This window comes from Chanodichthys erythropterus, chromosome 16 (assembly GCF_024489055.1).
Source record: "Chanodichthys erythropterus isolate Z2021 chromosome 16, ASM2448905v1, whole genome shotgun sequence".
Classification (NCBI taxonomy): domain Eukaryota; kingdom Metazoa; phylum Chordata; class Actinopteri; order Cypriniformes; family Xenocyprididae; genus Chanodichthys; species Chanodichthys erythropterus.
The window spans coordinates 33,083,882-33,345,028 of record NC_090236.1 but is presented as its reverse complement, the minus strand read 5'-3'; the positions used below and the strand labels follow the sequence as shown (position 1 = coordinate 33,345,028).

The 261,147-nt window shown below is 36.1% G+C and overlaps 3 protein-coding genes across 3 annotated transcripts; 2 read left to right on the top strand and 1 right to left on the bottom strand.

Moving 5' to 3' along the window:
• Positions 1 to 36,824: 36,824 nt before the first annotated feature.
• On the bottom strand, positions 36,825 to 52,090 carry kiss1ra (KISS1 receptor a). The gene is made up of 6 exons (XM_067362481.1): positions 51,865 to 52,090; positions 50,798 to 50,922; positions 45,681 to 45,816; positions 43,478 to 43,716; positions 37,605 to 38,044; positions 36,825 to 37,447 (listed from the first exon to the last, which is right to left on the bottom strand). The coding sequence occupies exons 1-5, from the start codon at positions 52,088 to 52,090 to the stop codon at positions 37,670 to 37,672; spliced, it is 1,101 nt and encodes a 366-aa protein (XP_067218582.1). The 3' UTR covers positions 36,825 to 37,447; positions 37,605 to 37,669.
• A 37,790-nt stretch (positions 52,091 to 89,880) lies between these two features.
• On the top strand, positions 89,881 to 99,874 carry atp6v0b (ATPase H+ transporting V0 subunit b). The gene is made up of 8 exons (XM_067363452.1): positions 89,881 to 90,147; positions 90,881 to 90,929; positions 91,870 to 91,953; positions 92,229 to 92,306; positions 93,871 to 93,940; positions 94,122 to 94,173; positions 94,292 to 94,482; positions 98,003 to 99,874. Exons 1-8 carry the CDS (start codon positions 90,078 to 90,080, stop codon positions 98,027 to 98,029), a joined length of 621 nt encoding a protein of 206 aa, XP_067219553.1. The 5' UTR covers positions 89,881 to 90,077; the 3' UTR covers positions 98,030 to 99,874.
• Positions 99,875 to 101,605: 1,731 nt separating this feature from the next.
• Positions 101,606 to 258,971, top strand: b4galt2 (UDP-Gal:betaGlcNAc beta 1,4- galactosyltransferase, polypeptide 2). The gene is made up of 7 exons (XM_067362831.1): positions 101,606 to 101,789; positions 128,878 to 129,310; positions 175,939 to 176,174; positions 226,616 to 226,803; positions 231,452 to 231,574; positions 249,069 to 249,173; positions 257,487 to 258,971. The coding sequence occupies exons 2-7, from the start codon at positions 128,974 to 128,976 to the stop codon at positions 257,635 to 257,637; spliced, it is 1,140 nt and encodes a 379-aa protein (XP_067218932.1). The 5' UTR covers positions 101,606 to 101,789; positions 128,878 to 128,973; the 3' UTR covers positions 257,638 to 258,971.
• The last annotated feature ends 2,176 nt before the right edge of the window (positions 258,972 to 261,147 follow it).

Below are 261,147 nucleotides of genomic sequence, written 5' to 3'. Positions count from 1 at the left end.
ACTAGTATATGTGAGCCTGGACCACAAAACCAGTCATAAGGGTCAATTTTTTGAAATTGAGATTTATACATTATCTGAAAGCTGAATAAGTTGTTAGGATAGAACAATATTTGGCCGAGATACAACTATTTGAAAATCTGGAATCTGAGGGTGCAAAAAAACAACAACTAATTATTGCCTTTAAAGTTGTCCAAATAAAGTCCTTAGCAATGCATATCCACTCACAAAAATACATTTTTGATATATTTACGGTAAAAAATTTACAAAATATCTTCATGGAACATGATCTTTACTAAATATCCTAATGATGTTTGGCATAAAAGAAAAATCTATAATTTTGACCCGTTGGCTATTGCTACAAATATACATTGACTGGTTTTGTGGTCCAGGGTCACAAATAGAAGGTGCACACAGTGTCATTCACATCATGGTAGCACACATGAAATTTTAAAAATGCAATAAACATGAATTTAACAACATTAGATGTAACATAAACTTATTTCAGCGAAAATGCATCAAATATGAAGTGTCACGCAGGGAATTGTGGCAATGTCAATTTGCGTTTTTTCACTGTAAATTATACAATGACTTATTTTTTGCTTCCAAAAACTGTAAATTTAATGATATTTTACTGTACAATGACATTAAATGTGCGTTTAGATAGATGTATTACAGTTATTTGCCGTATATAATATGGAAACTTTCTGTAAACCAATTAACTGTTTTTCACCATAGCATTTTTACAGTGTTTTACCGTTAAAATGATGATAATTTTTTTTCAGTGCACTCTTTAGGTACAAAGGTGTACCTTTTGAAAGGCTAATTAAATTAGAAAATATATTATAATGTATCATTATTTATTTAATATTATTATTTTTAAATTATTTTGATTTGAAAAAAAAGAAAGAATTAAAATTAATGTTATTTTCAGTCCTGCTACTTGTTCACAAAATTAGCCCTGTTCTTCTCGCAGAAACATTTCTGAAGATCTGTTGACAACATGCATCAAAATCGAATCCTGTTCTCAATTTAAAATTAATCTGACGGAAATAATATTCTGATATTTGCTTTGAAGTCTCTAAACGCTAGGCAACTTTAGGCCTGAGCTGCAGCCGAGGAAAATTAGGCCCATGTGGTCATGTGTGCCACTTAATAAGGGACATTGGGTTTTGCTCTGAAGTAATCTGCCAGCTGGCTGAGTAGCCAGAATCAGATATTTAGTTTGCCTGCTGCTCGGTCCAAATAAAGCACGTCTTCGTCTTGTCGCCTGCATCGCTATCCAACAGTGGCGGTTTATACCGATTAAGAATCATTCATGTTGAAATCTGCTCACTGCTTTAGCCAGTGTGGCTCTTGAGGTATTTTCCTGTCAGGGTTCACACCATTTTGAAACGTATGATTCATGCAGCATGCATATAATAAACAAACTATTTATGCATTACCTTTTTTCAATCAGTGATTGACATTTCACCTCACTAATGTATTACAGTTGGGTGTGGGAACAAGCGGGTTTTGTTTTGAAGGGAACTGTAAAGTCGAAATGGCGTCTGGAAACACTTATCCAGGGGCCTGACTGATTATGCCGGGTAAAGACTGCATGTGCACTCTGTAGTTTTATTTAGCAGACTGCACTGCAATTTACTAATCACTCAGGCCTAGGAGCAGGTGATTATGCCACATCTCATTCAAACCCGCCATTCATACACTCTGAACGTTGTTTTGCAACCTTTGTCTTATTTAACTGGGTGGAATCCTCAAACGTATGCATATATCAGAAGCTTTAAGCTTACTTTTGAAGTGCCCATTTTGTTGCTTTATTTTGTACAGCCATCATTTCATTTTTTTATTCAAGAGTGATTCATTCTTCTTAATAGTCAGTTAGACTTAGTATCTGAGTAAATGCTAACAATTTACTAAAGCTTGCTTATCACCACACCTGTATTAGTGAGTAAAATACCCACTTTTATAGAATGGTTTTTCCCTCGTACATACAAAACTAGCACCTAGAGGCATCCATTAAAGGATTTTATTTCTTTATTTAACAAGATCTGACTGTACAACCTCATATAATAGGCATGTACATTGCTATCTGTGGCAAGTTCTGACAGTCTGTCAATGAAATGTAGGTTCAGATGGATTGGGCCACACCCAACGTAAGTCTATTTATCTGCTCGGTGGCCTGTGTTTCTTTCATTCAGTGGGAGAAGAAAAACTGCTTTGGAAATGTGCAAACAGTGCATGTCATGCTGCTAACGAAAAAGTCAAATGAACTTCAGCAAAGGTCAGCAGCAGTGAGCCAATTGGTCTTGTCTAGTTGATAAAACACGTGCGTTGTAATTTAATATGTGTGCCACAGTAGTGCTTCAAAGACAACCTCCAGGGGAAGTGACTTAGAGAGCAAAAAGGTCTGTGCTAATGTATGTTAGCTTCTTTGCACATCACCTGACACTAGCTGCATCTCTGTTCGTGGTATTATAGATTTTTTTTATACTTATATGTGCAACTGCTGATGGGTTTTAAGCACCTTGCACAAGTGCTTCTGCTCAACATTGACACACAGAAAAGTGTGTTTTATAATTAAGACCATAAGACTTGAAGAATGAGGCACTCTGAGAATGAAGTATTTTGTCGTTTACACATAGTTGTGGTTGATTGGGAAAGCAGCAGACAGAGTTTTCCGCTTTTCTCAGTACCACTTATCACTAGCCGGGTTTCCATTACAGATTTTCCCAAAACTTTTGCGACATTTTCTAAATTTCAATAAAAAACTATTGTGAAATGACACCGTTTCCATTAACTGATGTTATGCAACTAAAAATTTTTTTCCTCTCATGATAAGTCATTCCAAAAATCATGGCAACGAATGTTAGTAGGTTTAAAGGGGTAATGTATAAAGGGCTCCATTACCTTCTGTGTTACATTATGGCCCCGTAGAAACAGTTTTTGTAAAAATAAGCTAACGATTGCGTCATAACCACTCGACTCTCTGTCGCACAGTAGCGAAATTACCGTACAGACAGGAGGAGAAGCTCGCAGACAATCGGGGAGATTATCTTAATATGGCGTACTGGCGTTACATTTTAAAATACAATACAAACTAATTAATCAGAATACTTACTCCTGCTCACTCACGCCAAAGATCTCCCCGCTCAAGCTCGCCGCCTCTGCAAGATTAACGATGGCAGTTTGCACGCACAGCTACTAGAAGATTTACATCTGTCAGACAGGTTACTGGCGTCATCAAGCTTAGTGTGAGTCTGCGCGTCAGAAAGGGAAGTGCTAAAAATCGCTAAAAATGGGCTTCACTTGACTCAATTGAGTTCCAATGGGGTCGCTGTGTTCATTTCTTTTACTGTCTATGATTTTTGTAGGCTTTAAACTGCCATAACTTTAAAAGACAATATCTCTGTGTGCATTGAACTTTCAGTGCTGTAACTTTGCAGATACTGTTTCTGCTCAAGCAGCAACATTACACACTAACTAAAGTTAAAAAAGTGAAATCGCATGCAACCACCCCTTTAAGTATATCACAGTCACTGCACTAGCCATTATTTTTAAACGAAGGAGACTTAGGCATGTTATCCAAGCATTAATGGCAAGGAAAGCCCCTTATACTTGGGAGTGGCCATGTATGATGTGTTTCTGGGTGTTTCTCCCTCCTATCTGCTTTGAGGTCTTGATAAATTGTGGCATTTCTTTATTGTTTAGAATCCAGTTTCCTGTAATTCTTTTATCTTTTATGAGTTTAATAAAGGACTCTGTCTCATCTTCTGTCCAAACATTCCGCACCATCTTTAAAGAATGATCGACTTTTATACGCCAGATGACCTGTAAATGCGGAAAAACTATTTCCAGTTCCAGTTGCAGTTTTGTGCAATATTCCTTTTTCAAATTGCCTGAAAACCACCTCATTTGAGCATAAAAACTGTTTGAAATAAATGGGAGTTTTTGCAGTTTCCATTGGCCGTATTTTCAATTCGCAATTTCGATTTGCGCAATTTGAAGGGTAGGGAAGCACACCTACTGTGTGATCTCACTTAAACATTGCAGAGTTAATCTGGTTTGGGGCGTATGTATATTTTGTTAGTGTGTGTGTGTGAATAAGATGTCTGAGACTGATAATCAGCCCAATATTGCGGTCAGACCTGTTCATTTTGATATGGCTTAATAATATTTCAGTGTTCCATAATCAGTTTAGACCAGATCTCCAGATGAACTTGATCCCTGGTTCTAATTTCAGGGAGAAAGACAGAGACCGAGGAAGTTAGAGTACACTTCATTTGTGTAACGAAGCGGGACTCAGGCGAAGATCCATTTGCAAGCTTTTATTCAATGTGAGCATGGTCGTACAGGCTGGGTCGATCAGGGGTAAACAGGAACAGCAAGGAACAGGCAGAGTTGTAATCAGAGTACAGGCAGTAGATCGAGGACAGGCGGATATCATTCACAGAACAGTATAACAGGCAAGGGTCAGGACAGGCAGCAACGGGTCAAGAAACAGGAACAGGCAGTAACGGTAACAGACAGGCAGACAGGAATAATAATGCTCGGAAATGATACAGGAGTAATCAAGACTTCGCGATTGGATGGTGTGAGTGAGAGTCCTTTTATAGTCCAGGTAACAAGCTGCAGCTGGGTGTGGTGATTAGTGAGGAGTGTTTGCATGGCTGTATGTGGCGACAGGTGATTGGTCTAGAGTGAACATGTGACTGGCAGGGAGGATTGTGGGAAGTGTAGTCCGGGAACTGACAGGAACAGACGGTGATCGTGACAATTTGTAACGATACTACAATCTTGTGAACACTCCACAGTCCAAATGATCTTAATCTTAATTCACCCCCACAAAACCCACATGTGCTACTGATAATGTCACAAGAAAAATAAGGCATGTGCATGCTTGATGTATATTCTTGTTAAATGTCAATTTACAAATTAAATTAATGAATATATATAATAGTATAATTATTAATATATAAGGATGAATGTTTATCAGGCAGTGTCCTATTATGAGCATGTTCAAGTACATAAAAATACATTAATTGTGTTATAAAATCTGGTGTATTTGTACTGCAGCTATATTGAATTGTTTTCTTTCCAAATATACTTTTACATTAAATAACAATTAATTAATTATATAAAATTAAATCAAAAGTACTTGGTCAAATTCTAATATCTGTATTGTTTTTTAAAGATTTCATGATGTTTTTCCTTTAATTTGACGCAGACCATGACAATATAAATTTAAATGTAATATAAAAATCTGTGAGTGCCATTACAAAGATAAATACTGACATTTGTCACTGGATATGAAAATTCATGTTGCTGTTTTCGAGAAATATTTTATTAAATTTTGATTAAATTTATAGGCAAATAAAGGTTCCGAACAGTGGAGGACATGCTTAAATGCAATAACAAAAGCATCTCTGTTAGCTTTGTCATGATTCACTGCAGATGTTCAGCTCTGGAGAATGTTTAATTTTGCCTATACTGATGTTGTTACTAGTTTTGCTGGGGAGCCATGCTGTCCTGTTCAATTCTAACATGCAGTACACTCTTTTACTGTGTTTTACCAGTGAGGACATGTCACATAGCTGTAGTATTAGAGAGCCTCTTGATGAAATATGCCTTTAATCTTAGTACAAGAACACCTTGTGTTCTCAGCAGCACTGCAGAGCTTTTACAAGATGACACTTTTTTTTCTTCTTTTGTCTCATGGTGACATGTTTTTCATGATCCGCTGTCAAGGTTTGTTTCTCTGTCACATGCCACAAATCGAAACATAAAAAGATTAGTGTGAACATACAGTGGGATTCTAGAGTATTTTATTTGTGAAATATTTCTTTTTTTGCATTTGTTTCTAATTGAAAACTTAGAGAAGAAAATATTTTCAGTGCATATATTATTATTATCATCATCAGAATTTAAGTGAAAATGGAATAAAAAAATTGATATGAATTTCAGAATATCTTACTATTTTGTGATTTTTTTTTCCTTTGACTTAGTGATGGCAGACCTCAAGTTTCTGCAAAACCTGATGATCATGTTATCCTGAATGATTTGAGATAAACCAAAGAGTATCTTGTGCTCCAATGGAAGAAAATCTGACATTTTTATACAAAGCAGTTCATGGTGAGTGTCACAAATTAGATTTTTTGACCAGTAAACAGTGCAGAATATGTTTTCATGACATTTCTATTGTTTTAAAATCGTAAAACCCTTGTTATTTCCAGGTTTAAATTTGACCTTTGAACCCCACTGGTTGTTGCAGTGAGTAGTTTGGCATATAAAAAACGATGCTGATTGGCTCCCAAAACACAACAAGAAAATGGATTGCTTTTCTTGTTCTCACGTTTTTTTTTTTTTTGTTTTTTTTTTTTTTTACAGCAACTGTAAAAAGAGATGATTTGAATATTAATTTCAGCACCGAACATTTTGTTTGTTTTTAATTTGTTGAAGTTCAAGCTGGTTTTTCAGGTCTCTTTAAACTAATCAAGTTATCTCAGGTTGACACTACGAAATTCACTACAAATGAATTTGTTTGATCGGGGGAACAGTCAACATGAGTGCCATCAAACCATGTGTTTCTGGCAATCTCGTGGCATCTGGATCCAATTTCCGCCTTTCGTTCTGTCGCAGAGCGAAGAAGGGAAGCTTGTGCCATGAGTCACTGCCCTGAGGCACTTTGTTCGGTGGCTAGCCGTGTACACGGGAACCAGTTGTAAAGCCAGCCATTGTAATCTCCTCTGCTCTGAACACAAGCCCAAGAACTGGCATGAGGTTGCGGGGCCGTGTCTCTTTCCCACACTTGCACCATCATTAAACTCCTCAGTCTGGCTTGGGTGAGAAAGACAGCTGGAGTACTGTTACAGACCCCTCTCTCTCTCTCTCGTGAGCTGATAATCACCAGATGGTCGATAGTGAGCGTAGGATCCACTCTTGTCTTTACCTCAAATGACCTCAGAGGTGCTCATATATTTTAAGGAGCACTAAGAAATCTTTTCACTTACACTTAGAATGGAAAGCATTTATTGAACTGCCTGCCTTTAAGGAAGGTCTAAGAAAAATGTAGCATTTGCTAAATATAGCTAATAATTTCTTAATGGAATCATTCTGCTTTTTATGTTCCAAAGAATAAAAAGATTCATAAAACTAACTATCCATGAACTATATTTAGCAGTAAAACGCACTGTAAATTGTGGTAACATATAAATAAAATGGTTTTAAACAAAGAAATGATTTAATATTACTAAATCTGAATAAGGTCACACAAATTAATTTACTTTATGACTTTTTTCCATTACTAATATACAAAAGGAGACAGGAGAAGAGCATTTTAATAAATGCTGACCATAAAAACGTGTCATTCAAATAAAGGTGGAATCTGTCTTTGATCATTTAGTTTTATAATTATTGTGCATTAAAACTGTTTGTCTATAATGCTGTTAAAATTAAATCCCCATTCCACACCTATTCACGTCTAAATTTGATCAGTCCTGTTAAGTCCTTCCGCAGATCGTTTGCTTCAAACTGAAAATTCTGTCAACATTTACCCTCCCTCATGTTGAGTGAAACTTTTCCCATGGAACACAAAAGGAGTCAACATGTTGATCTTTTCCATAATGAAAATGCATCGTCATCAATGGTCAGCCGAACGTTCAGTGCCATTTTTTTTTATTTTTTATTATTATTTAAGTTTCAGGATTAAAGATTATAAACTACTAATTTAAAAAAAAGATCATGCCTTATTCAATTCTTAATCCAATCCATGTCTTTACCCAAATTAGCCTATAATAGTACAAACAATTACATAAATTGTTTTGCATTATTTACTTTATTTGTATGAGACTACATGAAAAGTATTTGCTGGTCATAACTGGATGCATAAAGATTTTTAGATCTATACACGATGGAAATGGTATGAGCGCAATTTTTAATCTAACGTTCACCGTCCACATTGTTTACTTAATTTAGTACCGTAAATTAAGTATTTCTTAAATTCCTGTTGGGGCTTTAAGGTTTAAGACATTAGTGAATGCTGCTTTGAAATGGCATGTATTGTGAAAGCACTATAGAAAATGGCTTGACTTGACTTGCTCTATCCCGGGAAAAAAAAAAAAAGTCAATTTTGATAAAAAGCCAAAAAATATATACATGTATTAAAATATGTAATGCCAATATAATGGCAATATAATGTGGTCATATTTTATTAAATGTGCTGTTTTTTACGTTATGAAATTAAATCAGCACAGTTTAGGTGGTGTGTGTAGGCGATCCAAGTTCAAATCATACTCATTTTCATTGCATAACTAAATAATTTTAAGTTAGTGCATTAAATGCATATTTTCAAACTTATTATTTTTGTTGAAAAGACTTCATTAAGAATGTATCTCAATTTAATTTAGTTTATTTCATTAAAAAGAAAGCTAGTCATGCAGGTTTGGAACACAATGATGGTGTGTAAATGTTGATTAAAATGATATTTTCTTATTTTTGGGTGAACAATCCCTGTTAGGTAACAGTTGCACATGTTCACTTTTTATAGTGCAGTATTCATGATAACTAATTACATTATAGTCTTCACTTTTGAAACTAAGTATTTTTTGCATTTATATAATCAAATATTTAGAATTTCACTAACATTTAATGAAAGCTTTGACTGGATCCTAGTACCCTTGCCGCTATGTTTCAGTTGTGTTTGTGTTCTCTCTCTCTCACACCCCAGTAGTGATGTGCTGAGAGACTATATGTAGCTGTAAGACCTAAGTGTGAAAGCAGCTCCATTTTCATTGCCTGTCTGTTTTCCTCTCTTTCTTTTGTAATAATGGCTGCCTGACTGGTGTTGAAAACTTCTGGTGTGTTCAGAGTAACAGTGTGTTCAGGCCTTAGCCTGGCTCTCCGCACCTCTGTCCACAGCTCTGGAAATGACCTCATTAGTTTTCACATCCTATGCATTGTGAGTGATGGAGAGGGTAGTGATTGAGACTATGGATTTAGCTCACATGGAGGGTGATGTGGTTCTTCCGTTTCCTGTCTGGATGTTTAGTGATGTGGGATTTTGATAGTTGCTAATAACAATGAGTCATTTCAAAACAAACTTAAAGACTGTCATCCAATAAAAATCTGCCATGACCTCTGTGCCACAAAGTAAATTTGGCCTCGTGGACAGTGCTCTGACATTTAGCGCGATTGCGCGTCGGATGACCCGGGTTCGAGTCCTGGCTCGTATATGTCTTTACTGACTCAAAAATTCACATTGTATGTTCCGCAAAAGAAGGAAAGTCATGACATACAGGCTTTGGAATGACATAAAAGTGAATAAATAGTGACATTTCTGGGTGAAGTGTTCCTTTTAGCAAGAGGAAAAAACAACCTTAAAAAGACAAGTTCAGTCAGACCACCGTGCACATTTGACAACGGTGCACGGTTTATTATTTTAGTCTTTCTGATTCCCTCCTCCCTTCACCTCATTTGGGTTAATGTCCTCCTCTCATTTCCATATGAGTCATATTGTGGTTTGGAAACAGGTCAGTATCTGACTGTAGCTCCCATTAGAGATTGTAAATAGAGTTAGGGTAGAGAGGGGTGGTTTATGGGTGGGCAGAGGGGAGTGCACACAGTAGCCTTGATGCATCTGCGTTTAGGGTTGAACTCAGGGGTGGTTTCTGCATGTGATGATAGATACCAAAAGACAAGGGAGCCCGTTTCAGGTGAATGATAGCCTCGTTTGCCCTTTTGCCGAGAGCTGAATTTATCAAGCTTGAGTTTTCCAGCTTCTAGCTAGCTTTTTTTGTGCTAGAACATGATCATTAATCTTCGATCTTCTAAGAAAACAATTCTAAGAAAAAAGGTTCACTGCAGATGGACATAAGATATTAGTTTTCTTTTCACAAACCATTAAATGCTGGTTTATTTTGGAGTTTAAAGTAGAATATAATTGTAGTATACATAATAAAATATATAAATATAAAATACATATAAAACAATAATTAAAATGTATATGAGTATAATATTAAATAAATATGCACTAACTAAAGCTAAATATTGAAACATTTCTGTCATTTTCTGAAACATTTTTTTTTTTTTTGCGTTTTCAAAAGTGCCACATTGTTTTTTACTTATTACCCTCAGGCTTAGTGGTACATGGTGGTCTAGTAAGCTGCTTTATCTGGGATGGATCACTGTCATCATTACCACACAATCCTGGCAGCCACCGAACTCGGACGGCTCATTCATTTACTCCTAATTGGGGATCCAAGGTAGATGCCAGCTGTGGAGATGAAGAGCACTGTTTCTTTTTTTTCTTTTTTTGCAATGCATCAATAAACACCCCCTCATATGATATTGAGAGCTAACAGAAACCAGAATGTGATGCTGCTTTCTGTGTCAGAAATCATTACTTTAAGTTCGATAGAGCCTCTACAGACTCTCCTTCCTATTGCTTTCTTGTTTTGCACAGAAACACACAGTATGATGATTTTTTTTTTTTGTGATGATGGAAATCATATATACCATACTGAATCACAGCTTTAGGGATAATGTCTGAGGTTTTCTGCACTTTATTTTTATTTTATTTTATTATTTTTTTTATTTAATGTTTTGTGTAAAATAAACCATTTTGTAAAATAGTTATACATTATTTATACTTTTTTTATTTGTATATATATATATATATATATATATATATATATATATATATATATATATATATATATATATATATATATATATATATATATATATATATATATATATATATATATATATATACTATAATATTATATATATACTATAATATTATATAGTATATATAATATAGTATGTATACCCCTCCTGTTCACAGCTCTTACCAGAGATTTTATATATATATATATATATATATATATATATATATATATATATATATATATATATATATATATATATATATATATATATATATATATAAATGGATGTAGGCTGGTAAGAGCTGTGAACAGGAGGGGTATACATACTATATTATATATTAAGGCTGTCAATATAATTTTTTTTCGAAATTATTTGCATAGTTATCGTGAAATTAAGCATACAACATTCATCTTGTTGAACACTTTTCATCATTTGCTATACTTAAAGTAAACCATCATATTGAAAGATGATTCACACAAAACTTTATTTTCTGCAAGCTTTTTTCAAGGTAAATTTAGGTGTCTTTCCAAAAAGGACACTTGGAGACCCCAAAAGGACACCAAATAACTAACTGATGTAAGGAGTCATTATAATGAATAAATTTATGCACACCAAAGCACCCATGAAAAAACAAACCATTACATAAAAAACTTTTTAGAATTAACAGTGTGTATTATGTGTACTGTGCAACAGCTAATAGCTTGTTTACATTTTAGACAAGTTGAGTTGCGATACCAAACAGGACAACATGAAGATGCCAAAAAAAAACAAAAAAGAAAACCCTAAACCAACCGCCTTGACCTGTCTGAATATGCCTGCTACAGTGCACGGATCCACAAAGAATAAACACAGCAACATACACATGACAAATCGAAACATCCTGAATGTGTGTGTTGAAACAACGTGAATGTATTGAAATGTGTCTGTGCATAAATACAATGTGCGATCAGTGCATCGAGAGCGCACACACGGTTTGTTTGCGCATCAATTTAACAGACTTGTGCATGCTTACTGTACAACCCCTGTACGTCACCGCAATTATCTTTACCTTGATTGCAATCCTCATCCATCAAAACTTTACTAGCGAGACGCTGGTTTGCTTTATCCAGCCAAGAAATGTAGTTTGCCTATCATCTGGCCATACAGCAGTGGGATGTTGTGACGTTCAGCTCAGTCTGTATTTCACACAGTGCTATGTGTGAGGTCTCATGCTCTTCAGAAACAAACACAGAATATGACAGAGCTTGTGTTTTAATGCAAAACACAAACTGAATGAATCACTGAAATCTATATATATAACTTTCGTTTTGCTTTGTTTTGTACTGCTGTATGGTTGTGGTAACCACTTCAAACAGGTGTCACTGACGCATATGGGGACATTCTGTCCCCATTTAAACTTCGGAAATGGTAATTGTTCCCAGAACATTAGGGAATAACTGTGTGTCAGTGCGTGCAAGGAAGAGGGGAAAGTTGGAATCAGCCCTCAATATTAGGCTTTGGCAACACTCATGTCTCGCTCTCTCTCTTGCTTTTTCTCTTCCTGTACTTCTCTCTGGCCTATGTGGAATAAATTATGTTCAGCTTCGGTATGGGTTACCCAGTCCTGATGAATCATAAGCTTGTGATTTCAAAATGTAAAAATATCACAAAGAGCTACATTGTTTCAACGGGCAACCCTCACTTCACGGACAACAAGTTTTTTTTCCTTATTTTGTCTATTATTTCTCCTCCTTGTAGTAAATCAGTGCTAGTGAATATCACATGTTGTAAAACCAATAAAAATGTCAAATAATTATGCTCAGATTTATGATGACTGTAAATCCTATTGTACAAATGCCTGAATGTTAAATGTTAGTTCACAAAAAAATGATGTTCCAAACCCGTAAAACCTTTGTTCATCTTCAAAGCACAAATTATAAGATAAGATATTTTTGATGAAATCCAAGGGCTCTCTGACCCCTCCATAGACAGCAATTTAGTTACCACGTTCAAGGCCCAGAAAGGTAAAGACATCGTTAAAATAGTCCTACAGTGGTTCAACCTTAATGTTATGAAGTAACAAGAATACTTTTTGTGTGCCAAAACAAAAAAAAAATCATGACTTCCTAGACCTTGAAAGTGGTAATTAAAGAACTGTCTATGGAGGGCTCAGAGAGGTCTCGGATTTCATCAAAAATATCTTCATTTGTGTTCCAAAGATGACTCCCTCATGTTGTTCTTACAGGTTTGGAACAACATAAGGGAGTAATTAATGACAGAATTTTAATTTTTGTGCAAACTATCACTTTAATTAATTGACCAGTATACAGTGTTCTGAACTCTTTACAATATTGTTAGGTAATCATTAGGGTGATTAAGAAAACAAAATGTCTTCTTCGTGTTACCAGGATTAGTTAAGTCAACTAATTTGTCATGCGCCGCTATCCACACCCATCTATTCATCGTGTGACTCTATAGATGGCAATGTGATGGTAAAGCCATCAGGCTGCATGTTTGTTCCAGGTTGGCTTAAATGTAGTTTTTTTTTTTTTTTATGCCCAATTGAATATAGAATGAAGTGAACAACCCACTGCACCCTTTGGGGCATACAGACACAACCCCGCATAGCATTCCCGTCCTAGCCCTTTTTCGGTCATGATGGGATACTTAAAGGCAGGGGGTTATCAAGGGTATGCTGCATCATGTTGCAGGCTTGGCTCTCTTCTCTGAGTACCTTTGATATTAGTCACTGACCGGATAGATGTGTCTCTGGAGGGACATAGTTTTAGTTTCCCAGATTTTACGGGTGTTTATTGACAAAAGTTTAAATTTGTTTAAAAATGGCTTTGTTTAGAGCTTGAAATGTAATGCTTTGGGAATGTTTTTATCAACATGATCCTGAAGTGATGTTGAATCACATGTTTAGATGCACTATTCATTCACATTTAGATATGTATTTTGTTTGTGGAAAGTGCCAAATTAGATCGAGGAATATTTATATTACCCTTTGTTGTTAATTTCTTTTATCCCTATGTCATTGTTTCTGAGAATCCTTTAAATAATGCAAATCATTACAAATGATGTTTGCATTATTTTGTTAAACAGGGAAAGCAAAACTTTACACATGCCTTTATAAATAAACAAATGTAGTAAAAAAATTTCCAGACCTTTGACAATTTGACTATTAAAAGAGGTCATGATATGAGAAATCAAATTTGCCTTCAACTTTTGACATGTAAGCCTTTGTACCATTATAAAATCCTGCAAGTTTCACAGCTTAAAGCGTCCTCCTTATTATAAACAAAGCATTTATTTAATCTAGCTCTAAAAATGTTCTAATACTGTGGGATCTGTGACATCACACAGGCAAATGGATTTGCATATGCCTGCCTCCAGAGCAAGATATCGACGAATAGTTATATATCATCACACCACAGGCCCTGCCCACTGCCATTCAGTCACTTAACGGCTTACATTTGCCTACACTGGATGTAAGTGTCATCCATCGCATCAAATGTAAACCATTATAATCACTGATGCTGTCTACAGTGGATATATACGGTGGCCCAGTAGTAACAAATCATATATACAGTAGACACTCCTGGGCAAAAAATGGTCCAAGCCAAAAATGGCTAAACACTAAGCATTTAACTGTCTTAATCAGAAATTATTAGTAAGGAAATTAGCAAAATTTAAGCATTACTTAAAATGCCATTGCTGTCTCAGAAAAACATAATGACATAATGATAAAGACATAATGAAGTTTTTGGCAGAATATGGGAAGTTGTGTGTGTGAAGTGGTGAATCACAATGAAGCATGAGTTGCAGAGCAGTGTTTTGAAAATCTGCTGAGAAATATAATAGTAAATGCATCTCTACCACAGTTGAAGCCTGGAGGAAGAGGTGCCATTGTGTGGGGAGGCTTTTTAGCAGCTGATATTGCTGAGCTACTTCACTGTGAAAAGTCATTTAAAGGGGACCTATTGTGCCTCTTTTTACAAGATGTAATATAAGTCTCTAGTGTCCCCAGAAGGTGTCTGTGAAGTTTCAGTTCAAAATACCCCACAGATAATTTATTATACCATGTCCAATTTGCCCCTTTTTTGGGTGTGAGCAAGAACTGCTGCTCCCCTCCCCCTTTCCAGAAGAGGGTGGGGCCTTTAGAGCTTGTGCTTCGGATACTCCAGCAACAACAAAACTGGAGAATCTCACGCAACCAAAATGTCAGAAATTGTCAGTAGCGGTTTTCAGTCTATATGTTTGAACCGGAATCGGACACAGATGGAGAGACTCAGGATGAAGTTTTAGAACTTTTAGAATACAACAGAACGTTTCTGAATGGTTAGTTGATGAATTTATGTAGTTGTTGTGGAGTTAACTTTATTCAACTTACCGATTAGCGTGTTTCATTATGATCTACAAACTGTTGTACAGGTGCTCATGTGGGAACTGTAGTAGGATGTTGGTATCGACCCATCTTTCAGAATGAACTTTTGTGCAAATCCAGCATTGAGTATACCCTCATTTGTGAAGCAGTCTGGCGTAAAAAGATTTGCACAAACATGTAAGACTTTACCTGTTTTCTTCGGTACATTTCCTTCATAAATGAAATTCATCCACTGTGTCCTCAAAGGCTCAGATGCTGGGAGTCTATGGAGACTCTTATGTTCATTGGTACATCAAAAGACAGAACATTTGTAATGTTTATGTGTCGCAGGCATTGGGTGCTTCTCAAACAGAAGGCTGCATCCTGCAAAGGCTACCACATCATCAAATGTCGCTTAAGGCCAACTCAATCGTAAGGATCCTTGAAAGGCAGCTTTCATTTCACCTCCTTCGTTCAGCTGAATTTGCTGGGTCTATCTATCCACCCATCCATCTGCCCATAGAGAGAGAGAGAGAGACTGCTTGATATCACCAAATGGCTATTTCAAAGCCATTAGTCCACCATTGTGACCCTTCCCTATGCAAAGCCATATAACTCAGCACCTGCAAAGTCTTCATTGGCATGTAATCTCTAACAATTAACTCATTATTTACATCATCAAAAGTCATCAAAGCAGTGATTGGATTGAAAGGAGATAATCTTTCTTATAATGACTCCTCCTTTAGAGCACAGAAAATTTATGTTTGGCATCATATACATAATGTATGCCTGCAAGTGCTTTTACTACACCCGGACTAAAAGTATTATCATTGGGATCAGCGCTCTGTGTAAAGGAAGGGAAGAGGGTGTTTTCAAATGCATGTGTCTGGTGACTCATATCGCTGAATCTCTTTTGCTAAGGTACACTGATGATGAGCAAGATTTTCTCTTACGTCCATTTCTCCTCAATGTCTTACCATTTTCTGCAAAATAACCCTTCATCTTATAACATCAAGAGGAAAGAGATGACGTCCATTCTTGAAAAAGTGTGCAGGACTGCCATTATATCATGATACTTGTGTGCAATTACAACCAGTGAGTTCAAACTACTTTTAGCTCCATCCAGTTTTGCTTGTATACAGAACTAACTGGAATTGGCATTTCATTTTCTCAAATGTTGTTGTATTGTGTTGCCTGAGAAAATGGGCTCTAGAGAAAACGATAGTTTGGGTGTGGAAATCATAGTGGCAGCAGCATCAAACTGCTGCAGAGAAACTGGTTGAGTTACTGTTGCCGAGGGTGCAATCTTGATGACTTGTCAAGGGGTGTAACCTCAGTGACTCAGATGTGAAGTATGCTCTCATTCAAGGTGAATGAGTCACTGGGTAACAAGAATACTACTCCTTAAGTGAGCGCAAACCCCTGCTTTCTTACTTCTAACATGAAGTTGAAAAAGGAAAACTAATTATTTTTGAAGGAGCTTTTGGCCAAAATATTGCAACATGGATTTTATTTTTTTAAATTTGCTCTGTAGGTGCATTCTGCCTAAACAAATTGAATGTGTATAAAAAGTAAAGTGCACAGCTGTGAAGCTGAAATGATTATATACTAAACAACATGTGCAGCTGCATGAGTGATGAAACTATCAGAGCAGTAAATAGTAAGCCAGGCATTCAGGTATGAATTTTCTTGGTAACAGCACTGGCTACTAAAAAGGTACTTCATATTTCATATATTTCATACACTGGGAAAAAATGGTGTAGGATTTACCTTGAAACAATTTTCACTCACAAATTGCTCAAATAATTATAAAGAAACAGCAAGTACACTTGATGCATTGGGTTTACTTAACTGCTTTATGTCAACAGGTTCCACGTAACTGGGAACTTAACATTGTTTATTTCAGTAAAAAAAAAAAAAAAAAAGTTAATTCAGTGCCATTTAGTTGAATCATGTTAACATTTTTAAGTTCAATTAATGCATTCAAGAACAATTTTTACAACCTTTCCCAATGCATTCTAACAAGAATAACTTTATACTCTGTAAAGACTCTTATTGTTAGATGCTAGAAGACGGTCTGTTACATCCATGACATGCCCAAAGCAGTTGTTTTTTATTATTAAAACAACTTTAATTGTTGTTCCTCACCCCAAGCGCATGTTCTACACTTCACCGCAATGATAACCTCCAAAAACACTAACATACCAGAAACTCTTTTAAATATACACATAAACAAACATTAACAAGTCTTAACAAGTCTCCCATTTTTTTCATCTTGATGGAAAAAAAATGCATAAAATAACATTTTATTTCAGCATTTACTCTCCAGCCCTGTGCAAAGCATCATGAGAAGGGGAAATCCTAGTTGCTATAATGCTATTTTACCACAAATAAAATAATTTATGTACTCTCAACTCAAATGGATTATGTTGAGTGGTTGAAAAGATTTGTGTTGGATTAACTTCACTTATTTAAGTAAATTGAACAAGCATGTTATTTTTGGCCTACTTAATTGAAACGTGTTCTTTCAAAATGAAAATACTGAGCCAAAACGCAACTGTTTCAATGCAATTATGTTTAAATGGGAAACCTAATACAATGGTGTTAAATGAAAAAGATTTTCTAAATAAACTGAACACTATCTTATTTTTATTTTTTTTTTAAGTGAAACTGAATTAAAATCAAAATTCACCCAAAAATCTAAATTATGTCACTAATTACTCACCCTGATGTCATTCCACAACCCGTAAGATTTTCGGAACACAAATTAAGATATTTTTGATAAAATCCATTGGCTCAGTGAGGCCTGCATTGACAGCAAGATAACCAACACTTTCAGATGTCCAGAAAGCTACTAAAAATATATTTAAAACAGTTCATGTGACTACAGTGGTTCAACCTTAATGTTATGAAGAGACAAGAATACTTTTTGTGCGCCAAAAAAAAAACAAAAAAAACAAAATAGCGACTTTATTCAACAATATCTAGTGATGGGTGATTTCAAAACATGATTCTTTTGTGTCAAATCAGAGGTTCGGAGCTTGAAAGTCACGTGATTTCAGTAAACGAGGCTTCATTACATCATAAGTGTTTCAAAATTTCATTGATTCACGTGACTTTGGCAGTTTGATTCGCACTCCGAACCACTGATTCGAAACACAAGAATCATTAAGGCTTCGAAGCTTCATGAAGCAGTGTTTTGAAATCACCCATCACTAGATATTGTTGAATAAAGTAGGTTGGTTTTTTTTTGCCACACAAAAAGTATTCTCGTCGCTTTATAATATTAAGATTGAAACACTGTACTCACATGGACTGTTTTAAATAAATCTTTAGTATAGCTTTCTGGGCATCTCAAAGTGTTAATTATCTTGCTGTTAATGCAGGCCTCACTGAGCCATCAGATTTCATCAGAAATATCTTAATTTTTGTTCTAAAGATGAACGAAGGTCTTACAGGTGTGGAACGACATGAGGGTGAGTAATCAATGACAGAATTTTCATTTTTGGGTGAACTAACCCTTTAAATGTGCATTCACTAATTTTACCTCATTTACATTTTTACTCAAAGAAATAGTGCATTTGCAAATGTCCCAGGAGGCAACACTCATATCAATAGCCTAATAAAAGCTGTTTTGTTTTAAGTGGACCTTGTCGCCTCATGAGGAGATAACACTTCAGTATGGGGAACAATCATCACTTTTAACTAGTAGCTTATTACCCTGCAAATTGTCTGTTTATTACTTATAAAGCACATATTAAAGGTGCCCTAGAACTTTTTAAAAAAAAGATGTAATATAAGTCTAAGGTGTCCCATGAATGTGTCTGTGAAGTTTCAACTCAAAATACCCCATAGATTTTTTTTAATACATTTTTTTACCTGCCTATTTTGGGGCATCATTAGAAATGAGCCGATTCAGGGTGTGTGGCCCTTTAAATCTGGTGCTCTACACCCCAAGAGCTCGCGCTTGCCTTAAACAACATAAAAAAGTTCAAACAGCTAATATAACCCTCAAAATGGATCTTTACAAAGTGTTCGTCATGCAGCATGTCTAATCGCGTAAGTACAGTGTTTATTTGGATGTTTACATTTGATTCTGAATGAGTTTGAGGCTGTGCTCCGTGGCTAACGGCTAATGCTACACTGTTAGAGAGATTTATAAAGAATGAAGTTGTGTTTATGAATTATACAGACTGCAAGTGTTTAAAAATGAAAATAGCGACGGCTCTTGTCTCCGTGAATACAGTAAGAAACGATGGTAACTTTAACCACATTTAACAGTACATTAGCAACATGCTAACGAAACATTTAGAAAGACAATTTACAAATATCACTAAAAATATGATGATATCATGGATCATGTCCGTTATTATTGCTCCATCTGCCATTTTTCGCTATTGTCCTTGTTTGCTTATCTAGTCTGTTGATTCAGCTCTGCACAGATCCAGACGTTCTGCCCTTGTCTAATGCCTTTCATAATGTTGGGTACATGGGCTGGCATATGCAAATGTTGGGGGCGTACACCCCGACTGTTACGTAACAGTCGGTGTTATGTTGAGAGTCTTTTAAACAAATTAGATTTATATAAGGAGGAGGAAACAATGGTGTTTGATACTCACTGTATGTCTTTTCCATGTACTGAACTCTTGTTATTTAACTATATGCCAAGGTAAATTCAATTTTTGAATCTAGGGCACCTTTAATGCCTTATTCTGTATGACCATATTCCTGATCCCATAATCTTACCCAATACCTTCTTAACAGCTACCTTACTAACTATTAATAAGCAGTAAATTAGGAGTTTATTGAGGGAAAAGTCATAGTTAATAGTAAATATTTGTTCCCCATACCCATGAGGGCCACCATGTTGAGATCACATGACTAGCTGAATAATTCTTGCTTCACAATGGACCCTTTTCACAGAAAGTGATGACTGTAAAGTCACAGAAACGTTATCTTTGATGTTTTCCTTTGATATTGGAGCAAATGTAAATACAAAAAATATATTTGCTGTCATCTCTCGTTCACTACTATAGAAGTATACCCAACTATGACGAGTTCAGCTTCGGAGAACCCCGGACATGTGAAAAGGGTCCGTATCTCGTCGTTTAATGGATGTTGAATAAATGAATCATGGCTGACTGAATAGCACATTTCTACAATGGCAACCTACATGAAAACCTTAAAGCAAAATCCGATACAGTGGTAATATCAGTCAGAGCATTATAAATAAAAATTGAGTGCATGGTGGGTAACTAAATAATGCATCAACTGGGCAAAAATCTTTGTGATTCACTTAATCCAGAGGGCACAAACTCATAATGAAACTCCAGAGTGAAGTACAATAATTCTGCACAATGACTCACACAGGAAGGAACAAACAATGAGCCATGAAGTATGACTCCCCTCCACTCCACAGCATGAATTCAAGCAGCAAATACATAAATACAACAATCTCTAGATTACCGTGAAAAAAAGGAACAGAAGCAGCAGTGGTTCTGATTTCACTGCGCTGGGCAAAATATGAATCCTTGAAGAATATGAAGTTATACATGAATTTGATCTCAAATACCATAAGAAACTCGTTTACATGAAAATGTGTCTCAGCGAGAGCTCAGGCAGCGGTCCTTATTGATGTGAAGAGGAGTGTCGATTTCAGCGATGTGAGACTTGCCTTTTTTAAGTCTGCCTGACAAACATTATTAATCATTCCCTGCGTTTAAACCCTATTGTCCTTAGCATGTGAAACAGTTTGAGGCTGTTAAATGTCAGCCACTGTGGCACCTTTAAATAGTCTGCTTAAGACTTACTTGAATAATTAGGAGGATATGCACTGGATGAATAAATAGGTTTTATGTGCATGTCAGCAGCTGTCTCTGTTCTGGAGTTTAGGCGCCTGGCTTCCTCCCCCTCAGTACTGGCTACTGGGTGCATGACATGTGGATTTACAAACACGCTTAATAAACGAGCGTTGATATTATTTCATTTCCATATGCATATATTCACCTCAGAGCTATATGAAATGTGCAAACAAAATGCATGTGTGCATTTTGTGCAAACAAAATGAATGAAAATAGTGTTTCAGTCAGTTTATTCAAGCACGGAAATTGGCTTTATATAATAAGATGGAAAATGAATTATGCTTTTGCATCATTAAAGGTGCTGTTGGATTGTTGTCATTAAAGGCAAAGACAAAATACAAACCTAAAAGCCTCTTTAAAAATAGGCATATTGTCTGAAATTCTATGATAAATCAACAGCAGTTTGTGTTGTTTTGATTATTATTGTTTTTACATATTTTTTTTTTTTACTTTGAATTATTCATTAATTTCTTTAGAAACATTTATATTCCATAAAAAAATGTAGATCTTATGCTTATCAAAATATATCATTTAAATGAGCCTTGAAAAGGAAACAGCAATTTTAGAAGGTACTTTCCTCAGGCAAACAGGTAAAATAATTTCTGTTGTTGGCTTAACCTCAATATGAGTTTACTGAATTTATTTCTTTTCCGAGTTTAATGATTCAGAACAGTACGCAAGTTGCTTTTATTTCATTCTGCTCCTGCAAGAGAAGCAGTTTTGAAAATGTATTTGGCTTTGTTTGTTGAGATGTAAATTACATTAATTTGATTTCTTGGAAGAGGATATAGAAAAAAAGGAACCGCAAAGCATCTGTTTATTATTGAAAAAATAAAGATGACCAATCTGCAGTGCTCTTCCCTTTTCTCATTTTTCAGGTAAATTCAGGCCATAACTAAAACCTAATTTAAGAAAATGCTGTTTGTTGGATGTTTTTTCAAATATAATTATGTGATATATTCAGATATAAACAGAAGACAGCTGAGTGCTCTTTACCCTCTAAAAAATGCTGGGTTAAAAACAACCCTAGTTGGTTTAAATATGGACAAACCCAGCATTTGGGTTAAATGTTTGCCCAACCTGCTGGCCAGTTTTATTTAACTCAACTAATGATTAAAAATTATTATATGGCTGGTTTAAAATGAACCCAAAATAGGTTGGAAATTAAAAATCAGACACATAATTACTAGAAGCAACTCTAATAATCAAAAGGTGAACATTTATTAATAAGCAATTCAATAAATGTTTATTATTTAATTATTATTTATTAAACTTATTAATAAATGTTCATTTATAAAACATATTAATAAACATCATTATGTGTTCATTTTAGGTGAGCAATATAGTAATTTCTAAACAATAGTTGAGTCAAACATTTAACCGTTGGGGCAAAACAATCCAATCGTTGGGCTGGGTTTGTCTATATTTAACCCAGCTTGGGTTATTTTTAACCAAGCATGTTAGTTTCATACAATAAAAACAGCAGATGAAAATTATTAATTTGTGATAAAAAAAAAAGTTTTTTTGTGTGTTTGCCTTTTTATTTTTGTGTTTGCCTTTTGCCTTTAATCAAGTAACACCTAAAATTAATTGGTAACACTTTACTGTATACGGTTTCATTTGTTAACATTAGTTAATGTATTAACTAACATGAAATAATTATGAGCAATACATTTGTTACAGTATTTATTAATATTTATTTAATAATAAATATAAAGTCGCTCATGTTAGTTTACAGTACATTAACTAATGTTAACATATACAACTTTTGATTTTAATAATGTATTAGTTAATGTTGAAATTAACATTTAACAAAGATTAATAAATGCTGTAGAATTGCAGTTCATTATTAGTTCATGTTAACTAATGTAGTTAACTAATGTTAACTAATGAAATGCAAATTAACAAAAGGTACACCTTTGTTTAGGTGATTTTAAAAACTTGAATGCATTTTTATCTCTCAGAGTAATTTGAATTATTATTTTCATTAGCATATTAATTCAAAGCTGTCTTGGTTTACAGTATACACCATATGTAGACTTTTTTTTTATAAAATGTAAAATTAATTTAAATAAAAATATTTTGCATCCTTTCTTATTTTTCAATGACAAGTGCTATTTTCTGTAAGATTAACATTAACATTGCTCTCAGTTCATTTGGGTGGACCTGATGGAAGTCTGCTGTAGTTATTATATTATGAAAATCAATGGAGTCCTGCAGTGCTATTTATCATCTCAGCAAGCAGTCAAACACAGTAATATTATTTATTTGCCATCTTCTCTCGTGATTATGCTTTTGTTCTTTAATAAGTGATCGCTGGTGTCCTCTCAGTGACTTTGAACTGCAGAATAAAGCTTCACGATATCTCGCTGGGGCCGTGCCCATAGCATTTTTTTTTTTTCTGCGTACTACCCGTATTCCAAAACCATGCTTGTTTTTACTGGAAATGATGGCGCTGTTGTTCTGAAAAGGCAGTCAGGCACAGTTTAAGATGAATGGAAGGGGTCACTGGAGAACATCTCTCCAGCTTTGAGAGGAAAGCCACTCCTATAGTAAATCTGTTCACCATTCAGTGTTGAATCTGGCCTCGGTATGAGTCCAGCTGCTTTGTCACATCTTTTAAAGCATTGTTTAATTTCACGACTCAAAACTTCTGTAGAGAAAATTCTGCTGGCGAGGAAATGCTAAATTTGCAGCAGACTACTATAATTACTCTACTTCTACAGATGCTTGGCGATGAGTGCGAGATTTGCTTTTGTAGAGCAGCACCCAAGGTTAACTCCTGACGACTGTGATAGGCCATTTTTATCCATCTTTTTCAAATTAATTGTCATAAAGGACAACCAGAAAATCTAACGCCCACTCAGCAGCCTCATCCAACCCCCATTCTTTTCTGTGGCAGGCAGTTGTCCGTGTTTGAGGAGCGCTCAGACGAGCGTGTTTGTGCTAGACTGAACGGCTGCATTTTAAGTGTCTCTTGGCAGACACGCAGCAAATACCTGTGCCAGGTGGATCGGCAACCCCAACACTCACTCACTCACTCACACACACACACACACACACACACACACACACACACACACACACACACACACACACACACACACACACACACACACACACACACACACACACACACACACACACACACACAGGTGCGACTGCGAGTCCTAAAATTCCCAAAACAGCCAGTATGGTGCAGACTAGCACTTTCAAACCCACTTCAAACTTTTCACCTTTTCACTTCTCTTTTATCTAGTAATTTATTATTGTTAACATAAACACTAGTTTGTCGCAGAGATAGTTTTACTGTTTATAATTATTCTTCTAGTTATTTACCTATAGTGGCTAATGAAGTGAGATTAACATAAGTCAGAAGTCTCGCACATTCACAGAAAATAGCTTACTTAATATGAAGCATTCTCATGTTTAACACTGCTCGGGTTGTGCATTTTTCTTGTAGGAGTTTACTCTGTGATCTCTGCCATTTTTAGATGTATTTTGTCCATGGAAAAGCCTTTTTTTTCCCTGTACAGTGACTGACAGATGTTTTTAATGCACAGTGCATAGACCCAATTTATGACATTTGTAATGATTTTCATTATTGATGGATTCAGCCTCAGTGGCCATCGCAGCGCAGCATAGAAAATTGTGAGAAAATTAAGCACAAAATGAAAACAAAGCAATACTGATACGATCCACCTATAACATATATCAGAAGTAGTTGTGATCAAGTTTAGTTTGCTACACAGTTTTCTGAGATTTAAACAGAAATACGTGTACACAGAGAAAAGTCCATAAAAATAGAGCACAAACTGTTTTAATATGAAGGGATTTTTTACTCGTGTTTTGAATTACACATTGCATTGCCTTAAAGTATCGATATTCAATTCCATTTTTAATGCCACAGGGAAGAACCGCTGTATATACTGACATATTGATATTTTTAATATTATCCGATTTTTTTTTTTGTCCAAACATTGAAAGTCTAGGCAATCAATCATTTCTACTGAAGAGATCACTTTATATAATGACAGATTTTAATTTACGTTTTTTTCCTATATAAACATTGCTCAATTAACATTTCACCTAAATATTTCCTCACTCAAAGTATTTGTGTTTTTACAATGTGGTAATTGTGTTGCAATTGCACAAGATCTTGATTTCAATCTTTTAATTAAATAATAATAATAAAAAAGACTGCAATACAGTTAGCAATAAAATAAGAATAAATAAACAAACCACTAAGGATAACACAAATAAATACAGTAGAAAGATACAAATTAAATTGCTTTAGTTTACCCAAAAATGAAATTAATTACTTACCATTGCATCGTTCCACATTCGTAAGACCTTCGTTTATCTTCAGAACACAAATTAAGATATTTTTGATGAAGTCTGAGAGGTTTCTGTCCCTCCATAGAGATCCAACGCAACTACCACTTTCAAGGTCCAGAAAGGTAAAGACATCATTAAAGTACTCCATGTGACTCCAATGGCTTAAACTCAATTTTATGAAGTGAAGGGAGTGCTTTGTTTGTGCAATAAATAAATAAATAAATAATTAAATATATATATATATATATATATATATATATATATATATATATATAATATAATATAATATAATATAATATAATATAATATATATATATATATATATATATATATATATATATATATATATATATATATATATATATATATATATATATATATATATAATACAAAATAATATTATCCAAAGCATGTTCACACAACAGTTTCATCTCGCGAACACTCGCGCATGTGCGCTGAGTTGGCTATTCAGGTAAGAAACAGCATATGACAGAAACTGAATAAAGTAATTAAATGTAAAATAACCTTGGATAGTTTTAAATTGTAAAAATTGTAAAAATTAAATACCGATTAATCAAATAAAGTTACAAAGTTATTTAGTCAAGAGCAACAAGTAATTTTCTCTGTCTTTTGTTGTTTGATTAACATTAAAAACACGAACAGCAGCATGTTTATTAGGCTGCTGTCACTTTAAGACCTGACGCACAGATCCAATACACTGTTGCATATGCGTTTTCTTTCTGAACTGTTTATGTTCACTTAGGACAAAACCGACTGTGTTTATGTGAATACTCGTCAAGACAGACATATTTTTCGGTATATTTGACCGTTTAAGCACAACAAACAGCAAAAAAGAAATCAATGTGGCACTCGCGAGCTGTTTTGAGAGGCGGCTTTATGTGCGCACTTTGGATGGGAGCACAGGACTGAAAATTATGCGCAACCCTCGCAATCCCACACCGACCAACCTTATGATTTGCATTTTTATTATGAATTTGTGTGTGTTATTTGTTGTTATTGTCCTCACAGCAAAAGAACTAGCAGCTTCCGGAACGTATCCGCGAACAGACCCGTATCGGCGTCTACTTGTACGCAGTGACGGATCCAGAACGAAGGCGGATCGCGGACCCGCCGTGGCTCTGCGCTGCATCCTCGATTAAAACCTTACCTCCACAGCGGGTCTGATTGGGACCTGCAAATTGATACAACCGTTATAGTAAAGGTGGTATCACGTCTGCGGATCCGACATGGGTCCGCTCAGGATTCGCTGATTGATAGTAGAATTTACGGCTCCTCTGGGCGGCGCCAAAACGAATGTGACAGTCACGCGGGTTTGGCGACTTGAATGCGGATCCGCATAGGAGTCTCCTGCTGTGTGGGTGGAGTTTGATGGTATATAATTATTTTTTACACATTTTAGCCATTTATAAATTTTAGCCATTTATAAAGGGTTTTTCCTTCTCGCCAGACGGCACCCCAGGGTGTTTTGGCACACCAGTTGGGAAACACTGACTTAAACAGTAGTACTGGATCTGTGCCTTCAGGGGTCACAGTGTTAATTTTACCTCAAATAAACCTTCAGAAAGAAAAACAAACCTCCATCTTGCCATGTTATGTACATATTGTTGTGTTTGAGACCATATGGGCGAGTTTATTTTTAGTTGGGTGCACTATTGGGTTTCATTAAGACTGCTGTGAGGGTCCCAGACGGCCCGCCTCGGTAAAGACCGCGCAGTGCCAGAGCCCGAGAGTGGTTTCTTGCCCATGTTGTGACGCAGAGCGGTGGAGCACAAATGCTTACATACACACCATCTCTCTCACACACAAAGAGCGTGTAGAATGGGTTCTTTGTACTGCTGTGGTGCCATGTCTCTGTGCTGACAACATTTTTCCCCTTCAAAGACCAAGTCCAACACAACTCCAGCTGCCCCGTCTGTCTGTTTGGGTGGGCAAGAAAAGGGTCAGGACTCACGAGTGAGGGAAAACCACGGCATTCTTATACGTTTTACTTCAAATTGTCTACTACATCTGTGCCAAAACGGTAGCTGTGAATAGACACCGCAGAGTCCCCACTGGTGTCAGGTATGGGTTATAGGTTTTCCAGACCAGCCGAATCCTGCGTCTCTGATTGCTGTCTAAATCTCTGAAAATTAGACTTCTTAAAAGTTCTTGCCCTTTACCACCATTTTTAAAATATTCCCTGCTGAGTGAAAGCAATTATAAATAAGTAAATATGAAAAAGCTCCTCCATGTAGACATTTGTTCTCATTTATCTCCGTCAGTATTGTTTGTGTCTCTGACTATCTGCTTCCCTCTTAGGGCAGAGAATGGAATTGCAGAGATTGTTCTTCAGTTCATTTGCAATCCATTGCTGCTGACAGGTCTCTGCCAGTGAACAGCCATCTTAATGCTTCTTTGTCTTTGAGAATAGAGCGAATAGACAGATAGATTAACATAGAATGTGGATGCTTACAGAATTTGAAATGTTGTAGATTATAACCTCAGTTGAATAAAATACTAATTCTGTCAGTGTTACACTATGAATCAGAAAGAGTTTTTCTTTTTATCAACTGTGCTCACTCACATACAAAGGGAATTTGCCTCGGTAATGCAAGATTCCCATAGTCGTACATTAGAAATCAAATAGATATGTGAAAAACAGCATATTTGGGACATTAATATGAAACTCCTGTATTTGTCCTATGCATTCTTTTATTCAAAAACATTTAAATTGCATTTAAATTTAATTTTACGAATTAAAATTCTTTTTGATGTATATTTATTTTTTGTTTGTTTGTTTTTTGGCATGTTATAAAATATGTGATGCAACTGCCCAAAACATAATGTTTATGAATTCAAAATGTATGATATTTGTAAAAACAAAAAACAAAACAACAACAAAAAACGTTTTCCTTGAGAAATGTATTTAAAATCTGGAAATATTTATTAATATTAAGTAGATGTGTACTTAGATAGTTAATGTAGTTCAGATAACATAATATTTTGAGTTTCTGTTGATTAAACCAATCACCTTCATTGCATTAACTCATTTTTTTTTTAATTTAAGGGCAACCAACTTACTTTTTAAAGTTAAACCAACAATTATTTATAATATATATATATATATATATATATATATATATATATATATATATATATATATATATATATATATATATATATATATATATATATATATATATATATATTAGTGTATGATGGGCATCTAATGTATGAGTTAGCTTTCCCAAGTGCAGTTAACATGCTTGTTTAGTACAAATGTTTTACTAAATTTATCTCAGAGTTTATTAACTTAATATAACTGATTTCCTCAATATTTTGAGTTCTCCTAACTTATTAGGATTTTCAGTACACTTTTGTGTTATGGCTCATTTTCAGAATAATACAAACACAATTAATATGTTTAGTATTTGTGTGCTAAGAAGAATATTATATGCAGAAAAATACACGTACAAGTAGTTTAAATGAGAAAAACAGAAATGTAAATATCAAATATGATACAAAAATAATCAATCACACTCTAAAAACTAATTCAGGGGAGCTTTAGTCATTACTTGAATATATATATATATATTGTTGTTAAATAAAATATCAAGTTCTGAAATGCTGTTAGACTTTTTACTTGTAATTGTTATTTTATTGAGCTTGGATGACACAAATTATGCCTATTGGTTCGATATACTATCATGACTTGTCATAGTTTAACATTTTCAGTTAATAAAAAAATTATTTAATTTTAAGTTCTGTTAATGTAAAATACAATATGATGACGTGTAAACGTGTTTCATTGTTTTGAGTTGTATGAACACTTCTTTGAATTTAGACGAACTTAAGTTAAGTGAAACTGGGCTGGGATTTATATTTCCCATCATGCTTTGCCCATGGCACTTGAAAGGGAGAGTAAATGTTAAATTAAGTGTTATATAATGTAATAATATAATTAATGGTAAGGGAGATTTAGCAGTAATTAGTGTTTTGTTATGCTAATTTAGAAGTGTCTGTTAATGTGGGTTTTTGGAGAGTTACCATCATGGTGACAAGCGGTGCTTTGTAAGTTCATGTTGCTTGGTATGTTGGATCAATTAGTTGCATTCATGTTGACAATTTTTAAGTTCATTTTACTTAGAAATGCATTTTATTGTGGCAAAAAAACATCTTCACCTTACTTAAACATTATGTTGGATCAACTTAAATAGTTGCATTCGTGTTGACAATTATTAAGTTCGTTACTTAGAAATGTGTTTTTATTGTGGCAAAAAAAGTCTTCACCTTACTTAAAACATTATGTTGGATCAACTCAAAATATTGCTTTGAATTAATGTAATTCTCCCAATTGGCTTAAGTTAAAAATTCTAGTGGAAAACCCTAACATATTTTTTTATTTTTTTGTTGTTGTTGAACCAGTGTTTTATTTTTTAGAGTGCACACATGGATTAATAAACAATTGAAATTCCTTTACATATTTCATAAGAAATGAAAGTGTTATATACTTTTAAAAAACCTTATTGGACAGTTCCTGAACTGTTCTTGAGAAAGATTGCCTGCAGCAAAAACAGTCGATGGGTCTCTGATGACTTTGCCTGCCATATTCTCATTTTGGAAGTGACAAGGGCAGGCAGGGGTGCGCTAATAATCGTCTCAGCCGTCTTTACTGTCTGTTGTAGCCAATTTTTGTCTGATTTGGTTGCAGAGACAAACCAGACAGCTATAGACGTGTTCAGACACAATGCCCACTGAGTGGAACTGTATCTGATATGTGGCAGGATCAAAGTCCTCAGTTGGGGAAGGACATACTTACACTGCTGGGCTTTTTTTACCTCAATATTGTCTCCCACAGGTTCTGGGAGATTGGATCCTGAGGGACTCTTTGGCTGATGGTGATATTGAGTATGGTGAGGAGATTTGATAACCACTATTATCTCTACATTCATTCAGTAATAATAATTTATGATTTAATAATAATGATTGTTGTTCATAATTTGGTGTGAAAAACTGAAAAAAAGGAAAACCATTGCAACCAGCTGCTTGCAATCAATATTTTCTCTGCAAGCAGTATGTTTTCATTTCTTCGGCAATGCCATTGAATCAACACCAAATTGCAAACACACTCATACACCCACTTGAATGACAAGTGTGTGCACTGGAGAGTGATTACAGAGGCAGTCTCTCTGTGCCCATAGAGATTTTGAACCTTGGAACTTATGCACTGAATTGAAGAGAAAAACTCAAATGAGTGTTAACCCCCGACATGTCTGACAAAAATAAAAAAAATAAGCGAGGGAAGAGATAATTGTGACGCTCAAATGTGACATCTGCCACTTCTCAAAACAATGGACAGTTTCAGTAACAATTAGTGCCATCAATTGATTAAAAAATTAACTAATCACATATTTTTCTGTAATTAACCGCTATTATTCATGATAAAAAACATTTTAGTTTTTTAAGATTTTTATATTGTAATAATTTCAGTTACTCTCCAAATCAACACAGTAAAAAATGACTGTGATTTTAACAGTAAAAGACTGTAAAGATGCTGCGGTGAAAAACTGTCAATTGGTTTACAGAAAGTTTCCTTACCATATACGGTGAATAACTGTAATATATCTAACGGTACATTTCATGTAATTTTACGGTAAAATACCGTTAAATTCAAAGTTTTTGGAAGTGAAAATAACAATTCATTATAATAATTTTCAGTGAAAAAATGTAAATTGACATTCCCACAATTCCCTGCATGACACTTCACATTTGACATTATGTTAGTGTTGTCTTTCTCAGCTTGTGGAAAATCTGCTTGTGATGAACTTTGATTCATCATGTGACTCTTATCACCACTGTGTTTGGTTACCGTCAGTGTATTATAAAGGTACAAAACAGATATACTTCATTAGGTTGGTAAATTAACATTATATCAGTTAATGAAATATGTTATTTTACCGTAAATTTAACAGATTTTTTTTACGTTGCTACTGTATTTTTTACGGTAAAGTTCTGGCAACCACAGCTGCCGTTTTTTTTACCGTAAATTTTACTGGGATTTTTTTTTTTTACAGTGAATATAGAAACAACTTAAATACAGTATATTTTAAACATTTGTTTAATGGCATATTTTTATGAATGAAGGCCAGTATCACTGATACTAATACTGATGTCTCCATAAAATTAATTATAGACATTCAACATTACAGTATAACTAAAAGCTGCCCATTTCAACATTTATTAGGCTTTAAAACAATTGAACTTGAAAAATGGAAAAAAAGTGAACTTAAAACAATCTTCACATAAAACCATTATAATTAATGTCATATTTACCTGTGGCCTTTTCTAACAGGTAGCAAATATAGGCAGAAATTGAAGTTATCAAACACTTTACAGTCTTCACTGCATAAATTCTAAATTAAATATAGATTAATCCTTATTAAAGCTAATATTTTCTCTGTTACCTTTGTTCTTTGATTAACATTAACAGACATCACAGGTTTATTAGGCTGCTGTGACTTTAAGAGCTGCCGCTGCTGAACATGATGCAGATCTGACGCACATCTCATTTTCTCACAACTCTTTAAGTTCATTCAAGACGTTATTTAACTCATTTAAAACTGCTCTTATGAGTATACTCGACAAAATTTTGGCATAATGCTGCACAAAAGGGAACTCGATACTGGTGTGCGTCTTTCTGTGCATACAAGTCTTGTGTTATGGATGGCCAAAAGGTTAAAAAATGTGAATTTTAACATGTCAGCATGTAAAATATGTGTATTTCACGCATATTTCATGTGTTAAATATGTGTTGTTTGTGTGTATTTAACACACTGATGTTTCACATGCAAACAACACGTATGTAATGCGTGAAATACACGTTTTATGTGTTGTCATGTTAAAATTCATGTGTTTTTGAGCTTCCTGGCTTTCCATATTGTGTGTGTCACACAGACACGACATTCAGACAATGCATTCTCGTTTGTCTTGATGCGCTTGAATGGTTTAAAAGCATTTCCGTGAATAAGAGGGTGATCATATAATGTAAGACTAGCCAAATTATGAAGGAAAAAATGGATGCTGCGTTAATTACGTTAAATATTTTTAACATGTTAAAATGAAAAGAAAAATGAATCGCATTGCATGAACTTGCAAATTTTGACAGCCTTAGTAACAATCAATAACTGATCATCATTTTCAATTTTAAGTGAAAATGAAAAAAAAATGCCGTTTTTTATCATGTATATTTTCGTTTTTTAATTCCAATAAGTCAAACCTTACATCATTTTAAACAGTTAGATTGTTTAATTAAAATAAAGTTGCAAAATTTGTGTTTTTCATTTTTATTTGCCCTAACATTTACATTTATATGTAGATTAGGGGTAGATTTAAAACTACTTTCATATTTCATCAAAGTTCTTACCCATTTACGGTGTATTTTTGTCATTTAAAGTTGATTAAAATATGCATTCCATGTAGTCTTTCATAATATTTTGATATGTCTAGTGTTTAATTTTTTTATATTATATTATATTATATTATATTATATTATATTATATTATATTATATTATATTATATTATATTATATTATATTATATTATATTATATTATATTATATTATATTATATTATAAAATTGTCATTGATTGTTGCATACCACATACAGCATGACTATTTTAAAAATCAGCCTTTGTGTACTTCTAGTTTAATTGTATGAGACATGATTAAATTATAATTTTAATTGACGCTTGAAACTGCTGCTGACATTTTAAAGATGTTTAAGGTGAAATATCAGTGGTTTAGGCTAATTATTTCTGAATAAATTAGCTAAAAATATCACATTTATTCCCAGTCTCCTCTACACAAACATTAAACAAATAATTTAATAATGTAATGATATTCAAATGATATAATGAATGGAGTGATTCACTGCATCTCACAGTTTTAAAGTGAATGAAACTATTGCACTGCTTCTGCTCCATTTACTGACCTTAGGCCAAGTCGAGGACAGATGGTAGTTTAACGCTTTAAAATAGCAAGACTGATAACACACTTCCTGCCCCTCAAGATAATAATTGGCTGCCCATGTGTAGGTGGCATCATAGGGTTGTTTCCATGCTATTAGTCCATCAGTCCAAATGCTTGATTTTGCCTTGCCATTTCTCTGAGCGATAGAGTTTGCATGGTAATTAGAGATGCATGCAGTGAATATCAAATATCTGCTTGATGTCACTAGAGAAAGTTGAAAATCATTCATAGATTTGGCAAATTTATTTATGCTAATCCACATTAATTCGGTAAATAATATACATATATCTCGGTTTGAAAACTTTGGTTATACATTTGTAGATAAAAACATGTATTAATGCAGACAGTATATGCACTGGACTGGATTAAGATTCTTAAATGAACAGAAAATTTTAGACAGATATCTGTTTAGTTTCTTCTCATTGTACTGTATATGTATTCTATGACTAATAAATAAATAAATAAATCTTTAACAAGAAATATGGAAATAAAAAAGACAGGAAGAAGACAAACAAGGCTGCTCAAGTCCAGTAAAATTCGAATGCAAAAATGAATTCATTAAGGCATTTATAGAGCTAACAAAACCATGCTTCAAAGATGCTGAATAATTTATTAATGCCAAGGTTAAACTGACAGCACTTCACTTAGCTACTTAGCTCTGCTTGTCAAAACATTTCACAAATGCTAATGATAAGACATCTATTTCTGCTTAGGACAAAAGTAATTAAGCAAGCTTTATGGTAGCATACGCTAGCAAGAAAATCAGACTTGATTCCCATTTGAATTCCTTTTCACTTAGCTTGGTAAATAAATCTACCCTGTAGATGTGTTGGATTTCCATTTGCGCATGAAAGAAACATTTTACCTCAATTATTACATCAAAATGATGGGCACATTTAGCCCATAACCCTTGGAGGATGCTATTCATTTAAATTCAGTACTCTGAATATGTTAGGGCTGCTTCTCTCAGAATGCTTTTTTGTGTTCCACTGCACTGCTTGTTAATTGTTTTTTATTATAAACATACTTAGGGGCCGTTCTCACAGAACACGTTTTTGAATTCCACTGCACTTCTTTTCCATTGTTTTTCATGTTAACATGCACTATATGGCTGTGTTTGATCGTTGAGTTTGTGTTTGTGTCAGCATTCTAAAAACATGGCATTCAAGTTCGACTTCTTGTTTCAAGACCTTGCGTTCTTTAATGTAAAAAATGAATGGCCTCTTACAAGAACATATTTGACCATTGCGTGCTTTTTCAGCATCTTGCATGTGAATGTCACATTTTTAAGACGCTGTGTCAAGATATATTCTGTGTTCTCACAGAAAGCATTTTTGCATTCCAGCACACTTCTTTTCCATTGTTTTTCTTAGCAAACACACAAGAAGGATGCGCTTGCGTCTGGTGTCTTTTGCATTTTATAAACGCTGCATTCAAGTTAAAAAATGTTCTATTTTGTGTAAAAATGTTTTATTTACTTTTTAAAATTATTTTTTTATTCTAAAGTTAAAGGATTAGTTTACCCCAAAATGAAAATTCTGTCATTAATTATTCAGCTTCATGTCATTCCAAACCCGTACGACTTTCGTTCATCTTTTTAAAGATATTTTTGATAAAATCTGATGGCTCAGTGAGGGCTCCATTGACAGCAAGATAATTTACACTTTCGGTGCCCAGAAAGCAAAGACATATTTAAAACAGTTCATGTGAATACAGTGGTTCAACCTTAATGTTATGAAGAGACGAGAATTTATTTTTTTATCAAAAATATCTTAATTTGTGTTACGGGTTTGTAACGATATGAGTGCGTAATTAATTACATAATTTTCATTTTTGGGTGAACTAACCCTTAAACTACTGTTAGACATATGGATTATTGAATTATATAATATGTGATTACAATCAAGTCTTGTCTTTTAGTGGCAACTCATGTGGCATTATTGCAAATTTATGTGGCATTACTGTAAAAACAAGACACTTCAAAACACCTCAACAATAACAACAACAAAAAAGAGTAAACTTTGAAAAAAATACTGATTTAATGTATTTTATAATGGTTTTTATATATATATATATATATATATATATATATATATATATATATATATATATATATATATATATATATATATATATATATATATACATCACAAAAGCTGTCATAAGAACAGTTGGCCACATCCAGAAAAATGAATGGATCTTTATGGGCCTCTACTGGATGTATATGGTAATTACACAATTTTTTTAAATCCTACAGATTTTTCTCTTACACCTAGATCAATACCCAGAAACAACTCATATTTAGTTTTGATCATTAAAGTGTTTTTTTCATATAAAAAACATTATTTCATATGCATGCTAATGGTGTAGTTGGGGAGTTTTGCTGTAAATAGGTAAAAAAAAAAAACTACTTTATATTCCCCAAAACACAGCATAAACATATAGATGAGAAGTAAATGAATGAAAAAAAAAAAAAAGAAAAAGAAAAGATATATCATTTGTATTCTTAAAAATGTATTTTTTCATACATTCACTCTCTAAATGTTTCGGGTCATGTTAACCCCAAACACCCAGGGCCCTATAATACACCCGGCGCAATGCGACACAAGGCGCAGCGCAAGTGTGTTTGCTAGTTTGCATCCGGCGCCGTTCGCGTTTTCCCGTTCAGCGCCACGTCCATTAGTAAATGCATTTGCGCCGGTTAGTGCGCCCATGGGCGTGCTGGTCTAAAAAAGAGGTGTGTTCAGGCGCATTGTCGGCGCATTGCTATTTTAAGGAGCTGAAAATAGACTGCACCATAGACCAACTCAAACCTGGTCTAAAGTCTAAAGTCAATGGCGCAATATTTTTTTGTTAGAGCGCGTTGGTAGAAACTGCGCCTCTGGGCGCGTCCACAGTGTGCGTTGACTTTGCTTATTACACACAGGGATGCGCATCACACAAATATGCCAAATATTAAAAACAAAAGGATTACAGTGTAAAAGAATATTATTGTGTAGGCTACATAAATATAAAAATGTAATGATGAATAGTCATTGCGTGTATTAGGCTACCTATTTTCAATTCAGCCTATTACTACTTACAACGATGAACGAAATTGGCTAATTAATTGAACAATCGTGCCAATACACACACATATATATTAACTGACTCATCGCGCAGAGCTATTTGAAAGCCTGCGTTTGCAAGCCCGCTTTAACTTCGCGCACGAGCAGATCGGTTTCTTCGCTTGAAAAGCGTTCAGCTTTTCCGCCAACAAATTCCGCCATGTAAATAGCAATCCGCCATGGCGCGAGCGCATCTCGCTCTTAAAGGGAATGGGATATGACACTCTGGTTTATTGAACGTTACGCCCATTACTCATTAAGAGAATAGGGACAACCCATTTCAAAAATGCGCCCCGGCGCACGGACCGTTTTTCCGTCGTTAAAATAGCAAAAGTGGATTTTGACACGCCCTGAGTGCACCTGCGCCGTGCGCTTTACACTTTGCGTTTAGATCGTTAAAATAGGGCCCCCAAAGTGTAAACTGGAAATGAACATCATATGAGGGTTAAATGCAAAAATACGTTCTATGGGAATGGCCCATTTAAAAATGTGGATTTTGCTGTGTCACGTCTCATGTTTTTAAACGCAAGTTTTGTGTAAACGACCCTTTAGTTCTAAATCTTACATTTATTATCACATTAATGATATCATTCCATCATTCTCAATTCTGTACACACGTGTTTGCTAATCCTCAGCGTCCATCACATGATAATCTCAATTGCCTTGCTGGCAGGTGCAACATAATGTTATTCTGTGCTGCGAAACGCATTCACTCAGTCTTGAGAAGTGGTGTGCTTTGAGAGAGTCTATACCTTCTGGGTACATCTCTTCAGGTTGGTCCATGTCGTAGAATGTTCAGAATATGTAAATATAACCGATGAAGAGCAGTCTGGAGTGGTGGTTTCATGAGGAAGTGTGCACAGGGAGGTGTCGTGTATGTCAAACACAATGGATGAGTCAACAGTTGCCATGTTTGATTTAGTCAACATCCTCTCAGGCAAGCTCCTACACATATCCGCTGGCAGAACATCATCAGTTTGGTTCCCCATGCTTGAAATTATGGCCTGTAAAATCAGCTTTCCATCAACAAATGCTGAAAACACGTACTCTCGTAGCACAGCAGGGCCACCAATAAGAGTTGAACCTTTTGGTTTGGATGTTGGCTGCACAAAGGATGTAAACATCAAATTATACAATTTAACTCCAGCTGTAATTATAACAGTAATCATTTATGTGCACTTTCGCAGTTCTTTGCTCTCTAAATGTCCTTTTGCACCACATTAAAATATTTTTTTCACAGCTCAGTGAACTGGATATTACCCTTGTTAATGCAGAGGAAGCCTGAGTTTCAGCATGTGAAATCATGGTTTAGGTTTCATCGGCTCTCATTTCCTCTCAGTGTTGCTCTCCTCCGTTGCTACAAACTTTATTTCTGCATTGGCAGTGCGGGAGGCGACGCTGCTGTCCCTCACTTTGTGTCTGAAGAGGAAGGGGAAAGTCTTCCTGAAAGACTTGCGGAAGCTGGCGCCCATAAATCCGTAGACAATAGGGTTGATAGAGGAGTTGGCATAGGACATGCAGTTAGCCCATGTCTTGATCTTATATGTTGCGTAGTTGGCCTTGAAGTTGGGGTAGAAAGACTGGAACAGGACAAAGATCTGAATTGGACCCCAGCAAATAGTGAAGAGGACGACAATGACCACTACCATTTTGGAAATCTTACTCCTAATGGAGATAGTTCTCTCTGAGAGCAGGTGGACCTGAAATAAACAAGGTTTTGACAAAATTATAGAAGGGAAATGAGTCTGATATGTGCTTTTACTTCACTTAAAAAAAAAAAAAAAAAATGGATCAGTGACATTTTAAGGGATAGTCTACATACGTTTATAGTGCAAAAGTATCTAGACTTCTAGTCATTCTAATGAAGGTCTAAACTGAAGTGCAGTTTTGTGTCATTTTAATGCATACTAAAACTTGACAAAAAAAGAAACTTGACATTTTTCCTGCCTGGATGTTATTAAAAATATATTAAATTGCTATACTTAAATGCACCTCTTCTATGATGATTTTTTTTTTTTCACTTTGATATTTGCATGGGGTTTAAAAAAAAAAAAAGTCTAAAACTGCAATTAGAAGCCCGTAGTTTTGCATAATTTTTATTCATATTTTTTTATATATTTAAAGATATAAAAGTAGATCAAATGTAGTTTCTGTCAAAATATTTTTACTACTTGAAAAACTGTCTGCCAAATCAAAGTAGGGTTTGTTATCAGACAAAACTATTATCTTTTATATATATACTGTATATAAAGACAGAGACTTTTTTTTCTTTTTTAAAGAAAAAATAAAAAGGCAAGGCAAGTTAGATCAAAGTACTGTAACACTAAGAAACATTCATGGTTCAAAAATTCATTATATTTACTGTATAAAAATATGTAGAAATATTTGGAAACAAACAAACAGAAAAACATTAAAATGTGTACACAAGTGTATTTAAGGTGTAGATATTTTTTATTATTATTGCTTTTAACCTGATGGATACACCATATTTGTGAAATATGAAAGCAACATGAATTAATTTTTTTAAATATATTATTATTATTATTATTATTATTATTATTATATATCCTTATTTGTCACTAGCCTTTAAATATTCATACAAAATATAAAACTGTTGCAGTTCTAACTGTAGCCAGATAAATACAAACACAATTTCTGTTATACCTCTGAATTACTAAAATAGAAAAAAGAAAAACATTTTCTTAAAGGGTTAGTTCACCCAAAAATGAAAATTCTGTCATTAATTACTCACCCTCATGTCGTTCCACACCCGTAAGACCTTCATTCATCTTCTGAACACAAATTACGATATTTTTTATAAAATCCGATGGCTCAGTGAGGCCTGCATTGACAGAAGTAACACTCCCTTTTTCAACACCCAGAAAGCCACTAAAAGCATATTTAAAACCGTTCATGTGACTACAATGGTTCAATTTTAATATTATAAAGCAATTAGAATACTTTTTGTGCAGTAAAAATAACAAAATAGCGACTTTCTTCAACAATATCTAGTGATGGCTGATTTCAAAACACTGCTTCATGAAGCTTTGAAGCTTTTTGAATCTTTTGTTTCGAATCAGTTGTTCGGACCGTGTATCCAACTGCCAAAGTCACGTGAATTATTGAAGTTTCAAAACACTTACGAGGTAATAAAGCCTCATTTACTGAAATCATGTGATTTTTTCGCTTCTAACCACTGATTTGAAACAAATGATTCGTAAAGCTTCGAAGCTTCATGAAGCAGTGTTTTGAAATCACCCATCACCAGATATTGTGGAATAAAGTCACTATTTTGTTATTTTTGGCGCACAAAAAGTATTTTCATCGCTTTAAAATATTAAAGTTGAACCACTGTAGTCACATGAACTGTTTTAAATATGTCTTTAGTAGCTTTCTGGGCATTGAAAAAGGGAGTGTTATTGCTGGCGATGCAGGCCTCACTGAGCCATCGGATTTTATCAAAAATATCTTAATTTGTGTTCCGAAGATGAACGAAGGTCTTACAGGTGTGGAACGACATGAGTTTGAGTAATTAATAGCAAAATTTTCATTTTTGGGTGAACTAACCCTTTAACAAAGGTTCCACAGCTATCCATTATTCCATTATTCCATAGTTCCATTATTCATTATTACATATTGTGAATCTGTCGACTGTGAAAATGAACCGTACATTGCAAAGAATTTTAAGTGAAGATAAAGTGGCAGAGAAGATCATATGAAACAAAAGCACTAATTAAGAAAAAGGTTATTCCACAGTGGGCATCGCCAACACACACCAACTCCAGAGTTTCATTCCTCAAAACTCATTAAAAGAAAAAGAATTTTAAGAAGTGTAAACATCTGCAGGCCAAAAAAGCAGTATAGTGACTCAGGAACTTTGAGTGAGAGGTCACTCTGCTGTAATGTGAGAAAAAGTCTTTTTTTCTCCTCAGACAAGATAGAGCTTTTAGGAGCTTTTAGGCTGAATTTCAAGGCGTATATGTGGCAAAGCTAACACTGCCTACATCTCAAAGAATCACTATATCTTCAGCAAAGTCTGGTGTTTGGCAGCATCATGCTGTGAGGTGGATTTTCTTTAGGCTATCAGTGACTGGTTTTCTAAATACAGCAAATCTTAGTCCAATAATGCATTTTTGGCTCTACTGTACAAATCTAAACCCTGTCGCAAATATTAATTTGCAGCATAGATCAGCATATAGTAATCATTCAGCAGTTGGTGAAAAGAGTTGAAATGATAAAATCTATTTATAAATGTCTATTTATTTCCATTTCTGTCTAAAAATAAGCTATTAAATATATGACTGGTTATGTCTCATTTATCTTTAGACATGATTTTTGGTGCTTTGGAAACCAGTTTCTTTATGGAAAACCTGAACACAAAATGTGATAGATTTTGGCCACCGCCAATGTGAAACTGGCCCACACCTACATCAGATGACTTAATGCTGTGAAAATTAGCTTTACAAAATTTGAAAAGTAAGAATTAAATACTTAATTTTTTTGGTTAGGAATGTTTTGTATTAAAGGTGCCCAAGAATGCTTTTTCACAAGATGTAATATACTGTAAGTCTAAGGTGTCCCCTGAATGTGTCTGTGAAGTTTCAGCATAAAATACCACATAGATTTTTTTAAATTAATTTTTTTAACTGCCTATTTTGGGGCATCATTAACTATGCACTGATTTTTTCAGCACGCCGCCCCTTTAATTCGCGTGCTCCCTGCCACACGAGCTCTCGATTATATTACAGCACGTTTACAAAGTTCACACAGCTAATATAACCCTCAAATGGATCTTTACAAGATGTTCGTCATGCATGCTGTATGCATGCTTCGAATTATGTGAGTAAAATATTTATTTTGATGTTTACATTTGATTCTGAATGAGTTTGAGGCTGTGCTCCGTGGCTAACGGCTAATGCTACACTGTTGGAGAGATTTATAAAGAATGAAGTTGTGTTTATGCATTATACAGACTGCAAGTGTTTAAAAATGAAAATAGCAACGGCTCTCTTGTCTCCGTGAATACAGTAAGAAACGATGGTAACTTTAACCACATTTAACAGTACATTAGCAACATGCTAACGAAACATGTAGAAAGACAATTTACAAATATCACTAAAAATATCATGTTATCATGGATCATGTCAGTTATTATTGCTCCATATGCCATTTTTCGCTGTTGTTCTTGCTTGCTTACCTAGTCTGTTGATTCACCTGTGCAGATCCAGACGTTACTGGCTGCCCTTGTCTAATGCCTTTCATAATGTTGGGAACATGGGCTGGCATATGCAAATATTGGGGCATACACCCCGACTGTTACATAACAGTCGGTGTTATGTTGAGATCCGCGTGTTTTCCGGAAGTCTTTTAAACAAATGAGATTTACATAAGAAAGAGAAAGCAATGGAGTTTGAAACTTTTTCAAAATTCAAATTTTGAATCTAGGGCACCTTTAATATTGTTCATTAATTCTATGACTATATTTATAGTTATATAGTTCATTAAGAATTAAAGGTGCATTAAGCAATTTCTGAGAAACACTGTTGATGTTTGAAATCAACTCAAACAAACACACCCCTCCATTCATAGCCCCGCCCCCAAAAACACATAATGCAATTTTATCATAGCTGAAGCAAAGCAAAATAATGCTTCGCGAAAATTAAAGCGAAGATGATGAACAAATGATAAGAAAGAACAAAAAATTAACATACAGTACACGAGTATATGCAAGCAAGAGCACACCAGCTTCAGACAAACAGTGACACTCAAAAATGTCCTGTTACTATAACTAAAATTACAACAGCATATCTTGGTTCTGTCAACCATATCAAAACCAATGTTACTCAAATATGGAGCAGAAACAACAAAACCTCTGCATTCACCTCTAGGTACATCTACATCTAGGTAATTGAGGATGTACCCCTGGTCATTTCTAGGCTTTATTGCTGCAATGCTCTTCTGGCTGGACTGCCATAATGCACAATCAAGCCTCTACAAATGATTCAGAACGCTGCAGCACGTCTTGTCTTTAACGAGCTCAAAAGAGCACATGTCACTTCTTCATCTCTGCATTGGCTACCACTTGCACATCAAGTTCAAGGTGTTGACGCTTGCTTACAGATTGTAAATTAATTGCCTAAATTATTACATTATTTGCTAACTGCATTCTTTAAATTGTAATGTTGACATGCATTCTCTGTAAAGCTGCTTTGAAACGATATGTATCGTGAAAAGCGCTATACAAATAAATGTGAATTGAATTGAATTCTACCACAGGCTCGGCACCCTCCTACCTCCACTCACTCTTACGAGTGACCTATCCTTTCATTACCTATCCTTTCACTTCCTTTAATCCCTCTCTATTGTAGCTTATGATACTCTGAGTATATGTCTGAAACTTGTATTGTGAGCACTTCTTGTGTCTATTTGCCTCTTCATGATGACTCATTTGTTGTATGCCTCACTTGTAAGTCGCTTTGGATAAAAGCGTCTGCCAAATGAATAAATGTAAATGTAATTCATTTTCAGGCTTTCCCGCTTAGGTGTCTCAAGCACTGAAAAGCTTTTCTAATATTAAAGCTCTTGTCTGATCATAACCCTTCTTTTTCTAAAGATATTCCTCTGAACTTTTCTCTTTTGTAATGTCTCCCAGCCATTACTCTTTCTACAGTCTATCTTCAAATCTCCCACTTGCTCACTCTCTCTCCTCCCCCATCAGGAGTGGACACGCCCCCTACTTCTGATTGGCTTTCTCTCTCCTCCCCCATCATGAGTGGACACACCCTCTACTTCTGATTGGCTTACTCTCTCTTCTCCCCCATCATGAGTTGACACGACCCCCATTGCTGTTTGGCTACAAGTGTGTTGTGGTGCTCGATCCGATCCGCATTCAGCAACATTTCTCAGAAATCGCTTACCTTTAAAAGTAGCAATTACCATCCAGTTATAAAATAAAAGGTTACTACTACTAGGTTATTACTACAACTACTTTGTCTTGAAGAGAAGAAAAGAACCCAAGATATTTCACAATCTCTCTGGGGCATATACACCTGAATTATAGATAAAAGAGTGCATAGCCTTTTATATCCATTCAGTGGAGTGTCATCACTAATGGTTGTTATCCATGAACATACCTGATGGTTGTTATCCACTGGTTCCACAGAGGCCTGTCCCACTCTCTTCAACATGAAGGAATAACAGAAAGAGATAGTAATGACAGGCAGTAGATACACCGCTATGAACTGATAGAGGATAAAAGCCTTCTCATGGGTCTTTGATGGAAACCTCTCCATGCAGTATTTTCTTGGTCCATACCAATAGCCGTCCTCAAGCCTCTGGTACAGGAAGATTGGTATGGAAAGAATGAAGGAACCTTGTTGCATAAGAGAGGGAAAGATGAGAGAAGTTTAATGCTTGTTCATGTTTAATCTTTTGAGTATAAAGGAGTAGTCTGGGTTAAATGCAGTTGAGTGCTGTCATGCACTGATGCACTAAAAGCATAAATGTGAAGTATGAATTTTTATTGAAGCTTTTAGCCTGCATTAATTCTTCAGTAAAAAATAATGCTTGAATTTTGAGCTGTATTGTCTCAACTGTCCTTTTGAAGTGGGGCTACTTTCTTAGGTGGATGGACCTGTGGTTATGTGTTGTCAATGTAATTTGGTATCCTTGTGTGAACATGGAAAAAAAAAAAAAAGCAAAAATAAATAAATAAATAAATGACACGGCTTTAAAAACGTACAAATATGTATGAACTTTTTATATTTATATTGTTGTAAATATATTTGCATAGTTACATTTTACTAATATAAAGTACATATTTACATTCTTTACATACTTTAAAATTTTAAATGTTGCCATATACATCCATATTGTGCAATTTAGTATATTATTTTTCAAAAATGTATTGTTATGTACTAATAGTAATGATATCGAGACTAGACTAAAGAGATTTTATGTTCACACAGAACATGTTTTTGTGATCCATTGTGATGCTTTTTTCTATGTAAACATACATTAGATGGATGTTTTTTTTGACAGCTTGTAACAGCTTGCACATTACACTGTCAAATAATTTTTAAGATGTGTCTTGAGACGCTGCATTCCTTTCCACTCCAGGATCTTGGCTCATTTGAGTGGGACAAGACCAAATCAAGTGTTTATTGTTCACTTGACTTCTGGATCAGTCGAATTCAACGAACCATTCAATGTTATTTGTGAACCAGTTGATTGAAAAGAATTGGCTCAGAAGATTCACTCATGAAACAGACATCACTAACGCATCTCAATTTCTTCACTTAAAAAAAAAAAAAAAAAAGTGTAATTTAGTTATCATACAGTTCCACACGATATGGCATATGCAAACCAATAACACCTTCTATAACCATAAGTGTGTGTTTCCATGTTATTTAAATTAAAATGATACTGATACGTCTTTTTCATTTCCTTTCTCATACCATGGTGATATGATGTGATCACATTTCTTGAATAATTAAATTCATAATTCGTTTCTCTACCTGAAAACCTGACCCTCCTGATGTGGATAATCAACCAATAAATTTTTGTTTAAATGTTGTGGGGTGGTTTGTGCATTAGCCTAAAGACTAAGCAAAACAGTAATTTCAGGGACATTATAGATTTGACAACATGTACTCCATCCTACACTGACTATGAAAACATGCAAATCAAGTATGGCTACCATGAAATGCAGGTACTAAAGCTCTTGCCTAATTATAACCCTTCTTTTTCCAGTCATATTTCTCTGAACTTTTCTTTTGTAATGTCTCTCAGCCATTACTCTTTCTACAGTCTGTCTTCAGATCTCCCTCTTGCTTACTCTCTCTCTCTTCCCCCATCCTGAGTGGACACGCCCCTACTGCTGATTGGCTTACTCTCTCCTTCCCCCATCATGATTGGACACACCCCCTACTGCTGATTGGCTTACACTCTCTCCTCCCCCATCATGATTGGACACACCCCCTACTGCTGATTGGCTTACTCTCTCCCCTCCTCCATCATGAGTGGACACGCCCCCTACTGCTTTTCCAGTCTATATAGATGCTGCCATGTGTACTAGGCTAAGCCTGACATAAACAATGTGTTCTGCCTATCACATCAGTTGCATGCTAACACATGTAAAATAGCCTATTTTCAAAGGTTTATTACACTGAAGGATGAAACGAAATTATTTATGTGATACTCGACAGCAGACTAATCATTGCAGATATAGAGAGAATACAGCCTGTGTTTGTTATAAGTGTAGAAATGGTGTCATCTTTATTGATATTAATAACATTAGGGCAATGTTTTGTGTATGTAATCTACTAAATGACTTACCAATCCAGATACAGATGCTAACAATCATTGCGACACGGGGGGTCCGATGGTGCAGGGATTTCAGAGGATACACAGTCACATAGCAACGGTCTCCACTCATCGCCGTGAGAGTGATGCATGTCGCCTGAACGGTCACCTAGACATTGCCAAACCTTTTCTTATCATGTGTTATATCATTATCAGTACATGCAAGACAGACACACTCCAGAGCACTGGAGCAAACATAAAAATTGTGCTAGATTTTAGATTACTTAAATACATCAAAAACACATCCGCATAATGCTTTCAATACAGGCCAGTCTTTAGCTCATCGCTTTTTGAATTAATTCTAGACAGAAAAAACAGCCCCATTCACTTGTGTTTTTGTCCGGTGAATTAATTGAACTGAAGTGCCTGATTGCTCATCTTAAATTAAAAGAATCGGGTAGGAGGAGAGGCTTTGGAGAATAAAGTCAACCAATGTGCAGAGTGTTTTTATGCAAGCTTAACTATCCCTTAGCTCTTTGATGAAACAGGTGTGAACAAAGAGCTGCTTCATCCCATCATCTTTTGTGCAAGGTATCTAATGATTAAACAAAAAAGGCTCAATCTGAGGAGGCCTGTGTCTACGACACGATAAGCTTCACAGCGGCTTTTGGAACAAACCCGTACAAGGATTAGAAAAGACCAAAACCACAGCTGAATTTATGCAGTATGTTGTTTGGTTTTAGTGTAAGCTGTTTATTCACACAGCAACTAAATACAAGAATGAAGATTTGTGAATTAACAGTAGACTTTCAGTAGATTTTCATGTAGACAGTAAAGTTGCACTGCAACGTTGAATTTACTGAAATGAGTAAATAGTCATATGTTTAATGGGCTGATATATCCCTTTTGTTGCATATTCTTTTTTCTTTACTTTTGTTTTTAATAGCTTTATAAACATACTGTCCTACTTTTCTGTTTGGTCGATGCAGTTTCTCACGAGGCAGTGAATAAAGATTGACTCACATCTTCTGTTATACATGAAATGAGGGATGAATCATAATGCCACACAAAAAGAAGTTCCTCCTCCATGTATACCCAAATGAAAGGGGAAAAAACCAACAACTTGATATTCCTCAGAGCATTTCTATTCAATGATGGTTTTCTGTTTTGATGTATATTCTGTATGGTTGTTATAAATGGAGCTGTTTGGGTTCACAGAGGATTACTCTTTTATGTATTGCTGCAGAGAGACCGCTTGCCAAGCTATAAACTACAGTTTTTGAAGTAGCTGAACTACAATTGCTTGTTATCCTTTTGGAAAAGTATTTTGCTACAAGCTGCTAATAGAAAGTAGGCCTACTTGAAGCTACTTAAGGCAATACAGATCTTAAATTCATACCTATATATATATATATATATATATATATATATATATATATATATTATTATATATCATTTAATCAGAGCTATATTTTTATGGTTTTTAAAGTCCCCCTGAAATCAAAATTTAAGTTTTTTTGGCTTTACTATGAATATTTTAGCCTTAAAGGGTTAGTTCACCCAAAAATGAAAATTATTAATGACTCACCCTCATGTCGTTCCAAACCCGTAAGACCTCCATTCATCTTTGGAATACAGTTTAAGATATTTTAGATTTAGTCCGTGACTTTTCTGTCCCTCCATTGAAAATGTATGTACGGTATACTGTCCATGTCTAGAAAGGTAATAAAAACATCATCAAAGTAGTCCATGTGACATCAGTGGGTTAGTTAGAATTTGTTGAAGCATCAAAAATACATTTTGGTCCAAAAATAACAAAAACTACGACTTTATTCAGCATTGTCTTCTCTTCCGGAATCCTTCCCGTTGAATTGATTCCATTGAATCCTTTCATTTGTTGGCATTTGTAATGCACTTTTACGTCGCCAAGGTGTTTTTGGCGATTAGGACATCTGCGACATTTTGAAGCATCGAAAATACATTTTGGTCCAAAAATAACAAAAACTACTTTATTCAGCATTGTCTTCTCTTCCGGGTCTGTTGTCAATTCGCGTTCACGACTCCGCTTCTTCTTATTCTTCTTTCCTGTTTTACGGCGGTTGGCATCCAGCTTATTGGTGCATTACCGCCCCCTTCTGCTCCGGAGTGTGGTTCACAACTCCGCAGTGACGCTGCTGATGTAAGACGCTGATGACGTGTTATCCGGTGCGCCCGAAATTCGTTTACAGTCTGAGGGAGATGCACGCTGTATTCAAGCTATTCTACATTGTTTGTATTTTGGTATTGCTATATTTTTTAAAATGGTTCGTAAGTGTTGCATGTCGTGGATGTTCTAATCGCCAAAAACAACAACGTAAAAGTGCATTACCAATGCCGACAGATGAAAGGATTTAATGGAATCAGTTCAATGGAATCAATTCAATAGAAAGGATTCCGGAAGAGAAGACAATGCTGAATAAAGTCGTAGTTTTTGTTATTTTTGAACCAAAATGTATTTTCGATGCTTCAACAAATTCTAACTGACCCACTGATGTCATATGGACTACTTTGATGATGTTTTATTACCTTTCTGGACATGGACAGTCTACCGTACATACATTTTCAATGGAGGGACAGAAAGCTCTCGGACTAAATCTAAAATATCTTAAACTGTGTTCCGAATATGAACGGAGGTCTTACGGGTTTGGAACGACATGAGGGTGAGTCATTAATGACATAATTTCATTTTTGGGTGAACTAACCCTTTAAGGTTATGCATAAGTTGGTGTGTTCCAAAACAACGACAAAATTCGCATTTAGGAGATATAAGCATTCAAAACTTACAGTCTCTCACTTCTGCTAAAATGAATCACGGATTTTCATGACATCACATCGCACTTCATCTTCTCATCAAATCTTCTGTCCAATCAAATGCTCTCTAGAATATGAAGTCCGGCCCCTCCTACACTGAAGCTGTGGCTGAAATCAGTCATTTGTTCACACATTTGCTAGTTTATACAAGGTGAATGGCACATAGTGCACTATACAGAGAATAGGGAACAATTCAGACAGTGTAAGGGGCCGTTCACACAGAACGCATTTTTCTATTCCAATACGCTACTTTCCCATTGTAAACACGTGCTTGACTGACGTGCATGACCGTTACGCTCGCGGCTCGCGTCTTTTGCAGCGCCTCGCACATGAGTGCCACGTTTTTAAGACGCCGTGTCAAGTTAAAAGAATTTCAACTTTTACACGCAGCGCCGCTGTCAGTTCCAAAACCGGACCAATGGTGGACCAATCAGAAGAACTTGGAGGCGGGGCAAGCGTTGCGAGTTGGCATGACAACTGTTTTATATAATGGCAACATGGCGGAGGAGGCGCTCATTTTTTTCTTATTTTCTTTTTTTCCATGTCCAGTGTGAACGGCCCCTAAATATGCTTTCCATTGACGCAAATGAAGTCTGTTTTCCGCATTAGTGTCACATGAACCGCCGTAGCGAGTTTTTGAAGTAGCTAAACTACAATTGCTTGTTATCCTTTTGGAAAAGTACTATTGAAAAGTGAAGTCTCAATCGCCCCTAGGTGGTTGGTCCCAGTATAGGTCATAATCCCCGCCCTCTCCATGTAAAAAAGCTCCAGATTTTTTATTTTATCTAGTTTGTTGTAAGTTCAAGTGTTCGTTTTTTAAACAAGTATGGTTTTAGTTAGTTATTTGATGCTATAACATTTGTGTCAAAAGAGCATTTAATTTTATCGGAAACAAATGAATATGAGTCTGGCGCAGTTTTATTACGTTGGTTGTACGTGTCCCAGCAGTTCGGAAATGAAATGTGTTTTGAGAGTCAGGGTTGCCAGGTTTTCACACCAAAACCCACCCAATTGCTCCTCAAAACTAGCCAAAACTTACCCAATCGCATTTCAAGGGGGTCCCATGGTAAAAATTGTGTTCCGGGGTTAAAATCTGCATTTTTGGCGGGGATCCCCTGTTAAAATTTGCATTCCAGGGGCTAAATATCAAGTCATTTGTGGTCGATTTTTTCGGGACATGAAAAACAACCTGTGGCAACAGTGTAAAAGTATCCCAGTTCTGCGGGAAAACGGCCAGAGAGCAACACTGGTGAGAGTGGTGCTAAAAGGTTAATGTTTGTTTAAAAAAAAAACAAAAAAAAAAACATGCCACCTACACTAAACCCTTCCCTAAACCTAACAGATATAACAAAATATATAGCTTAGATATAAGATATAACCTAACAGTAATAACAAAAGCAAATGTAAGATAAAAAAAAAATCCACCATTACATTTCAGCTTGGTTCTTCAAGTCTTTATTTATCAAAAAATTGTCCCTAATTATAATTTTTGTGAAAAGAAATCAAAGTTGTTGGTGTCTTACAGCCACTAGTGGACATTTTAGCTCGAAACTGCATTGAATTGTATGTACGTATATGTTTATGGATTTTAGCAAAAATGTAGTTAGAGACACATTTAGAGGTTTCTTTTTTTTTTTTTTTAACCTTTTTTCTTTTTTTTGTCTAATCAGAGTTCCTGGAGCAGCATTCCCTATGCCAGACAGTCAGAACGTGCTTCTCAAGAGAGGTGCATTGATTGTGAAATAGGTGAGGAAATCAAAAAATGTGCGGTGATTAATCTCTACGCACCCCACATACAAAAGCAATTACATTTGTTTCGAAATGTATCTTGAATTTTTGACATTTCAGTTTTGACATCTCAGAACTGTCTCTACAGACTCAATCTAAGACTGTATTTTTAATTAGTTATAAAAGATATGCATGACATTGCATCTCAGTGCAAAAAAATTGGAAATGTGACTTGAGCTAATTAATTTCATTGCCATATAATTACATCACGATGTGTCCCATCTTCTGCCATCCCTACCCAACAATAACATCTGTTAAAAACAGGGACGATTGTATCGGTCTTAATCAGTGTACAAATCCATTTATTGCTGGTTGACATTGTTGGGTACCGTATTGAAGTGCAGAATCCTATAGGCATTGATATTACACATTAATTTCTCCCACAGTGGTTTTGTCGGTATGGCCATTGTCCTTGAAAACATTCTGAGATGATGCAGCAGAGAGACATTTGCACTGCACAAAAGAAAACTACTACTTCTTGTGCTCTGTTTTCCCTTAGGTGCTATTCTTACCTGTTGGAGAAAAGCAACAAATTTGCACATGAAGTCTCCAAATATCCAGCCAGGCAGAGGATAGAGAGTAGCAGTGAACGGCACACAGCATAGCAGGAAAATGATGTCAGTGGCAGCCAAGTTAGCTGAGGAATTAAATATACGTGTAATTAATGATCTGTTTCATCTGAATAGGTATGCAAAATTGAATGTGCAATGTGAGTGATAATAGTGATAAGTGTGTCTCAGTTCTTACAATATTGTGATTTTCATGAAGTTAAAACAATGTTAGGAATAAGTGAAGACAGAAATGTTGGAAAATGGAAGGAGTGCCGTGAATGAAATACAAACTCTGACAGCAAAATGGATGTTAATCTGACTGCCTGTCAATCTTAGAGTGATATAAAAATTCGCTGCAAAAAGACTAAAAGTACAAATACAGTAAAATTACAAATACTAACATACAGGCTTTGAGTGATTTATGACTTTTTTGATTATTAAGTCATTCAAGTTACTGCAATTTTAAGGCATTTCCTAACCTCGCAATCTTGCCCAAGACGTCCTTGCGCAGTGTTCCTTGAGATAATGCAATAATTCTTACAGTTACATGACAGCGCATCATCCTGTGGCTAATGAATCATTCACCATATCTAAAATATAATGTCAATAAGAGGATGAACTTCAATTTGTTTGCTGTCACAGCAGTTCCTGTGCAGAATTAGATTCATCTCAATGTGCTTGTATAGAGTACTAAATAGTCTATACAGTATTAATTAATTAATAAAAAAATCACTTAATAATTTTTTATATTAATAATAATTTATTTCGTACAGTAGGTCTGAGAATGTATGTATGTATATATATATATATATATATATATATATATATATATATATATATATATATATATATATTAGAAAAAATCAAGTTTAAAAACAAAAATGATTGTTTAAAAAGGAGAAAATAACAAAATTTATAAAAAAATATATTATTCAAAAGCCAAAAAAAAAATCTTTAGAAGCTTTTTTGAAAATGTGAATGCTTATAGAGGTTTTGTACAGAAAAAAAGGAAATTGGCTGAAACTCACCAATGTAGAAGTTAGTGGCCGTCCTCATCTGTCTGTGCTTGGAGATGACATATATCACCAGTGAGTTCCCGATCAGCCCCACCAGCATGATGAGGGAGAAGAAGAGGGGAACCAGCCAAGCATCCGTCAGGAAGGGGTGCTCCTCATCCTCAGTATCCTCCATAGAGGAGTTTCCAATGGAGCTGTTCAACAGCTCACTTGAGTTCCAGTCTTCACTAGGAAACATGATTTTAGACATCTTTAAACAAGACGAAAAAAGTAAAGTTTCTTCTCTTTAGCAGTGACAAAATCCTCATCCCCACTAATCCAAGAAATATTAAGAAAAAGCCATCTGAATCTGGCGTTGCACTTTCATAACCCTCATTCTAGTCACTGAGGGAGTTTTGCAGGTAGAGGGGTATTTGAGAGAGATGATCGCTGCAATTTGTCCGACTTCTCTTCAGCTCTTTGAAAAAGGAGCCCTGCGAGCAGTATCCACTCAAAGACGGAGTTTATTCGCTCCCATTGGCTTTATACGCAGCCTGAACACACGTGGGCAACAGAATGATTGTAGAATGAAGAACTGATGTCAGGTCGCATAGCAACAATTTTAGGGCTCTCTCTCTCTTTCTCTCTCTCATTCCACTGGTCTGTGTGTGCAGAGAGAGTAAAATATAAATGTGGTATTTACCCTGCAATATACACATAGCCGAAAGACACACAACCCTGTGCAATCAAAGAGATCAATGTGATACAATTTGTTACTATCACAACACATAATTCTAACCAAGAAATTATTGGCTTCATCATGGAAACGCACAATTACTGCTTCTTTGGGTCTTTGCACTCGGCATCACTGCAAATTGCCATATAGGATCTCTTTTGTTGAGCTCGTAATTTTTTCCTTACATGCACTTTATGTGCAAATCGACCAAATTCAGACTATGAATGAGCAATTCAATCAGACCTAAGTTCTGTGAGAATAAGCCCACAATCATGCTCAGATAAGAGCACAGTGGTCCCTCTGAACACTGATGAAGAACACTCTCACAATCTCTATTCAATAAAATTCAACAAGCGTTCTATGACCCCCTTTAAGTGCCTATAATTGCACAAATTTAATGCATGAAATTGCTTGTTATAATAAGAGTTGTTTTTGTTTGAAAAAAGTTCATCAGTCATTTTTTTTATTTAATTTAATTAAATTATTAAAGCAATATTACACAAGCAAGTGCTGTTGCTCAATGTAGAGAATATATAGAATTTTTTATAACAAGGATTTTTTGGAATTAACAAATCTGATTAGACAATCGCAACATTTAGTTGGTTGATATTCTCTAACATTCACCCTTTTCTATGGCAATCAGGGCTTGACATTAATGCGGGTGCCAGGTGGTTTCAGCAGTGGTGTGTAATGCAGTCACTCCTACTAGCTTCTTTGGCGGCTTGAATTATATACAATATTCATTTTTCAGCTGTAGTCTTTTAAAAAGGCATCTGAAATAATAAACTAAGTGCAATATAGTGTTGTCAAAAATATAGATTTTTCGATACATATCGATACTGAAATATCTGAAGCACTTCCCATACTCATTTCCTGCAGAATAGATACACGACACCATCTGCACTTTCTTTTTTTGACACACAAACCGCCTCCCCTCATTCACTCATTTCATTTGCTCCAGATGAATATTGTTGGTGTTACAGGGCTTGAATTTCAGGGTGGGACTGCACATATTGCACTTAAATCAAGTGTAGTGCTAGTTCTGGCTGGTCACGTTAGTCAAGCTCGCATCAGCTGACACTCAGCTGATTCACATTGACCTATAGGAATACGACGCCTATCACCGCATTCGTATATACAGTATAAATGGTCCATTCAGTATTATCAGCAGCTTTATCACGAGCTAATTACCCTCCTTCATCCCCAGCTCCTCCTTTGTCCAGTCAGGACTTGCCCTTCTGATATGTCTTTTGATCGAGCTCATTCCTTCAATTATATTGTTACATTAATTATTGTCATTAACAATATTTATGATATTGCAATACTTGGTTTTGTTCTGTTTACCCTACGGGGGGTTATCGCTGCTCTCCCTGCTCTTATCCATGCTAGTCTGTATGCAGAACCATACCACCAATACAAACTGTATGCTAACTGCCGGTCATCTTTGACGATAGTGATCCTGACAGAATTTCACTCATTCATGCAGATTTTGTGCTCATACCAAAACTGCGCACACATAAAGCCGCCTCTCAGTATAACTGAGTTATTTTTCGCTGCTCATAGAAAATAAAAATGTAAAAACTTAAAAAATTCAAATATACACATAAAATAATGCCAAAATGCCTGTCTTGGCGAGTATTCATGTAAACACAGTCAGTTGTTTTAAACACACGTGTAACAATATAATGGATCAGCAGCCTAATATACCTGCTGCCAAATTATATATCAAATTATATCTACATGGCAGTTTTTCCCCATGGTATCTATGTCCAAATTGTGGCCATTGAAAATACTGAGTGGCTAGTAAGGAAAACCACTAGCCACAGTGGCTGGCGAGCACTGATGGCAATGCAATTAATCATACCATGCAATTATTGCATTACCTGAAGGAACACTGCATAAGAACCTCTTGAGCAAGATTGCGAGGTTAGGAAATGCCTTAAAATTGCCGGAACTTGACTTACTAATCAAAAAACCATAATCACAAGGTCATAAAATGCTGTCAATATATTAAGAGTATATAGATTTTCTTTTATTACAAGGCTCTCTTTAATTCTTAAATCTGATTGGTCAATTGTGGCATTCAGTTATCTGATATTTCCTAACATTCGGCATCATCCATGGCAACGCTGTTGATCAGACCTTTTGACTAATCTGTATATAACCACAAACTCGCTTTCTTGTTTCACAAGTGGCTCCATCTTGCATCTCAGTTATCGATTGTAGGGGAAATGACCTTGGAGGACTTCAGATTTAGTTCAGTTGATTCAGTTACCGTGTTCGTCTTGTAGGTTGATTGTTTTGTACATCATAGTCGACTAAGTTTTTCTTAGAGTAAGCTTTAAAGGGATAGTTCACCCCGAAATAAAAATTATCCCATTATTTACTCACCCTCAACCATCCTAGGTGTATATGACTATCTTCTTTAAGACAAACGCAATCGTATATTAAAAAATATCCTGGCTCTTTCAAACTTTATAATAGTAGTGAATGGCACTCCTGATTTTGAAGTTAATCAAGTATATTTTATTGATTAGGTACCTGAATCAGGTATATGATTTTGATATAATCTCGCAATTGCGAGTTATAATGTCAGAATTGCAAGTAATGCGACTTTTTATCTCAATTTTTTTTCTCATAATTGCAAGTTTATATCTCACAATTCTGACTTCTTTTCTTAGAATTGTGAGATATAAACTCACAAAAGTAAAATTGACCTTTCGCTGGGAGTTTGATTGACAGGCGATCTAACCAATCATAACACCAAATCCACCATTTTGTCCGACAAAGCAGTCAGGAGTTAGAAGATTAACCTCGGTGGACTTGAACTTGAAAAATGGTGTGTACTGACGTCTTTCTGCGTTTGAAATACCATTCCTTCTCATGTTCATTCATGTTTTTTTGATGCTATAAATGAACTAGTAGAAAGAGATGATCGGTTTACGAGCCTCTTGAGCTGAGGCGCTACAACAATCTGTCACAGCACATTAAAGAGCCACAAAGTGGTTTTTATTGTTTGAATTTCTTAAAAAAACTACACAGTTTGAAAGCTGGGACTTTGTTTACTATCATAATTAACCTGCTCTGTCTTGTCTGTCGACGTGTCAGCATCCTCTTTGCTCCGCGATGTAAAAGCTATGCTTTGTGCAACACAAAGCATAGCTTTATATATGTGTATTTCATTTTTTTTTTTTTTTTTTTACATGAAAGTATTAAAAAATTACTAGATTTTTGATGACCATAGCAAACCACAATGATACTGTCAATTCCCAATTGACAAAAGTCCTGCCCTCCATTTTTTTGTTCAGGAAGCCATTTCAATTACTTGTATGTCATATGGGGGGGAAAAAAACTATCGCAACTTCTGTTTCATGCTGTCTTTAAAAAACCTTGCAAAATTATTCATACCTCTCCCAACAGAGCTGTTATGTTTCACAACATCCAAACTTGACATCTACTGAAAATGAAAATAGTTCAATCAGATTACACTGTGTTCCAAATTATTATGCAAGTGACACATCAATGGGATTTCAGTACAATAAACTTTTAAGATTTTAGTTTTTCGAAGGAAGTGTTTGTTTTATTTCTCCATATCTTTTTGGATAACTGGTATCAATCTCAGACAGGTTTATTAAAAAGTTTGCCAGGTCTTCTTAGGTAAATGGAAACTATACTTAAAGAGGTTGTTCCTCTTATTAAGCAAGTCAAGTCAAGTCAAGTCACCTTTATTTATATAGCGCTTTTTACAATGCAGATTGTATCAAAGCAGCTTTTCTTTGCTTTTCAAAGCAAGTCACAATTCTCATGCAAAATAGGGAGAAAGAATAGATCTTTCTGAAGAAGGCACGAAAACAATTAATATTGTGCAAAAACTGAATGGAGATTATTGAACTATTATAAAAATTGTGAGTAATTTAGAGCACAAGAGAACTCAGTCAGATAAAGGCTTTTTAAGGAAAGTTTCTGTCAAAAAAAAAAAAAAAAAATTATATTAAAAAGGACAGCTATAAAATAAAGCCACTGTTGAGCAGCAAACAGGTATTTGAAGCTGCTGGTGTCAGTGGATTCTCAAGAACATCTCCATGCTGGCTGACAGTTAAAGTTGCATTCCAGCCACACCTTGCCAAAGCAAACTCTCAGATAAAAAGTTTGCTCCAGCTGCAAAACACCTTCATACTACCATTGTCAGTGACGATAACGTAATAGTAGGTGTGCGCTGAGGCTCTGCCTTCTTTCACACGGAACTCCTCTCTGACTCATTTCATCTGTTGAGTTCGTCATGGTAAGATCCCCACAGGTGAAAACACTGGATAGTCACTTTATAGTAGAAAATGAAGTTGTGCTACTGATGAAATGAGGCACTGACACTGTTTTTCATGTTTCATACTGTAAAGCTGCTTTCTTTTAAGCAATCTATTGAATAAAATGCCATAGAAATAAATGTGACATGACTGTACTGGAGTGCAAATTTGCAGAGCTCGTGTTAAAGGGATAGTTCACCCAAAAATGAAAATTTGATGTTTATCAGCTTACCCCCAGTGCATCCAAGATGTAGGTGACATTTTTTCTTCAGTCGATCACAAATGATGATTTTTAACTGCAACCGCTGCCCTCTGTCAGTCAAATAATAGCAGTGGATGGGAACTTCAACTATAAGAGTAAATAAAACTTGCTTAGACAAATCAAAATTAAACCCTGTGGCTCGTGACGACACATTAATGTCCTAAGACACGAACCGATCGGTTTGTGAGAGAGACCGAACATTATTTATATAATTTTTTACCTCTAATACACCACTATGTCCAACTCCGTTCAGCTTCCTGTTAGTAAGGTCAAAAAACGCGTTCTGTTGACAGAAGTGATGTCTCGCCCATATACTTCAATGAGCGCGAGACATCACTTCCGTTGTCAGAGCGCGATCTGACCTCACTCACCGGAAGCTGAACGGAGTTGGACATAGTGGTGTATTAGAGGTAAAAAATTATATAAATACTGTTCGGTTCCTCGCACAAACCGATCGTTTCGTGTCTTAGGACATTAATGTGTCGTCACGAGCCGCAGGGTTTCATTTGGATTTGTCTAAGCAAGGTTTATTCACTCTTATAGATGAAGTTCCCATCTACTGCAATGATTTGACTGACAGACGGCAGCGGTTGCAGTTAAAAATCATCATTTGTGATCGACTGAAGAAAAAATGTCACCTACATCTTGGATGCACTGGGGGTAAGCAGATAAACATCAAATTTTCATTTTTGGGTGAACTATCCCTTTAACATACCCATGTTGTTATGATCAGATGCTTTTCTTATGCTTTCTATAAATAAAATGCTTGATGTATTCACATGTTGTGTTTAATTTGCTACTGAGAGGAAAGCGTGCAGCATATATTTACATATTCATCTAAACTCTCTCAGCAGTGTGGGTGGCGTTAGATGTTCGATAACAGTATATCACTGCTCACATGTTTCAAACTTCAATTTACCCCTAAACGAAGAACAAAAAAGAACTTCACCGTGAGTATATCGGGGCCTTCCCTTTCACTTCCCAATATTCCAGCTCAATTCATCACCCTCTAGCTCCTTGCTTATGCTGCAGTCTCCCTGGAAAGTGGTGGCCACTCACCAACCATCCAGAAATCCATCCATCTTCTAGACCATCCATTGTAGTACGGCATTCCTCAGTGAATAAAACTATTAAAAAAAGTAGTCTTCTTGTATTTCTACACCCATTGTAAACGTTTCTCTTTGTGAGCTTTGGTTAGGGGTGGCTGAAATGCAACCAAATGCAACTTCCAACCAGCATGGAGAGCTTCTTGAGAATCCAGTGACACCAGCAGCTTCAAATACCTGTTTTGCTGCTCAACAATGGCTTTTTTTTTAAAATCTGTCCTTTTTATTATTATTGCTGTCCTTTTTTTATAGCTGTCAATTCATTTTTTTGTTAGAAACTTTTCTTAAGAAGCCTTGTGCTGTAAAACACTCACAAATCTTGACAGTTTGATAATCTCCATTCAGTTTTCACACAATATTAGTAGTTTTCATGCATTTTGCATAACAGTGCACCATGTCATGCTTTTCATCTTCAGAAAGATCTTTCTTCCTCCCCGTATTGCATGAGAGCTGTGACTTGCTTAAAAAGAGGAACAACCTCTTGGAGTATGGTTTCTGTTTACCTAAATAGACCTGGCTAACTATTTAACAAACCTGTCTGAGATTGGTACCAGTTATCTAAAAAGATATGGAGAAATAAAACAAACACTTTCTATGAAAAACTAAAATCTGAATGATTATTGTTCTGAAATCCTATTGATATGTCACTTGCATAATAATGTGGAACACAATGTAGATGTTGTTCATAGCGATTGTGATTTACAGCACATATTATCTGAAACTTGTAACACTCTCAGGCACACAATAAAAAATGAAACGTTGATGTGATCAGTCATTATACTTTGATCGCTCTTCCACTGAACATGGTATCATGGTAGTCCTTACAGCACTAAAGGTTTAGTTGAACATTCAGGCTTTAAAACTTAGTATGCCTGTCTGGTGGTTTTGAAGGTCATAGAAAACCATAAATTTGTATTCTGCCTCTGGCATTCTCTGAGTCTCTGGGGACTGGGGCCTGCTTCAGCTCAGCATTCAGATGTAGTGAAGGGCTTAGCTTGAGGCCTTGTTCACAAAGCTACAGGAATGGCAGTCTTCCACGGGCACATATGACAACATGTCTGTTTCGCTCCAGGGATGGAGTGTATTATTCGTAATACTTTACCAAGGAAATAACTGGCAAAGGCTTGACTGCATCAATACCGTTTTTAGAAATCCTGTCATAAAATATATATGCCCTCCAGCAAAGAAGACGATCAAAAAAATAGCATAAATGACATATAGATACATACAGAGCAGAACCTAAGGCTAGAAATGTGCCCAGAGCGCTCTTCAAAATCTAATTGTGAACTTTGGCATTATATTTTTAAATAAGATTTTTTTTTTTTTGTTATTATTTTTAATCTTTGTGGGAAAGAGCATTGCTCTGACCTTTTTCTCAGTTGCATCCTGGCAGCGGAATCTAATCTAGTACACTCAAAAAAATAACTTGTTGGTCTAACTTAATTCAATTATGACACCTATTTCCACACAGTTGAACTGATTTATTTGAACTTAAGCTAGGTTAATTGTACTAATGAGTGAAATTCATCCTAATTGAATGAGATCACACCAGTTTCATTTGACGTATTCTGTGTATGTTTCCTGAACATAATTCATTCTTGTTGATCCAACCAGTGCTTTGTTTTTTTTGTTTTTTTGTTACCATCATGGTGAAGATGTGCGCTTGTGCTTAGGTTTTGAGTAGCTGTTGTACACAGACATACATGTTTCATGACCATTGAGAGGGGAAAAGCTGATGACCATATGTAGACTGTGTAAAATTTGTGCTGGCCCTCCAAGTAATTTATTTATATTTCTATAAAAACTAAACTAAAATAACACTTATTCATATGCTAAGTAACATTTATAGCATGCAAGTAATGATCAGATAAAGAACTTCTCATTACTGGCTTGAGCACAGTTAATGCTCGTTGAAAACAATATAAATTTGTTTTACATAGCCACCTAGAGCCTAACCACAAGGTCTACACTTCAGCATAATGGTAACCTCAAAAAATCGACATAACATAAACTCTTTTAAATGTCAAATATAACTGAACTTCAAACTTTAAAAGGTATTTCCCTTTACTAAAAAACACATTAAACAGCACATAAGTTCAACATTTACTGTCCCAATCTTTCCCTATGCAAAGCATGCTGGGAACTAGAAATCCACTGCCCAGGTTCAATCAATGCAACATAAATGATTCATGTCGTCCCAACACAAATGGTTTAGGTTGACCTAACATTTTGCAAATTTAATTTCATTTAACATAATACAATTGAGTGCGAATGCCAATTAAGTAAAAAACTAAAGATTTGTGTTGGTTCAGCTTATTTTATTTAAATAAACTGAACAAGCAGCTAGAATCATTTTTTTGAGTGTATGTGCCAGGGGATATAACAGCTGTGGAAATACAGAAACTCTCAACTCTGCTTAGTGCCATTGCATAAACATTATATTTAATTTCTCTGTCCTGCAGTTCGCCTGGAATGGCACAGATGTGAGAAGGTAGTCACTTAGCTAAGATTTTACATTGGATTGGTTTACTTTTCAATTTGTCATTCATAGAAGCCTGTGGTCATGGTTCATGGGACAAAACAATTAAGAAAACTGGGGAGGAAAGTAATTGATGCTCTACAACTTTTTCATTTTATAATAACCTCATGTGTTGGCACTGATAAAATGACAAATATCATTTGCATGGTAACTGAAGCTAACAAACCAAGTTTCAAATGTAAATTTTAAAAGTGTATATTTGCTAAAAAATAATTCTGGAGCATGCTATGTTCTGTTTATATGCATAGATGGCTTCAGAGCTATGATACACATGAAGACACAAAACTCATTTTGATTAAGCAATTTCACAAAAGCACATAAACTAGACAAAATAAGCCTTGAGGAAGGTCAATTGACTGAAACTATGCTACATCAAGTTTGAATATATATATTTTTACAGGTTTGAAATATGCATTTTATATAAGTTTTTATTTAGTCTTCGGTCACATGATTCTTAAGAAATCATTCTAATATGTTGATCATCAATGTTGAAAACAGTTGTGCTGTTTAATATTTTTGTGGAAACTGATAATTATTTTCTTTCAGGATTCTTTGATGAATAGAAAGTTCAACACAACAGCATTTATCTGAAATAGAAGTCTTTAAAAGGGGTGGTTGATTATGATTTCCCTTTTTTAAACTTTAGTTAGTGTGTAATGTTGCTGTTTGAGCGCAACATCTGCAAAGTTTCGACACTCAAAGTTCAATCCAAAGGGATGTATTTTCTTTTAAAGAATTCTTTGTTTAAGGACTACAACAAACGGCTGGTAGGGACTACAACGAGCTTCTTTCTGGGTTGGTGACATCACTAACCCTAATATTTACATAAACCCCGCCCCCGAGAACACACAACAAAGGGGGCGCGGCCATGTCTTGCTGCTTTAAGAGGAAGAGTTGTTGTAGTAGAATGTTGTTACAATGCCGTCATTTTACACACTTCACAAACGAGGGTCAATTCAATGCTGGATTTGCACAAAAGATTAACATGACGGCACATGCTAGTCGATGAGTTGAATCAACTCCACAGCAACTACATAAATTTATCGACTAACCGTTCATAAACGTCCGGTTTCATTCTATAACTTCTTCCTGAGTCTTTCCATCAGTGTCCGACTCCGGTTTGAACAATGTAAGGCTGAACACCGTTACTGACAATCCTTATTTTGGCTGTGTGAGATTCTCCAGCTTTGTTGTTGTTGAGCAACCGAAGCACAAGCTGTTAAAGCTCCGCCCTCTTCTGGAAAGTGGGCCGGGAGCAGCAGCTCATTTGCATTTAAAGGGACGTGTTTTTGCTCACACCCAAATAGGGGCAAATTTGACAAGCTATAATAAATGAGCTGTGAGGTATTTTGAGCTGAAATTTCACAGACACATTCTGGGGACTTATATAAAATCTTGTGAAAGAGGCATTATAGGACCCCTTTAACATTAACTTGATAATGTATTTACTGTCACTGGCATTGCCTTTAAAATTACTTTTGATAAATAGGCTTAGTCGTAGATTACAAGCTTTACACAAAAAAAAGAACAAAAATAAAGAATAAAAACTTGTTGCTTTAAATAGGTGTATAAATGATGGGCATTTTGTCACTAAGCAACCATTCCCACCAAGTATATAAACCATCTGGGTCAATCTTTATTAACACAGCTCTGCAAAAGTGCATGTCCCTCATAATATGTTTATCTCAGTGTTGTGTTTTTCCTCTCCATTAGGTGAGATGGCAGCTGCCAGAGTGCTCCAATTTGCAGAACTATACATTCTGTCTCTTTTAAAAATCTGTGGAGTTTTTTCCTCTAACGATTGTTTGGAGAAGTCAAAAACATCAGTACCCCGGGAAACTGCAATACCACCGGCTACAATTCCTCAGTGAGTCTCACTTCAATCTCAAAGTTAATGCCAAAGGAAAATCTATTCACCCCATTAAGGCTAAACCACTTCTTCCAGCCTTTCCTAAACTTATTCATCAGCATCTCTACATGTTCCCCGCTGAATTCAATCAAGCTGTTCATGATGAGGCTACCAGACTGTTGGAATATCTGTGGGACATGTGCAGCCAGAATCATGAATGCAATGTGTTGATGGATGAGGCGATTCAGTGCTTTTTTCATTCTTCTAACTATTGTGACATAATGATTGGTGAGAATGTATGCAAGGAGGAAGGGTGATTTGATTTGACCCGAGTGTCATTATCATGCAAACATCACCAATATGTGCATAGTATCATAGTCCTTTTGTAAATGCAATTCACATGTCACACTTTTGTTATAATAAATATATATTTCAGGAATAATGTATAAATTCCTAGAGTATCAAAAAGAATTTTGCTTCCATATCCAATACATAGCAAATGCACATGAGAAGGCATTTTTGATATAAGCCGCATAATTTGAATCAACACCTTTAGAGACCAGCTTTGGAAAAAAAAAATCACAGGTTCGAAATGTACAGATGGCAAACGCTGAAAAAACAAAACAAATAAACATCTTTCTGCACATAAACATTTTCTTTATGTCAATACATCTAATTATGAGTATTTGATGTCTATGAAATACAGAAGTTCTGAAGTGGATCAAAACCTTTCATCAAAGTTGTCCAGCGTTGTGGACAACTTAGTTCTTAGGACAACTTTTTTTGATCCACTTCAAATGTTGACTACTATATTTTACAGACCCTGCTTTCTTTTCGATGGTGAAAAGAGCATAGCCACTTCAACATAATTATTACCGAGGATTCGTTCAAATGGAAATGTGTTGATGATCTCACCAAGCACTTACCTGTGAAAATCAGACCTTCAGAAAAGGTGTGCGGTGAATTTGGTAGGGATTGCAATTCACACAATGAGCTTCTCTGTCTGCATCAATTAAGCCAAGTCTGAAATGACATTACTCAAAATGTCTTGTGTCTCTTGATGGTAGATGGGGCTTGAAGAGGCCATGAAACCTGGTGTGTAAGTACCTGAAACACCCTGTGCTTTCAATAGCGGCATCCATTTGATCACTGTGGCTCAGTGGTTTGTTTTAGTTGAAGAGATGCTGATTATAGAAACTAGAGAGACTATTTAGATCCTGAAGTGGAAAAAATGGCTTGTTTAAAAGCTAAAACCAAGATGATTTTTTTTTTACATCTTTTCATGCTGTTTTTGGTAACCAAGGGAGATGATGTTCATGTATATGGCAGGCTAAATTAGGCTTCTTTCAGATTTGTCAAGAGTTAGATAATTAGTGTTTATTTTTATGTGGTTGATGGTAATGTGATGAAAGCACTGGTGAAATAGGGGGTGAAATAATAGGAATGTTGTCTCTGACATCACAAAGTTCAATATACCCAGAGTTCTCTTCTGTCTGAAATTACAGGCTTTGGTCCACTCAGTCAATGTTCCGGTAGAAAATCTTCTGGTAGAAAAAGTGATGGGATTGTAAAATGGGCAAAAAGAGTAAAAGTAGACATCCAGACGGTCTATTACGTTTTCATCTTCTAGGAATGGTATTAAAACATGGTGAAAAGACTTACAGACTTTTATTTTTTTCCATTTCTGAAGAAAAAAAAGAGTGGTGCTGCAGGATGGTTGCTTAACTTCTAGTTCATCCAAAGAGAGAAATTAATTTACTCACCCTCATGTCATTCCAATGACTGACTTTCTTCTAGGGAATGCAAAATTATTTATTTTAAATAATTTGGATTGGGAGTGTTTTGACCTTACAATGAAAATCATTGGGGTCCAAAACAATGTTGTTAAAGGGTTAGTTCATGCATATGGTTAAATGTGGATTAGCACTGCATGGACGATCAGCTGTTCTTCTTGTCTCCCTGTACCAATGTCTAGACTTGGGCATCTTACATTATGGACACTGCAGTCCTCATGCCTCCCTGGAGCATGCAATGGTGTATAAAGTACTCGAAAACCATACTTGAGTAAAAGTATAGTTATCTTACCAGAAAATGACTTTGGTAGAAGTCAAAGTCACTGTTTAGAATGTTACTTGAGTAAAAGTTTTAAAGTATGTGATATTTTTTGTACTCAAGTAAGAAAAGTATTTTTTTTTTTTATATTAAACGTACTTAAGTATTGAAAGTAAAAGTACAATTAAATTAAAAATATAAAAGGAGCAAAAAATATAATTAAAAATTGTTCTATACACAGTTTGAGCAGCAAGATTGTATTCAGTTTTAAATCTTTCTTAAATTTTGTTTCTTTGAATTAAAAAATGGCAAAATGTTTATTGTAATTTTTAAATGTAAAAAAAACTAATATATTAATTATACATTGATCGTTCATGTTAATTCATAGTGCATTATAACTAATGTAAGAGACAACTTTAAAATGTAAAAATGTAAATGTCGAAATTAACAATGAACAATACTTTTATAAACCTTTAATTTACAAATGGACTCTTATTGTAAAGTGTTACCATTTCATAACAGCCATGCTTAAAACTTACCATCTTTACACACAAAATATAGCATGGGTCTATTATATGTACACATTATTTGCTTCTATTTTAGAAAACTTGATGATGATCTAATCAAAATATGTGTTAGTGCCAATAAAAAGAACAAATCGAATACATTTCTGATAAATGTTTCTGTCGCTGCATGATGATGATACAGTTTAAATATGCAACTTCGCTAGATAATGAATGCATACCAGTGAACAAATGATATAAACTAATGCAAATGAATGGTAACAATCGTGACATTAAACAGTTGGTATTTTTGTCACATTAGTAGTACATCAAGCGGTTAAAACAATGTTAACCTCGACGGAGAACATACTACTGTTCTCCACTAATGCAGCATCTAACTAATTACTTTATAATGATATAAAAACATGTACTGTAGTGTACACTGTATAACATACCGTTTTGTTGTTCGTTTTAAATCCGTTTTTGAAGTGTCCCGCTCTGTGCAGCGTGCAGCCTCACATCACGTGTCAAAACCATAGGTCAAAACAAACTATACGAGGCATCAGTAATAGTTTTTATTTCGCCTCTAGAGGTCGCTCTCGTACTGTATAATGACAGCGCACTCTTCTCAGCCGCTCCAGCAACGGATGCAACCCGTATAATGAAATCAACCGCGGTTGTGCGAGCACTTGCTTGCAGTTTGTGTTCTTCCGACTTTATTTTTGTAGTAAGTAACGAAAATGCTTTGGGAAAATGTATCGGAGTAAAAGTATAGGCTACATTTTATTTAGGAAATGTAGTGGAGTAAAGGTCAAAGTTGACTGAAATATAAAGACTCAAGTAAAGTACAGATTCTCTCAAAAAATACTTAAGTACTGTAACGAAGTATTATTACTTCGTTACATTACACCACTGGGAGCATGACTATCGCATGTTCATGCAGGTGAGCAGAGACCCTGGGCGTCTTTCTTCTGGTGTTTATCACAATCGGTAGAAAGTTCTCTTTAGTGTATTAAGTTATTTGAACCTTAATTGTCTACTACCTGTAAACTGTTAGTGTCTTAAAGGATTTGTTCACTTTCAAATGAAAATGACCTCAAGCTTTACTCACCCTCAAACCATCCTAGGTGTATATGACTTTCTTCTAATCCTTTAAGGGCTGTTCTACATGAGCACAATCACAGAAGAAAGAAAGGTTTGGAATAACACGAAGGTAGGTAAATTATGATTATGGTTATCATTTTAAACCAGTTTCTTTATTCTTCTTAGTTTGGTTTTCCTTGTTTCCTAATTCCCTGTGGTTTTCCTTTTTTATTTCCTGATAAATTACACCTGTTTCCCATTTAGTTCCCTCGTTTGCTTTTCTGTATATGTACTCCCTAATTTGTTCATTTCACTATCCGGTATCATCTTTAGTTGTGGTTGTTTGCTATTACTCCGTATGATCTCCTAAGTGTTCCTGAGACTTCTAATTCGTGACCGGTGTTTTGTTTTGCTCTATCCTCTGTGCCTCTGTGTTCGACATTGAGCCATTGCGTCGTGTCAAAGGTTGCTCTTCTGCCCAGATCGACTTGCGCAGTATGCCATATGGAAGCCATATGGATTTCTTTGATTATGGATGGATGCTTTTTTTTGGCCACCCATTCACAACCATTATAAACCTTGGATGCGTCAGGAAATTTTTTAAATATATCTCCGATTGTGTTCGTCTGAAAGAAGATAGTCATATACACCTAGGATGGCTTGGAGGTGAGTAAATCATGGGATCATTTTCATTTTTGGGTGAACTATCCCTTTAATGGCCCAAGTATCTGTTATTTTGGTCCTTATGACCTGTTTTTTTTTGTTTTGTTTTATCATTCACCAGGCGAAAATCATAAATTTAGAAAAGTAATCAAATCCCGAACTCTAATTATGAGCTATAGTAATAGTGATGTTTGCTGTAGTGCGCACCATGAATAATACATCAGACTTTGGAGCCTATTTTTTCCTATTAAATACAGAACTTGAATATCATTATTCATAGAAGTAATATGCATATTTAATGAATATCCTAATGAAATAGCTTTTTATAATAATTGCAATAAAGTGACAGCCTGTGTGGAATGTTCCTCGTCCATATTGAAATGGTGACAAGGACAGAAGAACCATTAAGTTAAACATTGTTGTATTTCTGAGACGAGATTAAAATTAGTCAGGTAAAGCATGTGGCTAACCGCAATCTAGTTTTGCACATCTTTGCTTTCTGTATGACTTCATTTTGAGCACTCAATGGGTCTTGTTATGTGTGCTTCTCTATTAACATCAAAAATTGTATAATGCATTAAAATTGTGCATGTACTTTAGACTTACCTCTAAAAGAAGAGTGTGCTTATCTGCAGGAGATTTTGTTACTCTTGAGCAGAGCCTTTGCTAGCTTTTATATATATTATCACAGTAAGGAATCTTCTAATAGAAATACCTCCTGTCATTAGACTACAGTTCAGCGAGCTCATAATAGACAGTGTGGTTGAGTAAGATGCAAACTGTGGACCTGAAGATGGTAACCATGCCAACGTTTTCTTTTTCATAAGCCCCACAGTTAAACAACCCAATCTCATTTTAAAATAATATAATAAAAAATTAATAATGCAGTGTTTGTTATATGGTTCCGCTAGTTTTCTCTCAACTACAGAAAATGTAGAGAGTAAAACAATGTGTCATTTGGGAAAAAAACATTTAAGTTTGGATGTAGCAGGCTCAGTTAGTTTGCATAATACACATTACAATTTTCAGATATATAGATAAATGCACAAGACATGGTTGGCTTAAAAGGTTTTATTACACAAAATCTTTGTGTATAAAACCTGCTCTCTGGAATACATGTTTTTGATTGGTCAATCATGGAATTGCGGCATTCAGATGCCCATAAATTTGCTGTCATCCATGTTAACACTGTATATAGTAGCCTGATTTTTGTGTCAGCAGGAACAATGCACATACGAAAAAAAATGACTGACGTGGCTATCCACACTCACTGCCAATAAAGTGTACTTTGAATGGCTTGCACGCTCAACAGTGCGCACTCAAAAATATATAGTTCAGTCATGAAAGTCTTCCGAGCAGCTGATTGGTTCAGTTAAAGAGAATGGGTCCAATCATTCCGTTTTGTTCTATCTACGTAACCTATTTATTCCTAACTTCGAATCGGATTAGTTCAATGCAGCGCACCATGGGATTTCACTTGCCCTCCACCTTCCCCAGCACCACCTGCCTAGGTATGCTTGGGGGATTCTCCCTTTGTTTCCTTGCAGCAGCCTATATTCACTTCAATGTTTTCATGTGCATTTTAGATTTATTCTCACTCATCCAGCAGATCTAGGCTAGCCTAGCAGGTCTAGTCCGCCAAGACCAAACCTATGTAAAAATGTTGTTTAAATTAATTCTGAGGGTTGTCATGATTAAATTAAGTATAGGTACTCTGGCCTTTAATATTACTGTAATATTAATGCAGTGCTCACTATTTCATTTTTTTTTTTTCTTTTTTGTACATTGGAATTAACTATTTTTTCTTAACAGAAACTTTAATATAGCCTACAGATAAAATGTCCACAAATGAGCTGCTAATGCGAGCATGTGTGAACCAAGCAGCTGATTTGAATAAGGGGATGAAATTATTATTATTATTTTTTTTAATGGTTTCTCATGGTTTATGTAAAAAGGTGAGATGATTAAGACTATTCACTTTATTTGCTTAAAGGTGCTGTAGAACGTCTTTTCAAAAGATGTAATATAAGTCTAAGGTGTCCCCTGAATGTGTCTGTGAAGTTTCAGCTCAAAATACCCCATTTTTTAAATTAATTTTTTTTAACTGCCTATTTTGGGGCATCATTAACTATGCACCGATTCAGGCTGCGTGGCCCCTTTAAATCTCTCGCTCCCTGCCCTCCCGAGCTCTCGACTATAAGTGCAGTTATACAGTGCATAAACAAAGTTCACACAGCGAATATAACCCTCAAATGGATCTTTACAAGATGTTCGTCATTCATGCTGCATGCATGCATCGATTCCTGTGAGTATAGTATTTATTTGGATGTTTACATTTGATTCTGAATGAGTTTGAGGCTATATGCTCTGTGGCTAATGGGCTAATGCTACACTGAAGAATGAAGTTGTGTTTATGAATTATACAGACTGCAAGTGTTTAAAAATGAAAATAACGATGGTAACTTTAACCACATTTAACAGTACATTAGCAACATGCTAACGAAACATTTAGAAAGACAATTTACAAATATCACTAAAAATATCATGATATCATGGATTATGTCAGTTATTATTGCTCCATCTGCCATTTTTCGCTGTTGTTCTTGCTTACTTACCTAGTCTGATGATTCAGCTGTGCACAGATCCAGACGTTAATACTGGCTGTCCTTGTGTAATGCCTTGAACATGGGCTGGCATATGCAAATATTGGGGTCATACATATTAATGATCCCGACTGTTACGTAACAATCGGTGTTATGTTGAGATTCATCTGTTTTCCGGAGGTCTTTTAAACAAATGAGATTTATATAAGAAGGAGGAAACAATGGAGTTTGAAACTCAACGTATGTCTTTTCCATGTACTGAACTCTTGTTATTCAACTATGCGGAGGTAAATTAAATTTTTGATTCCAGGGCACCTTTAAGACATGTAAAACATCCACGTTCTCACCACTGGGTGCTTTAATAATAGAATTGCGTATACATGACATCATTGCGTGATTTCCTACACAAACTAGTGAATTGTTTTTGTTTCAGTACATTCCTGTTGTCTCTCAACAACACTCTAGCATCACACGCAGAAGGCAGCACAATACCGCTAATATGTGTCATATTTGCTCCTCTTCAAATGCATTGGCTGGACTTCCATCATGTGCGATCAAACCTCTACAAATGATTCAGAATACTGCAGCAGGTCTTGTCTTCAACGAGCCAAAAATCTCTCTGCACCCTCCTACTGCCACTCACTCTTACTAGTCTACATCCTTACCAGAATGCCTGCGATAGGTAAATGAGCGACGGCTGATGGTACCATCACAGAGAGGCACAAAATCACTCTCCAGAACGTTTTCGTTCACAGTTCCTTGCTAGTGGAACGATCTGCCTTCATCTAGAATGTAGAATTAGGGAACAGCTGAAAACAACTCATCTTTTCTGTGAGCACTTAACCTCACCATCATTATAAAAAAAAAAAAAAAAAACTATGCTTTTACTTTCCTTAAATCCCTCCCTACTCTAAGCAAAGTCTGAAACTTTGTATTTTGAACACTACTTATATTTATCTGCCCATTCACGATGAATCGCTTGCTGTATTGCTCATCTGCTTTGGATAAAAGTGCCTGCAAAATGAATAAATGTAAATGTTTTTACATTCACTGAAACGAACTGTATGAAAGAACCAATTCATGGAAAAGAATCTGACTTCCCTATTTATTTATTTGGCGAGTAGCCTGCAAAAGGTCTTGGTTTTAGTTTACAGTAATGACTCACTGACTGAACATTATTCAATACAATGATTAATACACTAGCTTAGTGCTTTATTATAATTGCAGAAGACATCATTTATCCTTCAGGATTTGGTGCACAGATACTGAGGTCAGCAGAGACATAGTTTGTCATATCTGCCACATAAACTAAGCTATTCAACATTCATTCCACAATTGCAAACAAAATGACCTCTTAATTGTTGCTATGACTAGTATTCAGAAATTAGACAAAAAAACAAAACAAAAAAAAAACACTCTTGTTGTTGCATAAATGGTTTGCCTTTGAACTTCCATTCATATGCATACTCAGACATCACTTTTGTTGAGGTATGTTGATGTGGACTCTGTAAACACAATACAATAGCAAAGTATTTTTCATTCCGAGGTCTTTCTTTTCTCCAAAGGGCACCTGATTGACAAGAACCCTTACTGACTCTGAGCTATTATGCAAACCCACTTTCACTTTAGAGACATGTTTTTGTATGCGATTTGAATTAGATTTTTTTCTCAATGTATAATAATAGCACATGCATATATTGTTGTATTTTTATGCATACCGCGTAAATGTATGCAAGCTCATAGTCATCTGTTTTCTTCTGACTGATCAGAATCAGTAGTAATGAACCCTTGTATTTGTTCCTCTCACTCTCTGTCCACAACAAAGCTGATTTGCCTCTGGCATCGCTACTCTTTGCTTTTTATTTTCCCCTTTACATTTACTGCAGGAGTGTTTCTTGAAATTTAACATAAAAGGACAGCTCAGAATCTTAAGAATAGAAATCAATACCTTACACAACAAGAGAAGGTCTGCATCCCATGGTGTGTACCTGGTTATCCACAGATGTCTTTGATGTTATTTTTTAGGCACTATATACAAAAATAGCAGATTGAAACTAGGTATGTAAAGGTAAATGTATTCGGTACAGGACTTCTGGTACGGTGCACATGTATTACCTTGCATGATAAGGTCTCCAGTTTGGGAACACTTCGGTTTCCCGTTGAATTACGACGACGGGCAAAGACAGGTGGATAAGACGGAAGCAATAGCCTACACGACGTACACAGCGTTGTAGCCTATAATCACCATTAACCACCAATAATCACAATAAGCTCCGCATTTTGTTACTTTCGATAAGAAACAAAGTGTCATCTTTCAAATTCTGTCCATTTAATCACAAAATTCAAACAGAAAATGCAGTTTTGACGTGCTTTAATGTGGCCTGACAGATTGTTGTAGGTGCCTCAGTTTAAAGGAAAACTCCACTTTTTTTGAAAATAGGCTCATTTTCCAACTCCCCTAGAGTTAAACAGTTGAGTTTTACCGTTTTTGGATCCATTCAGCCCATCTCCGGGTCTAGCATTACCACTTTTAGCATAGTTTAACATAGTTCATTGAATCTGATTAGACCGTTACCATCTCGCTCAAAAATGACCAAAGAGTTTCAATATTTTTACTATTTAAAACTTGACTCTTCTCTACATCGTGTACTAAGACCGACGGAAACAGGGGATCACAGCCGCTGCGTAAAATCATTGCGTCTGCTGCAGCCATGGAACGGCAGCAAAGGTCCTTGATTATTACACCAGAATGAGAGTATAGTTCCTAGCCATATCGGCCTAGAAAATCGCACATTTTCCGTCTGTCTTAGTACACGATGTAACTATAGAAGAGTCAAGTTTTAAATAGGAAAAATATTGAAACTCTTTGGTCATTTTTGAGCGAGATGCTAACGGTCTAATCAGATTCAATGAACTATGCTAAGCTATGCTAAAAGTGATACCGCCAGAACCGGAGATCGGCTGAATGGATTCGAAAACGGTAAAACTCAACTGTTTAACTCTAGGGGATTTGGAAAATGAGCCTATTTTCAAAAAAAGTTGAGTGTTCCTTTAAGCGGCAGCTTTTTATTCTGTATTATTCTCTTTAATACAGAATAAACATGAATGAACATCTGAAGGTATGTTTAAAGATACAGTACAACTTACTGAAACATAATATCTCATGTAATCGCTCAGTGTTTCAACCGCGGAAAGACATCAGTGAAACAGCTTATAAACAATATGTCACAGCATTTATCTCAGCAAAGCCATTCAGTGTCCACAGCTCATTAGTTTGCCAGAGAAATGAACTCTTTTGCTTAATATATGCTCTATTTTAGCCTAAATATTCATTATATTTTACCTAACCTGTTAGTGATGTCTTGATTAATGCGTTTAAATAAATCTGTCATGAAAATGACAGCCACTGTGTAAACACACATGAAAAAAAATACTATAGTAATTTATAGTAAATACTGTAGTGTTTTTTTAACCATACTATAGCAAATTATAGTATACTGTATATACTATATACTATAGTATTTACAACACTTTGATCATGAATGATACAGTATGCTGTAGTATTAGCCTAACTATAGTGAACTGATAAACTAATAAATACTAAACTATACTTTTGTTTTTACTACACTAAACTGTAGTGTATGTAAGGATAATGTACATCCAGCTTAATGTACCCCGACAGGTTGATCAGGACACCGACGCGAAGCGGAGAAGTCTTGTATTAGCCTGAAGGGGTTTATTCTGAGATAACAACCGGATGGATGTACATTATCCCACTTATTACATAGCTACTTGCCACATAAGTAAATAATTAGACACGAAATATTGATCTGAGTCCGCTTCCGTGGAGAGAGCAGCTGCTTGTTCAGCAAATTCAAATAGGCAGAAACTCATTTAAGAGATACGGTACAGTCATAAAGCATATTACACGGCATTCGCCACATAAATAGTTATGGGGATACGATATTGATCTGAGATTAAACTGATTACCTGTTTGTTATCTTAAAGGGTTAGTTCACCCAAAAATGAAAATTCTGTCATTTATTACTTACCCTCATGTCGTTGCACACCCGTAAGACCTTCGTTTATCTTCGGAATACAAATTAAGATATTTTAGTTGAAATCCGATGGCTCCGTGAGGCCTCCATAGGGAGCAATGTCACTTCCTCTGTCAAGATCTTATTTAGTGATGGCCGATTTCAAAACAATTGCTGCGTTCCAATTCGCCTACTTATACTACGCCCTAAAAGTATGTACTCTTTCTGTAAACAAAAAGTACTTACTTTTGAGTGTGTAGCAAAAGAGTAGACAAGAGGCATTTCTCAATGTCAAGGATACTTCCTTGGCAGGACTGGTCCTTCCAAGTCACTTCCTTCAGAGTCTAGGAGAGGCTCCTCTTTAGCATTCAGAGAACACGTAAATGGAACAGACTAGCAAGTGCACGTCATTGCGTCATTATCCCCCGGTAAACAGCTGCTTGTTTTCTACCTTTATATGTTTTCTACACGGAGACGTATGAACGCCTCCGTTTGTTCCTTGGCCCCTGTTAAAAAATACGAGAAAGCTATAACGCTGTGAATGGTATAAATGGTATAATATTAACGTTAAATTACTTTAGACAACTTAACTAGTTATTTATAAAGGATGCCGGTGATGGCAAACAAGCTAACAACGGTCCGGTTCAGTTAGCCATCAATAACGTAATTTGTATTTGTATAATTTATAATATCAATACTGTAGTAATTTGTACTGGCATTTAAACGTTAAACTTTATTTATCTGACATATTTACTACTGTTATAACAAATGTTTGGTAACGTAAATATACTTACATTTGAAAGCATATTGCCCGCTAACGTCCAACATTTTTTAAAAACATTTTTGAACAAGATTGCAAAGCTGCACGCATAGGATTGTGGGTGATTTGAGAGCGCGAAGAGCGCAAAGGATACACATATGCATCCTTTCCTGTGTATGGGATATTTTTCGAACAAAGGACTCAGTCCTTGTTTGAAATTCCGAGGATCCTCGACATTGGAACAGTCCTTCGACGGATGTCGATGACGTAGCATCCTCGAAATTCTGGCTTCCGAGGATCCTTCCTTGACATTGAGAAACGCCTAAGCTTTGGGACATACTAACACGTCATACACTCGCGTCTTTTCTCTCTGTCGCATCCTGTCACCGTAAACTGGCCTGTCAATCATCTTACATCCTCCACATTTCATTTAGTTAATTTCCTACCGTATCGGAGAGAAATGCAGCACGTTGATCTGCAGTCGCGAGTCTTTCATGTGGAGAACTCTCCTCATATTAATGCATAATGATGCATTTAAAAGTTAATGGCCAATCAGATCTTTATAAAAGTCCACATTGGTATTTGCAGATGAAAAATAACACGGGTAACATTAAATATATATTTTCTATCAGGTTAAACTGATTATTAGTCACTCAAACCTCTCAGCGTCGATCGCGCGTATCCGCCATGTTTTGTAGTTTTTAACACTTTTTACTCGTGTTTGTAGTTCTGAACTGAATCCTCGTCCAATGCGCAATGGGTTGTGGGCAATATTCGCCTTTATAGTGTGCACGGATCCACACTTCGAAAATCTACCGGAAATAGTAGACCATCCGGGGACTTTTGGCATACTCTTTTCAACATACTATCCCTGCGTTCCAATGTCCATACTATCCATCCTAAATAGTATGTGAGATTAAAATAAGTGTGTCCCAAAGCATAGTATGTTGAAAAGAGTATGCCAAAAGTCCCCGGATGGTCTACTATTTCCGGTAGATTTTCGAAGTGTGGATCCGTGCACACTATAAAGGCTAATATTGCCCACAACCCATTGCGCATTGGACGAGGATTCATTTCAGAACTACAAACACGAGTAAAAAGTGTTAAAAAACTACAAAACATGGCGGATACGCGCGATCGACGCTGAGAGATTTGAATGACTAATAATCATTTTAACCTGATAGAAAATATATATTTAATGTTACCCGTGTTATTTTTCATCTGCAAATACCAATGTGGACTTTTATAAAGATCCGAATGGCCATTAACTTTTAAATGCATCATTATGCATAAATATGAGGACAGTTCTCCACATGAAAGACCCGCGACTGCAGATCAACGTGCTGTATTTCTCTCCGATACGGTAGGAAATTAACTAAATGAAATGTGGAGGATGTAAGATGATTGACAGGCCAGTTTACGGTGACAGGATGCGACAGAGAGAATTGACGCGATTGTATCACGTGTTAGTATGTCCCAAAGCTTGTCTACTCTTTTGCTACACACTCAAAAGTAAGTACTTTTTGTTCACAGAAAGAGTACATACTTTTAGGGCGTAGTATAAGTAGGCGAATTGGAACGCAGCATATGTTTTGGGACACACTTATTTTAATCTCACATACTATTTAGGATGGATAGTATGGACATTGGAACGCAGGGAATGCTTCAGAAAGCATCGGAGCACAGTGAATCTGTGTGTCGAATCTGCAGTTCGGAGCGCCAAAGTCACGTGATTTCAGCAGTATGGTGGTTTGACCCGCGATCCGATTCATGATTCGATACACTGATTCATTTATGCTCCGATGCTTTCTGAAGCAGTGTTTTGAAATCGGTCATCACTAAATAAGTCGTTATTTAGTTTTTTTGCCGCACCAAAAGTATTCTCGTCGCTTTATGATATTAATATTGAGCCACTGTACTCACATGAACCGATTTAAATATGTTTTTAGTAGGCTACCTTTATGGATCTTGACAGAGGAACTGACATTGCTCCCTATGGAGGCCTCACTGAGCCATCGGATTTCAACTAAAATATTTTAATTTTTGTTCCAAAGATTAACAAAGGTCTTACGGGTGTGAAACGACATGAGGGTAAGTGATAAATGACAGAATTTTCATTTTTGGGTGAACTAAGGCCTAATCCATTGCAGTGAACAAAACAATAGTCGCAAAATGGCAGCAGCTGCGTTTGTATGAAATGAGAGAGCAAGTCCGCCATAACGGATGACATAAATAAATAACTACACAAAGTTTGACTGCTTTTTAATATTTTATTAGCTCACCAAAGGCAAAACATCCATGAGGAAAACAAGCATATAGCGCTGCAGACTTCAGTAACCCGGATGAGGCTGTGTTAACTGTTTTCAGCGGTTGTTATCAGGGAATAACATACCGCTGGATTGACCAATCAGAATCAAGTATTCCACAGAGCTGTGTAATAATGTAGTATAATGGACTATATGCACGGGTTACTTCCTGGTTGTCGTTAAGCCAGCTCGAGCACTTCCGGTGAACTGTTAGCTGTTCATTCTGTAGTCGTTGTACATCGACACAAAACCATCTATGGTTGACTTTTTAATGTTGTATTTATATTTTAATGCAGTTATTACATTTACCTAATTTGCCAATAAACCAGTTTTATTGATTGCAATAAAGACAAAGCTATTGGGACTGTTTAAAAATGCCGTGTCTGTAATTAGACACGCACACACATTTTTTCCCAGCACTTCAAATGTTATTTTTAATGTGATGACCACAAACATTATTTGTTCATCCTTCTGAGATTGTCCCCATTGTAAAACCGAACGTTTAAAAATGTAGGAAATTTAACATTTGATAGAAAACACTTATTTAAAAATAAAAAAAGACAGTAATTAGCACTTTAACCAGCAGGTGGCGGCAAAGTAGCATTTATTTGCGCACATATCAGCCATTTCCTCTAAACGTTTTTTTACTTCGTTTTTGACTTAATATTAAACATTATAAAATAACTAGGTTTGAAAAAACATTTTGTCAATGTTAAGTATGAAATACTCACAAAATCTTATGAAAAACAATAACTTTTATTGTGAATTACACAGAAAGAGAGCACCGCGCTCTCCCTTTGTAATCACAGCAGCTGTCAGTCAGTGCAGTGCAAGATCAATGATTTCAGCACACTTGTGAAAACACTCATTTTATTGGATTAATCTAACTAAAGTGCACAATCAATACTTAATTTTTGAAGCTTTTTTTCACATAAAAGTGTGAAAACTAATGGTCGAATTGAATTTAGCCGAGGAGGAACATTGAGTTACGTCTTTATTAATTCATTTTCTATGCTGTCTTACGTTTGAATAACTAAATTAATGCTATGCCTGACTATTTAAGTGACTATATTCTGATTATAAACTAAGTATTACACTACTGATGCTCAACACACCAGCAAATGACATCTCACCGGAAGTTTTCGAGCTGGCTTATATTAATGCGGAAGTTCTAAAGAACGCTCCGTGCATATAGTCCATTCCCTATAGTTGTAGAAAGCTTAGTACAGTACTGGGTAAAATAATTTGTTTATAGTTATTATAGTACCACAGCAACTATAGACTTACAACAACAAAATAATTCAAGTACTTTACTATAGTATGGTTCAAAAACACTATAGTATTTTACTATAGTACGTATCAAAGAATGGTCAGTTTTATGTACCATTACCCCTAATTGAAACTATTTGTAATTAATTCTGTAGTTCCATCAATGAGCTAAAAAAATGCATTTCTTTTTTTTCCAACAAAGAAAATAACCTTACAAAAAACTTTGTTGGATTGTAGCTGCAGGCGATTTTAGCAGCACTCTAATGTGAGACACATGATCTGTTTTGTAAAAGCAATCAGTGGACCTGTGACAAATACTGCAGTTCAGATGTTCAATCTGCACTCTCTCATTATTGTTTTTTTCTCAACTGTTGCAAATACTAAGCTGTGAACCACAGCTTTGCTGTCTTGCAGCTGATTTCCCCCCTAAAGCGACAGTGGAATAATTGCAAGGAGCTTCTTGCAGCGGCTCAGGTTTTTTTATAAGGACTGTGATCTCCATAACTGTTGTTCTCCAGATGGGTCACTCACATACTTGGGACTGAATCCACAGGCTTTCAGTTAGCAGCCCAGACCCTTAATCATCGTGAACACCGCACCCCATTTAAAAACACGAGGCAGCTGTACTGGCTCCGTTTACCTGTAATGCTGCAAGAAAAATGTCTATCTGCTGTAATGATGTGGTTAAGCTGGTTTTGTTTGTCATAAAACTATTACTGGAAAGAGCTGGAAGGCCATCCAAGTTCTCATTCAAGGACATGTCAAAATGCAAATCATGTGCCCAATTGAAATTCTTTTCTCATTGCTCCATGGGAGAAAGAGTTTCACAGATTTGTGATGAGAAAGGCAATTTTCATATGTCCTTCATTTTAATGTGCAATCAAAATCTTATTCTCCTCCAACATCATAATGTCTTATCTGTATTCATTTTTCTCAAAGAAACTATCCAAAACATGTGAGAAGCTTTCAAGTGTTGGTATTTAAGATTAATGCAGGACTTGTGAACCCGGTTTAATTACAACTTGATGTACAGCTCGCCACCGGGACGTTTTCTTAATTAATCTAGCAGGAAAAGCTGCAAAATTGCATCTCTTGATAGCGTTGTGCCCTGATGCCGAGAACACGTGGGGCCGTACGCTCCATCCACTTGGTTCGGAATGCCGAGATGTGACACACAACAACACATCCGGATGAGCTGGAACAGAACATCAGGTTTGCATCATTCAGCCTTTTATTAATCTTCCACTCCCGGCCTGCTGATATTGGACATATGTTCCTTTCGGCCAAGCGATGTTAAAATCATCATACATCATGTGCTCTCAGATGCACCCTTGTTTTGTGACTTTCGCTCACATATGCTTCATAGGCTTTGACATTAATTAAGTCCTATTTACTAAAGATGAAAAGCTTTTTGCTCTCTGGGTTTTAGCTGTGGAGATGTGCCTAGAATGTATAAAGCACACTTAGAGGACATTGATTTGGTTACACTGTTGTTTGCACTTCAATTTCCCTCACTTAACCCAGGGAGATATTTCATTTAAATTGTCTCTCGTCCCCCATCCAGCTATGTAATGTTTTAAACTGATTATATAGGAGATGACTCAGTGGCTGATGCAGTCTTTTGGTTGGATGGAAGTCAGTGCGAACTTGCATAATCGCACAGCTTGTATTCAATTGCATGAGAAAAGAGGACAGAATAATATAGCAATAACAGAAAATGAATCATAAATCTTTTAGCATGCCCTCCAGATTCGGAAAATTACCACGCATTCAATAACGGGAGAATCACCTTATGTACAGTCTATTCTGTCTTTGTTCTAGAAGAGCTTAAATATGCACAATGTTTTTTCATGTATAATTATAGGTTCTGTACGCAGTGCACTTATTTTTTTTTCTTTGAATGCCAGGCATAAAATGGCTCTACTACCTGAATAAAATGAATGAAAATAATATGTCCCCGCATCACCAGTATTATTTTAGAATGATTTACTATTGTATTATTTTTAATTAGTTTTTATTTTTATATTTTTGGTTTTCATTTTAATTTTATTTAGTAAATTTGTTAGGTGCTTTTTTTAGTTTTATATTTATATTTAGCTTTATTTTTATTTCAGTTAGTCATTTTAATACTTTTCATTTGTTTTGTTTTTTAAATTTTTTCACTTAACATTATATATATTTTGTTTTATTTCAGCTTTATCTCATTAACCTAAAACATTTTTTTTTATATTTTAAAAATTAACATAATTAAAAATGTTCATTCTTATTTTGTCAGTTATCAATTAAAAAAAAAAAAATAAAAAAAAAAAAACACTTTCAATGCCCAGAAAGCTACTAAAGACATATTTAAAGCAGTTCATGTGACTACAGTGGTTCAACCTTAATGTTATAAAGCAACAAGAATACTTTTTGTGCGCCAAATAAAAAAAAATAAGTAAATAATGACTATATGACTATCACTGCTAAAGGCTTTTGTTTCGAACCAGTGGTTCGGAGCGAGTATCAAACTGCCAAAGTCACGCCCCTCGGTGGTGATCCATTGAAATTTTGAAACACTTCCCACTTAACAAAGCCTTGTTTACTGAAATCACGTGACTTTGGCGCTCTGAATCACTGATTCGAAACAAAAGATTTGTAAAGCTTCATGAAGCAGTGTTTTGAAATCGCCCATCACTAGATATTGTTGAAAAAAGTTATTTAGTTTTTTTTTGGCACACAAAAAGTATTCTCATCGCTTCATAACATTAAAGTTGAACCACTGTAGTTACATGAACTGTTTTAGTTACGTCTTTAGTAGCTTTCTTGGCCTTGAAAGTGTTTATTATTTTGCTTGCAAAGCAGGCCTCACTTAGCCATCGGATTTCATCAAAAATATCTTAATTTGTGTTCTGAAGATGAATGAAGGTCTTACGGGTGTGGAACGACATGAGGGTGAGTAATTAATGACACAATTTTCACTTTGGGTGAACTAACCCTTTAACATCTTTCTCTGTGACAGCTTGGCTTTACAAAAAAAAAACTAAATAAATAAAAAATAAAACATTCAGCCAATCAAAACATTCTCTGCTTCGCTTCCTTTGACGTGTTTGATTTGAGGTTTGTTGATCTGTTTAGGAGAGATGACGTCTTATTGAGGACGAGGATCTGGTGGAAATGAGCACAGTAGCTGTAATCTCTTACAGCACCTTTAATAGCTTATTAATTACTTTAATTAAAAAAACAAACACATTCACAATTAATTAGAAACTGAGGACTGTGGCTTAATGATATGTAACATTTCCATTGCTAAATCATGAATTGCATTAATGGAACTTGCCTCAAACTACTTCACAAGTCTCTTATCAAAACTCTGTGTGAGTCATATGAAATGTTTATTACAATATTGGCTTTCTTGGCCTACCAGCGTTTACTGATGGATGGATCTCAGGAAGCCAACATGAATCTGGTATAGGGCTGTGCACAGACATTTTGGGGGGGCAGCTGCTCAAGTGAGAAAAAGGACACCTCTCACATAATTACTTAATTAAAAAAAAAAAAAAAAAAAAAAACATAAAAATTAAATTAGTTACATACTAAAGAACACCTTTAAATTACTTTAATACTTATTTATTTAAATTAATAAATGTGCCCATTATGCTGGAAATGAGCAAAATCAATGTTGTGCATTACTGACAGAAATTAATATTTATTATTACTATTATTATACTATATTATGTAGATGCATTTACACTGCAAGTTGCAGTAATAATGTTATGAAATAAGTTTTAAATGTAAAATTTTAAATATAAAAAATATGAAATGATACTTTTCTATATGATACTTTGATATGAAACTGAAACCACCAGTAAGTAGCGGCAAGTCTTAATATGTGAGTCAAATAATCATTCATTCACTGATTCGTTCAAACCGGCTGATTCATTCATGAACAAAACATTGTGTTGCAGGGAGATGCAACTCTTTTGCTTTGTTACTATTTTTGTTCATGAGATTAAAATTAAAATTAATATCGACTTACTGTTTATTCAACTGTTGTATGAAAATGAAAATATAATTAAAATTTCATTTGCAATCGCGCTGATATTCGGGAAAACAGCACTTTTGTTCATGTGATATTGGTTAACTTTATATAAACATAAAGGACAAAATTTCATACAGGGAGAATACATATCTTGAAATTTAAGGGCATTTTTATTACTTTGGGTGGCATTTTTGACCCTGCACCATACAATTTTACATCAGCCTTAAAAGATTAGTTTACTTTTAAATTAAAATGTCTTGATAATTTACTCACCCCTATGTCATCCAAGATGTTTTCAGTCAAAAAGAATTAAGGTTTTTGAGGAAAACATCCCAGGATTTTTCTCCATATAGTGGACTTCAGTGGGGTTGAAGGTCCAAATGGATAAGGGTCTTGTATAGCGAAAAGATCAGTCATTTAATTTAAAAAAAAAATTATATACTTTTTAACCACAAATGCTCATCTTTCACTAGCTCTCTTCTTCTTCTTGTAGAATTCCAGCAGTGTAGACACTGCTAAGTGTATTACTGCCCTCCACTGGTCAAAGTTTGAACTAATTCTAATATACTTGCACTAGCATATAGTATAAGATTTTTTTAAGAAGAAGAGAGCTTATGCAAGATGAGCACTTGTGGATAAAAAGTATATCATGTTTTCTTTTTTCTTTTCTTTTTTGAAAATAACTGATTGTTTTGCTAGATATGGCTGGGATCATGTAGAGCCCTTTGAAGCTGCATTGAAACTGCAATTTGGACCTTCAACCCGTTGGTAACTGTTGAAGTCTATGAAGCCCCTAAAGGGATGTGGTGGTGGGAAAAAAAATTGGGATAGGAGGATTTTTTTTTTTTCAAATCTTTTGCGTTCCCACTCAAAGATATTTGCGTTCCCTCCCTTTGCGTGGGAACGCAAAAGATTTGGGAAAAAAAATAAAAATAAAAATAAAAATTCCTCCTATCCCATTTTTTTTTCCACCAGCACGTCAAATTTCCTCCCTTCCCAGTTTTTTTTTTCCACCACCACATCCCTTTAAGGGCTCCGTAGAAGTCCACTATGGACAAAAATCCTAAGATGTTTTCCTCAAAAACCATAATTTCTTTTCAACTGAAGAAAGAAAGAAAGAAAGAAAGAAAGAAAGAAAGAAAGAAAGAAAGAAAGAAAGAGAAAGAAAGACATGAACATCTTGGATGATGCGGGGGTGAGTAAATTATCAAGCAATTTTCATTTGTAAGTGAGCTAATCCTTTAATGTAGCACTACTACTGCCTAGTTAGTCTGCTATATTTAAATATTGTAATAGTGATTACATTTGACAGCAGTTACAAACAATGTGAAGCTTAGGGTAAACACTACAGTTACCTGACTGTCACCAGTGCTGCTCCGCTCAATTTGTGTGGTGGCTTTGATGTGGGATGTAGACGAGGGGGAAGAACAGGGCCAAGGGCTCATGCGGTCTCGCAGAATTAGATCTTAATGCAATTTTCAGGCACACACTTAATTGAGAATTGATGCCATGAGCCAAATTTAAATAATAGCTAAAATATAAAATAATAATAAAAAAATGCACTTACTTAAGAAAAAGGGCTCTCATCTAGTCAGAGACCAAAAGGGCAGGTGCTTGAGCACCACTTGGGCTCTGTCTGTGCCCGCTATGGTAATTGAACAAGCCTGACTCGCCACAAGGAAAGAAAGCTAATAAAGCCTGTCCATAGATTTGACTGTTTGCTCAAGTGAAGATTTTCTCGGTCTCAGACAGGTGAAGAGAGGAAATTGGTGTGAAGTTCACCATCCTCTATACTAGCACTGGAAATAAGACTCCTGTGGTGCCTAAGTATTACACAACCCAGAAGCTTATATCAATGTGTGACTGACAGATTGGCTACATACAACACGTATTTTACCTGTTTACCCACCATCTCCCAAGAATTCACAGTTCAGAGAGCACAGAGAATATATCAGTTTGAAAAACACACTGTCCTTTCTGTCAGAAATGACACAGTATTTGCACCTCCAGTTAAGCACCGTTAAGCAGAAGAGTGTTTCAGCTGGACTTGTCAGAAATTTTCTCCTGAGGTTTAGATTGATGATACAAAATCATCAGTGGATTTTCTTCTGACAAGTGACAAATGCCTGAATTTAGATTTTCATTATTGGGAATTTACTGCCATCGTCTGTTTGAGAGATGAACTGCAATAAATCTAAATAAAAATATGCTACTTTAATATTTTGTTCTTTTTCACACCGTTGTTTATTATAGTTTCTTCTTCTTCTACTGTTTACAAGGTCCTAAAACTTTTTTTATTTAAAATATCTATTTTTAAAATTTACTTTAAAAGGTACAATATGTAAATTTTTTGCAGTAAAATATCCAAAAACCACTAGGCTAGTGTTATATATTTTGTCCAGCTGATTACAAACAATATCTCTAATGTTTTCAACTACTTGTAAATCATGAGAAAATTCCCATTCTAAACAGTGACACGGGGCAGTGCAGTCGCCTGTCAATGACGTCAGTTACCTTTGTTACCGCCTTTACTGACGTAGAAACCACATGACAACAGTGCCGTGGACAAATGCGGAAGTAGTGTCTAGCGGCCAGCAAACCACTAGCTTGCTTCAAGCAGTTCCTTATTTACTTCTTGCACGTTTTATGGTGGATTGTGTTACTTATTTATGGAACATAATTACTGTTTACCATCTGCCGCTGGTTCTGTCGACAAGGACAGCTCCCGTAAACTCATGACCGGAAAAGCGGAAGCGGCGCCGGCGACTGTGTCATAATAAAAGTCCCGCTGCTCGACGTGCTCGTGAGGCGTGTGTTGATCAATCGCTCCAGCTCCTCGTTCAGCTCCCGCAACACTCGGTCCTGCTCTGCTTCATACTACAGTAATGTTAATAATCGCATCCACGAACATGAGTTCTTTCAGACTCCAATCCCTATTCTTTTGCACCGTCCTTTGAGATGGAGACCACATGTCCCAAGTTTCCGCTCTAAAACTTGGCGGCATCAAACTACGCCTTTGTTTTGGAAAGGCTTCTAGCGACCTCTAGCGGAAAAAAACATCACAAATTGTACCTTTAATAACATTTTATGAATATTATAATAATTGTTGGGTGTAGTTACAGTTTTTCCTCAGTCGCTTTGGTGCATTTCTCACATCACTATTTACATTTGCACAACAGTTAGTTCAACCTCCACAGCATTTAGTCATTTGTGCACATCATAGTAGCAGTTTCTCATTCCTTCGAACAAATTAATGCTTTTGGACATGCATCAATTGCTTTCATACAACTCTCTGCTGTTTTATAACATTATCATTTGCTTATGTCATGTCAGTCAAAATTAACTATACTTGTGAATGCTGAATAGTCATTCCATATAAAATAGTCCTCATTTCATTGCTTGAGTCAATACATACAAAAATGTTGAACTATTTTATTTTATTTTTTTCAAATTTTACACATTTTTTTAAATCTTTTTTTTTTTTCCTGAAAATGTCTCCTAAATTGAACAATTTCTCTCAAGTGAATCTCAACTTTCACTGATAAGAAGGGGTGTGTGAAGCATTAGTTGCAACCAATGATAAGCCACTTCTCTACAATCACTGTCAGAGCTGAATCCCATAAACCCCCACTTTACAAGCATTTACGAACCAAGCAGGTGTACCATTTCTACAATACTGTGACACAGAAATGGAAAGTCAGCCTCGTGGAAGAGGGTTAAGGGTGCGGGGAAGAAGGGGAAGGGGACAAAACAGGGGAAGAGGAAGAAGAGGCCAATAGGCAGATCCCTGATGAAATCAGGGCTACAATTGTGGATCATGTTGTCAATCACGGCCTTACAATGGCTGAGGCTGGTCGAAGGGTGCAGCTAAATGTTGGGAGAACCACTGTAAATTCAATTATTCAAACATTTTGTTGGGAGAACAGGTGTGCATAAATGGACAGTAATTCCGCACTAAACAATCTGCACTGCACTACTGTCATTGTGTCATACATGAAGCTTGCAGTGGGACAAGAACTTGTCACTGTACATTTTACATTTAGACGTACAGCTTTACTGCATCACACATTTAGTGTATTGTAGTGTACAGTAGTGTTACAGTAAAGATTTGCCATATGTTCTGCAATATTTGTTTACAGTTGTGCACAGCTCTACCCAAAGGGAGTTTATGTTCGTTTGCAAATAAGGGTGTAATTTTTCTTTTGCACAATGCTGTGAACAAATTAGAATTGCAAAGTAAAAATGTGAAACATACATATTCAATACAGTAATGTGTAACTGTATTTTTCAAATGGCTGTGCAAATAGTATATAGTGCTGTCTTGAGCATTTAAAGGTAGTGTCACCAAGATCTGACTTTTTTGCATTGGAAAACATTGACAGAGTAAACTGTCATAATGAAAACGCGACAAAGCCATTTGACTATCTTGTTCATAAACAATGGCGTCAGGACTTTTCATCTTGATGACACTGACACTTTCATTGACACGAATACTTGCTTTTGAGGAATGACCTATCCATTTTGAGCAAGTGACACGCTTTTGCAGGTTATCAACTAGGTTTTGCAGTTTGCACTAATTGTTTTGAGAACTGCATTAACTGGTGTGCAAATGTAAATATTGATGTGAGAAATGCACCAAAGCGACTGAGAAAAACTGTAATTACTAGTAATCTAATTACTATAATTTACTTTTCCCTTGAAAAAGTACAGTAGGGATTATTCTTAATTTTTTTGTAATTGAATTACAGTTACTTCTGATGTAATTACATTAAATACTGTAATAGACTATAGAACGGTGGATTTAACAATTTAACATCAAAATTCAACGTGTAATATTGAAATATGTTTTTAATGTAACATCCCTTTAGACACTTTGGGCAGTTCAAGAATAATTTATGCAATTGTATATTGTTTACTTGAAAGAATTAAAAGTGCAGTTTCGTGTCTATCCTTGTATTGCTCAGTTGGTTTAAACTCTAAGTTGATATGGGATTTAGAGAAAGTAATTTTTAATTAGTAGGTAATTTTAAAAAGTAATTTTTAACACGGTACTTTAACTACACTGTTAAAGATGTAATTAGTAGCTAGCTAGAATAGATAGACAGATAGACAGACAGACAGAGAGACAGACAGACAGACAGATAGATAGACAGACAGTTAGACAGATATACAGATAGACAGACAGACAGATAGATAGACAGACAGACAGATAGATAGACAGACAGACAGACAGATAGATATATAGAGATAGACAAACAGACAGACAGATAGATAGACAGACAGACAGACAGACACAGATAGATAGATAGATAGATAGATAGATAGATAGATAGATAGATAGACAGACAGAGATAGATAGACAGACAGACAGACAGACAGATATATAGAGATAGACAGACAGTTAGTTAGACAGAAATAGAGATAGATAGACAGACAGACAGACAGACAGATAGATATATAGAGATAGACAGACTGAGATAGACAGACAGACAGACATAGATAGACAGACAGACAGAGATAGATAGACAGACAGACAGACAGATATATAGAGATAGACAGACAGTTAGACAGATATACAGACAGATAGACAGACAGATAGATATATAGAGATAGACAGACTGATAGACAGATAGATAGACAAACAGACAGACAGACATAGATAGACAGACAGACAGAGATAGATACAGGGTTCCTACGCGGTTTGGAAAAGTATGGAAAAGTATGGAATTTGATTTGAGTAATTTCCAGGTCTGGAAAAGTATGGAAAAAAGAAATCAGAGTAAAAAATATTTGTGTTTCCAGACTATTGTCTCTTTTCAGTTTTCTAATTTATTATACCTGCAAACTAGACACTTTACAGGGAAATTAGCTCTTTTGAATCAAAATACATCATTTATGTGAATCCTGTAGATCCGAAGAGGTTTTTTTCAGGGCGAGTGCGTGTCTCAGGATTCTCACAAGAATCGAAAATGGGCTACTTTCCCAGAGACTGGAGTGAGTCGTGATCTTTCTTGGTGCTCTGTGGCGTGATAGATCGCTGTAGTGCTCGTGAACCGACCATCTCTTCTGCTTTACTAGTTACAGCTCAAAATAAACATGATTGAACATCTGAAGGAATGTTGAAAGATAAAGTACAACTTACTGAATTCTGTATCACATGCAATCGATCAATCATTGTTTCAACTGCAGAAAGGCATCAATAAAACAGCATGTAAAAATATCACATTTAGCCTACCTCAGAAAAGCCGTTCAATGGCCAAAATCTCATTATTCAGCTACAAAAATGAACTTCAAGAGGAGCATTTTGCTAAATATGTGCACTATAGGCTATCGCATATTCATTGTATTTGTACTTAACATGTGCTTCGATATTAAATGTATAAATCTGTTTCATGACAGCCACCATTTAAATGTTTAGGCCTAAATAATAAAAAAAAAAAAGAGAAAAATAATTGTCATTAAAAATTTATATAAACTTCCTTATGTGTAATTTAGCCTATATGAAAGTAGCTTGCAAATCAGTTTTAACCAATTATTATAATGATGTACCAGCTGTGGTTCCTTGTATAATTTACAGCATTAGTTGAATTTTTTTTTCTTTGAGGAAATTTGCCATGTATTTGACCTGATAGGCCCCAAATGAATCAATATTGAATCGAAGGTAATCAAATCAAATCAAATTTTCAAAATCAAAATTTTCAAAATCAAAATTTTCAAAATCAAAATCAAGCAAGCTTCTGAATCAAAATCGCATTCAATTGTGAAATTTGTCAATTCTCAGCCATACTGTCAATAATTTATTATTATTTTTATTTATTTATTTATTTTTTTTACTTGAAGGAAATGTTGGTTTTCCCATTTATGTTGTTGTCAGAGTGCACCAGAATGCTTCATTTACATGTTAAAATCACAAAAATCTTCTCCTGGGGAGGATGCCCCCAGACACCCCATACACATCACCTTTTACACCTCTTTTTACTTTGCAGATGTTTATAAACTTGTGAATTTCTAAAATATTTCTAAAATTTCTAAAACTGATACTGCGCTTTTGTAGGCTACTCGTACTCATAGGCTACTCTATAGAAATGTTTTGATACCAACAAATACTGACAACAGGACAGAATGGATAAATCAGAGAAGGATGTCTATGAAGTAAATGTGTCGAATTATTAGAATGTTAAACAAATTAAATATTTACGCCTATGTAGCGAGTGGTATGGTCAGAAAGGGAAACAAAGTCACTACCCTTTTAAACAGGGAATATATTAGTACTTGTAAATTAATCCAAAACAGAAGTAACGCAGCAACGTAGTTTTAAGAAGAGAAGGGCCTAGACGTAAATACTAAATACAAAACTTTATTTCAACAATCAAACACTGATATAAAAAGAGACTAAAAGACTGTAAGAACCCTACTACAAACATGAAGCAGAGAAAACCTAGAAAAGGAGACAGAGGCTTACCAATGGCAGAAAAACGTTTGGAAGGAGGTCTGGAAATTTGAGTCTGGAAAAGTATGGAATTTTGAAATGGAAAATGTGTAGGAACCCTGTAGATAGATAGATAGATAGATAGATAGATAGATAGACAGACAGACAGACAGACAGACAGACAGACAGATAGATAGATAGATAGATAGATAGATAGATAGATAGATAGATAGATAGATAGATAGATAGATAGATAGATAGATAGATAGAATGGTATGCAAGCCTACCAATATGTTTGAAAATAAATTCATATATTTTGGCAGACAAACAAGTAGTACCAAAACAACTGAACATCTATATTTTCTTTGTAAAATATCGCTTAGCAAAGTAGCTAAATTCTATGAATATTTTAAACTATACTTTCTTATGTTTGTGGAAATCGACAAAGAGAAAGCGATATGAGCTGACCGGGGATCAGCGCTTGAGGTCACTAAAGGAAGAGAGTGACGTTTTGAGTCACGTGCACAGCTCGAGCTCGTCACATGATCAGCTGACGACTCTTTCCCCTCTGATGGATGCAGGATTTCCAGCCTTCGCCGTTTCGAAGGGCTCACAGGAATCCATTTCTCTTCAAGATACAAGAATCCAACAGAAAGTAACATCACAGTAGCTTTAGGTTTATTCCTGGGAGAACCTTTAGATAGCGAAACTGGCGCTGCTGGTGGAGTGGATGATGAACGGGCACGCAATTTTATACACCGGGGTCACTTTGGCCTTCTGGACGACCATCCTGATCGTCGGTAAGTGCTAATGAGACCTGCTGACATATGCACGTAAACAACACACGCGTCTTAATATAATTATCTTTAATTTAGTTGATTCGTACGCAGATATCTTTATAATTATTTTCTGTTTCTTTAGCCGAAAAGCTTTTTAGGCTAGCTTCAACTGACGTTAGCTGTCATACACTAGCACGACTGCGTCAAACAATAATTTAAATATCATTTTAATGGTATTAAAGGCTGTTGTCATTAAACATTGGTGTGAACATTTGAAATTCGAGTTATAGTGATAGTAGCAAGGCTGTCAGTGAGCATTACACATACACCTGCTCTGATGAGAACGTAATTTATTCTGTTAGCTTGAGTTAAAATGTTTCTCTGGCATTTCTATTCTGTTCTTCTCCACACTATTAGCTGGAATCGCACAGGAGAGCAACACAATTCAATATGTAGCCAATGAGGATTTTTTTCTAGTAATTATATGGCAGTTAAATCGTGTTTTATGACCAAATGAGGAAGATAGCTCTCACATGACTGTGAGCTTTCACACATACCCTCTATGATTCTGTATGGAACAAGTCGATCCATTTTATGCAATTTATTACTGCTTTTATTTTTCCTGGGTTTTAAGCTTTGAGTTTCTTTTTGGTTTAAATGAAAACTGTATCACTTTTTAAACTTTTTTGGTTAATCTTAAACACAAAACGCTACTAATCAAGTCTCTGTTTTTCTTTTTTTTTCCCCTCCACAGGTATTTGCTATACAATTTTTGACCTTGGATTTCGATTTGACATAGCATGGTAAGTGTTCAGTAAGACAGTCCTTGAAACATTCAAGGATTAGTCCACTTTTAAATAAAATTTTCCTGATAATTTACTCACCCCCATGTCATCCAAGATGTTAATGTCTTTCTTTCCTCAGTTGAAAAGAAATGAAGGTTTTTGATGAAAACATTCCAGGATTATTCTCCTTATAGTGGACTTTAATGTCCTCCAGACGGTTGAAGGTCAAAATGACAGTTTCAGTGCAGCTTTAAACGATACCAGACGAGGAATAAGGGTCTTATCTAGCGAAACGATCGGTAATTTTCGAAAAAAATACAACTGTATATGCTTTATAAACGCAAATGATCGTCTTGCATGTGCTTCCGCTTTCCGTATTCTTCAAAAAGCTTACGCTGTATGTCCTACGCCTTCCCTATTCAACTTTCGTAACGAATGCGGCACCAGTTTCGTGTTTTTCTGTAAGTAGAATAGGGAAGTCGTAGGACATACAGCGTAAGCTTTTTGAAGAATACGGAAAGCAGAAGCACGTGCAAGGCAATAAATTGTGTTTATAAAGCATATACATTTATGTTTTTTTTAGAAAATTACCGATAAGACCCTTATTCCTCGTCTGGTATCGTTTAGCCCTTTGAAACGGCACTGAAACTAATTTTGACCTTCAACCACTTGGAGGCCATTGAAGTCCACTATAAAGAGAACAATCCTGGAATGTTTTCATCAAAAACCTTCATTTCTTTTCGACTGAAGAAAGAAAGACCTGAACATCTTGGATGACATGGGGGTGGACTAATTCTTTGAAGCATGTTATTGCTAAACGGGCTTGTCTTGTTCACTGTTAACATTTGTCATGTGGATATCAACTTTATATAACAAAAGACATAATTTAAGACTTAGTACAGTAAATGATTTAAATGCTTCTTATGATATCTGGATAACCTAACCTTTTCTTTCACAGGTTTTTAACAGAGACTTCTCCATTTATGTGGGCTAATCTTGGAATTGGCCTGGCCATCTCTCTGTCTGTTGTTGGAGCTGCATGGTGAGACTGTCCATTTCCTCTTTTTAGTCTGTCATAAAAGCTGAAGTTCAGAAAAAAACATATGGGAAATTTTGAGATGTTGTAGTACAATTTTCCGTATCCTCTTCTGCAGTGCTTAGTTGAAAAGAGGTCCATTAAAAAAAGAAGCCTTCGACTCTTTTTATCAGTACCTCACTCACCAAAATATAATTTAATGTAAAAACGTACAACAGCATACTCCTTTTGTAGTCACATACTTGTATGTTGAAATTGTATTTTGTCTTGTGACTCTGCAGGGGGATTTACATCACTGGGTCCAGCATCATTGGTGGTGGAGTCAAAGCCCCTAGAATCAAGACCAAAAATCTTGTCAGGTATATGCAGTGTGCTTAATCTTTTGAAGTTTTATGTGCAAAGATGCTTTTTTTATTATTATTATTTATTTTTGCTGCCTGATAGACAATCACAGGGTTCAAAATGAGCAAATTTTGGCACCCCTGGGTATATTAGGAGGTGTAACAGTACATGTATATTCGTCCCGAACTGTCACGGTACGGACATCACGATTCAGTGCATACAGTCAGATGATGAATACAGTCAGTCACAGGTGATCCACACTGTAATCCAGAAGGGTACGTGCGCGGTAAGGCTGTTTGCTAACCACCACAACAAAAAAAAGAGCGGAAGAAAAAGAGACGATCTATGCACCAACCCAAAACAAGAGTTCAGATTGCTCGCAAGAGCTTCCTAGTAGACTATACTCTTGAGTTTCATTTAATTTTTGAGACTTCAATAACACAAACTTCACAGAAAGAAAAAAAACCGGGATAGCAGAAAGCAGCATCCAGTTTTTCTTTATTTTACAAAAGCACGTTTTGTTTTTGTTGTGAGTGTACAAGAATAAAAATACAGTTGATTTACAGTTTGGAATGATGGCTTACACTTATCTGTATGATCATAAATGATGAAGTACTTTAAGTTGTTTCCACTCCTATACTGAGACAAAATAGTCATTTGGCATTGTGCCAATTTGTGTTGTGGAAGTCCCTATAGTCCAGTGATAAAATATGCGTGTCCTGGAAATGGGATGCCTCGGGTGCCGCTTCACTCGCTGTCTCCTTGTGGAAAGGTGAAGTAGGCTCTTTTTCTCCTCCTCGCTCATCTTTCCGTGATTTATTAAAAAAGCGTAATATTGAACTTTGCATCTGCCAGCATATTAATGAACCCTCATGTGCAAAAAACTAATATCTGCACAAGTTTTATTTTTCATTATTCTATTTATATTTTACTTTTATAACACAAGAAATGCTTTTCAGTTTTGTAGCTGATTGTGACCAAATATGTTTTTTTTATCAGCCCTACAAAAAAAAAAAGTCCTATGCAAGATTGCATTCTGTTTACTGCTTAGTGCTTATAATACACTAAAGGAGGCTGTACTATACCAACTACCTCAGGGAGGAGTAAATGCCGCTAGATGGAAAAAAATGTAATTTCAAAAGAAATGAAAAGAGAACTTCGCATTGGGTTTTGTTCCTTTTTTCCTGTTGTACTGAACTCGTATCGTGACCCCAAAATCGAGGTACGTACCAAACCATGACTTCTATGTACTGTTGCACCCCTAATATATACCAGTCATTAAGCTGCATTTTGTATCATGTCCTAAAAATGTTTATTAAATATTATAATATGTCATATTTTATTTTGGTTTCCTATCACTATTGTTGCCACACATGTTCTACAGTTGCATCGATTTAAAAAAGGCTAAACCAAATTTGAGGCAAAAGTCGTTTTGCTCGTGCCACATTTGTCAGATATGTAAAAAACAGTTGTTTTTATGATTCCATCTGTTTTGTTTGTTTATTTGCTTGCCCAAGGCTTTTTTGGCTCGTATTTGCACTTAGTGACAGTTTTCTTTTTTTTTTCATTCTTTTTTTTTAGCATTATCTTTTGTGAAGCTGTTGCCATTTATGGGATCATCATGGCAATTGTCATTAGCAATTTGGCAGAGGTAAGTTAAAACTTGTTTACCCATTTCTTTGAACCCATTGGTTTTAGAGTAAATCTTAAGTTCTATGTTTAGAAAAGAGAGCAGATGTTTTCCCTCAGCTTGTACTGCATTTAAATTTGCTGTATTACTTGAACAGCACAATAAATGTTCTCAACGTAGTTTTTTTTTAAATGTTATTTAGAACTTCAGTGGCACAACTCCAGAAACTATTGGGGCAAGGAACTACCAAGCAGGTACATTTTGCTTAATAATGAATATTAAATCAACTTTTCATCTTGTGTGAAATATTTGTCTTTGCTTCTACGGAGCAACCAAATGAGTTTTGATGACACATTGGTGCTGTCTCTTCAGGCTACTCCATGTTTGGTGCTGGACTCACTGTTGGCTTCTCAAATCTCTTCTGTGGCATCTGTGTTGGAATCGTGGGCAGTGGAGCTGCCCTGGCTGATGCGCAGAATGGAAGCCTCTTTGTCAAGATCTTAATTGTTGAAATTTTCGGCAGTGCCATTGGACTATTTGGAGTGATCGTAGCCATCTTGCAGGCAAGTGTTTTTTTTTTTCTTCTCTCAAATTACTATGGATGTTTCTTCTACTGCAATATTTTAATTAGGGCTGGGCGATATATCACATGCGATTGTCACATGCATTTCGTCAGTAAAGCCGGTTCACTGATTACCGCTAAATCGCGTTGTTGTTTTTTTTTTGTTTTTTTTTTGTTTTTGTATGTTTGATCCCGCCCACTGCCGATTTACCCAATAGTATTTTGACACCCCGGGTTGCCAGATGACATAAAACTGTTAAGACTGTTGAAGCCATGGAAGCCAGCCAATGAACTGGGTCAGAGATTGTACATTCTACCCAACCTAAAAAGCCTCTGCATCTATCTAATAAGCTCTATGACCGAAGGCATATTAAAACAGTCTCCTCGCCTTCCATTGGCAATTGTGCTCATTCCTGTTGCGTGTCATAAATCTGGCAACCCACATGAGCATAGAGTTTGAGGAGGAGGAGGCGAGGGAAACAACTTTCCAATATTTTGAATTTGGACTGCAGTACCCATTTCAACCTCTAGCTGTCAATATTACATACTGCATTCTTAAAAATGAAATCAAGTGTGCACACACACCGTGAACACGCACCCTACCTACATTTCCTGCCAGTACTGAGATTCAAACCTGCGACCTTTGGGTTACAAGTCTGTCTCTAACCTTTAGTCCACAACTGCCCCCTAAATAACGAATGAGAGGACTCAAATGACTTTGTCATCTTAGTTTTAAAGGGGCTCTCTGTAGGAATGACACCCAGTGTTCAAAATAGGCACTGCAGTCCAATTTCAAAATATTGTTTGGCCCGCCCCCTCGTTCAAAGACGCGGGTTGCCAGCTTTTACAGCATATGGTTGCCAGCAACAATAGGGAGTGCAATTGACAATGAAGGAGGAGGAGACTTAAACACTGTAAGCTGATGAGTTGATTTATGATTAGTTTTGATATGCTGTTGTTCATAGAGATAATTAGATGGATTCAGAGGCTTTTAGTAGAGATGCACCCATTGCAATTTTCTTGGCCGATTTGCCGATTTTTTTTGTTAGTGTTATCAGCCGATACATATTTTTTGCCGATTCAGATTTTCTTTCTAAGAACTATAAATGACAACATATACAAACAAAAATCTACTTTTCTTCAATGCAGAGTTTTATTTTCATAAAAAAAAAAGTAAGTCAGTAATAAAATATAAATGCAATAGAACAAAGAGAGCTATGAAACTAAGTTTTTCGGGTTAACTGGGTTTTTATTCAGGTAACTGGGTTTTTACACATTGTGTTATTTTGCATTGGTTAACTTAATTTCTGTAGTCTTTATTGCAAACAATTCTTACCATTAAAGTTATAAAACGTATTCAGTCAAGAGCAGAAAGTGATTTTCTTTGTATTTTGTTCTTTGATTAACATGACCGACAGCAGCAGGAATATTGGACTGCTGTCCCTTTAAGAGTTTATGAACGGTGTTCTATGGACCTAATACTGTTACACACGACATAGGTTCACTTTCTTAGCTATTTAAAGATTAAAAACTGTGTGTTTATCTGTATCCTCGCCAAGATTGCCTGTGCCGCTGGTTTTGACATAATTTTGTATGTATTTGACAGTTTAAGCGCAGGAAGGCGCTTATTTTGGTACTTGTGACTGTTGGATTTCTGTCTCTGTTTGAGACTGAGCGTGGCTTGTTCGCTCCACTAATATAGATCAGTAGTGCGCGCACTTTCGGTGTGAGCGCGAGACCTGCGGGAATGACTAAAATTAATGCGCAATACAAGCACTACTTAACCAGAGAATGAGCGAATGAGACGAGAGAGAGGAGGCGCCCGCGCGGGTGTGTGTCACTTCACCGTGACAGAGAAGAGAGCGAGAACGCGCAGCTGACGTTATTGCCTGATTCTCTGACCCAGTTTGTTTGCTGGTTTTCATGGCTGCAATACGCGGTGTTTTCCGCCAACTGGCAACCTGTGATGTTGAAATACTATTGGATAAACTGGCAGCACATGGTTTCGCACAGACCAAAACAAAAACAGACATTCCGACACGGAACGCACATTTTCAAAGTAGAATATCTGGCTGTAGCATTGTTTTTTTGAGAAACAAGTAGGTGAACTTAGCATGTTTCCTAAATATCTGCAAACATATTAGGGTATTTTTATGCTATATTAAAGTAAAAATCTTACATAGAGCCCCTTTAAGGCCTTTTTACACCAAGAGTGAGTATTTGTTGTGGATATTAATTTCAAACATGAATTTAAAGGAACACTCCACTTTTTTGGAAAATAGGCTCGTTTTCCAACTCCCCTAGAGTTAAACAGTTGAGTTTTACCGTTTTCGAATCCATTCAGCCGATCTCTGGGTCTGGCGGTATCACTTTTAGCATAGTTTAACATAGTTCATTGAATCTGATTAGACCATTAGCATCTCGCTCAAAAATGACCAAAGAGTTTCAATATTTTTCCTATTTAAAACTCTTCTGTAGTTAAATCGTGTACTAAGACCGACGGAAAATAAAAAGTTGTGATTTTTCTAGGCCGATATGGCTAGGAACTATACTCTCATTCGGGCGTAATAATCAAGGACCTTTGCTGCCGTACCATGGGTGCAGCAGACCCAATGATATTACGCAGCGGCTGTGACCCCCTGCTTGCACAGGGAGCGTGCCTTGCAACCATGGAGACGTGTGAGAGGTGCTGCATAATATCATTGCGCCTGCTGAACGGTCTAATCAGATTCAATGAACTATGATAAGTTATGCATTTCTGTGGACTTGGGTAGAGTTTCCCAAAAGCATTGTAAGCTTAAGTTGATCGTAGCTCCATTGTGCCTACGATCAACTTAGGCTTAAGATGCTTTTGGGAAATGCTGCCCTGGCCTGTTTTTATATATATATTTATAATGTACCTATCATGCACAGTTTTATTCCAACAGCACTACTATTATCAAAGCATAGTAGTATTATTGTCATTGCACCAATTATTCATTTATACAAGATGGCTTGTATTTTGACAGAGTAAAATGTATGTTGCCCAATGGATTGTTTTAAATGACCTTTAGTTTCACTTCTTCATTTCATTCCTTATGTGGACAAGCCTTTGGTTTACCCAACAGACAAAGTGCTGTCGTGAAGCATATTCTTCCCCATCTGGCTTCCAGCAGGATGATCTTTTGAATTATTTCTCATTAATATCCATCTAGCTACTTAGGACCACCCTCTGGAAAATTAATATTTTATCACCACTTCCAGTCACACACTGTAAATTGATCTGACATGCATACTTGAATTCAGATTGAGATTATTCAGACACTCTACAGCAACTCCTATTAAAACAGTCATATGCCCTTTTGCAGTTACAATATATGGCCTATAATCATAAGATGTTTTATAATATCTTTTTGGTTTATCCATTTAATATTCGGTCTGTTCAGGAGAATATTTGTTTTGTGGCCCTGAGATATCACATTTTGTGTGTTAACCTTGCTTTTTTGACCTGTATAATTAACAATGTTTTTCTCTCTGTTCAGACATCGAAAGTAAAAATGGGAGATTAGATGACCACACGACCTACAGATCAAAGACGCTGTGTTGCTGGTGCAAACAGGAGGTGTAAATACATAGTAAATTATTTAAATGTATTTTCCTTTGTCTGTTTTTAACCATCATTTTCTGAAGATTGAAATATTCTATGTGCACCAATTTGTCTTAAAGTGTGCATGATGATGATAATGTCAAAGGCAGATCTTTGACGACTCACTTAGTTTGGCATCTCATAATTCTGAAAATGAAAATATCACTTAATGTTTTTGGCCATACTTCCATGATGTCATAATATCGTTATTATTTTTTTTAAATCAAGAGGTATTTTATTTATTAAAATAGCCTAATAATATAAACAATGACCCTGCTGACAGAAAAGACTCTCAATAGACTCAATGTTCTGCTCTGTTTTGACATGTTCGTAATCATCTCAAAATTCAATATATAGTTCGCTGTGATTTGTTCTGTACAGTAAAAGAAAAGTGATAAACTGCATTAGTGTGGTTCCTTGCGTTGGATGGCTGTAAATCGTAAAGTATTCTCTCGATCGCCGTATGCAAGAATATTCTTGTATTTGCGTGATGACACCTGGTGTATCCAGTGTGCTTGACCTGATCATGTGTTGTGTTTTCATGTTGCTACTGAATTCAAGTAAACACTATCTTTGAGAAAACAGTTATACCAAAACTATGATGTTAAAAAAAAAACACCCAGTCTCCAATTGTATTTCTACCGGTGTAGACCCTCACTTTGTAGGGCTCTCTTCAGTTCTGCCTGGTTAAAAATAAGAGGATATAATAATCTGATGCGTGTACATATTAAAAGCAGCTTTTTTTGTGAAGCATGAGGGTGTTTGCCATTCCATAATTCCCTAGTTGTCTTGTGATTTTTGTTTACTTTTTGTATTTTTTTTTAAATCTTATTTTCTTTTTTTGGATGCAAGAAGTGGTCTTTATCCCCCTAGGTCCCTGTTGTTACTGTATAATGTTTAAACTCAAAGCTGGATGAACGATATGTAACATCATCTTTGTTGTTCAGTTCATTCTGAAAATGTTTAGGAAGTTGTCTAAGGTGGACTTTAAGACCTTAGATGCCATATTTATTTTAACATGAATAAAAACAAGGCTGGATTAAGCTCTCATTTTCACAACGTAGACGTATTTTTAGTGTCGCATCAGCTGAAATATTGAACATTTATTCCTCACAGCCTCGTTTTCATTCACGTAAAATTAAATGTGGTGTTTCCCTTCGCTAAGGTCAATCTGACAGTATACCACTGGTTATAACCTTGACCAATCAGTTGAACTTCTTTTAGCTGTACTTTAATGCTATTCTCTATGTGTTTGTGGAGGTACATACTAAACATGATTTTACTAACCACTGAATGCCCCAAATCAACTTCTGTTCAGTGTGTGTTGTTTAAGTTCTAATGATCAATCAAATCACATACCCCATCTGTAAAGCACTATAGTGTTATGATTAGCGAAACACCAAGATGATCTGTTATTCCTGCACTGGATTTGTGGAGTGATGCATACATTTTTTTTTTCCTTTACATGCAAGTGTTTATTTTGAAACATTCCAACTTAGACCTGGCTGTAATGACTCAGCGGTTTAACCCACTCCTGGTGGATCCCACTGCGAGGCTGCTTTAGGTCTCGTTATTGTGTGGCTTCTAGGACCTGGATTGGCTGTCTGTGGTTTAGTGGTTCAGGAGTTGTGAGATAAAGATGAGCTTGTTACCATTTCTCCTATTTCTGTGATTGTTAAATATGTTAATGTGGTGATTCCATTGTTTTGATGTGTACAAGTGGATCCTCTAGACTTTGTCCTTGAAGAAATAAAAATGAAATGTGGAAAAACAGCTCAATGCAGTCATTGTGTTTGTTGTACAGTATCAGCAGTAGCTTCACATAGCATAACTTAAACACTGGGTTATCAGATGACTAATTATTAATTTATGTTCTAGTGCTCTACACTATACTCTATAAAGGAGATGTGGAACTGCACATTCCATTATCAATCAGCCAATAGGAGTAATCTGACCGCCCCACTCATTACCATATTACACTACTGTTTGAAAGTTTGAGGGTCGGTAGAAGTCACTTGCTCAACAAGCCTGCTCTTATTTGATTATAATACAGTAATATTGTGAAATATTACTACAATAATAAAAACAACTTTAATTTTAATATATTTCAAAATGTAATTTATTCCTGTGACCGCTAAGCTGAATTTTCAGCATCATGACTCCAGTCTTCAGTGTCACATGATTCTTCAGAAATCATTTTAATATGCTGAATTTGTGCTCAAGAAACATCATATTATTATTTAATCAATCCCCCTAAATTAGAACACATTTTGTGAATTCTGTGCTCCAAACTAAAACATTAATATCATAATGTTTTAGCTATAGCTGTTGGGGAAACAAGTAAACACAATAAAACCAGCTAAAATGTATCTAGCATATATAACTATATAATGTGTATACTATAATATATATATATATAAACAGCTCAATTATACCCAAATGGTCAGATTGGGTTTTATAGGTTGCCATTTTACAAAAATAATTTCACATTTTACAAAAATTAATTTCATTTTTTGTTAGCCAAAATAATGTTTTTGAAATGGTTACCTTTTACAAATTTTGCTTTTTCTTGAAAGTCTGACAACTAGCAGCTAGCTCTGGTCTCCGCTAAATCAACACAAAACTATTCAGAGGTAAAAAATATAATTAAAAATGAAAAAGACAGCATCCACAAGATCAGAATTGGGAAATAGCCAATGTTGACAACTAACCATTATTTTGCTCAGGGCTATCCATGATTTATTAAACGCAGCATTGTACAAGCATTAGCTTTAAATATCCACCAGATGGCGCCAAAGGACGCAACACTGTTTAATGGCTTTTCGCTTTCTCCAAGTTGCTTCTTATTGCTATTATTATATTTAATAAATAAATAGATTAAAAAAAAAAACACCTTACCTTAAATAAGGTAACCCGTTAAGAAACAGAAATGTAGAGTGAACATCACCTGTCCATCGTGACTGTGGTAAGAGATGCGTTTCATGCTTCACTGAACTGCAATGAACAAATTCTTTGTCCAAAGAATGGACCACGATGGACTCAATCCTGCTCGTGTTAAACTGCTGAAAATTGGAAAAAGAGCTGCTATTAGGACAAAGATACTTCAAAAATAAAATAAAATGCCATTTTTGTGTTTAACCCCAAGCAAAAAACAGGAGTTCCAAAACAAAACAGTACACGCATGGTACGACACCTATCGAGGAGACTGCGCCCTCTTGTGGCGAATAAGCAAACCTCCGATTGAGCCCTCCGAGTCTCCGTACTAAAAAGAAAACCTGCCTCCCTATTCCTTTATTCGCACACCCATCATCTCTCCTAGCAAAAACACAGAACGGGCAGATGAAAATATTCAGCCTCATCACTGGAGTGTGCGCTGCTGTCAAGGGCTCTGACCAACATGGAGATAAATAATGTTCCCGCAGTATGGCACAATCCTTTAATCAGTGTGCATTTCTTTCCGAAAAATGAAATAATCGGCGTTATCTGCAGAAAGAAATAACGGTATCCGGCAAGTAACTCCCTCTTTTTTTATATGGATATTATGATAAAACAAACTGTATTTCACACAGATGACACATTTATGGCTGAAACTGACAGTTCTTCCGAAATAGACAGTCAGCTGAAGTGAATACAACAATGATGAATGCCTTTTAGAGGAGCTCCCTGGCTTGCAAAGGAACAAGGTAAGAAATTGCATGTTTGTGCATATGTGTTTTGCAAATATGAAACATTTGAATCTCCCCACGACTTAATTTGAACGATGCTCTTTGTTTTCCTTTAATATCACATGCTATCTATATTGCCTGCCATCTTGATCAAGGCGTACAGATCTTCCACATAGAGATGCTGCCTATATAATCTTAACTCTTGGCCAGATCACAATACCACAAAATAGTCTTTTTTTAATCGAAAGGCACATTTCAGCTCCTCCCAGCAGAGTATAAGCAGGGATGATGCTGTGTAATGGTACCCACAGCATCCATGGACAGCATCTTGCCCAGTGTCTCCAGATAGGAAGCTGGCAGGACATGTGTGGCTTTGTGGCCGAAGATCTGAGAGCGTGGAGAAGAATTTACAGTAACACTTTGTATGAAGCCTGTATGTTTAATGCATTAGAATGATATTTTTAGTGCATTCACAATGCCTTACAGTGCATCTTTAAATTACTGTAGATTCTCTTTAATAACAAACACAATTGCAAGACTTAGCCTTACATGGTTATACCTTAAAAGAGTGATTTAAAAAAGCCATGTTTCATGTCTATACTCTTTCTTAAGCATGAATAGGTACATTTTAACATTTTAACGGATCGCATTTTCCTAATAATAATGCATAATGATGTTTACAGACTTCACCGAAAGTGTTTCTGAATATTGTGTAGTAAGTTTCTAGAGTCTTTACAAAACTGTGGCATATATTCAACATTTTCTTATTAACCTTTTGATTAGTAAATTATTAATAAGAGCACATCATGACACTTAAGTCTCAGGGCAACTGCTGTTTATGGGGCCCAATTAACATGCAGCTGTCTTCCCTTGTTATTCAATCAGTGATTGCAGTCTACCTTGATAATTGCATAAATTGTAATACAGTCTTAAACAGTTCCATTCTTAAAAAATACCAGATTTGCTCAGTCAGCTCATACAGTATATGGGTTTGAGACAGTTCAGTTAAGGGGGTTTTGGACTGGTTGTTTCACTTACAAACAAACTATTTTTCTTTCTTTAACCTTTCCTTTCTTTATCAGGACTATTTTCTGCTGTATATCTCTTTTCCTGAATGCTATAGTCAATCTGTAACAATAACACAGTCAGTAAGGACTGAAGTTTTGACACCCTAACAGGATTTGCTCACATGCCTGTGTTAGAAAACATTATATATATATATATATATATAAAATCAAATATAAATCTGTTTTTTTTATTTTTTTAGCATAGACAATTATTTCTGATTATTCTGATTCTGGTTATTCCAGTTGTTTTATCCTGTTTTAACAGTGTTGTGATGGTGAAATTGAATACTAGACCAATTTGGAGCAGATGTCACAGTTACGTCACTTGCATAGTGGTGGCAGAAAAATAGCGGTAACAAGTGGAGGAAAATCCACAGAATAAGAGAAACATGTTTTGTTGTGCATTTGGATGTCAGAATCGAAATGCTAAAAATATAGTCTTCATTTTTATAGAGTACTGTCGTTGAAGATGCCCTTTGAAGCTAAACGGAGACATTTATGTTGCAAGTCACTGGCTGGACTGAACCTGCAATGATTAGACTACTATTAAAGCATGAATTTGATGTAAACAGTAATTTTCACATATGCGGCTCATAGATGACATGCATACATAGCATGAGATAATATTTAAACCTGTAACATTTTACATAGATAACTTTTAAACATAGCCTATAACATTTTTATTTCACAATTCTGACTTTTTTCTTGCATTTGCATGTTTATATTTCCCAGTTTGCACTTTATAATTTGCAATTATGAGTTTATATCACAATTTTGATGGGGAAAAAAAGTCATAATCGTGGGATATAAACTTGCAATTCTGAGAAAAAAAAGACAGAATAACGAGTATATCTCACAATTATGTTGTCCTTCTAATTGTGAGATAGAAACTCAAAATTAAAGTGTTAGTTCACCTCAAAATGAAAATTCTGTCATAAATTACTCCCCCTCATGTTGTTCCACACCTGTAAGACCTTCTTCGGAAGACAAATTAAGATATTTTTGATGAAAGAATGCTGTCAGATTTCCTTCCATTGACTGCCTTTGCAACTTCAACTTTGACGCCTCTTCCAGAAGCTCAAACGTGCCGCGTAACACACGAGAATGAATCTCATTGGTTACGCAGGACGTTTGAGCTTCTGGAAGAGGTTCGTTCTCGTGCATGTAGCAGGTTTGATTGCTTATGTTTTCTGATCAATGTTTACGTGCAAGTAAAAGCCTAAATTAAATCTGTTCGATCGATCTGTAAACGATCGATTCTCTTCAGAAAATTCGGACTAAACCACTCGATTCATATGGATTAATTTTCCGATCTCTTTATGAAGTTTTTGAAGCGTCGAAGTGGAATTTGCAAAGGCAGTCAATGGAAGGAAATCATCAAAAATATCTTAATTTGAAGAAGAACGAAAGTCTTATGGGTGTGGAACGACACGAGGGTGAGTAATTAATGACAGAATTTTCATTTTGGTTGTGAACTAACCCTTTAATTTCGAGTTTAAATCTCGTGATTCTGACTTTTTTTCTCCACCAGTTAAGCTCTGCCCATAAAAACGTCATCACTGTTTGCAAACACAACATTGGTCTATGCATATCACTGACAGGATAGAAGTTAAATAGGGTGTCAGTTTGAGTTTTAGCTGTACTCATTTACAGTCAGTGACTTCTGTTGTCTGAACCATTTGCTCTCATTGGTTCGTCCAAGTGACTTTCTCTCAGCGTTTGTATCTGTTCCTCTCATTCACCCACACAATCTGCTTTTTAAGCTCTCTTTCTACAGCACGATATCCGAGAGGCCCAAGGGCAGATTGTCCATTGGTCCATTTTACCGTTTGTTTTAAACAGGAGCTGCTCTGTTCGGCTACTCTACCTCCATCCACCAGAGATAAATGGCCTTTCAAGTCTGCTGCGGCCCATGAGTTCATTTTCTTGCATGATGGGAATGGTTTTGATGGGAAATTAGGGATCAATGTGTATTGTGCTGTGCTGAACTGATACACAAGGCATGTCTATAGAGCGAAACCATTGGCTGTTGGGATTTGTTGTCATGGGAACAGTAAGACCCGCCACACAAAGGTGGCATGAAGTGGACAGCTTTGTTTTGTACACCGGCTTTTGTCTCTTCCTCAACAGTTTAAAGTTCATTTTCTGAACTCACGAGCATGAAAATAACAAATTATTTACGATATATCAGACGAGTCTAGTTGTGCCCTGGAGTACAGAATGTGTTTGTCAGTTGTTGTTTATTTCTTGGGGAGTTGCAAGGGTATTTAGGTGAATGGGGATAATCATGTCTAAGTCTATCCAGATGCCAACTTGGAGGTCCGTCCAAACGAAGGCTTCAGCTGCGGCGGTTTAATTTGTCTCTTGGCTCTGAGTTGAGCGAGCAGCTGGACTTGAGGCAGGCAAAAGCTGGGGCCGCGGTCTGTGAAGCTCACACGCTAACAGAGCTGGAACGCAGCCACCGAATCCTTCCTTCAGCTTGTTTGTGTGCTGTGATATGGACTGTGTATTGAGACAATGCTTTCTTGTAATTAGCTGTTCGGGTGCACATTCTTTCTCCGTGAATGTCAGTGCAATGACTTACCTTTGTGATGTTCAGAATTAGATACATTTCAAACTCTGAAAGAGTAAAAGGACTCGATTACATAACTGCCTGGTGTTCAAGTAAGGCAGCTGAAATTTTTTCTTGGGTGAGTTAGCCTTAAAGCGGTGGGTTCAATACAAGTTAAGCTCAATCGACTGTGTTTGTGGCGTAATGTTGATTACCACAAAAAATCATTCTAACTTTCTAGGTGCAAAAAAGTGCACAAAAATACACTTTATTTCAGTACACTTCCATAATGTACTTAAAGTGCTATATTTTCACACACTAATTTTGTATTTAGTATACTAAAAATTCTTCTTTAGTACTTCTTAAGATAATCTTAAGAACATCGAAGTGTACTCAACTGTGCTATTTTGAGACACCATGAATATGAACTTAAATGTTAAATTTAAATTTAACATACTATCTCTGTATTAAAAAAGAATTTAGTTACCACTGAACCCATCTTTCATACATTTTTAAATATACTCATCAGACATAGAAAATAGACTTATGAATTTCTTAAAACATTAGAATAATATTTAATAACTAGAATGTACATGTCCTGAAGAAAATGTGAGTGGTGCTTGCAGTGGCAAAACTCAGCACTCGGTTGCTAGGGTGTTCTAAATGGTTGCTAGGGAGTTGCTAGGCAGTTACTAGGGTGTTCTAGGTGGTTTCTAGGGTGTTGTAGGCAGTTGGTAGTTGTCACAGATGTTTACTATGGTCTTCTTAACATGTTTTAACACTTAGTTGTTATTAGCATGTAGCTATTCACTGCTAGCATGTGTAGCATGAGTCAAAAGAGCCAACCCCCATCTCTATATGAAGTTCTGATGCAGAGATATAAGTATAAGTTGCTAGGGTACACTGTTTTGGTTGCTAGGAAGTGGCCTGGCAGCTGCCAGTGATGATACTCCAAAGGCTGCTTGTCAGTATGAATGATATAAACCAACCGCAATCCCTCTATGACAATCAGATTACAAGATATCCCTCTTTGGGTTTGGGTTGCTAGGGTGCTCTAAATGGTTGCTAGGGCATGGCTAGACAATTTGCAGGCTTAAACCAATAGACTGGATGACTGGCCAAATCAAAAGAGCCAAACTCGTATGTCTCTATGACGTTCTGATTCATTTATATCCCTCTAATCTATTTTTCAACGGAAGTCCTTGGGGTGGTTGCTAGGGAGCTGCAACTGGTTGCTAGGGTGTGGCTATGAAGATTTTAGGTAATTACTTATTGGCTGCTTGACAAGATAAGTCAAATGAGTGAGAGAGAGAGAGAGAGAGAGAGAGAGAGAGAGAGAGAGAGAGAAAAATGCTTCTAAGGCCCTGAGTGTGTGTGTCTGTATGTGAAATCGCCAGCTGGGATTTAAATTCATGAAAATTCGCTTTTTCGTCTGCTGTGCGAAAATTGTAGGTCCGATCATTTAGAAAAGTCAAACCACACCTCTCCTCATTAAGCTGGTCAATTTGACACCTCATTCATGGGTCTATGACAAACGGTGCGGGACAAGTAGCGCGCAGAAGTTTTGTCCAGAAGAAGAATAACAAGTATGACGAATAACAATAGTGATGCTTTGCCTTTGGCAAGCACCACTAAATATATACAAAATGTATTTATAATTTATTGCCCATATATTTTTATACATTAAATAATTAATTTAAAATGTATTGTAACTATGTTAATATTCCCTTTATGTGATATAGTTAGGTGTGTTAACGGTGTTTTACTTATAATTAATACAATTCTACTGTATATTTCATGAAAATCCATTAAAATAAACCTTAGTGATAGTATATTAAAAAAAAAATCCACTAAAATCACATGTAAAGTGTTTAAGTGATGCACTTGCTGTACATTTGGTTTACTTTATCTGACTACACTTAAAATCAGTTTAAGTGTTAATGCTAATTAGTGCATTTATATTAAGTGTACTTAAGTACCACAGTTAGGAAAATGGTCTTATAACTAGTATATAGTAATATATTTTTAATAAAATCAATTTAATTTAAATTTAGGATTACTAAATTTAAGATTGAACTAATTTATAAAGCATTCAAAGCACACTTTTAAGAAATACACTAATAAAACTCGGTAAATTTCAATGCACTAAAAATCAATTTAAGTATCATTAAGTATCTGTGGTGGTATTTTAGTATTTTAGTGGTATTTTAGTATAAGTGCACTGAAGTACTATTAAAGTAGAAATATACTTTATTAGTGTATTTATAGTGTATAACTTTTACAGTTTTATTTAGAACAAAAAATAAGAATGTACTGCAAATGTACTTGCTTGTATTTAAGTATTTTTTAGTGCATTCAAGTATAATTTATTTTTACCTGGGTCGTCTCTCAATTTCTTGAGGATACAGTTTTTGGAGGATTTAAAAGCAGATATGTTAAGCAGTTTTGTTATTTTTAACTAAAAGTAAAACTATTCATTTTTTCATAAATTGAAAAAAAAAAGCTAAAATAAATACAATATAAAGAAAAGAATTAGAAGAAAAACTTAACTAAGCTTAAAAAATAAAAATAGAATACGTACTACTACAACTAAAAGCAAGCAAAAGCACATAACAAAATTACTAAAACTCAAAAATAAATAAAAGATAATTCAAAATATGAATAAATACTATAATAGTATATAAATAATACAGCAAAAAAAAAATATTTGAAGCTTACAATTTTATAAAGCATGTGTAGTATCTGAGCTGTAAAGTTTGTAAAATTTTTCTGGTTATTTTGGGGTTTTAGGCATTATGTTGTCAAGGCAATAATGATGTAAAATTGAATATAGGCTATCTTTACACTAAAACATAAAACACACATTTTGATTAATTCTTGCAGCTATTCTGTTATTGACGTTATTGAGTATTTTAAAATACAGTTTACGCGTTGCCATTTACTTCCAGTGTAAGTGCCTCACTGTAACCCGGATACAAGTTGAAATTAATTTTTTGTGGTAATCAACATTATGCTATAAATTCTGTTAACTGCACTTAACTTGTATTGAACATGGGAATATTCCTTTAAATTAATTTGGTTCATGTGCAAAGATTAAATATGACATTGTTTTATTTACTGTAGCCTACAACTGACATTTTAAAATCCTATCTTGATTCTTCTTTCCTTTTTTACACCTCCATATTTTCAGACCACGCATTTTCTCGCATATTGAAGCTATTGTAGAGAAGGTAATACAGCACAGCATCTTGTAAGTGATGTTTACATCACAGTAGTGAGTTGAATGTGTTTTGAAAAGTGTAGGCTATAAACTCGTCGTAAGATTGAAAGAGAGCTGAGTGGGTCTTCAAGCAGAGTACCATTCAATCTGAAATTGATGTCACGTTCGCATCCCACTGAACAGGTGCTGGCCACAGATTTACAGCCAGAGGAAGATGGAAGCCGGCAGGCAGAAAAGCATTTTAATGTGGAAAAATCGGCTTAGGTCAAGGAATTTTCAGCATATATTTTCAATATGTGGCCCTTAGCCTCCTACCTCTCGATATGAAGCATCTAATTAAGCTTATGTTAATCTTTAGCGATTAGTGGGTGGGGTTTTCTTCTGGGATGTTTTGCTGAGTCTAACTTTGTAACCCAATTTGAGCTTGACAGCTAGTGTATTGCTAAAGCTGAAGATTATACAAAACAACTTAAATCTCAATTATGTTTCTTTCTTCTTCATTTAGGGTTCTCCGCTAAAGCTGTATTTTTTCTGTGTGTTTTAGTAGTCCGTGAATGATGCATTGTTGAAAAAAAAAGTGTTTTTTCCACTTGTGTAATTACTATAATGTTTGGACTTTATCCGGATGGAAGTTAAGACTGCAATAAGTTTTCAAACATGTTTGTTTCCCAAACACTCCCAATGTCTGCCATTGGTCAGTCAAACATATAGACCCACCTCAAAACCATGTCATTGGTTGAGCCATTTGCTGTGCTAATCGGATGCTTATACAAATATAGCTTTGTAGTGGCCACAGTGTTATGCTTTAGATAAAAGAAAAACATTAAAAAAGATACATAATCTTTAATTAATCTCAAAATATTGGCCAGATGGAGATCACTTTAGGCTATTAGACATTTTACTTGTCAATACGGTGCTGCTTTCAAGTAACTCAGGAGTGGCAACATGCCAATAACCTTGATTAACGAAGATCCTAATTTCCCAGATCCATATATTCCTGTACCGAATATCAATATCTTTGTCTGGTTCATTACGTTTTTATTAAGAGTCCAATTAAAAGTTGTAAAAAGTGACCTCCTCCGTTTTTAACACCCCTCCAGATTTTAACAGGATAAAAAGCTCTTTACATTAATAGAAGTGTAAGCGTTTTATGAAGTGGCATGCAGAGTATGTTGTTTGCAGAGCTCTAGAGCACAGGTTCAGGGATGAGTGCCAGCGTGAGGTGAATGGTGTCAGGTCCATAGGGAGGCTGGTATTCAGAGTAATGAAATGGTAGCCAGAGGCCAGTGACTCTCAGCTCGACTTTTTTCACCTGCTGCCATGAGTGTTTATCAACTCTTTAGTGCTGCACGGGTATGACGTGTCATGCCACTAACCCCGCTACTTCACATCCATGTGGCTGTGCTGGTAATTGAGTGGATGCAGTCCCCTTTTCTTTTTGTCACTAATCTTGGCAGCGCGTCACTCCCGGGTGACCGAAAATGGGCAAACAGACGGGATGTGGGTGGAGCTGAGACAGCAGACAAACAGCTAGTAGTGACAGCAGCAATCCACCTGTCACTCAAGTGGCCACGCCCTTAATTATGCAGAACTTTAAGGCTTAATATAATTTAAATGGATGTATTATAAAAAAAAAATCACCCATCTCACAGTTGTCATGAAGGGCAAAATTAGCTGTATAGACCACTTTTTGTACCAGACTGTAAACATGTTTTTTTCTGCTGTAAAGTTGGGCATTTTATCAAAGTTGGGCATTTCAGGCCCTTTTGGGGCCTGTCTCTAGCTGCCAGTCAATGAATTGCAGTTTAAGTCACTTCCGTGTTGTATTTGAGAGAGACAGGAAAGTTTTTATATTTTATATATATATATATATATATATATATATATATATATATATATATATATATATATATATATATATATATATATATATATATATATATATATATATATATATATATATATATATATATATATATATATATATATATATATATATATATATATATATATATATATATATATATATATATATATATATATATATATATATATATATATATATATATATATATATATATATATATATATATATATATATATATATATATATATATATATATATATATATATATATATATATATATATATATATATATATATATATATATATATATATATATATATATAAAATAGCCCAAAGCGGGCTATATAAACTTTGTTTTTTTATGTGAACACACACTAGATGGACATGTTTGCCCATTGTGCTTGCGTCTCATGTCTTTTGCAGAGCTGTTAAATGTGGTGCTCAAGTTAAAATAAGTTCAACTTTTAAAAAAACCTGTCTCTAGAGCTTGCATTTTCCCCCCGTTCCACTGCCCTGTGTCTCACGTTTTTAACCGCAAAATGTTCCCTTAGTTTACACAAAAAGTCATTATTTACTTAAAATAGTCCTCAGTAAAAAAAATAAAAATAAAAACCTTCCAGTGAAATATGTATACCAGGGATGAAAAAATGAGAATTTCAGAAGACATGTGGGTCAGTACTATCCCTTTAAAGGATTAGTCCACTTTTTAAATAAAATTTTCTTGATAATTTACTCACCCCCATGTCATCCAAGATATTCATGTCTTTCTTTCTTCAGTCGAAAAGAAATTAAGGTTTTTGATGAAAACATTCCAGGATTATTCTCCTTATAGTGGACTTCAATGTCCTCCAAACAGTTGAAGGTCAAAATTACAGTTTCAGTGCAGCTTCAAAGGGCTTTAAACGATACCAGACGAGGAATAAGAGTCTTATCTAGAGAAACCATCGGCCATTTTCGAAAAAAATGTAAATGTATATGCTTTATATAAACAAATGATCGCCTTGCACGTGCTTCTGCCAAAACCACACTTTCATATTCTTCAAAAAGCTTATGCTGTATGTCCTACGCCTTCCCTATTCTACTTACGGAAAAATGGAACTGGCGCTGCATTCGTTCTGTAAGTACAATAGGGAAAGTGTGTTTTTGGCGGAAGCACGTGCAAGGCGATCATTTGTTTATATAAAGCATATACATTTACATTTTTTTCGAAAATGACCGATCGTTTCTCTAGATAAGACTCTTATTCCTCGTCTGGTATCGTTTAAAGCCCTTTGAAGCTGCACTGAAACTGTAATTTTGACCTTCAACTGTCTGGAGGCGAGAATAATCCTGGAATGTTTTCATCAAAAACCTTAATTTCTTTTCGACTGAAGAAAGAAAGACATGAACATCTTGGATGACATGGGGGTGAGTAAATTATCAGGAAAATTTTATTTGAAAGTGAATTAATCCTCTAAGTAAAATTTAACAATCCAGATTGAAATTAAAGCTAAATTATTTTCATATTTTAATCATATTTGAATAGTAATTTAACATATTGTTCAGATAATTTTCCCAAACGGAAACAGCCTGTAATGTATAAAAAACAGGGTCTGGTAAAATCTTAATTGAATTTGAAGAAGTATTTAAAATAGTACAATGGGTATTTTTGTGTAGCCATTTATTTTAAATGCAGTCTATATTTAAATATAAGACTATGTGACTAATTGTATTTGTTTATTATGCGACGTGCAAAATACTGTATCACATTATACTCCTAATATAATATCACCATATTATGTTGCACGCTGTTAGAGCAGTCTGTTGTCTAATTGAAATCAGCTACTCGTAGCTTGTCAAAGACCATAGATATAGAGCAACAATGCTTTTAATGAACCAATTTCAACGAAGAGAGGACATTGTTCATTTCAACATTCTTAATAGAAATTTTGGAGCACTTTGAGGAATATTAGTGTAGAATATTAGTGTATATTAGTGCAATTTGAACATGTACTAGTATGTACTATTTTTTATCTAATATGGCTTCTTGGATCATATCAACAACTTGTATGATTTTAATTAAAATTCAGTTTGTTTTGAAATGGTATTACAAAAGTATGTTGATATACATGCAGAACAATTTTATATCAATTGATTATTTGTTTATTAAAAAATGGATCCATTTCAATGAATAATGGAAACTTTTCAGGCCATCTAAAACTCACTCACTAGGTTTTGGAACGGAGCAATAGAGATTTTCAGCAGAAAGATTAGTTATATCAACACTAGTCCATACATGCCTTCATGTGTGATAAGTTTCACACTTTTTGGAGTGAGATATTGCTTGGCTTGTTGCTGGTCTCAGAGTATTTTTAAAATACTAAAATAGTGCATAGCAATATTAAGAGAAAATGGTAACACTTTACAATAAGCTTTCATTTGTTAACATCAGTTAACATGAACTAACAATACTTCTACATTTCTGTGTGAACTAACCCTTTAATGTTAATCTCAGCATTTACTGTATTTGTATTTCGTTAGCTCAAAAGTTGTATCTGTTATCATTATTTCCACAATAAACTGTGAACATGAACATTTTTAGTAACTAACGTGAACAAAGATTAATAAACGCTGTAAAATATTTTGTTCATGTTAATGCATTAACTAATGTTAACATATGAGACCTTATTGTAAAATGTTGCATGAATGATTGCCATTCCATACAAATATGTATTTTGTGAATATTCAGACATTTATGGTGTCCATGACAATTAATTTGTAAAAAATCATAGCTAATTAACAATTAAAATAAATGTTCCAATAAATACTTTTTTGAATGTGGCTGGTTTAATTTAGCTTGTTGGGAATTTTGCACACAGTAGTAGGTCAGGAAATGAGCTGTTTTCAGTGACAGCATTTTCCCCATACATATTTTCTGTTATTAAGTCAATGACTTTGGAGCTCAAATTTCACTCCGCGAAGAAATGACCTGTCTTGAGTCATCTACTCAAGTCAAAATCAATTTACAAATAATTGCACTTAATGTAAAGTTAATTCCCACTTATTTTGTTGACATCTGCAATGTATATATATATAATTTTGTGTGATCGGCAGTCCTCTTCTTAATGGAAGATAATTTCCGATTTGTAAAAGCCAAAACATGCATGATTGTTGTTTTCGATTTTTCTGATATAATTTGGTTGAGTACCTTTTTTTCTTTTGATTTATAATTTGGGTTTCCTGAAAGTAAAGCATTCATTTAAACTGAGCTGATGATTAGTACTGATCACAGCGCTGCTGACAGCCGCAGTCCCTCACACATGTACTGTATGCTGAAGATGCCCGTCTGTAGAGTGGCTCACTTGGTGCTTTCACCCTATTAAACATGCTCTTGCTTTTAAACATCAAAGTCAAGGCCTGATTGGCGTCTCTAGGCCTAATTAATTTCTCTGGATGGGTTGAATCCCCTCATGTCAAGTCTTAGCATGTTGTTTGAAAATGAGCCTGATAAGGGAGCGTGAGTTTTTCCATCATGAGGATGAGAAGAGCTCCGAGGTGGATTGTGTTTTCATCTACTGTACTTTGAATGAGAGCAGGAGGGTGGCTATAGGGCTTTCTGATCTTGGAGGACGACCAAAATGGAAAATGCTTCCAGTAAAAAAAGGCACAGCTTGTTGGGTCGGGCTTCAGTTTATGAAGTTTTTTTTTTTCGTTCTTGTAAATGCTAAACAAGATAGGAAAGAACATGTTGTTTGAAAGTTTTTGCTTACAAATAGGTTAGCCTTGTCTCCTTTTTTAATTATTATTTTTATTGTGTCTCTTTTTTTTAAATTGTTAATGTTAAAAATGTCAGCAAGCAATAGGTTAAATTTGTCAGATATTTTTGGTTTGGTACCCTACCCATAATTTAAACTTTCCTTCCATAGTTTATTTATAAAAAAAAAAAAAAAAACACATAAAAATTGGGAAACTAATTTGTAATTTTCCCTAAGAAAATAAAAAACTTTTTTTTAACTGCCATTTATTGGTACATTTATACATGGGTCATTGACAAATACGTTTTTTAAGTGTAAAAAAACCAAAACTTAATGGAGATAAAATTAATTTTGAAGTTTTATTAAGTGTTAACACTAATATTATGTGGATTTTATAATAAATTAACTCTGCTTTTGTCATTTTTACAAAATTGTCACCAAAAAAGTCATTCGGTTGAACCAAAATTTCGGTTTTACTGAATGACACTTTTGGTTATACTGAATGACGATATTTTCAAACAGGCTGATAAAGCTAAGGACAAAAGGACAATCAAACATTTTATATTTAGTACAAGTTTTTAAAATATTACCACATTTTCCATGTTTTATAGCGGTTGTACCGAATGACCTGATTTTTCGGTACATGCGTATGAGCAAGTGAAAACATGAATTTTTCAAAAAGTTAAGAGAGAGTTAGTTACTTTGCTTCATGACCATGTGGTCCTTTGCAGGTGTCTGAATGATGTCACATCCTGTCACATGATATTGACCGCATGACTTATATTGGTTACTCCGAATGACATCAGTGAAATTCATTTTTCCAGACATTCTTTCTCATAACAAAGCAATGACTTCTACACATAATTTTAATAAAATTTTGCACTATATTGATATATGATGTTATAAAATCATGCCAGAATAAAAAATATATACATTTATTTCATTTTAAGATATTTTAATCACTAATGAAATGACTGTATTGGCCTTCGGACGGTTAAACCGAATGATCTTTTGACACTTCAAAATCTTTAAAATACCTTTATATGTAGCAAAATATATTTAAAACCTTTTGGATTCAATAAAAGAGATCTAGATGTACTACCTTACATACTTTTGATGTCATATCTTTGTTTTGTATTATTATTAAGGCCTTTGGATATAGACCCACATGACAAAAACTGTCTCCAATGCTGTTACCATTACCATCACACCAAGCATTTCAGAAAACAATCATGTTTTAACAAGAAAATATATTTGGTTATGATGGAAATTAGAAGCGACAGAGGACCACATGTGGATCAGAGTTCTGCTAATGAAGTTTTTCCACATGATTTCAGAGCATTTTTATTGGTTATTTTCTGTTATTTTAGACTGAGCTTGTGACAAACTATGTATCAATAATCATGTTTTTATTCCAGGGCATATGATAAATGTTTTAACATAGATGAAAGAGTAGTTTAGAGAAGTTTCATTTGTCAAGATTTCAAAAGGTTTCCTAATTGAAGAATCACCCAAATGCATTATGGTACATTAGTGTTTATCAATTATAGCTCTCAATACAATCTGTCATCTGACCAGAACCAGAATCTGTGGTTCCCGAGCCATTAAATCTCACATTTTGCCTCCATCTAGCTAGGCACTTTGTAAATAGATGACTGATGAGTCTTTTGTGAAGCGTAGCCATTAACGTCATTTTGAATTATGGAGAAACTGGAGAGGCTGCCCACCTAAATCTCCCAGAACTCTGCGGTCTGTCCATTTTAATGTCACAGTTCCATATGGAAGTTACTACGCTGTGTAAAAGAGAACACAAGAGAGTGATTAATATATTGTTGGAAAGTGCTTTAGGCAGTTGGAGATGGCTGAATCTGTCATTTCCGGATACAGATGTGGTTTCTGAAGCACAAGACAACTCTTCCACTCCACCAGATGTTTCTTTATTGAGTCACTCATGCTGTGCTTCACCTGTTTCTTTTTCCATTCTAGCTGTTGCTTTTTTGCTATGTCTTCAGGAAGGACATAATACAATTCCCACACAATTATTTTTCTTCATCTCATGAACAACATCCTTGACCAACTATTCAGTGTTTAATTTGAGGCCTACAAGCTGTCCTTCAGTTCCCACAGAACAGTTTTTTTTATTTTTTTTTATTTATTTTTTTATAAAACTAGATTATTGCGTAAGATTACACTACCGTTCACAAGTTTGGGGTCATTTTTCTTTTAATATATTTTAAAATGTAGTTTATTTCTGTGGTGGCTGAATTTTCAGCATCATTACTCCAGTCTTCAGTGTCACATGATCCTTCAGAAATCAATCTAATCATTCTGCTGATTTGATGCTCAAGAATAATTTCTTATTATTATCAATGTTTAAAACAGTTGTGCTGCTTAATAGTTTTGTATAAACCATGATACATTTTTTGGGGGGATTTTGTGATGAATTGGAAGTTCAAAAGAACAGCATCTTTTTTTTTTTAGATAGAAATCTTTTGCAACATTATAAATGTCTTCACTGTCTTTTTTGATTAATTTAATGCATCCTTGCTAAATAAATGTTAATTTCTTAAAAAAAATAAAAATAAAAATCTTACTGACCCCATACTTTTTTTTTAATGTTATTATATATGTGCCCTTATGTGTATGTTCATAACATTCTAATTGTGACTATATTTTTTTATTAAAAAAATATTTATACATATAGGTTACTTAAAGGGTTAGTTCACCCATAAATTAAAATTCTGTCATTAATTACTCACCCTCATGTCGTTCCAAACCCGTAAGACCTTCGTTCATCTTGGGAACACAAATTAAGATATTTTTGATGAAATCTGAGAGGTATATGACTCGTCCATAGACATCAATACTTTCAAGGACCAGAAAAGTACTAAAGACAGTCGACATGACTGCAGTGGTTCAACCTTAGATTTTATGAAGCGACAAGAATACTAGGGCCCTATATTTTCAGCGATCACAGAATCGCGGACAGAATCGTGGAATCCAGTCATAAAAACGGAATTTACTATATAATGCGGAATGTCACGGAATTTGTCAAATTTTTGATGAATGAATTAAAAGCAGGTCAGTACACGTAAATTAAATCACGATATAGACTAGTGACTGAATATTAAACCGCAAAAAGACTATTTAAACATGAATCCTCCTCACACACAATCGCGCGGACGCACGCACACTGAAGCACATGCGACGCTCGCGGTGTTTTTGTCCTCTATCGTCTCACTATATGAACGCACAAATTCATCTCCAGAGCTGCTCTGAAAGTCACTTCATCAGCATTTAACCGCTTCAATTGAGAAAACTACCATCATAAACGCAGAGAAACTCAAAGCTCTAGGCAAACCGTCAAAATAAAAGTTCGATTTAATTTGACAGAAACATATTACTGTTGTACATAAATTATTAAAATATATTTTAAACAATAATCTCAGTGTTTCTTCCATGTTTTAATTTTAACAGTAAAGCTCTGTTGTGCAGGACATTGTTTGACAAAAAAGTTTAATTTCATGATTAAAATATAAATTAAATGGTATGCGTTTATTTGATTGCCAGAAAAATTTAAATACACAACAGAACTTCTGAAGAAAAAACAAATCATAAAAATATATTTTTTAATTAATTAATAATGTTGTTTTTAAGAATTCAATTAATTAGACATGCTTTTTGATTACTAAAATGGAATTAAACCATTAAAATGGAATCCACAAATTAAGATAAAAGAAAATGTAATTTTTAGATAAACTTTTATTAAATTGATGGTAAATTGGACAAGATTCATTATTTCAATAAATTAGACATGCTTTTTGAGTACTAAAATTTAATTTAACCATTAAAATAGAGTCAAAAAAAAAAATAAAACGGAAAAAAAACGGAATTCAGAAAAATTAAAAGCGGAAAAAACGGAATTTGGGAAAAAATAAAATGGCCCTAGAATACTTTTTGTGTGCAAAAACAAAACAAAAATAACGACTATAATACTGGAATATGAAAACAGTCCAGCGGGGGCAGAGGGAGGGGGGAGCAATCGAACTCGGGTTCTGACCAGGCAATTGAACCAGGTGTGAAAACTCCCTTAGCTCAACAAGTTTGCTAAATAACAAACTAAGCGCAACTTAAAAATAGATTTTATACAGTCATGTACTGCAAATACACTTTGATCTCTTCTTTTTACTGCTAGGTTAACATTTAATTGTTTAGTGAATGTTTGGTTGAAGGCCAACATGAATAATGCAAACCGAGAAAGTGCCACAGTTTGGTCTTTTGGTTATAAAAAATTAAGCATATAGATGCTGTACACATTTTGTTTCCAGATTATTTAATGGATTCCCTTGTGTCAGTGTAAAAACCTTGCTTTTTTCACCCATTATTTTATGACATAGGTGGGATGTAAAATATTCATTAGCCTTCTATTTCTGGCTAATTCTGTTATGGCTCAGCCTGCGCTGCTTGAGTTTTGCTAGTGTCTGTCTATTTTAATACCTTTTTTTTTTTTTTTTTAAGTTTATTAAGTCTAATATGGGACAATATTTGATTCAGGGGCTTGGCATAGTATTGATCCTGACTTCATTGAGACCAAATTGCTAACTTCTGGATTGTTCAAAATGTAACCTCATTAACATTGGCGTTTCCAACAGAGGCTTTGAGAGCCAGTGCATGCATAGTAAGTGGATATACTGTACTAAATTAATGAGCACAATCCTGTGGAAATTATTCTAGAGCAGCATCTGGAAGTGTTCCATTTATTGAAGAATTGATTAGATGGTATTTGAAAAGAGCTGGTTGATATTATCTTACTAATTAATTTATTGTCATTCTGTAATGCTTTTTTCCCCAGAATGACAGTTAAAATTAAGCTAGAAAGTGCTTTGTTCTCTCTGATGGTTAAGAAGTGAAGCTAAAGGAATGATGGTCTTTGTGTGGTAATAAGAAACAGTCTTTTTGCTCAATATTTTGCCAAGAGGGTCTTCTTCTTTTACAAGGCTCTTGGAGCTGTGATGAATATTTCAGTAGCTTTGGTTTTGGGACTTCAGCATATACAGTATATTCTTTGAGACAAACTTGCAAGTATGCTTCTCATTCTAGTTCATAGACGAGAGTAAAAGTTTGAGAAGGAACTGATGACCGCAAAAGGAGTTTGCAAATGTGATTTTGAGAGAAGACCGGATATCAATGGAGTAGCAACTTAGAGTGACCTCAGTTTTATTGGGTTAGTGTTATATTGATGTTCTATATTAAGGACCCTTACTGTGCTGAAACATCCACCCACAGCTAGAGCTCCAGAGAAAGATGCACACCGCAGAATCTGCAGCCTCCGTTGGCTTTCCTTAGCCGTTAACCTGAATGATCACAGGAAATGCGATAATTATAGAGGGAGCCGCGAGTGAGTCTGAGTCTGATTTCAGGTCTCTTGTTGTAGTAGGTGAAGGATAACTGAACGATATATTGCTGGGGCTGAAGTGTGCAACCACTGGACACTTTGTTGTCCTATAAAGCCACGGGAGATGAAAAGACAAAAATGCAGAAAATTGTTAAAGTAGATTTGTACATAAAGAATAGTACATAAATGTAACAAGGAATAATTTAATGATGTTAGATGTAGGGAGCTATATAATGGCAACTTATACTGGGCCATGTCTCCTTTAGCATGGGGAAAAATAAACCCTGAAAAGTTACTCTTTCATTTACTATGAGGAAAATTTATCATAACAGAACGATGGAATTTGCCAGAAAGTTGTTCAGATTAATTTTTAAAGTGGATGATATTAAATTCAAGTAAATCTTTATATACTTTCATTTGGACAACTTAAAGTGATAGTTCACCCAAAAGTGAAAAGCCTGTCACCTTCAAGTTGTTCCAAACCTGTATGAATCTCTTTCTTCTGCTGAACACAGAAAAAGTTATTTTGAAGAATGTGCCCCATTGACTTCCATAGTATTTTTCCTCCCATACTATGGAGGTAAATGGGTCCATCAACTGTTTTAGAGTTGTCAAAAGTACCGACTTCGCCACTGAAATTTTAATAATGTGACGCTTTGAATGCTGTTGAGCGCATTTGTAAACATCTCTGATTGGAAATTGTGTTCATGTGCTCAACAGATATGTCTCTGATTGGCTTCAATGATCAACAGTTTAAAAACGCTGTAAATAGTCATCAGTGACGCTCTTCACCGAGCGCTTACACAGATACACACGGGAGCATTTGAAAGCAGTCTTTACTACCTTTCTGGACCTTAAAGGTGCCCTTGAATGCTTTTTCACAAGATGTAATATTAAGTCTAAGGTGTCTCCTGAATGTGTCTGTAAAGTTTCAGCTCAAAATACCCCATAGATTTTTTTTAATCAGGGTATCTGCAAGATATGAACAAGTTAAATTTAAGACTTTTTAAGACCTTTTTAATACCACCTTACATGAAATTTAAGACCTAACCTACGATGGAAACACACACATTATTTTATATGTGTGTGTATATAATTGTTATTATTAAAGTACCTGCGAAATGTACTGTAAAATGTAATTTATTCCTGTGATCATTTTCAGCATCATTACTTCAGTCTGCAGTGTCACATGATCCTTCAGAACAATTACAATTTGATTTGATACTCAAGAAACATTTATGATTATTATCAATGCTGAAAACAGTTGTGCTGCTTCATATTTTTGTGGAAACGGTGATATTTGTTCGTTTTCTTTGAAAAACAGGAATAAACAGCATTTATTTGAAATTATATTACATGTATTTATCAAATATATTATTTATTAAAATATATTCTGTATCATTTTAAATGTCTTCACTCTTCACTCACTTTATCACTTTAAAGTATGACAGATTAAAGTATTAATTTTTGTATTTTTTAAATCTTACCAGAAATGTTTAAATTGGATTTCCACAATTTTAAGCAGCAAAAACTGCATTTTAACCTTAATAATATAAATAGTGAATGTTTCTTGAGCAGCAAATCGGCATTTCTGAAGAATCATGTGATACTGAAACTTCTCTTTGTAAACAACAGAATTAAAAATCATTCTAAATGCAAATTTAAACATCACAAGCAAAGTAGCATTTACAGTTAATCGAAAATGAAAACACACACCTGCTACAGCAAGCATGCTATATAATTAAATCACAGCCGTTGCAAATTATATATTTAATTCCCAACACATTCATAAAAAAAAAAAGTTACCGAACACGTTTCAGCACTTATTCTACTCGCATTTGGTGCGTTGAGCCATTTGAACTCTTTTAGGGACCGTTCATATGTCGCGTCTAAAAACGCATGGAAAACACGTTGGCGCCACTTTCTTCTTTCCAAAGCGCTCGGGCGCTGCGGTGGCGTCTGTCGTTACTACGCAACCATGAGACGCGCTCTCCATGACGAGTTTGTTTCAGCAAATGATACATGGATTACCAGCACCGAAAATCACTTTCAGTAGCTTTGCCACGGCAGATTTATTTAAAAATGTGTATCCGTGTACAACTCTGATCAGATATTCCTACATCTTTGCTGAGCTTTGTCCTACAGATGGCGCCGCGCAGCGCTGGACCATTCCGTCGGTGACGTATTAGAAAACATAAAACATACATAAAACATTTTCGCAGTAATTTTACGAACACACCCACAATAGCCTAGTTTATGTACCTGTTCATTTTTTTTTAATAAAAATGACTAAATTAAAAAAATCAAGACTTTATAAAGCCGTGATAAGACTTTTTAATACTTTTTAAGGGTCTTAATTTTCCCAAAATTGATTTATCACCTTTTAATACTTTTCAAGACCCCGCGGATACCCTGTTAATACATTTTTTTAACTGCCTATTTTGGGGCATCATTAACTGTGCACTGATTTTTTCAGCCACCGCCCCTTTAAATCACATGCTTCCTGCCACACGAGCTCTCGATTATATTACAGCGCATTTACAAAGTTCACACAGTTAATATAACCCTCAAATGGATCTTTCAAAGATGTTCGTCATGCATGCTGTGTGCATACATCGAATCATGTGAGCATAGTATTTATTTTGATGTTCACATTTGATTCTCTATGAGTTTGAGGCTATGCTCTGTGGCTAAAGCTAACATTACACACTGTTGGAGAGATTTATTAAGAATGAAGTTGTGTTTATGCATTATACAGACTGCAAGTGTTTAAAAATGAAAATAGCAACGGCTCTCTTGTCTCCGTGAATACAGTAAGAAACGATGGTAACTTTAACCACATTTAACAGTACATTAGCAACATGCTAACGAAACATGTAGAAAGACAATTTACAAATATCACTAAAAATATCATGTTATCATGAATCATGTCAGTTATTATTGCTCCATCTGCCATTTTTCGCTATTGTTCTTGCTTGCTTACCTCGTCTGTGCACAGATCCAGACGTTAATACTGCCTTTCCTTGTCTAATGCCTTGAACATGGGCTGGCATTATGCAAATATTGGGGTCATACATATTAATGATCCCGACTGTTACGTAACAGTCTGTGTTATGTTGAGATCCGCGTGTTTTCCGGAAGTCTTTTAAACAAATTAGATTTACATAAGAAAGAGGAAGCAATGGGGTTTGAAACTCAATGTATGTCTTTTCCATGTACTGAACTCTTGTTATTCAACTATGCCAAGATAAATTCAATTTTTCATTCGAGGGCACCTTTAAAAGTGGCGATTATATTGCTGTTTATAGACGAGTCATTAGGGCTGTGACAGTAGGCATGACAACTGCGCCACCGCGGTGGTCGTGGAGTGTCACCGGCGGTAGTGTTATATATATATATATATATATAAAATCTCAGAGGTCGCGTTAACCGAAAATGTTCCGTCATTGATGGAATTTTTTTAGCAGTGATAGAAAAAATCTGCAGCCCTTCCATCATTTTGACAGATTATGTAGCTTGTGACTGTTATTCCCACCCCTGTCCAGTAGGTGGTGAGTGTGCTCCAGTGTGGCAGCAGAGCGTGAGTTCAGTCTCCAGAATAAAATGAAAATGATGCGCTTGATTACACACAGACGAGAACCCTAGTTTAAGTCAATTTTATAATAATAAAGTTACTTATGCTTAATTACATAATTAAGTTTTTTTTAAGTTATTTTTCTTGCTGACTATGAGTTTATGGTCAACGAATGGCTTTTCTGAAGTATAATGTTACGTGAAATTGTTTGCAACACTGTTGACTGATGTGATACAGATTTCGGTAAGGTACTGTATCTTTCAACATATTTTTTATTTTCATACACGTTTATTTCATTATGAACAGTAGTAAAGAGGCAAGGATGATCGCATTCACTCCCGATCCGTATATATATATATATATATATATATATAATATAATATAATATAAACCAAACCCCGCCCCATTTCGGACCCCACCATCGCGGTTGTTGGTATTTACCACCGCGGCAGTAAAAATTTGCAAATCATATACCTCTCAGATTTCATCAAAAATATCTTAATTTGTGTTCCGAAAATTAAAGAAGGTCTTACGGATGTAGAACGACAGAATTTTCATTTGTGGGTGAACTAACCCTTTAATATATTTTGACTCTTATTTAAGTCTAGGTCATTAGGGTGCTTTCACACTAACACTTTTGGTGCGCACCTTGGTTCGAATGATGTCTGAGTTCGGTTCTTCTGGATAATGTGAACGCTGTCTTCCGAACCAGTTTTAATTTTGTTGACGATTTCGTTGATAATTTTCGTCATAATTTTCGTCAACAACATTTTTTCACGGACGAAAACGAGACGATGACTAAATAAAAATGCGTTTTGAATGACTAAAACTATAACTAAAATCTACTCTAATTTTCGTCAACAAATAACAACAAGACGAAAAGGAAAGAGAGGGACGATTTGGGAAGATAATCAGTCAGGACTGCTGTCCTGTGTGGAAGATGCGCACATTTGAATTGTAACGTGCTGATCTAACCGCGGGAAACGCGACGCTGTTGCGCGCTCTACAGGCTCATGCAGCAGCACATCTGACTGCTGCACAATTAATGAATAGCGCACATTTATGCCATGAGATTGCTTATAAGCTAATGTTGATGAATTCTGACAATGTTTACTACACAATGTTTATATGGAAGTATGTTTAGATGGTTGTAAGAATGCATATTTTATCTCCCTCATGAGTAGCCTGCTACAATGCAGACTGCAGACATTTCAGAATAAGAGTCAGGGTGTATTTCGGTATGGTTTGTAATTATTATTTTTTCCTGGTCATTATTGTTATTTTGTTTACACAATAAACTGTATTTAATTTAATTTCTATTTAACTCATAGTAAACTACTATATCTTCTGTCACAGGAAGGAAAGACATTATTTGACACATTATTTAATATATTTTACAAGTATAAGGGTTATTATAGTTAACTAAACCTAAAACCATAAAAAAATCTTCATTACTTGAAATAAACATTAACTGAAATAAAAAATAAATATATAAAAATGTAAACTTATTTTTTTTTTCATCTAGTTTCTAAGCTTTAGCTTAACCTGAGGTACTAAAATAACAAACAGAAATAACAACTTATAGACATTTAAAAGCAAAAAGACGTAAACACAAAAAATTACTAAAACTTTTAACTAAAATTACAATGAAAGCGGAAAAAAAAATCTAATCTAATACATTTTTTAAAATGTAAACTATAATAGTACCTCAATGATAAGTGTGTCAATCCCTGAAAAGTTCTGAATTTTGCTCTTTCGTGTGTTTTTGCACTTGAACGGTCAAAAACCGTCCGCTTTGGCGAGCAAAGTACAGTTGGTTGAACATAAACAGTTTGGGGAATATCAGATTTACCTATATCAGTGTATAGGATCTGTGTATTGTTAGAGAAATGCTTAATGCATTACAATTTAACTAAATTAGATTTTAGTCAACTAAATGTATTGTAGATTATGATATTTAGTCGACTAAAACTAGACTAAAAGTAAAACAATTTCCGATGACTAAAATTTGACTAAAACTAAATGGCATTTAAGTCAAAAGACTATGACTAAAACTAAATCAAAATTAACACTGTTCCGAACTTGGGTGCGCATGGTATCATACCCAAATTCACTTAAAAAGAGTAGTCAGCTCTTCACTGCTGATAAGAACACAATCGTACTAAATCACGGAAGTGAACCACTATTATTGACGTATGTTGTTCCAAACCTGTATGAATTTCTTTTTTTTTTATTCGTAAACATCTCTGATTGGCCATTGTGTTCATGTGCTCAACAGATATGTCTGTGATTGGCTTCAATGATCAACACTTCAAAAATGTTGTAAATAGTCATCAATGACGCTCTTCACCGAACGCTTACACAGATACACATGGGAGCATTTGAAAGCAGGCGTCTATCGCAGACCAGTTCGCTGATAGACGCCTGATTTCAAACGCTCTCGCTCCCACTCTCATTGATCATTGAAGCCAATCACAGACATATCTGATGAGCGCGTGAACATAATGGTCAATCGGAGATGTTTACGCATCCACTCAACAGCGTTCAAAGCGTCACTAGGGTTGTAACGGTATGAGATTTCACGGTAAATATCACGGTATACTGTATTAAACAATCAATTATTATTTATACCATCAATTAAAATGACCAATAAATTAATTAAAATTTTTGTTTTCTTTATTCAGATTTCAATAATCAAAAACAATCAAATACATTTAATAAATGATTATGGATTAGAAGATATTTTATTAATAATTAAAATTCAGAAAGTCTGCTTTGACTTCATTCTTCTGGCTTTTATTTTTTTATACAAATATTATCAAAAATTATGTAAATGAAATTAACTTTTTTATTATTATTTTGAGAAGTAACGTTACATTCTATTTAACAATTATAATAAATTTCAGTTTCCAGTTAAAAACTTCGGGTTAAAAAGCGGTCTTTTATTTTGACGGGATGTAGTGCAGAGCTTTGAGTTTCAGTGTATTTGACAATGGTTTTTCTCAAATAAAATGATGAAATGCTCATTAAGCGCTATCTCAGAGCAACCTTGGATATGTTTGTGTTCATGTCCTCGGATGACGAGACTTCAAACACTGAAAAAACAATAAGAGCGTCGCGCATACTTTAGTATGTAGTACAGGAAACAGCGCAGCTCATTCACACAGGCAGACACGCAAAACAAACAGATATATTTATACAGCCGTCTTTTTGCGCTTTAATATTCACAGAGCCCGCCTAGGCCATTTGATTTATAGTACGTTTTATTCATCAGTCCAACAAATCGCGCGTTTTTACCTGACATCGCTGCGTTATACTGTAACTGTACATTCCATTTTCATGACTGGATTCCGGGATTCCTTCTCCATCACATCATACGACCTAAGTTATAAACGGAACATACCTGCATCTACACGGATGGTGTTCTCGAATATAGGTGAACATGTTCGATGCGTTTCCTCCTTTTGCAGGTAGGCCTACTTTGCGCCCGCATTGTTTTTGGATATACACTCGAGGACATTTGACAACTCTAAACTGTTTGGTTACTGACATTCTTCAAAATCTCTTCTTTTGTGTTCAGCAGAAGAAAGAAATTCATACAGGCTTGGAACAACTTGAGGGCGAGTGAATGATGACAGAATTTTCATTTATGGGTAAACTATCCCTAACACCAGCATACTAACAGAACATACTTAATTGGTCAAGAAGTAGGTTCTTCATTGAATTCAATGAAGTATGGGGATTTAAATGCAGCAACTGACCCACTGCAGCCCCCCCCCACAAGTCATCTTCTATTCTCATTTTGTGTCTTACCTCTTCACCCTCCTCTCGCTAACTCTGTATTTTTGGCTCGTTCCTGTGTCTGTGACTGCCGGTGTGATTCATTATGGGGGTTGGTGAGTGTTGAGCGATTCCCTAAAGGAGCTCAAACCAGGCTGAGGCGTGTGAATTGTGTCAAACAGTGTTTTTTTTCTCCCTAGTGCTGATGATGGTTATTGCAGAGGAGTCACACATGCTACACGGGGTGGGGGTGCAGGTGATGTGTAGTTACGGGTCCAGTCGCGACATGTGTTGAGTGATCAGTCTGTCCTATACTTCCTCCCCTTCATGGCCAGCCTGTACGTTAGCACTTGCGAGCTGCTGATGTGAGCCCCCCTATCCGAACTGCCGCGGGGGAGCTTTCAACAGCTGGCCATGTGTGAAATCAAGAGGCTTTCCCATCCAGTTTCATCCAGCGATCACGCCAGGAGAGAACGAGAGGGAGAAATTAGCCGCAGGTCTTGACTTCAGGCAGTAGTCTGTTGCTGCATAAACTTCCTTGCCTTTGGCCTCTTACACTTAGTGTTGATTGGAAAAACCTGTCAACATTGTAATTGCTCACAGTAAGATTTGGACAGCCATTAAGTATTTTCTAGTTTGTCCCAATTAAACCTGGAGAAAGCTGCAGTTTTACTGTTGCTTTGCAAATTACATAGCTTTGAATAGATTTCTCTTACATTTATTTTTTTGCTTCACAAGGTTAATGGGGTTTGAAAGTGACTTTGGAATTTCTTTACCAATATTATACATAAAATAATGCTGTGAGTAAGGGATTTTATGTTTAATATAATTCTGTGGCAGGGTCAATAGTATTTTGTTTTTACCTTCATATGAATAATAATCGCCATGGATCAATATGGATTTCCATCCAAAGTTGCAGATTTAACGTGTATGCGCAAAATTGGAATATCACATAATCATTTTGCAAATAAAGCAGCATTTCCATCCCATGTGTTCAAGAGAACAAAATCATCACTTCCTGGGAAAAATATTTTTGTGCGCAAAATATCTGTAATAAAAATGGAAGCGGGGAAGCCACTGTGGCTTCTATCTATCTATCTATCTATCTATCTATCTATCTATCTATCTATCTATCTATCTATCTATCTATCTATCTATCTATCTATCTATCTATCTATCTATCTATCTATCTATCCATCCATCCATCCATCCATCCATCCATCCATCCATCCATCCATCCATCCATCCATCCATCCATCCATCCATCCATCCATCCATCCATCCATCCATCCATCCATCCATCCATCCATCCATCCATCCATCCATCCATCCATCCATCCTTGAAAACAGTTGTGCTGCAAAATATTTTTGTGGAAACCATGATGCATTTTTGTCAGGATTCTTTGATAAATAGAAAGTTCAAAAGAACAGCATTTATTTGAAATACACATTTTTTCTTTTACATTATATATCTTTTGAACACTTTAATGCATCCTTGCTATACATTATATATATAAAATCTTACTGACCCCAAACTTTTGAATGGTAGTGTATGTTTGAACCATTTTGGTAGTGTCAGATTTGCACTTGATGTCCATTGTAGAATCTGGATGCTAAAGCAAAACCAGTTGAGAACTACTGATTTAATTGATGTATGCAGCATTCAAGCACACACAGGTTATTAGCACATCTACTACTGCAGCATTGGGAAGCTACTCTGACATAGCATTAGCATAATTAGTGTTTGGTCAAACAGTAATTGTCTGCTGCAATAGAAAGTATCAAAATATAACAATACAGTTTAGCTACAGGATGCAATTGTGCTTTGGATTTAGGCTGATGGGCATTGAAGTTTGAAGATTTAACCCAACAGTTAAATCATAAATGTGATGTAACTCCCCTCTCTTTTGTTTTGTAGGTGTTTTTTGTAAATTGCAGTCCAGGAGGGTTCAGCGGCGCGGAGAGGTGACGTTGACCGGATGCGTGTAGCGGAGCGTGCCGTGTGGCTTTGACCATGAGCCGGCTGATGTTGGGCCGGACCTTGGAGCGGATTTGCAAGGCTGTGCTGTTGCTCTGCCTGGTGCACTTCCTCATTATGATGATCCTCTACTTTGATGTCTACAGCCAGCGTTTCGACATCTTCAGCCGCTTCAACAATGGCCGTGGAGCGAACAGCTCACGAGGACCCCACCACTACTACTATAACTTCTCCAGTGGCAGGCCCAACACTACCTTTGCAAGTTACTTGGCCACAGCTGACCATCTTCTGCCCAGCACCAAGCCAGAGGCAAACCACACTCCACCTACCCCTAAACCATTACCACCATGTCCGGAGGTTCCTCCTGGTCTGGGTAAGTTCTTATAGGTACTTATGTGGCACATATAGAAAAGAATGAGAACTAGGGCTGCACGCCAAATCAAAATTGTGACATAGCATAGTGCGGTATTGTTAAACCTATGACCAACTGCACACTACAACTGAAAATTTGACTTATGTTTTTCACCAAAAAAGGCATGAGAGTTTAATTGGGCCACCTACAAATATTATATTTGTATAAACAGGTATATTTTTATCAATAGCCAACAATACATTGTATGGGTCAAAATGATCGATTTTTCTTTTACACCCAAAATCATTAGGATATTAAGTAAAGATCATGTTCCATGAAGATTTTTTGTAAATTTCCTACCGTAAATATATCAAAAATGTATTTTTGTGACTGGATATGCATTGCTAAGGAATTTGGTCAACTTGAAAGGTGATTTTCTCAATATTTTTATTTTTTGCAATATTGTCATATCCTAACAAACCATACATCAATGGAAAGCTTATTTATTCAGCTTTCAGATTTCAAAAAATGTACCATTATGACTGATTTTGTGGCCCAGGGTCACATTTTGATAGCACTAATATAATATATATATATATATATATATATATATATATATATATATATATATATATATATATATATATATTGTGTGTGTGTGTGTGTATATTTTTTGTCACAATACTATAATTGCCGACTTACAATACTTTACAATACTTACAATTCTTATTCATTATTAATAATAATAATAATAATAATAATAATAAAATATTAATAACAACAACAACAACAACAGTAATTATAATTTATAGTTATAACAAAAATATATTATTGTAATACAACTGCGCTGTGAAATAAAAAATAAATACTTCAATAATCTTCTTAATTATTTTACTTTACATTTTTCTCTTTAAATTTCTTCTTTTTAAAGAGTTAAACCCTTGAGTTTTGGTTTCAGTGGAAAACTGCAACTACATGCTGATCTGGGTTATATTTGTTGACCAGGCGACACCTTGTTTTCTGTAAAAGCGAGCAAGAAAAAGAGACCTTGGCAAGGAACTAGATCAGGCCTCTTTGTTGGAACTTCGTAAAAGTAAGAACAAAATCCCTTACATAACTACAGCGATCAAACACTCAGTTGTGCCACAGAAAAGAGTAACATGAATAATACGAGAGACAAAAACGCATGGAAGGCGCTCAATCCTCAAAACTCTCAATTAGTGGCCTGAATAGTTGAAAGCAGACGATGACTGGTGTGTTATAAGGGACATGTGGGCAGGACCCCAGCCACTGTTCCCCATCTCAGAGCCATAATGGATTCTCTGCAGACTCCAATTATTGTAAAAGCTGTTGTCTCGCTCTGTTTTCTGAGCTGACTGGAGAGTTAAAATGGATTTAACATCAGCATGCTCTTCAGCGCACTTATATTTCATCCGCCGAACCGCTTTATTACCGGTGTTTTACGCAGTGCGTGACGTGTTCAGAGAAAATGAGCTGTAGACTAACAAGACGGTACCAATTTACTATCTCATACCACAATGTCAGTCTGTTCCTGTTCACTGTAGAATAAAATATATGCAAAAAAGGACAGAACTGCTTCATGGAATGTTTCCTATAGTTGAAGTGATTATTGTGCAACAGGAAGTCAAATCTCTTTACATTATAAGGTGAAATACCTCTTCCAGACTAAGTAGTATAATCCATCTGCATAAAGAAAAAAAAAAAAAAATCTAATTAATTACGATGTCATTGCACTGCATTTTCTAGCTCATAATAGGGCAAACCTTCATAATGAATGTGCAGCAGCTATTTGATATGCCTGCAAGCAGCGGGCCTTTGCCACCCATATCCTTCTAATGAGTTTAAAGCAGAGCTCTGGAGGGAGTTGAGCTGTGTCATATGACTCGTTTGCTGTCTAGCCTGCTCAGGGGTCTCTTTCTTCCTCTGTTTTCATACTTTGTTATGCCTACCCGTATGAGTAATGACAGAATCCCAAGATGGCCATCTCAAAACTTGTTATTTTCACACTCAGGGCCCAAAATGCTGCGAGAATTTGATAGATGGTTTTATAGGGGCTCTTCATGAAATCAGATTTTGCTAGAGTGGAATCTGTCATTCGCTGGAACTTTGACAGGAAGTGCTCAAATGAAAACACTCTACTGTATTCCCACTTTTCCCGGCTTTTTGCGTCCCCCTTCCTGTCTTCTAGCTGCAGGAAGTACAAAGGACCCTGTGTCAACCAGCGTTTTCAAAGAAATCCAGTGTTTCCAAATTCTTTAGCTGTTAAAGTGTGGAACAGGCTGTTTATGAGTCCATCCCATCCTCTCGAGTTCAAAGCCGCATTTCAGTTTGTCGTTGGCAGCGCTGCTTAGTCTTCAATATGCCACTGTAATGCGTATTTGATGTTTGCTGTCAAGCTAAGACAAGTGCGTCTGCAGTGAACGCTTGCTCTTTGCCGATTAGAAAACTGTAAACATTTTGAAAAATCATCTTGATTGAGATGCCATTGAGCCATTATTAGCACAAAGAGATTTCGCAAATGAACATTGATTGCATTTGGCGCACCCTTTCCATCATTCTGTTTACAAGAGCTGACCTGTTGATGTTGGTTTAGAGAGAATGTAATTGAAGCGTGTAAGAAGCAGACGTTTCCAGCAAGATTTCCGTGCTGGTCCCAGGTGCGTGTAGAACGTGTATCTTATTGCAGCAGAGGCCTGCAGGGAAAACCCAGGGTCTGTGTTAGATTGCATCCCAGCTGGCAGGTGTGGCTTGTGGCTGATGATGACTCACTGGTGCCGTCTTCCTGGAGGGGAGCTGTGTCATACTGTCAGCCACCACATAAACGGCAGGAGGCCTTCCGTGTTATAATCACTCACAAGCAATTAATGCATTAGAGATAGCCAACAAAATGGTATCACAAACAGTATGTTTTTATGTCAGAACTTCAGATCACTGATCACTTACAGTGGGGTTCAAAAGTGTACACATACGGAAACAATGGAACAATATGACATAGAGTTAATAATTGAATTAATGCATTGATATGATCAATGTTGTGTATGTGTGTATGTGTTCCGTCTATCTTGGTCTCATCAGACCAGAGAATCTTATTTCTCACCATCTTGGAGTCCTTCAGGCGGGTCTTTATGTGTCTTGCACTGAGGAGAGGCTTCCGTCGGGCCACTCTGCCATAAAGCCCCGACTGGTGGAGGGCTGCAGTGACGGTTGACTTTCTACAACTTTCTCCCATCTCCGAACTGCATCTCTGGAGCTCAGCCACAGTGATCTTTAGGTTCTTCTTTACCTCTCTCACCAAGGCTCTTCTCCCCCGATGGCTCAGTTTGGCTGGACAGCCAGCTCTAGGAAGGGTTCTGGTCATCCCAGATGTCTTCCATTTAAGGATTATGGAGGCCACTGTGCTCTTAGGAACCGTAAGTTCAGCATAATTTTTTTTGTAACCTTGGCCAGATCTGTGCCTTGCCACAATTCTGTCTCTGAGCTCTTCAGGCAGTTCCTCTGACCTCATGATTCTCATTTGCTCTGACATGCACTGTGAGCTGTAAGGTCTTATATAGACAGGTGTGTGGCTTTCCTAATCAAGTCCAATCAATATAATCAAACACAGCTGGACTCAAATGAAGGTGTAGAACCATCTCAAGGATGATCAGAAGAAATGGACAGCACCTGAGTTAAATATATGAGTGTCACAGCAAAGGGTCTGAATACTTAGGACCATGTGATATTTCAGTTTTTCTTTTTTAATAAATCTGCAAAAATGTCAACAATTCTGTGTTTTTCTGTCAATATGGGGTGCTGTGTGTACATTAATGAGGAAAAAAATGAACTTAAATGATTTTAGCAAATGGCTGCAATATAACAAAGAGTGAAAAATTTAAGAATTTAAGGGGGTCTGAATACTTTCCGTACGCCCACTGTATATATATATATATATATATATATATATATATATATATATATATATATATATATATATATATATATATATATATTGTTGTATATCAGCACGGCTGTGATTTGGCCATAGGTAATCACAGCGTGCTGATATACAGCCATATCGCACAGCTATGAGTGTGATATTGCATTTATACAACAGTTTGTCGGCACAAGTTTTTAAATAAATAAGAACAACAATTGAGTATCTTTAAAACCCCCTTTTTTGTGCAAAACTACTTCCTTCTGCCACAAATTCAAATCTCAAGTTGAGAGTTTAACAGTTGATCCCAAGCCTCTGTTACTAATTGTAAAACGTCACTTTAGAACTAGTAATGAAGGAACGTTTAGTCGCTTCATTGAAGCTCATTGTAATATGTAGAGTATTATGAGAGAGAGATCGGCTGAGCGAGTGTATTACCTGCATCTAGCTGATATTCTTCAGGTCAATCTTATATTAATAATAACAAAATCAGTTTGAGTGTACAGGAAAGTAATATCTTTTTCTTTGTCCTTTTAACATTTAAGACATTCCCATGACAGCACTAGTCAATGCATTTGTTGCTTAAAGTAAAAACAATGTCCTTTTTTCCTTGTTTCAGTCCATTTCAATATAAAAGTCTTAGTGACTGACTGACTCACTTATAAAGACAGTCTTTGCCGCCATCTAATGGTGTATTCATGTAACTTTCACTGAAGTTGAAATCACTAACGGACTCTTTCTCAATACCAAAAATACGGCATGTTATTTAAATAAAATATTATTTATTGAACAATAATATTTAAATTAACAACAATAACAGTATAAGAAGAAAAATAGGAAATATATCTGGTCTCATAGTGCGGTAGCCTGCGGCATTCTGTCTGTGACCGTTCTCGACTGAAACGTGGCCTTCCGCCTGCTGACCAGCTGGCCCAAATGGCTCTGACTCATAGGAAACTGACAACCGCCTCCATGAGGCAGGACATACATTCTCTCTGGCCTGCTGACATCGTTCTCTTCTTTGGTTTTCCATCAAATGAGGGCAAAGCTCATCTCAGAGATAGCTCTTTGGGAAGGAGCACAGCCAAGATTTTGTGAGAGGTGAGAGGCACACAATGAGAGAGATCAGAAAAGGCAAAGATTCAAAGGACAGTTCACTCCAAAATTAAAATTCTGCCATCCTCATGCTGTTCCATATTCCAACTACTTCTTTTCATTTTGAATTTTCATTTTTGATTTAACTGTTCCTTTAAGATGGGGCTTTTTAACTGACATTCGAGAGGGTGTTGACAGTCCAGACCTTTTTGTTTTTTGTTTGCACTTAAACCATCACTTTTCTTGATAAATTCTGTATTTCTGCTGAAAAAGTACTAAAAAGTATTAAAGTTGAAGTCTGAGAATTGTGTAGTGTAGATGTGATAATTGCCAGTATTCATGGACACAGTGTAAATACAGTATAATGTGCACATGCCTTAAGCACAGTTTCTCCTCTTCTCTCTGTTGAGTCAGTTGCTTGCTAGTTGGGTTGTCAGGCTGCCACGATGTGTTAATAGTACTGTAAGACCAGAGATCTGTATGTAGTAAAAGAGCTTAGAAAGCAAACTGGGTTTGGCACCAAGACAGAGTAAAGTCTACTATTTTGTGCAGTTCAGGAATAGTATTAAGGAGATTTTTTTTTTTTTTTTTTTTTTTAAATAAAACTTCATTTTCCATGCTTTGTTAGCAGTAGAAAATGTTTATATTTTTATTTTATTTTTTGCAGTCAGCCCATTTTCTTTCACAAGGGCAAGCAGTAATTTCTCTTGGTGTTTCAAGCTGCGCTGCTTCTGCTTAAGTCGTAGCATTTTTCAGTAAGGGCAATTTCAGTCAACAATCAGTCATGTGTGTAGGCATAAATCCATAAAATGGTCCCTTTAAAGGTACATTATTTGAATTGACATTCCACAGTTTCTCCTCAAGAACTCACACTTATTCTTTTACTCTTATGCATACTGTAACTTATGTACAGTTTTCTCATTCAGCATTAGAAACATGAATGCATTAACAAGGGCGTTATGATCTCATTTGCTTCCATGTTATTTAGTCATTTCATTATTAACTTTTAAACTGGAAAATCAGTTTCGAATCATTAATGAAAATTGAATGGAGGAAAATTGATCTAATTTTTTTATTTTTAAATTCCATTAAAATTAAAGGAATAGTTCACTTCAGAATTAAAATTTCCTGATAATTTACTCACTCCCATGTCATCCAAGATGTTTATGTCTCTCTTTCTTCAGAGGAAAACATTCCAGGATTCTTCTCCATATAGTGGACTTCAGTGGGGTACAATGGGTTGAAGGTCCAAATTGCAGCTTCAGTGCAGCTTCAAAGGTCTCTACACGATCCCAGACGAGGAACAAGGGTCTTGTCTAGCGAAACGATCGTTTGGAAAGTTGGAAAGGTCACTCTTGACGTGGGCAGAAGTACCGATCCAGTGCCTACAAAACGAATGTGCAAAGACTAAGTCAAACACCCTTTACAAAAAAAGGTAAAACAACAAAGTCGGCCGATTTTGAAGTTAGATGAGAAAATGAGATGGAGTTTTTTCACTCTACCGCGATACTTTTGCCTACATCACACGTGACCTTTCCAACGTGATTACGTACTGCTTGGCGCATCGCAGAGCAGTGCAAGAATAGCTTTTGTTGTTAAAAAGTATATACATTTTTATTATTTAATGTTTTTAGAAAATGACCGATCATTTCGCTAGATAAAACCCTTGTCTAGGATCTTGTAGAGCCCTTTGAAGCTGCATTGAAACTGCAATTTGGACCTTCAACCCACTGTACCCTGGTGAAGTCCACTATATGGAGAAAAATCCTGGATTGTTTTCCTCAAAAACCATAATTTCTTTTCGACTAAAGAACGAAAGACATGAACATCTTGGATGGCATGGGGATGAGTAAATTATCAGAAAATTTTAATTCTGAAGTGAACTAATCCTTTTAATTCAGAATGGGAGCCTCTGGGATTGGTTTTGTTTTTCTCTCTTTTTTTATTGTGGTCCTGTAACTTTTATTTGGAGTCTCAAGCCCCCCTCAATTCAAACACTGCTGTTAAACCTGCTTTAAAGAATCTTGGTTCAGTCCCTTATGGTTAGTCCTCCAGGCACCCTCTGGCATTTGATCTCTCTCTTTTTAATTGAAGTTGAAATTTAGGTCTTCTTAATGAAGAAAGGTCTAGCCAAGTAGTTAAACATCAGCATTTTCCACTCTAACTTTGCAGCAGTTATATAATCTAATATAAAATTTAATATATAACTATGACTGAGAAGCAAAATTGTAATAATCTCAGTTATCGAGTTTCAATCTGCTCTCCATTTTGAAAGGTATAGTTCATTAAAGCCTTAGCAAAGATGCACTTTTGTTCATCTATTTCAGCCTTGTTTTAAGATTCTTCTTGGGATCTCTCTCATGAATTATTTATGGTCCTTCTTCGGTTTTCACTTGGTACATGGAATTTCCTGTGGCCTAGTAATAGTGTAACAGCTTTTTAGTGTTTTTCTAATTCTTCCTTGTCTTTGTATGGGCACCTCAGGGTCTGTAGGGTTTTCTGCTTGAGCAGAAGGCATAAATAGCTCTTTGGCATCACCCAGCCGGGTCCATACTCCGCCCCTCACCTTCCCTGGAGCGCCTGCTTGCTTCCGCCAACACGCTCACTGAATATTTAGTTCAGGTGTAAGGAAACTTATTGCTCCTTGTCTTACAAGAAGAATACCTTCACGTATTACATTATAATAGAACATTCATTATAATGGAATTCATTCATTCATTTACTGAGCAATGCTCAGTTGTGCAGCAGCCTTTATGTTTGTGCATTTAAAACTATTATACAATGGCAATTATACAAGAGTGAAATATTCAGTCATATTTTGTCCACTAATTTCATCTCTTGATTCAATTCTGTTGACTGCATATTCATCACATAATATATATGTTTGGCTCATTTGATCACATCTTGTTTTCCTCATCAGAAACTAATTGCTTTCAGCGAGATAACAGTTTCTCAGATATTTAAGCAACCATTTTTATTTGTGCATTTGAAGTGGAGGAAATTGAAAGGGAAAAGCATTGATAATTCAGCAACATTCATGATCAACCTGATTGTATTCTAGAGTCCTCAAAGAGGCCCAAAAAGTGCAAAGGTGGGGTATAGCAAGAAATAAATCTGTTTAAGGGAAGAAGTTGATGTAATAATTGGACATCTTGTTTTCTTGTTGGATGCAAAAGCTTATCGACACTTGATCATAAAGATGACGAAATTCTCTGGAAAGGGAAATATGTATTTAAATTAAAGGCTGTTTTCTGTGTTCAGTGTTATTTTAGTGTTGTTTATAGACTATTGTATTAATATTTTGGATAAGGTTTTTATTTTTATACTTTCCGTTTTTATTTTAATTTTAGTATGTTTTCGTTTTCACTGTGTTTACTGTGTTTTGCCTGAAGGTGCATTCACGCCATGTTGTAATTACTGTAATTATGAGATTTCAACTTGTAAAAAACATTCAGGTCCTCGTAGAGATTAATTACATCTTGTAAAATGGGAATATTCTGTGAGCTCCTGCTTGTACCACCTGATCGCTGCAGATTAATTTAGGTGTTGATAGTGTTGTTATAGAAACTAGAGGTGTAACCGTTCTAGCAGTTTTAGGCCCCGTCCACCCAGAGACGTGTTTCTGTGTATATGCACAAATTGTGTATCGGATAGGCGTTTCATCTACACAGATCCGGCGTTTTCGGAAGGTGAAACCGCTATTTTTTGAGAGAGTGGATAAATCTGAAAACGCCGCTTTTACGTTTTCGTGTGTACAGCCTATCCGTATATTTTGTGAAACGATGATGTCATCACCCCACATGTGGACCCTAGTCAGACGCTGCTAACAGCACAAAACAAGCATTTATGGTTTATGCGCATGCTCCAAGTCTTATTCTCTGTTTTAAGTGTATCTCTGTGGCAGAATTATGGCGCTGCATACTGGTCTGGCATGTATATTACATCGTCTTGAATCGTTTCAGTGGTTTCGTGTGTATGCAGATATTTCTTTAGACGAGAAAATAAAAGATCGGATAGGGAAAGATCTGGCTTCGTGTGGACGGGGCCTTAGAGTCACGGTTTCGGTATGTGCTATGTTCAGGGAAAAAAGGACTACTGCCAAATAAAAATAAAGAAAATAAGAACAAATGGTCTAACTACAATCAAAAGCACAAATAAATACAGTAGAGCAAAGATACAAATAAAATAAACAGTGCTTTTCAGGTTTCTAAGGTAGGTCTTACATTAGTTTTCAGGTATAGAAATAGAATAAAGTAATCAAATGTAAAATAACATTGCATATTTGACTGTAAAAATTAAAGATGAATCCTTATTAAAGTTACAAAAGTTTAACATTAAAAACACAGACAGCAGAAATATTAGGCTGCAGTCACTTTATGATTTAAAGGAATAGTTCACCCAAAAATGAGAATATGATGTTTATCTGCTTACCCCCAGCGCATCCAAGATGTAGGTGTCTTTGTTTATTCAGTAGAACACAAATGATGATTTTTAACTGCAACCACTGCCGTCTGTCCGTCAAATAATGCTAGTGAATGCGAACTTCTACTATAAGAGTAAATAAAACTTGCATAGACAAATCCAAATTAAACCCTGCGGCTCGTGACGACACATTGATGTCCGAAGACACGAAACGATCGGTTTGTGCGAGAAACCGAACAGTATTTATATCATGTTTTACCTCTAATACACCACTATTTCCAACTGCGTTCAGCACTCGGTTAGTGAGGTCTGATCATGCTCTGACAACGGCAGTGATGTCTCGCGCATATACTTCAGTGAGCGCTAGACATTACTTCCGTTGTCAGAGCGCGATCAGACCTCACTAAGCGAGTGCTGAACGCAGTTGGAAATAGTGGTGTATTAGAGGTAAAACATGATATAAATACTGTTCGGTTTCTCGCACAAACCGATCGTTTCGTGTCTTAGGACATTAATGTGTCGTCACGAGCCGCAGGTTTTAATTTGTATTTGTCTAAGCAAGGTTTATTTACTCTTATAGTAGAAGTTCCCATTCACTAGCATTATTTGACGGACAGACGGCAGCGGTTGCAGTTAAAAAATCATCCTTTGTGTTCTACTGAAGAAACAAAGTCATCTACATCTCGGATGCCCTGGGGGTAAGCAGATAAACATCAAATTTTCATTTTTGGGTGAACTATCCCTTTAATGCACTGATCCAGTACACTGATACAGTACCTTCATCCGACTACATCTGCTAGGATACTAACCAAGAAGGGCATGTTGACATAATTTTTGTCTGAATTTGTCCGTTCAAGCACAAGACTCGAAAGAGAACTCGTTTTTTTTTTTTATCATCGCTGTTGTAACGTATTGGGAAGCTAGAATGCATATTTATTGAATGAAATGCGATATTTTTAACAAACCATATTATAGATGCGTTTTAAGTTGAACCACGGTGGAAGTGCGTGCCGAAACATGGGTGGAGAACGGTACAGTTCGTTTTTTACTGAGAACCGTTATAACTATGATGGAGAAATGCATAATTCCCAACTCAGAATAGAAACTCACATTTGGTAATCTTGACTTTGCTGTGTGTTTCAGATACAGTTTTGTTTTGATTAACTGCTGGCCTGTTTGGACGCTCAGCAGATCCTCAAAATATGATAGTAAATGGGGCAGCAATATTAAGATTGTCACATCGGTTCAGTGTCTGAGAGAAGATTGTAGACACAGAATCAATGAATGCCAAATGTGAACTCAAGGAGCTAAGGAGGCAAGCGCTACGGCAGGCTGAGAAAATTGCATTCATCCCGCCATAACACCCAGGAAGCCATTAAGACATTGGTGCCTTAACTAGATGAGCAGCGAGCTTTTCCAAATGATAAATGACAAAACATGGGACTAATATTGTCATCCGAAAGGGGATTACAATATTGTTGTTGTTTTTTTCTGTGATCGCTGTGATGGAAGTCTTTGAGCATAGAGTGTGAATGTCTGGAATGGATTTTTTTTTTTTTATAGGATGGATATGTGGCTAAATTTAAAAATGCATATGTAGGTGCAGCCATTTCATTTCACTTAAACCACTCTCAGTAAAGCTGTTTATAATACCAAACCTCAGAAATGGAGAACAGAATGTCATTGTTTTTTTTATTTATTTACTTCCAGCTGGTTTAATTAGACAAACATTTCAGTCGTGTCATTTTCTGTTGATTTATTCATTTGCTTATTTATTAGAACTGTTTATTCATGCATTGTGTTTGTAAAGTTTCCCGAGATTATGTAAGGAAAGCCAGCTCTGGGAGATCAGGGGTATGTCCTAAAAGAGATCAAAGGATTTGATGCGAACATATTGGATTAGGCCAAGGCCTGTTAATACAATGAGCTTAAACTGATGGCTATTATTGCACTAACAGGATAAGTGACCTCTCATCCCATCTGGTTTAACCAATGGACACAGGTAAAATCAATACGAGGTCTCGCAGCAGCCTGTCGCTAATGTCACGTTCTTCATGCCAGTTGGAGAGACTCCAGTTCTCATTTCAAAATGTTTGAAGCTCAGAGAATATGGCGATAAATCTCATTGGCATCATGCTCTTGGCAGAAGTACCTTATACTGACATTTTATTTTTTAAATGCAGGTTTGAAAAATTCTATTCAGTGATTTCCTGCAGGCACAAAAGCAAACATCAGTGGTAAAAACTTTTGTGAGTTTTGAAGGCAGATTATTATTTGTGCTTTGTCCTCTTTAACTCCCTGAGGTCTGAAAACACGCCGGCGCGTTTTGCAGGATTTTTTTCACATTGCAGCAAAACAGACTTAAAATACTCTGTCATTTCTTGTCATAGAGACATAAGTAATATATCAATTGAAACTATGGAATGTCTTCTTTTATTTGTGTACATTCAGAGTAAAAACACAATGTTGTAAAAATAAAGAAAACTAACATGATGCGTGATCTCTCCTCTCCCTCTGAACGAACTCCAATCTGATAGTTCTCAGAAAATGAACTGTAACTTATGAATACTAATGACAAAAAAAAAAAAGACACTTATGTCTAAAGAAACGTTGAAATGTCAGGTTTTAAATCGTGCAAGTCAAATCGAAAACAAACATTCTGTGTTTATGTAATCTGTATGAAAAGAGAGCCATGTCAGAAGTCTGTGATTTAGCTTATTACCCGCTAATGCTGCCACGCCTACGGAGCCAGCGCTATTCAGACACAAATTCAGAGGCAATACATGCATACATTGTCTAAATCATGTATTTATTGTCTTGAAAAGTGTTTATTTGGATGTTAAAGCCATGGTTTGCAATCTGTAGAAGACATGCTGTTAGTTCCTAGTTCCTTTTCTTCTTTATATGAATTTGTGGCGTAAAGGTGCACAGAGAGCGCCCTCCGGCTGCAAGTATGAATTAAAAAAACCATTCCTGAAATGTCCTCTTCTTCTTTAGAATAATTTGTGGACTAAATGTGCACAGAGAGCGCCCTCCGGCTGCAAGTATGAATTGAAAACACAGTATCCAGCACTCATATTGATGACAATAAAAATTACTTCTCAGTATAGAAAATTGACATAAAATATAAGAATCCATCAATATTTCTCCAAATGTGCATGCTTTTAAGCTAAAAGCCTATATGAAATGCCGTAGAGGTAACATAATTGTTCAGACACTGCATCACAGAAATACATTATATTTTAAAGAATATAATAGAATACCATTATTTTAAATTGTAATAATATTTCACAGTATTACTGTTTATGATGAGCTGAGACATTATTACAGAGGGTTTTTTTCACAGCCTACCTGACTGAAAGGCCTCATTAATATGCAAGTAATTTCAGGTCATTATTATGTGATTCTTTTGTCTTCTCAGGTGTAAATGGCCCATTATTCATGATCTTTCACACCTCCATACATACGTCTTTCTTGACAAAAAGTGTCTTACAAAAACTAAATCAATATATTGTTTTATATGAAGGAGTAGGCAGCATAATTTTTACATAATTCTGAAGCAAAAACTCTAGTCTACAACCTCCAATACCCCAAAGTCTTTTGAACACAGATTTAATATACTTTTTTTGGCCTTATTTCAGTGACTTAAGTTTTCTGTTTTTTCAATAACCACGCATAAACATTATTCCTTCAAAAATACAAACATGTACATACACGTTCCTCAAATATTATTGTAGCCTAGTTTGTGCTGAATACAGTGTAATGACACTTTTGTCATTTATATGTTTATGAACAACTGAAAAAAGCACAAATGTCAGGGCATGCCAAAACTTCCCCAAGCCCCAAATCAGCCTCAGACTCCAGAGGGTTAAGGGACGTCAGGACCTTTTGGGATTTCACCTTTTGGGGAGACACTACACTCTAAAAAATGCTGTGTTAAAAACACCCAAGTTGGGTTGAAAATGGACAAACCCAGCGGTTGGGTTAAATGTTTGACCAGTTTTATTTAACCCAACTATTGTTTATAAATTAATTATGTGGTTGGCTTAAAATGAACCCAAAATAGATTGGAAATTAAACATCAGATGCATAATTACTAGAGGCAACAATGATAATCCAATGGTGAATATTTGTTAATAAGCAATTGAGCAAATAAATGTTTATTGTTTAATTATTATCCATTAAACGTATTAATAAATGTTAATTCTCAACATATTTTTGGTTCATTTTAAGCAATACAGTCATTTTTAAACAAAAGTTGAGTTAAATAAAACTACCCAGCAGATTGGGCAAACATTTAACCCAACCACTAGGTTAAAGACACCCAATCACAGAATTAAAACAACCCAATAGCTGGGTATTATTTCTATTAAATATTTAACATTTTTCATTGCAAATTACAAGTTACTAATATAACAAGTTGTATAATCTAAAAAAACATCTGTCATAAAACAATAAAAATATCTGTAATATAGTTGAGAATGTACATTTGGTGTTAAATTAACTTGAAATCCTGAGCTATAGTTTTTGTTTGCCTGTGGTGTCTTGCCTTAATTTTTTAAATAAATTCTATACAAAAAAAAAAAAGAAGAAAATTTATTTTTAAAAAGATGTTTTTAATGCTCCAAACGTAATGACACATAAATATATATTTATATATTGCTGTGGTTAAACAAAACAAACTATTATATCTTTCATTTAATTTGTGTTCTCCTTTACAGTGAAAAGAATCGCTTAACAGAATGGCTCACATTGCCTGCAATTGTCTGAGTTGTGAAACGTGAGCACCAAAATGTGAGAAGAGCCATGAGAATGTCTCTGATGAGTCACTCCCCTACAGTGACATTAAGCCGGCCAGATGATTTTTATGAATGTGCATGTTGAGGGGGGTGGAGTGGTAAGAAGTGGACGCTGTCTCAGAGAATGCCTGCCAGTGGCATCACATGTCACATCTGATTTGTGACAAATGGATTTTGTGCTTTATGTAATTAGGAAGTAATACCATTCGACCACTTTTGGCACGTTTCTACAGATTTGTGTTTCAGCTGCGATCGAAAGGTCATCCGTTTTGCCACAATATTGAGAGTTTCCTTTTCACTTTTTCAAGAATGAAGGACAACGTAATGTACAAGAGAGAGTGAGCTCTACCAGAGAACAACTGCATGCCACAGTAATTGATTTTTTTAAAAGAGGAATGTAATCCTTAAGCTCTGGCAAATTCCTCTCTGGCAGAAGGTCTTTTCAAGTTTTCTCTGCTACATTCAAACGGTTTTTAAGAGCAGAGAAAGGGAGTGAGAGGAAGGTAAATGAAATGGCTGGTTTCCAGTGTTCTTTCACATTATGCTCTGTAAAACAAACAAAAAAAGATCACTATTAAAACAAGCAAAGAATGCTGAAAAAAAATAATAATGAAATATTTATTGGATTGTAATTTTTTGTGTACTTGATGTTTACAATATACTCCATTTTTTTAAGTAAAAAAAAAAAAAAAACAAGCATAGCAGGTGGGTTGGATTACAAATGGAAATGTTTTGTGATTCAGTCCATTCGTGTTCCCAGCAGGAATTCATATGACTGAATTAGTTAGTTCAGGCAAGAATTAAAAACAGTTATTTCTATATTAGTACTCAATTGAAGCTTGAAGAAGTGTATAGTTTGAACTTATAAGTATGTTTTACTTGGAATTAATAGTTTATGTTTATGATGATTATTTAAATATCTATCAAAGTTCAAATTAAGTAAAACCTACTCAACTTTCTGATACTGGTGTTTCCATCATGCACTGGGGCACGAATAATTATTAAGTTTGCATTTTCCAATGTTTTTTAATGTTTTATCATTGCTTTTGTTGTTGTTTGGTCTAGTTACTTGCTGTTTTGTGACATCTGGAGTTCATTTTCTACTCAGAATGACTCATTCATACTCAAAAAATCCAATTAATGTTACGTTATTTTTATTTTTTATTTTTTTATACCAAGTATGAGGTCTCTGGGCCCTATCATACTCCAACGCAATGTGGCGCCAGGTGCGATGCAAGTTTCAGCCCGATGCGCTTATCATTTTGACATTCTGCACCATGTTGTTTAAATAGCAAATGCAAGTTCAGGCATTTGTGTGGCAAAAGTGTGTTCAGACGCATTGTTGACACATTACTATTTTGAGGCAACTGAAATAGACTGCACCATTGACCAACTGAAACCTGGTCTAAAGTCAATGGCACAGTATTTTTTTTTGTTATTTAAAGAAAGTGTTAGTAATATGCACCTATGAGCGGGTGCACAACACTGTACATTCTGCTTGTTACACACACAGGGACACGCAGCAGCACACAAACATGCCAAATATAAAAAAAAAGGATTACAGTGTAAAAGATTATTTTGTGCATAAAGATAAAAATGCTTTGGTGGAATCCAGCTTGTCACGTAGATGATCTGTTCCCTCGATTTTTATGCTGGCAAATTCCGCCATGTAAAAAGGCAAATCCACCATGCCGTAAGCGCATCTGGTTTTAAAGGGAATGGCAGATGAGACTCTGATTGGTTTATTCTACGTTACACCCAAAACGCACCCATTACTCATTAAGAGAATATAGGGACAACCCTTTTAGACCACGTGCCGGGCGTGCCGGCCATTTTTCCTGTTGTTAAAAACTAGCAAAAGTGGATTTGGACATGCCTTAAGTGCACTTGCACTGTGCTTAGATGGGTACCTCTTACCATTGTGTAGATATATTGTCTTACAAGTAAAGATTACACTTTAAAAGCATGGCTTAATTCAGTGCTACATTGTTTGAGTAAAATTTACAAACAAAGAGTGAGTAAAATGTACTTGAAACAAAGTATTGCAAAGTAAATTTCAAATCAGTAAGTAAAAATTAGTCTACAAACTCCAACTATCCAAGTAAAATTTTCTTATTCTCTTAATTATGTTAATTTGTACATAACTTAATTAAGTACATATTACTTAATTCCATACATGTGAAATTTCAGCCTGGTCTCATTGTTAATACGTAGGTATTAATACGTAACTTTAAAAGACACAAAACGTATCTTTATATTTGTATATTTTCCCTTTTTATAATTTTTTAGATAAATGTAAGATCCCTAAACCCCACCCCGAACCTAAACCTACCCATTTTATACAAAATGTTAAAAGAATAAAACATAATGGACAGAAATGTGTAGGAAAATGACAATTTAAGTAAAAATATAACATTAAAATTATATTTTGAGCCACTAATCCTACACCTACCCCTAAACCTACCCATAACAATTTCTTAAAACTACATAACGTGTTATAAATACATGAATAATAGACAAACAAGCGTAACGTTAATCACAATAATTTATTTTTTGAGAAAATATCAAAAGTGGTACCAAAATAAGTTCAAATGTTCCAGTCCCAGTCCTCTCTGGCGGTAATTTTTTATCAGAGCAGAATTTAATTTATTAATCCGTGAAATTATGAATCTGTCTTCTCTCCGTGAAGGCGCGCACTCATAAATGCATAGACACTGAAGCACGGCATGTCGCAATCTGTGACGAAGCAGGTGAGAACCAATGAGCGTTTGATATTAGTGCCGTAACCCATGTCGTAACGCTTCTCGAGGGTGGCGCAGGCGCACTGGCGCTACTTTCAAATTTGAATCATAACGAGCGCGGCCTTTGACTGTGACGGTCGCTGTTTGTGAGAATGAAGATGAAGATCGATGGATAAAGGGCTGAATTTGGATCTGTTCCTTGCAAACATATGGATTTTAAAGATATGGACGTGATTTGTGATTTTATGTTGTGCTTTGGTGTATCTTATGGTTGTATTGTCAGTCACTGCATAGAAGAAAATCGCATAGCAAACAAACTAAATATTACAAAATGGTTAAACAATTACAGAAATTTTATTCATTTTAAGGTTTCAAAGTGTAGTCTCATTTAACAGTTTGCAGCACGTTTATTATTATTTTAATATTAATAGGCTACATGGGAATTCATATACATGCACACTTTACGTTAGATGATTTACGTTTTTGTTGCTGTTAATACGTAAGCATTTGTACGTTTTAGTGCTATAAATACGTCATTGTTGTACTTTTTTTTGTGTATGAAAATGTAAATAAATGTATGTGGGGTAGAACCACACTAAACGTAAAAATACACACGTATTTTCATGAGATCACGTTGGAAATTTACTTAATATGAGTGCAAAAACTTGCAATTTTACTTGTTTTTTTTCAGTGTATTACGCGACTTTAACTGCTAACTTACTTCGTGACGTTCTGCTGTAACCGTGTACTACTAAGAATAGCTGATTTGCCATAGTCATTAATACGTGACAGATTAGAGATTTATTTCTATTTATTATTTAATGGCAAAAGCAACCCTTTTCTTGTTTTGTTTTTTAAATCACATTTTTTGTCAAATGATTAAATGATCCGTTATGCTGTCCTCTTTATTGTTGCTTAGTGATTTTTGCGTTCTTTGGCTATGCCCATTAACAGTTTACTTCCTGCCATTTGCCGTTCGATCCCTAATCACAGGCTGAAGAAGGTTGGATAGAAGCTTAGCAGGGCAGTGTTGAAGACCTTTGTAGCTCATACAGCATAATAGTGCTAAGGTCAGTGGTTGTATTCCATGGATGTTCATAAGCTGATAAAATATATACTTTAATTGCTATTTAAGCCGCTTTGGATATGCAGATTTATGTATTTGGCAGTTTATTGGGATATCAGAATGTTCATTTGATGTTATATGTGGCATTGTAAGCTATCCATTTTTTTTCTTTTCAGCATTCATGTGATAAAGCACTTCTAAAATAATTAAATGAATTGAACTCACAAAAGTTCAATATGTGAACATAAGGTGTTCAAAGAACTTTACTTATTAAAGTTCTTTGAACACCTTATTTTTACAATGCAGTGGTGACATGTGAAAGTGTGTGTATGAATAAAAGTAAGTCAAGTTCCTTGAGTGAACCCAAGCTGAAAAGCAGCACTCAGTTTTGTTGAAATTTAGTGAAAAGATTCAGTAGCAGCATTCTCAAGATACCTGCTGATAGTCTGACAGTTGTTTATGACAATAGGAAATAGCTGCTTGAATAGTTTAGCAATTATACCTCAACATGTTTCACAAATTGTGCTGGGATTCTTTTCTAAAGAAGCCAATCAAGAATTGGTATTAAAAACAGCTTCTCTTGTTATGTTTCATGTGAGTTTTGTAGCATTTGTTCAGTTCTTTGATGCATATTGATTGTTGCAGTGAAAATGATTGTTACAGAGAAAATAACAGGTTTTTAAAAAAAAAACAAAAAAAAACAGAATTGACATTTTGTTCTGTTTAAACAGTTTTGAGTAGAGCAATTTGTCCTTGTTTACAGTTCTTGTTTACCCCTGGAAGGTTTTTCCTCACAGTTATTGTCCTGTTCCTTCAACCAAATCCCAAAGCAGAGGGAAAAGTGTTCTATATAGTCATTGTCAGTGGTAGTTAATGTCAGCCACAGATGAACGACTTCTATTAATTAGATTTAAAGACAATATGCAGCCACATCCAATAGTAAGTGGGCTGCTCATAAATCACAAGGACTTGAGGTGCTACATAAGGAAACTGATGAAAAGTTTGGCTGCAGAATAGTTTTAATGGCTCAGCATCTTAACTAAGAAGTAAAGTGTAGATGTTTTACAAGTTGTAAATGCTGCTGTTGAGATTTGTTGTCACCTAATTGAGGCCTCTTTTTGTTCTGAGCACATGTTGTGTTTTTTCACAGTAGCTGTAAAAGTTAATGTTATTGAGTTTGTCAAGTAAATATTGGCGTGGAATTAACTTTATTTAGATTGGCTTATCATCAATGGTGTGTATTATTGATGCACCCTGATAAATTTCTATATACAAGGCATATAAACTTATCTGAGTCAATTTATTTCTCTATGATTTTGCCACACAACCACTTTAAGGTGTTTTGGTCGACTTGCCTGGTGAAATGGCTGAAGCATATATCCAGTAAATCGCTTGTACCTTTGAGTAAGTAGGTCACCACTGTAAATATCCCAGCAGTAACGGTTCTAGCCGTTGTAGCTGTATTGATCGTGCAGCCACGGCCTCTGGAGATCTGGCTCAAAGGTTTTGTTTTCCCACACTAATAAAGAGAATGGAATTGTTGTAGCACTGATGCACTAGTTACAGTTACTTTCTTAGAAAAGCCCGAGGACTGGATGAAAATGTCTCTGAACTGCATTTTTCTTCTTGTCATTATTGGATGGGCACATTGAATAACAGAATGTCCTGGAATGTCTGTCTATGAGTACTATGAGCAATGATTGACTTGTATTCCTGGTGTTTTCTGTATTCTGGGAAGTTCCTCAGTTCTGATAGCACTGATATCACAGTAGAATGGTATTGTAACCTGTCAGGCTTTTTTCTTAACATTAAAAAAATGGGGAAAAAAGTAGGATGTTGGATTTTTTAGAACTTTGGGCCCTATTTTAATAATCTAAGCGCATGGTCTAAAGTGCACGGCGCAAGTGCACTTAGGGCTTGTCTGAATCCACTTTTGAGGTGAAGATGCTGGATGTGGAGGTCCTGGGCTGGTGTGGTTACACGTGGTCTGCGGTTGTGAGGCCGGCTGGATGTACTGTCAAATTCTCTGAAACGCCTTTGGAGACGGCTTATGGTAGAGAAATGAACATTCAGCATTCAACATCTGTGGCATTGTGCTTTGTGATAAAACTGCACATTTTAGAGTGGCCTTTTATTGTGGCCAGCCTAAAGGCCTGTTCACACCGGGATGAATATCGCGCGCGATTTTCGCCGACGTTTAACGCCTCGTGACTAAACAACGGGCACCAATGTGAGTGTGCACACCGACGCGAAAAACGCAAGGCGTAAAAGCGCCATTTTTGAAAAAACGCCTCAGGTTCGTTTTTTTTGGTTTGACGCGCCGCGTTAAAAACTGGCCGACCAATAAGATTGGCGCTTTTGTTCACGTGCCTGGAGCTGCTGAAGTTACAGTAAAACACGACTTGGTGGCGCTCAAGCACAAAACGGTCTTGCCGAGCACACAAGACGACAAAGAGAAAGTAAGTAGACGAGGAAGACCCCTACAAATTATCCCTGCGTCTCAAACAGCTCCCTAGCTTCCTAGGTCGTGTATCAGTATACCATATAAATGAATGTGGCCGAATCCCTGATCAGTGCTCTGACTAGTGAAGTAGAGAGCTGATTGAGACGCACACTATGGGTGCTCTGCCACAGTATTATTTCTGTATTTTTCCTTTTTTTTCCTTTTACATTCAAGAAATATAGTTGAGAATGTTTCATAAATATGTTTATTTACACTACCGTTCACTTGCACTATATATATGTATGTATGTATGCCATTTTATATATGCATTTTTTTTTTATCTTCTTTAACTTTATTAATATCATAAATATGTTTATTTGCACTACCGTTAAGCACAAGCGCCACATACTGTCAGGGAGTGAATTTGCACGTTCACTCGGCGCATCGCTGGTGAAAATCGCTTGGGTGTGAACACAAAAAACGCCTCGAAAAACGCTGATGATAAACGCGTGCGATATCCGTCCCGGTGTGTACGGGCCTTAAGGCACACCTGTGCAATAATCATGCTGTCTAATCAGCATCTTGATATCTCACACCTGTGAGGTGGATGGATTATCTCAGCAAAGGAGAAGTGCTCACTAACACAGATTTAGACAGATTTGTGAACAATATTTGAGAGAAATAGACCTTTTGTGTACATAGAAAAAGTTTACTGTGTTTACTGTGATACGGAAATACAACTTCCATACACAGTATGGTTCAAAAATTTGGCATCTATAATTTTTTTTTATATTTTTGAAAGAAATTAAATACTTGTAATGCATCTATTCGGAATAAATTGATTGAAACAACTACATTTTCAAGTAAATTTCAATTAAATGTAGTTTTAAGAAAATTTCTATTCATCAGAGAATCCTGAATTATCACAGTTTCCACAAAAAATATCACACAGCACAGCTGTTTTCAACATTTTTAATATAATAATAAGAAATATTTCTTTAGCACCAAATCAACATATTATAATGATTTCTGGAATAATGGCTGCTAATAATTCAGCTTTGCCATTACAGGAATAAATTAGATATACATTTTAAAGTCCGCATGAACCGGAAGTTGCAAACGTCTTTTCTCCAGTGTTGTGACCAATTTCCAAGTGAAACAGAATATTGAATAGCGGGCAGAGTTTTACTTTAGTGACTGACGTCATCAGAGAAGGAACGCCATTCCAGACCGGAAGTAACTTTTCAGATTTTGATTAAAGATTTTAACTTGCACGGATTAATTGTTCACCACAAGACTAGTAATATGCACTAACAAAGTAAATAAGGTCAATTTTGATTTCATGTGTACTTTAAAAGAACAAATATAAAAAGTTATTTTAAATTGTAATAATATTTCAGAATAATACTGTTTTTACTGTATTTTTTTTTTTTAATCAGCCTTGGTAAGAATAAGACATTTCTTTAAAAAAAAAAAATCTTACCAACTCCAAACCTTTTAAAAGTAGTGTATAAATTTTATAAATAAATTAAATAAATTACTGCCAGAAATCACTTATGATCTGCAATTTGGGGGGGGGGGGGAGAAAATGTACTAAAAATGTCCAAACCTGTATTTCAGATTTTACTGCAAAGCTGACTTAAAAAGTTTTATTGTCTATATTATTTAAAGTCTTAATATAAGCTACATAAGGGACACAACAAATATTGGCTTGTTCAGTTGTAAAGAACAAAACAAACTGTTCACATTTTTCTTACTGGCACAGAATATATGTGTTGCTTTCTGTTCAAGTCGTCTGTCGGTTTGGCTGAATCAGCTGAAAATTATTTTTATTTTCCTTCTAATCTCTTTCAGCTTTTTGCATTTTGGACTTAATTCAGAACTGATGGTCAGTACCAAAAGTCTCCTTTAGAGCTTTCAATCACAATCATTTTCTGCTATAGGCCTTCTGCTCAGATATCTCTCCAGCTGGCAGTGGAGAGGGGTGCATGTGGCCCAGTTAAACCCCAGGCTTTGGTGCGGCCACAGAATGATAAGGCCGAGCCAGTAACAAGCCCTCAAACCGCTTGGCCCAAACTCCAATTACACTGGAACCCTGCTCTGAGTTCTCAGCATGGACATGAAAGCCAGTTTAGTGGGGTATAATTTCACTGCGGCCATCAAAACTGCCCCAGGCTTCTGTTGGGTCATATTTATGGCTCGTTCAAGGAAAAGAGACCAACAAAATATATAGCAGCTTCATGGATTCCTCCTTTGACCGTCGGCACATTCATGTACAGTATTTTACTAGATTGATGTGGGTTTTGAGAATTTCTGCCTCATTTGAGACACAACTAAACTGTCTGTGGATTTCTAAAGTCTTACAATCAATTGGAAATCCTGAACAAAGACAGGGCTCGTTTTCCATAAAAAAGGACGTGCAGCGTTCAATGACAAAGCTGGAGGAAGTGATCACAGTACCTTCTGGGATCTAGGATTATAGCTGTTCAGAAAAGGCTTGCCAAGTTGAAATCTTGCTAATTATTAATTACATACCCAAGCACTTGGCTCAGGGGCATGGCATATTTTCTGGAAATATGTTGTTCTCGGAAGGCAAAACACAGCATTTTACTGTACCGAGTACTGACGGACTCTGATACTGCCATCTTATGTTCAGCAAACAGCCTGATAAGGGCTTTAGGTTGTAAATGACTGTCAAGCAGATAATATGAAAATGCACAATGCAAATGTGCTCTGGTGTGTAATTGCTGTCTCATATTCTCAGCCTCTGTTAAGAGGTTATTAACTCAAAATAATCAGCTGAAACCATTGACCTCAAACATTAGCACTTTGTTGATTAGTAGACTTATCTAACAGCTAATTTAGAAATATTTAAAGTCTAAATGTAATTACCGGTATTGCATGAAGGCTGTAAATTGTAAACAACTATTTAGTAGTTTTCTTTGCTTTACAGCATAGGTTCTCAACCTTGTGGGTCATGACCTCTCGTGGGGTTGCCAGAGATGCACGTGTTTATTTCCATGATTTGTATCCTGTTTGTGGTATATTTTTGTGCATCATTTTTATGGCTATATGAAATACAAACCTGATTCCAAAAAAGTTGGGACACTGTACAAATTGTGAATAAAAAAAGAATGCAATGATGTGGAAGTTTCAAATTTCAATATTTTATTCAGAATACAACATAGATGACATATCAAATGTTTAAACTGAGAAAATGTATCATTTTAAGGGAAAAATATGTTGATTTTAAATTTCATGGCATCAACAAAAGTTGGGACAAGGCCATGTTTACCACTGTGTGGCATCCCCATGTTTACCGCTGTGTGGCATCCCCATGTTTACCACTGTGTGGCATCTGCAAACGCCTGGGGACTGAGGAGACAAGTTGCTCAAGTTTAGGAATAGGAATGTTGTCCCATTCTTGTTTAATACAGGCTTCTAGTTGCTCAACTGTCTTAGGTCTTCTTTGTCGCATCTTCCTCTTTATGATGCGCCAAATGTTTTCTATGGGTGAAAGATCTGGACTGCAGGCTGGCCATTTCAGTACCCGGATCCTCCTTCTACGCAGCCATGATGTTGTAATTGATGCAGTATGTGGTCTGGCATTGTCATGTTGGAAAATGCAAGGTCTTCCCTGAAAGAGATGATGTCTGGATGGGAGCATATGTTGTTCTAGAACTTGGATATACCTTTCAGCATTGATGGTGCCTTTCCAGATGTGTAAGCTGCCCATGCCACACGCACTCATGCAACCCCATAACATCAGAGATGCAGGCTTCTGAACTGAGCGCTGATAACAACTTGGATTGTCCTTGTCCTCTTTAGTCCGGATGACATGGCGTCCCAGTTTTCCAAAAAGAACTTCACATTTTGATTTGTCTGACCACAGAACAGTTTTCCACTTTGCCACAGTCCATTTTAAATGAGCCTTGGCCCAGAGAAAATGCCTGCGCTTCTGGATCATGTTTAGATATGGCTTCTTTTTTGACCTATAGAGTTTTAGCCGGCAACGGCAAATGGCACGATGGATTGTGTTCACCGACACGTTTTCTGGAAGTATTCCTGAGCCCATGTTGTGATTTCCATTACAGTAGCATTCCTGTATGTGATGCAGTGCCATCTAAGGGCCCGAAACTCATGGGCATCCAGTATGGTTTTCCGGCCTTGACCCTTACGCACAGAGATTGTTCCAGATTCGCTGAATCTTTGGATGATATAATGCACTGTAGATGATGATAACTTCAAACTCTTTGCAATTTTTCTCTGAGAAACTCCTTTCTGATATTGCTCCACTATTTATCACCGCAGAATTGGGGGAATTGGTGATCCTCTGCCCATCTTGACTTCTGAGAGACACTGCCACTCTGAGAGGCTCTTTTTATACCCAATCATTTTGCCAGCTCTCATGAAATCCAAAATCAGCCAATATTTGGCATGACATTTCAAAATGTCTCACTTTCAACATTTGATATGTTATCTATATTCTATTGTGAACATAATATAAGTTTATGAGATTTGTAAATTATTGCATTCCTTTTTTATTCACAATTTGTACAGTGTCCCAACTTTTTTAGAATCGGGTTTGTATGTAGGTGAAATATAGAATATGTAAAGCATCAGTTCTGTTTACAAAACAAAGAAAATCTCAAAAACTTAAAAAATCATTGCATTTAAAAAGAAGACATGATTAGTTTTAGAGTGAAGCAGGTGTTTTTTATTCAGTTCTGCTTCATTAAATGTTGTAATAAGTTATTGATTCCTGTGTTTTTATATATAACTCTTAACCCTTATAATCCTTATATTTGGGTGAATTGAGGGTCATAGAAAAACTTAATACTAGGTTCAAGGATCATTTACTAAATTAACAGAATCTCATAGTCAGGGCTGGTGGAAGACAATCCAGCACTCTGGGCAAAATAGGAATATGCTGCCACCTACGTTCAAATTTTTAAGAGAGAAAAAAAAGCCAATTTATCATATTGACCCCTACTGACTTAAGTTGACTTAAGACAGGTGTAATGAATTAATACAGTTGACTCACCATTTAAAAGAGGACCTTTCTTGCTTTGGCTGCTGCGAACTCTTCAGTGATCTTGGAGTAATCCAATTTGCAAGAGATTTGGTGCTAAATTTGATCGTTTGTAAAGACCTGCCTCCTTTAGTTACTGCATGCCGATCTCTCGCCACACATCATGTTCTCACACAGTGAAAAATACATCAAGGAGCAAAGAGGACACTGACAACGTGTCGACAGACAAGACAGTGCAGGTTACCTTTCATATGAAACAAAGTCTCAAATTTCAGATTTTATAATTTTTAAAGAAATTTAAACAATAAATACCATTTTGTGGCTCTTTAATGTGTCGTGATTGGTGTAGTGCCTCAGTTCAGGCAGCTCGTGAACCGATCATCTCTTCTTACTAGTTAATTTATAGCATCAAATAAACATGAATGAACATCAGAAGGAATGTTGTTTCAACCACGGAAGGACGTCAGTACACACCGTTTTTCAAGTTCAAGTCCACCGATGTTAATCTACTAACTCCCCTGACTGCTTTGTGGATTCGGCAGGATTCGGCGTTATGATTGGTTTGATTGCCTGGCCTTCTGATATGAACGATGGGTTTTAGTAAGAAAAATATACATATTTAAACTTTATTAACTATAATAACTAGATTTCGGCATATGGCCGTACGCATCAGTTTGCGCATGACGCAATAACGAATGCGGAAGCGCAGAGGATAGAGCAAGACAAAAAAAATGGTCACAAATTAGAATTTTTTTTTGATATGAGAGAAAAGGAGCTTGAGTTTGTTGCACAGCCCTATTTGCTGAAACCGCGAGAGGCGTCTAAGCTTACGATACTCCTACATCCTCCGTCATACATCACGTCAGTTGTTACTCTTGCAGTATGCGTACGGTCATCTGCCGGAAGCTAGTTATTTTAGTTTATAAAGTTATAAATATGGATATTTTTCTTACAAAAACCTATCGCTTCAAAAAGCCTTTATTAACCCCATAGAGCTGTATGGATGCACTTTTAACTACCATTATAAATTTGGAAGAGCCAGGATTTTTTTAAAATATATCTCCGATTGTGTTCATCTGAAAGAACATGGTCATATACACCTAGGGTGGCTTGAAGGCAAGAAGGTTCTACTATAATACTGATACATTTGTTTGAAATAGAAATCTTTTGTGGCATAATTGTTTACTGTCACTTTTGATTAATTTAAATCATCTTTGCTGAAAAAAATATAAAAGAAAGAAAAATATGTTTTAATTAAATATATACATATATAAATTAAGTAAAGAAAACTAATTAACAGTCCCGAGAAAGGATTTCTCCATAGTTCATGGACGTAATCTTACAAATCTAAAGATGAAATACTCTCAGTGAATTTGTGCTCTCTCTGCAAAAAACAAAATCTGGAAGGAAACTCTGCATTGTTTTATTTTCAACTTTTTTTAAACCTGGTTTTGGCCTTGAAGTATAAAGTGAAAAGGGATTGGTGTTTTTCAAAAGCAGTGAGAGGAAACAGCACAATTTCACAGCAGTTTGCTTCTGTACCGGAATAGAACATTGAGAAGAGAGATTGCAAGGATAAAGATAAATTGTTTCATATGGCTAAACTATCTAAACATAGTCCAGAGTGTGTTATCAAAGTCTTTAGAGGTGATAGCTGGTTGATCTTTTCTATTTCTAGACATTACTTTGCTTCTCTAAAAGCAGACTTGTTTTCAGCTCTGCTTTTGATAGGCCTGGTTTCATGGCATCCTTTAGAGGGGCTTGGCAGAAGTGTGTGTGCCCAGCTCTAGGGTGGTGCTTCCGGCTCCTGCTCATTACCTATGGAGGTAGTGGTGTGAGATTGCCTTCCCCTCTGGTTGGCCCAGCTTCTGTGGTTTCACATGAAAGGCCCGGTTTGACTGCGGATGATGGCAGCTGGGAGCCCCAAACAAAAGGATCCTTTCTGTCTTTGCTCTGTGTCTCTCTCAGCTGGCCCTTTTATTGCCAGGGCTCTAGCCCATTTAGAAGTCAAATCTGTTACATGAGTAGTGAGGAAGATGGAATCCGGTTGCCTGGGTTGAGCAGGGCACAAATGGGAAAACTCCTGCAAACAGTGGGGAGATCATTTCCAGAGATCCCCAGAATGCACCTGACATCCATCACTGGTTCGAACTTTTGTTTACTGCTAGTTATGCGTGCTATCGAAATTATCATAAATTCGAGTTTCCTTGTTAAAAATTGGTCATGAACGCCCTCTCAATTCGTATTTACCACTGGGAAACAAATTTTGATACACAAGTTCCCGAGATGGGCGTTATCCCGAGATAATGAGACAGACAGCAGTTTATTATGCTACTGTCCCTTTAAGACCGAATGCACTGATCCAATATACTGACACATATCCGGTTTTCACCCAACTGTTTACGTTAATTTAAGACCTAACCGACTATGTTTATGTGAATACTTCACACAACAGGCATTTTGACATTATTGTGCGTCTATCTGACCATTCAAGTGCAATAAGACACATATTGCCCAGCTCTATTGTCAAAGAATTAAAATGCTAAATATCATTTTGGCTTTAATAAGATTTTCCCAATAAATAGGCAAGAATAAACCTGGGGTCCTCCATGATTCCCATTCTTACGACTTCAGAAATGACAAGTAGCAATTTCCAATAGCACGTGAAGGAAGCATTAATCTTTTTGTTTATTTCTGAACACTACAAGAATCTTCAAAGAAAGAAAAGAAGATATTTTGAAGTGTTTATATTTCTAATACGATGAAGGACAGCAAGATCTTCTTTTGTGTTATGCAGAAGAAGTACAGTCATACAGGCTTGGAATAGCACGGTCAGTAAAGTTTTCAGTTTTTAACTCTTTAAATAGATCTGTTGTTGCTACACAGATTTTTTTTTTTTTTAATTCAACATTCATTCAACAGGTTCACTGTGGGATGCAGACAGTGTTTTTTTTTTTTTTTTCATGTGATGTATCAATATTTGTGTGCGTGTGTTCCTTAAATAATTCAGCATCAATTCAGAAATCAAGGCTGATAAAATATTTTTATATTTTAATCCATTAGACCTGTTTTTACACTGCAGACAGAAGCAGTGCATATTTCGTTTGCCGCCGTTACAAACAGGTTACAATTTCGCACTGCCTGCATAAATGCACTGCTTATGCAGGCACAAACACTGTCAGAATTCACAAGAACAATGTGATGTTGCTGCAGTTAAGCTGCTGCTTCACTTTATGCTTATGCAAGTAAACATATGCTTATGTTTACTATCGGCAGAAATTGCTGTTCAGAATTCTTCATACATCTTACTAGACCTGTTTTCTATATGTCTCTTTATGGTGGGATTGAATTCGCGGAGGGCTCCTTGTACAAGAACCTCTCATCTTTTAATTAGAATTACAGGACGATGTCTCTCTTGCCACACAATCATTAGTCAGGTCAACAGGAAATGGTAATGAGTCATCATTAATGGCTTCCGCAATCTTTCCATTATTTCAGATGCCAGTGATCTACTAGTGCTTGAACACTCAGAAATGTTGCTGAGTGGACCTACACTATGCAAGAGGACACTTGGCAGGACTTGAAAAGCATGTTTTTGTGTATTGAGCAAAAGATGTGGTGTACATGAAGTGAGTCTCATGATTCACTTAGAGAAGACAGCGAATATGGCACCTTTTCATTACAGAAATAGTGCTGGTGGTAACTAAGATGTACTCAGATGATTGACTTCAACTGAAGCTTTATGGCTGCTTCTGTGAGAAATGGCTGCAGCACACTGTTATGTAAGGGATAATAAAGGGGCCTGTTTACACCTGGTCACTTTATGTGTTTTTACTGATCGGTTAGCTATCTGATTTGTAAAAACGGTTCCATTTACACTTGGCCACATAAATGTCTCTGCAAAACGAATTCGATCTTCAGTTCCCATGCTATTTGCAAATTTAATAGAGTTCACATCAACAAAATCAAAAGATATGTGCTGCAGTTCTAATTTCAAGATCAAAATCCAAAACAGGAGAGAGGGCAGCATCAGCACTGGTAAGATCATTTAGTCTCACTACTTTTAATGAAGATAATGTTTGTGGAGCTTCAGGATGTGGTGCTGAGCTTTAAATTTTATTTGCGTCAGTTTGCACGTTGGCTTGCTGAAGAGATACGCAGCTACTCATCTACGGCGGGTCATACAGTGGGTACGGAAAGTATTCAGACCCCCTTAAATTTTTCACTCTTTGTTATATTGCAGCCATTTGCTAAAATAATTTAAGTTCATTTTTTTTTTCCTCATTAATGTACACACAGCACCCCATATTGACAGAAAAACACAGAATTGTTGACATTTTTGCAGATTTATTAAAAACGAAAAACTGAGATATCACATGGTCCTAAGAATTCAGACCCTTTGCTCAGTATTTAGTAGAAGCACCCTTTTGATCTAATACAGCCATGAGTCTTTTTGGGAAAGATGCAACAAGTTTTTCCACACCTGGATTTGGGGATCCTCTGCCATTCCTCCTTGCAGATCCTCTCCAATTCTGTCAGGTTGGATGGTAAATGTTGGTGGACAGCCATTTTTAGGTCTCTCCAGAGATGCTCAATTGGGTTTAAGTCAGGGCTCTGACATTTTAATAGACAAGGGAACTGTTTTGATATATTTATTGACGGAAAACAAATTTTTGTTATATAGCTTAACACGTTTAGTCTTATTGTTTAAATCTATTTTTTTTTTTTTTGTTTTTTTTTTTTGTGAGTACCATGCTTTACCATGCCTCAGAGAAAAACACTATTTTGTCAAGTAGCTAACATAGCATAATCAGATGCAGCTTTATTTTTAGTAACAGTAATACAGAATTTTCTCCATCATACAATACGTTTTAAAATTAACTGCATGCCATTTATCATCATAAGCCATCCAGCATTTAATATTATACCGCGTTCCAAATTATTATGCAAGTGACATATCAGTAAGATTTCAGTAGAATAAACATTTAGATTTTAGTTTTTCTAAGAAAATGTTTGTTTGTTTATTTATCCATGTCTTTTTAGATAACTGGTATCAATCTCAGACAAAATTATTTGCCAGGTCTATGGAAACCCTACTTAGAGGTTGTTCCTCTTATTAAGCAGTTCTCATGCAATATGGGGAGGAAGAAAGATCTTTCTGAAGATGAAAAGCATGAAATGGTGCAATGTTTGCAAAAGGCATGAAAACATCTAATATTTTGTGAAAACTGAATGGAGATTATCGAATTATCATAAGATTTGTGAGTGATTTAGAGCACAGCAGAACTCGCTCAGATAAAGGCTTATTAATGAAAGTTCCTGTCAAAAAAAAAAAAAATGCTTTGTATTAAAAGGGCAGCTATAAAAAACCCAGTGTTGAGCAGCAAATTGGTATTTGAAGCTCCTGGTGTCTCTGGAGTCTCAAGAAGCTCTCCATGCAGGCTGGCAGTTGTGCGTAAAGATGCATTTTAGACACCACTAACCAAACCTCACTAAGAGAAACATTTACAGTGGGTGTAGAAATACACCCTTTTAATAAAATTATTTTTTTTGACAGGAACTTTCATCAATAAGCCTTTATCTGACCGAGTTCTGCTGTGCTCTAAATCACTCACGAATCTTATGATAATTTGATAGTCTCCATTCAGTTTCACAAAATATTAGATGTTTTCATGCCTTTTGCACAACATTGGACCATTTCATGCTTTTCATCAGAAAGATCTTTCTTCCTCTCCATATGGCATGAGAACTGTGACTTGCTTAATAATGTGGAACAACCTCTAAGTAGGGTTTCCATAGACCTAAGTAGACCTGGCAAATTATTTTGTCTGAGATTGATACCAGTTATCTAAAAAGACATGGATAAATAAACAAACAAACATTTTCTTAGAAAAACTCAAATCTGAATGTTTATTCTACTGAAATCTTACTGATATGTCACTTGCATAATAATTTGGAACGTGGTGTATATTCTAAAATCGATCTAGTTTACCACACTTCCAAACTTGGCGTCATCAAGCTACGCCTTTGTTTTGAATAGGCCTTTAGCGACCTCTAGCGGACAGATATCCTACATACTGCTCCTTTAGTAAAACATAAAATAACATACGAACGAACTTGTTGCCTTTTGGCGAAATTTGTCATTCTGACATTGAAATAGGCCATTCATATGATCAATGCAAATCTTTTTCTTTTTTTTTTAATTAAGGCTGAAATGTTAAGTTTATCATTTTATAAAACTGTTTTTGTCAAAAAAAAAAAAAAAAAAAACTTTTTTTAATTGGAATAAATTTTTTGGGGAGTTTGCAGATATGAATATATTGTTTCAATATATACAATAGACATAATTTCTTCTTTAAAGCTGTTAAGTACACAGTCTTATGTCTTTTTGTCAGATTTTCAAATAGCTTTTTGCTTCAAATCAAAGTTTTTAATGTTAGATTCATGTCATAGCTGGTCTGTTTGGTGCATGGATTATGAATCTTAAACAAAGGCTTTTTTTTTTTAAATCCCTGTTTGAAAAAAGAAAAATACTTCCGGATCTAAGGCCGAAACACCTTAAAACACGATCAAAACACCTTGAGTGAGTGATCAGGAATAAGAGTTGCACACAAGTGGGTCAGTACACCGCCATTTTCAGACGTTATCATAGTGTCAGACATGAACTGTATCTGATTCCAAAATGTCAGATGTTCTTAGTATGTTGTTTGTTTTGATAAGAGAGATCTTATCAAAATCACCTTTCATCTGCTTCATGGGTAATCTCGCTGTTGTCAGTGCGCCTCTTTGCCTCCAAACAGTCATTTAGCATGCCTATTAGCACAGCAATATTTGAATGCTATCATTTATAAGCACCTGCTTGGACTTTACGCTGTGTCCTGGTCGCAGCGTAGCATGCTAGCATTCATCACTCTCAGTGTTCCCCAGCGTCTGCCTTACTTATGGCTGGATGACACCAGCACTGATGGGGCTGCTCCATCAAAGGGCTCTAGTATCTGTCAGTGAGTCACCAGGTCGCTCCGTGAAATGCCAATCGAGTAGCACGGCATGTCCTAGGATCAGTCCATTTAGGTTGGCACATGCCGAATGGAGGAGCAGAGGATGAAACCGTACCCTCTGTGAAAGGTTATCTCCTCACTTCGGTCTTCACCTTTGAAGTTGTGCTGCACTAAACAATGTGTTATTGAGCAGGATGTAACTCTAGAGCTCCACGGACTGTGTGGATCTTCCGCTGAGAGCAGAGACAATGAATTATTGAGTCCCGGGGCGATAGATGCATTTGGATGCTCTATTGTACCGGTCTGTGTGAAATTTTAAATTGTGATGGTCAGATAGAGGGAAGCAAAGTTCAAATACGCGGTGATTGAATCAAATGAGTAATGTTACGAAAGGGTGCACTGATTTTCTCCAGTGATCTGTAAAGGACAACACTTGCTGTTACTCCCTACTGTATCCAACGATTCGATTTAACTCAGACTTGAGTGCAAAACTTGAAAGGCCTGTTCACACCAAGAACGATAACTATAAAGACAATCATAACTATTTTATTTGTATTAGAGTCTGGTATTGTTCTTTAAAGGCTCAAGCTCTTTGAAGTCAGGTGGATTCTGATTGGCTGTCTGTAACGGTGCTAAATTGGAGAAGAAGAAGACAATGACGTAGCCAATCCAAGTGCAGTTTTATTGAATATAATCCAAAGTGGACTTGATTTGACTGAAATTCATGAACTTACCAACAGCAGCCTCTAAAAAATGCTAATCAAGTTGCATTGAAAATGGACAAGCCCAGCGATTGGGTTGTTTTAAGCCAGCGGTTGGGTTAAATGTTTGCCCAATGTGCTGGGCACTTTTATTTAACTCAACAATTGTTTAAAAATGACTATATTATATATATATATATATATATATATATATATATATATATATATATATATATATATATATATATATATATATATATATATATATATATATATAGATATATATATATATATATGGCTTAAATTGAACACAAAATAGGTAGGAAATAAAAAATACAGATAATTACTAGAAGCAACAATAATAATCAAAAGGTTAACATTTATTAATAAGCAATTGAGAAAATACATGTTTATTTTTTAAGTATTATTCATTAAACTTATTAATAAATGTTCATTTATTAAACATATTAATAAATGTTCATTTCCAACATACTTTGGGTTTATTTTAAGTGAGAAATACAGTCATTTTTTTAACAATAGCTGGGTTTAATAAAACTACCCAGCAGGTTAGGCAAATATTACCCCAACCGCTGGGTTAAAACAACTAATTTTTTCATTTTCAATCCAACATGAACAATACTAGACAAAGGAACAATAAAACATGAGGAATATACACAAGACTAATGATCAAACAAGGGACATCTGTGCACAATCAAACAATGAGCCAATGAGAAAACAGGACACATGACCAGAACAACCAATCAGAAATAAAGCGTTAGCGTCAGTTCTGGCAGGTCACGTCAGTCAAGCTCGCATCAGCTGACTCCCAGGTGACTCACGTCTACCTATAGGAATACGACGCCTATAACAGCACCCATATATAAGCTCTTCAGTATTATCAGCAGCTATTGCATTTCCCAGGACCTAATTACCCTCCTCCATCCCCAGCTCCTCCTCTCTTCAGTCAGGATTGGCCTTATGATTCCCCTGAATCAAACTAATTCTTGAAATATGTGTACATGTTAAATTATTGACATTAGTGATATATACACATTTATGTTGGTTCTATTCTGTTTATCCTAGGGGGGTTATTGCTGCTCTCCCTGCTCTTATTCATGCTAGGCTGCATGGATGTGCAGGGAGTTCTTGCCCAGAACAGAACCATACCGCCAATACAAATTCTATGCAATTATCAATCATATTTGACGATAGTGGTCCTGACAGAACATCACTTAAACAGGGGAAGAGCCAAATGTGACGCTGTCAATGTTTTTACATTTTGAAAGTTATCGTTCCCCTGTGTCATCATTGTTATAGTTGTGGTAAGGACAGTGTAGAATGATTATTAAAACTTTTATAGTAATTGTTATAGTTATCTTCTTTGTTGTGAACAGGCTTTTAGACTTATTTTTAGGGTTTAGTTGGGCTCCAGTTTAAAGAATTGTGAGCAACAGATGTTTAGATCTACAAAGAGAATTCTTTCTCTGAATATCAAAACACAGTTTAGATAGAAATGTGCCACTTGTGAAGTCTCATCCACACAAAAATGATTCACAGCATTGCTTTTCTAGGTAACTTATACAAATAATAGGTAAAAAAAAAAATATTTATATGAAAGGTAATTGTTCTCCAAGGTTTATAAAGTATATTAAAAACATGAGCTTGACTTTTCATACTCTGTTTTTATATATAAAAAGTGGCAAAAGGGCAGGTTGGCTTCTGCGCACCTTGCCTTTGAACTACCACCTGCCGATGTTTAATTAAACATCTGATATGTACAGAGCTGTGTTGCTTTGAGCATCGCTCTGCCCAGTAGGAGTTGGTTTTCCGCATGGATGAGATTTGTGAAGCAGCTGGTATGATACAGGTAGTCTGGTGTTTCATCTCAGCCTAAAATAGTTTTTTATGGAGACTTCTCTCTCTCTCTTTCTCTCTCAAGATTCAAGATTCAAAATAGCTTTATTGGCATGGAGAAAGAAATCTTTGCATTGCCAAAGCATTAATAACACTGTCAATAAAAATAAATAAATAAAATAATAATGAAGAAAGAAAAAATCTAGCAATAAAAAAGTTCAATCTTATAATATTTATAGAAGTGTCTCTAGGCATTTAGTGAGTGTGTTGGTAGTTCTGTCCCGCTGGAGGCTCTTTCGTGGTAACAGGAGCTCACATACCTGGCGGCCAGGTTTGAGCTTGCTGGGCTTTCTCGTAGCAGGTATGGGAGTTTGTCCATGTTGAGTTTTCTCTCTCTCTCTCTCTCTCTCTCCCCGTCTATCTATCCGACTATCTGTCTGTTGTCCGTCCATCTGTTTGTCCTTTCTTTCTAAAGAAGCTGACTTGTTACCTCGCTGCCTTATTAGGCAATGATTTTGTAGGCAGCGCAAAAGTTTCAATTCAAAATACCCCATAGATTTTTTTTAATTAATTATGTTTAACTGCCTATTTTGGGGCATCATTAACTATGCACCGATTCAGGCTTCGGCCCCTTTAAATCGCACAATAATACAGTGCATTTACAAAGTTCACACAGCTAATATAACCCTCATGGATCTTTACAAGATGTTCGTCATGCATACTTCATGCATGCATCGAATCATGTGAGTATTGTATTTATTTGGATGTTTACATTTGATTCTGAATGAGTTTGATAGTGCTCTGTGGCTAAAGCTAACATTACACACTGTTGGAGAGATTTATAAAGAATGAAGTTGTGTTTATGAATTATACAGACTGCAAGTGTTTAAAAATGAAAATAACTAATGAATAAATAATAAAGACTGCTCTCTTGTCTCCGTGAATAAAGTAAGAAACGATGGTAACTTTAACCACATTTAACAGTACATTAGCAACATGCTAACGAAACATTTAGAAAGACAATTTACAAATATCACTAAAAATATCATGATATCATGGATCATGTCAGTTATTATCGCTCCATCTGCCATTTTTCGCTATTGTTCTTGCTTACTTACCTAGTCTGATGATTTAGTTGTGCACAAATCCAGATGTTAATACTGGCTGCCCTTGTCTAATGCCTTGAACATGGGCTGGCATATGCAAATATTGGGGTCATTAATGATCCCGACTGTTACGTAACAGGGATTCTTTATTTTTTATCTCAGCTGTCACAGAATGGAACACACAGGATTGTGGGATATCAAAGGCAGTGAATGATATATCTATGCTTCCTTCAAAGTCAATCAGATGAAGGTATCTCAGGAGACAGGAAGTGAAGCTAACATTGGGTTCGGATGTGCCTTGATGCCCTCCTACCTTGGAATGTATCCTCCAAGGCAGCATTTTTAGGATTTCAGACACAGCCTCTCTTTTCAATTTTTATTTTTGGTAACACTTTAGTATGAGGAACAATTCCCACTTTTAACTAGTTGCTTATTAGCTTGCATATTGGCTGTTATAAAGCACATATTAATGCCTTATTCATGACCATATTCTACATCCCTTAATTCTACCCTATACCTAAACTTAAACACTACACTAACAATTAATAAGCAGTAAATTAACAGTTTATTGAGGCAAAAGTCATAGTTAATAGTGAATATGTGTTCCCCATACCAAAGTATTACCTTATTTTTCAATCAGCCAATATTACCAAAATGTTTATTGGAAGACATAAAATAAAGGAAACCTTTAGTTAAAAAAAAAAAAAAAAAATCATGCCATGTTTTTTCATTTCTTTTTCACTAAATGATCGTAAGGAAGATGTTTATGATGAATTGATAAGGATTGAAAAAGCTCCATTTATTTGATCAAATATACAGTAAAAACAGTAATATTGTGAAGCATTTTTACTATTTCAAATAACTGGGTTCTGTTTTTACTATATTTTAAAATGTAATTTTTTCCTTGGCAAACCTGAATTTTCGGTGCTCAAGTAACATTTCTTATTATGTTTTTGTAAAATGATTATAGTATATTTATATTAAATGTCTCTACTGTCACTTTTGATCAATTTAATGCATCCTTTAAAGTAAAAAAAAAAAAAAAAAAAAAAACCTCACAGTTTGTGATTGCTTCATAACAGATAGTTTAATCCATTCATTGTGTTGCAAAAAAAAAAAAAGACAAATTCTAATAACAAAAAATCATCATTGTGAATATATTACAAAATATTCAATATATCTCCTAGCACTAGTGCCATCTCAAAATTTAGAGACATTCATTACAGCTCTCTCCTCCTGCCCACTCCCCCTTAGTCATGTTTCCTCAGCCCGTTTCTCTGTCATTCTCTCTTTTTTGTCTCTCCGACTGTTCGCCTCCAGTTCTGTCCTCCCACTCTCTCTCTCTCTGTCTTTCCTCCCCACCATCATTCCCTCCACTGCTTTACTTCTCATGGCTCTCAGCATGCAGTGTTATATTCAGTGACTCCTCCATCTGTTCATTTTTCCCTCTTCCTCTTCCTCTCTCTCTTCTGCTTCAGTGGTCACTTACAGCCACGTGGTTCTACTGTGTAGTTCACCGGGCGGCCAACACTCCATCACCATAGCTGGAGGCATATCCGTAAAACACGGGAATGACCCAGGGTGTCTTAAAAACATTTGCTGTGACTACTCACACTTTTCATCCTCTCTTGACTAAATGACTGTATGTATGTGACTGTAGAGTAAAAAAACTGATGTCGCGCCTGTTACGCTTTGGAAGCTAGTTATTTTACTTTATAATGTGTAAAATATGGATATTTTTCTTACACAAATGCATGGCTTTGCTTCAGAAGGCCTTTATTAACCGCCTGGAGCCATGTGGAGTATGTTTAGGATGGATGGATGGATGCACTTTTTTGATTGGTTAGGTTTCCGTGCACTGCCATTATAAAGCTTTGGAGCATCAGGGAGATTATAAATATCAGATTGTATTCGTCTGAAAGAAAAAAAGTCATATACACCTAGGGTGGCTTGAGGGTGAGTAAATCATGGGGTAATTTTCATTGTAAAGTGAGCTAATCATTTAAGTAGAATTAAATTGGAATAAAATTGAAAGGAGCCTGCTATACAGTCAGTAGTTTGTATAAAAGAGTAAAACAATGTTACTTTGCCATTGGTTTCAGTCCATTTTATGTTTCTTTTTGTGTATTTAAAGTGATAGAAAAAAATTCTTTATTCACAATAATGTTATTCCGAACTTTATTTCCTCTGCTGAACACAAAAGAAAATATTTTCACATATCTTAAAAAATATGCTTTTGTCCATATTACAAAAGTCAGTGGGTTTCAAAACAGCACTGGACTTAATAACTTTCACTGTGTGGACAAAAAAAAAAAAAAAAACGCATTTTCTTTTGTGTTCTGCAGAAGAAAGGAAGTCATACAGTTTGACATGATGGTGAGTAATTGATTACTATATTTAAAGGGGACCTGTTATGCAATTTCACTTTTAAATGATGTTTGAACATAAATGTGTGTCAGCAGTGTATGTACACAACCACCCTATAATGATAAGAATCCACGCACTCCTTTTTTTTAATCCTCAAAAATAATGAGCAGTGTCTCAGAACAAGCTGTTTGCAGATTCTGTACAAAGTGACTTAACTTTATACAGGCCCCGCCCATGACTGTTGACAGACACTGCCGTATTAGCATAGACTGCCCTGAGCGAGTTGTACACAGTCCACCATTGTCTCGATGCCTGAGCAGCTGTAGTGACAAGAATGATGTCTTGTAAGCAATTAAGGTGTTAGGTTGTTGGATGTAAGGGTGACGATAACAGTCTTCATTTACTTCCGACATCTGCGCCGCTGAAGATGCAGTGGATTAGTTTTATTTTTTAAGGGAATGCGCAACAGAGCTAATTTACATATGCGATTTCTGTCCCTGCTGTTTACGTTTACAGACTGTTTACAGACAAAACTGACGGTGTTTATGTAACTTTGTGTATTTTGACATAACCTTGTGTATTTTTGACAGTTTAAACCGGGTGTGCCTCATACGTCCTGAAAAGTGAAGCTGCGGGCTCTTTGATCGCCCCTTGGAGGCTGGACACAGTACAGGTCATAAACCCCGCCCGCTCAATGCAGACGAATGAGACTTAAGTTAAAACATAAAAATAAATTATGCTTCAAATAAAATTTTCCGAAAGATGGTTCTGGTCATTTAAGGTAGTTGTTATCACGCTGATTTATATTCAGTTGTTCGTTTTTGTGATAAGTTTGATTTTAGCTAGCAATTTGGTGCTATAGAAACGGGTCGTGTCATCGTGATTTACAGTTGATTGACAGCTTCTCTGAGGACTGTCGGAGCTTCGAGGGGAGAGTGAAGATAAATAAATAACTATTAATTTTCAGTTTCTGTGTTATTTCACACCAACAAATTGAGCTGTTCAGCAGTAAACTGTACTGACCGACCTACAGGATCTGACGGATATCTGAGCTTTTCTCGGTAACGTTAAATGTGGACTTCATAAGCTAATTAATAAACGTTATTAGTTAAGATAACATGCCTAACGTTAGCCATGATGGAAAAAAGCAGGTGATCGTTATCTGGCAGTTACTAATTATTTTTATGGGTATAAAATAATAATTAGCAGGATAAAACTAATGAAAGCCTAGTCTAATTAATTATAGAGAACTGTCTACAGCAATCGATCTCCTGTAACGTTAGTTTAAACATTTTATTTAAAATGGCAGGACCGTTTCTGACATTTTAGAGTTGTTTCTAGTGGCATATTATATTGATTTTATCTACTGAATTTGCTGTTTCAAAAATATTATTGCTCTAGAAACAGAATAGGCTATTATTTTATAGGTAGAATTTTAAATTACGTATAGTTTATATAGCCTATTTAAAATACATCAATGATGACGCAGTCGTCTGGGCGGAAGTTTGATACCGTGACTCCGCCTCCGGGCTCCACTGACGATTCCTTCTGCGCATGCCCAGGCTCCAAACTGACGTTTTTGCATAACGTGTCAGCGCCCATCAGCGTCCGTTTTGGCTTCAGTTCAATACAATGGAAGGAAGCGGCGTTGCGTCGTCCATCTTTTTTTACAGTCTATGGTTTAAACACAATAAAACGTGAAAGAGTAGTTTGTTTACTACTCTCAAAACGTGCCATCTGACAGCTAGCTTGCTGTGCTTGTGCTTTAGATGTGCCGTTTTTGTGTGTGTCCCTTTAAATGCAAATGAGCTGCTACTCCCTGCCCGCTTTTCAAAAACTTTAACAGTTTGTGCTCTCGTTGCTCATCAAAAACAACAAAGCTGGAGAATCTCACGCAGACAAAATGACAATTGTCAGTAACGGTGTTCAGCCTTACATTAGTCGGACACTGATAGAGAGACTCAGGAAGAAGTTACAAATTTTAAAATGCAACTGGATGTTTCTGAATGATTAGTAGATTTATGTAGTTGCTGTGGAGTTGATTCAACTCATCAACTAGCATGTGCCGTCATGTTAATCTTTTGTGCAAAAACTGTATGGGCGGCCACTATACATAGCGTACCTGTTTGCCAAACAGAGCCATACACACCAGGCTAATGTTTATGATTGCTATCAAATGCTGTGAACGGTCTAATATTTTTTTCAAAATATCACTCGGACAGAAATGCTTCTTTTTTAGGAATTGAGCTTGCCAGGGTCAACTCTCAGGCTAACCAAGCTAACAAGACTCTAAATAGTGTTCTGTGCTCATCTGTGCAGCCAACGACAGAACAGTTAGCATGCTTTGCTCGAACTTTTGGCATGGCCTTAGAACTGGCACACCGTTTTTGTTTGCGAAAACAAAATGTCGGTGCCTTGGGTGGAAACGTGCAGATTAATGGGCGGTAATATTATAATAAGATCCCCTTCCTACATCACTAGGAGAGCGAAATCTGACTGGTTCGTTTTTTCACATGCTTGCAGAGAAAGGCTTGCCAAAACAAAATTACTGTGTTGTCCTTTTTTCACGTTTTCTGAGTTAATAGATGCACCGGGGACCCGATTAGAGCACTTAAACACAGAAAAAGTCAGATTTTCAAGGTATGTCCCCTTTAAATTTTTTCAACTATTCCTTAGAAGTCACTACAAGAATATGACAAAAAGATAAAAAAAAAATATATATATAATAATAAGGAATAACATAATGTGACATGTAACAGAAAATGGCGAAGCACTTAGCTGCAGAAATCATCCCCTCCTCTTAGATCAGAGTATTTCGTGTTTGGCTAAAAGCCCTGTGTTAAAGGTTGAAGGATGTTCTCACTGTTTGGATTTGAGCATCACAGCAGGTGTCAAAGTAAAGAGAAATAATTGGATTGAGCTTGAACCCAGTTTAAGTTAACTAGATTTTACGGATACTACAAATGTCCTATCTTAACAGGAAAAGCGAGACATTCCCTCCAACGATGACCCAGTGAGTGTCATTTGTGAGGTGTTGAAGTGGTTGTGCTTTTGACAGGATTTGTTTCTCAAACTCCCATTCTCTCTACAGTACAGTATGTTTTTCACCTTTCTTTTTTTCCCTCTCTCTCTCCCTTTCTCCTGTGCTCCAGCTGCCTACATTATTATTTGTGGTGATGTTGCGTAACTTTGTTGGCTGTTGGCCTGAGAGCCATGCTAGAGCTCTGCAGGGGTCAGAAGAAAGTGGAATGGGAATAGAGACAGAATTAGAGTAAGAAAGCCAATAAGCGAGTGTGTGTGGCCAAGAGATCCATGTAATAAACCCTTTGTGCTGTGAGGCACCTACAGTACAGAATATTACAGTTTCTTCGGGCTCATCCCCTATGTTGGCCTGGCTGATATTATATAATGACGTGTTGGACGCACTTAGTCAAAGGCCCTTTAAGGCAGGCCAGTGTCTTTGGTGTCCAACAGGGTAATGCTATTTTCTATAGGTTTGGGAATTGGGTAAATCTGAAGATCTATTCATGAAGATTTAAAATCTGTAATAGTGAAAATATATATATGGAGACTTCAGATGCAGAAGCCTCTAAGTCCGTCTGATGTTTGTTTTTCTTTAAAATTTGCATTTTTATCAGGCTCCTACATATAGGTTCTTCTGATTGGGCTGAGGATATATATATACACTACCGCTCAAAGTTTGGGATCGGTAAGATTTTTAATGTTTTTAAAAGAAGTTTTGTTCTCGCACCAAGGCTTAATTTATTTAATTAAAAATACAGTAAAAACAGTAATATTGTGAAAAATTATTACAATTTAAAATATTTTAAAATGTAATTTATTCTTGTGTTGGCAAAGCTGAATTTTCAGCATCATTATTCCAGTCTTCAGTGTCACATGATCCTTCAGAAATCATTCTATTATGATGATTAGTTCCTCAAGAAAAATTTGTTATTATTTTCAATGTTGAAAACAGTTGTGTACTTTTTTTTTCAGGATTCCTTGATGAATAGAAAGTTCAAAAGAACAGCGTTTATCTAAAATACAAAGCTATTTTTTTGAGAAGAAATGAAAGAAATGAATACTTTTATTCAGCAAGGATGCATTAAATCAATCAAAAGTGACAGTAAAGACATTTATAATGTTACAAAAGATTAGATTTCAGATAAACACTGTTCTTTTGAGCTTTCTATTCATCAAAGAATCCTGAAAAAAAAAATAGTGTACACAAATATTTTGTACAATTGTAAACAATAAATGTTTCATGAGCAGCAAATTGACAATTTCTGAAGGATCATGTGACACTGAAGACTGGATTAACGATGGTGAAAATTCAGCTTTGCCATCACAAGAATAAATTACATTTTAAAATATTTTCAAATAGAAAACAGTCATTTTAAATTGTAATAATATTTCACAATATTACTGTTTTTGCTGTATTTGCACCTTTGGTGAGCAGATGAAACTTCTTTATAGAACATTAAAAATCTTACCGATCCCAATCTTTTGGTAGTGTATATATATATATATATATATATATATATATATATATATATATATATATATATATATATATATATATATACAATTTAAAGGTTACTTAAAGGTATATATGAAGAGTTCAGATGCAAAAGCCAGTAAATGCCACCTCTGTCAAAAACGAGATAATGATATTGAACAAATGTCCGCACATAGCTCATCAAATACTTTCGCTTCAAATCCACTAAATTCCAGCGTCATCCCATTCAGAAATACCAGCTTGTTGACAGAAACCTAGAAACGCCACTTCCCTTAGTCAGCAAAAGCCTCTAAGTTCACAGAAGAACCAATTGGAAGATGCAAATCGAATCACATGATTTCAAGATGAATGACAGTGTGCGTATGAGCCGGCTTTCAATTGCCGAGCTGCACAGTTTTTTTATCATGTTTTGTCCATCGTTACAGTGGCATTGACAAGATTTTGCAAGTAGCAAATAAACACAAAAGTGTTCATTTTGCTGCTGTAAAACTGACAGAAATGGACATCAGACTGTCTTGTTGTCCAAAGAGGGAGACTTAGAGGTTTTTGCAAAAAAACAAAACAAAAAAACACACTTGTACTTACAGCAAAAGCCTATATGTAAAATACCAATGAATTGACTAAAGTGACATTTTTTAAAACAAGGCATTTCATTAACTGACTAATAACCATTGCCATTAAAGTGAAATTACTGAACCTAAACATAGGAGCCTGATAAAAAAAAAATGCTCATTTCAGACGGACATAGCGGTTTTTGCATCTGAACTCTTTGTATGTAATCTACCATAGTGCTATTCACATTCATAACATAGTAGCCAGTCAGTGAGATTGAAAGTGGTGTATTTCTGCTCTTTTCATTGTAGTATTTATCAGACAATCTTTGGGTGTGTTGACTGAAGCGGAGACTGGGCTGCACACTAAACATGTTATGACGAGGCGGCGGAAGAACCGGAGGCAATTGTTTACCTCCTCCAATCTTATCAATGGCCTCAGTCATTTGCGATCAGAGTGCAGGGAACACTCTGTACGTGAGCAGCCAGCCACTATTGCAGGTGTTCAGATTGCAAAGTATTCATCTCTCTAGACCACTTTCTCTCCATTGCCTTCCATGCTGCCACTTGACTGCTTGCCTTACTCATATAACGCTGCTAATTAGAAGTAGCTGGATCCATTGAGGCTTTGTAGAGATCACTTCAAAGGGACCTTTGGAGAGATAGGGGGGACGGCACACGGTGACGGCACACTTTGGATTTATTGAAAGAAGGGGCTTGTAATTAGGTTGGAGGCTGCTGCGTCTCATAGAAAGTGGACACAACAACCCTTTTTTCTTCCGTTCTATATCTCTGTGTCCATGAGGAGCGGCCAATTATAGCTTATTTATGGAAACAATCGGAGTGAGCACAGGATGAGGATAATACAACACACAGATAGGTAATGTTATTATAAACATCTGAATATGAAATTGTCTCAATCAACCAATATGATTGAATGAATGCTAAAGATAAAAACACTGATCTTGCATTCAGAAGGTCCTCTAAGGACAAGTACCTTTATCTCCGGACAGGCACAGTGTCTCAATTACATCCATAAAAAGCCCTGCTGTACCCTTCAGACCTGCTGCTGCTTATTTTAATGATGTGGCTGATATGGAAACGAGCACAGGTGCATACAATCAACATTAAATGTATTTTTAACCGGACCTGTCCTCTGCCTCCCAAAATAGATTAGCAGTTTACACAAAGCTGCTGTTCTTCACATCTAAAGGGATGTGATGCTGCTGCTGCCAGGGTCAGCTCAATTTCTGTAAGCTCCATAAGGCTTCCAGGTGTCGAAGGGTCAGGTTTCACAGAGGTGCTGGATGTTTGATCTCTAATAACCACTGTCTGTGATCTACTTAGAATTTAGATTTACACTGTACATTGTATACTGTATGAAATACATACTGTTATACCCTACTGTTCAAAAGTTTGGGGTCAGTATAATTTTTTTTATGCTTCATGTGCTCACCCATGATGCAATTATTTGATCAATATACAGTAAAAACAGCAATCTTGTGAAATATAATTTATATTAACTGTTTTGTATTTTAATATTTTTAAAATGTAATTTATTAAATAATAGAAAGTTCATTATTTAAAATTGAAATCTTTTGTAACATTATAAATGTGTTTACTGTCACTTTTGATATATTTAATGCATCATTGCTGAAGAAAAGTATTAATTTCTATTCAAAATACAGACAAGTTGATAATTGTTTATCAATATATGGTACTGTTTTGTTTAAACTGTAAAAAAGAAAGTCTTTCAGTGCTTTTTCAAAAGCGAATTTATGCAACACAAAATTATAATGTTTAGTTTAAAAAATACATATCAATTTTTAGATTTGCCAAAGTGATATTAAATTATCAGTATTTTTACAAATTAACCTGGTTAGCTCAGTGAAATCAGTAAGTTTTAAATGGCAGCAAAGATAATCTAAAAGTAAAAATAGGAAGCATAATTTTAAAAAAGGCAATTAATAGCCAATATATATTCAATATTGACTGTGTCTATTAAATTAAATCAGTTTTATCCGTTAACCAATATGGTACTGATGTTTTGTGTATCCTTGGGAAATAGCCTCACATTTACCATTCCAGAATTGTCCTGCTTTTTTCTTATTTAAGTGAAATTAGACTGCTACTTTTAGCTAATGAACCTAAACTGAAGTGAGACAACAGAAACACTTTACCACACAAATTATCACAAATTAATGTTAACACAATTTGTTAATTCATTGCTATTAGCTGATTTAATGATTCAACTCAGTGTTAAAATGAATTCATTGCTGCTTGCCAAGTCTAATTATTTTGTTAATTTAGCTTTATTTTTGGCCCTAGTTATTAGCCAATCAACTTGAAAATGTTATAAGACCACTTGAAATCCTTCACGGACCACAGTTTTTTAAGAACCATTGCTTTTGCTGATTTACAGATCATGGATAAAAGAAACTCAATCGCCCTTGAAAGGTAGCATGCTTGTGTCTGATCTAGACATGTTAATCTCATATTTTCCTTCATTACCATACTTGATTCAGTTACCATAGCTGGTTTGCTGTGCATTAGATTTTCCTAGACAGAATGAGTCTTTATGATCAGATGAGAAAACATCATGTTGTAACCTAAAAATGGCCCTCCATACATATTCAGTAGCAGCATAGACTCCTTCGCTAATGAGTGTTGTTGAAGTCCCTGCGGCCAAAACTACGTCAGTTCACCAGCAAATAGGGATTAGATTGTGGCTAGGTGTAGTCACGAAATCTTTTAGTTTTAAGACTTGTGCAAAGTCTTTGTGTGAACGTGTAATCAAGCCTTACTCTGCTTTATTGATTGGTTGTCTAAACTTAAGATCTGTGGATCAATGAAGAGGAAGAGGGACTCAAAGAAATGTTTGCACTCCCTCTGCTGGACAGACAGTTAGTAATGATTGTATTGTAATAATCTAAATTAAATCATTCTCTGATGCACTCTGCTGTAATGTAATGCTGTTGAAACTTCTCATATGATCTCATGACCCTCTTTTCTGCTTTGCAGTGGGGCGTCTCCTCATTGAATTCAGCTCACAGATAACCCTCGAGCGGGTGCAAAGAGAGAACCCTAATGTGACAGAAGGGGGAAAATACACTCCTTCGGATTGCCGGCCGAAACAAAAGGTGGCCATCATCATCCCATTCAGGCACAGAGACAACCACCTGAAATACTGGCTTCACTACCTGCACCCAGTCCTGCGCAGACAGAAGATCGACTATGGGATCTATATCATCAACCAGGTTAGTGTGTGTGTATGTGTGTTTGTGTAGGACACTTGAGCTTTTGACGTAGACCTGAATCCATATGATCCCTCTATGTCAACACAGGGGTAACGCACTGATCCAACAAAAGCTGACGAAGTGTCTGTTGCCATTGGGCGTCGTCTGTCAGTGCAGTGTGAATTGGAACTGCTTTTGTGCAGAAATAGCTAATTAATTAATATATTGTGTTTTTTGTTTGCTAATCTTCGCCAGATTTGCTATCAGATATCTGTTTTGTTGTTTGGAACTCATATATTTGGTTATATATTATATATATGTATGTAACAGAGGCCATCAGCGAGAGTTGTGCAGGTAAGCCTCACTCACTTGATCTCAAGAGGCGCACTAGCGACTGACGTTAGAGACTGTGGTCTTTAGCGTCCTTGTTAGTGCACCCGCCTCTCATGGCAGGGACCTGGGTTTGAGGCCTGCACGGATCAGGCTGGATTCAACTAATCGTTAGTTGACTAGATGAGTCTTAGTCAACCAAAAATTGTGTTAGTCTGTTAGTCGCAGAAAAAAATCCCCTTGTGGCAAAGTCACACAGTCCGTGAGGGACAGATCATTAACGGCAGTATGTCGGGGAGGAAATCTAAACGTTCCCCTATCATCAATCAACCTCAAATATAGCTTATCATTTGAAAAATGTAAGTAGTAGCAGCTTTAAATGGATGCTCTATTATTAGGCGCACATTGTTTGTGCGGAGTGTGTAAGCTGAAGTATTAGCGCGCTTAGCCCGTGTGTCCACCAAGGCATTTTTTTCTGAGGCTAGCGTATTTTCACAATTGTTTTCAATTGTTTTCAGCTGGCTTAAAATGCTTTGGTGGACACACGGCCTTACTGTAAGACATGGAGGTGCCGGCGCGATCACTTGCATTTTTACCTGATAACAGCGGAAACAACTTAAAATACTCAGTCATTTTTGTAACATTAACAACAGTAACAATAAGGGTAATACATCATTCAAAACTGTAAACCAAAACTGTATACTTGCCTCACAGACATGAGAAATATCTTGAAATGTCAAGCGATTATCAACCAATTCAAGTGGAAAACAAATATTCTCAGTTTATCTAATCCGTATGAAATGTGCATATCGACACGTCCACTACTGTGGAGATGACGAGTCAGCATCATCGACTTAATCTCTGCAGCCAAAAACACAGAAAACATTATCAATAATTTATTAAAATGTTTAGACGGTCTCCTTGCTTTTTTCATGACACATTCATAATCGTTACTTTTTGCCGGTGCGCTGTGGCAAGCTTTATGCGTGCGCTTGAGCGCTGATTAGGCTATGTATTATATACGGGCAATTAAAGGCTCATTATTATGATTTATATGGCTTATTAATATACACGTGTGATTAGTCGGTTAATCGCTTAAATGAACGACTACTAGTTGACTAGAAAAATCTTTAGTCGAGGGCAGCCCTAGAGCAGGGCGAGTAGGACCTGAGGGGTTACATTTGCTTACTTTGCTATTTTGGCAACTTTTTTTTCAGTGAGGCAGACATGGCAGTTAATTTTCTCCTCCAACATCTTGGAAAATACTACAAAAAAAAAAGCGATCTGTGGGGGTAGGGGAAGATAGTTAGGATTGAACTCTGATTTGGACCAAGCAATCGAACCATTTGTGAAAACAGCTGGAAGCATTGCTTCTCTTCCAACTCCCCCTCTTTCATCAGTCTGTTGTTCTGTGTGTGGAGTGACCCTGGAGCGGCGGCAGAGATGTTCAAGGCCATGAGAAATCATTAGCCTGCTTGCCACATTGTTGTCTACCTAGGCCTGTGTTGTTTGGGTTAATGAGTGCAATCAAAAGTTTGCAGCTATCCATCTTCAAAGTTTGCAGAGTAATGATGTGACCTGTCGAGCGGTGAGCGCTGAGAGATCTATCTGTGGAGTAACAAATAAGGGCGAAGAGTCTGTAATGGATGGAGCATGAGCTGAACTCTGGGCTGAGGTTACCTTCCCTTTCTTCGAGCCATCGCATCACTAAATGCAGGTCAAATATGTGACAGATTGATTTTCATCTGCACATTTTGACCTTTGTTATCTCCAAGATTTAAAACCACTGAACAGGGACATAAAACTAGTCCGTTTTTTGTGCGGTCTTTAGTATCTGTGTGACAGTTGGCGTTGTTTTAAAATGTAAAGCATTTGGATCTTTCTCAGGCTCAATCACAGACAACTATAAAATGAATCGATTTAGCTGGTGTTGTCAATTGATTACAAATTTTAATTGAATTAATTACAGGATATGCTGATAAGTCTATTAAATTATTCATGATTAACAGCATAAATCAGTATTTGCTGAGAAAAGACCTCAGATGAAGACTAGTGTAAACTAACTGACTGCTATTTGACTATAGCAGAATATTAAAAAATGATGTCAGTATGTTTTATAAATACAATTGGACATTCAATAAAAGTGAAAAGTAATGTAAAAAAAAAATTATAACATAAATGTCTTTATTGTCAGTTTTTTTTGTTTTGTTTGTTTAGTACATCCTTGGATGCAATGCAATGGCTAATTCTATTTAGCCATTGCTTTGCATATTTTTTCAGCATCTCCTGATATGAGTGTTAAGTTAAAAACAGTTTACAACTGTTTTAACATTTTTAAAAGGCACTTTGAGAATGTTTTGCTCCTTTCATTTGTTCTCCATTTCAAAAGTTGTATCTGTATCTGTTTTGATCATAGATTTTAGAATCTAAAGTCACGATTATGCTCAGAATTTTTCAAGTTTTTAGAATTATGCATGTATGTTTTTGATTTATGCACGTTATTTTTGACAGTCTTTTTATTCCATACATTTTTAAATTAAGAATGCGTTCTGTCCGTATATCTTGCTCATTCTGGTGAGGTTTGAAGAGACAAATTGCCTGTAGCTGCAGTTGGATTTTGGGTGACATAAAGGTTGTAAATAAATTTCTTCAATGGTAGATTATTATAGAATTTACTTATCCACATTTGAACTCATTGAAGTCTCTGAAGTCCATCTCATATCACACAAATCTCCTCTTCTGACTCAACACTTGTTAGTAAACTCAAGCCTTCAGAGACACCCTAATAAAACATATGCCAACATTCATGTTTGCGCGTCTGTTTTGTTTCCTCAAGCAGTGCTGTCAAATTGAGTTGAGGGGTCTCATCAAAAATGTAAAATGTGTAGCTAGTTATTTGCGCTGTCAGAGCTGAGCAGTGAGGTACACACAACATATGCACATACACGCTCAATTGTGACATTATGCACTCTGCGTTTTCATTAAGCAAGCAGTAACAGTAAATTTCCGTGCTCAGCTCAGTATAACTGAACAAAATGAGCTGAAGGCCAGTGTTTTGCTCTTTCCTCAGAAAAAGATGTTTGCTAAATGAGTGCATTTCTGTACATTGGAGTAGCTGGTACATCCAGTACCGGTTTACCTACCATTAGTAGACAAAGACAACAGGACCTTTTCAATTTTGAAAGCACTACATATGTTATGTAACAAAAGTTTGTGTCTCTCCAGTTTGTGGGTTTAATCGTTTTGATATAAAGTGCAGTTTAGAAATGTTCTTCAATGTGTTGATCGTCATTATCCATACATCTGTAACGATACACAAAACTGACTGTTTGGTATGTGCCTCGGTTTTGAAGTCACGGTTCGGTTTGGTACGGTTCGGTATAGCAGGGGGAGAAAACTAAACAAAATAGCTTTTTTATTATTATTAAAAAGTAGTTTACTGAACAAATTGTGTCTCTGTCTTTAAATGAATTCAATTATAATTAAAAGTTCCTTAAGGATAAAAAAAATATCTCTGCTAATGCTGTAAATTATATAGGGAGCCCTTACTTGCACATTACTATAATATTAAAGGTTCAGAGCCCAAACTATTAGCCTAAATTCAGTTGCTAATTATTTTTAAAGGTGCCCTAGAACTTTTTTTTAAAAGATGTAATATAAGTCTAAGGTGTCCCCTGAATGTGTCTGTGAAGTTTCAGCTCAAAATACCCCATAGATTTATTTTAATTCATTTTTTTAACTGCCTATTTTGGGGCATCATTAGAAATGAGCCGATTCATGGTGTGTGGCCCTTTAAATCCCGTGCTCCACGCCCCAAGAGCTCGTGCTTGCCTTAAACAACATAAAAAAAAGTTCAACCAGCTAATATAACCCTCAAAATGGATCTTTACAAAGTGTTCATCATACAGCATGTCTAATCGTGTAAGTACAGTGTTTATTTGGATGTTTACATTTGATTCTGAATGAATTTGAGGCTGTGCTCCGTGGTTAACGACTAATGCTACACTGTTGGAGAGATTTATAAAGAAAGTTGTGTTTATGCATTATACAGACTGCATGTGTTTAAAAATGAAAATAGCGACGGCTCTTGTCTCCGTGAATACAGTAAGAAACTATGGTAACTTTAACCACATTTAACAGTACATTAGCAAACATGCTAACGAAACATTTAGAAAGACAATTTACAAATATCACTAAAAATATCATGTTATCATGTCAGTTATTATTGCTCCATCTGCCATTTTTCGCTATTCTTGCTTGCTTACCTAGTCTGTTGATTCAGCTGTGCACAGATCCAGACGTTAATACTGGCTGCCCTTGTGTAATGCCTCGATCATGGGCTGGCATATGCAAATATTGGGGTCATACATATGAATGATCCCGACTGTTACGTAACAGTCGGTGTTATGTTGAGATTCGCCTGTTCTTCGGAGGTCTTTTAAACAAATGAGATTTATATAAGAAGGAGGAAACAATGGAGTTTGAGACTTACTGAATGTCTTTTCCATGTACTGAACTCTTGTTATTCAACTATGCCAAGGTAAATTCAATTTTTGAATCTAGGGCACCTTTAAATATAATAAACACTCAAATAACAAATTGTATGCAAACTTATAAACTGCATATAAGGCAGTTTTTGCATTAACTTCTAAATCTAAAAAAAATATATAAAATTGTTTTTATTCCAATTTGTTGTTGAAATATAATAATTTCAACAACAAGTATAAGTATAATCATACTTTTAAAAAAATAAGATGTCTAACAAGTTAAGTAAAATATAATGAATATATAGGCTAATATAGTGCATATATTTAGCGAAAGAGTTTCGCATTTCTCTGGCAAAATAACAAGCTGTGGACTCGCCTGAGGGAAATGCTACATCACATAGTGTTTACAAGCTGTTTTATTAATTTTTTTTCGACTGATTGAGTGATTACCCAACATATTATATGTTTCAGTAAGTTGTATTGTATCTTTCAACATACCTTCTGATGTTCATTCATGTTTATTCTGTAACTAGTATTAAAGAGGAAGAGATGATCACGTTCTCTCGCGCTCCATGCTGCCGCTTGAACTGAGGCGTCTATACAGAGATCTGCAGACATGTTTAAATGTCCAATTCCACAGGCTTTTCTTATCATCTTGTTGCTAAATTTTTTAATTTTTTTATTTTTTTTATTTTTTTTGCTTCATTTTACATGTAAAAAAAAACAAAAAACAAAAAACGTTTTGGCCTGTTTGCCATTATAAAATTACCTATATTTGTGACCTGATCCAGCAAAATGAGTCACAGTGACCCAAATTTCAAAATTGAGATTTTGGTATCAATGGAAAGATGAGACAAGCTTTAAAATGATATTCTAGTCAAAGTCATACCTTGAATGGTTTTAAAGATATACCCATTTGAATTATGGTTGTCTGCCCTCTTTTTCCAATTGAAAACCTGAGAAAATGGCTTTTAAAGTTTTTTGCCCGTTTTTTTGTTGATATCTTTCAAAATCCATTGCATTTAGAGGGATAAACTATTTATTTTACAGCTTAATTTGACCAAAGACATTTTATATTTATATATATATATATATATATATATATAAAAATGCTATTAAACCAGGCTGAAGCTCCAATTATTTTAAAGTATTTATTTGAATTAATTAATTCATGGCCAAAGGAGTTTCTTTAAAAGGCTCGTGGGAAATGAAATATACCCGGGCCTTAACCGCTCTAAATTGTAATGGACTGGAGCTCACACCGGGAGAAATGGGAACACGGGGGCACCGCGATGCGACCGCAAAGGGCACTTTCACTTTCACGATCAAAGTGCATGCCACTGATAAGCATTGTAAATGCAGTATTACCGTATACACATACCAATTAAAGCGCAGGTCTCCTCTCGTACGTCCCCCTCACTGGACTTTCGTTTCGCTTTCATATATCTCTTTTATAGATGGCATCAATGCTTTTACCTTTCTAGATGTAATTACCAAAATCAAAACAGTCCATAAGCTATAAATCCTCACGAAAACTTCAGTCTGAAGGACTGTCTGAAGCGCTAGTCTGACAGGAGGATGGCTGGAACAATCGCGTGCCTGTCAGTCGAAACGGTAAAACCATGTCAAATTTAATAGCCATTTAAATACCTTTACTCAATTATCTGGATGACGAAACTTTGGGAGATTATTTTTGAAAGTCTGTTCTTTGAAATTAGCTTAAAAAAACACACAAAAAAAAAAACTATTTTTTCATTGTTTTTCCACATTATCGGCCCATATCTTTAAAATAGAACGTTGCGACTTCCGACTCGTTTCGCCAGAGCGGGTCACATTTATCCCAGTTTCCTCCCCATTTTCAACTTTTCCTTTCTATAAAAAGTTTTATTTTATTTTCTCATATTGTGTCAAGCAGACAAAACCATACTTTTCATCAAAAAAATGAAAATTCTGTCATCATTTACTCACTCTTACCTCGTTCCAATCAATGTATGACTTTCTTCCGTGGAACACAAGATATTTTGAAACTCAGGGATGTCAAAACATCATTGGAACCCTTTGACTTTAACAGTTTTCTAAAATATTTTCTTTTTTGTTCCACATAAGAAAGTCATACAAGTTTGGAACAACATGCGGGTCAGTAAATGATGACAGAATTTTTCGGTGAACTATCCCTAAGGTTGTCAAATTCTGCTCTAGATGATGTAATAATGTTAAAAAAACAAACCATTTTCACAGAAACGTGCAGTTCATGAAATCACAACTTTATGAAAATCTGTTTTTATTAAATTCCCCAGGCACTGCATTTTAATGACAATACTCCTTTTTATCACATTATTACAGAAGTGCATATAAACCTTTATTTCTTTTTTTTCTCAATCTAGAGTCAGAGCTTATAAAATACAGTCTCATTAGATTGAAGTGAAAAATAATGAGCATTATTTTAAAAGTGCCCTCTATGACAATAGATTTCTCCTTTCAAACATTCACATGTTCACAAACGATTTGCATTACTGCAGGAAAGCTGCCCTGCTGACTCTTTTGTTTAAGCAGCGATGGTCACAGATCAGTGACTCTTATGAGGACGATTCATCATTGCTGTGACCTCTGCTGCTTGCTGTCCAACTGAAATAGTTTGAATCTCGCTGGATCTCATCCAGTAAACGCAAAGGACAGACGCTGAGTTCAGCCAGGTTTTCTTTAAAAGGTTTGCACACTGACTATGTCGAGTCATTCCTCATCAGTATCACCCACAAGAAAACACACTGTATAATGTGAACACAACAGAAAGTGACAGGTGCTGAAAAAATAAAAACCATTTAAGGCAGGTCAATAAGGACTCTCTCGTCTCACTCTCCCTCCCTGTTTGTCTTTTCCTCTTCCACTCTCACACTTTCTGCAGGATGACAGTTGGGAGTACTTCATGTATCGTGCTCACTGGAGTGTTTAATGATTTTAAGTGAGGCTGCTTTACCCAGGACTGGGGGAAGATGTGCTAATTCTTCAGATATTTGGGCCGCCGGATAAATGCTGTCGTGTCCCAAGAGTGTTGTAATGTTGGCTTTGGAATGGTGAACCGGTCGGATAGCCCTGTTTTTTACCTCAGTTCTTCTCACGTCTGACCACTTCAGGAGGTTTGACACATTCTGCCTTAACAAGTTAAATACTGATAGGTTTATTTTTTTGTGTATAAAGCAGGTTTTAATGATACATGAAAGCCAAAGTTAGTTTGGTGAGGATATTATGTTCTGTGGTACTGTTGGGATTCACCAACCGACTGTTGATTAGTGAGTATGACTGGTTCAGTTACATAAAACACATCCAGTGGTTCTCAGTTGGTGAGAAATGACAAAAAACTAAATGTAAAAAAAAATTAAAGTCTGTACAACCTGTCAAATGGTGTTTGCATGTGTCACCTGGCAGAAGATAGCCAATTATTTTAATCAGGAATATTTTATAGATGAAATAAAAAAGTGTGGTTAGACAAACTGTCAGAAAAGTTGTGTCTCTGACTCATTGTCTATAAAGCAAAGCTTCTTCAGCAGCACAATTACGTTGTACTTTAGATCACCTGTGGGGAGCAATGTTCCCATTGTTAGCATAATCCTTACAACTCTTTTGTCTGAACTCTTAGCATTTTGTGCAATTAAAGATGTGTATACATCTTAAATTATAGATATTTTTCCTTTTTTGAATATCTGTCAGCTACCATATTGAAGCTCTGCATGTTATTTTGCTTTTTTTTTTTTTTTTTTAGACATTTGCCTGTACAGATGGAGTTTCTTATTTTTTGGCTTTTTTGTTTTTGTTTTTGAACACCGCAGCGTGTGCTGTGTTTACACCCACTTAGAAAAGTCTGAAAAGTTTACTTAAACTTTACTTTTACTTAAGTAGAAAGGGTTTACTTAAAGGAGACCTATTATGCAAAATTAACTTTTATGAGGTGTTTGAACACAGATGTAAAAATCCACCCACTCCTTTTTTTATAATACCCATAAATCATAAACAGTTTCTCCTAACAAGCTGATTTTCCCCTACTCTTACGTAAGCCCCGCCCATGACGGGCACTGGAATTTGCCCTATTAGCTTAGCTCCTCCCCTGAGTGAGCTGTACACAGTCAGCCATGTTTATCTCCTCGCCAGAGCATTTAACAGCAGCATTCACATAAAAGAAATACATTCTTATTAAAGCTACTAAAGTTATTCAGTCAAGCGCAGTGAGTGATTTTCTGTTTTTCTTTTGTTGTTTGGTTCATATTAACAGCATATACAGCAGTAGGTACTTTCTGTGCGTGTGCTTCGGATTTGTGCGCTCAGAAAACATATATCAGAAGTTTAAACGCATGTAAATAATTAACTTTCATGATAAAGAAGAACTGCGATGTCATGTGTCCACGATAGAGATGATCAAAACCAAACAGATGTTTTGTTAGTTTTTAGCAGAGTATCTGAGGCACGAGTTGTAGAGGCTCCGCCCTCTTCTGGATAGGAGGCAGGGAGCAGCTGCTCATTTGCATTTAAAGACACATGCACGAAAACAGCATGTTTTTCCTTACACTCAAAAATGAGCATTTACAACATGATATAATAAATGAACTGTGGGGTATTTTGAGCTGAAACCTCACAGATACATTCTGGGGACACCTGAGACTTATATTGCATCTTGTAAAAAGGGGCATAATAGATGCCCTTTAAGACTAACTGGTCATTCAGACACTGATTAATCGATTGCTCAAGTATAGTTATGATACATATTTTTATCTAGTCAAAAGTTTGGGTTTGGTAAGATTTGTTTTTAAAGCTGCAGTCCGTAACTTTTTTTGGTTCAACATTATCCAAAATCAATTTTTGAGCAAGTACATAACCTGCCAGTGTTCAAAACTATCTCATTATCTTAGCTCGATTCACAACGGTAAGCTTGTAATAATGTTTTATAATAAGAGCGACATGGTGGATTTCCGAGGGAAATTTGAGCATGCAGCAGTTCCTCTGTGCGTCATTACGTCATGTCCGTAAACAGAAAGGAGTCCAGGCAAGTCGGTTTTATCACGCGAGGACGCAGCTGGTAGCGGATCATTTATAGCCTTTTCTCACAGCAGCTGAAATAATTAAACTTATCATTTTGATGGCGGATTGTAATCCAGAAAGGTCCAAATGACAATCATCAGTGACAACTGGAGATTCAACCATAGTCAAAAAGCAAAAGACTTTGGACTGTGGAGTGGGTACAGAAATTGAAATCTACAGGTAACGCTAATATACACATAGTCAAGCAATGCTGATGCTGTTAACATTAACGATTTGAGAACAAAGTATAACAGTAATAATAATTTGCACAGTTTGGCATGATCCGAGCTAAGCGATCGTTAGATTTAATCATCATTGGCAGCGCATTTTATTGTTGGCCTAGTGCTTTTTTACTCAGTTTGTCAGAACAAAAGTGGCAGACATGTTACTTAGTTGTTCAGATGATATTTTCCAGTGAAAATTCTTATATTGGTCATACCTTCATGACGTAGAATCTGTGATTCTGAAGTACAGTATCCACACCGGTGTAGTGATTGACAGCAAGCATTAGATTCATCCGTGCTGACGAGCTGTGCTGATGCACAATGTACGTACAGATAACTGTTCCGCATATGACTGCAATTGCAGGTTTCAAACAAGAGATGGCGACAAATAGGAAAAATCGCGGACTGCATCTTTAAATATATTAGAAACCAGTTCCTTTAACCCTTAAATGCATGACTGTTTCGCCAATCATTCTTACATATTCGGGTCTTTATCGACCCGGATCTATATCTAATACTGATGGATCTCTACCTGTCACGATAATATAAAACTCCTCTGATATTAAAGTAACAATTACAGAAGAATAAAATAAATCATATTTTGTTACCTTTTGGAGCTTGAAAGTGCTCCATTTAAGCAGATGTTTTATGCCATCACCACTGTCCTGTTTTATGTCATAGTTTTCTCATATTTTTATGTTTGAGGTCATGAATAGGAGCCCATTCGTGATCTCAAATGTATTCTCAAAACTATAATTTTCAACATCTTCAAAATCAATATTTTGATCGCTAACAGCTTCACCAGTTTCATCTATCCAGTAACAGTTACAGTCATATTTGATTGCGTTCAGTACTTGCTCTGCAGTAAATCGCTGAGCCATTTCATGTTTTTCTTATTCTTTCGTTTTCTGTCTGAATGAGTTGTCACTTCAGCATTGTGTATCAAACATTGCCACCTTGTGGAATAAAGGTGAATTCCACTTATTTCGTCATCTAAGATTTAATTATTGTTGTGCAGAAAAAAATATATGTACACTCATACACACCTCGGGTCGTTAGCGACCCTATACAATTTTTACAAAAAATTTATACAAAAATAGGCATACTTTAATAATTTTATGATTTTTTTCTTGTTATATTCTTTATAATGAATTGATTGAGGAATGCCAAGAAGGTTGATGTCCAAATTTAAAAAATGAACGAGGAGGAGGGTAGTGAATGACGTCCCGGGTCACTAAAGACCCGAAGTATGCATTTAAGAGTTAAATTGTAATAATATTTTGCAATATTACAGGTTTTGACTTTGACTGTTTTTAAATCAAATTACTCCAGTCTTCAGTGTCACATGATCCTTCAAACATAATTCTAAAATAAACATTTATTATTATCTATGCTGAAAAAAGCACAAACTTTTTAACGGTAGTGTATATATTTATAGATGGATATAAGTCTTCTGAATGCAGCTTCATGTTGACCTTAAACAAATGCATGTGTTAATGTTTATTTCCCACAGTATCTTCCATACACACAGGGCATGACTTATTATTCAGTCTCAAAATCGTTCCTCTTGAATGTAATAAATACTCTTGCCTGCCTGTTCTTTCTCAACCTTCAGACATCCTCCAACTCTCTTTCACCACACACGGGGCGCCTGTAGCCGCCTCCTCTTGCTTCACAAGCTGATTGTTGCCATGTCTGGTTATGATAGCGCTGTGCGGGGAAGGACGAGGACTGTGTCTCGGTAGGGGCTGCCAGGGACACAGGCCAATGTTTCCCTGCCTCCCATCATGCAGATCGTGTTCACTGGACAACTTCCCAGATGCACAGAACAAACTAATATGCAGACTGTAAACCTGTACTCACTAATACAACACGATGTGCTTCTGCAGTTCTGCAGAGCATGATACTATAGAGTGCATCGAGATGTGCTAGCATTACTGATGCCCATGTACATATTAGCCTCACTGAGCCCTCAATTACATTTTACCTCATGTTTCTTGTATCTACAAGAAAATTTCAAGTCTGTTTTAATGATAATATTATGCTAATATTTCCTTCATAATGTATGAGATTCAAGCTTTGATGTGTATTATGCAAGATGACCAGCCTGTCAGATGTACTTACCAAATCTTCAGTGTAAAAACATGAAACTTTTACAAGGAACTGAATGTGTTAACACGTTAAATACCAAATTATTAAATATATTGACAGTTGTGGTAGGCTGGTATCGTAAGCTAAAATTCTGGAATCGATCCAAACCTCTGCTCTGTGTGTGATATCTGAGACTTCCAACTTCATGTTCTTCAGTTTTGCAGTTAAGACACATGATTGAAAGATCCTGCTTTCATCTGAGGGCACTTGGGGATGCAGGATATTTATGATGTGGTACTGCCGTCACTGCTGACCTTTAAGATGTCATGTCATCACAGCAGTCTATCAGCGTGTCACTTCCTGTTCTGTTCCTTTTTTCCTCCACCTGTCTACCTCTTGCTCACGTGGGGATAAATAAGGGATGAGAGTGAATAACAGCCTTGTTTTCATTATTTGTTTGTAGAGGGGGGAGTCAAACTTGGGCAGATTGGATGTTCGAGCCGACAGGGAAACAACCCAACATGTTATTGCATGTCACTCACTTGGCGACAGCAGGGCTACTTCCTGTTTTGTTTGAGTCATTGTTTTGTGCTGTCTGTGGTTCTGGTGTCGGGGTGAGTGCAGTATTATTTGCTGTCATTCTAATGAGATTAGATATGATTCCTAAGATTTCCATTGAAACGACTGCCAGCTCGGTAGATCCATGAGCAGCGAGAGAGGCGCTTGGTGTGTGCTTGACATAGACGTGTTGTGTCTAATCTTCTGTTGTGATTAGAGTCCAGCACCCATGGCCCCTCCAGATCTCTTACACTCCTACACTGCACTGTCAGCACTATCTGTTAGCTAGTGTAGGAGACAGGGAATCTATCATCCAATCATTGGTATCTTGTTCGGATTAAGGTAGTCACAATACCAATACTTCAGTGAACATACAGTTCTTCTTTAATTAAAAACGTATATTCGGGTCTTTGACGAAATAAGGTTTTTAAAAGTGTAAAATGGAGATATAATTAATTTTGAAGTTTTATTAAGTGTTAACAATGAGATTATGTGGATTTTATAATCAATTAACTCTGCTTTTGTCATTTTTTACAAGATGGGTAAAAAATTTGTCACAAAAAAAAAAACATTCGGTTTAACCAAAATTTCAGTTTCACCGAATGACACTTTTGGTTATACCGAAAGACGATATTTTCAAACAATTCTAACAGGCTGATATCTTGCTACCTAGAAAAAGGACAGTCAAACATTTTATATTTAGTACAAGTTTTAAAAATAAACCACATTTTCCATGTTTTATAGTGGTTGTACCGAATGACCTGATGTTTCGGGACGTACGTGTGAGCGAGTTAGTTAGTTAAGAGAGAGTTAGTTACTTTGCTTCACAATCATGTGGTCCTTTGCAGGTGTCTGAATGAAGTCACATCCTGTCACATGATATTGAACGCATGACTTGATCCATAATGGTCCCTTTATATTGGTTACTCCGAATGACATCAATGCATTTTTTTTTTTTTCCGGACATTCTTTCTCATAACAAAGCAAAGACGTCTACACATAATTTTTATACCATTTTGCACTGTTGATATATGATGTTATAAAATCATGGCAGAATAAAAAAATATATACATTTATTACATTTTAAGATATTTTAATCACTAATGAAATGGCTGAATTGGCCTTTGGACGGTTAAACCGATTGAACTTTTGACACTTCAAAATCTTTAAAATACATTTATATGTAGCAAAATATAATTAAAACCTTTTGGATTCAATAAAAGAGATCTAGTTGTACTACCTTACATACTTATCCCATACATACATATGGATGTCATATCTTTGTTTTTTATTATTATTAAGGCCTTTGGGCAAAAAATGACCCGTCATGTCATTGACCCATTCAGACATATTACCAATTACAAGCAAAACATATTACATAAAATAGAACCAAAATGGTGTTTTTAGTTATCGAAACTTAATATTATTATTATTTATACATTGATCAAAAGTAGCAGTAAAAGATGTTACAAAATATTAAGCAGCACAATTGTTTTTAATATAATTAATAATAAGAAATGTTTTTGGACACCAAATCAGCATACTATAATGGTTCCTGTAGGATCATGTGACACTGAAGTCTAGAGTAAAGACTCATCCATCCATCCAATTCAGCTTTGCAATTAGATGAATGAATTACATTTATTTAATTTCACATATTTATTTAATTATACATATTTATTCATTTAATTTCACATATTTATTTAATTATACATATTTATTCATTTAATTACATATATTTAAAATATAAAAAAGTTATTTTAAAATGTAATAATTTTTTTCGCCATTATTTACATAATAGTTCATTAGATATCCCAGAGCAGACAAGTAAATAAATACTATAAAAACATTTTTTATTTACTTACGTATGAACAGATAAATACATGTTTTTATATGTAATTATTTATTTAATCATCTGCTTGCTGCAAAGTTTTTTTTTAAATCATCTTTTGAAGATTTGATGCCACTAACCTTGCAGTCTTTGGCAAATCCAGTGGTTATTGCTACAGTAAGACAGCTGTGTGTCTGTACTTCTGAAATTTGTGTGAGTTATTCAATATGAGTAAATCTTGTCAGCTCAAGAAAGCTATAATATAATAAAATATATTACAATAGATATTACTATTATACTGTATTTGTAATCAAATAAATACAGCCTTGATGAGCATGAGACTTCTTTCAAAAGCAAAAAATCTTACTGACCCCAAACAGATTTTGAACAGTAGTGTGTGTGTATATGTACATACATACTTCAATTACAAAAGCAGAGTATGTTTTTAATTATTTATTTATTTTTTCATTTTCCTGTTAGTATTATTGTGTGGTTAATAATATTAATGGCATACTGTAATAGATAGTGGCAGTTCTTTTTGGTTGTATTTACCAAATGCACAAATCTGATCATTTATTTTTGCTCTGCCTGTATTTGTTCACTTAAAAAAAAACAAAAAAACACTTTGTTTACATAATATACATGCATTCGGCTGCTCTTGCTTACAGCTGCATCGCCATGAGCATTCATCACAGGGCTCGTGCTTATACACGTGTGGGTATTTGAAAGCAGCTGCATACAGTATAGGTCAAAGAGACTGTACTCGGTACTATTGATCGGAATAATTTATATTCTTACTTTATTTTAGCATCACTTGGTAGTAAAACATCAGGGCTTTTGACATCCCTAATAGGAATAAAAGCAAGCACACTCCCTTGACCACATATTTTACCAAAGGCAGATTAAATCTTCCCTTTTCTATGAAGAATATCAAACAGGCAAGTCTGCTTTCATTGAATAGCAAATTAAAATCTGTCTTATTTCTTCTTCAAAGATCAGAATACCCAATTTCACACTCTTTTTGTACCTGCTTTATCCATTCAGATGTGCTTCAGGACTGGCTGCTTACAGATTTCTAATAGGTTGTTGCCATTTAGAAAATCTACATAGTTAACTGTACAGAATTTAAATATTGATCCTTGTTTCCTTTTACTTGCTTTAGTGAAATTGACAGCATTTCCAACTCGTCTCTAAGCTACAAATGAGACCTACTCTGTACAAGCACTACCAACATTGTTCCACTATTTAAAGGGATAGTTCACCCAAAAATGAAAATTTGATGTTTATTTGCTTACCCCCAGTGCATCCAAGATGTAGGTGACTTTGTTTCTTCAGTAGAACACAAATGATGATTTTTAACTCCAACCATTGCAGTCTGTCAGTCAAATAATGGGAGTGAATGGGAACTGGATCAATAAGAGTCGAAAAAACTTGCACAGACAAATCCAAATTAAACCCTGCGGCTCGTGACAACACATTGATGTCCTAAGACATGAAACGATTGGTTTGTGCGAGAAACCGAGCAGTATTTATATAATTTTTTACCTCTAATACACCACTATTTCCAACTGCGTTCAGCACTCGCTTAGTGAGGTCTGATCACGCTCTGACAACGGAAGTAATGTCTAGCGCTCACTGAAGTATAAGCGCGAGACATCACTGCCGCTGTCAGAGCGCTATCAGACCTCACTAAACGAGTGCTGAACGCAGTTGGAAATAGTGGTGTATTAGAGGTAAAAAATTATATAAATACTGTTCAGTTTCTCGCACAAACCGATCGTTTCGTGTCTTAGGACATCAATGTGTTGTCACGAGCCGCAGGGTTTAATTTGGATTTGTCTATGCAAGTTTTTTCGACTCTTATTGATCCAGTTCCCATTCACTCCCATTATTTGACTGACAGACGGCAACGGTTGGAGTTAAAAATCATAATTTGTGTTCTACTGAAGAAACAAAGTCACCTACATCTTGGATGCACTGGGGGTAAGCAGATAAACATCAAATTTTCATTTTTGGAAGAACTATCCCTTTAAGCTGTCATACAGTAGCTATTCATGCTCTAAATTGGTAACTAAAAGTTAATACTAATCTAATCTGGATATATAAAACCTACTATTTATGGTATATTGTAGATTGGTGTACACGTGTAGAATTCACTGCTGTTGCCTTTGTGTCAAGAAGCCTTGTGAAATAATATAGAGGGAGAGCATTTAATTTTCTTCTCCCCTGATTCCATTGATTTTTTTCCCTCCTAGAAGATGTGAGCTCAGACCTATCAAGGTTTATCTCTTTTCTGCTGGTCAAAGAGCCTCACTTGCGATTGTAGGTAGACATGTACTGTATGCACATAAACACATTTTTTGTTTTCCTTTAAGTGCGCTGGTTACCCACTGAAGTGAGTCTGGTCAGCACCTGGATTGGAGACCTCTTGGGAAAAGCTAAAATTACTGCTGTAACAGTGTTTATTTTGGACCCTATACACTGCAGTGTTTGAAAATAGTAATAGTAATAATGAATAGCATTGTAAAAAGTAAAAAAAAAAAAAAATACAATTATAAGAACAGTTTATTTTTGAGAAATTAACATTAAGTATCCAAATAAATAATATATATATATTTTTTTTTTTTATAAATCAAATGTTTTAAATATTTATAAATTTAATGATATATTATTTATATATTTGTTTTAAAAATGATAGAATGGCTAACAATGTTGTAATTTAAAACAAAGTTAATTAAATAAAATTAAAGGGATAGTTCGCCCAAAATGGAAATTCTGAAAAATCAAATTAAGATATTTTTGATAAAAATCCGATGGCTCAGTGAGGCCTCCATTGCCAGCAAGATAATTAACAATTTCAATGCCCAGAAAGCTACTAAAGACTTATTTAAAACAGTTCATGTGACTACAGTGGTTCAACCTTAATGTTATGAAGTAACGAGAATACTTTTTGTGCACCAAAGAAAAACAAAATAACGACTTTATTCAACAATATCTAGTGATTTCAAAACACTGCTTCATGAAGCTTTACGATTCTTTTGTTTCGAATCAGTGTTTTGAAATTGCCCATTACAAGATATTGTTGAAGAAAGTCGTTATTTTGTTTTTTTGGCGCACAAAAAGTATTCTCATAACATTTAAGTTTGAACCACTGTAGTCACGTGAACTGTTAAAAAAATAACTTTAGTACCTTTCTGGGCATTTGAAAGTGTAAATTAACTTGCTTTCAATGGAGGCCTCACTGAGCCTTTGGATTTGGCATGTATACAAGGCACTGTTTTTCCACAGCCCTCACTAAAGCAGCAGAATAAGCTGTTGATGTCTCGTAGCCTGGCCTTGCCAGATTGAGCTCTATTAGATCTATTGCCTATAATACCGCTGAGACTGTAATGGCATACTTTGAGATAAAAAATTAATATTGGTCTCAGCTGAAACTTTTTCCCTTTCTGTCTCAGTTTTATATTTCATCTGTCTCTCTCAGCGTAGCAGTTGACCTTGCTGGGGAGGCATCTGCCACAACATGAAAACAACCCCTACTGAGACTGATCTGAGAACTGTTGTGTTCACCCGAGAGCTGAAGTCTGCCAGCTCTTCTTAATCAAGATTATGTGTTCAGCAGTCCCTGTGCCGTACACTCAGAGCAGAGAGGTGGCTGGCTATTCAGGGTCAGTATTGGTAATCAGTGCTGTCGTTTTAGGCTGTTGCTCAGATATAATACAGCAGTATGTTGGGAGGGAATGATGGTTGGTGGCGATTTCATTGTGCTACTGTGTGCTTTTCCATGTGACCTTCATTGAAAAGCTTCAGCTTTTGTGTATTTATATCTATCAAATTCAACTGGCTTGACTGTAAATAATACAATATTGCCAAAGCATACATAACACAATAATAAAAACATCTATATAATAGAAGAAAATATTATCAAATATTATAACATAACTTAAACTTAAATTATCAGTGTAACAAATTCGAACATGTCTTAACATTTGATACCACAGTGTTTAAATATATATATATATATATACACTCACACACATACTTTGGGTCACTGTGGTGGACAGTAGGGAAACACACTGATGTCAGACACACACACACACATTACACACATTCACCTGCTGTCTCTCAGGCTGTGGCACGTCCACACGTATCTCGCAGCCGGTGCTGCTGTCGGTCCCTCTCCTAATATTATCTTTATTTGCTCTACTTCACTCATGGCTGTAATGTTCTTTATTGAATTACTGAATTTGGTGAAGTAGAGATCTCTTTTAGGAGTGTATTTGTGGCAGTGAAGGAGGAAGTGTGTCTCTGTCTCGATCTCTCCTGTCCTGCAGTGAACACACACCCTTTGCTCTCTGGGTAGCCAGCTCTTTCTGTGTGTGCCGGTCTCGATGGCTAGACTGTGCTCACTGAGCCTGTACTTGGTCAGGATCCGTCTCTGCTTTGTGTCTTTGACACTTTGGAGATATTTTAAATTCATAATTTGATTTTAGAGTTCGATAGAATTGTAATTTACTTTGTGTTTTAATTTCCTCAATGTCCCAGATATGTATTTTTAGATTGTTTGAAAATTTGGTTTATTTTGATGTTTGGATCTTTTGATCCAAACATCAAAATTTGGATATTTTGATCTATCTATCTATCTATCTATCTATCTATCTATCTATCTATCTATCTATCTATCTATCTATCTGTCTGTCTGTCTGTCTGTCTGTCTGTCTGTCTGTCTGTCTGTCTGTCTGTCTATCTATCTATCTATCTATCTATCTATCTATCTATCTATCTATCTATCTATCTATCTATCTATCTGTCTGTCTGTCTGTCTGTCTGTCTTTCTCTATATCTGTCTGTCTTTCTTTCTATCTATCTATCTATCTGTCTGTCTGTCTGTCTGTCTGTCTGTCTGTCTGTCTATCTATCTATCTATCTATCTATCTATCTATCTATCTATCTATCTATCTATCTATCTATCTATCTATCTGTCTGTCTGTCTGTCTCTATATCTGTCTGTCTTTCTATCTATCTATATATATATATATATATATATATATATCTATCTATATATATATATATATATATATATATCTATCTGTCTGTCTGTCTATCTATCATTTTCGTTCTTTCTTTCTTTCTTTCTTTCTTTCTTTCTTTCTTTCTTTCTTTCTTTCTTTCTTTCTTTCTTTCTTTCTTTCTTTCTTTCTTTCTTTCTGTCTGTCTATCTCTGTCTTTCTTTCTCTCTATCTATCTATCTATCTATCTATCTATCTATCTATGTATCTATCTATGTATCTATCTATGTATCTATCTATCTATCTATCTATCTATCTATCTATCTATCTATCTATCTATCTATCTATCTATCTATCTATCTATCTATCTATCTATCTATCTATCTATCTATCTATCTATCTATCTATCTGTCTGCCTGTCTGTCTGTCTGTCTGTCTGTCTGTCTGCCTATTGGTCTATCTATCTATCTATCTATCTATCTATCTATCTATCTATCTATCTATCTATCTATCTATCTATCTATCTATCTATCTATCTATCTATCTGTCTGTCTGTCTGTCTGTCTGTCTGTCTGTCTGTCTGTCTGCCTATTTGTCTATCTATCTGTCTATCTGTCTATCTGTCTCTATATCTTTCTTTCTGTCTGTCTTTCTGTCTTTCTATCTATCTGTCTCTGTCTTTCTTTCTATCTTTTCTTTTTTCTATCTATCTATCTGTCTATCTATTTGTCTGTATGTCTGTCTGTCTTTCTATCTGTTTCTTTCTTTCTTTCCCTCTTTCTGTCTGTCTGTCTGTCTGTCTGTCTATCTATCTATCTATCTATCTATCTATCTATCTATCTATCTATCTATCTATCTATCTATCTATCTATCTATCTATCTATCTATCTATCTATCTATCTATCTATCTATCTGTCTGTCTGTCTGTCTGTCTGTCTATCTATCTGTCTGTTTTTCTGTCTGTTTGTCTGTCTATCTATCTAGCAGACATCAGCTTGATTCTGGCCTTTTTTATTTTCCTTCCTGATAAATTCATGGAAGTTTTAGCTATATCTTAATAGGACAAATAGGCTTAATAGGCTATACCTTAATAGGACAAAAAATTTGTCCATTTGCAAGACACTGACATATTCCATTTAAACTCAGTGAAAAGTGGTAATGCATTTTTTATTGCTATCTGTTACTCCTGACTCCAATTTGTGATATTAATGTAATTGAGTGGTTGCAGTTGTTCTGAGCTGTGTTTTTGTCTCTGAGGGATAAGCGTTGTGCGGGGGCCAGCTGTGTGCCGGAGCATGTTGATGTCGTCTGAGCTTTGTGTCTGATGTGGGCGCTGCTTAATGGCTTTCGTAATATTCATCCAACCTTCACAGTTATTCATATAGTTTGCAAATTAATCCGCCATCTTCATCCATTACGACACCTCAGAACAAAATCTAGAAGTAAGACAAAAACATGATTTTTGAAGGTTGTTAAGAGTGGATCCTCTCAAAGCTTGCGGGGGATATAAACATCCAGGTGGAAAAGATTTTAATGATGTAATGTTTCATTCTCACACTGCAACAGGGTTTGTGTTGGGGTTTGCACCAGGTAACAGGTCAATGTAATCAATCACTTTATATCTCCATGGTGTGTGATTTTGTTGAATTTAACCATACTACCCATTCCCCACCCACTGCTGTCAGTATTGGACTACATTTGAAGAAAGTACTGGAGATGCTGCAATCTGCTCTCAGCACGTCCAGCATCTAAAATATGTTGCTTTCAGCCTAAACCTATACAAGCTTGAGTTTCTCTGGAGATACAATTTGAAGACTCACTCGTCTTTCATCGTTGTGCTTTTACTTGCATTTCTTCTCAAGGACATTTCTCAGACTTGGTTTCAGTTCTGCCTCTCATACAAAATGAAATAAACAAACAAACAAGCACATCACAGCTGTTTTGATGTGCAGTGCTTTTACTTAAATTTCACAGTCTCTCTGTTTTGTTTTTTCATACATTTACTGCTGTTCAGTATTTATTCACAGAGACGTGTAGTCTTGCCTAGCTGGATCTTTGACTAAACTACAACAGGTTTAGATTTTACATATTCTAGATTTATATTTATATATTCTATGTATATTTTTATGAAAACTGTATTTCAAATAAATGCTGTTCTTTTGATTTTCTGTTCATCAGTGAATCCTGGTTTCCTTAAAATATTAAGCAAAACAACTGTTTTCAGCATTGATAGTAATCAAATTGTTTCTTGAGCACCAAATCAATGTATTAGAATGTTTCCTGAAGGATCATGTGACACTAAAGACTGGAGCCATCCCTCCATCCTTGGTTCCTTCCTTCCTTCCTTCCTTCCTTCCTTCCTTCCTTCCTTCCTTCCTTCCTTCCTTCCTTCCTTCCATCCATCCAGTCCTTCCATCCATCCATCCATCATTTCTTTCTTTCTTTCTTTCTTTCTTTCTTTCTTTCTTTCTTTCTTTCTTTCTTTCTTTCTTTCTTTCTTTCTTTCTTTCTTTCTTCCAATCCATCCTTCCTCCATCCTTCCTTCCTTCCTTCCTTCCTTCCATCTATCCAATCCTTCCATCTATCCAATCCTTACATCCATCCAATCCTTACATCCAATCCTTCCATCCATCCATCCATCATTTTTCTTTCTTTCTTTCTTTCTTTCTTTCTTTCTTTCTTTCTTTCTTTCTTTCTTTCTTTCTTTCTTTCTTTCTTTCTTTCTTTCTTTCATCCATCCTTCCTTCCTTCTTTCCTTCTCCTTCCTTCCTTCCATCCATCCATCATTTCTTTCTTTCATCCATCCATCCATCCATCATTTCTTTCTTTCTTTTTTCTTTCTTCCTTCGATCCATCCTTCCTTCCTTCCATCCATCCAATCCTTCCTTCCACCCATCCATCCATCCATCCATCCATCCAGTCCTTCCTTCCTTCCTTCCTTCCTTTCTTCCATCCATCCATCCATCCAACCTTCCTTGCTTCACTCCATCCATCATTTCTTTCTTTCTTTCTTTCTTTCTTTCTTTCTTCCATCCATCCATCCTTCCTTCCTTCCTTCCTTCCCATCCATCCTTCCTCCATCCATCCATCCATCCTTCCTTCCTTCCTTCCTTCCTCCCATTCATCCATCCATCATTTCTTTCTTTCTTTTTTCTTCCTTCCATCCATCCATCCATCCATCCATCCAATCCTTCCTTCCACCCATCCATCCATCCATCCATCATTTCTTTCTTTCTTTTTTCTTCCTTCCATCCATCCTTCCTTCCATCCATCCATCCATCCATCCATCCAATCCTTCCTTCCACCCATCCATCCATCCATCCATCCATCCATCCATCCATCCATCCAATCCTTCCTTCCATCCATCCAGTCCTTCCTTCCTTCCTTTCTTCCATCCATCCAACCTTCCTTCCTTCCTTCCTTCAATCCATCCTTCCATCCAATCCTTCGTTCCATCCTTCCATCCATCCATCCATAAAAACAATCCTATAAAAACAGTAGTAGTTGATGATATTAAATCCAGTAATTATTTCTCCAGTAAGACACCTGTGTCTCTGTACTTCTGAATTTTGTGCCAGTTAGCCATTCAGTATTGGTATTTCCAGTTTTTAGCAATATGCATTAGACGTTCTGTGGGTGGACTATGCCATTTCAGACTGAGACTACAAGAGGACAGACTGGCCTCCATTAATGGTGCGGCACCTCACTGGAACCTTGACCCCTGCTTCAGCGGTTCACCCACCTGCTCATGCGTTTAGCCAGGGCCATGGTGTGAGTGTCAGCATAATCCACCTGCCACACTTGCAATCTAGGCGAGACAGCACTCCTCAACCCTGACCATGTAATAGGCTGTCTTTCAGAGTGGGAAAAGTCCCATGGGCACTACCCTAAAGCACAGAGAGAGAGAGAGAGAGAGAGATATGGCATATCACAGTATTGGTTACGAACACACAATCTCTTTGCCTCTGGACCTTGTGTGGCAGGCCTAATCCATCATTTAAAAAAAGAGACCCTTATTTCACTCTCTCGTCTCACCATCCTCACCACTGCGAGTTACTATTTACCTTTTTTAACATTCACCTTGAATTGCCAGCACACATCAGGCATTTATTACACTAGCTCTTGTTTTCTTTTTTTGCATTTTACTGTAACAGCTATGCGAGGAAGCCCTCAAAAAGTTTCTAACCTTGACTACTGGGAAATTGTGGTCATTCTCATAAAATGTTTAAATCTGTGTCTTCATTAATAATAGATTTAGGCCAATACCAAGCTGGCTGTGACATATCGAGGGGCAAACTTTTTCTTGTTTTCTTTGAAAAACCGTAAGATATTCCACATCCAATTGAGAATATCAAGGCACATATCCAGCTAATCGTCGTGCACATCACCCACACGTACCCAGAGGAGGACTGCAAATTGCTGGCTGGCTTGCATGTCTTCTGAAGGACAAACAGCAAAATGATCAAGCGTCTTTTTTGGTAATTGGCTCATTTTAGTGGGCAAGGGTTCCTAAGTGAAAGTAATGATGTTTTCCCCATATTCAAAGTGGAGTGCTGTGCTGGATGTGAGGTAGGGAGTCATGCCATCTGTTTATCAAATTGCCAGTATAATGCACCGTTTTTAAGACTAATGGGATTTGTAATTAAAGTTAAGCGCATAGGCAACACAAATCAAGAAAGCTCATCCTAAAACACACTCCCGTTTAAATGCGCAATTCTATTAGCAGCTGCAGACTAAAGACCATCAGAAAAATTAAGGTCTAATTCTTTAATTGCTTGCCCTCCCCGTCTGGGGCTCTTTTAGGCAGGAACTGTTTTGACAGCAGTTTACGAGGGTTAGAGTTATGCTCCAAGGAACCAACAGATGAGGAAAAAATGTGCTTCTGTAAACGTGGCCCACTGCTCTCGTAATTCATTATATATTTGTAGGACTTTTTATTGTTGATGTGATATTTTCCACATTTAATACACAGTATCCTTGAAAAAGAAAATATTTATATTTTACAGTGTACTTGTGAAAAAGCTGCTTCACTATGTTTCTGGTGCATTAAGTTTATAGCTGAATAAAAACCAACAGACAGGCAGAAACAATGCTTCAGTAGGTTGTCGTCCATTTTCTTTTCCCCACAAACCGCAGTTGTCCTCATCTGCATTTTATTTGTCTGTCCTTCATGGGTTCATACTTTTTTAAAGGGATAGTTCACCATTTAATCGCCCTCATGTCTTCCAAAACCTGTGATTTTCTTTCTTCTGTGAAACACAAAATTAGTTTTTTCATGTACAGCAGATCTTTTTCATATACTGAAAGTGCAGGGTGACTGTGACTGTCCAGCAAGATATTTAATGTAGACGTTTCTCCATATAGCCTACTAGCCAAAATTAATGTAAATTCATAATTGATTTTTTTTTTTTTTTCCTGCTCATGTCCTTAAGGTCTATTCTTCATTTCTGTATTGCCAGCAAGAGACCAAGGCAGGAAGACATTGTCTCCCTGAAGCCTGACCTTTTAAGTAGTGAGAAATTGAGGTCAGGCATGGAGACAGTCCAATTATGGCCTAACCCTAGTTAGATTAGCTGCAGAAGTCCTACACTGTATTCAAGGATTTCAGTCTGGATGAATTTGATCTGGTTTTAGAGTGGAGCAAATCAACACAGTTCATCTGAAATCAATTATGGATAACCTGTGAAATGAAAACTGATAACCTTCACTGATTGAATGAGTATTTAAGTTGTGAAGTATTAGCATTTCAGAGTGAAATCTGTGTGGGTGTGGGTGTGGGGGGTATTTATTTTAAAAGTTTGGAGACTGTATACTTATGTTTTTGAAAGAAGTCTCTTATGCTCAGACATTTTGTGAATAGTAATTGCAATTGTATTAAAATTGAAAACATTTATTTTTATGTTAAAATGTAATTTATTCCTGTGATGAAAAAGCAGGATTTTCAGCATCATTACTCCAGTATTCAGTGTCACATGATCCTTCAGAAATCATTCTATGCTGATTTGGTGCTCGAGAAACTATTATTATTATTATCAATGTTTATATATATATATATATATATATTATATATATATATATATATATAATATATATATATACACACACACATTTATACGGGTCAATGATGTGACGTGTCCTTAGGCCTTAATAATAATAAAAAACAAAGATATGACATCCAAAGTATGTAAGGTAGTACAACTAGATCATTTTTAATGAATCAAAAAGGTTTTAATTATATTTTGCTACATGTAAAGGTATTTTAAAGATTTTGAAGTGTCAAAAGGTCATTCGGTTTAACCGTTTAAAAGGCTAATACAGCCATTTGTAATTAAAATGACTTAAAATATAATAAATGTATATATTATTTTAGTCTGGCATGATTTTATAACATCATATAACAACATAGTGCAAAAATGCTATTAAAATTATGTGTAGAAGTCGTTACTTTGTTATGAGAAAGAATGTCCGGAAAAATTAATTTAATTGATGTCATTCGGAGTAACCAATATAAAGGGACCACTTTGGATCAAGTCATACGGTCAATATCATGTGACATCATAGTCGTGAAGCAAATTAACTAACTCTCTCTTAACATACGCATGTCCAGGTCATTCGGTACAACCACTATAAAACATGGAAAATGTTGTAATATTTTAAAAACTTGTACTAAATATAAAATGTTTGATTGTCCAATCTAACTAGCTAGATATCAGCCTGTTAGCATTGTTTGAAAATATCGTCATTCGGTATAACCAAATGTGTCATTCGGTAAAACCGAAATTTTGGTTAAACCGAATGACTTTTTTGGTCACTAATTTTGTCCATCTTGTAAAAAATGACAAAAACTTTGTTATTGTTTTATAAAAACCACACAATCTCATTGTTAACACTTAATAAAACTTAATAAATATCTCCATAATTTTTTTTTTTTACACTTTTAAAAACCTTATTCATCAATGACCCATATATTGTGTATAGTGTAATATGTATAGTTTATATCCAGTACAAGTCTCAAATGTTCAAAGTGTTTTTACCTATGCTGAAACTGTTTCAGTGTAACTTCCATTTACATCAGCATTCAATATTTTATTTAGGATCAAATGATTTACTTTAAAGCAGATTCAGGTCAGGCATCCAGACAGAATACTGCTATTTATTACTATGTGAAACAAGGTTGCTGATGCAGATGCGTTTAACGATTCAGGAGAGCGATTCTGAATCATTAATCAAATGGTTCCTCTCTTTTCTGAGCCCCATGGAGGCATGGGGCAGATGTTTAGAGAGATAATAAGGGTTCAGAATGCGATTGGTTGTGCTCCAGCTGAGCCTCGTGGGGCTGCATGCTTATGCACACTGCCAGAATTTTGATTTTGCACAGCGCTACAGCCATTGTAGCTGTGCTAACTCCACTAGATTTCAACAGAGTACCTCTGTGTTCCTTGTCTCTTCCATGACTTATATATATATATATTCACGATCCCTTTGGAGTGGTTGGGTATGGATGGTGTGTCTACATGCCTTGATCGTCTCTGCAGAACTCCAAACAATGTACAGTTGGACTAAATTGGAGCCAAATAATGGTTCTTCGTTTAAAGATTCACTCTTGTCACACTTTACAGAAGTCACAAGTGGCACTTCAGTACTGTTGCATCTTCTATCCAGTATAGCACACTAACAAGGATAATTCTAAAGACTTTTCCATGTAGAATGAATGAGGACTGAAGCTTTCAAGCTTCAAAAAGGACTCAAAGCACCAAAAAAGTATCTTTAAAGTAGTACATATGACATGTTCTATATCCCAAGTGTATCCTAAAGTCATATGATACAGTAGTGTTGTGTGGGAATTGTTAACTGTATCATTGCGTCAGTGTGTTGAACTCCAGAACAGAATCGGTCAGATTCATTAAAGTGTTAGTTCACCCAAAAATGAAAATTATATCATTAATTACGCACCCTCATGTCGTTCCACACCCGTAAGACCTTTGTTTATCTTTGGAACACAAATTAAGATATTTTTGATGAAATTCGATGGCTCACTGAGGCCTCCATTGCCAGCAAGATATTAACACTTTCAATGGCCAGAAAGCTACTAAAGACGTATTTAAAACATTTCATGTGACTACAGTGGTTCAACCTTAATGTTATGAAGTGACGAGAATACTTTTTGTGCGCCAAAAAAGAAAATAACGACTTTATTCAACAATATCTAGTGATGGGTCCCATCCACTTATGACTAGGGATGCACCGATACCAAGCTCATGTACTTATATGATATATATATATATATATGATATGATATATATGAAATACCCCCTATACCATAGACCAATACCTCACATGACATTACTGACAGAATTTTCTGTGCACAGAGACACCGACGGCAGCAGCAGAAACAATGTCAGCCTCAGAGGTGTGGAAATACTTCAGAATTAATGATGACAACACACATTATGAACTGCATGCTTTCAATCACAATTTGTCATGGATTAGTGAAGGCAGGATAGGCTGAATCGTGCTGAATGACACAGGCCAGAAGCGCTCTCTCTCTCTCACACGTGCTCTCTCTCTTTCTTGCGCGTGATCCCAGTTCGCTCAGACAGCGCGTGATCGGTTCTCCTCGCACCTGAATGGTCAAATGCACACATAGTTGTCAAAATGTCCATTGTGTAGAGTATTTCACGTAAATACAGTCGGTTATGGCTTAAGTGGACGTAAACATTTGGGTGAAAACAGGATATGTGTCAGGATCCATGGATTCGGCTTTAAAGGGACCGTAGCCTATATTTGTCATTAATGCTAATAAAACAACAGAATATGTTAAATGAATGTATACATGGTAAATAAACCTACTGTATCTGCAAAATAAGTTTATTTAATTTTTATCTTTATAGTATTTGTTTTATTGTTTGTAATTTGTTTATAAATTACTTTTTATATAACAACAATTATATATATTGGTAATTATGCCCTTTGAAGTTTATTGGAAACTGTGAAATGTTTGTTCTTTAAGTTTGTGACATGCACATAAAAATTATTACTTTTTTCATTAGAATAATAACAAAGAATCTGTCCTACATTCATTAGTCTCAATGTGTTGTGCTTGGAAAACTGTAACATCACCCAAAAAAAAAAAAAAGGAGAGAGAGAGGGAGAAATTAATAAATGTATAGGCATCCGTATCGGCGAGTACTAGGAAAAAATGTATCGGTACTCGTACTCGCTCCTTAAAAAATGGTATCGCCGCATCCCTACTTATGACGTAACGAAGCCTCGTTTACTGAAATCACGTGACTTTGGCAGTTTGATACACGCTTCGAACCACTGATTCAAAACAAAAGATTCGTAAAGCAGTGTTTTGAAATCGCCCATCACTAGATATTGTTGAATAAAGTCGTTATTTTGTTTTTCGGTGCACAAAAAGTATTCTCGTCACTTCATAACATTAAAGTCGGCATTAAGCGGAAGTTGCGATTTTCTTTTCTTTTTTTCTACTGTGACATCTATCCGAGTGAAACAGAATCTGAAATGAGAGGGTGGGACTTGATTTCATCCTTTGGGAATTGATTGGATCGTTGGAAGTTGGGCGTTGCTAACAAAATGGAGGCAGATCTGAATACCTGTTTGCAGTCAGTGGGGGATTTCTCTCCACCGGACTAACTGCGAGCACCCTCGCGTACGATACTATAAGAACTTTATTTATTAAGGATGACGAGGACGGTTAACGGCACTAAACAGCGAGAGAGCGCATGAGAGAGACTGACTGACTGACTGACTGACTGACGGTGCGTGTCCATTGGCGCGGAGCGAGCGTTTTCAGTTCATTCATATGGAAGTTGTGCCTCACGCTCTCAACTTCCATAGGAATGAATCTAAAAACGCTCTGGACGCTTGCTCTGCTCCAGTGGACAAGCAGCCTGACTGACTGAGCGTGTCCTCCATCAGGTTCCTTTCAATGTTTGAAGGTACTCTAAACCCCAGTGACTGGCATCAGCCCCAGCGTCCAGCGACAGCATTTTCCCCTTACGTCACTGGATCTGCTGGCAGTTGCCATGGCATGTGACAGGAAGAGACGATGAGTCGTTTTGAGGGGGGAGGGGAGGTTAATGTTTTTGATTTGAGATTATGAGGGCACGTGAATTGAAAAAAAAAAATAATTAAGTGCATGGATAAATGATTTTTAATAAATACTATAATATCCCTTTATGTTTAAAACACTGTAGTCACATGGACTGTTTTAAATATGTCTTTAGCAGCTTTCTGGGCATTGAAAGTGTTAATTGTCTTGCTAGCAATAGAGGCCTCACTGAGCCATCGGATTTCATCAAAAATATCATAATTTGTGTTCCGAAGATGAACGAAGGTCTTACAGGTGTGGAATGACATGAGGGTGAATAATTAATGACAGAATTTTCATTTTTGGGTGAACTAACACTTTAAGGAATTATTTAGATTTTATTTTGTAAATTGGACCAACTGGTTCCTTGAAAGGTTGACGATCTCATGAAAGTGCCATATATTTTCAGTGAATAACATTTGAAATTTTGTCTCGTACAAAAAGCTGCTGTAATGGCTTTTAAAGGTTCAGGTTCTTGGAATATAGTGAGTTGTTTTTACCACTTTTATATTATAATGGTGTTTTTGTGTCCTTTTTGAAGCTTAAAAGCTTATGTTCCCATTTATTGTCAATGCAAAAATGTTCTCTTTTTGTGCTCTGCAGAAGAAAAAACATCATAAGAAAAAAACATGAGAGTGAGTAAATAGTGACAGAATGTTAATTTTTGATGAACTATCCCTTTAAATAGACCAACAATAGTACCTCCTATAGAGACCCAGCTTCTGCACACAAACATAAACAACCCATTTAGTATGCTCACGATTGTGGCTACATACACATTGCTTATTGGATTTGCGACGGTGGATCAAGGGCTAGCTTTCTGTTACACATGTTATGAAGAACAACGTAACACATCAGGGGCCTCCCGCAGGAGGGAAACGCTTGAAGCTCGGCCAGCGAGGCATATAGAGAGAGGATCATACGCTAGGTGGCACGCAGCAGTGGGTCTCATACAGTAGACTGGTCAGATTGTGTGCAGTGTTAACACTTCAGCTGTAAAACCCATTCATCCAGCGCAGCTGAAGCGGAGGTGGTTTGCCATCTCTCAGAACAGAGACTAATACTGGTGTCAAGCTGGTCAATCCATTTCAATCATTTGTTTTTTTGCTGGTGTTTGATTTGGATTGTTAGCATTGAAAGTTTTCTCTCCAAATGTCAGTGCAGTGCTTTTGTAATGTGAGCGCTGACAGCATTTCGGCTTGACCTGCTGTTAGTCTGTAATAAGATTTGGGAGTGTCAGTGAGCTCATGAAAACAGTTGAGCCCCACAGAGAGTCTGAATGGCTGACTCGCTCATGTAGGAAGTCAGTTTGCACGATGGCTTAGGGCGATACTTGAAGATTAAGATTAAGACGTAGGCTGGGTGAACAGCGTGTCCTGAGCATGGACTAAGGCGGGCTTTCTCTGCCTTGACGTCTCCTCTTAAGGGTACAGACTTTCCTTGCTCTCTCGATGCACAGACATTTCAGGTGGCTGAAACCTGCACAACTCTCACAGGGATAAATTAAAAATTGGGAAAGATTCACATTTAAATACCATCTTGGTTACTTTTCACAAGTAGTATTTTAATATGTGCATGTTTGAGAACTTTTTTTCAAATGGGCTTATAATAAATTATTTGTTGTAAATAATATATATATATATTTATAATATTTTATATATATATATATATATATATATATATATATTTATATATATAATATTATATATATATATATATATAATATATTATATTATATTATATTATATATAATACAGTACTGTGCAAAAGTCTTAGGCCACCATTAGATGATGTTTTAGCAATGGTATAATGACCATCTGTAATTATTTCAGAAAATACAGGGCATGTATGTAGTATTAAAAAACAGAAAGGAAAAAAAAAGACTTCTATAGGCTAAAGTGGCAAGTATTTAGTGACTTCCCCTTACATTTGAGCAATAGCAGGAATCTGGTTCTCTTAAACCTAAATGGAATGGAAAAGGACAGTAAAGTACAGACCAAAAGTTTGGAACCACTAAGATTTTTAATGTTTTTAAAAGAAGTTTCGTCTGCTCACCAAGGCTACATTTATTTAGTTAAAAATACAGTAAAAAAAAAAACAGTAATATTGTGAAATATTATTACAATTTAAAATAACTGTGTACTATTTAAATATATTTGACAAAGTAATTTATTCCTGTGATGCAAAGCTGAATTTTTTGCTCCAGTCTTCAGTGTCACATGATCCTTCAGAAATCATTCTAATATACTGATCTGCTGCTCAAGAAACATTTATGATTATTTTCAATGTTGAAAACAGTTGTGTACTTTTTTTTTTTTTTTCAGGATTCCTTGATGAATAGAAAGTTCAAAAGAACAACATTTATCTAAAATACAAAGCTTCTGTAGCATTATACACTACCGTTCAAAAGTTTGGGGTCAGTAAGATTTTTTTTTTTTTTTTTAAAGAAATTAATACTTTTATTCAGCAAGGATGCATTAAATCAATCAAAAGTGACAGTAAAGTCATTTATAATGTTATAAAAGATTACATTTCAGATAAACACTGTTCTTTTGAACTTTCTATTCATCAAATAATCCTGAAAAAAAATATTGTACACAAATATTTTGTACAATTGTACACATTAAATGTTTCTTGAGCAGCAGATCAGCATAATAGAATGATTTCTGAAGGATCATGTGACACTGAAGACTGGAGTAATGATGCTGAAAATTCAGCTTTGCCATCACAGGAATAAATTACTTTGTGAAATATATTCAAATAGAAATCAGTTATTTTAAATTGTAATAATATTTCACAATATTACTGTTTTTACTGTATTTTTTATTAAATAAATGTAGCCTTGGTGAGCAGACGAAACTTCTTTTAAAAACATTAAAATCTTAGTAGTTCCAAACTTTTGGTCTGTACTGTATATATACACATATATACATATATATAACAAAAATAATGACTTTATTCAACAATATCTTCAATATCTTCCAATACTGAGCTGCATTCTGACATACAACCTGGAAGTACTGATCGTAAATAACGTAAGAGAATGACACAGAAGAGAAGAGACTGTTGAATAAAGTTGTTATTTTTGTTTGTTTTGTTGCACAAAAAGTATTCTCGTCACTTCATAAAATTAAGGTTGAACCACTGTAGTCACTTCGACTTTTTTAATGATGTCTTTAGTACCTTTCTGGACCTTGAAATTATCGATTATATTGCTGTCTATGGACGAGTCATAAACCTCTCGGATTTCATCAGAAATATCCTCATTTGTGTTCCGAAGATGAACAGAAGCCTTACAGGTATGGAACACCATTACAGAATTTTCATTTTCGGGTGAACTAACCCTTTAATACTTTTGCTGGAGTAATATTTTATTAGGGTAAGTGTACTTTTACTCAAGTACTTGATTTGTGGTGTTCGTCCACCACTGCTTTGGATCAAGCATTTTGGAGTGTATAGAGAGAAAAAAAAAAACATACAACACTAAGAGGGTTATAGCTAATCTCTCCAGTATGTGAGAGGCCAATGAATTATTGCTGTTCTATCAGTGTACCATTTAAATATGGATTATCACTGGGCCTACATCAGCCTTGGAGCATATTATTAGAGTAGAGTACGCAACAACAGCACCCACACTCACATTGTCCGACTGACACTAAATCTATACGATATTCTAACGGCCCACAGGGAATTAGGAATTTTTCATTATAAACAAATCACTCAAACAAAGCGTAAGGCTGCCCTCTCTCACCAATCTTTCTCTCGGTCAAGCGTGTGGCTTTCGAGTAAACAGAAAGAATGAGGTATTCTGGTTTGAGCTCCTGCAACAGTGAAGGTCAGAATCACCTTGCAGGGAGTATGATTTTGATCACATCCTTCAATACAGTGAGAGAAACACTCAGCAGTATGCCGTTCCATAGTCTTGCGTAGCCAGAACTTCAGACTGATGGCAGAAAGTCTGGACTCCATAGCAGCTTTCATTAGCCAAGGAAAGCCCAAGAGACCGTCTGACTGACATGTAAAGAAACCAATCACGTTCAACCAGTTTTCTTCAATGTCATGATTAGAGGTGTAAAAATGTAAAGTCAATGTAACTAAAATAACAGACCGGCATGTAAAACTTTGACTTATTTTAATGAGTCTATACCATGAACTTCACATACTTTTGAAAATCCAGCATTTAGTAGATCCTGATAAACGCACATTTTCACAGTTGTAAAAATGATAGCTTCCATCTTTGACGAGGGGGTTTTGCGTCATGAAGGCATTGTTTACAGGCAGACCGCTAAAGAACACAACACACGTCTCCTGAAAATCTTGTACAATTCAACCAATCAGATGTCGACTTTGAAACTCCTGAAGTGTTTCTCATTTTTTGGGTATTATTCATCTGACATTCAGCCAGTTGTCTGTGGCCGTGACATCTGAGGCTGAGACTTGCCATTCCACAACTCGGATGATTATTTAGGGTCTTCGTAATGCACCCTCCATTGCCTTCAGTGGGTTTGTGCCAGATCTGGTCGAACAAGCAGTTTAGGAGGTCTCAACCTCCCTATAGATGCCACTGGATGAATCATACACTGGGTTGCTAGCAATCAGCTTACATTAAGGCTATCAGAACACCTGCTGTCAGCTAATAAACCAGAGAGAGTTGCTGCAAGTCCCCCTGTCAAAGTGAGTTACTGCAGTCTTCAGCAACACTTGCGGGCAAAAGAGAACTCTTCTTCTTCAAGAACAGGGCTCTATGGTTCTCTATATATCCTCAGCACAAGTAGGCCTTGCTAATTGATTTTGATGTGATTAGTCCAGTGGCTTATGATACACGTCATGTTTCTCTCTTTTTTTTGTTTGTTCTAAGCAACACCGCCACCACCACAGGGATCTCATGCAAGAAATCACAAAGCACAATGGGGCACTATTAATCATTCTGTTAACAAGGGACAATATGCATGTCCAGTCTTATTTTCGTTCCCTTCTGTGTTTTTGTGGACTGTAAAGTAAATGATAAATTACAAAGCATGACAGTATTAGTATCACGAGGCAAGAACTGGCATAACACTTGCAAAAGAATTCTCCAAAGTCTGCCTCTATTTCTCAAAATCCTCCATTGAAAAGTGAACATGTTAATAAGAAGAGAAGTGCACTCAGAAAAACAAAGTTAATTTAGAGGCCTTACTGTTCCTGGTCACAACTTTTATGGAAAACATAGAAAATGAAACAACTTTTAGTCTAATCTGTCATTTCCATGTCCGACGCAATCGTTTAACTTGCTGGAAAGTTACCGAAATTTCAGTTTGTCTGAAGGGGATAAATCTACACAGACTAGATTTTATGAAGGAGGTCTGAAGTTAAGTCGAGATGTGGGTGAGCATGAGATGCATGCTAATGTAATGTAATAACGTCTCTGGCCTCATTTTCGTTAATCTGTTCGGCTATTGGGGCTTGTAGGATAAAAGAGGCCCTGCACATCAGCAGGTGATTAATATATACTCAGCTGTCAAACGGTATGGAATTCAGATAAGTTGCGCAGCATGAAGAGGCTTCATAAATCAGGCTTTTGAAATAAATTTGCTACAAGTATAATACTGGGAGACAGGTGGGTGTTACATCAATGCTGTTCTTTGACAGGCAAGTGTTCAGATGGGGGAAGGGGAATTTCATAGACCTGATTTAACTACACAATGTGAACTGTGAAAATGTCAGACATATTAACAGCTGGGCTATATTCATAGCCAAAGTCTGGCAATGGGATGTAAAGACCCTTATTATGTAACTTCATTAAATTTATCTCTAATGCCTTTTGTGCTGGAAAAAAAAAAAAAAAAAAAAATATATATATATATAATATATATATATATATATATATATATATATATATATATATATATATATATATATAATATATATTAGGGGTGTAACGGTTCACAAAATTCACGGTTCGGTTCGGTTCGATACGAAACACTGGTGTCACGGTTCGGTTCGGTTCGGTACAGTTCAGTACGTTTTAGATACAGCAAAAAGAAAAAATTGGCAGATAAATTTCCATGATTTTTTTTTTTACGTTTTATTTATTAAAACTAAAAGTATATATATATATATATATATATATATATATATATATATATATATATATATATATATATATATTTTTTTTTTTTTTTTTTTACATTGAACAATAATGGAGCTATACTTTACCTATCTTCTATGGTGTTTTCTTAGCAGCATACTGTATAAAACAAAAACAGCTCCTTATAAAAAAAATGAAAATGTTATATTGTAGTAGTTATGAACAAATACAAAGAAAATAACTGGGGCTTTTGTTTTTTTGGTACAAAGAAGGAATTACGGTCTGGCTGAAATGGGCTCGTGAAGGAATATTGTAACGGGGCTCAATTACATGAAGCATGTTTTTAAAACCTGCGTTTTCCACTGCAGAGTAAGGTCTCATATCCGCGGCTATAAATGTATCAATCGCCGCGGTGATGTCTTTCGCCCATAGACTCTAAAAAAAATATGGACGTAGCGTCCGTGACGTCACCCATAGAGTTCTGAACAGCAGTTTTGACGCGTAAATGAGGCCGCGGCCATCACTCCCGGATAACTGAAAATGGGCAAAGAGGCGGGGAGGTGGTTTGAGCTGATATGACTGGTTGCTGAAACCATGCCCGTCTAGCTTGACGTGACCATGTTAGCAGCTAAAGGAGCTATCTATCTATCTTAGATAAAATATTAATGAAGATAAGTTTTATCATCAGAACGTTCTAAAGGTTTACTGTCAATCTACGGTGTTTTTTTAAGATATAGATCCTCCAACACCAGTAATTTGTGTTGGGTGTGCAAATAACTACATGGAAAATCAAATGGGACTTCATACCTTTATAATGAAATAGAGATCACGAGATGAATCCAATCTGTGGCACTTGGTGTCCATTGCAAAACAAGAAAACATGTCACATTTCTTCTGAATAATCTGCTCTCTGTCATCGTTCTTCAAGAAAGGCCTTTATGTTGTAAAACTGTATACGATATACGATCATATCTAACAAACAAATGAGCCTGTGTCCAAAGTATATTTTTTTCAAAATAGTGCAGCAGTTTTAGTTAGGGATGTCCCGATCACGTTTTTTTGCCCTCGAGTCTGAGTCCGAGTCATTTGATTTTGAGTATCTGCCGATACCGAGTCCCGATCCGATACTTAATAGCCTACATAAAAAAGAATAAAGAAGAGCAAAAAAACAGATCCAGGAACAGTGCTTTTCAGGTTTTTCAGGTATTCAGTTTTCAAATAGTTATCAAATATAAAATATCACTGCATATTATCTTTACTGTATAAAATAAATAAAGATTAATCATTATTGAAGTTACAAAAACTATTCAGTCAAGAGCAGTGAGTGATTTCTTTGTTTTTTGTTGTTTGATTTAACATTAAATACAGGCAGCAGGAATAGTTGATTTCCCTTTAAGACATGCACGATCCAGTACATATACTGTTCCACATGCGCTGTCTTTCTCGACTAATATACGTTCACTTAAGACATAACCGACTATGTTTGCTAGGATACTCGCTAGGACAGGCATGTTGACATAATTTTTGTATGAACGTGGCCGCCGAAGCGCAAGACTTGAAAGAGAACTCAGTATTTGCGCGCTGACTGGAATAAGCGTGTGCGCGCTTCGGATGAGCGCACACAAATCTTCTCACAGGGCGCGCGAGTTCTCTTTCGCGTCTTGTTCTTGAAGGTTTAAATCAGCAAGGCTTAAATGGGTTTAGTTTAAATACAGACAGCAACGTGTGCTGTTCAGGTCTCACCTGCGCTCGCACGCTATCAACACCCGGGTGATGACGGCGTAAATGACTGGACATTACAGCAGACGGCACTCGCAGTTAACAGTTTACAAAGAGTGACTGTTTTGTCCACGCTTTCTGATTATCGTTGTTGTAACGTTTTGTGCATCCATCGACTGAAACATACATTATCTGAACTCTGTCTGTTTTCCACGTTGCTATTTTAAACAAACCATATTAACCAATAGATGCGTCGTCATTCGAAATGGACCGCAGTGCAAGTGCAGTCCGTAAGTGGAGAACCGTATGGTTCGATTTTTTTACCGAGAACCGTTGCACCCCTAATACATATATATCCGAGTCCTGATCGGGAGGTAATGTCCAATTCCGATCGAGTCTGAAACCACATGATCGGGCCCGATTTCCGATCATGTGATCGGATCTGGACATCCCTAGTTTTAGTTATAATATCCAAGCAGTGCTGTCGGATTTTGATATCCTCCCACCATTGTCATTGTAGTAAATCTCACAACCAAAACTTTCAGCCAATGCCACGATTCAACAACGTGTGTTCTGTCTGTTCCGCATGCATGCACATCTACACAGACACATATCAGTCTCGAATATTATGCTGCAAGCCATATTTTATAATTGTATAAAATAATCAAGAAAAAAACGGCTGAGATGCCAAATTCAGCGGCAGCTGAGGTAAAGTGACAGCTCACAGACAGCAGCGCAATCTACCTGTCACTCAAGTGACCACGCCCTTAATTATGCAGAACTTTAAGGCTTAATTTAATTTAAACGGATAAGTTATAAAAAAATTCACCCCCCTCAGAGTTGTCATGAAGGGCAAAAATAGCAGTATAGACCAAAACCACAATTTGAACCAACTTGTAAACATGTTTTTTTCTGCTATAAACATGGGACTCTATGAGATTCTGCTCTCTTTTGGAGCCTGTCCCTAGCGGCCAGTCGATGAATCGCAGTTTAAGTTACTTCCGTATTGGCTTCACGAGAGAAAGGGGGAGGTTGCCGCTTGCTTTCACCCTGTTTGAATCAGTTGGAAATGTCTGCCTAAATGCCGCGGGGATAGTTTGTGGCGTGTCTGTTTCTCCTTTATTTCGTCTTGTTCCAGATACTGACACACGTTTTAAGTATTCCCGCTGGTGTACCCTATTGTCATGTAGCAGATGCGACATACCGTTGTTTTTTTATCCACCACTCTCTTGCCATCACCATCATAGCTTACAGGGAATCCAAAGTGCACCCAAACACCAGACCTGTAGGTTATTGGAGGATATTCTCTTTCTGGTCTGTCAAATGCATTAGCCATTTTGCAAGGAGCCTTCAGCGCGTACTGAGTGAGCGAGTGCCTGATTGAGTAGCCTAACATAAACATATAAGTTGGTGTTTTTTTTTTTTCAGGGGTGTCAGGGGCGTTGCCTGTTACGTTGTTTGGGTTATTGGGCTACCTTGTTGAACGCATAACATTATATTTCACACACTTTTTTATTTTCCAAATGTAATTAATTAGTCCAACAAACCGTTCGGTACATAATGCGTACCGTGTACTGAACCGAAAGCCTCGTACCGAACGGTTCGATACGAATACGCATATTGTTACACCCCTAATATCTATATATGAAATTGATATAAAGTCAGACAAAGACTTAGTCATACTTTTTAGAGTTCTTCACTGAAAATAAATCACCCTAACACACTATAAAGCAAGCCCTGTTTATATATATATATATATAGTTCTGTGAAGATTGAGTCCCTAAACATTAGTTCACTTTCAAATGAAAATTACCCCATGCTTTACTCACCCTCAAGCCAACCTACATAGAATATGTTTATAATGGATGGATGCACTTTCTTCAGCTCATACTCATTTGGTAATGTTTACTGCCATTATAAAGCTCAGATGCATCAGGATATTTATTAATATTTCTCCAATTGTGTTCATCAGAAAAAAAGAAAGTCATATGCATCTAGGATGGCTTGAGGGTGAGTAAAGTTTGGGGTAATTTTCATTTGAAAGTGAAATAATCCTTTAACGCAAGCTGATGATAATCACAGCATACTACTTGGCACAAGCTGATTTGTCCATGTTACTTCTGCAGCCAATGAGCTTGTTGCTCACACATTTAAATGGCTGGTTACGTTCACTATAGCAGTTTGCAGCACGCTTCAGGGTTCCTCTAAAACCCTCCATCTTCCCCAGCTCCACCTGTATAGATCTGCTATGGGTTATTGATTTATGCTTGATTTGTGCAGCAGTCTTACTCACAGCAGCGTGTCGGCATATCAGCAATAGCAAGTTCCTGCACTTGCTCTGCAGCAGCAGAAATAATCTACAACAACAGCAATAATCTACAGAAGCAGCAATTCAGCAACAGCGTAGCAGATCTATTCTGCCAAGACCAAATACATTAACATTGTCATATCCATTACCATGCTAATAATCTTCAGAGGGTTGTCATGATTGATATATATATATCAAGAGATATATCTCAAGAATGGGGGAAATAAAGAAATGAAAGAAAAGAGGAAGGAAGGAAGGAAGGAAGGAAGGAAGGAAGGAAGGAAGGAAGGAAGGAAGGAAGGAAGGAAGGAAGGAAGGAAGGAAGGAAGGAAGGAAGGAAGGAAGGAAGGAAGGAAGGAAGGAAGGAAGGAAGGAAGGAAGGAAGGAAGGAAGGGAGGGAGGAATTAATTTAAGGAAGAAAAAACAGAAGGAAGCAATTGAGGAAGAGAAAAACAAAAAGGGAAAAATTAAATGTAAGGATGGAAAGAATAAAGGAAGAATGGAAGAAAGAAAATGAAGAAAGGATGAAAGAGAGAGAGACTGAGAGAAACCAAAAAAGGAGGAAGGAAGGAAAGTGAAAAGATGATGAAGATTGAAAGGAATTAAGAAGTTTGAAAAGAGGAGAGAGTGACAAAGTTGAGAAGAAAAGAAGGAAGTAAAACAGGAAGAAGTAAAGACGAAATAAAGAGGCAGAGAGTGCTCTGATCCAGCCTAATGAATCCATCTGATAGCAGCAGCTTGTTTCGTCTGTCTTTTTGCAATACTAATCCTTGTGATGTCAGGCTATTGATGAAATGGAGACAAACTCAAATTGAATTCTCAGAAAAAGCCGGGGTTTGTCTGTAAGCTGCCTTTCTTCTGAGCTTCCATAGCCACTGTTTCATTACTGTAAATTAGTTTGCCTGGCTGGTCGCCAGCGCTGCCTCATCCTCTGGCTCAGAGCATCTCAACCAGCCATTGATAAGACATGAACGCATGTCTGAAGCATGGTTTTAATTAAGCCCTGCTCGCGGTACAGGTAATGAGGAAACTCTCTCCTCGGTAATGAGGCAACTCTCTCCTAAATCAAAGCAACTTCCAAAACAAGCTAACTGTAATAGCAAAACTTCCAGCAGTGCGTTAGCAGCGATCTCTGCCCCGGCACAGTTGTTAAACAGTGAGAAACGTCAGGCGGTGTTTCTGAGCTTAATGCTTGACAGCACTTCTGTAGAGGGCTGTTATTTCCTCTGAGTATTTTAGAAATTGTACTGACTATACAAACCATTTCTATAGCGAGCAGAAAAAAATAAAAATAGGTCACAACAAGAGAGCCTGTCAAAACGTACCACGTATTAAACACTCACTGAATGTGGTCTGTTGACTTTAGCATGCTGTGCAACATATGGTGTCCTCGTTTAGGTGGGATAGAGTTTCTGGGGATGGTGTGGCATAATGGATGTTCATCTGGACTGGTTAACCGGAAGGTTGCTGGTTTGAACACCGCAAGGAGTGATCTGTGATCAAGACACTGATGCTCAGGTTGCTGCAGAGAGGGTTGTCTCATTACTTGTACTTCGAGTCACTTTCGATGAAGACATCATCTAAATAAATGCTTACTACAGGATTTTTCATTTAATTTCACTCACATTCACTCACTCAAAAGAAACCAGTGCTCAAGTGTAACTTTCCAGTTAACATTAACAAAGATTAATAAATGCTGTTTAAGGGCAGTTCATTATTAGTTCATGTTAACTAATGAACCTTATTGTAAAGCGTTAACAATATTTATTTTCTGATTTTTGAAAAAAGTAAATGATCATTAAAGCATTATAAACATTGTATGAATTAAAAATAATAATAATAAAAATATATTTAATAATATTTTAATAATATTGTTTCATGTTATTAATTATAATAAATATTATCATTGTTATTATTAATTATATATCATATATATTCATAATGTGGTTTTTTTTATTATTGTAGTTTAAAGATCATTTAATTGTCAGAATGCAGAAACAAAACTATTAAAATGACTGAAATGAAAAGATCATATCAATATAAAGAAATATAGGATCAGAAATGTGTGGCTATTTCTAATGTTAAGCCTTTATATATATATATATATAAATATAAAAACTCATTTTAATATAATATATATATATATTATGATGGGGCCAGTGAAAGGCAAGTAAAATTCAGCAGGAAAAAAAATCCTTGCTGTTGAGCCCTGGAATATTCTTTGCCTCTGGCTCTCTCATGCATACTTTCCCTGTTACTCAGGTTGATCCAGCTCACTCCTGATTTTTTTTTTTTTTTTGAGCCCTCTTCTTGTCTAGCCTTTAGCTCTGGCATCGATAGCACACTGGATGATACGGTCAGCCTGCTGGGGACTGATAATGCAGGCTTACACGCACATACACACACACACACACACTCACCTGCAAAAGAAAATGCACAATGCAATCTCTCAGGATGAGCCCTGGTCCTAATCTGTCTCCATAGCAACGGTGTCTGGGTAGGATCCCCTGGTTGGCCTTGAGTGTACCGCTATAAGGATCCTGCCTCATGACCTAGAGCAAGCAAGGGATTGTGATTAGCTATCAGTGTGATCGTCAGATAAAAAAATACAGCTAATTGCTTCTCAGAGAGCAAGTATTGAGCAACTGACATGGCTGCGATAAGCTTATAGAAGAAGGAGACTCTAGCTGGAGGCTGATGTGACTCTCAGACCTCAAGATGAGTGGTTTAAGTCTGGGTTAAGAAACAGAATCATTGTACTTCTCAGTGTGTGGTACTGATGGAACGATCATTTTCCTCTGATACATTTCAGTTTTTGGCTATTTTGGATGTAATAGGTTATGAATCAAACTTGTATGTGGATTTATATAGCCATTGGTGTTGTAGATGGTATTTCAAAGGGTATTCCAGAGAATACCATGGTGTTTCCATGTTACCATGTCATCCAATAAGGGTTTTCTACTGTCTAAATGTCAACTAGGAATTTTTTTAAAGAAATTCATATTTTTATTCTGCAAGGATGCACTGAGTGGATCAAAAATTACAGTAAAGTCATTTATATAATGTTACAAAATATTTCTAGTTCAAATAAATGCTGTTCTTTTGAACTTTCTATTCCTCAAAGAATGCTGAAAACAATTTACACAAAACATATAAAGCAGCACAACTGTTTTCAACATTAATAAAACCGAGAAATGTTTTTTAAGCATTAAATCAGCATATTGAAATGATGCTGCTTTCATATGCTATCGGAATTATTGTAACTACAAGTTAAAAGTTGGACATGAACGCCCTCTCTTGCCATAAACTTTAAACATGGTGGAGGGGAGAGCGATTGCTGCTGTGACTGGTTTTCTATATTAGTTTTTTTCCACAACAGCTACATCAACTTGTCGTTGAAGTACTGCACATTAACGGATTAGTTCATTTTCAAATGAAAATTACCCTAAGCTTTACTCACCCTCAAGCTATTCTAGGTGTATATGACTTTCTTCTTTCTGATGAACACAGTCGGAGTTATATTAATAAATATCCTGACGCATCTAAGCTTTATAATGGCAGTATACGGGACCAACAAGTATAAAGCTCAAGAAAGTACATCCATCCAAAGCAAAACGTACTCCACATGGCTTTGGGGGGTTAATAAAGGCCTTCTGAAGCAAAGCGATGCGTTATGTATAGTAAGAAAAATATGAAGTTATGAAGTAAAATATCTAGCTTCTAGCCCCTGTGTTAAATAGACAAATAATTAAGAGTCTATGACTGGATCATTATTGCAGTGATTATTATGTTTCTAGCATGTTATATTCTTGGGAACAGTTCTTTTAACCCTAATTGATGGAGTGAATGGTAGCTTTTAATTTCTTAAACAACTTGTAGGAAGATGCGTCATGGCCATATTCCAGGATGACAAATCCAAGATTCGCCAGGCTCAAATTGTGAAAGAATGGTTGGGAGGGAGCATGAAGAATCATTTTCACACATGAATCAGCACCTTGAAATCCAGACCTTAAATTTGTTGAAAGGAAATAAATGCTGTGATTTTAATTTCAATCATCTTTTATTGACAATGCAAGAGTCAAGCACTCTGTAAAGTCTACTCCAGCACATCCCAAAAACCTTAAATGAATTTAAAGTCTGGACTCAAAAGTAGCCTGTATTTGCCCGCAATTCCAGAATCTGCAGCAAGCTGATGATCTACATTGCACTGTGAATTCTTATATGGTTGTTAATGAATGGGGTGATGAATGTTATTTTGGCTTTAATAAGACTTTCCCAATAAATAGGCAAGGATAAACCTGATGTCCTCCATGATTCCTGTTCTTTCCGACAACAAAGCACTTGAATGCGACAAGCTCTTATGCTGCATTCAAGTGCTATCGGAAATTTGATAATTCCCACTTCTGAAGTCGTGATTACGAGCTCATTGCATTCAAGTTTTGAAATGGGAGGGCGTTCATGTGTTATTTTCACCTAGAAAACTCATATTTACGATAATTCTGAGAGCGTGTGAAGGCAGCGTTAATCATGAATTCAGAAGTGGGAGGTTGGAAATTTCCAATAGCATGTGAAGGCAGCATTATTTCTAAAAGATCATGTGACACTAAAGACTGGAGTAATGGCTGCTGAAAATGCAAATTTACCTTCACAGGAATAACATTTTATGTATACATGAAATAAATGAAAATATTTGTGCTGTGTTTTAGTATAAGAGATGTTCAAAAACATTAAAACAATAAATAAAAATCTTATATATGATAATCACGGTAATTAGGGCTGCAGCTATCGATTCTTTTTTGTAATCGATTAATCTAGCACTTAATCGATCGATTAATCGATTAATCAAATTTTTTTTTTACAACCAAAACAAATAATGCATAGTGAAAATGATGTGGCTGTAAAATGACCAAGCATTTGGCTTTTATTTCTAAAAAAAACAGAGGTATTGGTTCCAACTCCAACATTAGCCTTTTTTTTGCTATTTTTTACCCATTTAGTGTTTATAAGTGCCAGTGCAAACAATTATATAACAATACAGTTGTCAACTTACTGTAAAACATGTATAACATGTAAAACTATGAATACAAACTTAAATAGTAAAGGCCAATGGGCCTTAGTTTTGTTGTCTTAATACAACATTACAAAAAAAGGATTGCACCTTCTGCAAATTACCCACCTGAGAACAAAAACACATGCCGTGTGTGAGGAAGAGTGACGCCCCAGTCAGACCAGTTGCTTCATTGCAGTTTGGTACGGCAGAAATAGCCTACATACAATCATTTTCAATAGAACGGTGCATTTGGCTTGCATCACTTGCATTGCGGTGCATTTTAGGTGAAGCATCCGTTCGAAAAATCGCGTCACAACATCACGTCCCTGTGTATACAGTGAATGCATGCTGAAATTATTGTTGCGTGGCTACATAAAAAGTTTAAGCATATGTGATGCATTGCTGCGATTGGTCTGACTGGCGCGTGAGAGAGACGAGGGTGCATGCGTGTGTGAGTGAAGGGGTTCTTTTTTTTAGGCTATACTCTCTTACAATTGAACGTGAATGCGTTTACTACTTAAAAACATCAAAGCTAAACATCATATATATCTTTACTCTCCGCCATTGCGCCAACTAAATTCAAAATGTCACGCGCTATGGTGTGCTTCCTGAACACTGAACAACGGTCCGTGTGAATCAGATCCCTGCGCGTATAGTGCGTGTCATAGGAATTTATCGAGGCTTCGAGGCAGAGTTTTTGCCTCGAGGAATTTTTGTAATCGAGTTAATCGAGTAACTCGATGAATCGTTTCAGCCCTAACGGTAATCCTAAAATGGCCAAATATTAACCGATTAAAATTGTCCGTCAGAATTGATTGGGATAAGAATTGTTAATCTAATTATTACCCTCGATACATTTAATCATTGATTGATCATTGGTGTTTTTTTTTTCATTTTAAAAAAACATAAATTCATTAATGTGTTACAGTGATCATACCACACTTAAGGGGGTTTTAAGTGTCCAACAGCACCCTAAACTGTAGTAAAATCACTATAAAAACACAGCCTGTGTACAGTCACGTGTACATATATATATATATTAGGGATGCTCGCATTGACCGTTTAACCGTTAACCGAAAGTAAGAATTTTAACCGATTAATACTATCAGTTAAACGATTTTTTTGTTTTTTTTGCTGCATGGTTAAAGAAAAATATGCTATATATATATACATATATGCTTATTTGTTAACTCACCGGGCGTTTCACACGTGCCAGACATATTTCGCTAAGCAACAAGCAAAATGAAGCGAGCGAAAAGAAGTACTGACCATTTCCAAGCAATCGATCACAGCGTGCTAACGTTTTAGGACAGGTCGATGGTATATAAATCGTGGCCGAACGTTAGCGTTTGTCAATCAAGCAAAACCGTCCATTCAGAAACCGAGAAATTTGACACTTTAAGGTAAGAGGCTGATCTCTCAGATTGACGCGCGAGCTGGCTTGACTGAAGGATTTGTAGTTTATGGACTGTTTTGAGTTAAAAGCATTGATGGCATCAATAAAAGAGATATCTAAAAGCGAAACGAAAATTATTGCCTCGACCGGCGACACAGTGGGGAGGACGCACGAGAGGAGACCTGCGCGTTTAATTGGTATGTGTATGCTACTAATACTGCATAATACAAAGCTTATCAGTGGCATGCACTTTGATCACGAAAGTGAAAGTGCCTTTTGCGGTCGCATAGCGGTGCCCCCGCGTTCCCATTTCTCTCGATGTGAACCGTGAGCTCCAGTCCATTACAATTCAGGGCCATGGTATACTTCATTTCCCGCATTCCGCTTAGTCTCGTGCGCGAGCCTTTCAAAGAAACTCCTTTGCCCATGAGCGCGGAAAGACGCGTTCGGTATGCACACGTGCACCGTCCGTGGTCATAACAATAACAATCCTTGAGGTAGGCCTGCTATTTTTATTTGACGGAAAAAAATGTCTAAAATACCGGTTGTTAAAAGCTTCAATGGATTCACCGTGTTTTTGTTTTGTCATCTTAATTTGTTAAACATTTAAGTGAAAAATATTTAGTGTAGGCCTATTTATTTTATGCCTTTTATTTAAATTATTTTTTTCTGCTGTCAGAAACGCTGCAGGTGCGTGACAATTTGATAATGTGAATCCAGGTTCTGTTGTTTATCTGTTCTATGCTGCTGTTTGCATGTTAAAATAAACCCGTGGAAGACACAGACACTCGTCAATTGTATTTTTTATTTAATGTCATATTATATAGGCTATACAATATTATAATCTTATCAGTTAACGGTTAATAATCGGATAACGAGCGTCGGTTGTCGGTCGAGAAATTTAACCGAAATGAGCATCCCTAATATATATATATGTAACTGCACAAGACTACAATCATTTATGTTTGTTTAGGTGATGTAGCACAAAAATAGGATAACACTCCCCGGATAAACCATTGTACTGTTGAGGTTAATGACTTGGAACAGGTGCAATTCGACTAATGATGGGAGTGTACTACACCTGTTTCATAATCAACCCTACTTCATGGTGTGTTGGAGCCAAACACCTCACAGCTGAAACTTTAGAATGATTGCTTAGTTATGATGATCCTTTTTCTAAAAATAATTACACTTTTTTGTTCCAAAACCATCTGTTCATGATGTCCATATATCCACTGTCTTGGAGCTGGTTTCTTGGATGAGAAATGCTAAGTCGTGAGCATGTCCTTATTATAAATCTGTCGTTTTCAGCGAGGTGTGTTATTACCAGACATCTACTGCTGTGTTTGCCTGAGCTGCCACCTCAGAAGGAATAAATCTTATTAAACTAGTAAAAATGAGCCCAGTAATGTTTAATGAGCACCCTTGCTGATGAAAAAAAAAAAAGCTATTTTATGTCTCTTAAAGATATTGCCTTATCTGCCCCCCTCACTCTTTCTTCACTCATTTATCTCTCGTATATTGAAGCGTCTTTCTCCTCTGGGTCTCTGAGAGAATTGAAGTTAGGATAAATATTGATAGAAGCTAGAAGTCATTTAGGATTAAGTTATGTTTCTTACTTTTTTAGCATTGGCGTTGTGAAATAAGAATTCACTTGCTAAAGCTTTGCTTGAGATGTGCTTCTGTTTGCATCCAGTGCTGTTCATCAGCTGCAGTGAATGCGACACCTCAAAGGCTCACATAATGTGCATCCTTTAATCATTTTGGTAATGCTTTTGTAGTGCAGATCCACAAACATTGTGCTGAAATGGCAGTAGATTTGTGGCAGTAGTTCACACCTTTGGATTATTAGGCCAAATCTCAGGTATTACAGGATTACATGGGATTATTGTCACACTGGATTATTAGTTCAGACACCACATGGTGTTGTGATGTTACATGGCCTCCCATTCAGGGTAAGTATAGACTTGTATTGCACCAAGTTAGAAATGTTTTATTATTATTATTATTATTAATGACTTTTCTTTGGTTGATATTAAATAGATTTAGCAACAGTGGCAACATCTAACAGAGGGAATTGGATGTATTTATTTTAACAGTGGTTCTCAACCTTTTTTACTTCAAGGCACCCCATTGTCCACAACAACGGTATAGAGGGTATGCAATGACGTAACTTTCCCATCGGAACACACCCCTCAGCCGGACCGAGTGGCAAAAGAGCCTGCCGCATGACTCAATTTAATAGGGGAAACTGCGAAAACTTGAGTAAAACAAATGATTAAACTAAAGCTTGGACTCGATAGTGTTCCTTACAACTTACCAAAGATCCAGTTATCCATGGATATCGACATTCAGCCAGGAATTGTTTTTCCTGACATTTATATGTGCCTGTTTTTGACGCCGGGGAAATATATAGCTAAAGCAAATTTGCCTGGAAAGTATGAATGCTTGTATAGGTAGGTCATATTGTCCAGTCCTAAAACTTGTATAGTTTTTGTTGGTGTTTATCTAAAAACATCAAATTATGCAGAATATAAGATGGTAAATATTTAATTGATGAGTTGTCAATTCAATATATATTGATATATATCAATACAATATACAGGGTATGATTTTTACCTTACAATTCAACATATTGACAAAATGATAACTGAAAATCCACACTGCTTGGAGTCCAGTTGTTTCTGTGAATTGTAGCGATCCATTTGCTTCTCTTTTCTGTAGCTTTCGGCAGTCTGTTAAAATATACCTCAGATTTCTTGTCAAATCTATTTGTACTGTCAATCCCAATGCTCTTTCCCATTTTCGGATGTGTTTTGTGCAGCATTCACACTGAAAACCAACGCTGCCACTAAGTGTTTTTGCCACTCAGTGGGCGTAACCGTGACCAATCATAATGCCAAATCCGCTATTTTGTCTGACAAACAGTCCAGACAGCAGTGTTAGTAGATTGACGTCGGTGCATTTGAACTTGGAACAGGGTGTGTATCATCTTTCTGTTGTTCCTTCTGATGTTCATTCATGCTTATTTCATGCAAAGACTAGGAAGAGAAGATCAGTTTAAAACCGAGGCACATCAGCGTACTGTCACGACACGTTAAAGAGGCACAAAATGGTATTTATTGTTTGAATTTCTTTAAAGGTGCCCTAGAAACAAAAATTGAATTTACCATGGCATAGTTAAATAACAAGAGTTCAGTACATGGAAAAGACATACAGTGAGTTTCAAACCCCATTGTTTCCTCCTTCTTATACAAATCTCATTTGTTTAAAAGACCTCCGAAGAACAGGCGAATCTCAAGATAACACTGACTGTTACGTAACAGTCGGGATCATTAATATGTATGACCCCAATATTTGCATATGCGAGCTCATGTTCAAGGCATTAGACAAGGGCAGCCAGTTTTAACGTCTGGATCTGTGCACCGCTGAATCATCAGACTAGGTAAGCAAGCAAAAACAATAGCGAAAAATGGCAGATGGAGCAATAATAACTGACATGATCCATGATATCATGATATTTTCAGTGGTGTTTGTGAATTGTCTTTCTAAATGTTTTGTTAGCATGTTGCTAATGTTCTTTTAAATGTGGTTAAAGTTACCATCGTTTCTTACTGTATTCACGGAGACAAGAGCCGTCGCTATTTTCATTTTTAAACACTTGCAGTCTGTATAATGCATAAACACATCTTCATTGTTTATAAATCTCTCCAACAGTGTGTAATATTAGCTTTAGCCACAGAGCACAGCCTCAAACTCATTCAGAATCAAATGTAAACATCCAAATAAATACTATACTCACATGATCCGACGCTTGCATGCAGTATGCATGACGAATATCTTGCAAAGATCCATTTGAGGGTTATATTAGCTGTATGAACTTTGTAAATGCACTGTAAAAAATCTATGGGGTATTTTGAGCTGAAACTTCACAGACACATTCAGGGGACATCTTTGACTTATATTACATCTTGTAAAAACTGGTTTAAAACTGGGCACCTTTAAAAAAAAAAAATGACATTTGAAAGCTAAAACTTTGTTTCATACTAAAAGTAACCTCCTATGTCTTATCTGTCAGCATGTTGTCAGTGTTCTCTTTGCTCTGTGATGTATTTTTCACTGCGTGAGAACATGGAGTTTTGGGGGGTGGGGGGGGGGGTCTTTGCGAAGGGTCAATTGAGCTGTTGTTATAATTTTTTTCTGTTGTGTTTCAGCTTGGTGAGGACACCTTTAATCGGGCCAAGCTGCTTAATGTTGGCTACACAGAAGCTCTGAAAGACACAGAATACGACTGCTTCATTTTCAGTGATGTGGACCTGATCCCTATGGATGACCGGAACCTCTACCACTGTTACGACCAGCCCCGTCACTTTGCCATTGCCATGGACAAATTCGGCTTCAGGTAACATATGAAATATTGAGGGAACCACAAAGTGCAGGAATCTGTTGACATGATATATCATTTTATCTTACTTTTATAATTTTGATACATAAATAATCAGAACTCTCATATAAAGCCTGAAAATGCAATAAAATAAAATCAGTGGCATGTTTTATATGAATTTAATATCCTTGAAGAATTGTGGCTTTGCCAGAGTTTATTACAAATATGCTGGGCTGCATTTGTTGCTATTTACATACATATTAATAGACGCCATGTCTGTATTTGTCTTTGTTTCTTTGCAGAGAACAGAGTCAGTTAATCAAACAGCCAAAGCTTGAGGGCTGTCTGTCAAAGCCTGTGCTTCTGATGATTAATTGCTTCTTTTTCCACTAGGGAAGATATATGTCTTATGACGCTTTGTCATCCTCAGAATGCAATTGAATTATTATGTATCAAAAGTTCATTTGTCAGGTGCTGTGCCAGTCTAGACAGACCTGGAGCTTTGACAAGCATATGTATTCATTTTCCAAGGGTGTCTATTATTTAGCTGAGACAGACCAGTTGTATTTATATGTAATAGCTAGAAATATTAAAACATTGGTGAAGGTTCTCCTTATTATGTTTATATATATATATATATATATATATATATATATATATATATATATATATATATATATATATATATATTGTCAAACTTGAAGCTTTTGTCAGCAAGAAGCAAGTTGGCCTTTGTAATTTCCTGTCTTTGTGTGAGGGGCCGAAAGGGCCAAGACAATCTTAACTCTGTGCAAGGAATTCACTTGTTAAAATCAGCCTCTTCCTTAAAATGTGAGCAGTGTTGGGAAGTTAGTCCAATAATCAGTTACCAATCAGTTGAAATGATATGTGTAACACATTTAATGATAGTTTCTTTAACAACACTTTCAGTTTAAGTTTGTTAAAGGGTTAGTTCACTCAAGCCATCCTAGGTGTATATGACTTTATTCTCTCAGCCAAACACAATTGGAGTTATATTAAAAAATATCCTGGCTCTTCCAGACTTTAAAATGGGAGTGAATGGTACCATTGAATTTTGAAAAAATGGTACAGTTGATTTTGAAGCCCAAAAAAGTGCATTCATTCATTATAAAAGTAATCCATATGACTCCTGTGGGTTAATTAATGCTTTCTGAAGTGAAACAATGCATTTTTGTAAGAAAAATATCCTTTTTAAACTATAATAACTGGCTTCCAGTAACGGCCGTCTGTACATTCACGAGAGAGTCGAGTGTCGTGTATGATGTAGGTGTAGCGAAATCTTAAAGGAACTCTCATTTTCCAATTCCCCTAGAGTTAAACAGTTGAGTTTTACCATTTTCGAATCCATTCTCCGGGTCTTGCAGTATCACTTTTAGCATAGCTTAGCATAGTTCATTGAATCTGATGAGACCGTTAGCATCTCACTCAAAAAAATGGCCAAAGTGTTTTGATATTTTTCCTATTTAAAACTTGACTCTTCTGTAGTTAAATCGTGTACTAAGACAGACGGAAAATGTAAAGTTGCGATTTTCTAGGCCGATATGGCTAGGAACTATACTCTCATTCCGGCGTAGTAATCAAGGAACTTTGCTGCCGTACCATGGGTGCAGCAGTGCAATGATATGCATTGCAACCATGGAGACATTTGTGAGAGGTGCTGCATAATATCATATACAGAAGAGTCAAGTTTTAAATAGGAAAAATATTGAAACTCTTTGGTCATTTTTGAGTGAGATGCTAACGGTCTAATCAGATTCAATGAACTATGCTAAAAGTGGGAACGCCAGACCCAGAGATGGATTCGAAAACAGTAAAACTCAACTGTTTAACTCTAGGGGAGTTGGAAAATGAGCTTATTTTCAAAAAAAGTGGAGTGTTCCTTTAAGGGTTTATTTATTCTGAAGCATCCTGGATCGAAACATGAACGCACCATTTTAAGACCAATACAAATCTACACCTACGTCATACGCCGGAACAATAAATATGGATATTTTTCTTACAAAAAACGCATCGCTTCAATTCCGAAGGCATTTATTAAACCCCTGGCATTTTATGGATTACTTTGATGATGGATGGATGCACTTTTTTGGGCTTCAAAAAAAAAAAAAAGACAACTTTCACTCCAGGATTGTGTTTTGGGTGAACTAACCCTTTAAGTCTGTTACTGCATTTTGCTTTTGTTTGGCAGTAAAAACAACCTGTTTTTGACTGCCTTAGAAGCACCATTGTCCATTGATAAAAAAAATAAATAAATCTTTATTTGGACCACATTTCACCAAAGATCTGTATGCCAGTGTGACACTAATAGCAGGAACGACAGTTAACAAAACTACAGTAGCTGCTTAGTGCTGTGGCAGAATTTGAACACTTATTGAATTTGGTTTTTATTTCTCTGTGGACAGAAAGACAATACATTACTCAACAAATGCCACTGACCTTCTCCGAAGCGTGAACTGCTTTTAACTGTTAGTGGGATAATAATTCCGTTTTCTCTGTGAGTGATTCACACAATTGGCTTGTGTCACCAGTCTGAGGAAGCCTTAACATTGCTGTATTTAATAAGTGGGGCACCTTTAGAGAATTGCAAGCTCTCAGACCATGAGCGTGTGAAGAAATTTCAGCCATACTGTTTCTGTGAAGACTGTTGTAGCAGATGGCCTCATTAATTTTAGCTTGTTGTCTTTTAACGCGAGGTTGCTGCACGCATGTTTGTGTGTGAGTGTGCACGCGTGTCTGTAGGTTCTTGCTTCTCTTTCTCCCTTATGTCGCACATTTGTTTGCGTAGGTGGATGTGGTTGCTGTCATTGGCAACACACACCGCAGTAGCCCAAGGCAAACCCCGGGCGACTACCCATGATGCACTTGCCAGCCCATAGCCCAGTGGGCCTCTTAAAAGAGGAGATATGGAGACCATGTTTTCAACCACTCACTTCTTTTCCAGACTGTATTCATCCTGTAAAGCGTTTCTTTGAAGGCTTCGAACACTTGCTTGAAATATAAATCTGTGGTTTCATACCGCTCTGTGGTTTAAAGGTCAAATATATGGCTTTGAGTTCTGAGATCCAAGATCCAAGGCCTTTTAATTCTTCCTTTGAATCGCAATGGAGTATGTATATTTATTAGGGCTGTCAATCGATTAAAAATTTTAATCTAATTAATTACATACTCTGTGATTAATTAATCTAAATTAATCGCATACATAATTTTTGCAGTGAAAGTATTAAATATTTCAATTCAGGGTTTTTCCTGGGTCAAAAATGGTTTTTGGTGGTGACAGACATGGTCATCCACACAAACAGTAAAAAGTGCCCTACCCACGTGATCTGCGAGCCCGATACTGACAATAAAGTACCCGTCACTCTCACTGTAATTCTTTCTCGCCCTCTTATCAAAAAAAAAAAAAAGTGATTTCATAGCTTTGTAAGAGAAGATGCTTGTTTGCTAAACCTGAAAAGTATTAAAAAGTAGCATTTAGAAGTTATATTAACTAATAATATAATTTTTTTTACCATATACAATTGAATGCACCTAGCTAACAACAACTTGCTTTGTTCTGGTTTCACCTCACTCCAGTCTAAACTAACTGATTTTATAGGTAGGCATAATTTACTACACATTGACATTTAAATAACCTGAAAATATTGTGGATTATTAAGGCTAATTTTACTAACCACTCTTGCTAAATGGGGTAAGCACACTTTTGTTCTCATTTAGAGTTGTTCGAGTAAATGATTCATTATAGACCGTGTGGACAGATCAGTTGTTGTCATGATTCATTAAAATTTGTTCAAATGAGTCATTAGGTCGCGAATTGGACATTAGCGAACGTTGATGCGTCGCGTGCGAATCGCGACTGTTATTAGGACATCGCAAAAGATTTGTCAACACAGAAAACACTTCACCACTGGATAGGATTTTCATTTTGTTTACTGAAAGTGTGGTTTATGTCAGCTGCACGTGCAGGGCGCCTGTCAGAGAAGATGAGGTGACCTTCTTTTGAGCACTATTCACACCCAGTAGTTATTCAGGAAAAACATTACGAATGCGCCTTGCGAAACATGGATTCGGTCTTACGAACTATTAGCATTGTGTCAGTTGATTTAGATTATTATGTGTGAGGTAGAGAGAGTGCAAAGACTGTAGTCCTACAAGCGGAAATGGATTCTACAGTTTATGGCGCACTTAAGCTTTTACAGGGCGTTCCTTAGAATTGTGCAGCTCAACTGATGGGCCTGAGGGGTGGCAAACAGGTGAGAAGTTATGAAAGTTGGAAGAAGGATCTGATATCATTTGAAACTGTTGAATCCTCTGTGGAAGGACTCTGTGGCTCTCTAAAAATCACTCATACAAGATGAAATTTTGTCAAATTCGAATGCTTCAGTTGGCTGACTAAAGGGCTCAGTTCAGAGAACTGAACCTACAGAATAATGTTTCCACTCTAGACTTGAAACAAAAATCAAATCTAATGGGAATCCAAAGCTTTTAACCATTCCAAATGGACACAGACAAGAATAGACCATTTGAGTAGTCATTAGAGGCAATATTTCTGGCGAATGTGTTATTGATGATAATAGTGTCTTGCGCTCTCAGATTTTATACTGCAATGTGTATCAACTGAATGACTGCAGTCTGTTCCTTCTTGCAGGCTGCCCTATGCAGGGTACTTTGGAGGGGTGTCTGGCCTTAGCAAAAAACAGTTCCTCAAAATCAACGGCTTCCCAAATGAGTACTGGGGTTGGGGAGGTGAAGATGACGACATTTACAACAGGTAAAACATGCCATAATTCTCTTTTAAGTGCCTTGGGTCTGGTGTCAGATCTTTTCTCCCATATTGTGATGTACATCTGAGTGTAATAGATTATCAAATAAAGAACAAATGTAGATAGGGACTTGGTTCAATCCATCAGTTGTTGATTGGATTTTAACATGTGTTCGTTGCACTCAAAACTGGAGGCAGATGTCTAGAAGTCTAGAGAGAAGTCCGTTGTCACCGGAAGACCGAGCTAGGATATTGTGTTTAAAAATTATAAGGGTCAAAGAAAAATGTAAAAGATGTGACTCATTAGCAGCTTTGTTTGAAAAATCAGTACTTTATTTCTCTTGACCTAAATGAATGATATAGGTAAAAGCCTATGTACTGTTTGTAGGCCAACTTTGACTGACTTTCTGGAATGTCATTTTGAGGCCTGGTAGACAGGGTTTGAAATGTAGACAGGCTTTTTAAAAAGTCATGAGTAAGCATGCGTCATCAGATACAGTCACTTTGTCGTGGAACAGTGTCCTTGCGCTGTTTCTAGGGTTTTTTTTCTTTCTCTGGGATATGCAGCCCTGCAGGGAGCAGCTGTATATATATTCTCGCTGCTCACAAATCTACACCATGTCCAGACAGAAACGTGTGAATAGATGATGCTCTGCTGCCTGATGCCTGTCTCTACAGATAATGAATAGCTGCGTGTTCACTAGCTATCATTTGTCCTCGCTCAGGTGATGAGAGAGCAAACCCTGCAGTATATCAGGGCATGCACGCTCTTGCAACAGCGATAACACTCGTGGAGAAAAGTCCCATATGTCACTATTTTCAGTTTTTGGGGGTTGCATTGAAAGTAGATGGTGGAAACTGGATGGTGTGATAAGCACACCTCTCACATTATCTTTTTCTGCCTTTGCCAACTGCTTTTGTGACACGATTAGATAGATTATATAAGTAAAAATAAGCTATATAGCTTGATAACCACAAAAAAGCAAGAGCTTCCCCTGAGATCTGCTCCTGAACTGAGCTGTTTTTATTGGGAGAATATAAATAACTCAATGCTGTTTTGAAGGAGTTCATTTTTGTGGCTCTTATGTATATTTCATGCATTTTTATTATCTGTTGATATTTTGGACATTCTTAGTGCTTATTTTATGTTTTATTTGTGTTGAAATGAGCACCTTTTCAATTTAAAACAAAAAAACGATATATAGTTTAGTTAAATTTCTGTTTTAGTTGATGTTGATATTGAATATTTAATCATACACTACCTTTCAAAAGTTTGGGGTCGGTAAGATTTTTTTTAATGTTTTAAAAGAAGTCTCCTATGTACGGAGCCCCTAAAGGGACATGGTGGTGGAAAAAAGATATGAGATGGGAGGAAAAAATAATAAGTCAGTGCTTTTGAGTTCTCTCGCAAATGTTTTGCAACCCCCTGAGAAACTTTGCGTTCGCTCACAAAACCTTTGCGTTCCCACAAGAAACTTTTTGAGCACTTTGCGAGCGATCGCAAAGTTTCATGCCAGGAAGCAAAAGTTTTATGAAGGAACGCAAAAGCATTGACAGATCCATGTCCCTTTAGGGGCTCCATACTAATGCTCACCAAAAGCTGCATTTATTTGATCAAAAATACTGTAAAGCAGTAATGTTGTGAAATATTATTATAATTTAAATAACCGGTTTCTGTTTTAATATATTTTAAAATTTAGTTTATTCCTGTGATGGCAAAGCTGAATTTTCAGCATCATTACTCCAGTCTTCAGTGTCACATGATCTTTCAGAAATCATTCTAATATGCTGATTTGATGATCAAGAAACTTTTTTCATTATTATCAATGTTGAAAATGGTTGTGCTATAATATAAAGTTCAAAAGAACAGCATTTATTTGAAATAGAAAGCTTTAAAATTATAAATGTTTGTCTTTACTGTCACATTTGATCAGTTTAATGCTCCTTGCTAAATAAACTATAATTAATTTTGGAAGAAAATCTTACTGATCCCAAACTTTTGAACGATTGTGTAAACATTAAACATGTACACACGTATCCATGTCTATTTTATTGCATTATACTTTGGAAGCCTTAAGTGACCATGCATTCATTTTTCTTTCTTAGTTGTCTTGAGATCTCAACAAAACAAAAGTTGTTTTCTTGTGAACTCAGTCTTTATAGTGTATCTACAACAATAAAGTTGTAGCCGCCTTCTCAAAAGCGAATTTCTCTCAAATTTGTTAATCCATAAAGCAGTCATTGCCAAGAAAACAAGAAAAGAAAAAAAAACTAGCGAAAACAAGTCAAGATTTTGAGGGAAAAAAAACTTTTTTTGAGATCATTGGAAAATGTTGTTCATTTGTTATGTCCAATGCCCATTTGCATAAAGCACCTGTGCCCGGTTGCATAAAGCACCTTAAGTTTTTCCCTTAAGTATGACACTTAAGGCGTGATTTCCCCTTAACTAAGGGAATGACTTAAGGGTGTTGCATATAATCTCTTAAACTGTTCTCTTAGGTAAGGGAAACCGTTAAGTGTTTCACGACAGCATCCCAGGTTTTGCCGTTAAAAAATTCTGCTGTTGCCATGGACACGTTATTTGTTAATACGTATCGTGGTAAGTTTTCATAGAAAACAACATAATATGGATAAGGAAAACAAAAAAGAAAACCAAATATGAAAGAGAGAAACTCAAATTGATTGTTTACTCAAAATTGAGATTTCTGCCGTCATTCACTCACCCTGACACCCTCATGTCGTTCCAAACCCATAAGACTTTCATTCATCTTTGGATAACAAATAAAGATATTTTTAATATTCTCTCATCATTTATGTCCATTTATTGAAAGACATCCATATGATTACGGCTGTGTCGGAAGCTCAAATGTGCGCGCAAGAACCAATGAGGTTTGTTTTTGCGTGTGATGCAAGCACGTTTTCGCTTCCGTTGACCATATAAGATATGTTATATTTCATCAATGTTTATGTGAATAAACCGCTAAAGTACAATTTGTCTATCATATAAAGCGGCCGATCGTGGCACGTTATACGACTTGGATTGAACCTGCCCACTCTGTGTAACACTTAAGGTGAAGTTTTACGAACCTTACGATATACTTAGGGAAATGAAGGTTAAGGGGCTTTATGCAACACTTACGCATTACTTAAGTGAAAAATATATACTTAAGGGAAATTCTTAGGGTTTATGACGTTTCGCCTAAAGAAACCCTTAAGTAACACTTAACGGTTATTTTCTGCAACACCCTTAAGTTTAAGGGAAACATAAGGGCGATCTTAAGGGAAAATTACACTTAAGGTGCTTTATGCAACCGGGCACTGAAGTTTTTCCCTTATGTATACACTTAAGGCGTGATTTCCCCTTAACTAAGGGAATGACTTAAGGGTGTTGCATATAATCTCTTAAACTGTTCACTTAGGTAAGGGAAACCGTTAAGTGTTTCACGACAGCAACCCAGCTTTTGCCGTTATGAAATTCTACTGTTGCCATGGACACGTTATTTGTTAATACATATCGTGGTAAGTTTTCACAGAAACAACATAAGATGGATAAGGAAAACAAAAAAGAAAACCAAATATGAAAGAGAACGACCAGACGAGAAACTCAAATTGATAGTTTACTCAAAATTGAGATTTCTGCCTTCATTCACTCACCCTCATGTTGTTCCAAACCCATAAGACTTTAATTCATCTTTGGATAACAAATAAAAATATTTTGAATATTCTCTCATCATTTATGTCAGTTTATTGAAAAACATCCATATGATTACGGCTGTGTCGGAAGCTCAAACGTGCGCGCAAGAACCAAATGAGGTTTGTTTTTGTGTGTGATGTACGAACATTTGCGCTTCCGTTGACCATATAAGATATGTGCTACATATGTGATCTCATCAATGTTTATGTGAATAAACCGCTAAAGTACAATTTGTTTATCATATAAAGCGGTTGACCGTGTCTCGTTAGAAGACTTGGATTGAACCTGCTCACTCCGTGTAACACTTAAGGTGAAGTTTTCCTAACCTTATGTTATACTTAGGGAAATGACGGTTAAGGGGCTTTATGCAACACTTACGGTTAAGTGAAAAATACATACTTAAGGGAAATTCTTAGGGTTTATGACGTTTCACCTAAAGAAACACTTAAGTAATACTTAACGGTTATTTTCTGCAACACCCTTAAGTTTAAGGGAAACATAAGGGTGATCTTAAGGGAAAATTACACTTAAGGTGCTTTATACAACTGGGCACAAGGCATTGCCTATCTTTGTTATACAATGAAGCGACTTTTGATTGAAAGAAATACACCACACAAAGCAGAGCATTTCATACACTCTAAAGAAAAATGGTTCTAAACAGTACCAAATTAGGGTTCTACAGCTTGTAACAATAGCAGAACCCTTTTTGGTGCTAAATTGAACCCTTTTTATAAGGTTCCATAAAGAACCATGCTTTGGAAGTGCTACAGGACCTCAATAGTGTGATAAAGGTGATTGGTAGGAATCCAGTTATGATTTGAAAGTTAAAATTTGTAGACATTTTAAGAAAGAAATCATTTACCTGCTGAGAGTATGTTGACAGTCTATGTAATTGAATGGCTAGGATCCAGAAAACCAGTAATGATGTGGCTTTGACAGTTACAGAAAAGAAAAAATATCCTTAAACTCTAACACAAAGAAGCATTTCAGCATGTAAAGAGTTCTTTAGGGGTCATGCGGTTCTAAATAGAACTTTTACTACTTGTAAAGAACCTTCAAAGAACCATCTTTTTTTGCTCATATGCGTCAGGATATTTATTAATATTTCTCCAATTATGTTCATCAGAAAGAAAGTCATATACAACTAGAATGGCTTGAGGGTGAGTAAAGCTTGGGCTAATTGTCATTTGAAAGTGAACTAATCCTTTAATACAATTTAAATACAATATAGGTGACTTCAAAATTACCTTCTGAGAAACTGAGATCTACCAAACAATTTTAAGGCCACTGTAGTTGACTTGACCTACAGCTGTGACATATTACTGAAGGATGACTGTGTGCTGTATCTCAGACAGGCAATATAGTGACCTAAAGTGCAGTCAGCTGTGAGCAGTACTTGAAATATAAGATGTAAGAGTGAACGGCATGTGGACCCAGCTGTGCATTCTGCTTCAAATTCCCCATCTGACTGGTGGAGAGACATGTTCAGACTCAGACACTCGCTCATTTAGGTCCTCTGGGTGGAGGTTTAGTCAAACATACTGTCACTTCTCTGGAACCAGTTTGCTGGGGCTCCAGGGACTCCCAGTGCCTGTCAGAACAACTTCCTCTCTTCCCATATCTTTGAAGTTCACCGGTCTGACAGCGTGAGCCCAAGTGCCAATGGACATCCTCCTTTCTAAGCTCAAAATTCTGCAGCCCGGCTTCTTAAAATCTGTCAGTCTGTGCGGACGTGCCCCTCTGCCATTGCTGCTGTGGAAGAGGCATTTGTTTTGTAGCTGGACCATCTCTGTGGACTGAGTTTTTAGTTTATTTTTGTGAAGGCAGCTGGCATTAGTGTTCAGAATCCTTGTTTCTTGCTGTAGCTGATCCTGCAGTAGTACAGTTGATCCATTAGTGTCTTTTCTAGCCGTAAGAAAGAACTGGTGGCAGGCCTGATCAAAGATGCCACAACGATATGGAGCAGCAAAAGTCAGCCACCACAGGCAAGAAGATATTGGAGCTGCACTGAAACTGTTAACTTTAACAGTGTTTTTCTTTTGATGAATGTATTCTTTAAAGCTGCAATAGGGAGTTTTTAGAAAACGTTGATTTAGCCTAAAAATTTGAACAAGCACAACTACAGCCCTCCCTCCACAGCTCCTCCCCCATCACAACGGAGCCTGCCGAAAACGCGCAGGCTAGTAAGCAAGCAGGGCCACCGATGACGGTGGATAAACAGTTAGAGCACATTCACTGATATGGACGAAACATCAACAATATGATTTACATTGACTATGGGCTGCCCATACTTTGACTACAAACTTGGTCCTCAAAACATTACGTATTTTGCAATACATGTAATGTAACTATATGACGTATATGCACTATTTCTATAAGTAATAAATAGCTAGTAAGATAATATAACGGTAACTAACGTTACAGTATGCAAGTAATTATTCTATCGATATGTAGTGCTAAATAAGGTTTGCTAGTACATTATTTCAGCAACATGACTAGCCAGTGAATTAGTAGGTTTCAATAGTTGCTTTGCACAGTGCGTGACATTTTATCTGTATGTTATGCGGCTAGAGTTTTGACACTAGGTGTTTCTCAAAACCAAGTTCACTAAGTTCGGACTCGCATCCTTGGTAGTTAGAACTTGGCAAGTTCGACTCCGGAGAACGAACTCCCGTGGACAGGAGAACACAAGTCCGGTGATTCTGCAAATGGAACAGCAGCGTACTTGATAACGTCACTCAGCTCACGCTGGCTTCTCCGGTTATCTCTGTATGTATCCACCTGTTTCCGCGGGGCGCTACTGTAAAAGAGAACGTGGGTACAACTTCCGGTAAGGCGGCGGAAGTAGCATACCAATGGTATTTTGTGTGCTAATTAGCGAAGAGGCTAAGTGTTTTTTGGATCATTGTTTACTTTGTAAAGTTGCAAATCTTTATGAGAGATGTCGTTACGGTGTTCAGGGACAACATCTCAGTTTACTACATTCTTAGTTAATAATATCACAATACAATAAACAGTTTTCGTGTCCTTAATTGCTCTTTACTTTACTGACCTTCCACAAAAGTGCTGCTGCATGACTAGAGCATCCTGACCCTGCAATACATGAACAACCCGCTGTCTGTACTTCACCCGTCACTGATGCACCAAAGCGATGTGATATTTTACTCCTAATTTGTCGTGCGTGCCAGAGCCAGTCGCGTTTCCACTGTCTTATATGCGATCCTAAAGGCTTCTTATGTTAACCACTGCGATAATAAATACACACGTTTATGGAAAATATCAGAGACTGCTTGAGGAATGAAGACAATTCTTATGTTATTATAATCGTGTATTTATTTGGTTTAATGTTTTATCTGTCTCTTCCATGCCTGTTGATTCCTGACAAATGCATATCTTTCACAGATTCACACACTCCGGTTAACTCGTATAACTCATAACTCCTGTTGTCTTCTCATGAGCTCCCTCTGTTGCTCTGGCTGAAAGGATCAGGATCAGGATAGAGAGATCCCGCAAACATCCTCGGATAGCAATCATCGCATAATTTAGAGGAAAATAAATAGAAATGCTCAGAAAAGTGACGTAAACATAGGGCATGTTATCAATATATTTCTAAATGTGTAAGCCTTTGGATTTAAAAGCCTTAGTGGAGTTGTTTTTGTGCATTCTTGTGATCGCAAATAAATGAAGCAGGCGCAACTGAATAAGTCTGTGTTTTCTTTTTATGTCAATATAAATATCAGTTAGATTTAGCATGATTGATGTGCACTCCTGACATAAATTAATACATTACTATTACTGTAACTTTTTTTATTGTAAAACATTGTTGAAATATTGATGCCGGAATCTTAAATCTTTAAGTACAAAAACAAACGTTCGCAAGTTTGGATCGTTAAATCTTGAATGACTGTCAACTGTTGAATGAATGAGTGTCACGTCCAGCTTGTTTACTTCGAACCGGAAGACGCTCCCACGTTTGACGCAAGGCCTCATGGGGCGTAGGAAACTTGTGGATATTTTAGCCAGGAATAAAACAAGATTTGTTATTAAACCACTCTGCCTCTTTTCATTTATTTAAAGAAAGAAACAAAAACATATTAATAGCCTCAGACAACGAGTGATTAATTATCTGCAATGTCTGCTTATATTATGCTTTTCGTTTACATTTCAAAAATATTAAATGTAATACTATTTGTATATACTCTGATTATCTATACTGTAATGAAATGAAATAGGCTTTAACATAAAACACAACCTTCTCTTTTTGTTAAATGTCAGTTTTAATGTTCAATAATAGCCATTATAAAAGGTATAAAAATATACAATAAGAAATAAAGCAAACAATTCAGTCAAGCGTACAAAATCAGCGCTTTAGTATGATACAAAAGTTAAATAGCCATATATACATTTATGAAACGTCACGTTTCCCTCAGCCAAAACGGAGCCAGGGGCAAACGTCAGAAGGATTAGCCGAGGTAAGGCTGCTCTCGGCTGGGTACATGAGCGCTGAGAGTCCGGTGATCGCCTGGATCTCACAACTCCGACAGCGTCAGATCAAATTTTCAGAAAGGCGCTATCTTTATCAATTAACCACAAATTTGAGCTTTAAACCAGCACATTCTCGCCTGAAAAAATCTTAAAACTGCATATCATGAAAATGCGTATCAATAGTATGAGTTTGTAATCTCGTAGAATATATACGCCAAAATGAGTTTTTCGCGTGCATAAGGTACGCACTTTATGGGGTATTATACGTACGAAACTGGATTGTTTGTCTGCCATAAGCAAAGCTGCTGCACACCGGTAATCTTGAATTTGAACGCCTGTACACGCTGTGCACTATGGCTGTGCATGACAGGAGTGTGATCAGCGCGCACACAAGCTTGATTGACACTGCTAAGACGCTCTTCCTGACTCTGATTGGTTGGTTCGTACCGGGAGCGGTGTATTTCTGCAAATGGCAATAGGACCACTGGGAGGAGCCAGAGGAGCTTGATTTTTTTCACAGATTATCTGTCTCATATTCTACTGTCAGGACATAATTACAGGTTTAACAAATATGTAAAAAATACATTTTTACAAAAGTTACCTACTGCAGCTTTAAGTTTAGTAATTATTTCGTCATGTCATGCTCATTCATTTTAGCCAATTTCACTCGGATTAAAATGGCATTTAATTTTTTTACAGTTAACAAAAATATATATTGACTTGAACGTATCTACATTTTATACATTCAAAAGTTTGGGATCTGAAATAGTTTTTAAACAAATGTTTTTGAAAGAAGTCTCTTGTGCTTACCATACAAAAATAAAGTGATTAAAATCATAGTAAATACAGTAATATTGTAAAATATTTTTACAATTTAAAATAACTTTTCTATTTTAATATATTTTTAATGTAATTTATTTCTGTGATGGTAAAGCTGAATTTTCAGCATCATTACTCCAGTCTTCAGTGTCACATGATCCTTCAGAAATCATTCTGATGTGTTGATTTGTTGCTTAAGAAACATTATCAATGTTGAAATTGTGATACCTTTATTTCTGGATACTTTGATGAATGGAGCAAAAGAACAGCAATTATTTGAAATATAGATTATTTTTGTAACAAAGTAAAAGTCTTTACAGTCACTTATTATGTGTTCTTGATGGATTTTTTTTTTTTTTTTTTTTTTTTTTTTTATCTTACTGAAACCAAACTTTTGAACAGTAGTGTTTACATTTAGTTCACTATTGTAATACAATTGTCATTTTTTATGAATGCTTTAGTTATTCATTCATTACAGAAAAAGCGCATTTACAATATGACTTAAAAATTTTGACTGGCAAGTAACTTAATTAAAGGGATAGTTCACCCAAAAATGAAAATGATCCGATAATTTACTCACCCTCAAGCCATCCTAGGTGTATATTACTTTCTTCTTTCAGCCAAACACAGTCAGAGTTATATTTAAAAAATATTCTGGCTCTTCCAAGCTTTATAATGGGAGTGAATGGTGCCATTTTTTTGAAGTCCAAAAAAGCGCATCCATCCATCATAAAGGTAATCCCACTGGCTCCTGGGTGTTAATAAAGGCCTTCTGAAGCAAAGCGATGCATTTTTGTAAAAAAAATAACTATAATTATACATTTATGAACTATAACAACTGGCTTCTGGTAACGGCCGTATGCGAGTCGAATTCTGGCAGAAGAGTGACCTCTGACCTGACGTATGACGTAGGATGTAGGAGTAGCGTATGCTTAGGTGAGAGTAGATGCCTCTCGTGGTTTAAACAAATAGGGCTAGGCAACAAACTCAGACTCCTTTTATATCAAAATCCTCTGACATTTCTCTTTAAAAATTTTCTTTTTAGACTTCTAATTTATGACCAGTGTTTTGTTTTGCTCTTTCCTCTACGCTTCTGCATTCGTCAATACGTCATACAACGGGTCAGAGGTCACTCTTTGACCGGAACTAGACTTGCATACTTTCGTATGCTGGATGCCAGTTATTATAGTTTATACATTTATAATATGGATATTTTTCTTACAAAAAACGCATCATTTCACTTCAGAAGGCCTTTATTAACCCCCTGGAGACGTATGGATTACTTTTATGAAGGATGGATGCGTTTTTTTGGGCTTAAAAAAATGGCACTATTATAAAGCTTGAAAGAGTCAGGATATTTATTAATATAACTCATATTGTGTTTGGCTGAAAGAAGAAGGTCATTGACACCTAAGATGGCTTGAGGGTGAGTAAATTATAATTTCCATTTTTGGGTGAACTATCCCTTTAAGGCTTTCTATCCTTCTATCTTTTAAGGCTTTCTCTTTTCTTTTGTCTTTATCAATATCTGGACGGCAGTCAGCTATCAGACTCCAGATGTGGACAATCCCTTGTATTTGTTGTCAAGAAGTAGTTAATTTTACAGCAGCTTCATAATAATGTTCTTTATTTAATTATAAGTCACTAGAAGAGACATTATCTTTAAAACCTTCTTAATGTAAAGAGCAGCCACTATTGTGCTCTGCGAGCTGGACAGAAGGTCATCGCTGCATTCATTCGTAGAGTGAAGTCATTGTGAATAGCCCAAAGGGATGTGTGTGAGGGAGGATAGTGGACTCAGATGACTGTGTTCTGGCCTCATGCACAGCAAATGTTCTGTCAGACTGGCTTGAAACAAAAAGCGAAGTATAAAAAAAAAAGCCTTTGGAGAGTTTTGCTCTCCCCTCTAGCCATGTGGACAGAGAAACAGCCCATCATTCTTTCTTTGATTTTCAACATCTGTGTAGTTGGAGAGAATGGAAGCCCTGGAGGGACATTTCCCTTACAGTGCAGCAAGGAGCAGACAGTGGAAGGCAGTAGACAGGTGTGCTCCACTGTGGATTCTAAGCTGAAATTGAATAGTTATGAACTACTCATGGGAAGACTGGACTGAAATGAGCAGTCTGTTTTGACAGCTTTCAACAGTCCCAGTCTGAGTGTGTGCAACTCCATGGGCATGTAGAGATACATGACTTCAGCATCAATAGTGCACATTTAATAGGTTTTGGTGGTGTTTCATAGCAGATCATTTTTATAGCAGACAGAATGTTGGCAAAATTCTGAACAGGGCAGATATTTCTGAGAAACCACTGCCTGCGGTTAACCCGCAAAGTAACCAGGCCATGTGATAATGGAGAACTATGAGTGGCACTTAAAAAAAAAAGCACTTATTAAATAAATAAATATCATTTTTATTAATTGGAAAATAAAAATGTAATATAAGTGTAATATATATCACATCAACCAGCATGAACTGTATGTTGCATTCAATGGCTTAAATAGACAATTTTTCCACCAAACGCTAGCAGTACGAACCATTGTCGCAGGTTGGAACCTCCGCCTACATCATGCGTGACCTTTCCAACTTAATTGCAGAGCCAGATAAGACCCTTATTCCTCGGCTGGGATCGCGCAGAGCCCTTTAAAGCTGCACTGAAACTGCAATTTGGACCTTCAAACCGTTGTACCCCACTGAAGTCCACTATATGCAGAAAAATGGAATATTTTCCTCAAAAACCTTAATTTCTTGTCAACTGAAGAAAGAAAGACGTGAACATCTTGGATGGTGTGGGGGTGAGTAAATTATCAGGAAACTAATCCTTTAACGCCTAAAGAAGCATGTCTTGATCCATTTTGCAACATGGCTGCAATTGTTGCTGATAGGAGGAGACATCGCAGAGAACAGAGAGCGTGTGGTAGAAGGGAGAAATATTTTTCCACTCGTATTAATATCTCTGGAATGGCAGAGGAAAACGTTATCCAAATATATTTTTTGCCAAGCCATGTTGGCGTATATATATATATATATATATATATATATATATATATATATATAATATATATAAATGTATATATATATATATATATATATATATATATATATATATATATATATGTGTGTACGTGTTTGTCAGATTACATAACAAGCTGCGCCTGTGTCATCCTGCACCTGATGAGCATCAGCTCTGCTTATTTGTGACCCAACGCTAATTTTCACTGCTCTTGGTAGATTACATTGGTCATTATGTAAATGATTTGACTGCATCTGTGTTCTTTAATTGGCGCATCAGCAGTAGATCACGTGCAAAACTTGTCACTCCCATCGCTGCATTTGCTCTCACGCTAATTTGCCTCGTTTAGTAAATCTGGCCCCTAATGTGCTATATAGTATGCAAAATGACCCAATGAAGAAACAATTTGGCAATGAATCTATATTATCGTTACATACCATCTAACAATAAACAGCAACAGAACTTACATAACAATACTTTTAATTAATTAATATAATTTATTTAAAACCGTTTATTTAATTTATGTTTAAAATATAACAAAATAACGCATATCTTACTTTTTTTAATTCAATTGGCAAAATAATAATGGAAAGCAATTTGTATGTTTTATAAAAAAAAATCTTTTTAAATTTTGCATTTGTTTAAATGTTTAAATACATCTTTTTTATTTTTCATTTTATTTTTAACTATCACTCCTAGTCCTCCATAAAATGATAGTCAAACATATTAAATACGTCTTATTAAATATTGTTCCAAATAGTTTATGAGCAAAGAACAGAGAGAGGGAATGGGGAGGGCTGTAATAGAAGAAGAAAGCCAGACAAGGTCAGTCGCTCTGCCATATCATGTGTCCATTCCTCTGTCCCTCCCTTTCTCTCTCACTATTTCCTTCTCTTTCTTAACCTTCTGTCTGTCTATCTCTGTCTGTCTCACTCCCTCTATGTCTGATCTATCTTTTATTCCTTCTCCTTTCCCATTTCTGCTCTGCCAGCAAGACATGAAGTAATAGTAATAATTCCAGTTCCAATCCACTCCGAGGGTCTAATGCAATCAAATGAAATGCAGGGAGGAAGAAAGAAAGGACATCTAGCAAAATTCTTAGTTAATCCAATCAAGGGCTATGCACTAAAACATATCTCCAGTCAACACTATTCATTATTACATCAGAATTCAGGCAAATATTCCCTTAATCACAAAAATTGACTTCTTGGCTAATAGAGACACTGTTAGTTATTTCATCATATACCACTATTATGGTACAACAGTAATGCATTTGTTTGTTTGTTTTTGAGTAATGACTGTTTCCCCACCTGTTTTCCACTTTTGCTCTCTTCCTGCAGGTGTTTTAATCCATTCTTTGCCTCCAAAGCTGAGGTAAATTTAGTTGCGTCTTTGTTTATTCCTAACCAAAAAAAAAAAAAAAAAACTAATTTTTTCTATGCACTGGCAAAGAAGTCACAAATCTTCAGATATTCGACATGGCTTTCCAAGGTCTTTATATGGCACAGCATTTTGCTTTTCCCCTAATCAGGCGACTCTCAAAGTGCTGCAGCCCCAGAGTAATCACAGCTGTCTGATCTGAGCATGAAAGGCCAGAGAGTTCAAGGAACGCTGCTGTGAATGAATCGCCCAGTATGATATGAAAATGCTCAGCGAATAAATACAGTAATATGTGTGTATAATGTGCATAATAATGAACACAAATCCGGCTCCAAGACATTTAACCCTCGTTTTACTTGAGGCTTATGGCTGTTTAGCCAAATTACTGCAGGTGTCCAGAACAGGAGCCAACCAAATACTAATTACCAGCATGGACACAGTTATCTGAGCTTTTTTGTCATCTTTTTACACCTCCTTCAAATACCTGGAACTGAACTGATTCCAGCCAAAACTCAAATCAGAGCAGAAGAGCTTAAAATAGCTTCTCGTCCAGCTGAGCAAAATTCGGATATGAGGATTTTCATAACTAGGCAAGGTTCTTAGACTGTTTTCATAATCAGTATTTTTGTCTTGTCCAGTAAAATATTTAAACATCTTATGCAAAATCGCATAAGATAGTGAATCTTGTTTTTCAGAACATACTTGGAATATTTATTTTCACTTGTTTTGAATATATCTTGTTTATTTCTTGTTTTAAACTGGCATATATATATATATATATATATATATATATATATATATATATATATATATATATATATATATATATATATATATATATATATATATATATATATACCGATGGGCCAAAACATTATAAACACCTGCCTAATTTGCTGTTGGTCCTCTCCATGCTGCCAAAACAGCACCTACCCACTGAGGCATGGACTCTACAAGAGCCCTGAAGGTGTGCTGTGGTATCTGACACCAAGACATTAGCAGCAGATCATTCAAGTCCTGTAGGATGCGAGGTGGAACCACTGTGGATCGAACTTGTTGGTCCAGCACATCCCGCAGATGCTTGATTGGATTGAGATCTGGGGAATTTGGAGGCCAGTGCAACACCTTGAACTCTTCATCATGTTCCTCAAACCATTCCTGAACAGTTTGTGCAGTGTGGTATGGTGTTTTATCCGGCTTAAAGAGGCCACTTCTACCAGGGAACACTATTGTCATGAAGGGGTGTACCTGGTCTGCAAAAATGTTTAGGTAGGTGGCTTGTCGTTGTCCCACAGTGCATCCTGGTGCCATCTCTTCCCTAGGTAATCGGCTCACATGTACACAGCCATCCATGTGATGTAAAAAAAAAAAATAGGACTCATCGGACCAGGTCCAGTTCTCACTTCACCTGTGACTGGTCATAATGTTCTGGCTCATGTTAATACTTTGGTATACTTTGATATTTGAATATTCTGTAAATCCAATGGAATATATTATAAAAGCTGCTGTCTGTAACTTTTTTTTTTGTTAAAAATGATCCAAAATCAATTTTTGAGCAAATACATAACCAGTCAGTGTTCAAAACTATCTCCTTACCTTAGCCCGATTCACAACGGTAAACTTGTAATAATGTTTTATAATTCAGGTGGTTCTGGTAGGTTTCCGTGGGAAATTCAAGCATGCAGCCATTCATCTTTGCGTCATTACGTCACGTCTGTTTACATACAGAATGAGTCCCAGCTAGTAGGCTATATATCATGTGAGGATGCTGCATGTGGCGGATCATTTATAGCCTTTTCTCACAGCAGCTGGAATAATTAAACTTATAATTTTGATGGCAGATTGTATGGTATGACAAATGAACAATTAGAGATTAGACTGTACAGAAATTGAAATCTACAGGTAACGCTAATACACACTAATAGTCACACAATGCTGATGTTGTCAACTAACAATTTGAGGAAAAAGTATAACAATAATAATAATTTGCACGGTTTGATATGAGCTAAGTGATCATTAAATTGAATCACCGTTGGCAGCATGATTTATTGTAATGCTTTTTTTCTCAGTTGGAACCATTTGTTACTTACTTGTTCAGATGACATTTTCCCGGTGAAAATTCTTATTTTGGTCATACGTACAAGTCTACAATCTGTGATTCCGAAGTACCTGTACAGCATCCACTGGTCCACAATCCTATGGACTGCAGCTTTAAAGGTGCCCTAGATTCAAAAATTGAATTTACCCTGGCGTAGTTGAATAACAAGTGTTCAGTACATGGAAATGACATACAGTGAGTCTCAAACTCCACTGTTTCCTCCTCCTTATATAAATCTCATTTGTTTAAAAGACCTCCGAAGAACAGGCGAATCTCAACATAACACAGACTGTTACGTAACAGTCGGGGTGTACGCCCCCAATATTTGCATATGCCAGCCCATGATCGAGGCATTACACATGGGCAGCAAAGTATTAACGTCTGGATCTGTGCACAGCTGAATCAACAGACTAGGTAAGCAAGCAAGAACAATAGCGAAAAATGAGAATCATTCAGAATCAATGTAAATATCAACTGTACACTGTACTTATGCAATTAGACATGCTGCATGGCGAACACTTTGTAAAGATCCATTTTGAGGGTTTTATTAGCTGTTTGAACTTTTTTTATGTTGTTCAAGGCAAGCGCGAGCTCCGTGGGTGTGGAGAACGAGAATTAAAGGGCCACACACCCTGAATCGGCTCATTTCTAATGATGCCCCACAATAATCAGTTAAAAAAATGAATTAAAAAAAAAATCTATGGGGTATTTTGAGCTGAAACTTCACAGACACATTCAGTGGACACCTTAGACTTATATTACATCTTTTAAAAAAAGTTCTAGGGCACCTTTAAATATATGGAAATACCATTGAATATATGATAGTCATTCAGTTTTATATATATATATATATATATATATATATATATATATAAATAAACCCCATCGCTCTGCATAGTTCTTATTTCTAAGATGAGGTACTTTGCATCGTCCATCATCTGTCTTGTTTTACAATATATTTAAAATTTACAAAGATCTGGTAAGAAATTACCAAATGAATTTTCATGCAAATGTGGTCACTGTCACGCATCAAGTTTCGTCCTCTGAGACGTTTACAAATCCACTCTTTTCTGCAGTTTTCATCATTTTTTACATTGTCTTTTCTCTCATGATAATCTCAGACCCTCAGAAATCTCCTTTCTGTTTCTGGGTCAAGAATACCCAGAGATTACCTTCAGTCCTCCTAGCTACATTATTTATGACGAAGGCCTTGCTCTTGTTTTATTATGTTGAGGTATATAAAAAATTAAATAAAAAAGATCCCACACAAACACACAAATAGGCATGCCCTTATTCTCCTCGGAAGGATTTCCATCTAATCAAATACTTTAAGAAAAGCGTCGTCCCTCGGAAATGCAGCGTAACGCTCAGAGCTCCGCCGACACGATGCTCACATGACAAACATAAGATTTGCACTAATGCCAAGACCTGGAGCCAAGCAGGGAGATTAGAATGGTTGGATTGTTCAAGCAATCCTGAGTCGCTCTAAGCTGTAGTTACTCAAACAAATGGGATTGTACTCCAGGCGGGGTGTGTATGGAGCTGCCTGGTCTGGCTGCTCTCTTAAGCAAACATAGTTCTCAGCTACTGACTTATTTTGCTTTGTTTTTTTCATTCTGCCTTGTTTCCTGCCCATTTGACAATTTCTGCCATTCGTGTGGGTTAACGAGTCTTTGATTAGCTGTAGCTGCTTGATGTTCATTGTTTGAAAGCCTCATGTCACTGATAGTAAAGTCAAACTACTGTCTACTTCAATACCAAATAGGAACCAAATGACCTTTATTGTTATTATATATACATACTCTGAACGTATAGCAATGTGGACACATTAAAAAAAAAAGAAACAGACAGAAAGTGTTTGTAATTTGAGCTGGGTGATGCCCTCTTTCCCCTCGACCACGACTATGAAAGTCATTAGGCGATGCTGTGATTGCTTGAGGCCAATCAGTCAGTCGATATGAAACCTCACATACTAACTATATATTTTCTCTGTTGTTTGCTCCCCCTTTCTGTCAGAATCACACTAAATGGGATGAAAGTGTCTCGGCCTGATGTGAGAATCGGCCGCTACAGGATGATCAAGCATGAGAGAGACAAGCACAATGAGCCAAACCCCCAGAGGTAAGACCATGTTCCCCTGCCACCTCATCGCTGTGTAGTGTGAAAGTGCCCACCCTGCCTGTGCCTGAAAATGATTAAGATTCAGAAGCTCTCGTAGGAAGTGTTAAATCACACCACTTATCTTCTATCACACTTATTCTTGTGACTTATTGATCTAAAACACAGCAGAGCCCTTTGCACTGCAGATGTAAGACATAGCTTGATATTACTGACATTTTACAGTCTTCAGGCAGATTGTATTCTTGCATTTAACGTCCCTGCTCCAAACACCGTCATGGCGAGATTTTATGGTGAACAGGATTGTCTGTCTGGTCTACCAACTAGGTCAGCACCAAACCAGCACTAAAATTGGACTTTTTTAATAATAAAGAACAGAAAAAACACAACACGTTGATAATTAAATTATTTTAATTAAGACAGCTGTTGAAGAAAATATAATCCACCCAGTTAGTCACCCAGTATCATTGCTAGTTTTTGGTATTGCAAACTTTGTCCAGCTTTTGTAACTCAATTTTTCTGGGGCTGTAAGAAGTTTTGTCCCTTTAAAGATGCATTCAGACTCCTAAATATGATTGTGCGAGTTTATGCCAGCTGGCGGAGGTTCTTAATGCTTGAATAGCTCACACGTCACAGAGTGTAAAATAGCCCAATCAATGAGTCGATAAGCCCATCCGTGGACGCTGGGCTGCGGGCCAGATTGTTCCCAGGTAGAAAAGCTTCACAGCAGAGCAACTAATTGCAAAACGATTCCTGCAGTTGCAGGTTGGTCCACTCTTTCTTGCTGGTTGTCAATCTTAGGAGAGCTTTGAGCGAAATGGCAAGACAGAAGCAAAAGAAATGCCATTAAAAGTTAGGATTGGTCTTTTCTCTGGTAGGAGGTTTCACTCAGCTCTCACTGCGCAAAGATAAGAGTCAGTGATTTATTCTCTTTTGCTCAGTTTCATTCTCATTCTTTTTTTCCCTTGATCTCTCTTTCTCGTTCACTCACTGTCTCTCTATTTATGTCTTGCTCTCCCTCTTTCTTTTTGTCTTTTTCCTACAAGTGGCTCAGACAATTGAAGTAATGAGCGTGGCCCACCCAGAGAGCCATGAGCGCATGCTAAACTCAATTTCACTGGAGAGGACAGAAGAACGCGGGTAGAAATGAATGAGGTGTCTGTGCTGAAGTTAATGAATTGAAACATGTCACGCTAAAGTAGGCCTGTTGTCACAGACAGGTCATTTGTTTGTGTTCTGTCTCAAACGGGTAAAACGATGCAGTGTCGATCGCTGAGATCCACCTTCAGTACAACCATCAGACCGGAAAATGCGTTCTTTATCGTTTGCTAAAACATTTTTTTTTTAATGCTGTTCAATTAACCCAGGGCTGCTCTATCAAAACCTTGCAGGAATAAGCAGGAAACTGATACAATTTAAGTGTGCTTCATTTAAGTGTGCTTCTGTCTTTATATATATATATATATATATATATATATACACACACACACAGGTTTGTAATATTTTTGAAAGAAGTATCTTCAGCTCACCTAGGCTGGCAATTAACATCAGAAAAAGCTCCATTTAAGTGTACTAAATCAGTGAGCGATTCTTATGATGATGAACATCCACAGACCGACGCAGAAGTGGGCACTGCGGCTTGATGAAAATCAATATATCAGGAAGTGCAGTCTGAGATTGATGGATCTCAACCGCATCCCCTGAAACACTCCCTCTTGCCAGGGCTGATATAACACACCCAGGCACACATCAGTGTAGGTGGTAGAGTCACAACTCATCTGGGCATCTGATTAATAATTGATTAGCACCATAACTAGAATAATGGGAAGTCATTTATAGTATGATCCCTTCCTCTCTAGATTTTATTGCCTCCATTAGAGACTTGTGGGGATTATTCTAAGAAGGCTCGTTTGTACGTGATAAGAGGTTTAGTCTCAAACCTAACAGCCTTTTAAAATTGAGCAGGAAATTTGATGAATAAAGCTGATTTGGGAAATACTGTGGATTACTGACATTTACTTATACAGCTCTTTCAAGCCTTACTTATTTTGTATTTTTCTTACTTCCTGTTTTAATGTGTAAGTTTTGGCCTCATTTCCTCTGTAATTTGTCGGTAACTGTAGAGAGGACAATGTATTCATGTAGTTTGCATTTAGTAGTTATACATTTATTCTCAAGAGCTTTGTATGGCTCTTAAATTACATTGTTGTAATTTAAAATTTTAAATAATGTTGTAATTTAAAAGTCTCACTTTCCCCCAAATTGCTCTTTAAAGGTGCCCTCGAATTAAAAATTGAATTTATCTTGGCATAGTTAAATAACAAGAGTTCTGTACATGGAAATGACATACAGTGAGTCTCAAACTCCATTGTTTCCTCCTCCTTATGTAAATCTCATTTGTTTAAAAGACCTCTGAAGAACAGGCGAATCTCAACATAACACCGACTGTTGTGTAACAGTCGGGGTGTACGCCCCCAATATTTGCATATGTCAGCTCATGTTCCCAACATTATGAAAGGCATTAGACAAGGGCAGCCATTAACGTCTGGAGCAGCACAGCCGAATCATCAGACTAGGTAAGCAAGCAAGAACAACGGCAGATGGAGCAATAATAACTGACACGATCCATGATATCATGATATTTGTAAATTGTCTTTCTAAATGTTTAGTTAGCATGTTGCTAATGTACTGTTAAATGTGGTTAAAGTTACCATCGTTTCTTACTGTATTCACGGAGACAAGAGCCATCGCTATTTTCATTTTTAAACACTTGCAGTCTGTATAATGCATAAACACAACTTCATTCTTTATAAATCTCTCCAACAGTGTAGCATTAGCTGTTAGCCACGGAGCAAAGCCTCAAACTCATTCAATATCAAATGTAAACAATATAGCAGTATACAATACTCACATAATCCGATGCATGCATGCCGCATACATGATGAACACTATGTAAAGATCCATTTGAGGGTTATATTAGCTGTGTAAACTTTGTTTATGCATTGTTTAAGGCAAGCGCGAGCTCCGTGGGCGGAGAGCACGAGAATTAAAGGGGCAGCAGCATAAATCGGCTCATATTTAATGATGCCCCAAAATATGCAGTTAAAAAAATTAATTTAAAAAAATCTATGGGGTATTTTGAACTGAAACTTCACAGACACATTCAAGGGACACCTTAGACTTATATTACATCTTGTAAAAAAAAAAAAAAAAAAACATTCAATGGCACCTTTAATGTTTCGTATGAGGCTTCACATCAATTTGACATTTCCCTATTCAGAGTGCTGGCAACCATAACCATGACAACTATCTGAAGATTTTTAGCATGGTGTTAATGTACTTGCTACTGCCAATACATACAAGACATACTGCTGCTGTGCAAATAGCATATATAAAATAACCCATAGCAGATCTATACAGGTGGAGCTGGGGAGGGTGGAGGGTTTCAGAGGAATGCTAAAAGCATGCTGCAACTCTTATAGTGAACAGTAACCAGCTATTTAAATGTTGAGCAGTAGGGGTGTAACAATACATCGATCTAATGTCTAACGATCCGATGCATTGATGCTATGCATAAAAAAACTTTTTGAGGTATCGGAAAATATCGAATCGCTGGCTATGAGAATCGATATTGTATCGAATCGTGATGAATTGTCCGATTTACACCCCTATTGAGCAGCAAGCTCATTGGCTTCAGAAACATTTCTTATTATTATCAATGTTGAAAATGTCCCTGAGAACAGGGAACGAGACATTGCATCCTAGAATGCTGATGATGGGGAACACCTCCGCGGGAACCGGTGTCTGAACGCTATCAAATCACACCAATCGTATTAGCCGGCGACAGCCTATGACGTCACTACTAGTGCGACCCGTACGCACATAAGGGGCGCCTAGAGAACAAGTCGACCTCTTTGTGTTCTAGGACGCAATGCGCGTCCCCTTTCAAAAGGGAACATTTGTGCTGCTTGATATTTATTGTAGAAATAGTGATACTTTTGATTATTAGAAAGTTGAAAAAACAGCATTTATTTGAAATATTAATGTCTTTACAGTCACTTTTGGTCAATTTAATGTGTCCTTATTGAATTAAAGTATTAATCGTACTGCCCTCAGACAGCAAATGTATATTTTCATATAGGGCAGTGGATACTTGCTACACATTTAGGTTGTGGTAATTTCAAGTTACTTCCTGGCACAGTTTTGTTTTATTTTCCTTTCACACAGGTGTAGGTCATTTGTTTTTGAGACATACTGCATGGAGATGCGGAGCTGAAGAGTAAATAGCTGTGTTCGCCAAACGCACCATTATTTAAAAAGAAGAGTTGCTAGAATTGATGAATGGTTGCCCTCTCCTCAGATCTGTTACTGCCAGAGCCATCTTTGTTTGGTCACTCTGCAGAAGAGCATCAGCCTCCATAATGAGACGTTATGCTTGCCGGAGGAACCGTGCTACTATTCATCAACCTTCCTCAGATTAGTTAGTGCTGCTGCACACCAGTCTACATGAATATTAATTTTTGTTCAGTTTGAGCCCTCTCAAATACTCTAATTCCATTCAAGCAGTGTACATAAATCATTATCTGCAGACTCTCTAATAGTCTTCATGGTACCTACACTGATATGGAAGTTGATAGCGTGGCATAAATCAAGCTACCCTTTAACGGACAACTTGAACTCCCTTTCCTTTTTGTGGCATTTTTCAGAGCAAGTGTCCTATTTATTAATACAGTTCTTCTTGGGTTAAGGCTGAAATGTTGAAATGTGTATAATTTTAAGTGTCTTAAGGGATGGGAGGTTAAGATGTTATATAAAAGAGTGCTGGGGAAGCATGGCTCCTGAATACTCCTCTACTTTGCTTTTCTAGCTGAGCTCATTGAACTTAAGGAACCTCTCATTTTATTGATAAACCATGGGAGTCTCATATGCTGATATTTCTTTTTCTGTTATCTTCCAGAGCCCAGACCAGAATGTTCTTTTTCTCCACGCTGTATTAAATTGTAAAAACTTCTTATGTAAAACTTGTTATCTCAGATATGTGTTTGAAAATGTTCCAGGTGGCTCAGAATTAATGTTTGTTTTGATACAAGGGAAATGTGGTCCATTTGTTTTGTCTGTGAGAGTGATGCTTTGTGCACTTTTATAAATGTTATTTCACCCCCTGCTGGTTGACATTGGTATAACCCTATGTAAGTGCTCTGGGTTATGTTACTTACCTTTTTTTAACATTATCATTTGGCACTGACAGATGTATCTGTGTTATCAGTATGACAGTTCTTGGGAGTTAAACCAAGGAGCTTGGCTTTACTAACTCTATGCTCTGGCAGTTGAACATTTGAACATTTACAACATAAATTTGGCATGAGACCCGAACCTTGCCAAGAAAATAATTGTAAAGGATCTTTACATATCTTATCCAGTGAGCATGGATCGTCAAGCTCCAAAAAGACAAAAAAAAAAACACGACTTGTGTGATGTATGCCAAGTCAAAATTATGCCAAGCCAAATTATGTTTTTGTGTTATAAATAGACCCATAATTAATGCTTTTAACTGATAGCCTTTTACCTACAGCTTTGAAATCAACAATGGCACCTATGGAACAGGTCATGGTGTTTAGTTACAGGGGAACCAGTGTCATTGTGATTATTAACTTCCATCCTGCGCCATGGCTGCCATATTTAATTTGAGAGCTGCAGATTAAGTAGAAGATTATTAGTCCATAATGACTTTTGGTATTTCATTGTCAGAAAAAAATAGGGTTCTAGTGTTGTCATGATACTGGAATTTCCAACTTCGATACGGTACCTTGAAAAATATCGATATTATATACCATTTTCTATACCAGGGCGAATACCGCCATATATACCGCCATACAGATAATTTGTTATTATCTCACAACGTTTTGATAATATGCGTATTTTTTTTACACATAACACAGAGAGGCCTTATTTGAATCGTAGATTTACAAAAAAAAAGTAAACAGTAATAAAATAAGAACAACTAAACAAAATGCAAACAATAGCACAAAAAATACAATAGAATAAACAGACAAAATAAATAAACATGGCTGTCACTTTAAGAGCTTTATGCACGGATCCAATTTACTGTTGCTATATAATGTGTTTTCTCTCAACTATTTACATTGCAAAACTTACTGTATTTACCTGAATACTCAGCAAGATGGGCATTTTGACATAACTTTATATGTATTCGACCATTTAAGTGCAATAAGCCAGGAAAAAACAACTCAATTTGGTACTCATGAGCTGTTTGTGAGGTGGCTTTATGTGCACGCCGCTTATATAGGTCAGTGGTGTGCGGCCTTTTGGTTTGAGAGCGAAAATGAGTAAAATTATGTGCAATATAAGCACCAGTCAAGTGAGAGGAGACGGCGTGTGTCAGTTTGTTGTTGGAGAGAAGAGAGAGTGAGAAAGCACAGCTGGTATCGGTTTCCAATATTGGAACCCTTTCAGATATTTCAGTATCGATGCATATCGAAATATTGATATTTTTGACAACACTATGTTACAACTGCTTGTCATTTGGACAGTACCCTTAAAGGGTCAACTTTGTACTTTATCAGCCCCTAAAAGTTGCATATTTGTAGAGTAGTAATACATACCCCATATGTTTTTCCTGCTGCTAGGGATTTTTTCCAATTGTTTCCAATGGGAGCGCCGCGTTTTTAAAACGCCAGGAGCGTAACGAGATGCTGAGCATCTTTTTTTTTTACCAGTCGCCGAGAGTTGAAGAATGTTCAACTTTGGGTACAACGCAGCTCTCATCACTGTCACTTTGTACCCAGCCGTCCAATCACAGTGGAGGAGGGGCGGGACGAATACAACACTGATTGCTATGGTACGGAATATCCGCGGAAGTGTTACTAGTATCTCATTTCACAGATAGTTTGCTTCTGTGCTGTTTCTGTATAAAAATGTCGATACAATGTAAAGTATTTGCTCTGGCTCTTGTTTTAAATTATTTTGTTCCTTTATTATGCTTGTTTTTGTCATCTGTTGATGTTGTACAAGCAGAATGTGGCAGTTGGTCGTGGTTGTATTTGTCCCGCCCCTCCTCCTCTGTGATTGGATGGCTGGTTACAAAGTGACAGTGATGAGCACTGCATTTTACCCAAAATTACCAAAAAACATTCTTCAATTCTCAGCGACCTGTAAAAAAAAAAAAAAAAACGCAGAGCGCTTCAGCGTGAAATATACACTCAGCGCCTCATTACGCTCCTGGCGTTTTAAAAACGTGGTGCTCCCATTGAAAACAATTGGAAGAATATGCTAGCCTCGGAAAAAAATGCTTTGGTGGACACACGGCCTTAAAGGGTTAGTTCCACCCAAAAATGGCGTTCCACACCCATAAGACATTCGTTCATCTTCAGAACACAAATTAAGATATTTTAGTTGAACTCCGATGGCTCCGTGAGGTCTACATAGCCAGCAATGACATTTCCTCTCTCAAGATCCATTAATGTATTAAAAACATATTTAAATCATTTCATGTGAGTACAGTGGTTCAATATTAATATTATAAAGCAACGAGAATATTTTTGGTTTACCAAAAAAAACAAAATAACGACTTATATAGTGATGGCCGATTTCAAAACACTGCTTCAGGAAGATTCGGAGCACAGATGAATCAGCGTGTCGAATCTGCTGTTCGGAGCGCCAAAGTCACGTGATTTCAGCCGTTGGCAGTTTGACACGCGATCTGAATCATGATTCGATACACCGATTCATTTGTGATCCGATGCTTCATGAAGCAGTGTTTTGAAATCGGCCATCACTATTTAAGTCATTATTTATTTATTTTTTTTGGCGAACCAAAAATATTCTCGTTGCTTTATAATATTAATATTGAACCACTGTACTCACATGCACCAATTTAAATATGTTTTTAGTACCATTATGGATCTTAAGAGAGGAAATGTCATTGCTCTCTATGAAGGCCTCATGGAGCCATCGGATTTTAACTAAAATATCTTAATTTGTGTTCTAATGATGAACGCATGTCTTACAGGTGTGGAACGGCATGAGGGGGAGTAATAAATGACAGAATTTTCATTTTTGGGTGAACTAACCCTTTAAGGTATTACTAAGAACCTTCTAGTGGTAAATAAGATAGAAAAATGTATTTTTGTAGGTACTTGAAACCAAGCTGTTGTATCACTAAAAGTAAAATTTTTGCACATTTTCTTCTGTTTTGAGAGTTCATCAAGTCCAGTTTGAGCCCTTTGTGGATTTTGTAAATCCATATTAAATCCATGGCACAGCTAATACGGTTTATATTTCTTCTTCCTTCTCTAGGTTCAGTAAGATCCAGAACACCAAGAACACCATGAGGAAAGATGGGATCAGCTCGCTGATGTACAGAGTGGTGTCTGTGAAGAAGTATCCGCTCTATACCAACATTTCCGTAGAGATCGGCAAGCCTCCTCCAAGACCTTTCAAAGGATAGAGAACTACCAGGTCTTGACCGAGATACCATGACCTTCCTTAAGTTCAGCACACACACGCACACACACAAACTCTGCCCAGGGTCACCTTCCTATGATACAGCAGTGATATGCTGGTAAGTTCTCAGGAATACATGGAAGCTTGATGTGGATCCATCAATGTAGATTCATATCCTGATCCAGATCGAGATGTGCACACGGTGTCTGGAGGGACAGAAACATCACCATCACAGACCTTGAGGATCAGTACAAGCTTTTAGGCTGTTAACCAGAGGATTGTTCAGTTCTGGTTTTTGTGAGTGACATCTGACGATGATCTACAAAGAACAGCCTGGTCACTTGATGTAAATCAGTCAGAACATACTGTACATTTCAAAAGCGAATGTGTCTTTGTACCTGCGATGCTTGCAGTGTTCAAATCTCTTCTTTCGTATCTCAGATGTTGGTGGATCACGTGAGGTTGATAAATCGGTGCTTGAAGTTGGCTCTTTGGATCGTGTCTCTATCTCTTGCGCTCTTTTATTTTGTATCGTTTCTTGGGACTAAGCTGAATTTCTTCAACCATGAAAACACTTCTAGGCATTTCTGAGGATGATACTCAACGGGATGTTAACACGGGAACTTGGGGGGACAATTACGTAATGTGATTAGACTGGATCTGGACTAGTCCTACAAGCACATGACTGTGTCAGTCAATATGGTCCGAATGGATGATCACAGCAGATCCTCTTGCTGCTCCATGTAGATGCCTGGAGAAACGGCAAGAACTTTGGCTTGGAGGTAGAAGAGCTTCTGTAGAAGTTACTGATGATCAGACCTCTGTATCTATCACTACATCCTCAAAACTGACTGTGCTACGAGCCACTCTTTCTTTGTTTACTTTCATTTGCCTCAAAGATTCATATTTAGACCTGTCATATATCAAGGCTTTTTTTTAATGGGTGCTTTGATCAAATAATGCCCATATTGTTCAGTCTCGCACCTCTTTTGAGGATCATCTACAGAGGTTATATATAAATTATGCTCTAATATTTCCAGTATCATAAAATATTCACCCAGAGTCCAAAATCAACTTTTCGCCACACCTGCCAATTTGAGTGAATCTTTTGAGTCAAAATTGGCATTTTGTATTTTTCAATTATTAGTAGCCTTTTTGCATATTCAGCTTTCATTTCTTTGTAAAAATGTCATAAAAACATGAAGACCTATCATTTTCTTCATTCATGTTTTTGTTTTGGTAGCTTAAAGGATTAGTTCACTTTCAAATTTAAATTTCCTGATAATTTACTCACCCCCATGTCATCCAAGATGTTCATGTCTTTCTTTCTTCAGTCGAAAAGAAATTAAGGTTTTTGAGGAAAACGTTCCAGGATTTTTCTCCATATAGTGGACTTCAGTGGAGCCCAAATGGTTGATGGTCAAAATTACAGTTTAAAGCGATCCCAGATGAAGAATAAGGGTCTTATCTAGAGAAACCATTTTATACGTTTTAACCATAAATGCTCATCTTGAACTAGCTCTCTTCTTCTCTATTTGAATTCCGGCAGTGTAGATGCTGCTAAATGTATTACTGCCCTCCACAGGTCAAAGTTTGAACTAAATTGTCATATTCAATAATGTTAGTGCAAGTATATAACAATTAGTTCAAACTTTGACCTATGGAGGGCAGTAATACACTTAGAATTAAAGAAGAAGAAGAAGAGAGCTAGTTCAAGATGAGCATTTATGGTTAAAACATATATATAATTTTTTTTTTTTTTTTTTAAATGAGCGATGGTTTCTCTTAGACCCTTATTCCTCATCTGGGATCACATAGAATGCTTTGAAGCTGCACTGAAACTGTAATTTTGACCTTCAACCATTCGGAGGCCATTGAAGTCCACTATAAGGAGAATAATCCTGGAATGTTTTCATCAAAAATCTTCATTTCTTTTTGACTGAAGAAAGAAGGACATGATCTTGGGTGACATGGGGGTGAGTAAATGATCAGGAAATTTTAATTTGAAAGTGAACTAATCCTTTAATGTTTAGATATTTTCATTGATATCAACATTAACATTTTAAAAAATCTTACCGACCCCAAACTTTTGAACGATAAATTATGAGTTCGGGAGGACAAACAAAACATCATACCTAAAAACAAAATCATTGATTAACATAAGATTGGTCTAGCTTTAAAAATTTTCATCATTCATCATTGTCGTTTTTCACTCACATTTGGCATTTTGCGAATGATAATTTTGGACCCTGTGTTCACCTCTTCCGAAAAGATCAGAACTGTATTGAGATGCTTTTCTTTATGATACTTTGCAAGCCTCTTAAAGTTGTTTTACAGTTCCTTCTTCCCCTTTTATTTTACTGCCTGAAACACCAAGCTGATGCCTTCAGATGTTTTATGGGGGGTAAATGTGAGGGGAGTTCAAGCTATTTTTTCACTCTTATCGGCTTCCCTGCACAGCGTGTGGACGTTTTTTTGTGCTATCAACAATTCTTTCAGCCCAGAACAGAGGAAGTCATTAATGAGAGCCCAGCCACTCTCCCTGACCTTTTTAAAATACACATTTCCTCTTCTTTTCTCCTCATGCCTTCCATTTTAGCCTCACCGGCCTATTTCATTTCTGTGTGGTCATCTGTGTTGTCTTAACTGCTGACCCAAGCGCTCACTGTCAGTAACATTGCTTTCCTTCTTAAGTATTTCGTCACCTCTGTCTCATGGGTGCTGCTACCTGTCAGATAAAAGTGCATCACTTCTGCCATGCTGTATTTGTACATTCACCATCAAGCGAAATAACTGCTAATACTTACCTGACACAATTTTGCCTTAAGCTCTTTGATTTTTCCTGTATTAATAGCATTAAAGATTATGTTCATAGTTGAATTTAAAGATGCCCTCATTGTGCACATATTCGAGTATATTCAGATCTATTCATTGATTATATTCAGTAATGTTTACTCAAGCTCTGTGACCTGCATTTTAAATGCTCAGAACAGGGTTGCAGAATGCAGTGAATCCTGAAGCCTTCAACGCGAATGAGATTTCAAGCCAATATCCGTATTACAAAGATATTATGCTCATCTCGAAATGTCTTGGCAAATGAAAAGGAATCGGTTTCAGGCGGAACAAGATGAGATTATTTCCTTTTTGGGTTCTTGTATCAAGGAATGTATTAAATTGAAGGAGAAAATAATGTTGCGTGCTTGTCATTTACATGATCTTAATTATTTCAAAAATGAAAAAAGCAGTCCATATGGTGTAAACGGAACTAGGTCCATCATTGTTGCATGCAACCTGTCAGGCCTGACACAGCATGATACTTTTTAATGTTTTGTCATTCTTTGGGAAACTTTTTATTTTTATACCTCAATTTAAAGGTGTACTCATTCATTTTTTGTTGGTTGCACTGATTGATAAGGCAGTCATCATAGATTTGTATGCTACCATGACAAGTGGGCAGTAGGGCAATCTATACTGTTCAAAGGTTTCGGGTGTTTTTGTTTTGTTTGTTTTTTTC

Bases quoted from the DNA above. Each gene is read 5' to 3' on its own strand.
- kiss1ra (XM_067362481.1), bottom strand. From the start codon at position 52,090: ATGTTTCCTAGTGAAGACTGGAACTCAAGTGAGCTGTTGAACAGCTCC. The intron at 43,717-45,680 runs GTAAGTCATTTA...TTATGCAACAAG, and splicing joins TAGCATCTGTATCTGGATTG to GTTCCTTCATTCTTTCCATA. The intron at 38,045-43,477 runs GTATGTTCATGG...TGTTTATTTCAG, and splicing joins CAGTGGATAACAACCATCAG to GTCCACCTGCTCTCAGAGAG.
- atp6v0b (XM_067363452.1), top strand. From the start codon at position 90,078: ATGATGAACGGGCACGCAATTTTATACACCGGGGTCACTTTGGCCTTC. The intron at 90,148-90,880 runs GTAAGTGCTAAT...TCCCCTCCACAG, and splicing joins GACGACCATCCTGATCGTCG to GTATTTGCTATACAATTTTT. The intron at 94,483-98,002 runs GCAAGTGTTTTT...CTCTCTGTTCAG, and splicing joins TGATCGTAGCCATCTTGCAG to ACATCGAAAGTAAAAATGGG.
- b4galt2 (XM_067362831.1), top strand. From the start codon at position 128,974: ATGAGCCGGCTGATGTTGGGCCGGACCTTGGAGCGGATTTGCAAGGCT. The intron at 129,311-175,938 runs GTAAGTTCTTAT...TCTGCTTTGCAG, and splicing joins GGAGGTTCCTCCTGGTCTGG to TGGGGCGTCTCCTCATTGAA. The intron at 231,575-249,068 runs GTAAAACATGCC...CCTTTCTGTCAG, and splicing joins GATGACGACATTTACAACAG to AATCACACTAAATGGGATGA.